The following is a 288358-nucleotide window of genomic DNA, read 5'->3' on the forward strand; positions in this document are numbered from 1 at the left end:
AATTACCAAACCTGGTCGTTCCCATGTTCTGGCTGATCATCTGTCGTGTATCCCACAAACTGCAGACGAGGAGCAGGATGATCCAGACCTCCCTGATGCTTCCCTATTCCTGGTAGAAACTATAACCCCCTGGTATGTAGACATTGCCAATCTGTTGGCAACCCAACAGTACCCTCCTGGCATTTCTAGTTGGGAACGGAAGAAGCTTATGTTGGAATCAGCCCCCTACACCCTGTTAGGTGGCGCACTGTACAAGAAAGACAAAGATAAAGTGCTCAGAAGATGTGTTGTAGGAGATGAGATTGGGATTGTTTTGAAGGCTTGCCATGACGAGCCATGTGGAGGCCACTTTGCAGGAGAAGCCACAGCCAAGAAGGCTCTGCTAGCAGGATACTGGTGGCCTACCATTCATAAGGATGCCTATGATTACTGTAAAAGATGTGATGCTTGTTAGAGAATGGGGAAACCCACGAAAACAGGTGCCATGCCACTGCAACCTATCCTTCCCTTGAAGCCATTCGAGAAGTGGGGCATCGACTTCGTAGGCCCAATCGATCCTCCTACCCGAAGGAAACAGAACATATATATCCTCGTATGTACGGATTATGTCACAAAGTGGTGTGAAGCTAAAGCCCTAAAGCGGGACGATGGTAACAGCGTGGCCCTATTCATGTACCAGAATATCATCACCCGTTTTGGCAGTCCTTTAGAGTTGGTAAGTGACAGAGGTACTCATTTCATTAATAAAGTCATGGAAGAGTTGACAGAGTTGTATAAGATCCGCCATCGCAAGTCCACTCCTTATTACCCCAGAGCCAACGGCCAAGTCGAAGTCACGAATCGCATCCTCTGCTCGATCCTGACAAGAACAATTACCGCACATCGTCGTGATTGGGATGATCGACTTACAGAGGCCCTCTGGGTGTACAGAACCTCTCATAAAGCAGCAACAGGACAGACACCCTTCCAGCTAGTGTATGGTACAGAAGTTGTTTTCCTTGTTGAATCGGAATTGCACTCTTTGAGAGTGGCTATCAAAGAGCGTTTGGGGGACGATGATTCACTGCAACGCCATCTCCTGCACTTGGAATGTTTGGACGAAACTCGTAGGATAGCTCTACAATGCATGGAAGCCACGCAAGCTTGACGCAAGGCTTACCATGATAGCTTCATCAAGCACAAGGAGTTCAAAGAAGGTGATTTGGTCCTAGCCTATGATTCACGATTTGGTAAGTTTCCTGGCAAGCTTCAACAGTGGTGGATGGGCCCATATAAGGTACTTGCTGTCAACCCTAATGGCCCTGTCCAAGTGCAGACCGTTGATGCCTCTGATGATCCCTTCCTGATCAATGGATATCGCCTGAAGAAGTACTTCCCTCCTTGGGGATCTTGACAATCATGGTCACCTGATCCTTTTCCTCGTTAGCGTGGCACTATACTTCTTATGATGCTACTTCTGATAGCCGTTCTTCAGCCATTCCTGATGAAGTGGACACAACCCTTTGTCCCCTCAGCCCCATCTTCCAGCCTTGATCTCTTATCCTCTATTTTCCACTAGCGACAATGGCGAGGTGGGTTCTAACAAGTGGTATTTCTACCATTCCCTTGCTTAATTCGAAGAGCAAAAAAAAAACAAAAAAAGAAGAAAAAATAAACATATCGGTTATGGGAGAAAAGGACTTCGGTCCCTATCATGCCGACCTATTCTTCGAGAAAAGGTGGAAACACCCTCGGGAGTAGGAGAAAGAGAAAAAACAGAAAAGAAAAAAAAAAGGAAAAAAAAACTGTTATGGGAGAAAAGGAAGCAATTCCCTGTCATAGCAGGCCTCGTTCCAAGAAAAGGTGGCACACACCCTTGGGGGAGAAGCTGGCTGTGGAAAAGGTGGCAACACCCAGCAGTTCAGAAAGTGGATTCATCAATTGATATCCCCAGGATCCAATTCCGAAGTTGCCTCCCTTGGTACGCTGTGTCCTGGGTCTTTCTGTAGAGCGTCTAATTGTCCTCTAGCAGACGACATGTCCTATCCAACACAACGTTCGATCTGATGGCTACCTCCCTGGGTACGCCTCTTCAACACCTGACGACGCGATCTTCATCGACAAACAATCGAGTGATGTGAGATTTCATCCTAACCGGATGGGAAAGTGAGTATGGGTTGCCCTCTGTAACTATCAGCAGAGAGTGAGACAGAGGGTGCGGCGAGTGACCAGTCTTTTCCCTTCAAATCAAATGAGAGGTGAGAAGTGTGAATGAAGTGTTGCACCCACGGGATGGGCCTCTCAATGCACAAAGCACGATTTGTTTTTGTGCACTGCACCATAAGGCTCCCTGGCCTTCCTTCTCGCACCGTATGCCGACATGGGGAAGGATGCACAGTTGTACCATCAAATGCGCACAAGGCATACAACCTTTGCACAAGTGACTGTGAGGATTACATCAATGGGTTTCAGGAAACGGCTGCCCTCCTGTATCTTTCAGCAGAGAGTGAGACAGAGGGTGGGCTGGGTGTGACTGGAGTTTCTTCAATCAATTACCGAGAGGTGAGATTGAGGGACATTACGACCCTTGGAGTAAGGTATGTTCCCGTTTCCCTATGCACCCACGGGATGGGTCTCTACCGTCATCACAGGACACGTCACCCTATCTGTACACTGCACTGTAAGGCTCCCTTGCCTTCCTCCTCGCACTTATGCCAGACGGGTTGGACGCACTAATGCACCATCAACTGTGCACCCTGGCATACTCCCTCTGTACCATTCCCTTGTCAATTCCTAAATCGGGTACGAGATATGGGTTTCAATCATTCTTCCTTGAGTGATATTAGTCATGGGGCGAGTGATTGTTCTTTCATTCCATTTGAATGACTATGAGTTGAGTGCAATATCCCTCGCCATCGATAGATTTCCTGCGATTCCTTCAACCAGCTTCCTCCCTGCGTGCTGCTGCGTGGTCCCTGCCACGAAGGATGTGTGCTGTGAAGATGCCTTGGTACCTCCTGCAGCCGACAACGACACAGGACGGGCCATCGACAATCAACCTTGATTCTCAACAATATGGGCCAAGTTTTCTAACCCTACATCTTCTGTTTCTCAGTGACGTTCATGTTTTAAGTGTGGGGACGTTAGCGGATGGTCTGTTGTGTGGTCCTAGGTCCCTGTTGCTCGGTTAACCCTGTCCGTTAAGGTCTTAAGTGTGGGGACGCGTCCCTGCGTGTCTACATTGCATATCCTTTTGCATATGCCTCCACCTGCTAATGCATGTATGCCATGATTTTCTTTTACCTTGATAGGGTCCCTTCCCATCCACCCATCTATTTTCCACCCTCCCTCGGGGCTGTTCCCTTGCAGTTTTCCTTCATTCCCTGATTTTGCGGTCCTGCCATGTGAACGTATCCTATGTTCCCCGCCATCCCCATCCAACCTTATAGCCCTGGTCCTCCCTTTGAACTGACCATTTTTCCTTTTCACCTACCCCTGTTTCGGTGCACGGTTTTCAAGTTATTAATTTTTGAAGCATTTTGTGTAAATTAGCCTGTTTTCCATGTGAATGCACTTTGCTTGCTTCGGAACCGTGATCTGATGTCATAGCCCTAACAATCACTTTCCCCCTGACATTTTTCCTTTTTACTCCATGTCCTTCCGATGCACGGTTTGTCCAATATTAATTTTGTGGTTTTTCAAGACTTTCTCGTGCGTCTTTTTTTACCTTTTTCCATGTGAACCTGCCCTGTTTGCATCGGAATTCCAATTTGATTCGAGAGCCGTGTCCATCGTGCCTTTCCCCACGTTTTTCCTTTTTCCTCCTCCCTCTTTTGACTTCTAGATTATTTATTATTAATTTTTCAATGTGTTTTCGGGTGTATTTTTGGTGTTTTTCGCATGAGAACCCCTCCTACTTCCGCCGGAACTGCATTCTGACGTGACAACCCTGTGCCACCCCTTCATGCGGACATTTTTCCTTTTTACTGCCTGTCCTTCCGGGAAGCGGTTCGTCCAATATTAATTTCCGATCCCATTTTCGGGTCTGTTTTTTGGGTTTTTCCCACGTGAACGCGTCTTATCTCAGTCGGAACTCTATTTTGATGTGATAGGATTGTCAGGCACGTCTTTCTGCACATTTTTCCTTTTTCCTCTCTCTCCCCCTCCCATCTCCTGCTCTCCTCCACCTCCTTCCTCTCCTGCTTCCCCCTCCTCCTTCCCCTCCTTCACCTCCCTCTTCTCCCCTCCTCCACGACGCCTGTACCCCCTTCCTCGTCCACCGCCTCTACCGCCTGCAACCGCCCTGGTGCCGCTGCCTTTGACACCGTCGTGCCCCACTATCGCCGCCGCGTGCCTGAGCCGCCGCCCTGGACGCTTGCGCCCTGCCGCCTTCAACGTCCTCCCCACCGCCCTCCAGTCCCGTAACACCCTGCCGCCTCCTCGTCGTTGTGGCCCCCGCTGGACGTCCTGCAGTGCCTGCCGCCGTGTGCCCTCTGACGATGGCCACCGTAACGCCCTGCCCCACGCCGACGGCCGCTGACACCCGACCTCCTCGCCGTCGCCCTCTGCGCCTTCCTCGCTGACGTGGCGCCTGCGTCCCGCCTCCCACGCCTGTCCGTTGACCTTCGCCACTGCCCGCCACGTGCCACCTACACTCAAACCCCCTACTCCATCTAAACCCCCCTTCCTCCCCACCATTACACACACACTGACCCACCCCTCTGTAAGCCCCCCTTCCCCCCCCATTACCCCACACACACACAAAAACCTAAAGCCCACCTAAGCCCCCTTTCCCCCACACCAAGGCACACACACCCTCAACCCCCACCCCAGCCCCCAGTCACACACAACCCCACCCCAGCCCCCAGTCAAACCCCCCCTTACCCCCATCTCAGCCCCCCTTTCCCCCCTACAACCGAACACACATCCCCCCCATTACACACTTAACCCACCCTCCTTACCCCATCTAAACCCCCCTTTTCCCCCAGCAAACCAACACCACAAACCCCCCCCCCCCCCCCTTCCCACCATTACATATTCCCACCCTACCCCCACCCAAGCACATACCCTCAACCCCTACCCAAGCCCCCAGTCCCACACACGCCCCCCTTTCTCCCACCACAAACACACAAAACCACCCTACCCCCTGTAAGCCCCCTATCCTACCCTGCAGACCCACAGCAAGAACCCCCCTTCTTAACCACTGTTCACCCGCTGAACCGCCGATCTCCACCCAAACCCCTTTTCTCCCTCGAGACGCAGACATACGCACGTGGTTGTTCGTGCGAGTGTGATTGTGCGGGAGATCGTTAGCTGATTGCTGACACGCAACTGCCATGCAGCCTATTTCTGGGTATTTTCCCAGATTTTTAATTCAAAAACCCGCAAACCCTTAAAAAAAAACAAAAAACATTGAAAAAATAAAAAAATCATTAAAAAACACTTAAAATTCACCCAAAAAAAACTTTAAAAAACACATAGAATTTTTTTGAAAAATCCTTAATATTTTTGCAGCAAATTGCCCTATTTTTTCTAACTTGTAAATTTCAAGCAAAAAAAATTCAGACCATTTTTAAATTCACAATTCTTTTAAAATACCCAAACAAATGAAAAAAATTCATTAAAAATGGTAAAAAATTCCAAATTACTTTCCAAAAAATTCCTAAAAATTCTATTCACATTTTTACTTCTTTGTGGACTACTTTCTAAGCTGTAAACATACTTCATGAAACATCTAAATTCATTTTAAAAAAATCCATTTTCATTCAAAACACAACCTGAAAAATATCGAACCAAATCCAGATATTTTTGGATTGAGGAGAGCGCATTCTTTGCATTCACATACACCCACTACCATATATTTTTCCTTTTATTTTTTATTTTTTTCAGCTACCCCATAATTCACGGTTAATTATTAAAATGAACCCTACACACCACCATGGCACGCGTATTCGCGCTAAACATACCCTTTTTTTTAATAAAAATAAACCCGCCGTTCACTTAGCATGTGCTAACTGCGCTAAAGAGGCACTTTAATATTTTTAATTAAAATGAACAAGCCGTCACAAGAGCACGCACTGGCAAAAAAGCGCTCCACATCACTTTAATTTTAATAAATGAACTTGCATTTAGAGACCCAGTCTGGATACCGAAGTCCGGGATTCGGATTAAAGCACCGCTTTACCCTAATAATTGGTAATTAAAATTTTAAAGAAGGAACCGCCGTTTTCTTGATAAGGTTTATCACTTAATAACAATTCTCCCATTTCTTAATAATTTATTAAAATGAACCTTTCATTAAATTAATTCCCCCTCACTGCACTTATTTTCCCTTTTTAATGAACTCGTTTCGTGGGATGGGTATGTGAAGTCTTCGGAGTTGTCTCCATGGTAACACTTGATTATCAAAGTTGTGGTCTTGATATGTGAGGGTTGTTGTGATGTTTTGGCTCAGTTTCTTTGTTACGGTTAAGGGTACGGTGTGTAGTTTTTTTTTCTTTATTGCCTGATACGGGGTTTTGGGTGTTTGCATGATGCATAACATGAAGCTTTCGGTCGCATATGTCTAGAGATCATGTCGAATTTTTTCTAGGCTGTGGTTTGCTTGGGGATAGTTGGTCGAGTCACGTTTCACCGTTTTGGTTGCTATCTTATCCTTGGTTTTTGTCTGTTGCTTTGCAGGCATTCTCCTTGTTTGTCTGTGTTTGTGGTGTGTATGTAACCATCTGAATGGCGCCTTCTCACGCTCCTCTCCCTATCCAGTATGTCCCACTAGTCAGTAGGGATTACTCTTCCCTACTCACTTTTGAGCCTCTCATGAAGGCGGGACTCGCTGCTTTTGTAGCTGCCTCCTTTCCCTTGCTTCCAGAGGATCCATCGATGTGTGATGAGTTTCTGGCCTCCTACAGCAAGAAGTCGGGACTGGTCCATGGCATTTCTATGACTTTGACACCTCGAGGCCTAGGGAAGGCTCTTTCTCTTCCCTCCAAAGGTGAACCCTTTGTTACCACTCGCCAGCTTTTCTCTAACGAAGAGATTCTGAAGCTGTTACAAAAGCAGACAAGGGAAGTTTTGGATGTTAAGAAGGTGATCAACTCTTCAGTAGTTTCCTTTCCATGATCACTGATCCTGTGTGGAAGTTGGTATGTCAATTTCTCCAAGACAGGTTTATGCCTGCAAAAATGCCATCCCATTACTTGTCCAAAGAGCTTTTCACAGCTTCAAGGATGGTGTTAAAAGGAGTAGCTATTGATTGGAGCACTTACCTACTCACTAAGATGGATCAACATTTCGTCAAAGTCACCAGGGGCAATGTTACCAATGTCACCTATGGATCGTACTTATCTGCCTTCTTGACCTACTCAGGTTTACAGAAGAGTGTGCCTCCACCTCCTCCCTCTAATCCAATACCTCCTCCTCCACCTTCAGATGAGTCAGACCCAATTGATATAGAGGATTTGGATTCTCTGCCTCCCCTGGTCATACAACGCAAACGCTTGAAGCGGGTAGCGGATAAAACTCCTTCAGTTCTTCCTTCAGTGCCCATTCTTGCTACCTCTGGCAGTGATCTCCCTGGTTATCTCACATGTAATAACCTGTTCAGAGCACATAGAGACGGTTCATTGGATATATCAGTTCCTTCACTGAACAGTCTAGTCTCGGGAGATGCCATTCCTTTCCTATGTAAAGACATTCAGAGTTCCATTGAACTGTCAGTGACAGCCTGTGTTCAATAGCTGTACGCTTCCTTTTATGAAGAACTGATGCAGTCTAAGGACCAGTTGCATAAGGCAACATCCGAGTTAGCCTCTGCTAAGGATACCCTAGTAGATTTGTTTAAGCAGATGGAGCAACAAACCAAGACAGAACACAGCCCCTACCTATGTCCAGAGCACTAATCAACTGAGGGTGGATCTCTTAGCTTATCTTTCCAAACATAATCCGTTTGATTCTACCTTTTTTGATGCCTATCATAGAAGATCTATCTTGGGACCTTCTGTTTCTACCCTCCTGTATTACCAACAAATGGCTCACCGATATGATATATATCTTTCCCTCTATCAATCCAATTCCACAACTATCTTACCCCTTCTTTTCCAACCTCAATCTTTTCCTCAAATTCCCATCTTTACATACTGTTCTTTTATTGAGGATAGAGTATTTTCCCCTTCTCCACCATGTCCTTCTCCATCCATTCATGTACCTTATACCTTTTCTATTTATCAGTTAACACCCTTCCTAAGTGATTTCCTACAATTTTCAGCCACTCCTTCTTTAAATTATTCTTCCTTTTATGATTTTGCCTACCCCTCTCTTCATCCACTTTTCCTTATTCCACTTCCCTCTCCTAACGCTTCTATATCTCAACCACCTTAGTTGGTTAGTGACTATGATGGGTTTGATTATCAGATTTCCAGAAGAAGGGGATGGAGCTCGAATGATTCCCTTACAAGACCTCATACAAACTGGCCAGTAATTCCAGGAGAATGGACAGCTGCCAGTCAAGCATACCAGAACTATATTCATTTTGCTCAGCAATATTCACAGTCTGCAGATCCTTCAGTGAGTTTGACTGCTCATTTTGCTTGGTATCTGGCGTATATGCATAGGCATTCTCATAATGATTCCAAGCCTATTCCAAAGTTGTGCATGAATGTCAATGTGAGCATTGATTCCCAGCAGCTGGATATATTGTATTTTCATGCCCTTTGTTTGCCTAACAGATACCTTGTCCTCTTGGAAAGGATGTGCTGTCTTTAGTTTTTTCAGAATCCTCCCAAGACATTTGTAGATGAATCCTTGTTTATGGATCGTTTCCGAAATCATCAATCTTTCAAGAGGGATCATCTTCATTGATATCTTTTCCAATGTATGGTGGATGATTTTTAATGAAAATCTCTCTTTTTGGAGGAGTCATTCAGATGGTTGTGTTGTGTGTAGTGTTTGTGTTATGGGTTAATTTATGTAACAAGATTGTGGTGATTGCCTATTGGATTGGCTTTCGTGCGAGCTACATTTTTGAAGAATTGTGGTGTTGGGGTCGTGGTTGGCGAGTTGATGATGATGATGCAGAAGAAGAAGCAAACTCTTATATCCTTTATAAGTTTGTTGTGATTTTCAGTTTGATAAGAAGTGTTAATGTATAAAGGGTTTTCCTTTCATTGTATTTTTATATCAGATACAGGTTATAAGTTGGGGTCATGGTTGGTTGGATTGTTTTTGAAGATGTATTGAAGATCAAAGTTGAGCTTTTACAAGAACTTGTATTCCCTTTTTCTTGGGTCGCGAGGACGCTTCCTTATTAAGTGTGGGGATATGTTGAGTGTTGAAATGACCTGTTTTTTGGCTGATTTTTGTTGTTTTTGAGAGCTGAATGGTTGATTTTATGAAATGATTGATTAGTTTGAAAGTGGTTTGACAGTGTTTTGGATAGGTTGGAATGGTTTTATTAAGCTCATGATGTTTATTAGTAGAGATGTGAGGTTCTGATATGTTCTGTTTGGTTCTGATCGATTTTGTATACCTTCTGTATAGCTTCTGTTTTGTTCTGCTTTCTCTCTGTAAGGAGGGATGGATTGATGATTGATGAAGGTTGAGATCTTGTGAAAGCTTATTGAATAGTTTTTGAGAGTTTGGAATGGTTTGAGTATGAGTTATGAGGTTTTGATGACCTTCTGTAACCTTCTGTAGATCTTCTGTAGAGCTTCTGTCTCTGTACTGTATTTGTACTGTAGCTGTTCTGGTACTCTACTGTGACTGTTCTGTATGCTTCTGTATGTGTTCTGATGGATAAGAGTGTAGCTTGGGAAAGTTTTCTAACCTTGGAAAGAGGTGAATACAAGTGCAAAAGAGCTAAAACAAGTAAAAGAAGTAGCTGCTGAAGACTCAAGTGAAGACTGAAGTGAAGTGACAGTAGTGAGCTATGAAAGGACACTGTAGTGTCTCTGGTGACTTTTCATATCAGACATACCTCTTGGGAGGGGTATCCATGACCTAAAAAGGATTATTGTGAGTGATTTTGAGAGATTGTAGTAAGGAGATGATGTATTATTGATGGAGAGAGAGAGAGAGAGTAAGAGATAGCCAATTCTATCAAAATAGTGTGATTGAGAGAGAAGACTATGAAGACATTGAAGATGAATACTATGTGATGTATTTCCATTCAAAGATGGTGTATTACTTTGCTTTCTTTGTTCTATTGATGGATTTTGTGAAGATATTGAAGAATATGGTTGATTCTATCAAATCCGTGGGAGATCTACATGATGCTGCATGAAGATTTGTTGTGCCTGGTGTTCTTTTCTTCATTGTGATCATATAAAACCTAATAAACAAGCTTGTTGATGTTACAAGATAGATTTTCTTGCAAGAGAATTTCCTTTTTCTTGGTGTTCCTCTTGGGGCTCCTGAGGTCTGGTCCAGTCCGTGGCACTACTATTCTTCTCACACCGAAGAGTCTAGGCAAGGCTCTTGGTCTGCCATATCGTGGGGAGTCTGTCCCTGCTGCCAGACAGTTATTCGCCAATGACGATATTTTGAAGCTATTGCAAAAGCAGACTCAAGATGTTCTTGATTCGAAGAAGGTCATTACCACGTCAGGAGTCGGTGTCTCCATGATTTCCAATCCCCTATGGAAACAACTCTGCCAATTCCTTCAGGACAGGTTCATGCCTGCAAAATTCCCATCTCATTATCTTTCCAAGGAGTTGTTTACAGTTTCACGAATGATTTTGAAAGGCATAACTATTGATTGGAGTACCTACCTCCTCTCCAAGATGGATCACCACTTTATCGGAGCTACTCGAGGAAATGTGACTAATGTTACATTTGGGTCCTTCCTCTATGTCTTCTTGCTACATGTTGCCCTTACAAAGGAAGTTCCTTTACCTCCAATTGATCCTCTAGAAGTTCCTCTTCTGCCTCATAATGAAGATGATGATGTGATAATTGAGGATGATGATTCTCCTCCTCCCCTTGTCATTCAGAGAAAACGCCTCAAGAGGGTGGCTGAGTCAGTGCCTATTCTTCCTCCTCCAGTTCCAACAGTTCCTGCCCAGTCTTGCAGCACCTTGCCTGCATTCCTTCAGACGCCAAATCTTTTCAGAGCCCATAGAGACGGGATGCTAGAACTTATTATTCCTTCTGTTCACCGCCTGGTATAACAGGAGATGCTATTCCGTTCCTCTGCAAGGATATCCAGAGTTCTATTGAACTTTCGATGACTTCTTGTATCCAGCAATTATATTCTTCATTTTATGATGAAGTTCAACAGTCTAAGGAGGAACTAAATAAGACCAATACTGAGTTAGCCTCTGCTCAGGAGAAATTCTCTGACCTTTGTACGCAAATGGAGCAGCAGAGTAAGCTCATGGATACTCAGAAAGCTGAAATCTCTAAGTTGAAAGCTGAGTTGGCAGAAGCTAGGTCTCAAGTGATTGCTGTAACAAAGGAGAGAGATAAGTTACAGAAGGAGAGTCAAGAGATGAAGGAGGTGATAGCTGCCCAAGCAGAGAAGTTTAAATCCACCACAGTTATCTTAGACCAGAGCAATGCTCAAATCCAGTAACTCAAAGATCAGTTGGCTCAGTCTCGGTCTAATACACAGAGTCCTGTGCAACACGTTTCTCTTTTATCCCCTGCAGACTTGGCAGCTCTTCAGAGACAGGCTACATTATGTCTCTTATTTCAGGACAAGGTGGAAAGATTGCAATCTCGCATGGATTTATTATGGTCTTCTTTTGAGCAGTATCAAGAATATGTTCCACCATATCATTCTTTTTTTGTCCATTATCAACAACAGAAGTTAGCCTTCTATACAAAACTTTCCACAATGGATTTACCTATTCCAGAGGATGGATGGAGTGGGGCCTAGTGATCTGATTTGCTGATAGAAGTAGTGAGGATGGTTTTTGAAGACTCTATCACTCCAGATACGATGCTTCTATCCTATATGTATTTGAGGGGTGATTTACTGATTTCAAATGATGAAGATCTGGCTTGGTATGTCGGAGATGCGGTATTGCAAGCTTCTTTGTATGTCCGACATTTGGAGTTGAGGATTGATGAGATGTTCCAGGGATATTCTTCAAAGGTGGTTGAGTGTCCTGAGTTTTCATGGCACACTATGGTTGATGCTGTCATTTTGAATCACCGTCAGGTCAAAGCTTCAGCTCATGCCCAGAACATTAACCAACTGAGGGTGGATCTTTTAGCCTATCTCTCCAACCAACCCCCATTTGATACTTCTTTCTTTTAAGCCTATCATCGTAGATCAGCTTTAGGTCCGTCCTTACCATGCCTAAATCATTATCAACAAATGGCTCAAGCTTATATTTTCCTTTTTCAATCTAACCCAAAGGTCATTTTACCCCTTCTTTTCCAACCTCAAGGATCTCCTCAAATTCCTATATTTACCCATTGTTCTTTTATTGAAGATCAAGTTTTTCTACCTCCTGATCCTTGTCCTTCCCCATCCCCTGACATTCTATCAACTTTTCCTGCTTACTTATCCATCGCTTCATCCTCTTTCATTAGTTCCTCTTTCGTCTCCTAACACTTCTATTCCTAATCCTCCTCAGTTGATTAGTGGGTATCAAGGTTTTGATCAGAAGATTCTTCGAAGAAGAGGCTGGAGTTCAAATGATTCCCTTACTGGACCTCAAATCAATTGGCCATTGATCCCAGGAGAATGAATAAGTGCTAGTCAGGCTTATCAGAATTATCTGCATTTTGCTTAGCAATATTCTCAGTCTCCAGATCCTTTTGTGCGCTTAACTGCTCATTTTACTTGGTACTTGGTGTATATGCATAGGCATTCTCATAATGATTCAAAATCTATTCCAAAGTTGTGCATGAATGTCAATGTAAGCATTGATTCCCAGCAATTGGATGTCTTATACTTTCATGCCCTCTGTTTGCCTAGCAGATACCTCATCTTGTTGGAAAGGATGTGCTACCTTCAATTCTTTCAGAATCCTCCCAAGACATTTGTAGATGAATCCTTGTCCATGGATCGTTTTCGAAATCACCAAGCCTTCAAAAGGGATCATCTTCATTGATACCTTTGTGGATGATTTTTAATGATAAATCTCTCTTTTTGGAGGAGTCATTCAGATGGTTGTGTTGTGTGTAGTGTTTGTGTTGTGGGTTCATTTATGTGATAAGATCGTGGTGGTTGCCTATTCGATTTGCTTTTGTGCGAGCTACATTTTTGGAGAATTGCGGTGATGGTGTTGCTGGTTGGATAGTTGAAGATGCTGATGAAGAAGAAGAAACCTCTTATATCCTTTACAAGTTTATTATCATTTCCAGTTTGATAAGAAGTGTTAATGTATAAAGGGTTTTCCTTTCGTTGTATTCTTTATATCAGATACAGGTTATAAGTTAGGGTCGTGGTTGGATGGACTATTTTTGAATATTTATTGAAGATCAAAGTTGAGCTCTTGAATGAACTTGTATTCTCTTTTTCCTGGGTCGCGAGGACACTTCCTTATTAAGTGTGGGGATATGTTGAGTGTTGAAATGACCTATTTTTTGGCTGATTTTTGTTGTTTTTGAGAGCTGAATGGTTGATTTTATGAGATGATTGATTGGTTTGGAAGTGGTTTGAGAGTGTTTTGGATAGGTTGGAATGGTTTTATTAAGCTCATGATGTTTATTAGTAGAGATGTGAAGTTCTGTTGATGTTCTGATATGTTCTGTTTGGTCCTGATAGCTTTTGTTGAGCTTCTGTTTTGTTCTGTTTTCTCTATGTATGGAAGGATGGAGTATTGATTGATAGGGTTTGAGATTGTTTGAAAGCTTATTGAGTGATTTTTGATGGTTTGGAATGGTTTTGGTATGAGTTATGTGGTTCTGATGCTTTCTGTTGACCTTCTATAACTCTCTGTTGAGCTTCTGTGAGCCTCTGTAGATCTTTTGTATGCTTCTGTATGTGTTATGTTGGATGAGAGTGTAGCTTGGGAAAGTTTTCTAGCCTTGGAAAGAGGTGAATACAAGTGCAAAAGAGGTAAAAGAAGTAGCTATTGAAGACTCAAGTAAAGACGGGAGTGAAGTGATAGTGGTGAGCTATGAAGAGTCACTGTAGTGGCTCTGGTGCCTCTTCATATCAGACATACCTCTTGGGAGGTTCATCCACGACCTAAGAAGGATTATTGAGGGTTATTATGAGAGCATTGTAGTGAGGATATGATGTACTATTGATGGAGAGAGAGAGAGAGTCAGAGATAGTCAAATCTATCAAAGCAATGTAATTGTATATGAGAGATTGAGAGAGAGAACTATGAAGATATTGAAGATGAATACTATCTGATGTATTTCCATTCAAAGATGGTGTATTCCTTTGTGTTCTTTGTTCTATTGATGGATTTTGTGAAGATGTTGGAGAATATGGTTGATTCTATCAAATCTGTGGGAGATATCTACTATGATGCTGCGTGAAGAATTGTTGTTTTCTTTGTTTTGCTTATCAAAAGAATGAAATAAAAGCTTGTTGATGTTACAAGATAGATTTTCTTGCAAGAGAATTCCCTTTTCCTTGGTGTTCCTCTTGGGGCTCCAATCAATGAGTATGCATTGAAGGTAAGGAGCATTGCAGATGCCTTGGCAGCGATTGATGCAATGCTCGATGATGATGATTTGGTGTCATCTACCTTGGGTGGACTTAACAATGAAAAGTTTTGAAAGTCTTTTGTAACTTCCGTATATGTTAGAAAGCCACTTCTAGATTTTGATGAGTTGGTCTCCCTTATGATCATTGAAGAGATCAACATGCAAAGTGAGACATCTGAAAAAAGTGGTGAACAGGTCCAAGATTTCTACTCCAGTTCAGGAAGGGGACGTGGCAGGTTCTCTTCAAGAGGCCGTGGTACAGGATGTGGTAGTGACAACTAGCAAAACAGATTGAATTAGCAATTTGGCAATATGCAGGTTTCAGGAGGTCATGGTAACTTTAAAGGCAGGGGGAGCTTTAGAGGAAGAGGTGGATGGCAGAACAGAGGTTCTAACAACTCTGGTATTGTGTGTCACTACTGTGGAAAAACAGGTCATACTGTAGCCCAATCTTATGCTAAGAAAGATTATATTCGCAGTGGTAAGTTGCAGTAAGGAAACTATGCATCGTCTTCACGACAGAATGAAGACAAAAATGAACGTCTGTTTTCTATGCAGCATATGTTGAATACTGTTACAGGAAAGGGAACACATGATGATGTTTGGTATGTTGATTCAAGTGCATCCAATCATATGACCAGCCATGCAGAATGGTTTGGAGAGATGCAGGATTAACAAAATGCAGGTTATGTGCAGACGGGTGATGATTCATGCCACCTAATTTCACACATTGGAAAAGTTCCCTTGTCCTTGCATGATGGTAAGACAAAGAGTCTTTCAGGTGTATTACATGTGCCATCTATTACAAAGAACTTGGTGTCAGTCGGTCAAATAGTAAAGCAAGGGCTGCAAGTCAGATTTAATGCAAAGGGCTACTTTGTAGAAGACTTCAATGACAAGTGCAGGTTGGTAGCAAAGGGAAGTAAAGTTGGACGTATGTTTACTCTGGATGTTGGAATTCCTACTATGAATGCTGCTATGTATGCTAAAGGAAAAGGTATTGTTGCAGATATTGAAATTTGGCACAAATGCATTGGACATGCAAATGTACAAAGGCTGAAATTAATGCAGTCCAAAGGGTTGGTTACAGGTTTGCCTACATTTAGAGTTGCAGAATTTCATAAGGTATGAGAAGCACGTCAGTTTGGTAAGCAAGCAAAACAACCCTTTTCACATCACAGAGATGTAAGCAGAAATATCCTTGATGTTGTGCATATAGATATTTAGGGGCCTACACAAAATGTATCTCTTGGAGGCAGTTCATACTTTGTCACATTCATTGATGATTATTCTAGAAAGCTGTGGGTATACTTTATGAAGGAAAAGAGTGAAGCTTTTGAGCACTTTAGAACTTTCAAGGCTACAGTTGAAAGAGAAACATGCTTGAAAGTAAAGTGCTTGAGGTCAGATGGAGGGCGAGAGTACCTCTTGAATGAGTTCAGTAATTTTCTGAGGTCTCATGGGATAAAGACACAGTTCACATGCAGGTATACCCCACAGCAAAATGGTGTTGCAGAAAGGAAAAATAGGTATATTGTAGAAGTTGCATGTGCCTTGATGGCTGAAAAGAATATGCCTAAGCATTTTTGGTCTGAGGCTGTTCATACTGCTGTTTATATTATGAACAGAACTCCGACAGCTATAGTTCATGGGATGACTCCTGAAGAATGCTTTATTGGCAAGAAGCCTGATGTATCGCACTTGAAGGCATTTGGCTGTATTGCATACGTTCATGTGCCAGATGAGCTACGGAAGAAGCTTGATCCAAAGGCATAAAAATGTGTCTTTTTTGGATACTCTTTAGAGAGAAAGGGTATCGCTGTTATAACCCTGTCACATGTAAGTTCAGAGTGAACAGGGATATCATCTTTGATGAAATGAGCAGCTGGTATGCATCTAGTGGTGATGCATTGGATGATGATGATGATCATGACACTCATGTACAGGCTGAAAATCAAGAATCACGGACTCTTAGTGGACCAGAGACATCATCTGGTAGTCCTTGGTTTGGGAGACTAAGAAGTACATCTACATCTTCAGGTGCATCTAGTAGCACTACAGGTAAAGACAAAGGAAATAATAAAGTGTCAGATGGCATTGATGCAGTTCTTGATGGAGACTACAGTGGCTCAGAGAGCTTGGATGATGAGCTTGGTATTCCTTCTATCAGGACACTAGGTGTACATAGAGCTCATAGTAATGTAAAGGCTCCATTGAGTGATCCGGTGGTACAAAGATCTAGTAGGGTCAGATATCCTATTAAAAGATTTGGTTTTGAAGGGTATGTAGCTCACCATTATGCTTATATGGTGAAAACTGTCAGATGTGTAATTACTTTGTCAACAACAAAAGGTTGGAGGTTGCAGCAAATGGATGTGAAGAATGCCTTCTTGCATGGTGATTTGCAGGAAGAAGTGTATATGGATCAGCCAGTAGGTTATGAAGATTTAGAGCATCCCACGTATGTGTGCAGGTTGAAGAAGGCTCTCTATGGGCTCAAGCAAGTACCTAGAGCATGGTCTGACAAGATCAGAGAGTATCTTGTCAGTATTGGCTTTTATGTTTCTAATGCTGATCACTCACTTTATGTCAGAAAGGGAGATGTAGGTTTGGTCATCATACTCATCTATGTGGATTACTTGATTATTACAGGTGATAGTGATAGTGGGATTGCTAGAGTCAAGGACTTTTTGAAGAAAAATTTTGAGGTGAGCTAAGGTACTTCCTTGGCATTGAGGTGATCAGATGTGATGATGGTATATGGTTGTCCCAAAGATAGTATGGCTTGGATATGTTGTGCAAGTATGGTATGACAGCATGCAAACCACTTTCAGTCCCATTGGAGCAGAATGTAAAGTTGAGTGTTGATATTGGGGATGAGATAGAAGACCCTACTATGTTCAGGAGGATAGTGGGGAGTTTCATCTGTATGACCATTACAAGGTCAGACGTGAGCTACACTGTTGGTCTTGTGAGTCAGTTTATGCAAGTACCTAGAAAGCCACATTTGGATACAGTCAGACACATACTGAGATATGTGAAGTCCACATTACATTATGGACTTTTCTATGAGGCAGGTACAGATGTACAGGTGTTTGGATACACAGATGCAGATTGGGCTGGTAGTATGTCTGATAGAAGATCTACCAACGGATACATGTTCTCTCTTGGTAGTGCAACAGTTGCTTGGAGCAGCAAAAATCAATCTACATTTGCTTTGTCGAGTATAGAGGCTGAGTATAGAGGTGCTGATGTTGTAGCATGTGAGGTAGTATAGCTACAAAAGTTAATGGATGATTTGGATGTGCACGTGGAAGGTCCAGTTGTCATTTATTGTGACAACATGAGCAGTATACAGTTGGGTAGGAACCCTGTGTTCCATGCCAGGACAAAACATATTGAGGTACACTACCACTTTGTGAGAGAGAAGATACTAGCAGGTGAGATTGACTTGGTGTATGTCAGCACACAGGATCAGATAGCTAACATCTTCACGAAGGCATTGGGTACAAAGAAGCTTCAAAAGTTTTGAAGCTTACTTGGAGTTGCAGAGATGCAATTGAGCTTGAGGGGGAGTGTTGAGATGACAAGATCAACACATGCGGACATTGATGATGGACTGGAGCCCCGAGAGGAACACCAAGGAAAAGGGAATTCTCTTGCAAGAAAATCTATCTTGTAACATCAACAAGCTTGTTTATCATGTTTCATACGATCACAATGAAGAAAAGAACACCAGGCACAACAAATCTTCATGCAGCATCATGTAGATCTCCCACGGTTTTGATAGAATCAACCATATTCTTCAATATCTTCACAAAATCCATCAATAGAACAAAGAAAGCAAAGAAATACACCATCTTTGAATGGAAACACATCACATAGTATTCATCTTCAATGTCTTCATAGTCTTCTCTCTCAATCTCTCATATACAATCACTCTGTTTGAGTAGAATTGGCTATCTCTGACTCTCTCTCTCTCTCTCTCCATCAATAATACATCACATCCTCATTACAATCTCTCAAAATCACTCTCAATAATCCTTCTTAGGTCGTGGATACCCCTCCCAAGAGGTATGTCTGATATGAAGGGTCACCAGAGCCACTACAGTGTCCTTTCATAGCTCACTACTGTCACTTCACTCTAGTCTTCACTTGAGTCTTCAGCAGCTACTTCTTCCACTTCTTTCAGCTCTTTTGCACTTGTATTCACCTCTTTCCAAGGCTAGAAAACTTTCCCAAAGTCACACATACATTCCACAGAACACTTACAGAAGCATACAGAACAGTCTATAGAACAGTACCAGAACAGCTACAGTACAGAACAGAACAGAAGCAGAACAGAAGCAGAAGCTCTACAGAAGACCTACAGAAGGTTACAGAAGGTTATCAAAACCACATAACTCATTCTCAAATCATTCCAAACTCTCACAAACCATTCAATAAACTTTCACAATATCTCAATCTTCATCAATCAATACTCCATCCCTCCCTTTAGAAGACAATCAGAACAAAACAGACCAAAACAGAGCAAAACAGAAGGTATACAGAACCTATCAGAACCTATCAGAACATCACATAACCACCAACAAACATCATGAACTTCCAAAATACAATCATTATCATCCAAAACACTCTCAAACCACTTTCAAATCAATCAATCATCTCATAAAATCAACCATTCAGCTCTCAAAAACAACAAAAATCAGCCAAAAAACAAGTCATTTCAACACTCAACATATCCCCACACTTAATAAGGAAGCGTCCTCGCGACCCAGGAAAAAGGGAATATAAGTGCATTTAAAATCTCAACTTTGATCTTCAATAGCTTTTCACAAAGAATCCATCCACCACAACCCCAACTTATAACCTGTTTCTGATATAAAAATACAAAGAAAGGAAAACCCTTTATACATTAACACCTCTTATCAAACTAAAAATCACAACAAATTTTGTAAAGGATATAAAAGTTTTCTTCGTCTTCATCAGCATCAACTTCAACTCTGCAACCACGACCCTAGCACCACAATTCTCCAAAACGTAGCTCGCACACGAAATCCAATAGGAAACCACCACGTTCGTTTGACATAAATGAATGCACAACACAAACACTAATACACAACACAACCATCTGAATGACTCCTCCAAAAAGAGAGATTTTCATTAAAAAGCATCCACCATACATTGGAAAGGTATCAATGAAGATGATCCGGAATCGATCCATAGATAAGGATTCATCTACAAAGTTTTTGGGAGGATTTTGAAAAAATTGGAGACAGCACATCCTTTCCAACAGGACCAGGTATCTGCTAGGCAAACAGAGGGCATGAAAATACAATATCTCCAGCTGTTGGAAATCAATGCTAACATTGACATTCATGCACAACTTTGGAATAGGCTTGGAATCATTATGAGAGTGCCTATGCATATACGCCAGGTACCAAGCAAAGTGAGCAGTTAATCTCACTGAGGGATCTGCAGACTGTGAATACTGCTGGGCAAAATGAACATAGTTCTGATAAGCTTGACTGGAAGCTGTCCATTCTCCTGGAATTACTGGCCAATTAATCTGCGGTCCTGTAAGGCAATCATCCGAACTCCATCCCCTTCTTCTAGAAATCTGATTATCAAACCCGTCACAGTCACTAACCAATTGAGGTGGTTGAGATATGGAAGTGTTAGGAGAGGGTAATGGAATAAGGAAAAGTGGATGTAGGGAGGGATAGGAAAAATCATAAAAGGAAGAAAAGGTTAAAGAAGGAGTGGCAGAAATTTGTAAGGAATCACTAAGGAACGGTGTTAACTGATAAATAGGAAATGTGGAGGGTACATTAATGGATGGAGAAGGACAGGGTGGAGAAGGGGAAAATACCCTATCCTCAATAAAGGAACAGTAAGTGAAAATGGGAATTTGAGGGAAAGATGAAGGTTGAAAGAGAAGGGGTAAAATAGTTGTGGAATTAGATTGACAAAGGGAAAGATATATAGCATAGCGGTGAGCCAATTGTTGGTAATAGAGGAGGGTAGGAACAGAAGGTCCTAAGAGAGATCGTCTATGATAGGCATCAAAGAAGGTAGCATCAAATGGATTATGCTTTGAAAGATAGGTTAAGAGATCCAACCTCAGTTGATTAGTACTCTGGGCAAAGGTACGAGCTGTGTTTTGTCTTTGATTTAGGACCACCGAATCAATCATGGGATGCCACGAATTATCATGACAATCAGCTACTTTGGAGGAATAACTCTGGAACATGTCAGCTATGCGCAACTCCAAATGATTGACATACAAAACAGCCTGTAAGACCACATCCCCCACATACCATGCCATATCCACCTCATCTGGAATTAACAAATCTCCTCGTAGATACATGTATGACATCAACATGGTGTCTGGCGTGACAGAATCTTCAAAGACCATTCTGACTACCTCTGTTAACAACTCAGCAGACCAAGCCCCACTCTAGCCATCCTCTGGAAAAGGTAAATCCATCGTGGAAAGCTTCATGTAGAAAACCAACTTCTGTAAGTGGTAGTGGATAAAGAAAGAATGGTCTGGTAAAACATATTCCTGAAACTGCTCAAAGGTAGACCATAACAAGTCCATTCTGGATTGCAATCTTTCCACTTTATCTTGGAATAGAGGGCACAAAGTAGCCTGTCTCTGAAGAGCAGCCAAGTCCTGCTGTGAAAGAGAAGGAATCAATGGAACATTAGGGCTTGGAGGAACAGAGCGAGACTTTGCAAGTTGATCTTGCAACTGCTGGATTTGGGAGGCTTGGTTGGCCACTGTGTCATTAGCAGTCTGTAAAGCTGAAAGCTTGTAAATTACCAATTATTAGGTGAAGCGGTGCATTAATTCGATTCCCGGACTTCGATACCCGACTGGGTCTCTAAATGCAAGTTCATTGATTACAAATTAAGGTGATGTGGAGCGCTTTTTTGCCAGCGCGTGCTCATGTGACGGCTGGTTTATTTAAATTAAAATTTAAAAGTGCCTCTGTAGCGCACGTAGCGCGTGCTAAGTGAACGACTGGTTTATTTTATTTAAAAAGTATGTGTGTGTTGAGCGCGAATGCACGTGGAAACTGTGGGTGAATAAAAAAATTCATTTTAACAATTAATTTGTGATTAAGGAGGAAATTAAAATAAATAAATCACATAAAATAAATACCTGGAAGGGGTGTGTATGTAATGCAGAAATGCGCACGGAAAAGTCTCCCAAAAGAAGTGAATCTAGTAAAGGAAAAGTAAAGACCACTGATGAAACAACAACGACAACACCTTAGCAGATGTGTGGATTTGGTTTGTGTTGGTTGTTTATTTTTATTATTTTATTTTATTTTATTTTTTTAGTTGTGATTATTTATAGTTGAATAAATGGAAAATAATCAAGAGAGGTGAGGGGAATTTTTTAGAATTTTTTAGAATTTGTTTAGATTTTTTTACTATTTTTAAATGAATTTTCTACATTTATTGGCAATTTAGGGGTAAAATTAGGAAATATGTAATTTTCAGAAATTTTAGGGTGGGTAATTTCCAGCGGACAAACTCCCAAAAATTGGCAAAAAGCAAAAGGAATTTTTAGAAATTTTTCTGAATTTTTTTAATGGGAAAATTAATTTAGAAATTAATTAAATTATATAAATCATGTTAATCAGATAAATCAGTTAGAAATAAGTCAGTTAAGTCTGGTTAGTGTGGGTAAGTCATGGTAGTCACAGGAAGTCAAGTCAGGTTAGGTTAGTCAGGTTGGATAAGTCAGTTAAGTCTAGTTAGTAGAAACTAACCTAAAGAGGGTTAAGTAACCTAAGATGGGTTAGGGTTAGGGTTAGGGTTAGTGGGATCCTAGTTAGGGTTAGGTTTAGGGTGAGTTAACTAGGTTAGGGTTAGGTTTAGGGTTCCTAGTTAGGGTTAGGGTTAGGTAACTAGGTTAGGGTTAGGGTAGGGTTCCTAGTTAGGGTTAGGTTTAGGTAACTAGGTTAGTTACAACTAACTAGGGTTAGTATTAACCATAGTTAGTTGAGTGCAAACCTGGTTACGTTAGTGGTGGAGGAGGTGGAGGTGGAGGAGGAAGGGGAGGAGGATGGGGAGGAGGAAGAGGGAGGCGGGCAGCGGCACGGCCGAGGAGCGGCAGCGGTAGACGGAGTCGGCGGCGGCAGTCCCAGGCGACTTGGCGGCAGTCCCAGGCGACTTGGCGACAGTCCCAGGCGGCGGCTCTGGACGGCAGTGGTCGTGGCGTCCTTACTGCTACGGACCAAGCGTGGGCGGCTGCGGACGTCGATCGTGGCGGCGCTGGTGGTCGATCGCTGCCGAGGGACTACGTGAAGAAGAGTGAGGAGCGGCTGAATTACGTGGCGCTGCTGGAGGCGACGGTGGAGGGGTTCCGAGAGGCGGCGGCGGCGGAGAAGGTGCGGGGGGAGGTGGAGCGGGAGGGGGTGCGCCAGCAGATCGAGGTGGCGCTGTCGAAGGTGGGGGAAGGCGAGAGAAGGAGGGAATGAAAAGGGAGGAGGAGGTGGGAAGAGAAGGCGGGGGGGAAGGAAAGGCGGGGGAAAGCGGGAGGAGGAAGGAGGAAGGGAGGAGGAAAAAGGTGGAGGGGAGGGAGAAGGCGAGAGGGAGGAGGAGACGATGGAGGGAGAAGAAGGGGAAGGAGGAGTAGGAGGAGGGGAGGAGGAAGAGGGAGGAGAAGGGAAAGGAGGATGGGGAGGGAGAGGAGGGGAGGGACGCAGGGAGAGGGAGACGGTTGGGGGGCGGGGAGAGAGAAAGGGCGGGTAGGGGGGAGATAGGGGAGGGTGGACATGGGGGGAGGATGGGCAGGGACAAGGGGGGTGGGCAGGGTGGTTGGACAGGGGTAGGGGAGGATGGACATGGTCAAGGGGTTGGGGTGGGCAGGGTGGTTGGACAGGGGCCAAGGGGTTGGGTAGGGTCAAGAGGGGGCGTATCCCCGTCCCGCGCACGTGCGCGGGGCGGGGTAAACAAATTTGCCGTGACAGGATTGAAATGGCACCGGGATGACGGGATGGGTTATGCTGACACGACCGGGGCGCGTGGGGATGCGTAAAATCGAAAAAGGGCGCGTTCACGCACAAAACGGGCGCGCGAATACACGTAAAAATAAAGAAAAATTAATAACTCCCAATTCGGACGTCAAAACGAAATAGCGTAAAAACAAAAAGTGGGCAGGACGACAGGGGGAAAACAAGGAAAATACGGGACGGAGGTTCCGGGGGGGGGGGGGGGGGGGAAAGGGTGGTCACGTGCAAAAAACACAAAAAACGAACCAAAAAACGCAATTAAAAATTAATATCGAAAAATCCGTGCAGCGGAATGAGGTGCAGAAAAAAGGAAAACTGTGCAGAAAGATGTGCCCGACAATCCTATCATATCAAAACATAATTCCGACGGAGATAAGATGCGTTCACATGGGAAAAACCCAAAAAACAAACCCGAAAATGGGATCAGAAAGTAATATCGGACGAAGCGTTCACCGGAATGACATGCCGTAAGAAGGAAAAATGTCCGCAGGAAGGAGTGACACAGGGTTATCATGTTAAACCGTAGGTCCGGTGGAAGGAGGAGGGGCTCACATGTGAAAAATTCCAAAAATACTCCCGAAAACACATGTAAAAATTAATAATAAAAAATCCAGAAGTCGAAAGAAGGTGGAGGGAAAAGGAAAAAGGTGGGGGAAGGCACAGAGGACACAGCTGTCGGATTAAATTAGAAGTCCGATGCAAACAGGGCAGGTTCACATGGAAAAATGTCAAAAATACGCATGAAAAAGGCTTAAAAAACCGGAAAATTAATAACGGACAAACCGTGTATCAGAATGATGCGCAGTAAGAAGGAAAAATATTAGGGGAAAAATGGTTGGCAGGGCTAGGATGTCAGATCAGAGTTCCGAAGCAAGAAAAGCGCATTCACATGGAAAACCGGCTAAATTGTGCAAAATGCTTCAAAAATTAATAACGCAAAAACCGTGCACCGGAACAGGGGTAGGTAAAAAGGAAAAATGGCCAGTTCAACGGGAGGAACAGGGCTATAAGGTTGGATTGTGGACTTCGGTGAACGTAGGGTGCATTCACATGGCAGGACCGCAAAATCAGGGAATGAAGGAAAACTGCAAGGGAAGAGCCCCAAGGGTGGGTGGAACATAACCGGGTGGGTGGGAAGGGACCCCAGCAGGGTAAAAGTAAGGCATGGCCTACATGCATGAATAGGGTAAGGCATATGCAAAAGGGTATGCAATGTAGACGCGCAGGGACGCGTCCCCACACTTAAGACCTTAACGGATAGGGTTAACCGAGCAACAGGGACCTAGGACCATGCCACAAACCATCCACTAACTTCCCCACACTTAAAACATGAACATCACTGAGAAACCAAAGTGGGAGGGTTAGAAAAACTTGGCCCGTTTCGTCAAGAATCAAGGTTGAGTGTCGAAGGCACGTCCAGTGTGGTTGTCGGCGCTGGAGGGACCAAGGCATCTTCTCGACACACGTCCATCATGGCAGGGACCACGCGGCAGTACCCAGGGAGGTAGCTGATGGAAGGAATCGCAAGAAATTCATCGATGATGAGAGATACTACATTCAACTCGCAGTCACTCAAATGAAATGAAAGAACAGTCACTCGCCCCATGACTAATATCACTCGAGGAAGAATGATTAAAACCCATATCTCATACCCGGTTGAGGAATCAACAAGGGGAAAATGGTGCAGAAAGAGTATGCCAGGGTGCACAATTGATGGTGCATTAGTGCGTCCAACCCGGCTGGCATAAGTGCAAGAAGGAAGGCAAGGGAGCCTTATGGTGCAGTGTACAGAACAGGGTGATGCGTCTTGTGATGACAGCAAAGACCCATCCCGTGGGTGCATAGGGAAACGGGAATATACCTGACTCCAAGTGTCGTAACGTCCCTCAATCTCACCTCTCGGTATTTGATTGAAGAAACTCTAGTCACACTCAACCCACCCTCTGTCTCACTCTCTGGTGATAGATACACGAGGGCAACCTTACTCACTTCCCCATCCGGTTAGGATGAAAGCTCACATCACTCGATTCTTTGTTGATGAAGATCGTGTCATCAGTTGTTGAAGAGGCGTACCCAGGGAGGTAGCCATCAAATCGAACGTTGTGTTGAATAGGACATGTCATCTGCTAGAGGACTGTTAGACGCTTTGCAGAGAGACCCAGGACACAGCGTACCAAGGGAGGCAGCTTCGGAATTGGATCCTAGGAATATCAATTAATGAATCCACTTTCTGGACTGCTGGGTGTTACCACCTTTTCCCCAACCAGCTTCTCGCCCAAGGGTGTGTGCCACCTTTTCTTGGAACGAGGCCTGCTATGACAGGGAATTGCTTCCTTTTCTCTCATAACAGATTTGTTTGTTTGTTGTGTTTTTTTTCTTCTTCTTCTTTTTTTTGTTTTCCCCTATTCCCGAGGGTGTTTCCACCTTTTCCCGAAGAATAGGTCGGCATGACAGGGACCTAAGTCCTTTTCTCCCATGACCGATATGTTTTTTTTTTCCTTTTTTTTTTTCGAATTGAGCAAGGGAATGGTAGAAAGACCATTTGTCAGAACCAACCTCGCCACTGATGCTGGTGGAAAATAATGGATAAGAGATCAAGGCTGGAAGGGGGGTTTGAGGGGACAGAGGGTTGCGTCCACTTCATCAGGAGTGACTGAAGAACGGCTATCAGAAGTAGCATCATAACAAGTACAATACCGCGCCAACGAGGGAAAGGATCAAGTGTCCGTAATTGTCAAGATCCCCAAGGAGGGAAGTACTTCTTCAGGCGATATCCATTGATCAGAAAGGGATCATCAGAGGCATCAACGGTCTGTACTACTTGGACAGAGCCATTAGGGTTGACTGCAAGTACCTTATAGGGGCCCATCCACCGTTGTTGGAGCTTGCCAGGAAACTTGCCAAATCGTGAATCATAGGCTAGGACCAAATCACCTTCGGTGAACTCCTTGTGCTTGATGAAGCTATCATGGTAAGCCTTACGTCGAGCTTGCGTGGGTTCCATGCACTGGAGAGCCATCCTACGAATTTTGTCCAAACATTCCAAGTGCAGGAGACGGCGTTGTAGTGAATCATCATCCCCCAAACGCTCTTTGATAGCCACTCTCAAAGAGGGTAGTTCCAGTTCAACAGGAAAAACTGCTTCTGTACCATACACCAACTGGAAAGGTGTCTGTCCTGTTGCTGCTTTATGGGAGGTTCTGTACGCCCAGAGGGCCTCTGTAAGTCGATCATCCCAATCACGACGATGTGCGGAAATCGTTCTTGTCAGGATCGAGCAGAGGATGCGATTGGTGACTTCGACTTGGCCGTTGGCTCTGGGGTAATAAGGAGTGGACTTGCGATGGCGGATCTTATACAACTCTGTCAACTCTTCCATGACTTTGTTGAGGAAATGAGTGCCTCTGTCACTTACCAGCTCTAAGGGACTACCAAAACGGGTGATGATATTCTCGTACATGAACAGGGCCACGCTGTTACCATCGTCCCGCTTTAGGGCTTTAGCTTCACACCACTTTGTAACATAATCCGTGCATACGAGGATGTATCGGTTCTGTTTCCTTCTGGTAGGAGGATCGATTGGACCTACGAAGTCAATGCCCCACTTCTCAAACGGCTTCAACGGAAGGATAGGTTGCAGTGGCATGGCACTTGTCTTGGTGGGTTTCCCCATTCTTTGACAAGCATCACATCTTTTACAGTAATCATAGGCATCCTTGTGAATGGTAGGCCACCAATATCCTGCTAGCAGAGCCTTCCTGGCTGTAGCTTCTCCTGCAAAGTGACCTCCACATGGCTCGTCATGGCAAGCCTTCAGAACAATCCCAATCTCTTCTCCTGCAACACATCTTCTGAGCACTTCATCTTTGCCTTTCTTGTACAGTGCACCACCTAGCAGGGTGTATGGGGCTGATTCTAGCATGAGCTTCTTCCTTTCCCGACTAGAAATACCAGGAGGATACTGTTGGGTTGCCAGCAAATTCGCAATGTCTGCATACCAGGGAGTTACAGTTTCTACCAAGAATAGGGAAGCATCAGGGAGGTCTGGATCATCTTGCTCCTCGTCTGCAGTTTGTGGGATACGCGACAGATGATCAGCCAGAACACGGGAACGACCAGGCTTAGTAATCACCTCAAAGTCGAACTCCTGAAATAGAAGGAGCCATCTCATCATTCGTCCTTTCACATCCGCTTTGTTCATCAGGAAGGATAGGGCCTCATGATCCACATAAAATTTAAAGTGGGTAGATAGGAGGTAATGGCGAAACTTCTCTAGGGCAAACACCATTGCCAAGCACTCCAGCTCTGTCACTGTATAGTTCCGTTCCCTATCAGTGACTTTTCGGCTTGCATAATAGATCGGTTGATCCAATTTGGAGGAGCCCTTTTGGCATAGGACTGCGCCTAAGCCTTCAATAGATGCATCAGTGTGTACGTGGAACTCTTTCGTCCAATCAGGAGGTTGCAGAATGGGTGCCTCTATCAGACACTGCTTCAGAGTGTGGAAGGCTTTGTCACATTCTTCCGTCCAAGTAAACTCTGCATCTTTCCTCAGGAGCTTGTGCAAGGAGGTTGCCTTTGTTGCAAAATGGGCTATAAACCTTCTGTAGTAACCCACATGGCCTAGGAATCCCCTCAACTGTTTGAGGTTGGTGGGTGCTGCCAGAGCTGCGATCTTTTCAATCTTTGCAGGGTCTGTTGATATCCCTTGTGTAGAGACAATGTGGCCCAACAGAACTCCAGAAGAGACCCCAAAGATGCATTTGTCGGGGTTGAGGGAAATCCCATACTCCCGGTATCGGTCAAAGCATTATTCCAGGTGTTCCCAGTGTTCACGGATCAAACTATAGACACAGAAGTCATCCAAATATACCTCGATAAAGTCGTGTAGATGATTTTGAAATGCGGCCATCATGACTCGTTGGAAAGTAGCAGGGGCATTGCAAAGCCCAAATGGCATCACTCGGTAAGCGTAGGTCCCCCATTCTGTGGTGAAGGTTGTTTTGGACTGGTCTTCTTCTGCGATTTGGACTTGGTTGTATCCGCTGAATCCATCCAGAAGGGAATAAAGCTCATGTCCTGCCACTGTGTCCAACAGTTGGTCTGTGAAAAGGATAGGAAAGTGATCCTTCTTTGTTTTAGAATTGAGCTTTCGGAAATCCACACATATACGAAGCTTGCCATTCTTCTTGGGTACAACCACGATGGGTGAAACCCATTCACTATTTGCCACTGGATAAATGAACTCGGCTTCTAGAAGCTTCAGCAGCTCCGCTTTCACCAATGTAGAATAATTCGGGTTCATTCGCCTCTGTCGTTGCTGTACTGGCTTGGCATCAGGCTCCAAGTCAATATGATGTTGACATATTGTGGGATCAATCCCCTTTAGGTCTTTGTAGGACCACGCAAACACGTCCAAATTTTCTTTCAACAAGTTGTACAAGGTTGACAACTCCTCTTCTGGAAGGCTGCTACCCACCTTCAAGTGGCGTTCAGTGCCTTCTGCATCCACAAAGGTTAACTTCCGTTCACCTTCTACTTCACGGATGAAGGTCCCACGGACTGCTTCTGGATACAGATCCGACTCCTTTAAGGGAGTGGTATCCTCTTCGGATGTCCCACTAGAACCAATTTCTTCTTTTGGTGGAGACTTAAGTTGCTCCTTAAGATGTTGAAATGGGATTAGAGCCGTTTTGGGTTTGGTTTCAAAATTAATTACCTCTTGGCTTGAAGACTCCTCTTCTGAAGATGACATATCCAGGAACGTCACATAACAGGGACCCTCTGATGCCTGTTGGGTTGGTGGGATTGGTGCTTGTTGGCACGGTGCATCATCATCATCTTTCTTTGGCAAGGATGGGTGAGGATGGCAGGAGCCACTGTTGAAAGACGGCTTGTTCTTCTTAATCCATTTCTTATAAAGATTTTGCATATGAAAAGATCCATTTACCAGACCAAATGGTACCATCACCATTCTGTCCCATAGCATGAGCTCATCGGCTTCTGATGCTTCTGGAACTTCTTCCTCAAATGTATCCTCTTCAGGTGGGATAGATTCTTCTGGCTCACTTTCATCACCTTCTTTGTCCATATCATATTCATCCTCTTCTGTTTCTGTCTCTGTCTCTGCTTCTGCTTCTGCTTCTGTTTCTGCTTCTGCTTCTGTAGGAGCTCTGTAACAGAAGAACAGATTCTCTGTTTCCTCTCCTGTCTCTGTCTCTCTTTCTGTTATGGCCATGTAACAAGGAGAGCAGTACATCCATGCTTCTATCTCACTATCAGAAGTGATTTCAGAAGTCATTCCCGGTTCAGGCAGGAAGTATTCACCCATTGATAATGGCTTTGCATCTTTTGGAAGTCGGCTTACAGTATCCACTGTTAAGGAATGTGCCACTGTTTTCTTGGGAAGGATCTGTTTGACAGCATCTTCGTCTGCTGATGTTCCATCCGTAACCTCATTAAGGGAGTCAGAAGATAATTCCAAGGAGGTGGATCCATGTCCTTTTTGAGAACCATACAGTTTCAGCACTACTTTATTGGGTCCGCTACCCAAGGTCAAAGTTCCTTTGAACCAATCCGTCCTTGCTCGGGCTTCAAAAAGCCATGGTCTGCCCAGTAACAAAGGATAGGATGTACCATAAGAGTTTGGCTTCACCACCAAATAGGTTAGCCAATAATCTTTTCCAGCCACTGTAGTCTTCACATATGGGAGAATGCCCAAAGGCTTGATTCTACTCTGATCCGCCAGTCTGATGAGCCATTGGGTGGGTTGCACACCTTGTAGGCCTAGATCCTTCATTGTCACATCCGTCATAATGTTCACTGATGAACCACCATCAATCAGTGCATTTGCGATGAAGCAGCCTTCTATCCACACACCAGTCTCTGGAGTACCCGGATCTAGAAAGGCGTTAGCCACATCCACTTCTTTTACAGGCTCTAGAGCCTTGTTGGACTTTGTCACTGTTGAGGGAGCAATCCTTAAACCACGTCTTTTTGTCAGTATACTTTTGAATCTTTTCCGGTAACTGGGAGACAACAACAATAATTGTCGGAATGTGAGGTTTGGTCTAAAGGTATCTAGATCTCTAACCAGATTGTATTCCTTAATAGGATCTACTGGCTTCTCTAACTGGTTAGGGAATGGGGCAATACCCATTTTCATTTTCCCTCTTTCTTCCAACAGAGGAATTACAGGAACTTCTTCTGCCACTTGTGGCACTTCCTCCTCTTCTGTATCCTGGACCTCTGGTCCTGTCTCTGTAACTGTCTCTGTAACTCTCTGTGGCACTGTAGTGCTCTGTACGGCACTGTTAGGCTCTGTTCTGTTCTGTTCTTCTGGTGGAAGATTGAACTTCACTGTTCTGGCTGGAGGGTTATTTTCTTTCTGGATAGGTGGTTCCTTCTGCTTTGCACGCGTGATGGCAGCAACTTCCAATTCCACCAAATTGGAGGTAGGCTCTTGGGCCTTGGCTGGACTATCAGTAGCATTGTTTTTCACTGGGGCTGGGCTTGGACAGTCTTTTGCAGTGTGGCCTTCTCCTTTGCATCGACTGCATAAGGGCTTGTAATCCACTGACCTTCGAGGATTTGGACAATTTGGTGAGATGTGTCCCTTTTCTCCGCATCTGTAACACTCCACTTCTGATCTCTGACCACCGCCAGACTGTCTTCCTCTGTAACTTTGAGAAGGAAATCTTCTGGGTCCGAAATTAGGACCAAACTCTCTAGGCTTGGGTCCAATATCTTGTGTTGTCATTTTGGATTCCAGCAAGTTGAATCTTGCGTCTTCTTCCTTCCTTCTCCTATCATGCATCTCCTTCAGAGAGCAAATGTCCTCTGTATGGTTCTTCCACAAACAGTAGGAACAGAAGGCTCCAGGAATGGTTGGTTTTTGTGTACATTCAGTGGCTAAATGGCCTGCTTGATGACACTTACCACACCAAGTATTTGACCGCATCACATCTCTTCCTGCTCCTGCGACGTTGGATATGCTAGCGGTATTCACTTTCAACGTCTGTAGTTGTTCTGTAATCACATCCATCAACTCCTTTTTGATGTTGGCAACTGAGTTGGATAAGTAGTCCTTCAAGCTTTCTCCTCCGTACGTACTGGTAGGAGGGTTTTGAGGAGTCTCTGTAATCACTGCATAAACGGGTTGGGTTGGTACAGAGGGGTCTCTGTTCTGGTTCTGATTTAGAGCTCCTGTTTGAACTGTTGGCTGTTGGCTCCAGTTGGTAGGGTTCCACTGTTGCTGCTGATTTGGCATTGAGGAAATTGGTTGGGACCATTGTTGTTGTGGTTGAACCATCATTTGAGGCATGGATTGTGGCCACTGTGGATTTGGTGCACTGTACTGTGATACCGGGGGCATCTGTTGGTAGGGATAGGGAACAGTCCCTGGAACTGCATTTGGTGGATACATCATTCCTGGCATCAGAGGAGGTAGGAATCCTCTTCCTGTATTCATCGCTAATCGAGCTTCCACTTCATCGTACAGTCTTGCACCTTCTGTTGCAGCTTACAGGGTGGCTGGCCTTTGCAGCTCCACAAACTTACGGACTTCTGGTTGTAATCCTCTGAGAAACACCCCCTTCTGAATGCCATCATCTAGATTATGATTAGTCCATCTCTTCAGGATGGATTCCATTCGTAAGACATAAGCTTCTACTCTTTCTCCAGAGGATTGACTTAGGTTCATAAATTCCTCTCGCATCCGCTCTTCAAAACCTTCACGCCTGAATTTAGTGAGGAAGGCCAACTTCAGGTCGTCCCATGTGCCAAAAGTTCCTGCTGCTTGTCTCTCATACCACTGAAACGCTGCGCCCTTGAAAGTGGCAGGGAATATTGCTAACCAATGCTCAGGGGTTCTGGCATTGTTAGCCACACACGCTACCATAAACTCTGCTACATGAAGATCGGGGTCTTCATTGTACTCTCCCTTAAAAACTGGCAATGGGACTACATTCGCTGGCCTGTCATCAATATTTCCAGGACGGATCTGGCTTGGAAGTGGACCTCCAGCAGGAGGAAGGGCTTGATGTGCCATTGGGACTTCTGTAAAGAGTTCCGCAAGGGCGTCAAAGGCGGCTTCTGCTGCTAGCTCGTTCTCAGCCTTGATTTTTGCTTTCTCTCTTCTCACGTACCTCTGGACTCGTTCTAACGCTTGCCTTTTTATTGTGTCATTCATCAGGGGTGTGGCTCCACTAGGTTATTAGTGCTTCACAGAAGGTTAACAGAAGGCTTTAGTCTCTGGAGGACTCTCTTGCCAACATTTCTTCTACTTCTTTCTTTTCAACATCCCTGAATTCTGCTTTCATGCCACTGCACAGAGGAAGGTATTCGGTTCGGAAGGTGTCAAAATGCATACGTCTGAGCATTGTGGTGGTGCCATCATCATAGTAATGCCAGCTTCTGATGGTTTCAAAAGTGTATGTTGTGAAAAACACTCTGTCTACCAGCTTCCAGTGGGTTGCTAATTGAACAAACAGAAGATTATCAGTACACCAAGCATCCCATGTATCTTGCTGTTGAGCGTCCACGAACAAATTCCAACTTTTTTCCTTCTTGTCTTTGTGAACCTCTACAGACCAAGACTCCTGAAGCTTCTTCACAATCTCCCACTTGATGTTGTCTGGAAACTTTTCAATGAATGCCAAATCTTCCATGGATGGTCATTCTCTCTGTTTCTGCTCTTCAGTTTGTTCCCAAACAGTTTGCCACCAAGATGCAAGTTTCTGCTGCTTCAATAGGAAGAGGAAACTGTCCACCACATAGAGCATGCATCATGATGGTGATGTGTTTCCGCCATTGTGGGATGAACTTCTTGTGGAAAGTGGCTTTGATTATGAGAAATTCCAACTCTTCAGTGGAAGAAGGAACTTTACAAACATCCATTGAATTCTTCTCTTCTTGGCAATGCCATTTCCTTCATTTTCAGCCTCTTCTGGTGCTTGTTGATGGCAAGATTCCCCGGCTGCGCACCAAAAACATGGAGCCCCGAGAGGAAAACCAAGGAAAAGGGAATTCTCTTGCAAGAAAATCTATCTTGTAACATCAACAAGCTTGTTTATCATGTTTCATATGATCACAATGAAGAAAAGAACACCAGGCACAACAAATCTTCATGCAGCATCATGTAGGTCTCCCACGGTTTTGATAGAATCAACCATATTCTTCAATATCTTCACAAAATCCATCAATAGAACAAAGAAAGCAAAGAAATACACCATCTTTGAATGGAAACACATCACATAGTATTCATCTTCAATGTCTTCATAGTCTTCTCTCTCAATCTCTCATATACAATCACTCTGTTTGAGTAGAATTGGCTATCTCTGACTCTCTCTCTCTCTCTCTCCACCAATAATACATCACATCCTCACTACAATCTCTCAAAATCACTCTCAATAATCCTTCTTAGATCGTGGATACCCCTCCCAAGAGGTATGTCTGATATGAAGGGTCACCAGAGCCACTATAGTGTCCTTTCATAGCTCACTACTGTCACTTCACTCTAGTCTTCACTTGAGTCTTCAGCAGCTACTTCTTCCACTTCTTTCAGCTCTTTTGCACTTGTATTCACCTCTTTCCAAGGCTAGAAAACTTTCCCAAAGTCACACATACATTCCACAGAACACTTACAGAAGCATACAGAACAGTCTATAGAACAGTACCAGAACAGCTACAGTACAGAACAGAACAGAAGCAGAACAGAAGCAGAAGCTCTACAGAAGACCTACAGAAGGTTACAGAAGGTTATCAAAACCACATAACTCATTCTCAAATCATTCCAAACTCTCACAAACCATTCAATAAACTTTCACAAGATCTCAATCTTCATCAATCAATACTCCATCCCTCCCTTCAGAAGATAATCAGAACAAAACAGACCAAAACAGAGCAAAATAGAAGGTATATAGAACCTATCAGAACCTATCAGAACATCACAGAACCACCAACAAACATCATGAACTTCCAAAATACAATCATTATCATCCAAAACACTCTCAAACCACTTTCAAATCAATCAATCATCTCATAAAATCAACCATTCAGCTCTCAAAAACAACAAAAATCAGCCAAAAAACAAGTCATTTCAACACTCAACATGGACCGCCTGGTTAGATGGGTCCATACGTCTACACTTAGCACGTCGGTGGTCATTATGACTCTCACATGGCCACGGACTCATTACTTATTATATTCAGGTTGTTACACCTATTTACAGCTGGCATAGTTATAGCACCAGTCGACTAGTGTAGTTGGTTATGCATTGTTTGACTTAGTAGGCCACTCTCCTTTATGTTGTATCTTATCTATACTTTGTATACATTGTAAAGAGTGTGGAAGAAGAATAAGAAACCAGTAAGAAAGCATTTTGGCCTCCATCTCTCTTCTTGTCTCTTGAGTGAGCTTCTCCTTGTGCATTATGTGTGTGTTCGGCGCAACATCTTGAGCAACTCCCCCCCCCCCCCCCCCCCACACGATTCTTGACAAAGTGGTTCTCTTCTTCTTCTTCTTCTTCTTCTTCTTCTTGCTTGCTTGAGCTTGTGCTTGAGAGAGGGAGTGTGAGAGTGTGAGGAAGTGAGTGTGTGAGGGTGAGAGACCGGGGAGGAGAAGCTCTCCATCTTCTCCTCTCTTTTCTCTTCTCTTCTCTTGCTTGCAGCAATGGAGCTTGGAGCGCAGAGCTTGAGGATGGAGCTTTCTTGAAGCTTGCACTTGGATTGTGGAGCTACCGAAGTGCTCGGGAGAGGAGGTGACTCGATGGGGCATAGAGGTAAGCTCACTACACCCGTAGAGATAGAAAGCGTGTCGGCTATGTGAGAGGTAGCCATTAGTGCTCGGCTTGGAATGCTTGAAGCAATAAGTGGTCCGTGGGTCTTGGTGGTTGATCGCCTCAACACACACATTCTCGCACATGAACGGGGGCTTACAATACAGGTACGTATGAACACGATCAAACACACACACGCCCGTGTGAATAGTAGCAATAATGATGAAACCGCCCTTCTGCACATAACAAGGGACTTATAGGGGGTGTTCACATTGGCATAAAACCTGAAATATGAGAAAGGGCGGAGGGGGGCCCATGGTGATGAAACGGGGGTGGATGTGTGTGTGTGGTGGTGTGTGAGGGGGTGGAGGGAGAGGGGTGGGAGTGGGAGTGGGAGTTGGGGGGTAAAAAAGGGGGAGGGAGGTGGACAAGTTTAGGGATGGGGGGTTTAAAGGTGGGGTGGGCAGGGTGGGACAGTGGGCGGATTGGGTTGCATGGGTAGGGTTGTGGGCAGGGTGGGAAAGGAGTAGACAGAGGGCACAAGAGTGGGCGAAGATGCAAAGGAGTAGAGTGGGGGGCAAGAGTGGGTGGGGTGGGGAAGGAGTAGGTGAAGACATGAAAGAGAAGGGCAAGGGGAATGAAGAGTGGGCAGGAGGTAGGAGGAGTGGGTGGGGGTGCAAAGGAGCAAGCGATCGCATGGCGAAGGAGGTGTTCGAGGTGGTAGCTGGGATGGCATGATAGGGCAAAGTGGTCGATAGGGCGGAGCGGCTCGAGGAAGAGGGGGAGGATAGAGAGAAGGAAGGATGCAGAGAGGAGGGTCAAGGAGAGAGAAAGAGGGAAGAGAGAAGAAAATAGGAGAAGGGAGAAAACATAACAAGTGGGGGGTGTTTTTTTATTTTTTAAATAATATTTTTGTTTATTTTGTGTTTTTTAAGTTTTTTTAAATGAAAGTATGCCCCCTGTCTCGCGCATCAATGCAGATGAGGGGTAAAAAAATGTGTTGACAAGAACAGGCAGGAGTAGGGGAGAACTCAAGGCCAGTCAAACGGGACATGAAAAACAAGGGCATTTATGATCCCATCGATGATCCATTGATCAAAAAATGAAATTAAATTGCTAATATATCAATAGTTGGCTTGTCCCATGCATGGCAAAAAGGAGTGTCAATCTCCAAATTTTTGAGTGATCTTCTTCGGGTCGGATTTCCCATGGGATGTTTGGGGAGGGGATAGAATCGATTCGAGCTCCACATGGTCACTATTAAACTATTTGACTTATGAATGTTGGGTTCACGTTTCCTACGAGACCCGCGCGGTTCCGTACGGGAGAGGGGTAATAGCACCGCCCTTGGCACATGTTTCGAGGCAAAAATCAATTGAATATGCAATAGAGAGGGTAAAAAATTAAAAAAATTTGACAAAAAAAGTAATTTGGAGGGATCCGAGCATTAGATGAACACCCTATAAAAAGCAAAACTGGGTAGGGCAACAAGAGAAATGGCACGGACAACACGCCCAGTGTGTTCAACAACAAATAGGGGGTTCACGTTGGAAAAAGATGAAAATCCGATCACTAAAAATCACACAAAAATTAAAATTTCAAAATTCATTAGGCAAAACAAAATGATGAGAGAACAAAAATTGTTCTAATGAGGAGTCAGATATGCCTATCACGTCAAAACATAATTCCGACGAGAATAGAACCCATTCACAAGAAAAGAATAGAAAAATAAAACTAAGAAATGTAATAAAAATATAATAATACAAAATCCAAAAAGTCTAAATGGAATGCAACAAGTTGGATAGGGCTATCTAGTTGAAACATGGTTCCAATGGCAAATGGGGAGGATCGCATGGAAAAAATGAGAAAAACACACCCAAAAATCCGAACGAAAATTAATTCCAAACAATTTTTAAGTCAAAACAAGGATTTGAAAAAATGAAAAATATCCGAGGAATGGTGAATGATAGGTCTATGAGGTCGAAACACGATTTTGATGGAAGAAAGGTGTATTCATATGGAAACACATCCTAATCGCGTAAAATTCTTCAAAAAGTAATAGCTCATGAACCCTTACTCGGAACTGAGGGCCATAAAATAGAAAAGTGGCTTGTTCAAAGGGACAAATAGGACTGATCAAACTACAGTTTTTGTGATTGTAGAATGTGTTTAAATGGAGGATCAACAAAATGATAAAATAATCAAAAGGCAAGAAAAGACCATAGAAACGGGTTAAAATGGAATGGGTGGTTGAGGAAGGTACCTCAACATGGCATAAGGAAAACAAGGTATTATGTGTAAGGATTAATTAACAAGGTGTTCACAAATTTATGCAAACAAGACGCACAAGGACGCATCCCCACACTTGACCATGACCCGTACCCATACATCCACATACTTAAAACATGACATACACATAAATGAACACAAGAGGTAGGGTTAGAAACATTTTGCCCATTTAGTTGGTCGATGTAAATTGTCATCAATACATGAGTGTTGGGAAGTCAAAATTAGCCATAAGAGATACCGAGGCTTGCCTCAGCTTGATTGTATCATAGTAGGGACCATTCAATAGCACCCAGGAAGGTAGTGTTGTTGATGAAGATCTGGTAAGCTATCAATGGAGATGTTTACATCACTTAATCTTGACAATCACTTGTAGGAATGATACATCAGTTGCTCACCCCATAACTCACATCACTCAAGGAGAATGATTGAAACCCATATCTCACACCCGGTTTAGAAATCAACAAGAGGGATGGTTCTGAAGGAGCATGCCTACATGCATAATTGATGGTGTATCAGTGCGTTCCAACCCATCTGGCATAGGTGCAAGAAGGAAGGCTAGGGAGCATTGTAGTGCAGTGCACCAAATAGAGCGATGTGTGTGTAGTAATGGTGGAGGCCCATCCCATGTGTGCATAGGAAAATGAAAATGTACCTGATACCAATTGTCGTAACGTCCCTTAATCGGCACCTCTTAGGTGATGAATAGAAAAATCAGTCATGCTCAGTCCCCCTTTTGTCTCATTCTCTATTGATTTATACATGAGGGCAACCGAGTTCCTCACACACATTGATGTAATACCCATAGCCACTTGTGCAAAGGTTGTATGCCTTGTATGCAATTGATGGTGCACTAGTGCATCCCACCCTATGTTGGCATACGGTGTGAGAAGGAAGTCCAGGGAGCCTTATAGTATAGTGCACAGGATCATATCATGCTTTGTACATTGAGAGGCCCAACCTATACGTACAATGCTCCATTCATACATCTCACCTCTCTATGGTTGGATGTAAAGGGCAAAGCCTAGTCACTCACCCCACCCTCTATCTCACACTCATCTAATAAATACACATGGCAACCCATATTTACATCCCCATCCTATTAGGATGAAAGCTCAGATCACTCAAAGGATTGTTGATGAAGAGAAATTTCATTTGGTTGATGATGTCAACTTGTATCGGTTGATAAAGAGGCTTACTTAGGGAGGTAGCCAACAGCTTGGAACTTTCAATTGTGTAACGTGTCCATTAGTATCATCCAGGACATGTCTTAGCAGTCCATCGGAAAGGATGTCTAGAAAGCTTTGCTCGACACTCCCATGGAATGTTACAAGATTTGCGATCTAGGGCTTTCCGCGTTTGCCACATAGCTGATGTATTCTAGCCGTTCCCACTTAGGATCGACCCGAATTAGGGTTTTTCTGATTGGTCATTTCCTAACAGCAACTGGCGTCGGACCCAAGTGAACTACTTTACGCAGAAACGCCAGGTCCGACGCGGATTCACGCTACACTTGGTTCAAGGAGAATGGAAAACGAGAGGGATGCAAAGCTCAACCTCTCTGCCATAAGGCGTAGTCCCATTCCGTTCCCCTAAAACAACGTAAATCGGGTAAGACATAACTCTAGGTCAATGCTTTCGTTGTTCGTGTCCTTTGACAATCATCCCGCTGTTCTTCGAGATTTGAGAAAAGTTCTCGGCCAACCGAGACCACCCAACTGTAGGACGGACCCTGGCCCATCCTCCGCACTTTCCTCCGTTTGTTTTAGTTATGTAATTATCTAACACATTAATTGGACATGTAACAATCAGCTTCTTTAATTAATCCGTTAAGCACTGGTTCCTTCATGTAATCTTATCATGTGACATAGAAAAACAATATCATGCAAGTTCTTTATTAATATATCATCATATTTATCTTTGAAATACAAGGAGTTCGGCCCGTAGGCTTGTCCATAATCCGCCCGAAGGCTATCCAGCAATCCACAGGGATCACTATTCCAAGTTTTCGCTCATAGACTAGTATGCGAGCCTTGAGATCCAATCCCGAGTCACGTTAGCCTCTTGTGCAGGACCGGAAAGGCGAGGGATTTACGGCCAGATCCCCCCTGGCACCCAAGCGTCCTCCTGCTCCAAGTAGCGCTCAACGGAGAGACCTCTCGCGGCGGGTTCGGTCCACATTCCCAGCGCGGTCAACAACCCCCTTGGTTAGGGTCAGGCAGGCAGTCGGGGGTAACTAAAGCTGCCACTCCCTTCAGGCCTTCAACCTGAAGTATAGATACTTATTTACTTTGTAATTCATTGGTCAAACAAGTCAAACAGTGCTCTAAAATCTCTAGCAAACACAAACATTTCCATTGATCGATTCTTGTTGTTGGCAAACTGCTAAAGAAGGAATCTTTCCTTTTGAATGCATCCATCTCTCGATCCGGGGTGTCTTGCAACTTGGCAAGATCCCTTATATTCTGGGTTAGGGCGTACCCTATTAACCCAACTTGGTCAAACCCTAAAGTTCATTGGATACTTCAGTTTCCGATTTTTAACCTTTCTTACTTAGAAGGATATCAAAGTATACATCCTTTTGCAAGATAACTTGCGTAAGGATCCGCCATCCTCGTTGTGGGATTTTAGCCTTTCTTCTTGTGAATCGATCACAAGACCATATGACTTCGTACTTGCCGCGCAAGTCCTGCATCGTACTATGTGATAATAGAGTTACGAAACAATCCGTTTTCAGTTTCTTTAAGCTGACGTTTGTCAGACCTAGGGTTTCCTAGCTTTATTATTTTCTTTTAAGAAACTCAGGGACAAACCCTAATTTCTTTTACGTTTACAATTTACTGACCCTACAATCAGGGAATGTGGGCAAGTATTTAAGGTATAAACGTTTCTTGGATTTTAATTCATTCCCAATGAATATTTCGCAGCATAGGTATTTCTATTTAATTTGGTTAACTTTTAGAAGGTAATATCGAGATCACCTCTGCACGATTTGTTATCTATGTGTCAATTGATTTTTCAATCCTAAACTTTATTGATTTGAGGTTAGGTAAATTCAATTGATCTTCCTTTTTCCTTGCGAACATAACTCATGCCAAATAAGCAATCTTTCCCTTACTAAGTTATGCAGTTAGCAATGATAACTTCCTAGAGTTTAAGCATCGTAAGAAACCTTTCATGATTTGCACCTTCCATGATGATTCGTTGTAAAAAGAATAGGGGTTAATAGTGCAAGATGCAGTTTTATACCTTCTAGACTTAACCAAAGTATACTACTTTAGTGGGTAAATAATCTTGCTCATAATTTGTTTCAATGCATAATGCTTTTTGAAGGAAAACTATGTTTATACTTTATTTATTTTGCATGTTTAATTAAACTAAATTCCTTCGTCATAAATAACTAGGACAAAATATATCTTATCTCTAACAATTCATCTTGCACGATTGAATTACAACCGATATAAAATTAAGAAGGAAAAACCTAGGTTTGGGGTGAGATATCCACATGGATACCGGGAGATGACCCTCCCACAGCTACTCCTTGGACTTTCTTAGGAGGCATCGCCGTTGTAGTCCTTCGAACGTGGAAGCAGCTTTACACTCTTTTTCAAAATTCCACCGTCGCTCCCTTGCACGTCAATACTCTTCTTCTCTTTTTCGAGTAGGGGAGAAACCAAGTCCAAGGGTATTTTGGAAAGGCAAGGAATCGTTAAGGGATTAACCACGAGGAGGGGGTAATAAGACCTTTAAGGCCTTAATTCATTTGGGAGGGAAAGGCTTACAAGGCCCAAGGAAAAGGCCCTATAGGGTTTTACACACGGGGGGAAAAGTAATAAGCCCAAAGGAAAGGGGCTTAAGGGTTAAATACGGGGGAAGTAAGATTTAAATTACGGGGTTTCAACACCCATGGGATGAGGGCCTTAAAACACGAGGTTGTGTGTGTGTTTCCAGAGGCATATGAAGGGGGCCTTGGGAGATCTTTGGACACGGGAGTGAAAGGTATAGGAAGGGGGATCTTGAAAATATTTTTGGACATGGGGGGAGGGGTGTGTGGACACTGGGTGAAAAGGCCTTAGGGTTTTTTTAAAACCCAGGGGGGGGAACGAAGGGTAACACAAGGGGGTGAAGGGGATGAAAAGGGCTTAGGGGGATTTAAAAACCCAGGGGGAAAAGTGTTAAAAGGGAATACAAAGGGGGTGAAAGGGGGCTTAATTAGCCCCCCCTTAAGAAGCTTCCATTAAGAAGCTTCTATGATTCACATGGCAGGGGGGTTTGACGCCTCGTTGGCGACGACCAGCAGCGCTGCACATCAACAGCTGTAGGCGGCGGCTCCCTCATCGAATTTCCTCCACGGCCTGGCGCAGTCACTCAGACTCACGACCCTCCCTCATGATTACACTCCTCTCACGCGCAGCATTATGGCTAGTTTTTTTTCTTTCCCTTTACTCCCCTCCCACAGGTTCTTTTATACGTGAAGGGAGAGGACCTCCCCGCCCCCACGCGGTCCAAGTGCATGGCCATTCCCTTCCACGAGCTCCAGCAAACCAGCTTATTCATCCCCACCTATTCCCTCTCCTCCAGCACAGATTCGGCTAGATAATTAGATTTTTTTGTCATAAATTAATCCTTATCCTCTTGACCTCCTCCCAAGAGGAGGTTCATACGAGGATATTCGGTTCCTTTGTTTATGCCAATAGGGATTGTACAATCGCACCATCCGTTTATTCAATGCCGGCATTCCCTTGCATGAGTATCATGTAGTTTAGAAATATTTTCAACGGAAATATTACATTCTCTCCCCCTTAGAGGAATCGAGATGACCTCATCTCGAGATAAACCGGGGATATTGATGGTTGAGTTTGTCTAGATCTACCTAGGTGGCATCCTCTTTGGGATAATCTTTCCACTGGACGAGGCATTCTCTCAAGGTTCTGGATCTTAATTGTCTCTCCCTAACATCTAAGATCCTATCAGGCCTTAGTTCAAGGACTCCTTGACTAGGCATTACAATTTGTTGGTCATCAAGTACATGGTTAGGATTAGGTATATATTTTTTCAGTAGGCTGATATGGAATACATTGTGAACCTTTAGGTTCTCAGGAAGTTGCAATTTATAAGCATTGGGTCCTAGGCATTTGAGGATTTTGTATGGTCCACAATACCTTGGACTTAGCTTCTTGCAATCTCCTAAGGATAGAGAACTCTTTTTAGGGCGTACGCGAATGAAGACCATGTCTCCTTCTTCGAAGACTCTTTCTTGACGCTTCAAATCCGCGTATGCCTTCTGTCTATCCTTGGCTGCTTGGATGTCCTGTCTTATTGACTTTATTTGGTCATCCATCTCTTCCAACATCTGCCTTGACGCTTCAACTTAAGGTTGGATCTGAGAAGTTTAGGGGACTTCTGCAATCATGACCATATAATTCTTGAAAAGGGGTCATCTAAATGCTCTGCTGGTAAGAAGCATTGTAGGCAAATTCAACCAAAGGCACGTATTGAATCCACCTCTTCAGCTCTCGACAGCAGTATGCCCTAAGCATATCCTCGATGACTTGATTTACTTGCTCTGTTTGGCCATCCATTTGGGGATGGTAGGCGGTGCTAAAATAGAGTTGAGTCCCAATAGCTTCAAAGATAGCTCTCCAGAAGTGTGATGTGAAGAGAGAATCTCGGTCACTAATGATTCTTCTGGGTAAACCATGTAGCTTGAATATCTCCTTGATAAACAATCTTACAATATCTGAGGCTTTATAGCTTGTCTTTACTGGAATAAGGTGTGCAACCTTAGTAAACATGTCAACCACAACCATGATGGAGTTGTATCCTCCCTGGACTTGGGGTAGGCCTACAACAAAATCCATACTGATGAATTCCCATTTCATTTGGGGAATGTCAAGCGGTTGCAGTTTCCCTGGCATCGTGATATGTTCGGCTTTGATACGTTGGCAAGACAAACACTCAGTGACATATTTGAGAACATCACCTTTGAGCCCCTCCCAATGTAGCTCTTCCTAACTTCTTTAAGAGTCTTAGCATAGCCAGGATGTCCTGCGAAAGGAGAATCATGAGCTTCCCACAATATCTTTTGCTTAAGTGACTGACTTGCTGGTATACACAGCCTTGTTCTATAGTAGACAAGTCCACTATTAATGGAAAATTCCTTATACTTAGCCTGCAACTTTTGATTCTGATCCTTGATAGAGATCTCCCTTAGCATTGTTTGGTAGGCCAAATCATGGCATACTTCCTCTCTAGCTAACTCAAGTATAGGGTTGTTTGGCATTGATACTTTTGTAGCTAGAGATCTAGCTGTTGATGGATTTTGCAAGATTAGGGAATTTAGGAATGCCTTGCGACTAAGTGCATCAGCAACTACATTCTCTTTCCCTGGTCGGTACTTGATTTCAAAGTCATATTCCTCCAACACTTCAATCCACCGACGTTGCCTCATGTTGAGCTCGTTCTGGGTAAAGATCCATTTGAGACTCTTATGGTCGATTACTAGAGTAAACTTGTTACCCAAGAGGTAATGTCTCCAGAGCTTTAGAGCATGGATGATAGCTAGCAATTCCAGATCATGCGTGGCATAATTCCTTTCATGACTCTTCAATTTCCTTGAAGAGTACGCTACTGGATGACCTTCCTGCATAAGTACACACCCCAAGGCAAGAATGCTAGCATCAGTTACTACCTCGAACTCCTTATTGAGGTCTGGAAGTTTTAGAATAGGTGCTGATACCAAACTTTGCTTCAATCTGCCGAAGCTATTCTGTTCGGGAGTTGACCATGTAATGGAAGTTTGCTTCTTCAGTAAGTCCGTCAGAGGTGTTGCAATCAAAGCATAGTTTTTGATGAAGACCCTATACCATCCTGTTAATCCAAAAAGGCTATGTATCTCTTTGACGGATACTGGTGTTGGCCACTCAAGTACATCTCTGACCTTGGCTGGGTCCACTGAGATTCCTTCTGCTGATACTATGAATCCCAGATATTCAATCTGACGCTTGAAGAATGCACACTTCTTCATTTTAGCATATAGCTTGTGTGACCTCATTGTCTCAAGGACAATCCGAAGTTGGGGTTCATGATCTTCCTCTTGTTTAGAATAGACTAAAGTGTCATCGAAGAAGACAAGCACGAAATCATCAAGATATGGCCTAAAGATATCGTGCATTAACCTATTGAAGGTGGTAGGTGCATTCGTAAGCCCGAATGACATAACCAAGAACTCAAAGTGCCCATATCTTGTTTTGAAGGCCATCTTTGGGATATCTTCTTCCTTGATCCTTATCTAATAGTAACCTGATCTGAGATCAATCTTGGAGAAGATCTTCACAACCTGAAGACGATCAAGAAGCTCATCTATTCTAGGAATAGGATACTTGTTCTTGACTGTTGATTGATTCAGCCCTCAGTAATCAATACATAGTCGAAGTGTCCCATCTTTATTTTTCTGGAATAGTACTAGAGCTCCCCACAATGAATTGCTAGGCCGGATGTAGCCGTGATCTAACAATTGCTTGAGTTGTTCCTTCAGCTCAATTGCTTCTGGTATGGACATTCTATAAGGTCTCTTTGCAATTGGCGCTGCTCCAGGTACTAACCTAATCTCATGATCCACTTCTCTTTGAGGCGGAAGTTCAGTCAACTCTTCAGGGAATACGTCCGCGTATTCCTTTAGCAAAGAAGGTCCTTCATGAGACTCTTGCTTTTGATCTAATTTGTTGAGTTTGATCAAGTAAACAGGTAATCCTTTTCTGACTCCTTTTATGATCCGAGGTACTTTGGCCAATTGGATTCTTGGCACTTTTGCCTCACCTTGAGTTGTGACTAATTCCCTTTTAGAGTTTCGAAAGGAAACTTGACCCTTTCCACAGTGAATGTGGGCATCGTTGGGCTTAAGCCAATCCATTCCGAGTAGACACTCATGGATACCTAAATTCATGACTCTGAATTTAACCGAACTCTTCTTTCCTCCCAGAAAGAATTCCACCTTAGCAGTTTGCCTGGTACAAGTAACCTCACGACCATTTGCTAATTCCACAAGTAGGGTAGGTGCTTCTACTGTGGTTATTTTTAATATTTTTGCACATGCTGGTGAGATAAAGGAATGTGTACTGCCACAATCAATCAAGGTCTTGAAACCTTTACCTTGATAGTCCGACGGTGTCTGAATCACCGAGAACTGGCAATTCGGCCCTTTTTTGTGTAAAGCAGCATGGACTATCGCTCTTTCGAACTCCGCTTCCATGGTCGGATCTTCTTCTTCTCCTTCGCACATTTGCCTATTGGCAATGCAGGCGGTTCTTCCTCTTCCTTGGGTAGCGGTTCCTTGACCACGCCCTGTTCCTTGGAAAGGTGCTTGGCGATGTCCTCCACCAAGCTTGGGACATTGCCTCTTAAAGTGACCGGGTTCGTTGCAGTGGAAACAACGGAGGTTTCGGCCATTACTTTGAGTAGGAACAAAGTTGTTGACGTTATTCATCCTTGCTCTCTTTCTCTGTCCCTGATTATAACCTTGAACTCTCTTAATTTGAGGTCTGAATGCTCCTCTGTTCGGGTCATTGTAAGACCAAGCTTTGTTACCCCTTGGTCTAGACTGCACCTCCTGAATTATAGGCGCCGCTCGAATGAGTGCGTCCTGAAGATCTGATGGACACATAGATTCAAGACGGGTATTTACTGGTGGATTTAAACCCGCACAAAATTTGGACACCTGCTGTGTCATGTCCATCTATGGCGCATACTTTAAAAGTGAGACGAATTTAGAGTAGTATGCGTCAAGAGTGAGTCCTAGCTGTTTTAGCTCATAGAACTCGTTCATTTTCTGCGTGCGATATGCAGGTGGTAAGTATCTTCCCTGCACGGCTTTCTTCAGCTTCTCCCAGGTAACGGATCCCTCTACAATCCCTTGATCCCTGCACCATTGCTTCCACCAAAGTCTGGCTTCGTCGGTGAGTTTTAACTTGGCGAGCATAGCCTGATTGGCGGGTATAGTACCGGCTGCTTTGAAGTAATCCTCCATGGATTCAATCTAAATTCCAGCATCAGCTTGGCCGAATCTGCCTCTCCCGTCAAACTCGGGTGGCTTAATCTGCTTAAGAAGGAACTTCTTCTCCTGGATTACAGCGGTACTTGATGTAGGAGGCGAATTAGGAACCTGTACCTAGGGTTGTGCCTGAATAAAGGTTTTCTTAACGTTATTATATGATATTCGGCGTTAGCTTATATTACATCTTTAATTTAGCTATCTTGTAAACAATGTAGCTACTTAACTTTTTATCAACTCTTATGCACAGCCAGACATTGATAAAAAGAAGTCTTTATTTGTATTTATATGGGCATAGCCCTTTCGAATACAACGTTTCATGCGATGATAAGCCAATTGTTACATTTAGTTTGGGGAGAACAACGCTATATTGCATTTATCTACAGGAACTGTGTAATAGTAAGGTTTTGGGTCATGGATCTTCAGGAATCGATAAGTCATTGGAAGTTCAGGACATCCTTTCCGTTGGAATCCATACTTCTCATGGCAGCCCAACACTTTAATCCTGTCGGTGGGGATTACACGGGTTACTTCCTCATATACATATGAGTTCATCTCAACCCTCTGACCTCGAATATGTAAAGTCGAATTTACGTGAGCTTCCACAAAAACGAATAGCTTTACGACTTTCAGGTCTTCCAACCACTTGATCCTCTTTAGGTTGGTCTGTAGATAAGCAAACCGGTGGGCGGCTATATAGTAGATTCTTGAAGCACCCATCCATCTTCATTCCATGTACAAAGGTGATGGATTATAGATCTGCTCCAGGATGTTCATCATCCCAATCCTTTGTCTATAAAGCGGAGAATGTATTGTAGTCATAAACATGACTCGAAATACCAAAAACTTGTTCCACGCTTCGTAATTTTGCAAGACAGCATTGAAGGTAAGGAAATGTTTGGACAGCAACAATTGCTTTACTTCATTTCATTGAGATTTCATAAAAACAATTCCGTTTGTTGGTTGGCTCTGATACCAACTATAACGTGTCCACTAGTATCATCCACGACACATCTTAGCAGTCCATCGGAAAAGATGTCTAGAAAGCTTCGCCCGGCACTCCCATGGAATGTTACGGGATTTGCGATCTAGGGCTTTCCGCGTCTGCCACGTACCAGAAGTATTCTGGCCGTTCCCACTTAGGATCGACCGGAATTAGGGTTTTCTTGATTGGTCATTTCCTAACAGCAACTACCGTCGGATCTGGTGTTTCTGTGTAAAGTAGTTCGCTTGGGTCCAACGCTAGTTGCTGTTAGGAAATGACCAATCAGGAAAACCCTAATTCCGGTCCATCCTAAGTGGGAACGGCCAGAATACTTCTGCTATGTGGCAGACGCGGAAAGCCCTAGATCGCAAATCCCGTAACATTCCATGGGAGTGCCGGGCGAGGCTTTCTAGACATCCTTTCCGATGGACTGCTAAGACGTGTCCTGGATGATACTAGTGGACACGTTACAGTGGTGAAAGGGGGCTTAATTAGCCCCCTCTTAAGAAGCTTCAGTTAAGAAGCTTCTATGCTTCACGTGGCAGGGGGGTTTTGACACCTCATTGGTGATGGCCAGTAGCGCTGCACATCGACGGCTGTAGGCGGCGGCTCCCTCATCGAATTTCCTCCACGGCCTGGCGCAGTCACTCAGACTCATGACCCTCCCTCACGATTACACTCCTCTCATGCGCATCGTTATGGCCAGTTTTTTTTCTTTCCCTTTACTCCCCTCCCACAGGTTCTTTTATAGGTGAAGGGAGGGGACCTCCCCGCCCCCATGCGGCCCAAGTGCATGGCCATTCCCTTCCACGAGCTCCAGCAAACCAGCTTATTCATCCCCGCCTATTCCCTCTCCTCTAGCACAGATTCGGCTAGATAATTAGATTATTTTGTCATAAATTAATCCTTATCCTCTTGACCTCCTCCCAAGAGGAGGTTCATACGAGGATATTCAGTTCCTTTGTTTATGCCAATAGGGATTGTATAATCGCACCGTCCGTTTATTCAATGCCGGCATTTCCTTGCATGAGTATCACACAGTTTAGAAATATTTTCAACGGAAATATTACAAATTGCATGTGAGAGATGTCATCTATTATAGGAGTCAAATCCACTGATGAAGTTGCAAGATACATCGCACTAAGGGAGTGGCTTTAGAACTACATCCTAGAAGGTCAGCTAAAGAATCAATTGATATGTATTGCAGGGTGTCACCACCTTTTCCATAGCTGGCTTCCTATCCAAGGGTATTTGCCACATGTTCTTGGAATGAAACCTATTATGACAAGGAATTGCTTTCTTTTTTCCATAACTTTTTTTTTTCTTTTTTTCCTACTCTCAAGGGTGTTTCTATCTTTTCTCAAAGAATAGATCAGCAGGACAAGGACCAAAGTCCTTTTCTCTTGGAATAATTTTTACTTTCAAGAGGAGAATGGAAGGAATACCATATATCAGAACCATCCATGCTACCTTTGATGGATCAGTAGAAAAAGGGAGCAAAATACGAGTGGGAGGTGGCTGTGAGGAGCTAGAAGAACAAGGCCACCTCATCAGGATAAACAAGAGGACTATCAGGAGCAATAGGCAAAGCCTTACCAATCGACATGCAAGGGTTGAAGGGGCTATCATTAGTGATTGTCAGGATCCCCAAGGAGGGAAATACTTCTTTAGACAATAGCCATTAATTAGAAAAGGATCATTAGAAGAGTCCCACGGCCTATATCTAGAGAGAGCCATTAGGGTTGACAGCAAGTACCTTATAGGAGCCCATCCAATGATGTAGCTTTCCTAGGAACTTGCCAAATCTCGAGTCATAGGCCAAGACTAAGTCACCTTTTGTAAATTTCTTATGCTTGATGAAGTTTTCATGATAAACTTTTCGTCAAGCCTAGGTGGCTTCTATACGCTGCAGGGCCATTTTACAAGTCTCGTCCAAACATTCCAAATGTAGGAGATAACGCTATAGGGACTCATTATTGCAGAGGGATTTAGCCACACGCAGAGAGGATAGCTCTAACTCAACAAGGAAAATGACTTCTATACCATACGCCAATTAGAAAGGGGTCTATCCTATAGTAGCCTTATGGGAGGTTCTACATGCCCAGAGGGCCTTTGTAAGTCAATCATCCCAATCACGGTGAAGTGCAACAATCTTCTTTATCAAGATCAAGCAAAGGATGCAGTTGGTAACTTTGACTTGGCCATTGGCTTTGAGATAGTAGGGTGCAGATTTGCAATGGCAGATCTTGTATAGCTCTATCAATTCTTCCATAATCTTATTGAGGAAGTGAGTACATCTATCACTTACTAGCTCTAAGGGACTACCAAAATGGGTGATGATGTTCTCATACGGAAACAAGGTCATGTTGTTGAAAGGGAGCGATGGATCGAAGGTTGGACTCGAGAGATATGGCAGGAGAGCAAGAGCAAGAAAGGTAGAGACTAGAAATGGAAACTCCAACCGTCACAATGTGTGACCGGGCCTTCCTTTATTCAAATTGTCTAAAAGAATAAAGAATAAAGTGACGCTGACGGGCGCCCGCCACCTGAGTGTGCAATGGCAGTGACTGTCAGTGTAGTAATACACGGGTGGCTAGGCAGAGGTGCCTTTACCCCCAATAACCTCCCACATAAAGGCGAATCTGTCCCAGTGAGAAGTGAAAAGAAAAAGAAAAAAGACAGTACAACATGTACACATGTACAACAGGATGAGGAAAGACGTCATCTCATCCCATGCCCATCAACCTCCTGAGGAAGGCAAAGCGCTCTGTAGAGAGGCTTTTCGTGAGCAGATCTGCAACATTTTGGTTAGTCGAGATCTTGACAAGATCAACAGACTTGTCCTCAACGACCCTACATATGAAGTGATACCTCACCTCAATGTGTTTCATCTTCATATGGAAGACCGGATTCTTGGCTAACTGAATAGTACTCATAGAATCCGAATGCAGTGTAGGGATAGCATCAATACCAAGGTAAAAAACTAAATGACCCAACCAAATGGCCTCCTTGCAAGCCTCAGTGGCTGCAACATACTTGGGCACTATAGTAGAAAGGGCCGTGCATTTTTGCACCCTGGACATCCAAGAAACAACACCTCCAGCATAGGTGAATACATAGCCAGAAGTGGATTTTTTGCTATCTGCATGTCCTGCATAATCAAAGTCAGTGTACCCCACGACTCTTGTATCCTGGCTTCCATAGCATATGCACATATCTCCAGTGCCTTTCAGGTATCTCATGATACCCTTCACGTCATCCCAATGCTTCTTGCCAGGTGTAGCCATATAGCGTGCCACAACACCAACTGCAAAGCCAATATCTGGACGAGTGGCTATCATGGCATACATAAGACTGCTGCCCACTATGGATGCATAGGGAAACTTGGTCATCTCAGCCCTCTGCTCATCTGTCTGCGGGACAATCAACCTGTGATACCTTCACATAAGAAGGCAATGGACATCCAATAGGCTTTACGTCCTACATGCGGAAGCACTCAAGGACTTTATGAATGTACTCCCTCTGTGACAAGTAGAGGAGTCCTTGATGCCTATCGCGTCTAATGCGCATACCAAGTATGTGAGCGGCCTGTCCCAGATCTTTCATCTCAAAGCTCTTCTTGAGCTGAGCCTTAAGAGCATCTAGCTCATCATGACCTTTCTTTGCTATCAGCATATCATCCACATAGAGTACCAAAATCAATAAAGAACCATCATGGGCCTTCTTCGTGTAAAGACACGGATCCATAGCACTCTGGTTGTAGCCCTGTGACTACATAAAGGCATCAAACTTATGATACCACTCCCTAGGTGCCTATTTCAAGCCATAAAAACTTTTCTTCAATTTGCACACAAGGTGCTGCTTGTTGCCAGGTTCTACAAAGCCCTTAGGCTGCTCCATATAAATCTCATCATGCAAGTCTGCATGTAAGAAAGCCGTCTTGACATCCATCTGGTATAAATCCAAGTCAAGCTAAGCAACCAAAGCCAAGACTAAGCACAAGGTGGTCATCTTAACCACAGGAGAAAAGACCTCGTCAAAGTCCACACCATGCTCTTGCTTAAAACCCTTTGCTACCAATCTAGCGTTGTATGCCAACTTGGGGTGTCCAGGGGTACTTTTTAGCTTGTACACCCACTTGCATGGCAAAGCTTCTTGCCCATAGGCAAGAAAACCAAATCCCAAGTGTCATTCTTATGTAGGGAGTCTATCTCAGACTGCATAGCCCTCTCCCAGGAGTGACTGTCACCCCTGCACATAGCCTCATCATAGGTGAAAGGCTATCCTGCATCTGTAACCAAGACATAATGCATCGATGACTAAAATCTATCAGGTGGACATCCGTATCTAGTAGAAAGTCTCACAACAGGCTCTACTGCCTGCCCAGCTGCTTGTCCAACACCCTGACCATGAGCATCTACTGCAGCTATAGGCTGTCGAACTGGCTGTGCAGGAGCTCTCGGCTCCTCCTGAAATATGACCCTGCGGATCTCAACAACTCTCTCAGGCTGCCTATGCATTTTGTCTTCATGGAAGACTACATCATGACTGCGGATGACTTTTCACGCCTGCGGATCCTAGAGATGGTAACCCATCTCTCCTGCATCCCCATAACCAAGGAAAATGCATTTGACACTCTTGGGATCCAGCTTACTTCTCTTGTCCCTGGGCATATGGCAAAATGCCTCACATCCAAAGACACGGAGATGCACATAAGAGGGAGGTTTTCCAGTCCATACCTCCTCTGCAACCTGCAAATCCAAACCACTAGAGGGAGATTTGTTTATGATATGCACAACTGTACTAACTGCCTCAGCCTAAAAGCTCTATGGTAGGCCTGCATGGCTAAGCATACTGTGTACACGCTCTTGGATGATTCTATTCATCCACTCAGCCAAACCTTTCTAGGGGGGAGTGTAGGGGGCGGTCAACTGACGCTTAATACCCCTCTCATCACATAACTGCTCAAAAGCACGTGAGACATACTCACCCCATTATTTGTCCTTAAACATTTTAGCCTATACCCAGATTGGTTCTCAACCAATGCAAGCCATCTCTGAAACACAACAGCCAAGACATTGGATTTCAGCTTAGTGGGATAAGCCCAAACTTTCCATGAAAAATCATCTATGAACGCAACAAAATACTTTGCACCACCCATAGACTGACAAGGCATGGGCCCACAGACATCCAAATGTACCAATGCCAAGGGCTCACTCATGCATGCCCTACCAGACTTCTTATGTGTAGACCTAGTCTGCCAGCCATAAAGACAATGCTCACATGAATCAAAACATACATAATCAAAGGGCGGTAAGTACTGCAAACTAGAAAGCATTTTCATTCTCTTCAAAGACATATGGCCCAAACGGGCATGCCAAAGAGATACATGTGGGATAGAACCCACAAACAAAACATGATCAAGGGAAGAAGCTGATATAATCAAGGGGTAGAGACTACCAACCTTGGCACCTCTCGCAATCACAAGCCTGCCATGAGTGATCTTCCATGCAGAGTCTCCAAAACATACATGATATCCTGCATCATCAAGTTCTCCAGTTGACATGAGACTGCATGTCAAAGCAGGTACATGACGTACATCCTGCATAACAAAACTGCTGTCAGAAGGAAACTGCAACCTAATATCACCAATGCCCACAATATTAAGAGAGTTGTCATCACCCAAGCGCATAGAACTTGAAACAGTACGGTATGAATGAAACCACTCTCGGTAAGATGACACATGAAAGGACGCACCTGAGTCCAAAAGCCAACACTGTGCATACATAGAGTGTATCTCTGTCATCTGCGAAGCAGTAGAAGAAGCTGCTAGGATATAATCATCATCATCAACATTCTCAGGCTGCATAACATTGATCTCTTCAATTTTAACACTAGACTTTGTAGGTATTGTGCTGCGATCAGAAGACTTATCCTGCACTTTTTCTTTCCCCTTATATTTGCGCCTTTCATTGCGCAATTCATGGCATTGTGGCCTAATATGGCCCTTTTTCCCACGATGGTGACAAGTAACATCTGCATTCCTGCCACGGGATTTGCTACGTGACTTCCCACGAGACTTGGACCAAGATTTCTAAGAATCCCGTCCACGGCCACTACCACTGCCATGCTTTCCATAGCCATCATTCCTGCCTCTAACTATCATAGCATGAGACACACGAGAGGCATCCAAATTCTTACCGTTAACCTCTCCCTGCAGAAGAGCACTCTCAACATCAGATAATTTCAAGGTAGTAGTAGAGGCACATAATGCAGTGTGGAATACATCCCATGACTCATTAAGAGTACCAAGCAAGAAAAGAGGAGTGACATTCTCTACAAAAGTGATGTCCTGTGAAGTCAAGTTCTTGAGTATAGCATGAAACTGGCTCAAGTGAGCAGACATAGTCACATTCTCCTTCATGCGCATATCCATAAGCTGCTTTAGCCAATACATCTAACTCGCTGGACTTTTCTTGTCATAGAGATTTTTTATCTTTTCCCACAACTGCCATGCACTCTGTTCTTCCTCAAAGACATTATAGTGAACTTGTTCTGTGAGAGACAATACAATAGTGGACTTGCATAACTCATCAAGCTCAAGCCATTTCTCATCTGGCATAGTTGCAGGCAAATGCCCGCTTAAACTCAAAGGTTTGATTTGTGATTTTTGCACCAACACTTGCCAAATCTAGCTCTTCCAATAAGTGTAATTCATACCATCAAGCTTAGTGATGTTGAAAATAGCATGATCAGTGGACGAACTTGCCATAATGCAGGCTGGAAGACTGTAGATAGTTCAAAACTGCTTGTTGTTTACTGCAGAAAATGACCAAAAAATCACCAAAATCGAGAAAAAATGGCAAAGAAATGTCAAGATTGTGGGAGAGAAGGAAGGAGTCTCACTTGTAGCTTTCTTGCTTGCACAATGGGGGAATACACACAAAGGGTGGAGGCTAAAAACAGTTTTCCTCTTCTTAGTTGTGTAAGCCAAAAGAACTCTCATACAAAGAAATAGAAGAACCCTATATATGGGTCTCAAACCAAACTCAACTAACTAAGGTGGCATACTAACTGAGCCACGAACTAGAGTAGATAAGGATAGCTGTCATCTAGCTATTATTCATGGGCGGTGTACCAACCGCATCTGCAATTGACACGTCGGTGACATAAATGCACAACGGTCACCCTGGCATATCACGAGTGGAGCTCGATATCTCAACACTCCCCCTCAAGCTCAATCCCAATTCCTGCACACCAAGCAGGTCTCTGAACTTGCACAGCTTCTCTGCGCCCAATGCCTTCGTGAATATGTCAGCTACCTGATCCTCTGTGCTGACATAAAATAGATCAATAAGACCTAGTAGAACCCTCTCTCGCACATAGTGATAATGCACCTCAATGTGCTTTGTTCTAGCATGATAGAATGGGTTATTTGCCAAGTGTATACTACTCATGTTGTCACAATAAATGACAACTGGCCCATCTGTAGGCTGATGCATATCATAAAGTAGCTTATGCAACCAAGCTACCTCACGTGCAGCCATTGCTGCGCCCCTGTACTCAGCCTCTGTGCTGGATAAGGCAACTGTAGGCTGTTTCTTGCTGCTCCAAGTGACTGTAGCACTCCCAAAGAAGAACACATATCCACTGGTAGATCATCTATCAGAAATGCTACCAGCCCAATCAGCATCAGTGTATCCATGCAAGTGTATTTGAACCTCAGTCTCATAAAATAGTCCATACTGCAATGTGGACTTCACATACCTGAGTATGCGTCTAGCCGCATCCAAATGCGGTTTCCTTGGAGCCTGCATAAACTGACTTACCAATCCAACAGCATAGCTCAAATCTGGCCTGATAATAGTCATATAAATCAAGCTTCCTACTATGCGTCTATACATAGTAGGGTCTCCAGAAGTTCACCTGCATCTGTGCTCAGCTTCACATTCTGCTCCAAAGGAACTGAAATAGGCTTACAGCCTGTCATCCCATATTTGGACAGCATGTCCAATCCATACTGCCTCTACAAGAGCTGTATCCCATTTGGTGATCTAATCACCTCAATGCCCAAGAAATAACGCAGCTCTCCCAAATCCTTCATCTCAAACTTCTGCTTCAATAGCATTTTCACATGAAGGATATCTTCATCACTATCACCTTTCATAATCAAATCATCAACATAAATGACAAGTAGCATAATACATTTCTCTGTTTTTCTCACATAAAGTGAGAAATCTGCCTTGGAAATCTGAAAGCCAATAGTGACAAGATACTGTCCTATCTTGTCAGACCATGCTCTAGGTGCTTGCTTCAAGCCATACAAGGCTTTCTTCAACCTGCAAACAAACTCAGGACGAACAGCATGCACATAACCTGGTGGCTACTCCATATAGACCTCTTCTTGCAAATCACCATGCAAGAAGGCATTCTTTACATCCATCTGATGTAAAGACCATCCCTTTGATGCAGCCATAGCAATGACTGCTCTTACGGTTGCCATCCTTGCAACCGGACTGAATGTTTCTTCATAGTCAATGCCATATGTTTGTGCATACCCCTGGACTACTAATCTTACCTTGTATCTGTTCACAGAACCATCTGCATTGTGCTTCACCTTATAAACCCACTTACAGCCAATTGCATTCTTACCTTTAGGCAAAGGTACCAATTCCCATGTAGCATTTGCTTCCAAGGCATCCATTTCTTCATCCATGGCTTTCTCCCATTTTTCTTTTCCCATGGCTTGCTCAAAAGAAGTGGGTTCTGGTTCCTGTATCACTTTGACCATATATGCATAGTGAATGGCTGTAAATCCATCATATTTCAGCCTATCCATAGGATACCTAGCTCTCGTAGACCTGCGCAAAATAGGTTCACTCCCAGGTGCTCTCAAAACATCCCTGGTCTTCCTTACTCCAGGTGTAACAATAGAAGGAATACCCAACTCATCATCAATGCTCTGTTCTGAGCCACTGGATTCACCATCCACATAAGAGTGACCTGCATTCACATCAAACATGGGCTGATCAACCTTCTCTTTTCCTTTTCGTGATACATGCATACCACTATCTGCATTGCTTTGAGAAGATTCTCCTGATCTCAATCTACCTATCCATGGCAAAGAATGTGAAACACTGCTAGAGGACGCTCCAGGTCCACTAATATTTTGTGACTGCTGCTGTGAATTCTGTGCAGCATTACCATTTTGTGCATCTACATCATCAATCACATTTATTGGTTTATACCAGCTACTCATCTCATAAAAAACAACATCTCTGCTCACTATAAACTTACGAGTAGAAGGGTTATAGCATATATACCCTTTTTGCTGCAGAGAGTAACCAATAAAGATGCACTTCTCAGCTTTTGGATCCAACTTGGATCTCAACTCATCTGGCACATGTACATAGGCAATGCAACCAAAAATTTTCAAATGAGAAATATTTGGTTTCCTACCAGTATACCTCTCCTGTGGAGTCATCCCATGTATTGCTGCAGTGGGAGTCCTGTTCATTATATAGACTGCTGTAGCAACTGCTTCAGCCCAGTAAAAATCTGGCAAGTCTTTTTCATTGAGCATGGCACGAGATACCTCTCCAATATGCCTGTTTTTCCTTTCTACAATTCCATTTTGTTGTGGGGTATGACTACATGAATATTGCTGCTTTATGCCATGCTCCTGCAAAAACCTTGCAAACTCATTTGAGAGGTACTCTTCCCCTCTATCTGACCTTAGGCATTTTATTTGTAGGCCTGTTTCTTTTTCAACCATAGCTTTAAGAGTTTTGAAATGCCCAAAAACTTCACTTTTCTTTTTCATAAAATACACCCAATCTTTTCTGCTATAGTCATCAATAAAAGTGACAAAATAATGAGAGCCTCCAAGAGATGCAGCTTTAGTAGTCCACACATCAGAGTGGATTAATTCCAATGGCTTCTTACTCTCTTGAACATGTCTAGGAAATGGTTTCCTTGCCTGTTTTCCAAACTGACAAGCTTCACATACCTTACGCATTTCTGCAACCTTGAATTTAGGCAATCCTGCAACAATATTTTGGGCCTGCATTGATTTAAGTCGCTGTACATTAACATGACCAATGCGTTTATGCCAGATATCAATATCTGCAACTACACCGGTCCCATGTGCAAACATTGCTGCACTCAATTCAGACATGTCTGTATCCAATGTAAACATTCTGCCCTTCTTCTTTCCTTTTGCTATCAAGTGACCTTTATTTTTCATATCCTCAACAAAGCATCCATGAGGATTAAATCTGACCTGCAAGCCCTGCTCAACCATTTGACCAACAGAAACCAGATTCTTGGTGATATTCGGGACATGAAATACATCGGACAGGTATTTCTTTTTCCCATCCTGCATACACAAAGGAAATTTTCCAATCTGCACAATAGGATGTGCAGTATCATCACCAGTCTCCACAAATCCTGGTTTTTCCATTTCCCTTGCATCCTCCATCCATTTTGCATGACCTGTCATGTGGTTTGATGCACATGAGTCAACATACCACACATCGTTGCTTTCTTCTGCACTTGTCACAGAATTGTTCATGTGCTGCACCATAAACAAATGCTTATTTCTGTCATCACCCTGTCTACTAGAAGATGCATAATTCCCTTGTTGCAATTTCCCATTCATGATGTCATTCTGCTTTTTATAGCAGCCTTTAGCCATATGACCCATTTTACTACAGTAGTAGCATTTAACATTGTTGTTTGCATTTTGGCCTCTTTGCCATCCACCACGACCTCTTTGGCTCCCCCTGCCTCTAGAGTTACCACGTCCTCCTCCATAGGACTGGTTTTCTTGAGTTTGCTGCATATTCTGATTTTTACCACGGCCTCCAAATCGGCCTCCTCTACCTCTGCCTCTACCTCTTCCAGCATTTGAGTAGAAGACAGTTTCTTTGGAAGTTCCTCCTGAAGAAGATGCACCACCATTTCTCTGCTCCTCAGAAATTAGAAGAGCAATCAACTCCTCAAAATCAGGAAATCTTTCACGAACTGAAATGGATGTCCGAAACTGTGCATAATCCTTTCCTAGACCATTCAAGGTCACAGAAACTAAATCATCATCTTCCACTGGCGACCCAATGGAAGCAAGTGCATCTGCAATCTTCTTCACTTTCATGTGGTAGTCATTGATGCTCATACTTTCTCTTTGCACATTATGCAACTCTTGCTTGAGCTGCATTTTCCTGGCTTGCGTATTTGTGCTATACATTTTTGACAAAATATCCCATGCCTCCTTTGGCGTACTTGCATCCTGAATATGCACAATCATAGAGTCTGAAATACTGATAGACAGCCAATACATAACTTTCCTGGCTCTCTCATGCCATGCTTTAAATGCCTGCATTTGCTGTTGATTGGGAACATCAGGAAGAATTGGTTCTTCTTCATTTCCTGCAACAAATTCCCAATATCCTTTTCCCATAAGGAAATTCGTCATTCTAAACTTCCATGCCTGGAAGTTGTTCTTGTCGAGCTTTTCAGTTACAATCTGTGAAAGAGAATCAGATGCCATTACAGAACATTGCAAAAAATTCTGTCACTGCAAAAACTCAGCTTCACCCTCACAAGGGCAAATCTGCAAAACTGCCGAAAGTGGTATTTGACCACATAGTCACTTCCTAGTGACGATTTTGCATAAACAAGAACCAAGGATGATTCTGAAACTCCCAATGTCTCTGCGCACAAGCATACGATGCAATTTCTACAGTAACTTTTCACCAACCTGTAGAACAGTGGTCGCACAGCATAAAACTGGGCCTTTTCCTGAGTGCGTGCAGAAAACTTTCGCCTCCAAAACAGGCCCCGAAATGGCCTCAAATCAAAAAAACAAGGACGCGAAGGGCCAAAGCCCTCACCCGCAGCATATACTGCCCTCTTGCTTCACCGCGAAGGGCGTCTCAACCTGAGACAATGCACTCTTGCAATTTTTGGCTGTGCTACTTGGCAGAGATCTGCTCCCAAAACAGAAAATGAAAGCAACACTGCTCCTCTTACCAGAACACCGTGAGCTTGGCTTGCTTTCTTGAGCTCCTTACCACGAACAAGGCTCTGATACCATGTCAAGATTGTGGGAGAGAAGGAAGGAGTCTCACTTGTAGCTTTCTTGCTTGCACAATGGGGGAATACACACAAAGGGTGGAGGCTGAAAACGGTTTTCCTCTTCTTAGTTGTGTAAGCCAAAAGAACTCTCATACAAAGAAATAGAAGAACCCTATATATGGGTCTCAAACCAAACTCAACTAACTAAGGTGGCATACTAACTGAGCCACGAACTAGAGTAGATAAGGATAGTTGTCATCTAGCTATTATTCATGGGCGGTGTACCAACTGCATCTGCAAATGACACGTCGGTGACATAAATGCACAACGGTCACCCTGGCATATCACGAGTGGAGCTCGATATCTCAACAAGAAAGTGGAACCAAAGCTACTGCCCACCAGGTATTAGTGAAAATACATCATTTCAGAGTGTTTCAGTATGAAAAATCCATGTCAGTCTATACATATATGCTTGCTGTAATAAATTTCAGTTTTCAGTAAAAGAGAGCTAACAGTGCCAAAATCGGATCCCAAGGCAATCGGATATTTCCAAGACCAAAGCTGTGATTCCACCACAACTGTAAATGCTGGTCCTGGGGCTGAAAAAATGGTGACCAAGCTTCGGAGGGGTCTGGTTAAAGCCAAGGAAGGCCTCAAACAAGCTCCAGCAAGTCTTGTTCAAAGGCAAGTGAGATATGAAGCAAGGGAGCTTCAATGGTGGCTGCCCCAATCTTGTTTACAGCCTGTGAGACCTGATAACTGAAGTAAACCCTGAAGAAAATGATCAAATACCTCTGATGATGTAATGCCCTGAAGGTGCCCAACAATGCCGAGAAGGTGCTCGGGAAGCTACGGAGTGACGGGAGCTCGAAGGAGTCGGATATGGCTGCCGAGAAGGAGACCCAATGTAAGTAGGGAGTCGATGGGATGCTGAGAATGCCATGAACCAAGCTCAAGAGTGGGAAAGCAAAGCTCTGATACTAATTGAAAGGGAGCGACGGATCGAAGGTTGGACTCGAGAGCTATGGCACGAGAGCAAGAGCAAGAAAGGGAGAGACTAGAAATGGGAACTCCAATAATCACAATGTGTGACTAGGCATTCCTTTATTCAAACTATCTAAAAGAATAAAGAATAAAGTGACGGTGATGGGCGCCTGCCACCTGCAGTGTGCAATGGTGGTGACTGCCAGTGTAGTAATACACGGGCAGCTAGGCAGAGGCACCTTTACCCCCAATAGTTGTTGCCATCATCCCACTTCAGAGCTTTGGCTTCATACCACTTCGTCACATACTCAGTACAGACCAAAATTTATCAGTTTTGTATCCTTTTGGTTGGTGGATCTATCGGCCCATGAAGTCAATTTTCCACTTCTCGAATGGCTTTAGAGGAAGGATGGGTTGTTGTAATGTCCCCCCTCGTGCTCCCCCCGTGCCTTCCCCCATGAGAACCCCCTTCAAAAATTTTAACTTTTTTTGAAATTTTTTTACTCTCCCTCTCTCTCCCCCTACCGGGTGTATGGCGGGGAGAGAGAGAGTGTGAGTGAGTAAGAGGTAGAGAAGGGGGGGCATGCAGCCCCCCCAGATGGCGGGTGACACCGTCTCCTCCCCCCCTTACCACCTCCCCCCACCTTAAAAGGCAACCGCTTCCCCCCCCCTCCCCCCCCATCATCCTGGATAGCCCCCCCTTCTTTGACATTGGCAGCAGCTCCCCTCCGTGCCAGGCCGCAGCCCGCACAATCAAACAGGCGCAGCCCCCCTCATTCGGGATCTCAGCCCAACCCCCATCATCATCGTCATGAGAAGAAGAAGAAGAAGAAGAAGAAGAAGAAGAAGAAGAAGAAGAAGAAGAAGGGGAAGAGAGAGAAGGAGAAGAAGAAGGAGAAGAAGAGAGAGAGAATAGGAGAAGAAGAGAAGAAAAGAAGAAGAAGAAGAGGAAGGGAGAGAAAGAATGAGAAGAAGAGGGAGAGAGAGGAGAAAGGAGGAGAAGAAGAGGGAGAGAGAGGAGAAGAAGAAGAAGAAGAGGGAGAGAGAGAAGGAGAAGAAGAAGAAGAAGAAGAAGAGGAAGGGAGAGAAAGAAGAAGAAGAAGAGGGAGAGAGAGGAGGAGAAGGAGAAGAAGAGGAAGGGAGAGAAAGAAAGAGAAGAAGAGGGAGAGAGAAGGAGAAGAAGAAGAAGAAGAAGAAGAAGAAGAAGAAGAAGAAGAAGAAGAAGAGGAAGGGAGAGAAAGAAGGAGAAGAAGAGGGAGAGAGAGGAGAAGAAGAAGAAGAAGTGGGAGAGAGAGAAGAAGAAGAAGAGGGAGAGAGAGAGAAGGAGAAGAAGAGAAGAAGAAGAAGAAGGGAGAGAGAGAGAGAAGGAGAAGAAGAGAAGAAGAAGAAGAAGAAGAAGGAGAGAGAGGGAGAGGGAGAGTGGGAAGGTGGATGAGAGAGAGAGAAGAGAGATAATCATAGGGAGAAAGGTAGAGGAAGAGAAAGAAAGAAAGAAAGTTATATTAACATCTTCTAAAGACCAAAACTAGCCTATGAGACAAACTATGATACAACTGATGAGGTCCAGCTATCCAAAATAAAAGTGCTGAATGAAAAGCTAAAAACTGGAAACTGAAAATACGGTGCTGTGAGTGTGATAAGTGTCGTGTATGTGTATGTGCGTATGTAGCTCTGGTACTCCAGATAATGGCTACAAAAGGGGAACAAATGTCGGCTGTGATAGGGGAACAACTGTCAGCTGTGATAAAGTGGTGCAATGTGTATATGTAACAGATGCAAGGAGATATACTATCCTGGGATGTAGTAGTAGTCGTCGAAGTCGCTAATAGCAGGTGATCCCTCCTGGATGCAGGATGTGGTACATCGGCGGTGGAGAAAGAGCAAACTGGAGATCTGAGATCCAATGTGTCGAGTGTCGTCGGATCTCAGTCTGTTGTCGATGTAGATCAAGAATCCTCCGGATCTCTTGTCGATGTGGCTGTGGGGTCCGAAACCCACGGATCCTCGTGCGGCGTCAGGTACGCTGGTCCTCAGCCTGCTGTAGTGTGAGCCCGGAGGTCTGGCTGGAGGTTGGTACAGTAGCTCTCACTCTGTCTGTCTGAAAGAACTGTGTAATAGTTGTCTGGGTGGGCCCCTCTCTGACTGGGACCCGCTGTGTGCTCTGCTCTCTGATGTGCCATGCCTCTCCTAGAAAACGGCCAAATGATCTCTGATCCATATCAGTCATACATCCCTGAAGTGAGCTACTCAATGTGATCTAGATCTCAACTCTGAGTATGCCGGGCATCTGAGAACAAAATGCTCCTCACTCTCCACCTCTGATCTGCAAAGGGGGCATATCCTCTCCTCCCATGGGATGCCACTGGCTCTACCACTCTCAATCATAAGCTGATGTGATGATACCCTGAGCTGTCCAATAAGAAATCTCAATCGATGTGGCATATAGATCTGCATATATCTCGGAATCTCTATGAATCCTGCTCTTATATGCTCAAGAACTGTGTATAATAATGTGCCATCTTCGATGGCAGTGGCTGTGCAGGGCTAACCCATGTCCTCTGTATATAAATATGCCATATCTCCTGTCTGATGACTCTGTTCCTCTCAGAGAGAGAGAGTGTGTAAGTGGGAGCCTGAGTATCATATAGAAGAGGTGGGAGTCTATCAATATCGAGCCCATGTCTGTCAAACCAAGCTCTAGTCTGTGCATACCATGATGTGGTATCCCCCGCTCGAGCCATCTCCTGAGATGCCATATATGCTCTGTATGCAATGAGATCTCTGTCCATATCCTGAAATCTGTGTAGGAAGCAGACTGTCTGAAATAATGTCTCGACTAGCATGGGCGGTGTGGCAAGCTCTGCTCGCACAATGTCATGTGGGACTGAGGCCTTGCTGCAAATCAATCTAGATATCATGATCACCTGAGGTCTCTCCATCAATGTCCATACATAATCGGCAAGGCCTGGCCCCCATATAGCTGCTCCATACATCAGTGTTGGAGTGACTAGAGTATCAAATAGCCACCCCTTGGTGCGGGGCTCCTGGAAATGTGCCTGATGACACTGTCGCTCCATAAGAGCCAATGCTGAGTATCCTCTAGTGAGGCGGTCACGAGCTGCCTGTGTCATCGAGAAAGTCCCTGAAGCTGCTGTAAAGGTGACTCCCAAATATACATATGATCTAGTGACCTCAATACTCCCTCCTGCTGCCATGAAAATACTCTGTCTGCGTATCTGAGCTGATGTATGGAATATAAGAACCTTAGTTTTACCAAGGTTCACTGTCATGCCTTTCTGTATGCAAAAATCATCCAATGCTAATAAATGCTGCTGTAATCCCTGAGCTGAGTCTGAGACCAACACAATGTCATCTGCATATAGTAAGATATGAACTGTGGCTCCACTGAGATCTATACCTCCACCGGCTCGCTGTTGAATAAACTCTGCTATCTCATCAATGTATAGCCCAAATAGAGTCAGTGAGAGTGGGCATCCTTGTTTCACACCAATGGTGCTCACAAGGGGATCTGATATACCTCCCGGACATCTGACTCTGCGAGTAACCCGCTCATATAGTGCATAAATACCCCACATCATGTCATCATCCACCCCCAGATCAAGTAGGTGTTTGAAAAGCCTCTCTCTCAGAACCATGTCAAAGGCTTTGTGGAAATCCACAAAGCAACAGTACAATCTCTGTTTCTTCACTCATGTTTGGTCGATCAGACAACGGAGAGTGAAGATGTGGTCTATGGTAGAAAATGCCCGTCTGAACCCTGCCTGTCCAGGTGTGCACATGCACTCTCTCTGCCAGCGTGCTGAGCTCCTCCTCCATCACCGTGCCATAAAGTTTGGCCAAAACTGGCCCAATCATGATGGTCCTATATGTGTTAGGATCCATAGGATCCCCTGACTTGTGGATAGGTACAATGGTGTGCTCTGTCCACGAGTCAGGGAACCCCTCAGACAATGCATGGTTGAAGAGGTGAGCAATGAGTGGAGCCAATGTGTCTCTGCCATATATAATATGCTCTGCCTGAAGATCAAACTGGTCTCGAGCGCGGCCATGCTGTAACCGTGAGATAGCATGTTTCACCATACTAGTGGTGAAAAAGGATGAAATACCCGGTCTCGGTGTACATGGTGTGGGTATCAGCGGCTGTGCGGGTACATGATATAAACTCTGTGGGTATCCATGCCATACTGCAGGGTCATATATCGGTGTGGGTGAGCGTGATTCTCTGATCTGCCTCCATGTCTCTACACAATCTCTGCTCATAAGAAGGTGGTATATATCCCAATATCTCTCCTCCTCCCATTCCCGCTTTTTACGACAGGTCAAGCGGTGCATGCGTCTCTACGCCTGTCTGTGTGTGATCTCTCCTCTGGCCTCCAAATCACGTAGCTATCGACGTAGATCTCTGCACTCATCATCATACCACCTATTTTGTGGCATGGTACCGGTCCGAGGGGGTTGCGTGTATGTGTGATGTGGAAAACTGAGTGTAGTAGAATCATGCAGAATGCGTGTGATATCAGTGGTCAGTGTATTAAGGGGTGTGTATGGATCAAGTGACGTGATGTGCTCCTCCAGATGCTGTGAGTAAACATGTGAGAGCTCATGAGTGAAGTGTATGGTAGTATGCATGTGGGGTATGATATCTGTAGGTGGTGACGGTAATGAGGTGAGGAGTGAGAAACTGAGAAAGGTGTGATCAGCACCGAGTGGAAGTCTCCCAAGGCCGAATGACTCGATAGTATGCATCCCATCGATCGGTCCGAGCAGATAATCTACAGTACTCTCGCCCCCCCATGTGGGAAGCATGTAAGACCTCCTGAATATGGCCATCGTGCCATCCCGTTATAAATAACGAGATGATGTCTACTACCAAGCTCAAGTAAATGCCCTCCATACCCTGTGGCGTCTGGCCCAGTATCTGCTGACTCCCTACCGATCCCCAACTCCTCAGGGTCTAATGCTCTCATGATCTCTGGCTGCTCCATATCAAAACTCTCACACTGTCGGCTCTGTGTGCGCCCGTTGAAGTCCCCCATAAGGAAGACCTCACCCAAACTAGAATACAGAATAATGTCCTCTGAGAGCTGTGAATAAGGGGAGGGGGAATCTCTGGCCTGAATATCACCCTGCGTAGTAGCATATCTAGACCCTCGTGGTGAAAAGTAGCATACTGCCATATAGATCCATCTCTCATCTGATATTTACACTCTGATCCATATGTAACTGGCCTCCTCATCTCGTCTCACTAACTGGATATGTCTCTGTATCCCCTGACGGAATAGAACTGCCACCCCTCCTGAGCCCCTAGATGTGCTCTGCCTAGTAGTAGCCCGGTATGCAGATACCCAGTCAAATCCTGTAATGTGTGGAAGCCCTCTCTTTGGGCTCTCATGTGTCTCTGTGAGGCATATAACATCATGGTCGGGTAAAATCTCCTCAAGTCTGTCCGGTCGTGACCATAGGGAGCCGTTGCAGTTCCAAACTGCCACACATATCGGGGTCTCCTGTACAGTCCTCTGCCTCGTCTCATAGGCCATGCCCCCCTATTTGGTGGGGCGTCCATCTATAAAAATCCGGCCATCTCGATAGAAGGCCTTACGGCCTTCTCTACGTGCTTGGAGTATCTGTGGCATGCATGCTCGTTTGTGTGCAATCTGCATCTGAGTCAGGTCCTCATCCATGAAGATGGGAGCCCCAGTCATCCCTCGGAGCGAAATCCACTTCCGGAAGAAAGCGGCTCTGTCCTCCGGTGTGCTCATATGTAATATCAGAGCTCTGACCCTGGTAGTATCTAGTCCTGCATGCCATGCCTGAGTAAAGGGCATGCTCGTGTACCCTAGTCGGGTGCATATCCCGTGTGCATCCTCCTCTGGAGAGGCCCCTTCGGGGAGCCCGATAATACGCACGTTCAATCTACGCTCGTTCCTGAGCCTCTCCTCCTCTAAGGTCTCCTAAACCCAGACTACCTCCTCCTTTTTATTTTCTTCCTGGACCTCCTTCTTAATGTTCTTCTTCACTACCTCAATCCACCCCTCCTTATTCCCTTCTAATTCTTCCTTCATGTTTGCTTTGATTTTTTCCTCCCATCCCTCTCTCGAAGCCTCAACTTCGGTTTTAATGCATACCTGGAGGTCCTCTCGGCATTCCTTCGTGATAGCCTCTCGGAGGTCCGCTTTGAAATCCGCGTCCTCTCTTGCCTCCGATAGATGTGACACTTCCATTTGTAGCTTGTCCAGGTCGGTTTTGAGATCCCTCTTCTCTTCCATGAGTGTCTTCACCATCTCCTCCAGTTGCCGGATCCTCTCATGGAGCCGACGGGTTTCTTGGCTCAAGGCATTATCCGCATCCTTCTTGAAATCTTTCTTCGCCTCCTTGATAGCCTGGCTGATTAGAAGCTCCACGTTATGGAGCTCGAGCGGCATGTCACTTCACGGGGAAAAAGCCCCCTCGATAGACCTGTTGAATGTCAGAGAGACCACCTTCAATGAAGAAAGTTTCCCACTTTTCACCTCCTCCTGAAACTGCACATCCACAAATGCTGTCCCAGCTTGCACATTCCAAGAGCCTTCCTTCTGCAATGCCTCTAAGATTGACAATGTGTAACCCTTTGGAAGAACTCCCAATAGATAAGCAATCAAGAAATGTCCTGCCTCGTGCAGATCTATGCCCGAGGCCAGAGTAAGGGCAAGTAAGATGCCAAGCACTTGAATTTGATTTAGTTGCAATGTTTGCCACATAGCCAAGCCACCCAAGGCTGCAACAATTTGTAGATTCCTTCGAACTTCTCCAAGTGTAGAGTCCACAGGAGACAAAAGACAGTCTGTCTCTATATTATTCAGTCGCAAATCTGCAAGAGAGTATAACCTCTGTGGGACCTGTCTTGCAGAGCCAAAAGCCCTGACGCCATTGCGAGCACCTGTAGAAGTAGAGATGATGGCCAGGGCCTTACTATCGTTCCCAGCCTCGAGTTCCTTGTCCAAACGCCTGAGAATGCTTGCTCTGGTATCCTCTTCTTTTAGCAAACCTAATTGCGGGGCAGAACCAGATTCATTTGAAGTGGAGACGCCTCCCGTCGACGTACTACAGCGTTTCCAGCTGCTGCGCCTGCTTTACTTGCGCCTTCCGCTTCCTTGCCTGCTTTACTTGCGCCTTCCGCTTCCTTGCCTGCACAGAGAGAGAGAGAGAGAGAGAGAGAGAGAGAGAGAGAGAGAGAGAGAGAGAGAGAGAGAGAGAGAGAGAGAGAGAGAGAGAGAGAGAGAGAGAGAAGGAAGACCACTTAGATCATTTAAAGGATCTAGAAGGTATTTGTTAAATTGACATTGCGAAGCCCTAACCCAAGGGGGAGAGCGAACTTTATGGTAGTTGATTTATGCTAAGCATGTTTCTTGGAACTGTTGAAATGGTTTTAACAAAGATTGATCTTGTTAAAGATGGAAAGAGTGATTGCTAGGTAGAGTGGTTACTTGTCGGATTAGGAAAGAATGTTTTCCTAGTTAAAGGATGTTAGGCTGGTTGTTTCAGCTTTATTGTTTCCAAAAGGATACTTAAGGATTGGTTGTGGTTTTGGATGAATATCCAAGTGATTATATTTTCATGGTGGGAACTGTAAGGATAAATTGCCATGGGAACAAAAGGGATGTTTTCCCTAGTAAATGTTATTAGGCTGATTGCTTCAGCTGTGGATGATTTTCTAAAGGGATAATTAAGGAAGGATGGCGCTAGCTACCCCCCGTGAACCGCCAAACCCTAACCAAGGGGGTGATGAATCCGTGTCGAGAATTTGGACTGAACACACCTCGAGAGGTCTCTCCGTGGAAATTACTTGCCATAGGAGGACACTTGGGTGCCAGGGGGCTCTGGCCGTAAATCCCAATGCCTCCGGACCCTACACAAGTGTTCTACGTGATTGGAGATGGAATCTCGAGGCCTTGATACTAGTTACAAGGCAGAATCTTGGTAGGATAAACCTTTGGATTTTTATTTCCAGGATACGGAAGGATTATTTTTGCGGAGGCAAAAAGGGACACTTAATTCTCCTGTATGGGTAGGAGACAAACATTAATTTGAAGATAAGTTAAGAAAGTGTTTGATCTTGTTTTATCTTATCTTAGTGTCTGTGCCTTAAATTACGTAAAGGAACCTGTGATTAATGGGTTAATTAAGGAAGCTCCTTTTATGTGTCAAACATAATGTGGTAGGTAATTAGATAACTAAAACAACCCCCAAGGGAAGCGTGGTGGATGTGACCATCGGGTCCATCCTATGACAGGGTGGTCTCGGTTAGCCAAGAGCTTTCCTCAATGGAATTTATTTGATGCTAACCTTAGGTAGACAAGGACCTTAGAACTTGTAAGTTAAAAACCTGATTCATACCGTTTTTAGGGGACCGGGATGGGACTATGCCCTACGGGCAGAGAGGTCGAGCGATGCATCCCTCTCGTTTCCCATTCTCTTTGAACCAAGTGCGGTATGAGTCTACTTTGGCCCAGTTGTGTCTGCGCAAAGTGGAGCAGTTGTAGACTGACACTAAAAGGTTGTTAGGAAGATCCGACTACAAGGAACCCAGACTTCAATTCGATCCTAGTGGGAATGGTCGGATAAGTTCCGTTGCGAGGCAGACTCGAGAGACCCTAGTTGGCAAACCCTGTGTCATTCCTTGGGAGTGCCGGGTAGCGTCTTCTAGATATATCTCTCGATGGACTACTAAGACGTGTCCCGCAATTTGAGGAGCGAGCACGTTATAGTTGGTATTAGAGCAAAAACGTTAAAGGACTGAGTACTGCATGATTAGAGTTGCCAACAGATGCATGGTGGGTCTTAACCCACAAGTCATAAGTGCCACTAGTGCTTGTCTTCCCCAGTTTCTTCTCGAGATAAGGACATCTCGATTCCTCTAAGGGGGAGAGTATGTAATGTCCCCCCCCCTCGTGCTTCCCCCGTGCCTCCCCCCATCAGACCCCCCTTCAAAATTTTTACATTTTTTTGAAATTTTTTTTTACTCTCCCTGTCTCTCCCCCTACCGCCTGCATGGCAGGGGAGAGAGAGAGAGTGAGTAAGAGGTAGAGAAGGGGGGCATGCAGCCCCCCGAAATGGTGGGTGGTGCTGTCTCCTCCCCTCCTTACCACCTCCCCCACCTTAAAAGGCGGCATGCTTCCCCCCGTCATACTGGATAGCCCCCCTCCTTTGGCGCTAGCTATAGTCCCCCTTTCTGCCAGGCCGCAGCCCCCGATCAAACAAGCACAGCCCCCCTGGTTCGGGATCTCAGTGCAGCCCCCATCATCATCATCATGAGAAGAAGAAGAAGAAGAAGAAGAAGAAGAAGAAGAAGAAGAAGAAGAAGAAGAAGAAGAAGAAGAAGAAGAAGAAGAAGAAGGGGAAGGGGAAGAGAGAGAAGGAGAAGAAGAGAGAGAGAGTAGGAGAAGAAGAGAAGAAAAGAAGAAGAAGAAGAAGAAGAAGAGGAAGGGAGAGAAAGAAGGAGAAAAAGAGGAAGGGAGAGGAGAAAGGAGGAGAAGAAGAGGGAGAGAGAGGAGAAGAAGAGTAAGGGAGAGGAGAAAGGAGGAGAAGAAGAGGGAGAGAGAGAAGAAGAGGAAGGGAGAGAAAGGAGAAGAAGAAGAAGAAGAAGAGGAAGGGAGAGAAAGGAGAAGAAGAAGAAGAAGAAGAGGAAGGGAGAGAAAGAAGGAGAAGAAGAGGGAGAGAGAGGAGAAAGGAGGAGAAGAAGAGGGAGAGAGAGGAGAAGAAGAAGAGGGAGAGAGAGAAGGAGAAGAGAAGAAGAAGAAGAGGGAGAGAGAGAGAAGAAGAAGAAGAAGAAGGGAGAGAGAGAGAAGGAGAAGAAGAGAAGAAGAGAAGAAGAAGAAGAAGAAGAAGAAGAAGAAGGAGAGTGAGGGAGAGGGAGAGTGAGAAGGTGGATGAGAGAGAGAGAAGAGGGATAATTATAGGGAGAAAGGTAGAAGGAGAGAGAGAGAGAGAGAGAGAGAAGGAAGAAGGTTAAATAGAGAGGTGAGATGATAGATAGATTGAGAGGGAGAGAGAGAGAGAGATGTGATTAGTCAAAGGCTCTGCTGCATTTTGGAGAGAGAGAGAGAGAGAGAGAGAGGGAGGTTGAGAAATAGTAGAGCTGAAGAAGAAGAAGATCTTGGCAGATTTCTCCACGATGGCACCAAAGTCAAGTATTGCGACGAGTATCAATCATAAGTGGAGCTAGAGACACGAGAGATGCAAACAGAGAGGCAAGCATCAACTATGCCCCTACTCCTGCAAATCAAGTCCAGGTTCCTCAAATTCTTGTTTTCTCTAGATGTTTATATCATCACACTTAAAATCTGTAGACTTATTAATGTTGTGTATAGCTTGCCATAGGAGTTGAAACAATAGGACAATGTTAGCCTTGATCAAATCAGGATCAAGGGGAAGACCAGTTAGATCATTTAAAGGATCTAGAAGGTATTTGTTAAATTGACCTTGCGAAGCCCTTACCCAAGGGGGGGAGCGAACTTTATGGTAGTTGATTTATGCTAAGCATGTTGCTTGGAACTATTGAAACAGTTTTAATGAAGATTGATCTTGTTAAAGATGGAAAAAGTGATTGCTAGGTAGAGTGGTTACTTGCTGGATTAGGAAAGAAAAAGTGATTGCTAAGCATCCTTTAACTAGGAAAACATTCTTTCCTAATCCAGCAAGTAACCACTCTACCTACCAATCACTCTTTCCAAAATGATGCTTAACAAGATCAATCTTTAGCTTGATTATTTCCGAAATGATACTTAAGGATTGGTTGTGGTTTTGGATGAATATCCAAGTGATTATATTTTCATGGCGGGAACTGTAAGGATAAATTGCCATGGGAACAAAAGGGATGTTTTCCCTATTAAATGTTATTAGGCTGGTTGCTTCAGCTGTGGATGATTTCGTAAAGGGATAATTAAGGAAGGATGGCGCTAGCTACCCCCCGCAAACCGCCAAACCCTAACCAAGGGGGTTATGAATCCGCACCGGGAATGTGGACCGAACCCACCACGAGAGGTCTCTTCGTGGAAATTACTTGGCGTGGGACGATGATTGGGTGCCATGGGGACTCTGACCGTAAATCCCAATGCCTTGATACTACACAAGTGTTCTACGTAACTCAAGATGGATCTCGAGGCCTTGATACTAGTTACAAGGCAGAATCTTGGTAGGATAAACCTTCAGGTTTTTATTTTTGGGATACGGAAGGATTATTCTTGCGGAGGCAGAAAGGGACACTTAATTCTCATGTATGGGCGGGAGACAAACATTAATCTGAAGATAAGTTAAGGAAGTGTTTGATCTTGTTTTATCTTGTCTTAGTGTCTGTGCCCTAAATTACATAAAGGAACCTGTGATTAATGGGTTAATTAAGGAAGCTGCTTTTATGTGTCAAACATAATGTGGTAGGTAATCAGATAACTAAAACAACCCCCGAGGGAAGCATGGTGGATGTGACCGTTGGGTCCATCCTATGGCAAGGTGGTCTCGGTTAGCTGAGAGCTTTCCTCAATGGAATTTATTTGATGCGAATGCTAGATAGACAAGGACCTTAGAACTTGTAAGTTAAAAACCTGATTCATACTATTTTAGGGGACCAGAATGGGACTATGCCCTACGGGAAGAGAGGTTGAGCGATGCATCCCTCTCGTTTCCCATTCCCTTTGAACCAAGTGCGGTATGAGTCTACTTTGGCCCAATTGTGTTTGTGTAAAGTGTAGTAGTCGTAGACCAACACTAGAAGGCTGTTAGGAAGACCCGACTACAAGGAACTCGAACTTCAGGTCGCGATCCTAGTGGAAACGGTCGGATAAGTTTTGTTGCGAGGCAGACTCGAGAGACCCTAGTTGGCAAACCCCGTGTCATTCCTTGGGAGTTCCGGGTGGCGTCTTCTAGATATATCTCTCGATGGACTGCTAAGATGTATCCCGCAATTTGAGGAGCGGGCATGTTATAGTTGTAGTGGCATAGCACTAGTTTTGGTAGGCCTTTCCATCCACTGACAAGCCTCAAAACATTTGCAATAGTCATAGGCATCTTTGTGGAGGGTCAACCACCAGTATTCTACAAGTAAGGCCTTCTTGTCTATCGCTTCTCCACTTCCTTCTTTTCAACATCTTTGAATTCAACTTTCATTCCAATACAAAGGGGAAGATATTCAGTTTTGAAGGTATCAAAACACATTCTTCCAAGGATTGCCATAGTGCCATTGTCTTGATAATACCAATTTCGAAGGGTTCAATAGCATAGGCTATGAAGAAGAACACTCTGTCTATTAGCTTCTAGTGGGTTTCTAATTGGACCAACAGAAGGTTGTAAGTGTACTAAGCATCCCACATATCTTGCTATTGAGAATCCATGAATAGATTCCAACTCTTTTCCTTCTTGTTCTTTGTGAAATTCAATTGACCACGACTCTTGAAGCTTCTTCACAATCTTCCACTTGACGATGTTTAGAAATTCTTCAATGAAGGCCGAATCTCCCATAGATGGTCATTCTCTCTATTTCTACTTCTCTTTTTAGTTTTGTGGGAAACAATTGGCTATTGTGATATAACTTTCTGTAGCTTCAAAGGACAGTGGAGCCATTTTGTGACATAGAGCCCTCATCAAGATAGTGATATGATTCTGCCATTGAGGGATGCACTTCTTGTAGAAAGTGGCTTTGGCAATGAAGATCTCCAATTCTTCAACAGTTGTAGGGATTCGTCAATCTTCCATTGCTTTTCTTCCTCTTCGATAGTGCTACATCTTCCATTTTCAGTCTTTGTTGGTGCTTGTTAATGGCAATTTTCCTCGGCAATGAGCTCCACACTAAAAACATGGAGCCCAAAGAGAGGCACCAAGAAACCAAGGAATCTACTATAAGAAAATCTATCTTGTATCATCAACAAGCATGTATTTCATATTTTAATCAACCACAATAAGAAAAACAACACCAATCTTCTCAAATCTTCATGCAACATCATATAACAATTCTCCAATGGATTTATCACAAAAAAACTTCTACATATTCTTCATCAAAAAACAAAAGAATACAAATGAATGCTCCACTTTGAATGAAAATCATCACATAGTATTCATCTTCAATAGCTTCATAGTCTTGATAATCTCTTGTGATCTGTCACTCAGATATACATTCTTTTGCATGAAAAATTGGTTCTCTCTCTCTCTCTCTCTCTCTCTCTCTCTCTCTCTCTCTCTCTCTCTATCTCACACACACACACCCACACACAAAATAGTACATTGGAATAATTAAGAATAATCATCTATAATCCCTCTTTGGTTGTGGATACCCTCCCAAGAGGTATGTCTGATATGAAGGGTCATCAGAGCCACTACAGTGTCCTTTCATAGCTCAATAGTGTTAATGTCACTTCAGTCTTCACTTGAGTTTTTAGCAACTACTTCTTCCACTTCTTTGAGCTATTTTGAACTTGTATTCATATCTTTATAAGATTAGAAAAATTCCCCAAGATACATATTCATCCCATAGAACACTTACAGAGACATACAGAGAAAAAATAAAAGAGAGACACACGCTCTACAAAAGCTCAACAATAAGCATTCAGCTCAACTAAAACCATTCAAAACCATCAAGAATCATTCAATAATCTTCCAAATTTTTTTTAACTCCATCAATAATCACTCCATCCTCTTATATACAGAAAGAAAATAGAAGCTAAAAGAGAACCAAATCAGAACATATCAGACACTCAACAGAACCTTTCACTGAAACAACGCATCATATCTCCACTAAAAAGCATCACTACCTTCTCAAACCTATTCAGACTTACCTAAAACACTCCCAAATGCTTCCAAAACAATCAATTATCATTCAAATCATAAAAAAAAATCACCCAAAAATCCAACAAAAGATTGCCAAAAATATAGTCATTTCAACCCTCAACACAAATCTACCAACATTGCTAGCTTGAACTAGATTCTAAGTAGTACATATGCAGGTGCCCAATATATTACTTATCTTTTTAGTTGTATTGTTAATGTAATATTGCCTATGGGCAATTTTGGATCATAGCTATACAAAGCTCTAAAGGGGCTTATCTTTATTGATGCACGGACTGTTGTGTGGCATGCATGTAGAATATATGGAAAACATTTATCCCACTCTTCTTGGTTTGGATCTACATACATTGATATCATTCCTTTGATCATTTTATTAACTCTCTTTGTTAACTCATTTGTTTATGGGTGATATGGTGAGGCGTAGATCCTTTGTACTCTCAAAACTTTGCTAATAATTTAATTATTTCTTAAGTAAACTATTTCCCATTATTTGATAGTAATAGTTTAGGGCATGAATGTATAGATATTACTTTCTCCATTAAAAATAATGCTAATTGATCTTCTTTGGATTTTGGAATGGCATTGGTTTCTACCCAATGAGTTGCCCACTCTATGAGAACCACCACATTTTATTACCTCTTTTACTTTTTGGAAATGGTCCCATCATATCCCAAGCTACTAACTGAAATGGCTTGTGTACTTTAATGAATTGAAGATCGGCATCTTTTTTGTGAGTGGGACTTTTTCATTTTTAAAATGGTTGGCAGCATGATTGTAGATATGCTATGATTGTCCTCCTCATATTGGGCAAGAAATATTTTGTTCTTAACATTTATAAGAGTTTACACATATTGAAGCTTCTTAGGTACATAAATTCATGGCTCCTTTACATGTTGCACATAATGTAAGACTTCATTTTGTATGATATACCTTTGTTGATCTTGAAGTACCTTGGGATTATTAAAGTGGTTGATGATTTGAATCACTTTGGGATCTATCATTTGTGCTACTACCACTTGATTTGAAGTTGCTGGAAGGTCTATATGAATGGAAGCCGGAGCAGATAGTTTGTTTTAACACTCTTTTGGTTATAGTTTGTGGAAGCTTTTGTCTCATTTGTTCCCGCCCTTTTGCCCACCCTTTTGGATTAGTTTTGGGGCCATTTTGTTGGATTTACACTATCTCATACTCCTTTCATTTGTAAACATTTGTTGTCATTATGGTAGGCTCATTAGTTGATAGTGATATCTCCAATATTGAAAAGCTTGATGGCAATAACTTCCAATATTGGAAGACACAAATATAAAAAGTCTTGATACAAAAGAGGTAGGTTAAACCATTGAAGTTAGAAGGCATCAAGCCTGAGATTTATGATGTAGAGGATTGGGTAAAACTTGATGAGCTATGCAAATCTACTATCATTCTATCCTTATCAAAGCAAGTGTATTTTAATGTCATTGACACTCAAGCTGGTGCTTATGCATTATAGGAAAATATTTGTGATCTTTATGATAAACAAAGTCATGCATCTCAATTATTTAAGGAGATATGAATTCAAGGGGGACCGTACACAATATAAGCCATAAAATCAAGAAAACAAGGAATAATCCTCTCACACTTCTGATTAGCTTGCCTCTTTAAATAGGCATATGGGTACATCTAATATGTTGTACTTAGTCTAGTTTGACTTGCCAAATTGGATTCTTATCCATCCAACTCATCATCCTTATCCCTCCACACTCTAAAGACTAGATAATATTACATTTTCATACACAAAAGGCACCACTCTTACACCCCCTTGGTGCTTTATTTGGGTACTACAAGGTGTTTAGGTGATTATATGATTGATTTGTTCATTGTTCCCCCCCCCCTCCCCCCTCCCCCCTCCCCCCGGCCCCCAACCCCCACCCCTTCACTAGGTGCATTCTATGGCTACTACTAGTGGGTGATTAGGCTCTTTGACTCTTTGTCTTTGGTCTTTAGTCTTTCAAAAAGGTATCCTTCTATCTTTTTGTCTTGGTTATTTTCTTCTATGAAATTTGTTTGTCTTTTTAACGTCATGCTTCTTCATGGTGTCCAGTCTTCTTACAATGATTGCATTTGGGTACATGCTTCAATCTACATTCAAGAGTGTTGATGTGTCCCCTCCTTCCACAGTGCTAGCATTATTTAGGTTCCCTCTTTGTAAAGAACATGGTGTCTTTGCTTTTGGATACATCAGCCTACTCTCTAAGTTTCTTTTCTTTCAATAGGATTGATGAAATGAAGCCCTTAGGATTAGGTGTCTTATGTGTAAGGATAGAATCCTTTAAGGATGCATACTCTTTAGGTAGACTGATAAGAAGCATTGACATTGCATCCTTTTCATGAAATTTGACTTGGATGCCGTCCAATTGATTAATTACATTGCTTAATTTTGAGACATGCTGGGTAGTGACTCATTGTATTCATGATGAAAGCTATAGAAATCCATCTTTAGATGCATCTCTTGGTGTTTAGCTTCAATACCAAAATTTTTATTAAGACCTTCCCACGCTTCCTTCATTGATGTTCCTTTAATTTTGATGTGATGGATCAAGCCTGGGACAAGATGCAAACCAATTAAGGCAAGTGCTTGTTCATCTTTTTCTACGCATTCTCCAATCACTCCTATTGGTGCATTATTGCATATTACTATCCAATTTTTTAATGCATGAGCTAGAATAACACTTTAGTTGCCTAGGTGTGATAACTTTTTACCACCCTTGAATTTTTCAATGCCATTAAAAATATTGGAGTTTGAGGACATGGTTTTTATGGCAAAGAGGTCTTACTAAGTTTATTGTAATACTTGGCATTGTTGTCTAACTCCAATTTATACGAGATGCTTACATGCAAACAATTCTTTATGATTTTACAAATCTCGGTATGAGTTGTCTTTCAATCAATTACATAGATCAATTTGGCTAGAATTCAAAGTGAATGAGTAGGAAACAGATTGGTTTGAAGAGGCAATGGGAATAGTGGATATGCTAAACTAGTTCAGATAAGAAGGGTGTTGGGACCTAAAATGGGTCCCAACATTCGCTCTAAGGCTCTAGCCAGCAAGCCTTTATGCTCCATGAAAACACCCCACGGCCTCACGGCCATGAGCGTTCTTGGAGGCTATACAGCACTAATAAAACCAAATAAGCTTTTGTATGGCTCATAGTCCAACAAATAACCCTTCCCAAACTCCTTAGAAAGAGTCCCTACACATATTGATGTTATACACCTCGTAAAATAGACACAGGGAGCACCACTTGGCTAATTTCCGCGACCTCACTATGGCTCTCCTACACCTCAAGGATTGGCCCTGAGATGCAACGTTAATACATAAAGCACATATGATACATAGTCCTCTCTTTAATCAATCGTTCTAGGAGATAAAAGATAATCCTCACACTGAACACTCCTGACAAGAAACCAATTGCCAATCCTACGGCTTGGGATACCTCATTCTCAACGTGGGTCGATGAAGACAATTGCCTTGCATCCAAGATGATACCATGTGTCAAATGCAATGCAATTGTGAATGATTCATAGTGCTCGACCATTTTTATTTATTTAAAACCGCATTATGTGTAAAGTGTCCACTTGTCCGCTTGTGGGACACGTCCTAGCAGCCCATCGGGAGGAGGGTCTAGAAGGCTCCACCTGGCACTCGCAAGGAATGACATAGGGTTTGCGATCTAGGTCTTCCCGAGTTTGCCTCGAGCGGAAGTGTCCGGCCATTCCCACTTGGGATCAACCTAAGGTCAGGGTTCCTTTCCTATCAGCAAGGTCTCTAGGAAGAAGCTAGTGTCGAGCTCCAGTTGTACCTCCTTTCGTAGGAACAACAGAGTTGAAGCGGTTTCATGCTGAACTTGGTTCATGGAGAATGGAAAATGAGAGGGATGCAAAGCTCAATCTCTCTGCCATACGGCATAGTCCCATTCCTTTTCCCTAAAACAGAATAAACCGAGAATTCTACATCTACTGACACTAGGTCTTCATTGCCTTATTATCTCATCATTTGAGAAAAGTTCCTAGCCAATCGGGACCACCCTTCCGTAGGACGGACCTAAGTCACGTCCACCACACTTTCCTCAATTTGCTTTAGTTATCTAATTACCTACCACATTATGTTTTGATATGCAAAAGCAGCTTCCTTAATTAATCAAATTAATCATGGGTTCCTTCACGCAACTTAGGCACTGACACGAAAAAAATGTCAAGCAAATTCCTTTTTCTCCAATATCTGCTCTTTATTTATCAAAATCCTGGAGTACATCCAATATCACACCCGAAGGCTATCCCAACAATGTACAGGATTGCTGCTCCAAGTTCTGCCCATTGACTAGTACATGGGCATGGAGATCCCATCTCGAGTCACATCGGCCTCTTGTGTGGGATCCGAAGGCAAGGGATTTATAGCCAGAGCCTCTCCTTGCACCCAAGCGTCCTCCCGCTCCAAGCAGCACCCACGGAGAGACCTCTCGCGGTGGGTTAGGTCCATATACCCGGCGTGGCTAACAACCCCCTTGGATAGGGCCAGGCAGACAATCGGAGGTAACTGTTCATGCCTCTCCCTCCAAGCTTTCAACCTGAAGCATTAAGTGTTTTCCTTGAATTAGTTCCTTAAGCAAAGAGATCAAATAATGTACCTAAGTACAAGCACGAACATTTCAGAGGTCGTTTGTACGACTGACTGCTAAGGTGTGACTCCTTTTTTCCCAGATGCTCCCAGCAATCTGATCTTGGGACTTTTTGCGACTTGGCGAGATCCCAATAATCTCAAACAAGATTACGCAAGCAAATGATCTTGGTAAGTTAACTTAAGTTTTGACTTGCCCTTTTCCCTTGGGATTTACCTTAGGGTATCTTAATCCCTAACTCAATCATTAGCTGGTCAGTCAAGGCAATGGACATGCCTTATTCACAACCCAACCAAGGGTCTTTTAATCTTCTAGTTCCAACCAAGCTCAGTTAACACACTTGGCAACACATGATTCTTCATTTAGACTTTCAAGATGCAGTCTAGATGCATGCGATTCTTCCAATTCTCTTAGTGAGGTTCTATGCAGGATTTCCCAATCAACCTTGTCCATCATGCACATGGTGCATTTAGTATAGTTGTACCTCCTAAATGTCCTTTATCTCTCTTCATTCCTGGCAATGAGTACTTATTTCTAATGCACTGGATCACATGTGTCTTGCGTATTAGAAAGTCTAGGGTTTTTTCCAATGGTGTGTATCTCATGAACAGAAACTAACATTTCATGTGTTTCTTTTAACCATGATTGCGAAATGTGAATTTTAAATGACTATTCATGCACTGAACTGGTTAAAAAGCTATCATTTTATGTGGAGTAAGGCAATAACCTTATCATTTCATGTGTGTAAAAGCTATCATTTCATGCATATAATCTTATGCAAATTCCAAACTATACCGTTTCGCGCATGCAACTTAGTACTTAGAGTAAACAGAAACCTAAGACTCGTTCTTGTTCCATGCACATCACCAACCCTTTCATCTCTTCCATGAGTAATAATACCTAATTAATTTTAAAGCTTAGAACCTTGGCTTGATTCGTGTTTGCTGCATTGGTTGCTCCACTTGCCTCTCCAGTATTACCAGTGGCTTTGGCTCCTATGCCTTCGGCGACTTTCTTCTTAGGAGCCATTTGCCTCGTGGAGATTGGACAATACAGATCTTAACGGTTTTCGGGTCGACAGGTTCAGGTAGGAAAGACCGCTAGATGGGATCCTTCGCCGAGAGGGTGGTTTGAGTGTGGCTCCTTGCAGTTACTCACCAACTCTCACTCCCTCTCCTTCTTTCTCTCTCTCTCTCTCTTCTTCTTCTTTTTCTCCTCTTCTCCTTCTTCTCTTCCTCTCCTCTTCCTCTTCTTCTTCTTTTCTCTTATTCACCTACTCTCTCTCTCTCTCTCTCTCTCCTTCTCTTCTTTTCCTTCTCCCTCTCCCACTTCTTTTCTCCTTCTTCTCCTTCCCTCTCTTTCTCTTCCTCTTCTCTTCTTTTCTCTTTCTACTCTTCTTCTTCTTCTACTTCTCTCCTCTCTCCTTCTACCTCTTCTTCCTCTTCTTCTACCTCTCTCCTTCTCCTTCTTCTTCTCCTCTCCTCTCTTCTACCTCTTTCTTTTTCCTCCTTCTTCTACTTCTCTCTCTCCTTCTCTTCCCTCGTTCCCCTTCTCTCCCTCTTCTTCTCTTCTCTCTCCCACTCCTTCTCCTTCTCTCCCTCTTCTTCCCTTCTCTTTCCCTCTTCTTCCTCCTTCTCTCCCACTCCTTCTTCTTCTCTTCTTCTCCTTCTCTCCCTCTTCTTCTCTCTCCTCACTCCTTTTTCTCTCCTTCTCCTTCTCTCCTTCTTCCTCCTCTTCTCTCTCTCCCTCCTTTCTCTTCTCTCCTTCACAGCGGCATCAGACAACTCACTGACATAGAGCCTCCAAACAACACGATGGAGAAGACCCCTCTCTCCTTCACAAGGGCCCGCGGTGCTGACGGTCAGGGGGGAGGGGGTGGCTACGGTCAAGAGCCCCAGGGGGCACTGTTTGCAACAGGACGAGGGGGTGAAGACTCGAATGGAAGGCCAAGGGGGAGGTGCAACTACCACATGAGGGCCATGTTCTACCTTAATGCATTGACAAGACAAACATTCCGTGACATATTTGAGAACGTCACTCTTGATCCTATCCCAATAATAGCTCTTCATGACTGCATTAAGGGTCTTGGCATAGCCAAGATGTCCTGAGAAAGGGGAGTCATGGGCTTCCCAAAGTATCTTTTGCTTGAGGATATGGCTTGCAGGGATACATAATCTTGTCCTAAAGTAGACAAGTCCGCTATTGACAGAGAATTCTTGATATTTCGTCTTTAGCTTCAGGTCTTGATCCTTGATGGGGATCTCCCTTAGCAATTTTTGATAGAGTGGGTCATGACATGCCTCTTCTTTAGCTAGCTCAAGAATTGGATTGTTTGGCATTGATACCTTTGTGGCTAGAGACCTTGTTGTTGATGGATCTTGCAAAATAAGAGAGTTTAGAAATGCCTTGCGACTAAGTGCATAGGCAACTACATTCTCTTTTCCAGGCCTATATTTGATTTCAAAATCATATTCCTCCAATACTTTGATCCATCGACATTGTCTCATATTGAGCTCATTCTGGGTGAAGTTCCATTTGAGACTCTTGTGGTCCGTCACTAAGGAAAATTTGTTACCTAGCAAGTAATGTCTCCAAAGTTTGAGAGCGTGGATGACAGCCAAGAGCTCCAGATCATGGGTAGCATAATTCCTTTCATGGCTCTTCAATTTCCTTGAAGAATATGCTACGGGATGACCTTCTTGCATAAGCACGCATCTTAAAGCAAGTGCGCTAGCATCAGTTACCACTTCAAACTCCTTACTAAGATTAGGAAGTCTCAGGATGGGTGCTGATATTAAGCTTTGCTTTAGTTTGTCAAAGCTAGTTTGTTCGGCAGGTGACCATACAATTGCTACTTGCTTCTTTAGTAGATCATCCACAGGGGCGCTGCAATCAAAACATAATCTTTGATGAAGATCCTATACCACCCTGTCAATCCAAGAAAGCTACATATTTCTTTGATAGCATTTCGTGTTGGCCATTCCAGAACGTCTCTGTCATTAGCTAGATCTATTGAAATTCCTTCCCTGATACAATGAGTCCCAGATATTCAATCTGTTGCTTGAAAAAGGCACACTTCTTCTTCTTGGCATAAAGCTTATGTGCTCTCATTGTTTCAAGAACAATGCAAAGCTGGGGTTCATGATCTTTTTCCTGTTTAGAGTAGAATAGGATGTCGTCAAAGAAGACGAGTACGAAGTCATCAAGATAGGGGCTAAAGATATCCTGCATCAACCTGTTGAAGGTAGGAGGAGCATTTGTCAGTCTGAATGACATCACTAGGAATTCAAAGTGTCCATACCTTGTGCTGAATGTAGTCTTCGGGATATCTTCTTCCTTGATCCTTATCTGATAATATCCAGACCTGAGATCTATCTTAGAGAATATCATCGCACCTTGAAGACGGTCAAGTAATTCATCTATTCTTGGAATGGGGTATTTATTTTTGATGGTTGATTGATTCAACCCTCTGTAGCCAATGCATAGACGAAGCGTTCCATCTTTCTTTTTTTGGAACAGCACTGGAGCTCCCCATGGCAAACTGCCAGGATGGATGTAGCCTTGGTCTAACAATTCCTTGAGTGTCTCTTTCAGTTCAATAGCTTTCGGGATGGACATCCTATATGGCCTCTTTGCGACTGGTGCAGATCTTGGTGCCAACTTGATTTCGTGGTCGACTTCCCTTTGAGGAGGAAGTTCTGTCAGCTCCTCAGGAAATACGTCTGCGTATTCCTTTAACCATGAAGGTTCTTCCCTAGATTCCTAATTCTGATCTAGCTTATTCAGTTTAATCAGATAGATAGGTAGGCCCTTTCTAACATCTTTTATTATTTGTGTTGCTTTTGCCAGCTGTATTTTTGGCTTACCGGCCTCTCCTTGAGTTGTAACTAGTTCCCCTTCAGAATTTTGAAAGGAGACTTGGCCCTTTCCACAATGGATGTGGGCATCATTGGGTATTAGCCAATCCATTCCAAGTAAACATTCGTGGACACCTAAGTTCATTACCTTGAATCTCACCGAAGTTGGCTTCCCACCCAATAGAAATTTCACCTTAGCTGTTTGCCTAGTACAAGAGACCTCACGACCATTTGCCAATTCCACAAGTAAAGTATGTGTGTCTATTGTGGCTATCCCTAGCCTTTTTGCACAGTCGAAGCGGTTTCATGCTGCATTTGGTTCACGGAGAATGGGAAATGAGAGGGATGTGAAGCTCAACCTCTCTGCCATACGGCATAGTCCCATTCCTTTCCCCTAAAACAGAATAAACTGGGAATTCTGCATCTACTGACACTAGGTCTTCATTGCCTTACTATCTCATCATTTGAGAAAAGTTCCTAGCTAACCGGGACCACCCTTCCATAGGACGGACCTAAGTCACATCCACCGCACTTTCCTCAATTTTCTTTAGTTATCTAATTACGTACCCCATTATGTTTTGATATGCAAAAGGAGCTTCCTTAATTAATCAAATTAATCACGGGTTCCTTCACGCAACTTAGGCACTGACATGAAAACAATGTCAAGCAATTTCCTTTTTCTCCAATATCTGCTCTTTATTTATCAAAATCTTGGAGTACATCCAATATCACACCCGAAGGCTATCCCAGCAATCTTTTCATCTCTTTTTACAATGCAAATGTATTAGAAATGTGTTGAAGAATACACACAAATGGCACACTACAATTGGTTCCTAATTTCCATAAGTATTGAGCTAGGTCACATGCTTCTCAACATTAAATTATTGATCAACATAGTTACCTTTATAGTGCTGGTGCATCACCAATTAATCTTTAGAGAAATAAAGAGAAGAATTTTGCAAAAATTTGTAAAAAAGGATAAGAAGCAATGTTGTATTATTGATTGATTACTTAATTTAGGCCTAATTTTGAACCACTTCCCATAAACTATTTTTACTTTTGCACAAAGTATATATATGTTCTTGACATGGCTATTTCTAATTGCCCAGCATGAAATGTGAGGAACCGAGTTCCCTAGTTGTGTGGCCTAAAATTCCCTACTATGTTGTATGGGAAACATGATTCCATAGTTATATGACCTACAAATCCCTAGTTTAAGATGTGCAAAATAAATTTCCTAATTATATATATGGAGTTCATATATGCATGCCTAGGATTCCCTAACATGGGATGTAGGGAAAGTAATTCCCTAGTTATACATAGGGAATCTATATACACTTACCTAGGAAAAGTTAGAGAATTTCCTACATTCTAAGAGTTTTCATATGTAGGAACTATTCAAAAGCTCCTTGTGAAAGAAAATGGAGCTTCGAAGGACAATGATCCAAAGTTGTGGCGGGAGGAGAAACAACAGTCAATGCTTATTCACAGTTTGCTAATGTTTTTTTGTTAGAAACCTTAGGTTCAATAACCCTACTATGCGAGGGTTTAGGCTTTTAACCTTACTTATCAAGGTCTCTTGTATGCCATGGAGAAACCAATCTATGGAGAGAGGTGATCAATTGCATCCCCCCTTCTTTTTTCCCTCTATCCCCTCCTTAAATTTAAGTTCAATATAGGAAATTAAGAGGGGTCTACCTCTAATGTATACGCTTAAGTGTCCCCTTCCAAAAAACCCCCTTCCTTAAACTCACGGTGATGGCTCCTGGTGAGCTAGTGATGGCTCTAGGGTTTCCTTTACCAACTCTCTCTCTCTCTCTCTACCTCCTCTAGTGCTTCCTAGATGATGACTATTAATACTCCTCCAAAACCTATGGTTGAGGCCTTCGAGATAGGTTTTTTCCCTTTGGATTTAGTAGTGGTCGCTAGGGACTCTCCTCTTGCCACCCTTGGTGCTATGGCTTAGCACCCTTTTATCAAGGCCTGTATCATTTTTCGGACGTAGGCATTTCAGTTCACCTCATTCAGGGCATTGGCTGCAAGGATTTTCAACAAGCAAGGGTACCCTAATTGTACTCATAATAGCATTGTATATTTGGCTTAAAAAGAGTGTATGGATCATCTTAGATTGCAACCAAATGGTGGGATTTGGAATATCTGCTAGGCTGATGTCGTCATTGGTGTAGAATGTCCCTAGCATTCCATACACATCCCTCTTGGGTCTTCTTTTTGTCTTCTCTACTAACCCTAGTTCCTTTTCTACAATTTCTAGACTAAGGGGAACCACCACACTTCTAGAAATCTCACCTTGTGCTTGACAATCACTGTTCCAATGTTCCTTTGGATGTCGAAGGTCCTCAGAAAATCAATGCACTTGCTATGGTCTATGACTTGTCCCACCTTCTCCAAATACTTGGTAAAGCTGCATCGTTCCACCATCTAAACCATTGCCTCTTCAGCTATCACCACTCCTTCAAGATTCTGGATTATGCGATACTCTAATTGCTTGAATGCCTTGATTTCCATGGCTAATCTATATCTTCTATGCTCCTCCTCCAAAAAGGGGAGCATGTTGTCTTTATCTTGTTGTCCTACCATTTGGGTTCCTGTTGCCACACAGCATCCATAATTAGTTCTCTTTAATGGGCATTTCTACAAACTAGAAGATCAGTGTTTGAAAATAACACTCTTATGCAATGAGGAATATAACCCACAAAAACTCACAAGTTAAAATTTTGCATAGAATCAATCCATAACTTCATTCTTTTCTTTAAAATTCAAGTCTAATTTTGAGTTTTCATCCTCCCCCCTGGAAGGATGAAAATCCTTCCTAGGATTTTGGAAATCAAAATTAGCATTTGCCAATTTGGACAACCACAGTCAGGTGTTACCCTCATAGTATCCTTGGGCTCACAACAAGGCCTTCAAGACCCAATGCTACTTAGTCATAAGTGCACTATGGGAGATCCAAATCCACCGTTTATGCCTAAAGCAATAGGTGTGGTAATTACATACATATGGCATTTGACTTTCGTGAAATTGTGGTTTATGCTTGGGAATCCACTTGCGTGTTTGGCTCATGGTTCTTTGATGTGACAGGGTAGGTACTATGGAAGCATGTCAGAACATACCACTCCCCTCCTTAGGGTGGACATTAGGTTTAGCTATCTATAGCACTATATGTTTTGGGATAACTACAGTGTTCTTGCTGAAAGCCATTACAATTCTAACATGCCCGATGGAAAGGTGGATGTGGTGCTAGTCGTATTCTACATTGCAATGAACTTGTTTTTTGAATGCTCGTCCCAGCAGGGTTTTCTTGCCAAAACTTTGCTTGTTTGGTAGCACGTAGAAAGTGAGTGGTGGTAGATTCTTAATCTCGATAGGAACCATTAATTTGTATTTTCCTAATAGTGGGTAGGATTTCCCCCCAAATGGGCTCAACTTTGCATTGGTTGGTTGTAATTGGGGTTGATTCAATGTGGCCCAATGTTCATGTGTTAAGATATTACCATCAACTCCCTCATCAATTAGCACATCAAGGGTGCATGTTATTTGGGAGGTCACGGTGATCCACAAGTAGGCTAGTGCTACTATTTCCTCATATGCATCCTCGAGCTCTATTTGATGGATGCAATTCTTACACTCAATGGAGGGTCCTTATCAGAGGTTCATGAAGTGGGAGTGATGGGGGGTAGTACTTTTTGAAGTGGCTTCTGTTGAAGAAACCTATACCCTATTCCTCTAGGGTTTCTAGTTCCACATTCCCCATTCTACTGAGAGTGTGGACCTTGAAGGGCCCAAATCCCCTAAACTTCATTTTTTGCTTGTGTCCTTTGACAAAGTATAGTAAGACTAAATCTCATTGCCCAAAGTCTCATTGCTTGACATATTTGTCAAACCAACTCTTGTGGTGTGCCTTTTCACAGATTAGAGTGTGTGTTGCAATGAGATAAGCTTCAAATATGCATTCTAGCTCCAATAGACCTTTTGTCCATGCTTTTTTGCCCTCCCCATTGTTCTTGGGCTGCTATTCTTAGCCTGGGAACAAAGAATTCCACTAGCAAAATAGCTTCAGTTCCATAGGTCAGTTAGAAGGGAGTCTAGCCTATGGTTATTTTCTATGCCATTCAGTATGCCCATAAAGCTGCCATAAGTTTTTTGTCCCAATCATTGCGTCACGCAAAAACAGTTTTCATTAGAATACCCACCAAGTTCTTGTTTGTGGATTCGGCTTGACCATTGATCTGTGGATAGTATGGAGAGGAATTTCTATGGATTATTAGGAAGGTCGATAACAAGTGAGCAATTACTTCTTTGATGAAGTGTGTGCCTTGGTCACTAACTAACTCTATGGGGCAGTCAAACCATGAGATTACTTGCTCCCATAGAAACTTGGTTGTGGTTGTGCATCATTTTTGTGAGCTGCCTAAGATTATGCCCACTTGGTGAGATATTCTATGGCAATAATGATGTATTTGGCCTGGGAGTATTGTGCTACAGGAGTGATTGGGCCAATGAAATCAATTTCCCACTTCTCAAATGGTGTAATGTCTCTCTCTCCCCCCCCGTGTGCTCAGCGAGAAGAAGATAAAGGTAGAAAGAAGAGGGAGAGAGGGAAGGAGAGAAGAAGTGAAGGAAGGAGAGGGAGAGAGGAAGAGGGAGAGAGAGAAGGAGAAGAGGGAGAAGAGGAAGAAGAAGAGAAGAAGAAGGAGAGGAAGAGGGAGAAGGAGAAGGAGAAGAAGGAAGAGAAGAGGAAGAGTAGGAGAAGGAAAGAAGAAAAGAAGAAGAAGAGGGAGAGAGAGAGAAGGGAGAAGAAGAAGAAGAAGAAGAGAAGAAGGAGAAGAGGAGGAAAAGAGGTAGAAGAGGAAGAGGAGAGGGAGAGCAGAAGAGAAGGAGAGGGAGAGAGAGAGTAGGAGAAGAGAAAGAGAAGAAGAAGAAGAATAGGAAGAGAGAGAGTTGGAGAAGGAAAGAAGAAAAGAAGAAGAAGGAGAGAGAGAAGAGAAGAGAGAAGAGAGAAGAGAGAAGAGAGAAGAGAGAAGAGAGAAGAGAGAAGAGAGAAGAGAGAAGAAGAGAAGAAGAGAAGGAGAGAGAGAAGGGAGAAGAAGAAGAAGAAGAGAAGAAGGAGAAGAGGAGGAAAATAGGTAGAAGAGAAAGAGGACAGGAAGAGAAGAGGAGAAGGAGAGAGAGAGAGAGTAGGAGAAGAAGAGAAAAGAAGAAGAAGTGGAAGGACAGAAGAGGAGAGAAGGAGAGGAGAGAAGGAGAGGGAGAGAGAGTAGGAGAAGAGGAAGAGAAGAATAAGAAGAATAGGAAGAGAGAGAGTAGGAGAAGGAAATAAGAAAAGAAGAAGAAGAGGGAGAGAGAGAGAAGGAGAAGAGAAGAAGAAGAAGAAGAAGAAGAGAGAGAGAGAGAGAGAGAGGGAGAAAGTTGGAGAGTGAAGATGGCTCGAGGAGCCACACTCAAACCACCCCCTCATCAGCAAAGAATCCCCTTCCCGTGACCTTTCCCTTCCAAACCAGTCATCCTAAAGGCCGCAAAGGCCTCGACTACCCAAACCCCGAGTAGATATGGCTCCCAAGAAGAAAATCGCGGGAAGCGTAGGTGCCAAAGCTACCGTTGGTACCGGTAATGCAGGAGAGGCGAGGGGAGCGGCCAACGTAATAAACGCCCCTACGAACAAGAATCAAACCCAGGTTCTTTAAGCTTATAATTAATTATGTATTATCTCTCATGAAAGAAATGAAAGGGTTAGCTACGTGCATGGAATAAGGGCAAGTCGTAGGACTTTTGTTTTCTCCAAGCGCTAGGTTGCATGCATAGAGTATGGAGTTCGCACAAGTTTATATGCATAAAATGATAGTCTTTACACACATAAAATGATAAGGCTTTCGCATTATTTCACATAAAATAATAGCTTTTAAATCAATTCAGTGCATGAATAGTCACTTAGAATTCATGCTTCGCAATCACGATTAAAAGAAACACATGAAATGTTAGTTTCCGTTTGTAAAATGCATTTGCACCGTCGAAAAGAAACCTAGACTTTCATATACGCAAGTATCATGTGATCCGATGCATTAGGAATAAGTACCATTGCCTATGAATTGTTTTATCAATCATGCTATGGACTATCGCAAGTGGATACGCTCCTAGCTTAATTGAAGCTAGTGACCTAACCCTAAATGGATTGTTGACCCAAGTTATGCTTGGTTGTTTGAAAAGGTTGTAAAACCCTTGAGCAAGTGTTTTGATACTTCCAAGTTAAATTATGGCTGTGCATGCAATGGAATTGTGATGCCTTGAAGCAAGAGGTTGTGAATTCAACTGTTTGTTAATGTGGCTTTGGATGTTAACCCAAATGGGGTGTGATTGATGATTGCATGGCCGGGTCTGAGATGACTAATTGCCATGGAAACAAAAAGGGATGTTTTCCCTAGTAATTGTTTTTAAGCTGGATGCTTCAGCTGTGGTTGATTTCCTGAAGGGATAATTAAGGAAGGATGGCACTAGCTACCCCCTGCAAACCGCCAAACCCTAACCAAGGGGGTTGTGAATCCGCACCAGGAATGTGGACCGAACCTGCTGCGAGAGGTCTCTGTGGAAATTACTTGGCATAGGAGGACGCTTGGGTACCAGTGGGGGCTCTGGCCATAAATCCCAATGCATACGGGCCCTACACATGTGTTCTATGTGACTCGGGATGGGATCTCGAGGCCTTGATACTAGTTATAAGGCGGAAGATAAGTTAAGGAAGTGTTTAATCTTGTTTTATCTTGTCTTCGTGTCTATGATCTAAATTACGTAAAGGAACCTGTGACTAACGGGTTAATTAAGGAAGCTGCTTTTATGTGTCAAACATAATGTGGTAGGTAATTAGATAACTAAAACAACCCCTGAGGGAAGCATGGTGGATGTGACCAATGGGTCTATCCTACAGAAGGGTGGTCTTGGTTAGCCAAGAGCTTTCCTCAAAGGAAATGTTAACGAGAAATGTTAGGAAAAAGTCGATCTATGACCTTAGACAATGTTGGCTAGGACCCGGTCTTCAGGTCGATCCTAGTGGGAATGGACGGATAAGTTACATTGCGAGACAGACTCAAGAGACCCTAGTTGGCAAACCCCGTGTCATTCCTTGGGAGTGCCGGGCAGCGTCTTCTAGACATATCTCTCGATGGGCTTCTAAGACGTGTCCTGCGATTTGAGGAGCGGGTATGTTACAGTTGGTATTAGAGCGAAAACTTCTTAATGATACATGATTGATTAATGTTCAGTTCATAGATAAGTCATCATCACACCTATGATTATCAAATCATCAACATAGATAACCAGCACTACCAAACCTTTGTCTGTCTTTTTTGTAAATAGACTATGATCAGCCCTGCCAATAGTAAATCCCAAAATCTGCAAGCAACTACTAGTCCTTGCATGCCAAGCTTTGGGAGCCTGCTTTAGCCCATACAATGCTTTTTTTAGTTTGCATACATAATGCTGAAAATCAGGTGTACATACCCTTCAGGATGATCCATATAAAAATCCTCTACTAGATCACCATTGAGGAAAGCATTATTCACATCCATCTGCTGTAATTTCCAACCTTGAGCAGTAGCCAATGAGATCATTGTTTGTATGGTTGCCATCTTGGCAACAGAGCTTAATGTTTCCTCATAGTCTAACCCACACTACTGAGCATATCTTTTAGCAACCAACCTGGCTTTGTACCTCTCTACATTGCCATCCAGCTTGCATTTAATCTTGTAGACCCATTTTCAGCCAATGGTCTTCTTTCCTTTTGGAAGTGGCACAAGTTCCCATGTACTATTTTCAGCCAAAGCATCTATCTCCTCATCCATAGTTGTGCACCAATTTTTATCCATCACCGCTTCAGTAAATGTAGTAGGCTCTTTGACCTCTATCACCTTTGTCATATAATCAAAATGCTTTGCAAAGTAACCACTGTAAGTCAGCCTATCCACAGGGTACTTGACTCTCTGCGATCCTCTAAGCTGTGATGCACTACTTGATTCCCCTCTCTCATGAGGCAAAATGTACATGTTCTGCCTAGTACCAGGCGTATACACTATCGGAATACCAAGCTCATTGTCTAGACTATCAGCTGAGTCATAACCTAAAGTCATCCTTCTATGTGTCATCACACCAGATGTATCATCAATGACTTTTTCTTTTGCTTTGCTATCCACCACATCATATCTCCCCCTCACTAAAATAGTGGTGTTAGTGGATGATGAGCCAAAACTCCACAATCTCCCTGTCCATGGAGATACCATCGTACCACTAAAGCTGTCATTGTAGTACTTTGTTGACAATCAACTGTAGATACATGTGTAGAAGCATATCCGATGGTACTATAGCCGGTGATGCATACCAAGAGGCCATCTCATTAAAGATGACATCTATGCTCACTAATGTATCTTGAGTAGAGTGATCATAACATTTGTATGCCTTTTTCTCCTATGAATATCCAATGAAGACATACTTATGTGCTTTTGTATCCAACTTTTTCCTTTTCTCATCAGGTAGTGCACATAAACAAGACATCCAAATACTTTCATGTGATCGATATCAGGCTTGTAGCCATACAGCTTCTCAAATGGTGTCATCTCATGAATACCTGCAGTGGGAGTCCTATTCAAGATATACATGGCTCTCATAATAGCCTTAGCCCAATAGGCATACTCTTCTCATTCATCATTGCATGAGCAGCTTCCATCAATACCCTGTTCTTCCAGTCAGCTACCCCATTCTGCTGTGGAGTGTAGCTGCATGTAAGTTGCCTACGTATGCCATTTTCAGCCAAAAAACTATCAAAATCATTTGACACATACTCCCCACCACTGTCATATCTCAAGAAAGAGATGTAACAATCAAATTCCTTTCAACCCGCTTTTTAAACTGCTGAAAAATAGCAAACACATCATCCTTTGTTTCCAGTATATAAACCCAAGTATAGCAACTGAAGTCATCAATGAATGTCACATAGTACTTGGAGCCTCCCATGGATGCATTATGAGCTGGCCCCCACATATCATAGTGAACTAACTGCAATGGTCGCATACTATTTCTTACATGCCTGACAAATGGCAACCTTGACTATTTACCAAACTAGCAAGCATCGCAGACATGACCAATATCCGTGTAAGCAAACTTGGGTAGACCTGTAACAAGCTTTTTTTTTTGCATCATTTGCAGTCATTGAAGATTAAGATGTCCCACTCTCTTATGCCATATTTCTAAGTCTTTAACTGTGCCAGAGCCATGGGCAAACATTGTTGATTTTAGCTATGGCAAAGTGGCATCAAGAGTAAACATCCTGCCATTCCTATGACGCGAGCAATCAATTTGCAACCATTACCAAACTCCTCAATAAAGCATCCATGCTCATTAAATCGAACCCGCAAATTTTTCTTAGTCATCTGACCCACAGACAATAGATTTTTAGTAATTGATGGGACATTCAAACATCATGTAAGTTCTTCTTCCTGCCATCATGGATTACCAAAGGTACTTTGCCCTTATGCTCTATGCTATGCTACATGTCATCCCCTGCACATACGTAGCCATTCTTCTCAGGCGCCATATATGTAAACTGGTCACCATGAGGTGTCATATGATTCGATGCCCCCGAATCAATGTACCAAATTGCATTCTCATGAGTCAATAAGACTAACTGACCCACTGCAGTCTTTGACTATTTATGACAATTTTTTGCAACAAATTCACTACTAAAACCAGAGTATTTCAGCCCATGAACATCTCAAAACCATCCACAAACATGTGGCATAACCAGTAGGTACATCAATCAACACATAGACCATGTAGGTGCTTTAACTCTGTCTGATGCAACCTTACTATCAACGTACATACATGCGGTCTGAAATTTGTAAATTGTCAGTGACCACCAGCTAATTGAAGGCTAAAATTGAGATGTATACATGTCATTCATGCTCTAGAACTTCATAGACATCTGTTAATACATGTAGCAATCCAAATATGACCATATGGGCACAGATTAGTGCATAACCATCAAGTATAAGTGTTATAAATCTGCTCATTGGTTGCAAATAGCCAAGACACTAACAATCAAGGTGTATTTTGGCTCAAAAATATTCTCAGATCACTTCATGCATTTTCTACCATGTGTAGGGGTTAATACATAACCATACCTGCATCCATAATTTCTGTCTCCAAGAAGTAATATCATATAATGCATTTACTAAATGTAACCTGCCAAGTAGATGTCAAGACACTTGTTTCCAATTTCAACCTTTAGCAATCAATAGCCTCTAATACTCTTCTTAATCCACCAAACATTTAGTAGTCATATGCCAGGTTATACAAAATGACATAGGCCTTCTAATGTCATGAATTGCTTTAGTAAAAACAATGCTTGCTGTCCACAGTAAATGATAGTTTTTAGCTTGTGAAAACTTTCCAAATTTGAGTATTTTAGCAAAAACTTCTAGCTCCCCAAGGCAAAATATCAAATCCATATGTCCTCCTTGCATATATCTATGCTCCAATGATTCCATCTTACATGTCAGAGAGCTTCAGTGTGTCAAACATGACTATGTACATGCTGTCCAATCAATGTACAACAGTTCAAACCTCATTCTAGATCTATAAAACTATTCACATAGCCCAATGATGAGCTCAACATCAAGCATTTAATGATTTTCCTTCAACAACTTCCAAAGTTGTGTGCACAATCAATAGAGCACTCCAATAAGCTCTCAATCTATAGGTAGGACAGGAGGTTGCCTCAGCAGGCATAATCACGTAGTTCAGACCAATAGATTCTTCTTCTTGTTCTTGATGATGATGATGGTCATGAGTAGCACTATATTTCTCAAATAGGCCTTGGAAAGTCCCCCCAACAAGCTTTGATCAACTATTGCATGAATGGAAGCCACACAAGTTTGGTACATACCTTCACAGAAGCTCAATAGCAGCTAGCTCTTTCAAATGACACAAATTATCTCCAAGATCTAGGATTAGCTCAACTATTGCCATGCTCCAAAGAGCCCATCCAAGATGGCTCTGATACCATGTTAAAGAGAGAGAGACAAAGACAGAGACAGAGACAGAGATAGTGTAGAGGGACAGAGAGCTAAGTCATGCTCTCTATCTTCCATTCAATATTCCATTCTACTCTCCAATTACTAAAGAGTAAGTTATACGCTAGGTTTAGCTAACCAAGACTAACTTTGGTTAGGTCACATAGACTAACTTAACTTATTGAATGTCCAACACATGTACAACTCAACATAGCTAAGACTGTCGGTCACACACACGAGCTTGAAGTCTCAACACCTAGTATGGCATGAAGTCTTCTCTAAATAGTTCGTGTTTGCCAAACATTTTAAAAAGATGTGCATCTGGTAGGTCGTTCACTGAGCAGCAGCCTCTCCTATGGGTATGTGGGACATATGATCTATAATGTTACTTTCCCTTGCGTATGACCACAAAGAAGTCAAATTCCAAGATCAAAAGTAACCATCGAGCAATGTGTCCCATTATGCAAGGTTAAATCACAATATAGATCAATGCATGATGGTCCACAAAGAAGGTGAAGGGAGTTGCTAGAAGATAGTGTTTGCCTGAACTTCTTAACGGAAAACACCATGTCTAACCCTTCTCTCTCTATTTTGGAGTAGTTCATTTCTATTTTCGTGAGCTATCTACTAGCAAGACTCACTGGATAGTCTAAGTTATGTTCACCCGGTTGTCACAACACTGCTCCCATGGTAAATTTTGACGCATCAATGTGCATGTGAAACATGATGGACCAATTTGGGACTCTTAAAATATGAGCTAAAGTTAGAGCCTCCTTAAGCCTTTCATAGTTCTATTGACATTCTCGAGTCCACTCAAATGCTATCAATATCTTGTACAAGGGTCTAGCAATCAATGCATAGTTCAATACAAACCATCAATAGTATCCTTTGTGAAACATTGAACTCCCTTAAAATTTGACCGGTGAGAGGAGGAAGATCTACAATCACCTTGACTTTAGAAAAGTTTGTGGTTATCCCATTCCTTGACACAACATGCCCTAAAATGAAATCATGCCTACTAACCCAGAACCGGCACTTCAAGGGGTTCAGTGAGAGTCCATAGTGCTTACATAGTTCAAAGACTATTTGCAACTTTTCCAAGTGCTCATCCCAGTTGGTGTGGATGCATAGATCATTGACAAAGACTTCCAACCATTTCCTAAGCATGTCCTTGAAAATGGCACACATGAGGCATTGAAAAGTAGCACGGACATTTGTTAGTCCAAATGGCATGACTATGTAGGCAAACACCCTCCTCCTCATCAGAGCAGACAAAGACCGGCGGTGGGTTCACATCAACATTTGATTTCTTTATCATTTCCGGTGCCCATTGGGAGATATCCTTTTTCTTTCTCCCACCCTCCCTTCTTTAGTTTGCCACATTGGTACCATGGCATCTCTGCCGACAGATTGTCCTTCTATTGGGTGCTACTGCGGCACAAACGGTCATCCCTTCGAAGATTGCCGACATCGATCTTTGCTCCTCATCCCTCCAGAGTATATGCGTCTTTCACCAGGTACTTCTTGTGCCACCTCTCCTTTCTGAGTCACAGAGATCGTTCTGCATCGGCTATCAGAGTATTATGCTCAAGGCATTAAGCCGCAACCGATGTACACTAAGCCCTTTCGAGCACATGAAGGCTCTAAGACCTTACGAGGCAATAAGCCCTCCTGGAGACGACCCCACTGTGCGGAGGTTTCCCCCATCCACTTTCGAGTACAGTGGCTTCCTCGGCCCACATCTCCACTTTTCACTCTCTTGAGAGCCCGCGACTATTACCCATCCTTGGCTCATCCTGAGTCTCCTTCTTCCCCACCCTCTTTCACTCAAGTTCAAGAGGCCACTTCTGGGTGCTTTCCGGCTTTTTCCAAGCCCCAGATACCTTCTTTGTCATGGCTGGTGGCACTTTCTTCGTCATCAGATGCTTCACAGTCCGTGAGCCATGAGTGGTTGGATTCCCTTTCTCTTTCAAATTGGGATTCAGAGGGGGATTTTTTTACTTAGCCCTCATAAGGGGACTTCTAGTTCTTCTTCGGCTTCAGAGGGGACTCCTACTTCTACTCCTTCCGATTCAAAGAGGAACCCTATGTGCCATGAGGTTCTTCACACACCACTAGATTCCACTCTGGCGGGACCTAGAAGATCTGTCCGATTTGCTTCTCACGCTTCATTTGCATTGCTGTTTACAGCCGATTACATAGCGCATTTTGAGCTGGGTATATGGCAAGAGGCTCTTCAGTACCCTCCATCTACATCATCAATCACATTTACTGGTTTATACCAGCTACTCATCTCATCAAAAACAACATCTTTTCTCATTGTAAACTTACAAGTAGAAGGGTTATAGCATCTATACCCTTTTTGATGCAGAGAGTAACCAATAAAGATGCACTTCTCAGCTTTTGGATCCAACTTGGATCTCAACTCATCTGGCACATGTACATAGGCAATGCAACCAAAAATTTTCAAATGATAAATATCTGGTTTCCTACCAGTATACCTCTCCTCTGGAATCATCCCATGTATTGCTGCAATGGGAGTCCTGTTCATTATATAGACTGCCGTAGCAACTGCTTCAGCCCAGTAAAAATCTGGCAAGTCTTTTTCGTTGAGCATGGCACAAGATACCTTTCCAATATGCCTGTTTTTCCTTTCTGCAATTCCATTTTGTTGTGGGGTATGACTGCATGAATATTGCTGCTTTATGCCATGCTCCTGCAGGAACCTTGCAAACTCATTTGAGGGGTACTCTCCCCCTCCATCTGACCTTAGGCATTTTATTTGCAGGCCTGTTTCTTTTTCAACCATAGCTTTAAGAGTTTTGAAATGCCCAAAAACTTCACTTTTCTTTTTCATAAAATACACCCAAAATTTTCTGCTATAGTCATCAATAAAACTGACAAAATAATGACAGCCTCCAAGAGATGCAGCTTTAGTAGTCCACACATCAGAGTGGATTAATTCCAATGGCTTCTTACTCTCTTGAACATGTCTAGGAAATGGTTTCCTTGCCTATTTTCCAAACTGACAGGCTTCACATACCTTATGCATTTCTGCAACCTTGAATTTTGGCAATCCTGCAACAATATTTTGGGCTTGCATTGATTTAAGTCGCTGTACATTAACATGACCAATGCGTTTATGCCAAATATCAATATCTGCAACTACATTGATCCCATGTGCAAACATTGCTGCACTCAATTCAGGCATGTCTGCATCCAACGTAAACATTCTGCCCTTCTTATTTCCTTTTGCTATCAAGCGACCTTTATTTTTCATATCCTCAACAAAGCATCCATGAGGATTAAATCTGACCTGCAAGCCCTGCTCAACCATTTGACCAACAGAAACCAGATTCTTGGTGATATTCGGGACATGAAATACATCTGACAGGTATTTCTTTTTCCCATCCTGCATAGACAAAGGAATTTTTCCAATCTGCACAATAGGATGTGCAGTATCATCACCAGTCTCCACGAATCCTGGTTTTTCCATTTTCCTTGCATCCTCCATCCATTCTGCATGACCTATCATGTGGTTTGATGCACCTGAGTCAACATACCACACTTCGTTGCTTTCTTCTGCACTTGTCACAGAATTGTTCATGTGTTGCACCATAAACAAATATTCATTTCTGTCATCACCCTGTCTACTAGAAGATGCATAATTTCCTTGTTGTAGTTTTCCATTCATGATGTCATTCTGCTTTTTATAGCAGTCTTTAGCCATATGACCCATTTTACCACAGTAGTAGCATTCAACATTACTGTTTGCATTTTGGCCTCTTTGCCATCCACCACGACCTCTTTGGCTCCCCTTGCCTCTAGAGTTACCACGTCCTCCTCCATAGGACTGGTTTTCTTGAGTTTGCTGCATATTTTGATTTCTACCACGGCCTCCAAATCGGCCTCCTCTACCTCTGCCTCTACCTCTTCCAGCATTTGAGTAGAAAGCAGCTTCTTTTGAAGTTCCTCCTAAAGAAGATGCACCACCATTTCTCTGCTCCTCAGAAATTAGAAGAGCAATCAACTCCTCAAAATCAAGAAATCTTTCACGGACGGAAATGGATGTTTGGAACTGTGCATAATCCTTTCCTAGACCATTCAAGGTCACTGAGACTAAATCATCATCTTCCACTGGCGACCCAATGGAAGCAAGTGCATCTGCAATCTTCTTCACCTTCATGTGGTAGTCATTGATGCTCATACTTTCTATTTGCACATCTCTTGCTTGAGCTGCATTTTCCTGGCTTGCGTATTTGTGCTATACATTTTTGACAAAGTATCCCATGCCTCCTTTGGCGTACTTGCATCCTGAATATGCACAATCATAGAGTCTGAAATACTGATAGACAACCAGTACATAACTTTCCTGGCTCTCTCATGCCATGCTTTAAATGCTTGCATTTGTTGTTGATTGAGAACATCAGGAAGAACTGGTTCTTCTTCATTTCTTGCAACAAATTCCCAATATCCTTTTCCCATAAGGAAATTCGTCATTCTAAACTTCCATGCTTGGAAGTTGTTCTTGTCAAGCTTTTCAGTGACAATCTGTGAAAGAGAATCAGACACCATTACAGAACACTACAAAAAATTCTATCACTGCAAAGAACACAGCTTCAGCCTCACAAGGGCAAATCTGCAAAACTGACGAAAGTGGTATTTGACCACACAGTCACTTCCAAGTGACGATTTTGCATCAACAGGCAACAAGGATGATTCTGTAACTCCCAGTGTCTCTGCGCACAAACATACGATGCAATTTCTACAGTAACTTTTCACCGACCTGTAGAACAGTGGTTGCACAGCATAAAATAGGGTCTTTTCCTGAATGCGTGCAAAAAACTTCCGCCTCCAAAACAGGCCCTGAAATGGCCTCAAATAAAAAAAACAGGGTCGCCAAGGGCTAAAGCCCTTTCCCGCAACATATACTGCCCTCTTGCTTCACCGCGAAGGGTATCTCAACCTGAGACAATGCACTCTTGCAATTTTCGGCTGTGCTACCTGCAGAGATCTGCTCCCAAAATAGAAAATGAAAGCAACACTACTCCTCTTACCAGAACACCGCAAGCTTGGCTTGCTTTCTTGAGCTCCTTACCACGAACAAGGCTCTGATACCATGTCAAGATTGTGGGAGAGAAGGAAGGAGTCTCACTTGTAGCTTTCTTGCTTGCACAATGGGGAAATACACACAAGGGTGGAGGCTGAAAACAGTTTTCCTCTTCTTAGTTGTGTAAGCCAAAAGAACTCTAGTACATAGAAATAGAAGAACCCTATATATGGGTCTCAAACCAAACTCAACTAACTAAGGTGGCATACTAATTGAGCCATGAACTAGAGTAGATAAGGATAGCTGTCATGTAGCTATTATTCATGGGCGGTGTACCAACCGCATCTGCAACTAACAAGTCGGTGACATAAATGCACAACGGTCACCCTGGCATATCACGAGTGGAGCTCGATATCTCAACAGGTTGATGCCTTGCCCTTCCTAGGGGTAGTATCTAACAAAAAGAAAATAAGGATGGTTGAAGAAAAAATAAAAGTGAATGAGAAAAAATAATTTAGTGTCACCTTGTGAGAGTTTGGTAGGTTCTTGGTGGGTACTGAGACTAGTGGACCTGAGGGGTTGATGCCATTTTCTTCTTGGATAACAATATGCTCGGCTCCCTCTTTTTTACACATCCAAGTAGTAAGTGTTGAAGAATAAAGAATGTGAAAAAATGAAAAATATATGACTTCAAATGAGCCAAGCTATAAGAGTCCTCGCCTAGTAGGAGTTCTTGTCCCAGTTGTCCTAGGTTTGATAGGCAGGTTGTCAGGCCACCACTTTGAATGACTTCTTTGATATTTTTTTAGTCGATTTATGTTGGAACAATTGGTTAGCAACTAGCCCTTGATCTCTTTGTTAGATTATTCTTAGCCTATTTCTCGTAGAATTCATACCTTGATTTTTTTAGGGGATAGGGTGAGAGTTGTGTTTTGAGTTATGTTGTCATTCGCGGGTTCAACAGGTTGAGTCACCCTATCCCGTGGTCACCAATGAGAGAAGGATTTTAAGCCAAATCAAGAGCCAAAAGTGTGCCAAAATTCTTTCTTTTGAAGTGGAAATGTAAGCCCACTAGAAGTGGTAGAGGCAAATTTAGTCATTTTAAGCGTCAATGAAAGATGGGTTTCAAAGTCGCATCTAAAGACTCTGAAGACAAACTCCACGGTGGTTCTCAATTTTTATAAATTTTTTAAAGAGGCAATACTTACCATGGCAAAGGCTAAGTAGTGCAGGAGACCTAGACAAGTGAGCCAAAATTTTCAAAACTCAATTTAGAGGCTGAACACGAAAGTTTTGGGTGCTCGAGGGAGAGGTCGAAAGAGAACAAAGTGTGAAAAAGGTTTTGGGGAAGAGGGAAAGGGGTGTGGCCTTTGGAGGCTCCCCTCCCCCAATTTTTCATGACAAGTGGGGCTTTTTCTTTGTGAAAAAAAGAAGGGGAGGGGGGTGCATCACGACAAAGAGAGAGAGGAGAGGGAGAGCTAGCTCTCTAAGCCTCAATGCACCCTATGCAATGGATTTTGCCATGATTCTTCCCTACTTTTCTCACTTTCTATTGCCACATCTGGCTCCAAAAATGGTGGCCCAATCAAAAATTTGCATTTTTAGTATTTCTCTCTGCTCCCTCTTTCTCCTCTTGATAGTGTATGTTGGTTTCCATGGTTGGTCTTTACTGTTGTATGATTAAAAAGTGTAAAATAATGAGTATTTATAATATAAATAATTAAAAATTAAAATATTAAAAATTTAGAAAAATAAATTTCAAATCTAAAAAAGGGAGAAAATAATAGAACATGTACGGATGTATGGTAGGCTATAGGGCATGAGGTTTAGCGGCCTCAGTCTACACCCATTTGCATGTTAAAGTACCCAATTTAAGGGGTCTTTCTATGGGAAAATGTTGTATAATGCAAAGAATGGTCCATATAGTGAATCAATATACAATGATGACTAAATGCCAAGTTTTTTTCCATAGAAAAAAATGAATGATTGTGCATTAAAGTGTACCATTTAGGTCTCATTGAATATCTAAAGGAGCATGGGTTAGCCCAGTTTTGTCTTCTCAACGACACGCTACATTAGGGAAAATCATGGAAAGAATGTCTTTGCACATCACATGGCTGATTTTTAGTTAAGACTATTTGAGCACGCTAGGGCATGGACACAGTACATATGCACGAAGCATCGTATCAAAGAAGAACTCTTAGATGCAAAGCACTCATCCACCAAATTATCGGCCTACATTGAGTGAAATAGGTTTCTTTGCTGTAGGTTAGAGTGACTATTTTTGGGGAAGTTTGTGTGAGGAAATAATAATTCTCCTAGATGGAAAAAATAAAAAGAGAGGATTATTTTTCATTGTTATTTAAGTGTTAAGATGGTGCATCTCGAGGCCAATCCTCCCTGGGGTGTAGGAGAGTCGTAGGGGCTTCAACATTCAGCTATGGTGCCCTCTGTATATGTAAATTGAGGTGAAGAAGTCACCTATGTATGGGAAGCTCCGTGTGCTTAGAGTTGGGATGGGAAAACCATTAGACTACAGTTTGAAACTTATGTCTACAAATGCATTAGTTAGATAAACCATTTCATATCATTCAGATGCTCTTGGCTGCTGCAAGGCCCTAAGGGTTGTTTGGTGTGTGTAGGAGCTAGTCGTGTCTAGTTAGAGCCGATAGAGCTAGTGTCAGTCCCGAAAATTTGGTAAGGTTCACTTTGGTGATAAACCACAATAGATTTGAGTGGATTCTCACTCAAGCTGACCTAAACATGAAGTAGAGAAGAGTGGATAAAAATATTAAAATAGCTTGATTTTGAGATTAAATATCACTTAGTGAAGGATAAGACTATTGTAGATACTTTAAGCCAAAAGGCATTCCTTAATAGTACTATTGAGATTCAAAGCCTTAGAACCATGTCAACACTCCATAACCCTATCCTAGAGCTTGTATGCGCCAAACCATTTCTTAGGATAAGAAATGTTAAATGGTCATGGCCAACGTACTACAAGGCAAAAGTCCTAACAAGGAATGAGTCAAGCTAAAGGACTATCGTGTAACTAACATATGTTTCTAGTACCAGGTTCACTTTTATGCTTGAAGGAAATGAGAAATTAATGTCAAGTTCTTATGGGATGCCCATGATAGTTTTTGTGATGTACACAATGTGCAATAAAATACTTTCACATGTTTTATAACTAAATCTAACCATGTCTTAATAATGAGGATAAAAGTCACTATTAATGAGGTGTTCTATACCAATTTATAAGTGGGAGGTACTTGGAAAGCCCTCCTGAAACAAGTTTATAAAAACTGTCTTTGTAGTATAGAACAACAATAAGGACTAGCTTGATGGATAGTCATATGGGATTATGGTGACACTTAGGACAACCAATTGGGCACCTACACAATGTTATTGCCTAGGTTTCTTAGATGGGTATGTTTTACTAGCCAAAAAGAGATCTATTATAGTATGAATCTTGTAACCCAATGCTTGATAGATCAAAGGATTAATGATGCAGAAAGAATCAAGATGCCTAGAGAACTACAACCCTTGGAGATTCCATGAATGAATGTGAGTTAATAAGCATGGACTTTATAGTTAGATTACTTGTTGCTACTAGTGGATATGATTCCATCATAGTATTTGAATTACATGTTATTGTTGGTGGATATGATTCCATCATGGCAGTGGAAGATAATTCGACCAAGGCCACCAAGGCCATTTACTTGATTCTTGTCAAAACTACTATAAATCATTTGATGTTACTTGATTCTTCATCAAGGAAATATTCAGACTTCATGGAATACCAAGAAATATAGTCAATGATGGAGACTCTAAGTTCACCTCATAGTTTTGGACTTGTTTATCCAAGCCATCTCAGGACTCATTGTGCTTCATAATATCTATCATTCGCAAATTAATGGCCAAAAGAGAGTGAACCAAACCATTGAGGATATCTTAAGATCCTATTATGGTAGGGAACCAAGATGATGGATTGATCATTTCCCTCTTGTAGAATTTGCCTACAATGTTGTTTATCAAAATAGAAAATCAAAATGTTCCCATTTCAAGCCTTATATAGATAAGTACGCTACACATGTTTGAAGTTTTCAAGTCCCATTCTCAAGGTGGAAGCATCTAAATCCATGCTTGAAGAAAGCAACCAATATATTTAATCTATCTAACAACATGACACCAAAACTGTGCAAGATTTAAAAAAATCCTATATATATTGACCTTGGAAGGACTATACAACATTGAAAGAAGGCAACATGGTTTTCCTAAGGGTGAGACCTGAAAAGAGCTCACTATCCTTGGAAAAATACAAGAAGCTTAGTTTGAGGTACTGCAAACCTTATGGGCTAACTAAAGTAATGTGAAAAAAAGCTTACAAACTTAAACTACCACCCACCCCATCTCAAAATCCCCAATGTATTTCATGCAAGCCTACTCAATCCGTAATAGCTAACCCCAAACATGTACTTGATAATGAGAAAATAGTTATACTTTCCCAAGGAATTTTGAAAATGTAACTTGAGAGAATCCTTAAGACAAAGAAAAAGTCTCTATGGAATCGAAAAAAAGAACACCTTGTATAATGGAAGGATTACCTTGAAAACAAGCTCACAAACTTAAACTACCATCCCATCTCAAAATCCACAATGTATTTCATGTAAATCTACTCAATCCTTAATACCAAATCTCAAACATGTACTTGATGAGGATGAACAAATAGTTATACTTGCCCAAGGGATTCTAAAAATCCAATTCCTCTAAGGAGTTAAATCCTAAAAGAGCACCTTGCATAATGGAAGTTCTACCCTGAAGAGGATAACACATGGATCAACAAGGCAACTCTTTTAAAAGAATACCCCTAGTTTCTCTCTAAATGAGGACATCTTGATTTCTGTAATGTCCCCATTACATAGTTCAGAGCAATTTAAAACTATGAGTTTTGAAACAAATTAATTAATGTGCAAAAAATATTGAATAAGTAATTATGTCAATGAAATGTGAATTCTTGACACATTTATACATTTACACATGATTAAATGTGAGTAAAATGACTACAAGTTAACCCATTACATCAAAACATGGAAAAACCCACACATTTTAAATAGGTTGTTTTAAACATTGAAGTATGGAAAAATTAATGGTGTAGATACATTCACCCCAAAAAAAATTCACTCTGCAATTTAAGGCATATTAATCTGACCTTGAGACTGCATTAGGCCTTACCTCTAAGGAAAATCTCTTTTGACACAATAAGGTACTCGGAGAAGGAAAAAGAAATTAGAGTGGTTTTAAAAAATCAAATTTTGCTAATGCAATGAAAGGTTAGTAAAAGTAGGAAGGCTAAAAGAAAGCATGCTTTTTGGGAGAAGGACATGCTCAATAAGGCTAATTTAAAAATAAAGTGTCAAAAAAGAGAGAAATAGAAAAAAGTATGTTGAGCTCTTCTTCACCATGCTTCTATTTAAACCTTTCCTATCGGGGCAAAAAAACCATGATTTCCAATCTTCACATGAGAGAAGTTGAGCCCTTGGAGGTGCTTAATCATTGGAACGTGAGGATTCAAGCCATTCTATCTATTCAAAGCTCCATCAATTGTTTTATTTGCAATCTCCTTTGACATCTCAAGATGTCAAAAATTTGTTTTGATTATATATTGTCTCCTAACTTTTGCCACTTATTCTAGCCCTTCTTCATGTGAACTAAATCTCGAAGGCAATTTAGAGGTTGAAACAACTTTGAATTAACTAAAAGAATTCTAAGTACTATTGTCCCCTACTCTACCCTAAGCAATAATGGAACCAAGTTTTAGAGGCTATTCATGTGTATTCATGAAGTTTATGGCATGAATACTAATCCTTATGGCCCAAAAGAGATGAATCAGAACGCTCATGCTCCCACCATCAATGAACCAATCACTAAAGTTGAGACTCCTCCCAAAGCTAAAGTGCAATCTGAAGAGACTTTGGATCATGCACAACTCAAAGTTATGGTGGTTTCATTGCGTGCCAACCTAATGTTGTGGTGATTAAGCACACTAATGGATAGCTCAATTATAACAATCATGTTTGGATAAGTTATGATTATCAAAACCATTCAAAACATATTTTCAAAAATTTTCACTTTTTCACATTTAACTTTGTACGGATGATCATATGCATAGTTAAGATATCTAAATAAATAAATTTAAAATGGAGGAAAATCATATGTACAACTATTACTTTGGTTTCATAAATTGTATTGGCTATAAACTAATATAAAGAGAACTTATGAAACACTAAAATTTAAATTTAGTCATATTTTATGTTTAATAATGTAACATTGGAATAAGAAGGGTAGTTCTTGTGCATGGCATGCTTCAAAGCATCTAGAAAATTTGTTATTATTATTATGTTTGCTTTTATATTTGAAAAGTAAAAAATTATCTTATTTTATAAAACCATGATTATAACAAATGGATGGAATAATGATTATGATGGTTTAGGCCATTGGGATCCCCACACCAATGTTGTCGAAGGGGTTTTTGTCAAAAGGTCACATCCCCCGGGGATCTGAGATAAAAGGAAGTAGAGGATAGGAGATGGAAGAGAAGAAAAAGAATAAACAAGAGATAAACATGATAAATACAAAGCACAATGAATCAAATCACTATGTATTGATAGAACATGAAATCCCTTGTCTGGCACTACTCAGAAGCAATCTCCAAGCATTAGATCTCCTGGAGCTCCCTCATTGACCAAAAACATACATCAAACAACAGCTTCTTTTCAGCTACTCAGAACCCAAAATATGATGGCTCCATTGGCTTCGAAAGGGGGGTAAAATCCCATGACACCCTTTCTTCTCGCAGTTCAAAGTGTTGTTTTCTGCTTGTCAACTGTGATTGCGACCCGTGCGATTTCGCATATCTTTCCTTTTTCATGAAAAACCAAAATTTCCTGAAAAAGCCACTTACTTTTTGCATGCCACCCTAATCTAGAAGTTTTCCTAGCTTTTTAGGATATTTACAATAAATAATATCCAAAATATCAAAAATAAGATAAAATTGTCCAAAATCTAGTAATTTTGGACCATCCATGCCACGGACACTAGCACTAATGACTTAGATGACATTGACTCTCTAGATCAATAAGAAAGTCGGATGATGATGCACTCTAGAGTTTTTCATAGTGTCTGCATAGTAGTGGCATGAATCTACCCCCTCTGAACCTGCACATCCTCCGGTATGTGTCAAAATCCTAGTTGTCACTAGATTCTAAGTCCTCTTCATCCTCTATAACCATATCCTTTGCTTCTTCATCTTCCACATCTTCTTGGATAGCCCCTGTATCATGGTCTCTATTTTCTTCCAATTCTAGCAACTCATATGCACTAGATTCCCACCTCTTGAATAATTTGATTCTTTTCCCTGCTATCGGAAGTTTTATGGTTGTCCCATCCACCTCATTTTATGCATAAGTAGCATTATCAAATACATGTCTTACCACATAGGGTCTAAACCATCTTTTGGAAACTTTATGCATGGCACTATGCTGGTTTTCTAAACTACTATCATAAACCAATACCCAATCCCCATCTTGTATGGTTATTGGCCTCAATCTATGTCTTTTGTCAAACCATTTCTTGTTTTGTATCCTTGCTGCCCTTAACTTTGCAATTACTGCCTCTATGTCTTTTGACTTTATGGACATATCTTAGCAGCCCATCGGGAAGAGAGTCTAGAAAGCACCGCCCGGCATTCTCAAGGAATGTCACGGGGTTTGCGATCTAGGTCTTCCCGAGTCTGCCATGAAGCAGAAGCATTCCAGCCGTTCCCGCTTAGGACTGACCTGAATCAGGGTTTTCCTAATGGTCAAGTTCCTAGAAGGTAGCTAGCGTCAAGCCCCAGAAGAACTACTTGTGCAGAATCATCAGGGTCGAAGCAGATTTATACTGCACTTGGTTCAAGGAGAATGGAAAACGAGAGGGATGCGAAGCTCGTCCTCTCTGCCCGTAAGGTATAGTCCCATTCCATTCCCCTAAAACAGCACAAATCGGGACTCTAGCTCTAAAGATTCTAGGTCATCGTTTACCTTGCTGTCAATTCCTTTGAGAAAAGTTCTCGGCCAATCGGGACCACCCTTCTATAGGACGGACCCATAATCACATCCACTGCACGTTCCTTGGGTTGCTTTAGTTATCTAATTACCTATCACATTTAGTTTTACAAGCAAAAATAGCTTCCTTAATTAACTAATTAATCCCTAGTTCCTTCACGTAACTTAGGCACTGACATACAAAAACAATGTCAAGCAATTTCCTTTTCAACATTTGATCTTTATTTATCAGTCTTTGGAATACATCATATAATCCGCCCGAAGGCTATTCTAGCAATCCTCAGGGATCGCTATTCCAAGTTCTGCCCGTTGACTAGTATGCGAGCCTCGAGATCCCATATCGAGTCACGTCGGCCTCTTGTGCAGGATCCGAAGGTAAGGAATTTACGGCCAAAGCCCCCACTAGCACCCAGGCTTCCTCCTGCTCCAAGCAGCACCCACGGAGAGACCTCTCGCGATGCATTCGGTCCACGTACCCGGTGCAGCTAACCACCCCCTTGGATAGGGTCACGCAGACAGTCAGAGGTAACTGATGCTGCCTCTCCCTCCAGGCTTTCAACCTGAAGCATTAATTATTTTCCAGCATTAGTTCCTTGAGCAAAGAAGAACAAACAGTGCTCCTAAGTGTACAAACACAAGCATTCCAGTGGTCGTTTATGCGGCCAACTGCTAAGGTGTGAATCCTTTTCTCCGAATACATCCAGCATTCGATCCGAAATCAATCGCAACTTGGCAAGATTTCAAGGGTTTCATAAGCTAAGTTGCTTGTTTACCCTTTTATCCTTGGGCTAGGGTTTATACCTTGTTGACCCAAATTGTCATTACCTTAGGTTTCCTTAGGTTAAGGTCAATAAATCGTGGGCAACCCCGTTGTCCTCACTTGATTGGTCAATTGCCTACTAGGCAATTCATAATTTCCCTAACTTGGAAAATCAGCCCCAAGGAAGGGTGATGTAGCAGGATGACTATTCATCCTCTAGAAAATTAGACTTGTACTTAGAACTTGCCAACCTTGTTCTAAGGAGTGGCAATACTATTTTGTGATTTAGACACAAAGCCATGCGACGTTGCAACTTGTTGCACGAGATAGGTGTCAGCACCTAACTTGTGGGATTATTTCTCCCATCACACAGTATTCCTTGGTCAAGAATACCTTTAGTCAAGATGTAGGGTTTGGGAGTCCTCTTGACCCAATCCAAACCCCTAACTCTACTAGGCCGATAACGCTTTAGCCCTAGGGTTCCTAGTTTCCTTGCATAAGTCAAGCATTTGGTCATTCGATCACTAGGGTGAGAACCCTAGATCATTCTTGCACGGTTGATCTGACAATCCTAACATTTTCAAGAATGTGGGTAGGATCTTTGGGATTAAAAATATTAGGTCGGCAACCCAAGTGCGATACTAGGCAGAATTTTAACGTAACTTAACCCTACCTAGCACTTTGAGGTGATCGTCATAAGCAATCTAATCATACCTTTATGATTCTCATGTAAGCTATGCGAATTACTTAGTTTGATCAACCCACGATTTAAGATGATCTTTCTTTTTAAAGATGCAAATACTTTCTTCTAAATTCGCAAGTACTTTTCCCTAAAAGATGTAAGTAACTGGAAGATAGGTGAGATGCATCATTCCATGCGAGTATGCAACTTCAAACCATAGACCTTTTACTTTTATGCAACTTAGAGATCATTCTTTTCCTTGCCCTATACTATACTGATTGATATTCAGAGCTAACTCATATAAACCCTTCGTTGATGCAACAAAGTCAAGCTTTAATATTTTTTTTAATGAAGATGCATTCAAATTTGATAAAGAACTTCCACGCTTGAGCGAATGCATGAGTTCATCATTGACTTAGTCCTTCCTTTAGCACTTAACCCAACCTAGGATGTAATTATCATCGCATGCGATTTGCAAAGTACATAAATCTTTTCCATGCATTGCAACTATTCGGACATCATTTAATGGGCGTCTATGATTATTTTATACACAAATCACAACTATGCATTATGTGTTATATGCCCTATCCTAGGCGCAATGCAACAAAGATGCCTTTGCACAATTCTGTTTTTTTTCTTATGCATCATGTGTCCAGGATTGCATCTTGACCACGGAAGTGCAAGCAATTGCAAATGCACGACATGCAACTAAATTTTATAATCGGGTGAGCAAATAAATTTCCCAATGTATTTAAACTTGCCTACGAGAATTAAACATGCCTAGTGCATCCTTTTCATGCGGAATTAATTTTAGGAACCTGGGTATTAGGAATTGGGGCATTGTCCACTCGTGTACTCAGGGTGGAAGCTCCCGCGTGTGCTCCTCTCGTCTTTTACTTCGGAGCCATTTGTGCAGTGAATTTCATCGCAGCAACTCCCCCTTGGTTTACTCACATATTTCGAAGTCTCTCAATCCGAGATCTCCTCTTCCGCACAGGACACAGGCCTTGGAGTCACAGTTTTTTAAAAATCGGGGAAGGCATGGGAGAACAAGCCTTATGGAGGCTCTAATGGAAGCTTCCAAAGAAGCTTCCAAGCTTCTGGACAGAGAGATGATGACGTGGAGATGGGGAGATGATTGGGAGGATGACGATGATGCAGAAGAAGAAGAAGATGATGATGGTAATGATGATTAAGATTATGGCAGGGGGCGGCAACAACAACAGCCTGGCGACGTGGCCTGGCGGCAACAGCAGCGCAATGATGGTGGGCAGCACAATAGCACATCACGATGTCCTCCTCTCTCCTCTCACACTTGAGAGGGAGGGGTTCATATAGGTAGAAGGGGGGAGGGATAGCCACACACGTGGCTAGTTGCATGCCTCCTCCCCCCCATGCTCTCCTACTCCACACTCAAGCTCCTCTCACACTCCCTTTCCCCCCGCCATGCAACGGCTGAAGGGGAGGGGAGTTTATCCATTAAAAATTTTGCCAAAAATTTATCCATTATCCCTTTTCCCCTTGGAGGGGTGTTTCCACATGGAAGTACGGGTCTTTAGCCACGGTCCCTTATGCACAACACGGGCTGGAGTTTGATGATGCACGCAGAAGGAGCACTTAGCCCAAGGTTTTTCCATTGCGGGAGATTACTTTGCACTGCTTTTGCATGAGATTTAGGATCTTCAATATTTCATAGCGGAAATATTACATTCTCTCCCCCTTAGAGGAATCGAGATGTCCTCATCTCGAGAAGAACTGGGGGTATTGTTGGTTGAGAGTACTTTCATCCATCCAGGTGGCTTCCTCTTCGGGATAATCTTTCCACTGGAGGAGGTATTCTCTCAAGGTCCTGGATCTCAAATGCCTCTCCCTAACATCTAAGATCTTGTCATGCCGTAGCTCAAGGACTCCTTGGCTAGGCATTACAACTTGTTGATCATCAAGCACATGACTAGGGTTAGGTACATATTTTTTCAATAGACTGATATGGAATACATTATGAACTTTTAGGTTTTTGGGGAGTTGCAATTTGTAAGCATTAGGCCTTAGGCACTTGAGAATCTTGTAGGGCCCACAATACCTTGGACTCAGCTTTTTGCATTCACCCAAGGATAGGGAACTCTTCTTTGGACGTACGCAAATGACGACCATATCACCTTCAACGAAGGATCTGTCTTGCCGTTTCAAGTCCGCGTAAGCCTTCTGTCTATCCTTGGTAGCTTGGATGTCCTGCCTTATTGACTTGATTTAGTCACCCATGTCTTCCAGCATCTACTTTGAAGATTCAACCCTCGAGGTTGGATCCGAAAAGTTTAAAGGACTACGACAATCGTGCCCATACAATGCTTGAAAAGGGATCATCTGTATGCTTTATTGGTAAGAAGCATTGAAGGCAAACTCAACTAGTGGCAAATATTGAATCCACTTTTTGGGTTCGTGACAACAGTGCTCCCTAAGCATATCTTCAATGACTTGGTTGACTCCTTCTGTTTGACCATCAGTTTGGGGATGATAAGCTGTACTGAAACAGAGTTGAGTCCCAATGGCCTCAAAGATAGCCCTTCAGAAGTGTGATGTGAAGAGAGAGTCACGATCACTAATGATTCTTCTAGGTAACCCATGTAGTTTGAATATTTCCTTGATGAATAACCTTGCAATGTATGAGGCTTTATAGTTTGTCTTAACAGGAATAAGATGTACAACCTTGGTGAGCATATCCACCACAACCATAATGGAGTTGTATCCTCCCTGAACTTGGGGTAGGCCAACAACAAAGTCCATGCTAATGAATTCCCATTTCATTTGGGGAATGTCAAGTGGTTGCAATTTCCCTGGCATTTTGACATGTTTGGCCTTAATGCGTTGACAAGATAAACATTCAGTGACATATTTGAGAACGTCACCTTTAAGCGTATCCCAATAATAGCTCTTTCTGACTGCATTAAGGGTCTTGCCATAGCCAGGATGTCCTGAGAAAGGGGAGTCATGGGCTTCCCAAAGTGTCTTCTGCTTGAGTGATTGGCTTGCTGGGATACATAATCTCGTCCTATAGTAGGCAAGTCCACCATTGATAGAGAATTCTTGATACTTTGTTTGTAGCTTCGGGTCTTGATCCTTGATGGGGATCTCCCTTAGCAATTTCTGATAAGTTGGGTCATGGCATGTCTCTTCTTTAGCTAGCTCAAGAATTGGGTTGTTTGGCATGGATACCTTTGTGGATAGAGATCTTGCTATTGATGGATCTTGCAAAATCAGAGAATTCAGAAATGCCTTCCGAGCGACTGAGTGCATCGGCAACTACATTCTCCTTTCCAGGCTGGTATTTGATTTCAAAATGATATTCTTCCAACACTTCAATCCATCAACGTTGCCTCATATTGAGCTCATTCTGGGTGAAAATCCATTTAAGACTTTTGTGGTCCGTCACTAAGGTAAATTTGTTACCCAGCAAGTAGTGTCTCCAAAGTTTGAGAGCATGGATGACAGGCAACAGTTCCAGATCATGGGTAGTAGTTCCTTTCATGGCTCTTGAGTTTCCTTGAAGAGTATGCTACGGGATGGCCTTCATGCATAAGCACACATCCTAAGGCAAGTGCGCTAGCATCAGTTATCACTTCAAACCTCTTACAAAGATAAGGAAGTTTTAGGATGGGTGCTGATACCAAGCTTTGCTTTAGCTTGTCAAAGCTGGACTGTTCAACAGGTGACCATACAATTGATACTTGCTTCTTTAGTAGATCAGTCAGAGGCGCTGCAATCAAAGCATAGTTTTTGATAAAGACCCTGTACCATCCTGTCAATCCGAGAAAACTACGTATTTCTTTGACAGAAGTTGGTGTTGGCCATTCCAAAACGTCTTTGACCTTGGCCCGATCCACTGAAATTCCTTCCGCTGATACAATGAATCCCAGATATTCAATCTGTCGCTTGAAAAATGCACACTTCTTCTTCTTGGCATAAAGCTTGTGTGCTCTCATTGTTTCAAGAACAATGCAAACTGGGGTTCATGATCTTCTTCCTGTTTGGAGTAGACTAAGGTATCGTCAAAGAAGATGAGTACAAAGTCATCAAGATAGGGCCTAAAGATATCCTGCATTAACCTATTGAAGGTAGCATGTGCATTTGTCAACCTGAGTAACATGACCAGGAATTCAAAGTGTCCATACCTTGTGCTAAATGCCGTCTTTGGGATATCTTCTTCCTTGATCCTTATCTAATAATATCCAGGCCTGAGATCTATCTTAGAGAAGATCTTCGCACCTTGAAGACAGTCAAGAAGTTCATTTATTCTTGGAATGGGGTATTTGTTTTTAATGGTTGATTGATTCAACCCTCTGTAGTCAATGCATAGCCGAAGCGTTCCATCTTTCTTCTTATGGAACAGCACTGGAGCTCCCCATAGCAAACTGCTAGGACATATGTAACCTTGGTCTAATAGTTGCTTGAGTTGCTCCTTCAGCTCAATCACTTCTGGTATGGACATCCTATATGGTCTCTTTGCGATTAGTGCAGCTCTTGGCGCTAGCTTGATTTCATGATCGACTTCCCTTTGAGGAGGAAGTTCTGTCAGTTCTTCAGGAAATACGTATGTGTACTCCTTTAACCATGAAGGTTCTTCCCTAGACTCCTGATTCTGATCTAGCTTATTTAGTTTAATCAAATAGACAGGTAGCCCCTTCCTAACTCCTTTCATTATTTGTGTTGCTTTTGTCAGTTGAATTTTTGGCCTCCCAGCCTCTCCTTGAGTTGTGACCAGCTCCCCTTCCAAATTTTGAAAGGAGACTTGGCCCTTTCCACAGTGAATGTGGGCGTCATTGGGTATTAGCCAATCCATTCTGAGCAAACATTCGTGGATACCTAGGTTCATTACCCTGAATCTGACCGAAGTCGACTTTCCACCCAGTAGGAATTTCACCTTAGCATTTTTCCTGGTACAAGTGACCTCGCAACCATTTGCTAATTCCACAAGTAAGGTAGGTGCATCATTTGTGGCTATTCCTAATCTTTTTGCACAGACTTGTGAAATGAAGGAATGAGTACTGCCACAATCAATCAAGGTTTTGAAGCTTTTACCTTGGTAATCCAAAGGGGTTTGAATCACCGAGAATTGGCAATTCGGGCCTTTCTTGTGAAGAGCGGCATGAACCGTTGCCCTGTCAATGTCTGCTTCCAGGGTTGGATCTTCCTCATTATCCAACTCCTTGTTGGCAACATTGGAGGTTCTCCCTCTGGCTCTGACGGTGGCTCCTTGTCCATGAGCGGCTCCTTGGTATGGCCCTTGACATTATTCTCTACTAAGCTTGGGACATTGCCTTTTAAAGTAACCAGGCTCGTTGCAATGGAAGAAACAAAGATTGCGGCCATTACCTTGGGTAGAAACAAGATTGTTGACATTGTTGGCTCTAGCTTTCTTCCTTTGTGCCTGATTTTGGCCCTGCGCTCTCTTAGCCTTAGACCTATACACCCCCTTGTTTTGATCCTTGTAAGACCAAGTCCTGTTATTTCTTGGCTTGGCCTGCACCTCCTGTATTATGGGTGCAGCTCGAATGAGCACGTCTTGAAGGTCTGTTGGGCGCATTGATTCCAGGCGGGTGTTTATGGGTGGGTTTAATCCGGCACAAAACTTTGACACCTATTGTGTCATATCCATTTGTGGCACGTACTTTAAGAGAGAGACAAATTTTGAATAATATGCATCAAGGGATAGACCAAGCTGCTTCAGTTCATAGAAATCGTTCATCTTCTGTGTGCGATAGGCAGGTGGTAGATATCTCCCTCGCACTACTCTTTTAAGCTTCTCCCAAGTAACTGACCCTTCCGAGATCCCTTGGTCTTTGCACCATTGTTTCCACCAAAGTCTTGCTTCACCGGTAAGCTTTAGTTTGGCGAGCATCGCTTGGTTAGCAGGGGTGTAGTACCTACTGCTTTGAAATAATCCTCCATGGATTCAATCTAGATCTCGGCATCAGTTTGGATGGTCCTTCCCTTGCCATCAAATTCTGGTGGCTTGATTTGTTTGAGAAGAAACTTCTTCTCCTGAATTACAGCCGTACTTGGTGTAGGGGTCGGGCTAGGAATCTACACTTGAGGTTATGCCTAGGCATTAAGATTATTTACGTTAATTACTTGCTAAACGATTTTCACATTACATTAATATGCCCAGTTCATCTTTTAGCCAAGTTGCTTAATCACTTAACTCCTTTACCAACACTTACAGCCAAGACAGTCATTGATAAAAAGTATATTTCATTCATGTGGGCATAGCCCTTTTGAGTACAATTATTCTTTTGGGAAGGTAGAACAAGCTGATTGGCACATCAGTTTGGGGAGAATAAGATTGTGTTACATTCAGCTATGGGAACTCAATAATAATATGGATTGGGGTCATGGATTTTTAGGAATCGATAGGTCATAGGAATCTTAGGGTATCCCTTCCTTTGATACCCATTCTTCTCATAACGTCCCAACACCTTGATTCTGTCGGCAGGGATTATTCGAGTCACTTCCTCGTACACATACTTGTTTTGCTTGACCTTTCGACCGCCGACATGTAGGGTTGCATTTGTGTGAGCCTCGCCAAAGATGAACAGCTTCACGATCTTTAAATCCTCCATCCACTTGATTCTCTTCAAGTTGGTCTGAAGGTACGCAAGTCGGTGGCCAGCTATGTAATAAATTCTTGAATCACCCGTCCATCTCCGTTCCGCGTACAGGGGTGAAGGGTTGTAGATGCGGTCTAGGATATTCATCATACCTAGCCTTCATCGATAATCCGAAGCACACATTGCAGTCATAAACATAACCTAGAACACCAAGAATTTGTTCCATGCTTCGTGACTCTGCAGGCCAGCATCGATAAGTAAGGAAATGTTCTTAATAGCAACATTTGCTCTATTTTCCCTCATTAAGTTTCCTTTTAAATATTAAATTCTGTTGGTTGGCTCTGATACCATGGTGCACAGATCGGATACTATATGCTTGGGTAGTGAATGCCGGAAGGTCCCCAAGAACAAAAGAACTCTACTTTTTGCACAAAACTCAAGGTAGAAAGCATGCACGACATGAACAAGAGACCAATTGGGTGCAATCTCCCCCCATGCCTTGTGTGAGCGCTCCACAAAGCATGTATTTTATGTATTAATCATCTTCAAGCTCAAATAATAGCCCAAATTACAAAATAGCACGCTTTTGGCTTTTGAGTTTGCTTTAGCACAAAATAGAAATTAAGCTAATGGGCAGGCGCCCAAAGAGTCAGGCATACCCAATACAATGTCCAAATACAAATATCATAATCATGCGTCCATATGCATACAAAATAATAAATAAATATCCAACGCCTTAATAAATAGGTGCGACAAAATATAGGTGCCATGCCTAAGGTATGCGCCCGTCAAAATATAAGTGATAACTCGAATACACACTATCCTCCAATGCTTTCCTCCGCCACTACTGCTATCTCTACACATCAACTGAAGCATTCACAATCGTTAGTAAAATAATATAATTAAACCGAAAAAAGTGAATACCTAGCAGTCTTCAGCTACATAAATAAATAACTGGTTAGAAATCAATCCTAACCTTAATTTATCACGAGTGCGCACTCTAAACTCATAAACGTTTATTAATTTAATATGTATTTTGCGGAATCACCCGCTATGGAATCACCCATGTATACACTAAATTAATGAAACGCCCGAAAAGGATAGGCGTCCCCATCAACTTCTCGCACAAAGAATCCACTTTGTGTATGAGCCCGGATCAATAAAGTTTACGAAATCCACCGTAAAACCTCATGGAATCCACCGTGGCACGGAATCCACCGTGAAATATGCCTCCTGGCATCATACCAACTGTAACGTGTCCCCCTGTCCACTTGGAGAGGACACGCCTTAGCAGCCCATCGAAAAGAGAGTCTAGAAAGCACCGCCCAGCACTCCCAAGGAATGTCACGGGTTTTGCGATCTAGGTCTTCCCGATTCTGCCACGAAGTGGAAGCATTCTAGTCATTCCCACTTAGGATCGACCTGAATCAGGGTTTTGCTAATGGTCAAGTTCCTAGAAGGTAGCTAGCGTCGAGCCCCAAATGAACTACTTATGCAAAATCATCAGGATCGAAGCAGATTTATACTGCACTTGGTTCAAGGAGAATGGGAAATGAGAGGGATGCGAAGCTCGACCTCTCTGTCCATAAGGCATAGTCCCATTCTGTTCCCCTAAAATAGCACAAATTAGGACTCTAGCTCTAAAGATTCTAGGTTGTTTACCTTGCTGTCAATTCCTTTGAGAAAAGTTCCCGACCAACCGGGACCACCCTTCCGTAGGATGGACCAATGGTCACATCCACCACACTTTCCTCGGGTTGCTTTAGTTATCTAATTACCTACCACATTTAGTTTGACAAGCAAAAATAGCTTTCTTAATTAACCAATTAATCACTGGTTTCTTCACGTAACTTAGGCACTGACATAGAAAAACAATGTCAAGCAAGTTCATTTTCAACATTTGATCTTTATTTATCAGTCTTTGTGTTGAGATGACAAGCTCAACACATGTGGACATTAATGATGGACCGCCTGGTTAGATGGGTCCACACGTCTACACTTAGCACATCGATGGTCATTATGACATTCACATGGCCACTGACTCATTACTTATTATATTCAGGTTGTTACACCTATTTACAGCTAGCATAGTTATAGCGCCAATTGACTAGTGTAGTCGGTTATGCATTGTTTGACTTAGTAGGCCACTTTCCTTTATGTTGTATCTTATCTATACTTTGTGTACATTGTAAAATGCATGGAAGAAAAAGAAGAAACCAGCAAGAAAACGTTTTGGCCTCCATCTCTATTCTTGTCTCTTAAGTGAGCTTCTCCTTGTGCATTTCTGTGTGTGTTCGGCGCAACATCTTGATCAAGTCCCCCCACCACGCGATTCTTGACATGGTATCAGAACCAGGCCACCGAGAGAGGCTGATTTCGAAGGCTGAAGTGAAGGAGAAGAAGCAAGGTTCGAGCAAGCAAGCAACGGGTAAGAAGGTCTCCCATTCTTCCACTCTCTCTCTTGGATAGTGCCTATGGAGGCACTAGAAGCAGGGCAGAGTAAAAATCTCAGATTGTAGTGAGATTTGGTGTACGCAAAGAGCATTGTGTATTCTGCAGATCTATCCTTTAGGGCTTTTCCACTGCTATTTTGGCCATCCGAGGTCATTTCAGGCCCCGTTTTAGACTTGCAAGGTTGCGGACAGCAGTTCGAGATACCCTGCATTTTAGCTGTGTCTGCCGTATACAAGTGCATATGTTACAGATTTTAGATCTATAAGTTCAAAGGTATTTACCAGTGAATAAACACAAGGTTTATCTATAAACTAGTTGTAGATTGCATGTATCGTTGAGCAGACAGTGAAAAAAACTGTCTGGTGTATTGCTATGCACCACAGGTTGAGGGTTGCAGAAGATTTGCTTGCTGTTTGGTATTAGTTTTGTGATAATGGCAGAGAATAGTAGAAACCCCATCATTGAGAAGCTCGACAAGAACAACTACCCTTCATGGAAGTTCCGTGTCACAAACTTCCTTATTGGAAAAGGCCTCTACGAGTTTGTGTCAGGTGAAGAAAAGGAGTCGGAGGTGAGTGATCCTCCAACTGCAGAAGAGACAAAGGCACGGAAGGAATGGAATCCAAAAGAAAAAAAGGTCATGTATTGGCTGTCTGCAGTAATTAACAATAATATGTTGGGACATATTAGAAATGCAGAGAATTCATATGTAGCTTAGACCATACTTGAAAGTATGTTTTCCGTAAATACAAAGGCACAAAAGATTCAACTCAAGCAAGAGTTGAATACATTGAAGAAAGGGAAGATGTCTATCGATGAGTATGCACTAAAGGTAAGAAGCATTGCAGATGCCTTGGCAGCATTGCTCGATGATGATGATTTGGTGTCATCTATCTTGGGTGGACTTAACAATGAAAAGGCTTGGAAGTCTTTTGTAACTTCCATATATGTCAGAAAGCCATTTCCAGATTTCGATGAGTTGGTCTCCCTTATGATCACTGAAGAGATCAATATGCAGAGTGAGACATCTGAAAGAAGTGGTGAACAGGTCTAAGCTTTCTACTCCACTTCAGGAAGGGGACGTGGCAGGTTCTCTTCAAAAGGCTGTGGTACAGGACGTGGTAGTGACAACTAGCAAAACAGATTGAATCAGCAATTTGGCGATATGCAGGTTTCAGGAGGTTGTGGTAGCTTTAGAAGCAAGGGTAGCTTTAGAGGAAGAGGTGGATGGCAGAACAGAGGTTCTAACAACTCTGTTATTATGTGTCACTACTGTGGCAAAATAGGTCATATTGCAGCCCAATGTTATGCTAAGAAAGATGATATTCGCAATGGTAAGTTGCAGCAATGAAACTATGCATTGTCTTCACGATAGAATGAAGACAAAAATGAACGTCTGTTTATTATGCAGCATATGCTGAATGCTGTTACAGGAAAGGGAACACATGATGATGTTTGGTATGTTGATTCAGGTGCATCCAATCATATGATGTTTGGTATGTTGATTCAGGTGCATCCAATCATATGACCAGCCATGCAAAATGGTTTGGAGAGATGCAAGATTTGCAAAATACACATTATGTGCAGGCGGGTGATGATTCATGCCACCCAATTTCATATATTGGAAAAGTTTCCTTATCCTTGCATGATGGTAAGACGAAGAGTCTTTCAGATGTATTACATGTACCATCTATTACAAAGAACTTGGTGTCAGTCGGTCAGATCGTAGAGCAAGGGCTTCAAGTCAAATTTAATGCAAAGGACTGCTTTGTAGAAGACTTCAATGACAAGTGCAGGTTAGTTGCAAAGGGAAGTAGAGTTGGACGTATGTTTACTTTGGATGCTAGAATTCCTACTATGAATGCTGCTATGTATGCTAAAGGAAAAGATGTTGTTGCAGATATTGAAATTTGGCACAAATGCATTGGACATGAAAATGTACAAAGGCTGAAATTAATGCAGTCCAAAGGGTTGTTTATGGGTTTGCCTACATTTAGAGTTGCAGAATTTCATAAGGTATGCGAAGCATGTCAGTTTGGTAAGCAGGCAAGACAACCCTTTTCACATGACAGAGATGTAAGCAGAAATATCCTTGATGTTGTGCATACATACATTTGGGAGCCTACACAAAATGTATCTCTTGGAGGCAATTCATACTTTGTCACATTCATTGATGATTGTTTTAGAAATCTGTGGGTATATTTTATGAAGGAAAAAAGTGAAGCGTTTGAGCACTTTAGAACTTTCAAGGCTGCAGTTGAAAGAGAAACAGGCTTGAAAGTAAAATGCTTGAGGTCAGATGGAGGGGAAGAGTACCTCTCGAATGAGTTCAGTGATTTTCTGAGGTCTCATGGGATAAAGAGACAGTTCACATGCAGGTATACCCCATAGCAAAATGGGGTTGCAAAAAGGAAAAACAAGCATATTGCAGAAGTTGCACGCACCTTGTGGCTGAAAATAATATGCATAAGCATCTTTTGTCTGAGGCTGTTCATGCTGCTGTTTATATTATGAACAGAACTCCCACAGCTGCAATTCATGAGATGACTCCTGAAGAATGCTTTACTAGCAACAAGCCTGATGTATTGCACTTGAAGGTATTTGGCTGTGTTGCATATGTTCATGTGCCAGATGAGCTACAAAAGAAGCTTGATCCAAAGGCAGAAAAATGTGTCTTTATTATTGGATACTCTTTAGAGTAGAAAGGGTATCGCTATTATAACCCTGTCACGTGTAAGTTTAGAGTGAGCAGGGATATCATATTTGATGAAATGAGCAGTTGGTATGCATCTAGTGGTGATGCATTGGATGATGATGATGATCATGACACTCATGTGCAGGCTGAAAAGCAAGAATCACAGACTCTTAGTGGACCAGAGACATCATCTGGTAGTCCTTGGTCTGGGAGACTAAGGAGTAGCTCTACATCTTCAGGTGCATCTAGTAGCACTACAGGTAAAGACAAAGGAAAGAATAAAGTGTTAGATGGCATTGATGCAGTTCTTGATGGAAACTCCAGTGGCTCAGAGAGCTTGGATGATGAGCTTGGCATTCCTTCTGTCAGGACACAAGGTGTACAGAGAGCTCATAGTAATGTAAAGGCACCATTGAGTGATCCGGTGGTATGCAAATCTAGCAGGGTCAGATACCCTGTTAAAAGATTTGGTTTTGAAGGTTATGTAGCTCACCATTATGCTTATATAGTGAGACTAGTTGAGAATGTTGAGCCCACTTGTTTTGAGGATGATGTTGGTCATACTCATTGGGATGCAGCAATGGATGAGGAGATGGCTGCATTAGAGGCCAATGAGACTTGGGTTCTAGTATCATTGCTGAAGGGCAAGAAAGCTATTTGATGTAAGTGGGTTTATAAGATTAAGCACAATGCAGATGGTTCTATTAGTAGGTACAAAGCTAGACTGGTTGCAAAAGGCTATGCCCAGACATATGCATAGATTATGATGAAACCTTCAGTCTAGTTGCTAGGATGGCAACTGTCAGATGTGTGATTGCTTTGGCAGCAGCCAAAGGTTGGAGATTGTAGCAAATGGATGTGAAGAATGCCTTCTTGCATGGTGATTTGTAGGAAGAATTGTATATGGATCAACCAGCAGGTTATGAAGATTTAGAATATCCCACGTATGTGTGCAGGTTGAAGAAGGTGCTCTATGGGCTCAAGCAAGCACCTAGAGCATGGTTTGACAAGATCGGAGAGTATCTTGTCAATATTGGCTTTTATGTTTCTGATGCTGATCACTCACTTTATGTGAGAAAGGGAGATGCAGGTTTGGTCATCATAGTCATTTATGTGGATGACTTGATTATTACAGGTGATAGTGATAGTGGGATTGCTGAAGTCAATGACTTTTTGAAGAAGAAGTTTGAGATGAAGGATTTAGGTGAGCTAAGGTACTTCCTTGGCATTGCGGTAATCAAATGTGATGATGGTATATGGCTGTCCCAAAGACAGTATGGCTTGGATATGTTGTCCAAGTATGGTATAACAGCATGCAAACCACTTTCAGTCCTGTTGGAGCAGAATGTAAAGTTGAGTGCTAATGTTGGGGATGAGATAGAAGGCCCTACTATGTTCAAGAGAATAGTGGGGAGTTTGATCTACATGACCATTACAAGGCCAGACTTGAGCTACGTTGTTGATCTTGTGAGTCAGTTTATGCAAGTACCTAGAAAGCCACATTTGGATGCAGTCAGACGCATATTGAGATATGTGAAGTCCACATTACATTATGGACTTTTCTATGAGGCAAGTACAGATGTACAGGTGTTTGGATACACAGATGCAGATTGGGCTGGTAGTATGTCTGATAAAAGATCTACCAGCAGATACATGTTCTCTCTTGGTAGTGCAACAGCTGCTTGGAGTAGCAAAAAGCAATCTACAGTTGCTTTGTCGAGTACAGAGGCTGAGTATAGAGGTGCTGATGTTGCAGCATGTGAGGTAGTATGGCTACAAAGGTTATTGGCTGATTTAGATGTGCAGGTGGAAGGTCCAGTTGTCATTTATTGTGACAACATGAGCAGTATACAGTTGGCTAGGAACCCTGTGTTCCATGCCAGGACAAAACATATTGAGGTACACTACCACTTTGTGAGAGAGAATGTACTAGCAGGTGAGATTGACTTGGTGTATATCAGCACACAGGATCAAATAGCTGGCATCTTCATGAAGGCATTGGGTATAGAGAAGCTTCAAAAGTTTCGAAGCTTACTTGGAGTTGCAGAGATGCAGTTGAGCTTGAGGGGGAGTGTTGAGATGACAAGCTCAATACATGTGGACATTAATGATGGACCACTTGGTAAGATGGATCCACACATCTACACTTAGCACATCAGTGGTCATTATGACACTCACATGGCCACTGACTCATTACTTATTATATTCAGGTTGTTACACCTATTTACAGCTAGCATAGTTATAGCGCCAATTGACTAGTGTAGTCGGTTATGCATTGTTTGACTTAGTAGGCCACTTTCCTTTATGTTGTATCTTATCTATACTTTGTGTACATTGTAAAATGCATGGAAGAAAAAGAAGAAACCAGCAAGAAAACGTTTTGGCCTCCATCTCTATTCTTGTCTCTTAAGTGAGCTTCTCCTTGTGCATTTCTGTGTGTGTTCGGCGCAACATCTTGATCAAGTCCCCCCACCACGCGATTCTTGACACTTTGGAATACATCATATAATTTGTCCAAAGGCTATTCTTCCCGAAGGCTATTCCAACAATCCTCAGGGATCGCTATTCCAAGTTCTGCCCATTGACTAGTATGCGAGTCTCGAGATCCCATCTCAAGTCACGTCGGCCTCTTGTGCAGGATCCGGAGGTAAGGGATTTATAGCTAGAGCCCCCACTAGCACCACGTGTCCTCCTGCTCCAAGCAGCACCCACGAAGAGACCTCTCGCGACGAGTTCGGTCCACGTACCCGACGTGGCTAACAACCCCCTTAGATAGGGTTAGGCACACAGTCGGAGGTAACTGATGCTGCCTCTCCCTCCAAGCTTTCAACCTAAAGCATTAGTTATTTTCAAGCATTAGTTCCTTGAGCAAAGAAGAACAAACAGTGCTCCTAAGTGTACAAACACAAGCACTCCAATGGTCGTTTATATGGCCAACTGCTAAGGTGTGAATCCTTTTCTCTGAATACATCTAGCATTCGATCTGGGATCAATCGAGACTTGGCAAGATCCCAAGGGTTTCATAAGCTAAGTTGCTTGTTTACCCTTTTATCCTTGGTCTAGGGTTTATACCCTGTTGACCCAAATTGTCATTACCATAGGTTTCCTTATGTTAAGGTCAATAAATCATGGACAACCCCATTGTCCTCACTTGATTGGTCAATTGCTTACTAGGCAATTCATAATTTCCCTAACTTGGCAAATCAACCCCAAGAAAGGGTGATGTAGCAGGATGACTATTCATCCTCTAGAAAATTAGACTTATACTTAGAACTTGCCAACCTTATTCTAAGGAGTGGCAATACTATTTTGTGATTTAGACACAAAGCCATGCGATGTTGCAACTTGTTGCACAAGATAGGTGTCAGCACCTAACTTGTGGGATTATTTCTCCCATCACACAGTATTCCTTGGTCAAGAATACCTTTAGTCAAGATGTAGGGTTTGGGAGTCCTCTTGACCCAATCCAAACCCCTAATTCTACTAGGCCGATAACGCTTTAGCCCTAGGGTTCCTAGTTTCCTTGCAGAAGTCAAGCATTTGGTCATTCGATCACTAGGGTGAGAACCCTAGATCATTCTTGCACGGTTGATCTGACAATCCTAACATTTTCAAGAATGTGGGTAGGATCTTTGGGATTAAAAATATTAGGTCGGCAACCCAAGTGCGATACTAGGCAAAATTTTAATATAACTTAATCCTACCTAATAATTTGAGGTGATCGTCATAAGCAATCTAATCGTACCTTTATGATTATCATGTAAGCTATGCGAATTACTTAGTTTGATCAACCCACAATTTAAGATGATCTTTCCTTTTAAAGATGCAAATACTTTCTTCTAAATTTGCAAGTACTTTCCCCTAAAAGATGTAAGTAACTGGAAGATAGGTGAGATGCATCATTCCATGCGAGTATGCAACTTCAAACCATAGACCTTTTGCTTTTATGCAACTTAGAGATCATTCTTTTCCTTGCCCTATACTATACTGATTGACATTCAGAGCTAACTCGTATAAACCCTTCGTTGATGCAACAAAGTCAAGCTTTAATATTTTTTTAATGAAGATGCATTCAACTTTGATAAAGAACTTCCACGCTTGAGCGAATGCATGAGTCCATCATTGACTTAATCCTTCCTTTAGCACTTAACCCAACCTAGGATGTAATTATCATCGCATGCGATTCACACAGTACATAAATCTTTTCCATGCATTGCAACTATTCGAACATCATTTAATGGGCGTCTACGATTATTTTATACACGAATCACAACTATGCATTATGTGTTATATGCCCTGTCCTATGCGCGATGCAACAAAGATGCCTTTGCACAATTCTGTTTTTTTTCTTATGCATCATGCGTCCAAGATTGCATCTTGACCACGAAAGTGCAAGCAATTGCAAATGCACGACATGCAACTAAATTTTGTAATCGGGTGAGCAAATAAATTTCCCAATGTATTTAAACTTGCCTATGAGAATTAAACATGCCTAGTGCATCCTTTTCATGCGGAATTAATTTTAGGAACCTGGGCATTAGGAATCGGGGCGTTCTCCACTCGCGGGGGTGGAAGCTCCCGCGTGTGCTCCTCTCGTCTTTTACTTCGGAGCCATTTGTGCAGTGAATTTCATCGCAGCAACTCCCCCTTGGTTTACTCACATGTTTCGAAGTCTCTCAATCCGAGATCTCCTCTTCCGCGTAGGACACAAGCCTTAGAGTCACGGTTTTTAAAAAACTGGGGAAGGCATGGGAGAACAAGGCTTATGGAGGCTTTAATAGAAGCTTCCAGGCTTTTGGACAGAGAGATGATGACGTGGAGATAGGAAGATGATTGGGAGGATGATGACGATGCAGAAAAAGATGATGATGATTATGGTAATGATGATGAAGATGATGGCAGGGGGAGGCAGCAATGGCAGCCTAGCGGCATGGCCTGGCGGCAGCAGCAGCGTGATGATGGCGAGTAGCACGACAACATGGCACGATGTCCTCCTCCCTCCTCTCACACTTGAGAGGGAGGGGTTCATATAGGTAGAAGGGGGGAGGGATAGCCACACACGTGGCTAGTTGCATGCCTCCTCCCCCCCCATGCTCTCCTACTCCGCACTCAAGCTCCTCTCACACTCCCTTTCCCCCGCCATGCAACGGCTGAAGGGGAGGGGAGTTTATCCATAAAAAAATTTGCCAAAAATTTATCCATTATCCGTTTTCCCCTTGGAGGGGTGTTCCTGCATGGAACTATGGGTCTTTAGCCACGGTCCCTTATGCACAACGCGGGCCGGAGTTTGATGATGCACGCAGAGGGAGCACTTAGCCCAAGGTTTTTCCATTATTGCGGGAGATTACTTTGCACCCCTTTTGCACGAGATTTAGGATCTTCAATATTTCGTAGCGGAAATATTACAATCTCACAGACGAATACATTTGACATCCTTATACGAAGTGAGCAACATCCTTATACATACCCTACCAATATCTTTCTTTGATCTTTGCAAAAGTACCGCAAACACCTCTATGGCCAACCCATAAGCTTTCATGAAATTCTTGCATAACATTTACTTGTGAAGCTCTATCACCCAAAACTCGCAATGGCATACCCTTTTTCTTTTTAGCATGTTTCCATAAGTATCTATCTTTTAAGAAAAATCCATAGGCTTTCCTCTTGATCTTCTTAAACTTCTCACCTAACCATTTGTCTTTCTTTGTTAATGTACTAAGGTATTGACCGATTCTCAGCCATTCTCCTGCATATTTTTCTTCTAGAAACGCTTCTACACAAGATACAAAACATCTAAAGTGTCTTCTCTTTGCTATCCAAGCTTCTGTATAGTGTTGTAGCAACTCTTGCATTGCTAAATTCACTCTTACAATATCATTTTCAGCTGCAAGAATTTCATCTTCTTCCTCCTTATCCATCATCCCATCTTCATTCTCATAGCGTGCCTAAGATAACACCGGGGTATCTCTTCTTGCAATATGTTGAAATTCAGGGTTCAAAGATTTGATGTATGCAATCCACAAAAGCATAGCAATGTCTAGGGTAGCACAACTAGAAATCATACCCAATATTGGCAAACAGTCAGTCTCAATGACTACACGAGCATCCATAAAATACTACTTTCACATTTAAGGGCAGTCACAATTCTCCATAAATCTATTTTTACCTGTGGATACCTTCTATGTCATTCAGTCAATACTTTAGCACCAAAGCAAATTGCTTATATTTGCCCTTCCTCATCATCTTGCTCAATTTCCCATCCAATCGCGATTGGACTTATATCAACAATAATAATGATAGGCTTTCCATGTGCATAATGAGCATTTCTCAATGTAGGAGCATATTTCAAGAGATGCTTCAATTTCTTCATTACTTTCTAATGTTTCCTTTCCCAATGAAATCTTTGATCGTTCTTTAGGAGTTGATATAGAGCATCAGCTACATGTGCAAAGTGAGGGATCCAAATCAAATAAAACACACATGCTCCCAAGAATCTACACACCTTTGATACATTCGTGCATACATCTTTCATTCTATCAATCCCATCTATTTTTTATGGTGATGGTCTTCGCCCCCATAGGGCCCACACATATGCCCAACAATCAATCCACAATATGGTCTGCAACAAACTGGTTGCACCCATGAGCATCTATATCTTCATTCTTTTCATCCACTGCACATCTTTTGATTAGAATATCATCCAAGAAGGGCATTTTTAATTATGGTATAAAATCCTTGAGTACCCTATCTATAGCATTTGTCATGTGTGCCATTGAGTTTGTTACATACTAGGGAGAGTACACATCCATACTAACACCAAGGGAGCCTTCATGGTTGTGATATCCATGCTTTCAATTGCAAGTTGAAACTGATCATACCCGAGTAAAGATTACCCAAAGAATAGATCCCTCTGCCTGCAAAAGCCTTTGTAAATTCATCAACCACAAAACCTACACCCACATTTATTATGGTCACTTTATTGACCGGTTGTATGTCGTGAATAAATCTCAAAGCCCTATTCTTTTTGGGCACAGTAAACCAAAGATTTGAGTATGGGGCCAAAGAGGGCTCCAAGATCTTCAATGAGAATCTTTTCATTTAGCAAATCCATTAGCTTTGGCAAGTAAGCTTTAGGCACTAGAATAGGCCACAAGTTCCATTGTACATGTGCATAGTAAATATTACCATAGGAGAGACAACATTCGGATCCACACAACCTATTTCTGTTGGCTAAAATGAAATTTTTTTTCCATGCCTAGCCAACATCTGCATAAAACAGTATCTTTGAGCATGCAAAAGAAACCCTTCTGCACCAACTTTCAATTCATGTAATGTGTCAGATGTAAACTGGTGACCTATATCTTTAGGTTTCTGAAATTTCATCCATAGTGTCATTAATATTCATCCCATAAAAGATGCCTAAAACGCCTTCATTTTCAACTAACATCCCCAATGCTCTCAATTCCTTAGTAGCCATTTCATAGATATGCGTTCAACTTTGCAAATAGCTTCCATAGGCTTAAAACAACATGAACCATTTGTTGCAAACTGAGAATATCCAATAGTAAATACGTGCTTCATTTCATCAAGAGGCGAGTACATCTCTTTAAACAACACTACTGTAGCCTCACATTACAGCAGCACTTAATGAAAATCTAGGTCTTTGAATTCCCTTGCATTTGGAGGCAAAGGAGACTCTCAAAGCGTATCCCGATTCCTAGGATGATTAACACAAACAGTAAGAAATTGGACTACTTTCCTCCCATCCTTGCTTCTAACTCTTGCATAAGAAAAACCATCATCAAGGACCTTTGTTTCCATATGCACTCATGTAATATAGGGTTGTCCCAAAATCACTGCATATGAGGAATTATCTTGCACAAAGAAGTATTGCTCTTCTTGTACATCACCAATCATCACCTTTACATTAGGATATGTAGCATAGAGCTCCCCCAAAGAATTATTTATAGCCCTCATACGCCAACTATTAGTGTCCACAGGCCATGCACCATTCTTATACAATCCACACTCAATGACATTAATCTCAGACCCATGATCAAGCAAAGCAACACAAGGAGTTTCACGCTCCCCTATTTTCACTATCGTTTCAGTGGTAGCCCTGGCCCAATGATTTCTTGTGTAATGACTTTGAGGAAAATCCTAGAGTCTCTTCCCCATAATATTGCATCTGCCTTACTCCACCATGCATATTGCTACAAGAAAATGCATTTTCAATCACTTTTTTCTCTTTTCCACATGCTATCCACCCCACCATGCATATTGCTACAAGAAAATGCATTTTCAATCACTTTTTTCTCTTTTCCACATGCTATCCACCACTTATTAGTAGCATCCTGCATAGATAATCAAGTACTTACGTCATGCTCATATTCAACCCAAATACCTAGCAAACCAATTTCCTCTTCAAATTGCAACAATGCACTAGTGGTATCACCAAGAAACTGATGCTTCCTATTAATTATGTCAATGATCTCATCATGAAATTCCCCCTTGGAGATGCCAACTACCTCTCCCAAGGTGAATTCCACCTGATTGTTTAGGATCCATTCTTCAAGAACCTTCTTAAGATCTGTGGTTGTCTCAATGTCAAACTGCAACTTATATCATGGTTGCTTGACCTTCTTTTTGCCCTCTTGTTTGCTATCTTGTTTTTGCTCCTAACTGACCTCTTCCATATAACATGCTCAAGAGGTGGCTGATTTGTAGCTTTAGACTAATCCACACTTCTCCTTGTCACTCTTTTAGATGTTCCTGCATTATCTTCATCTCTCTGTTTTTTCTATTTCACAAGTACATCCGTGTTTTGCACCTTTGCTAAATATGCATACACTAAATATGCATCTACCGGTGATTCCCAACCTATTATGTCACAAATTTCTTGCCTTGCATGAGACATTTCACTATCAGTAACTTTTCTCTTTTCAGCTGCATGCAAAGCATGTGTCCATATTGTAGCCTTTGGAATCTCTTGGCCATGCCTTCTATCCAATTGTAGACCAAAAGTAGAAGCACGTACAACCACATAAGCATTTCGGACAGCCAAGTCTTCCAACAACTTCTACATATCTCCCTTTCTAAAATTCAAAGCAAGAGGATCTCGTATGCCTTTGACCAATTCATCTAATACATCTTCCCTAACAGTGGGAACAATAGTAGGTACAGCCACAGGTTTAGCTACAGAAGTGGGTGGCTTATTGGATACATCAATTGTTTTACCTATAACAGTGGGCAAGCTAGAGACATGCAATCTTTCTCTTCTTCTATGCTTTTTCACCAATGCAGTAATAGCTTCCTTAACATGCCTCCACTCTATTTAAGACCTGTCTCCATAGTCTAACCCTCTAGCAAATCATCAAGCTTCTCTTGAAGCTCATGATCTGTTGCTTGTAGAAACAATTCAATTTTTTGACTTGCAAGAGCTTGTTGTTCTACAAGATCTAACTGCTCAAATCAACTTTCAAATTCTCTTAATAATTCTATAGTCACAAGACCCTTATTGGGTTGTAAAACCCACTCCTGAAAAGTCTTGCGTGTAATCAAATTGGTATCTTCAATCTGAAATTCTTCCCTAAGTGTCTTCTTGAAAGCTACCCACTCAACATCCTACATGTACAATTCAGTAACTCAGGCTTTCAATTCACGTACAGTAATCCGAAAAAAATATTGGCTCCATGCAAGTTGAGCCATCCCAAAGAATTCCATCTTTTGAGCATAGGTATGTACATATGCAAATACATTCCTACCATTGAACAACTTCATCTCACACTCAACTGCTTGCAAAGCATTTATCAAAATAGTTTTGATTGAGCAAAAGCCTGTATCACATGTTGTTGTTGTTGTACTTGCATGAGCATGTTCATATTATGTACTAACTACTGCAAAACATCACTGGATATTGTGCTCAAAAGTTCTCCCATCTTTATTTCCTTCTGACAACCTTTCATGTTAGGTTCACCAATGTCAAAGGGGTTTTTGTCGTAAGGTCATATCCACTAGGAATCAAAGATAAAAGGAAGTAGAGGATAGGAGATGAGAGAGAAGAAAATGAATAGACAAGAGGTAAACACGATAAAGACAAAGCACAATGAATCAAATCACTATGTATTGATAGAACCTGAAATCCCTTGTTTGGCACTACTTAGAAGCAATCTCCAAGCATAAGATCTCCTAGAGCTCCCTCGTAGACCAAAAACATGCATCAAACAATAGCTTCTTCTCAACTGCTCGGAACCCAAATCTGATGGCTCCGAAAGGGAGTAGAACTCCAAGACACCTGTTTAGAAATCTCTCAGATCACTCCTTCTTTTTCTCCCAATTCAGAGTGTTGTTTTTTGCTTGTCAACTGCGATCCCAACCCGCATGATTTCGCCCATCTTTCCTTTTCATGAAAAATTTAAAATTGATTGAAAAAGCCACTTATTTTTTGCATACCACCCTAATCTAGAAGTTTTCCTAGATTTGTAGGATATTTACAATAAATAATATCAAAAATATCAAAAATAGGCTAAAATTGTCCAAAAATCTAGTAGTTTTGGACCATCCATGCCACGAACACTAGCACTAATGACTCAGATGACATTGACTCTCTAGATCAATAAGAAAGTGGGATGATGATGCAATCCAGAGTTTTTCACACTGTGTTTGCGTAGTGGCACGACAACGTGCCTTAATATCTTGCAAGATGTTTAAAATTCCACCTATGGGTCGAGGTTCTATGCTCTTGTAGAAGGTAGGTGTTTTTTGTTTTTGGATCACTAGAGTGCTTGCTAGGGCAAAGGGATGAGTGGTAATTTTCCTTATTTATATGTAGGTTGACTTTGTCAGCTCAGGGAATCTTAGTAGGGCTCTAAGCTAGTAAATTGCTTGTTATTCATAGGAATGTGATCACATATAGACCAACCTTGCAAGGTTGGAAGGTCCCATCTTAGGTGGGATGCTTGTCTTCTCTTGTGGGAGAGATGGATTTTATACTACTTTGAAGAGTGATGATTTTGTATATTATGAATCAATATAAAGTATTGTTTTCCAAATTATTTGTTATATTAGAAAGGTTAATGAATCATGTGTAACAATATAATAAAAGAAAGTTATTTTCATATATCAAATAGTATAGTGGCATGCTTTAATTAATTTGATAACGAAAGAAAACCCCATAGAGGAAATTTAGAGGCCTTGGTCCTAACAATTGATTACCTATGGTTAAAACCCAAAAAGTTGGGTAGCTTTCCTAAATAGAGCTATTAGAATGTGACCCTCCAAATTCGGTAGGATGTTAACCAAGCTTAATACCATTTTAGGGTGTTGGTGTGAGACTACGCCTTATGGATAGAGGGATTGATGTTCTATTTCCCCCGTTTCTCACTCTCATTTAGCCAAGAGCGGTATTATCTCTACTCTCACCTCTAATTGGTTGCAAAGTGGCTTTTCTTAGGTGGGTATTAGATTGCTATTAGGAGTGACCTATCCACTCTTCCCTTGTGAAGTAGAATTGGGATTCCTATATCCAACTAAGTCTAAGGGAAGATTGGGTGGTGATGTGTATTGACTTGAATTCAATTGACTACTAGAGGACTCTTGGTTTCAAGAGGAGGCATCTCACATTGGAGAAGAAGAAGCTTAAGAGGGCACAACTAAAGTATATTAAGAGGTGTTAATAGAGAAGATTTATAAGGCATAATATGCCCTAAAAGTGTATAAATAAATATACAAGGTCAAGAAAATATCATGTCTTAAAGAGGGGAAGAGGTAGCCCATTGGTCCTAAGTGTGTTCACACACATCACTACCGAAATATAGCAAGAGTGGCCAAATGGATTAGGATTGAGAATGGAGCATTGGCTAAGTCCAAACACTTGTGGGATGCCTATATGGCCACCTTATGGAGCTATAATCATTTGATAGGGTCAACTATCTAGGGCCATGAGTCAATAGGCCATGTGGCTTTATGTGGGCTAGTTGAGAATGTGAGACTAGGCTAAGTTAGAGACATCATGGTAGAATCAAGTGCTTGGCCTTAGTGGGTTGATGTCTACATGTGTTGATATGGCTAGCCAAGTGGCCCACTTGAAGGACCAAGTGTACATGAAGGGCATGCCTTAATGGTGGCCAAGAGGAGTAATATGTGGGCCTTTGGTGTAGGCCAAATAAGGCCATCCATTTGTGGGCCATAGACTAGGGTAGGTCTAAGAGGCTCAAGAGGGCCCTTTTTGAGAACTAACCAAGATGGCCACGTGGGGTCTACCAAGAGGGCCCAAGTCACATGGCAAGGAAAGTAAAGATCTATGGCCAAGATGGAAGGATAAGTGCATGGACTGATGAATGAGAGAGTGTTTGAGGGGCTAACTGGACTAGAAGAGGAGTGGACCAAGAAAACTATGGGTGACTAAGGAGCAATATATAGACCAGGTGGTTACATAGGGTGACACTAGGATTGAGTTTGGTGGTGTCAAGGGTAAGTTAACACATATGGGCCGAGGATCATATACCAAAGTTAGGGTCCAATTAAGAGTTGATGAGTACGATGGTCTAAGTGGATGGCTAGTAGGCCAAGTGGATGGGGATCATGGGACAAAAGCATGATGAGGCTAGAAATAATGGTTGAGTGGAAACACATGGGAGCTAAGCACAATAGAATCATAAGGCCTAAGGCCTAGTGCCCCGTCCTATGGCTTAAGTTGTCAAGAATCGCGTGATGGGGGACTTTGCTTGAGTTGTTGCGCCAAACACACACTGTACACACAAGAGGAAGCTCACTCAAAAACACAAGAAGAGTGATGGAGGCCAAAACGTTTTCTTGCCGATTTTCCTTCTTCTTCCACACACTATACAATGTACACAAAGTATAGATAAGATACAACATAAAGGAACGTGGCCTTCTAAATCAAATAATGCATAATCGACTACACTAATCGACTGACACTATATCTTTGCCAGCTATAGGTAGGTGTAACAAACTAAATATAATAAGTGATGAGTCAATGGCCATGTGAGTATCATAATGACCACCAACATGCTAAGTGCGGACTCATCTAGCTAGGCGGTCCATCATCAATGTCCGCACGTGTTGAGCTTGCTATCTCAACACTCCCTCTCAAGCTCAACTCTATCTCTGCAACTCTAAGTAAGCTTTCGAACTTTCAAAGCTTCTCTGCACCCAATGCTTTTGTGAAAATGTCAGCTATCTGATCCTGTATGCTAATATATACCAAGTCAATCTCTCCTGCAAGTACCTTCTCTCTCACAAAGTGGTAGTGTACCTCAATGTGTTTTGTCCTAGCATGGAACACTGGATTCCTAGCTAGCTATATGATGCTCATGTTGTCACAATGAATGACAACTGGACCATCTCCCTGCACATCCAAATCACCTAATAACTTTTGCAGCCATACCACCTTACATGTTGCCATAGCAGCACCTCTATACTCAGCCTCTTTACTTTATAAAGCAACTGTAGGTTGCTTTTTATTGCTCTATGTAACTACTGCACTACCAAGGGAAAACATGAATCCACTTGTAGATCTTCTATCTGACATGCTACCATCCCAATCTGCATCTGTGTATCCAAAGACATATACGTCCTTACCTGCCTCATAAAAAAGTCCATAATCTAAAGTGGACTTCACATACCTCAATATACGTCTAACTGCATCCAAATGAGGCTTTCTAGGCATCTACATAAACTGACTGACAAGGCCAACAGCATAGCTCAAGTCTAGCCTTGTGATAGTCATGTAAATCAAACTCCCTTTGTCTAACAGATGTATTACATGTACCATCAATTACAAAGAATCTAGTGTCTGTTAGCCAAATGGTAGAGTAGGGATTGTAGGTCTGATTCAATGCAAAAGGTTACTTTGTAGAAGACTTTAATGATAAGTGTAGGTTGGTCGCAAAAGGAAGTAGAGTTGGCCGAATGTTCACTTTAGATGCTAGAATTCGTGTAATGGATGCTGCTATGTATGCTAAAGGAAAAGGAGTAGTTACAGATATTAAAATGTGGCATAAATGTATTGGACATGTAAATGTGCAAAGGCTGAAATTAATGCAGTCCAAAGGATTGGTTACAAGGTTGCCTTCTTTTAGAGTTGCAGAATTGCATAAAGTCTATGAAGCATGCCAGTTTGGTAAGCGCACAAGACAACCCTTCTTGCATGATAGAGAAGTGAGTAGAAAAATACTTGATGTAGTGTATATAGATGTTTAGGAGCCTACACAGAATGTATCTCTTGGTGGCAGCAAATACTTTGTCACATTTATTGATGATTCTTCAAGGAAGTTAAGGGTATACTTCGTAAATGAAAAAAGTGATGTGTTTGAGCACTTCAAATCTTTTAAGGCAGCTGTTGAAACAGAAACAGGCTTAAAAGTGAAGTGCTTGAAATCAGATGGAGGGGGAGAGTACCTCTCTAATGAGTTCAGTGGCTTCTTGAGGACTCATGGGATAAAGAGGCAATTTACTTGCAGCTATACCCCATAGCAAAACGGTGTTGCAAAAAGAAAAAACAAGCATATTGCAGAAGTTGCACGGGCATTAATGGCTGAAAAGAATATGCCCAAACATTTTTGGTCTGAGGCTGTCCATACTATTGTTTACATTATGAACAGAACTTCCACAGCTTTGCAGCTCATGGGATGACTCCTGAAGAATGCTTTACTTGCAAGAAGCCCGATGTATCACACTTGAAGGTATTTGGTTGTGTTGCATATGTTCATGTGCCAGATGAGCTACGAAAGAAGCTTGATCCGAAGGCAGAAAAATGTGTTTTTATTGGATACTCTTTAGAGTAGAAAGGGTATCGATGTTATAACCCTGTCACAGGTGAGTTCAGAGTGAGCAGGGATGTTATCTTTGATGAGATGGAAAGTTGGTATACACCTACTGGTGATGTTTTGGATGATGATAATGATCAGGACAGCTATGTGCAGAAAGATAAACAAGAATCACAGAGTCTTAGTGGACCAGAAACATCATCTGGTACTACACTTACAGTGAGCCCTTGGTCTAGGAGACTAAGGAGTAGCTCCACATCTTCAGGTGGATCTATAAGTGTTGCAAGGAAGGACAAACAAAAGAAGAAAGTGCTGGATGGTAATGATGCATCTACTAGTCATTTGGGATTCGATGGAGATTCTAGTGGTTCGGAGAGTTTGGATGATGAGCTTGTCATTCCTTCAGTCAGGATGCCAGGTGTATAGAGAACTCAAAGTAATGTAAAGGCTCCATTGAGTGATCCCATGGTACGCAGATCTAGCAGGGTCAGATACCCTGTTAAAAGATTTGGTTTTGAAGGAGCTCACCATTATGCTTATATGGTGAAACTAGTTGAGGATGTTGAGCCCACTTGTTTTGAGGATGCTGTTGGTCATGCTCATTGGGATGCAACAATGGATGAGGAGATGGCTGCATTAGAAGACTTGGGATTTGGTACCCTTACCTAAGGGTAAGAAAGCTATTTCCTATAAGTGAGTTTACAAAGTCAAGCATAATGCAGATGGTTCAGTCAGCAGCAGGTATAAGACTAGGCTAGTTGCAAAAGGCTATGCTCAAACATATGGCATAGATTATGAAGAGACATTCAGTCCAGTTGCTAGGATGGCAACTGTTAGGTGTGTGATTGCCTTGGCAGCAGCCAAAAGGTTGGAGTTTGCAACAAATGGATGTTAAGAATGCCTTCTTGCATGGTTAATTGCAAGAAGAAGTCTATATGGAGCAGCCAGCAGGTTATGAGGATTTAGAGCATCCCATATATGTGTGGAAGTTAAAGAAGGCGCTCTATGGGCTAAAGCAAGCTCCTAGAGCATGGTCTGACAAGATTGGAGAGTATCTTGTCAATATTGGATTTTGTATTTCTGATGATGATCACTCACTTTATGTGAGAAAGGGAGATGCAGGTTTGGTCATCATAGTCATCTATGTGGATGACTTGATTATTACAGGTGACAGTGACAATGGGATTGCTGAAGTTAAGGACTTCTTGAAGAAGAAGTTTGAGATGAAAGATTTGGGTGAGCTGAGATACTTTCTTGGTATTGAGGTGATCAGATGATGTGATAATGGTATATGGCTATCCCAAAGGCAGTATGGCTTGGATATGTTATCCAAGTATGGTATGACAGCATGTAAGCCTCTTTCAGTACCATTGGAGCAAAGTGTGAAGTTGAGTGCTGATGTTGGGGATGAGATAGAAGACCCTACTATAATTGCTTCTATCTTTTTAGGATCAACTTTAATATCGTCAAATGAAACAATATGTCCTAAGTATTCAATTTGGGTTTGGAAAATTTTACTCTTTTCAGGATTAGCATATAATTGATTCTCTTTCAATAATTTGAAAATCAAAGATAAATGTTCATAATGCTCATTCTTATTCTTATGCATAGTTTCCTTGCTGCAGTTTACCACTGTGAATACCATCCTTCTTAGCATAACAATTGGCTGCAATATGTCCTATTTTGCCACAATAATGCCAAACAATAGCAGAATTTCCAGAGCCTCTGTTCTGCCATCCACCTCTTCCTCTAGAGCTCCCCTTGCCTCTAAAGTTTCCTCTGCCTCCAGAAACCTACATTTCACCAAACTGTTGATTGAACCTGTTTTGCTGGTTATCGCCAGCACGTCCCATACCACGGCTTCTCGAAGAGGATCTACCACGTCCCCTTCCTGAACTCGAGTAAAATTCTTGGACCTATTCACCATTTCTTTCAGACAAATCCACGTCCCCTTCCACACACCATACAATGTAGGCAAAGTATAGATAAGATACAACATAAAGGAAAGTGGCCTTCTAAGTCAAACAGTGCATAACCGACTACACTAATCAACTGGCACTATATATTTGCCAGCTGTAGGTAGGTGTAACAAACTAAATATAATAAGTGATGAGTCAGTGGCCATGTGAGTATCATAATGACCACCAACGTGCTAAGTGTAGACATGCGGACTCATCTAGCCAAGCAGTCCATCATCAATGTCTACACGTGTTGAGCTTGCCATCTCAACATAAGTGGCCAAGAAACCATCAATATTGATGGCTGTAAGGTGGGATGGTGAGTGCGAGGGGCCTGCCAATAGCCCTATTCATGATGAGGTAAATGCTAAATTTGAAGGAAGTGGCTAAAGGGTGATTTCAACCATAAATGAAAACAAAAACCTAGCCTACCCTGAAGAAGAAAGCATGCAAACAATAAGAAGGCTTACAAATATACCTGCTCATTTAAAGTTAAGAGTGAGGTGCTATTGCCAAAGGAGATAGGTACCTCCTTCTCCTTCTTCTCTTTCTCTCCTAACTACTATCGACCCTTGGATCACTTGGTTTTCTCCTCACTTTTTTTCTTCTCTATAACCTTCCAAAGTCTTCTTCTAGTTTCTTCTCCAATGATTCTCTTTGAACTAGGCCTGCTCCTTTAGTGTATTGGCTCCTCTACTTTACACGATGAAAAACTTTCTAAACAGGTGACTCACAAGAAATAAGATTTGCCATTGATACTCATTAAATGAGATTTGAACGATGTTTCTTCTTGCTCAAATGCATTATGCTCTTTCCACCATGATTTTTCGAATCTCTTTCCTCTCGATCTATTAATCTAATGATCTTCAAGCCTTAATCTCCAAATCAAGTCTAATCTAATTCTGTAATCAAGATAACTATATGAACAATGAATTAATGTAGAAATTACATAGCACAATGGACAAAATATAAGCAAAGAGTAGATAACACAGCAAATATGAGAAGAACAAAAACTCTTTAATTTCAAATGAACTGATACAAAGATGGCTCTATCCACCTATGCACTTCTGGTGTGGAGCTTCGATGGTGGCGATCCAAATAGATGATAGGTGAAGGGATTAAGGGTAGCTAGAAGAACTCTGATTGGGTGAGAGATAGATTGTTGATGGCTTTGGAGAGATCTTCCTTTTATAGTATGGGAAGGTAGTCTAGTCAGCCTATCCAACCATATTATGAACCTTCCCTAGTCAGCCAAGGAATATTCCCTTTACCATTGGGCCTCAATGCATTGTGCCTTGAGTTTCTACTAGTATAAGTACTCTATCTAACTGAAAGGTTAGGTCCACAAATGTCACATTTTTGCCATATATTTACAAAGACCTCATTTTCCATACAAGTCAAGACCCACCCAATGTCCATGCTCACATATGGTTTCTCCTCATAGTGGGGGCCCTACAACTTAGAGCACCATGGATCATTGGTGGCACCTTACGAGGGTGGGGCATTGAGTATATATAACAATTAATACCCTCTTCATTCATCCCTCCTAATATTATAGTCTATCATTTCAGACTGTGAGATCCTATTCTATTGCACTAGAAGAGAGAGTGCTTTGTTGATACAATGCTGGCAACAAAACCAACTTTGGTGATCAAATGCATCCATGATCAAATCAAGAAAGAGGGATTTAGTAATCAAATCTATCCATGCTCCTATCATGATCAACTCATGTCACGTCAAATAATGTAACAATGGGCCATTGGACAATGCTCTTCTTCTTTCATGAGCTCTGATCTACCTTAACTTTGCTATCTCGCAGATCTAACTTAATTTTTCTATCTCTCACATAGCTACCTCTAGTATCACTCATGTCAATCATACATTGCTCTCTCAATTCCTAAAATCAAGAATGCAAGATCCATGATGAGTTGAAGTGATCCCATCTTCTTACCTCCCACACATACTTCCACACACACACACACACACACACACTCTCTCTCTCTCTCTCTCTCTCTCTCTCTCTCTCTCTCTCTCTCTCTCTCTCTCTCTCTCTCTCTCTCTCTCTCTCTCTCTCTCTCTCTCTCTCTCTCTCTCTCTCTCTCTCTCTCTCTCTCTCTCTCTCTCTCTCTCTCTCTCTCTCTCTCTCTCTCTCTCTCTCTCTCTCTCTCTCTCTCTAAATAAGCTATTTCATTCACTTTTCAAATTTTATATATAGGGTTGGGTGGGACACCCTACCCTTCTTTTTAGCTTTTTATTGGTCCTCCTTTGCTTTATGCATGTATATTGACTAATTTGAACACCTTCAACTAAAATGAATTGCTTGCAAACTCTTCTCTATTGCGAATAACTAATCTAACCTAAAAAATTGTTATAATTTGCATGGGAGTTAGGTTGTGTGGTAATTGCCTTTCAAAATATAAGTACAACATTATGTCCTTAACAATTCCAAGTGCCAAAAATAAACTTGACTCAAAACATAAAGCTAGTTCAATAATTAAATGCATCCTTGACATGACTTCTAGCACTTGTATCTTTGTCTTTCTTGACTTCTGAAAATCTTGCTTTGTTGGAAAGAGGTTAGCAGTTTGTTTACCTTTTTTAGTTTTAATTATTAGTTCAAGCAACCATATACAAATAGTTCTTTTCATTCCATGTGCATCATATGTAGACATTAGTATAGGTGTTCTTGTGCACAATCAAAATCTTTTTCCTTTTCAAGTAACAAACAATATGGTTTAGGGTGAAAGCATGTATTGGTGGCTTTCTTTTGGTTTTAAAAGGTAGATGGTTTTTTGGATTTAAAAAAGTGGGTAGTTTAGGCTTTTGAAATATTGTGAACAATGGTCCATCAAAATATAAGTTTATTAAAGAAAAGACTTGGATTTGAAATGCTAATGAAAAAATGGACAATATGTTTGATAATAACTCCATGTACCATTTAGATTGCACTATAATAAGTGTAAATATTTTATTATATATATCTCTCTCTACTCTCCATCCTTGAGTCTCTCTTTCTCTTTCTCTTCTCTCCCTCTTGTGTCCTATTTCAGGAACCACGCACACATATTGCCACTAGTTATTCTTTCACAGCCAGAACTCTCTCTCTCTCTCTCTCTCTCTCTGTCTCTCTCTCTCTCTCTCTCTCTCTCTCTCTCTCTCTCTCTCTCTCTCTCTCTCTCTCTCTCTCTCTCTCTCTCTCTCTCTCTCTCTCTCTCTCTCTCTCTCTCTCTCTCTCTCTCTCTCTCTCTCTCTCTCTCTCTCTCTCTCGTAGCAACCGACACTTATCACACTCACAGCACCGTATTTTCAGTTTCTAGTTTTTAGCTTTTCATTCAGCACTTTTATTTTGGATAGCTGGACCTCATCAATTGTATCACAGTTTGTCTCATAGGCCAGTTTTGGTCTTTAGAAGACGTTAATATAACTCTCTCTCTCTCTCTCTCTCTCTCTCTCTCTCTCTCTCTCTCTCTCTCTCTCTCTCTCTCTCTCTCTCTCTCTCTCTCTCTCTCTCTCTCTCTCTCTCTCTCTCTCTCTCTCTCTCTCTCTCTCTCTCTCTCTCTCTCTCTCTCTCTCTCTCTCTCTCTCTCTCTCTCTCTCTCTCTCTCTCTCTCTCGTAGCAACCCATTTTTGAAGCAAGTGGTCGTCTCTCTTACTTTGTTTCTCGAATGTTTTGTCCCTATTTGTGCATAGCATGTAGTCATTATATGTGTGACCACATATAGGTTTGAAAATTTTCATCATGTTGATAGTATCAACTATATACATGCCTATAAGAATCATCATCTAGGTTATGAAAGGGTTGATTCACTTTTTACTAGTGCTATAACAATAAGAAATGGAGTTAAACCACTTGAAAAGTGGTACATAACTCTTATTATAAAGTGGTACTCCTCTAGTTTAAAGTGTTCCAACACCACTTTCTAGTGATAGAATGCCACTTTTTTAGTGATACATCAATAAGAAGTGGAGATAAACAACTTGAAAATGGTATGCAATTGGTGTTGTTCTAAAATAAATTGGTGCTCCACTTAGTTTAAGTGATCCAATACCACTTTTTAGGGGCATAATTCTACTTTTTTGGGTGATACACTAATAAAGAGTGGAGTGAAACCATTGGAAAGTGGTACAAAATCACATCCATACTATAATAAAGTAGTGCTTCTTTACTTTAAATTCAAAACACAACATTCTAGTGGTGTAATATCACTTTGGAGTGGTGCTACACCAATTGAAAGCTTTATAATTGTGCTCCACCACTTAAAAGGATTAGAGAATCATTTTAAACTTGTGTACAGCCATTATTACAATGTGATGACTTCAAAGTTCATTAAAGTGCATCACCAATTAAGACATGGTGCTCCACCACTTCAAATTTGTTTCTCCACCACTTTGCATTTAGTGGTTATTCACCACTAGAGCACCATTTGAGTGTTGCACATACCTTAAAAATGAAATTTTCACATTTTTGTAAGCTTTTTAATTTATTATACCCCAATATTTACTTACTTGATTTTAAACACATTTTTTGTAGTGAGGTGAGAAGCACCACAAGTAGTGTTACCAATTTAAACCAGATTTTATTTTACGAAGAAAGACTTTGAATTGAAATATGTGTTGACCCAAGTTTCCAAAATCCTTTGCCATGATGATTTTGTGGACTGAGAATGAATGATAGTATGGCTATATAGACAGTATCATGATGAGAAAACTTACTTGAAGGTAATAAGACTAGAATTATTTGAGGAGTACATCCTTTTATACCATAAGATATATAAAGAAGCACCTCTAAAGTGTGAGATGAGCCTTCAATTTGCACCACGGATTCACATGTCAAAATTGCATATGGATAGATGATAGCCTTTCTCTTGTGGCATGGGCAGTTTTTCCAGAGAACATAGTCAGGATGATACAATAGTAGAACAACCTAGATAGAAAATAGGAAAAGTAGAGGTTGACGAATGGCCAATTTAGAAAATTTCATGGAGACCCTTTTCTAAAATTCATATCTTTACAACAATGCATTTGAGTCTCCACTTTCTTGGGAATCATCACCAATAAGCACTTAACTATCATCTCTATGAGCTTGACATTGGGACCATTGGACATGCTCTTATTATTTCAAGAGGCTCAATGTACATGAACCCCATGACTAGCTCTCACCTTGTCTACTGACATGGATAGATCCATACGAGATGGTGAATGCACTTACCTATAGTTACCTCCTTCTTTGTAGTCCACATATTGGCTTGCTTCATTCCCAATCCAAACATATGATCCTCTTCCTTCGATCTCACTTTCTTATCACTATTGCGATGGGGAGGAAATTCCTACAATGAGCTCAAGGAGACAAAGAGACGAATATGGTTTCTTGTTTCATTTACTTCACCCTATTGCAATCTCAACTCACATGCTCTTGCTCACAAAGCCACTCACTATGACATGATGGAGAGGAAATGCTTGCAATGAGCTCAAGGAGATAAAGAGAAGAATATAGTTTCCCATTTCATGTCCTTCACCCTATTGCAATCTCAACTCATGCGCTCTTGCTCACAAAGCCACTCATAGTGACATGATGGAGAAGAGGAGATAGCATGCAAAGAGGTTTACACTCCATGTCCCTCTCTCTCTCTCTTATAAGCTCTCAACTCACTCTCCTTCACTCGCACTCTCTAGGCAACATATTGCAAGAAATCAAGAAAGTAAATCTTTCACACACATGAATAGCCTTTTCCGTTTGATCTCATCCTTTTTGTAATTGTAGGTTGCTTCTTACTACAAGTAACTGCAACACTCCCAAGCAAAAATAGGAAGCCACTAGTAGACCTTTTATCTGATATGCTATGAGCCTAGTCTATATTTGTATACCCAACTACTTGTACATCCTTACCATAAAAAATAAATAATGCAAAGTGGACTTTACATTATCTAAATATATGGTTGATTGCATCCAAACGAGACTTTTTAGGTTATTGCATAAATTGACTCACAAGACCAACAACATAACTCAAGTCTAACCTTACAATAGTTAGTAGGTAAATCAAACTCTCAACTATCCACCCAAATCTAATAGGTTCTTCTATCTCACCTTCGATATCAATACTCAACTTTAGCTTTAGATTCTACACTAATGGCAGTGATATAGGCTTAAAACTATCATACTATGCTTGGATAATATATCCAAGCCATAATGTCCTATTATGAAAACCAATGCCATCAACACACCTCATCACCTCAATGCCAAAAAAGCAGTGTAGCTCACCCAAGTCATTTATCTCAAGTTTCAACTTCAAAATAACCTTGACAATAGAAATCCCACTCTCACTAGCACTTGTAATAATCAAATCATCCACATAGATGAGTATGATGACCAAACCTATAGTATTATCCCTCACATAGTTTGAGCGATTTGTTATCTAAAGCATAAAAACCAATGTTGATAAGATAGTTCCCGATCTTGTCTATGCTTTTTTTAGCCCATATAGTGACTTCTTTAGCCTGCACACATGTGTGATATGCTCCATATCCTCATAACCTATTGATTGCTCTACGTTCATCATTTCTTGCAAGTCACATGCAAGAAGGCATTCTTACATAACCTCTTGGTTGTTCCATGTACACCTCTTCTTTCAAGTCACCATGCAAGAAGGCATACTTTACATACATTTTATGTAAAGTCCAAGCTTTGGTTACAATCAAAGCAATCACATCAAACATTTACCATTTTAGCAATTAGGATGAATGTCTCCTTATAATCAATGCCATATGTTTGAGTGTAGCCTTTAGCAATTGTCTCCTACAACATATGTATGTGAGAGTTTTATTCAACAAAAAGCAACATGCTAGTAAGAGATTAAAGCTTATACATAGTGATGCTTGTAGTCCTTTAAGGATACCTTTGATTAGTGGTAGCTAGTTTGTAACTTCATTGTTGATAAACATGGTAGATTTAAATTGCTTTAATCTCAAAATCTAAAGCTTTTAAAAAAGCATTTATACTTTTAAAGAAGGCTTTATCTATAAATGAGAATGCAATAGGTTATACTCTTGGTACATTACATGGATGGGTTCATGATAGGTTTTGGATGTGCATAAGAAGCTGAATTGTCTCTTGGCATCTATACAACACTATGATTATGTACTGTTAGAGGCTATTTCAATTCACTTATTACTCACTCGTTAGGATTATGGAAAATAATTATTGAATTTTCATTTTTCTTGTAGAATCCCCTCAATGTGATGAGGATTACATATGTATATGGTTTTTCTTTATGACTTGGAGGTTGTTTGTATTGTTGCTTGATAAGTTGACTTTGCACAAATTTGTAAATTCATAGCTGATAGCCCACAAATTGCTAAAATTTAAGATATGGAATCAAGTAGCTAGAAGGTTTTTGTCTCTCCATTGTCCTCTGTTTCACATGACTTAACATTATATGTTTCATAGCCCCTAGTTTTTGTTATCAAGGGACATAAATTAAAGGTATACAAATGAATGAAGACCTTTTATGGTCTTATACATGCATCTTAAGCATGCTGTGAAAAGATAAGCACATACTTTTAGGCTTATGGTTTCAAATCTCAATCTTAAAAGTTCATTTTTACTCAACTTTTAAATTAGACATTGGGTTGGTACACCATGCTTGAGCATTCATTTTTCAAAAGGATGGCATTATTCTACAATAAATGGAGTATATTCTACTTGCTTAAAAGGTTTGGTCTTGATGCTTGTAAGATAATGACTACTCTTATAGAATTTCATTGACATCCTAGTCTTCAAGACCTCGGTGATCTTGCCGATGTATCCTTATATTAATAACTTATTGGGAATCTTCAACCAAACATCACTTGGCAATGGCAATGGCAAGTGAAATTGATGATTTTTACTTATATTATACAATTTATTGTATTGTTTTATAACAATTTACATTTTTTTACTTCAATATATCTAAATATTTCTAAGGTACATTATCCTTGTGCTTGTATGCTACTAGTTTCTATCTTTAAACCAATTTTTCATTTTATTGGAGCTAATTACAATATATCTAAATATTTCTAAGGTACGCTATCCTTGTGCTTGTATACTACTAGTTTCTATCTTTAAATCAATATATCTAAATATTTCTAAGGTACATTATCATTGTGCTTGTATGCTACTAGTTTCTATCTTTAAACCAATTTTTCATTTTATTGGAGCTACTTACAATATATCTAAATATTTCTAAGGTACGTTATCCTTGTGCTTGTATACTACTAGTTTATATCTTTAAACCAATATATCTAAATATTTCTAAGGTACATTATCATTGTGCTTGTATGCTACTAGTTTCTATATTTAAACCAATTTTTCATTTTATTGGAGTTAGTTACAACTGGTGCATAACAACTCATTTATGTCCCTAAACCATTATTATTTTTTTACACCACTCTTTCTATCTCTTAACCATTCTTTCATTTTATTAGAGCCACATACAACACAAAGGTAGTTGCCCCCCAATATCATTGGTGTGCTACCACTAACAAGAGATGCATGTGACTAGTTGCATGTGATAATTTGCCACTAATAAGATATGCATGACTAGTTAGAAGTGATGACCTACTACTAATGAGAGATGCATGACTAGTTACAAGTGATGCTTTACCAATTGCAAGCACTAAACTACCAATATTTGTTTTGTACTTCACTTATAATCACTTACAAGTGCTTCACTATGCAGTGTAGTATCGCTTGCAAGCTATGCACTTCTCATTGCAAAAGATGAGCTATACAATGCAAGTGGTCACTACCACTTACACATGGTGCATTATCACTTGTAAGTTGTTCCACTCTATGAGGTGAAATTGGAATGCTATCACCTTAAAAGTGGGGCACTACCATTCATAAGTGGTATGTCATTCCATAAAAGTGGTCTACTACCACTTAAAGGTACTGTATAAAACTTCCAAGTGGTCCACTATCACTTAATAAAGGTCCAACCCCATTACTAAGCAGTATGCCACTTGTAATTATTTCCTTGGAGAGGTTCCTTACCACTTACAACTACTCGCTTAAAATTTACAAGTGATGTCCACCACTTGAAAGTGATCCCCTATCACTTGCAAATGGTCCCCTACCACTTACAAGTGGTATGCTATCACTTCCAAGTGTTGCTATAGAACTTATAACTAGAGTACTACCACTTTTAGGCGGTGAGCTACCATTCCCCAATGGTATGCTTCACCTTAATAGCAGTGCCCTACCACATAAAAGTGGCGCATACCACTTCCACGTGGTTTGCTACCACTTAGAAAAGGTCCACCGTCACTTTTGAGTGCTCTACCACTTAAAAAATCTATGTACCCACCATGCAAGTGTCTTTACCACTTACACACAGTGCACTACCATTTGAAAGTGGTCACCTACCACTCAGAACAATTAGAGCCCCACCACTAGCATGCACCACCTTCCTAAGTGGTTTCTCTTCTTCCAAGTGGTTCTCTGCTACTTTAGAGTGGTCCAAGAGGTCTACTGTCATTGTCAAAAGGCTTTTCACCACTAACTAATAGTAAGCCACTTGTAAATATTTGTTGGCTAAACTCAAATGGTTGTAGATCACCTATTTCTCCCATCACTTGTTTGTGGAGGTAGTTGGATAATGCATCTTGTTTTTCCCACCACTTGTTTATGGAGATGGTAAATATTTGTTGACTAAAATGGAATCATTGCAAGTCACATGTTTATCCCACCACTTGTTTGTGGAGGTGATTGGATGAGACAAGGGTGCCCTTGAGGGTGTCCCCCAACAGAAAGGATATTTGTAGTAAAGTTTTGGCTAAATGTTCATATCTAGAACATGGAGTTCACTTTCTAATACACCATTGTCCATTGGTACTACAACCTAGTTTGGGTGTTTTGCACCACTTGCTAGTTATGCTACAGTGCTAACAAGTTTTGAAACATTTACTATACTAGTCTCCAACAATTCCAAATGTAAATTTTCCTTTATTGTATCTCTATTGTTGAAACAATGATGCTGGTAAATAGTGAAAGTGGTGGGATGAAGCTTTGATATGAGCACAACGCAACATGCCAAGCTTGTGGGAATCTAGGAAAGAAATGTACATACAACTAAACATCACTTTTAGCAATGGCAAGTGAAATGATAGTGTGTTACATACATTTGACGATTCAACACATTGACCTATAACTTACAATGTTGTTCAGTAATAATATTTCTAAATATTTTCAAAGTAATTTATGTTTGCTCTTATGGGCCACTCTATTTTGTTGGGGTAAAAGGCCTCTGGGCATGCCCCTGTACACTATAACCATCCATTCTTTATTCATATATAATATGATAGTGCAATAAGGATGTCAGTTCAGTTGGACAACACCTACATTGTGTGTTCTCTTCTCTTCCGCATCTTCCTCTTCTCCTTCTCCACTGCCATTGCATCCCCTTCAATTGGTATCAGAGCATTGAATCAAAGCTTAATCGTGAAGCTTGGCCCGCGGCATTACTTCAGCCCGGATTGAGGACCTAGAGCTTGGAGCTTCAATGCCAGCCATGGCTTCTTCCCCCCGAGGTAAAATTTCATATCTCGCCTCTCCCCGGCCCTCATAGGCTCTTTGCAGGTGTTCACTGGCTTCATTGGGCACCTTATATACTCCCATTTTCCCCCTTAACCTCAGCATAACCAGCATGCCCCACAGTAGTAGCTCACTTTTTTTGCGCCTGTTTCAAAATCTGGCTCAAAAATCCCATTTTTTCTCATATCTCGGGCATCCGAAACCCAATTTAGACAAGGTAAGAGTCTAACTTGGGGTTTTGGCATGCTCTGGATGCAATGGTGATGTCAAATCTGCCAAATTCTGACCACAGAATTTTTTGTAATAGATTTGATTTGATTTACAATAAGAAAATGTCATACTCTTAGCTTATGTGATGCTCCCGAGGCTTGGTATTTGATGCCCAAATGCTTTGGGGATGTTTGCCCAATGTTTTGAGATGCTTTGGGACTTGGTTTGATCTTCCATAGCTCGATTTATGTAGGGACTTACTGTTGTACATTGTTTAGGCAGCAAGGTTTTATCAGGGATAACTTATGCATAATGCTCTTTGTTGACATTCGGGTGCCCTGTTGGATGTATTGATGCTTGGTCATCACGGTTTATGCCCGGATATGCTATTTGAGAGCTATTGATCCTTGATTTGGATGCAAGCACTTTGTTGTTAGTTGGGATTTATGCTACCTTGGTTGACAGGTTATTTTACCTCCAGTTTAGTTATGCCTATGGTCTACAGGTGCTCCCGACTACTCGGGATGATATGCTGATGTATTTGGATGATGCCACTTTGATGTTTATGCTCTCGGATGCTTCTTGAGCAAAGAGTAGAGCTCAATTCTTGGCTCACTATCATCTTCTTTGCAGTTGGCATTTCACTTGACAAGGTTTATGCCCCGTGCTACCCATTATGGAACTAATGTCTAATATGGATGCTTTAGGGTTTGGCTGCAGTATGGCAGATGTTTGGGCTTGAATCGACTTGCATTTGAGAATTTTGTGGAGTAGTTTGCATTTGGTTGGCTTATCACTTACGCAGCTTGGATGCTATTTGGCCCTTAATGCCCCAATTATGGATCTTGGATTTACTTGGATGCAGATACATGTTTTGAGCAATGGTTGCTCCATTGTCTTGGCAATTGGTTATTGAGATTTCATTGCTCATTGATGCTTGGTTCTTTGGGGGTTACTCCTTGATCACTAGACTTCTTAATAGTGCTTGGGTTTAGCAGTTATGGCTTTGTTGCTTCTATGTTGTCTAGCTTCTATGCTAGTTGGATTGCTTTTGCCCATACAAGTCAAATAGTAGTTGCTCTTGATGCTTATCCAGCTATGCACTTTGTCTACTGTCATGTACTTTACAAAGCCACTTATTTGGATGTTGTTATACAAATACTTGGGCTTCTCCTAGAGCTTGACCATTGCAGGATCTTATGCCACTTACTGGTCTTGCAGTGACTTGGATGCTACTATGTGGTCTAATGTACTGCAGAGTCATGGTTGCCATTATGTTTATGGGTTGATTTCATGGCTGAATACCATATGCTCTTATGACAGATGTCTTATGCTTTACCGTAGTGTGGTTGGTTATGTCATGCAGCAGTTGTGTATGACTCTTCTTCATGTGGGAGCTTTTGCATCCTTGGTTGATGCCTTTATGTCCTCCCGTTTATTGAGGTTTCATGAGCCTTTGCAGCATGCTTCTACCACTGATGTACTTGCAGATGATTGTCTTTATAAGCAATTTCCCTCCATTGGGATAGCCCTCAACTGCTTGAGCTCCATGGATCCTATGGATAGCCCTATTCATGATGACTTGGATTCCTTGTCGTCTTCTACAGGTCTTTCTACTTTAGATGTTGTTTGCTTCCATTGTGGAAAGGTTGGGCATGCTCAAAGAAAATTCTTTAGATGGATTAGAGAGCAGCATAGACAAAGACGGACTCGACATGAGCAAAGAGTCAGAGATACAGCAGATGCAGCAGGTGTTATCACTCTTACTAGTGGTGAGGTACATGCAGTTACCCATGATGATGCAGTTGAGCATGTACTCTTGTCATCTTGTTTCCCTATAGCTTACTTGCTCAGTGATCAGGCCTATGCATTTGATTGGCTTTTGGACTCTATGGCATCTTGTCATGTTACCCCTCATAGAGCATGGTTCTCTTCTTACAGAGAGGTTGACGAATGTATTGATTTGGACCTTGAGCAATCTTATGCTATTGTTGGTACAGGGGATATATATCTAGCTTTACCTAATGTGACTTCTCTTATACTCGAGGATGTTTTACATGTTCCCATGCTACTCAGTAAGGGCTTGATTTCTATCAGTCAGTTGCATAATGCAAGATATATTATTTCTCTTCAGGAGTTCACACCTCTTGGTAGGAGTGTATTTTCTTCTAGTTTTGTTGGTTTTTATGCAGATAGCTCAATCCCTTATCAGAAGATTTTTGATATGTCAAAGATTGCTAGGTAGTACATGCGTAAAAGGAGAAAGGTATTCAAAGAGACATGCATTTTTTAGGATGATGAGGATATACGTGGCTTGTTTGATGTTTTGTCTTGTGCAAATATAGTTGTAGAACTTGAGACCATGTTGAAAACTAGTGGCTTTGGCTTGTGGTTCTAGTAATGTCTTAGTGCATTTTTTGGAGATGTACTGTGAGATTGTTACATTTATGTAGGTAGAGGCTGAGATAGCTCAGCCAAATGAGTATTGGACTATTGATGTTCAATTCACAAAGTTGTGTAGGATGCCATAGGATGTGATAGTAGGAGAATAGATAGAGACCTGGGTGCTCACTGAGTACAAGACTGTGGACAAGAAAGTTAAACCAATTGGCAGGTCTGCTACCCTTAGATAGTGAGCACCAGATAAGGAGGGTTGTAGGGCATCAAAGTTTGTGGGATCCTAGATAGATTGGTCACAAGTTCTTAGCAGATACTTTAGCAGAGTTGAAAATTGGAAATGATGAGTTTTTGCTTCATGTAGAGAAGAAGTGCTTTATGGATAATATGTTGGAAAAGCATGGTAGGGGATTTGTTTTTTTTGCCTAAGGAGATTGGGTATGTTGATCTAGAGATAGTAGCTCCGATGGTTATCTTTACTGTTCCCCATAATCCCTAGATTCTTCAGCCCATTCTAGTGTCAAAGGCACACCTACCAAAGTTGACAGAGTTGTTGAATGAGAAGATTTGGATGGGCATTCTTGAGCCATCTTTAGCACCCTATTTGAATCGATGGTTTACTGTTTCTAAAAAGAATAGTACTTTGAGATTCATATAGGATTTGCAACCCATTAAGAGAGTGATGATCAGAAATGTTGGTGCAGGTCTAGCTGAGGATGACTTTGTAGAGGCTTTTGCTGGACGAGCTATTTATTCTCTTAGAGATTTGTATTTTGGATGTAATTAGTTTCATCTTGCTTTGGAGAGCAAGGATTTGACCACTATGAAGATGCCATTGGGCCTTGTTTGGATGTCCACCCTATCATAGGGAGCCATAAATTCAGTGTCTCATATGACGAATGCCATGAATAGGGTCTTGAGTGACTTCATTCCATAGATGAATATGCCAATTTTGGATTATGTGTCTATTTAAGGCTATGTAGAGGAGGAAAAATATGAGTCTTTGGATGCTACTGGTTGGAGACGCTTTGTTCTTGATCATATTTTAGATTGTGACAATATTTTGACTAGATTGGGGGAGGTAAATTTGATCTTATTAGGTGAAAAGTCTATTTTTTGGCATCAAGGAGTGCTTATAGTTGGAACATATGTGGTTATTCTGGCAGGAAGCCATGTCCAGCTAAGGTGGATTCCATAAAGAAGATTGCAGAGTTTTGTACATCAGTTTCTCAGGTGAGGATGTTTGTTGGTGCATGTGTGTTTTATATGATATGGATTCGGCATTTTGCTCATGTTGCAAATGTTTGTATCAATTGCTTTGTAAGGGGAAATTTTTCTTTTGGACGAAAGTCATGCTAGAGCTATGAGAAGTTCAAACAATTATTGCATCTTGCTCCGACCCTTAAGAAGGCGGATTATACTTGTGGGAGACCTATTGTGGTCATAATTGACACTAGCCCTACTGGGATAGGATGGGCTATTGGTCAGGATGATGAGGAAGGACATTGGTATGCAATTCACTTTGGAGAAAAGGTCTTGAATGAAAGGCGGTGATAGGTATCCACAAAACAAGTGTGAGTTTTGTGATATTGTGACTACAATCAAATGTGACAAGGAGTATTTTATTGGTGCTTTAGCAATTTTGTGGAGACTAATTTCTTTCCTCTTTTAGGGATGATTGCTAGTTTTTCTACTCCCGATATAGCAATTCTTCATTGGATTGCCTGCATCAAGTCACCAAATCTAGAAATTAAGCATATTGTAGGAATGGAGAATCCACTAGCTAACATGCTTTCAAGAGCTATGTTTGATGATGAGGAATCACTTCTTATGGAAGATGAAGAGGGTGAAAATTCAGCCATGATTGATCACTTGTACCATGTATCTTCTTTTGAGGCTCTTTTAGAAGAGTTGTATTAAGGTGAGTGGTTGTAGATTGGATGGTATTTGATACTCACTAAATGGGCTAACTAATAAGATATAGAGTATAGAAAGATCAGCCATAAAGCCTAGGAAGCATCCTAAGAAAATAAGTGGAATTCCTTTGTGTGTAATTTGTGACAAAGCTATGTAGTTGTAGGTTATGCATGAGTTTCATAAAAGTGCATGGGCTAGTCATAGAGGAGTATGGGCTACTTATGGGAAGATTAAATAGCACTATTAGTGGAAAGGGATGTATATGGATGTATTGCACTTTGTGGAGACATGCTGTCAGTTGTACTCTTCAGTGTAGCTTAGGGATGAATTGCATTCGACATATCCACTTTTTATGCATTATAAGTGGGTCATTGATTTGATTACTATGCCAATGCGACTTTGGAAAATGAGATATATTGTGCTTGCAAGGGAAGATCTTAAAAACATCAGGTTGAGGGAAGAGTACTAAGAACAAAGACTACTAGTGTCATATGTAAGTTTTTGATTGAGGACATCTTTTGTAGATATGGATGTGTGGGTAAGATCAATGTTGATCATGGTGAGTTGGATGTAGATGAGGCTAGAGATTTCTTCTCTAGACATAGCATTAAATTGGCTTTGACTTTTGCATATAACCTGAAAGGAAATGGAAGGAGCAAAAGAGGTCATCCACCTATAGTGACGGATTTAGCCAAAGCATATGGCAAAAGGATTGGGGATTGGTCGATGATGTTACCCTATGATGTTTGGGTAGACCATACTACTAATAGTGTTACCACATGGTATGTTCCTTCGAAGTTGATGTATGGACAAAAGCTGAGTTATGGTGATAGAGGTTTGCACACTTACTTGGAGTGTTTTACCTTGGCAAGAGGAAATGTCTAGAGAGGAGCTCTTAGCTCTTCACATTTGAAGATTAAAAAATGTATAGAGAGGAGCTCTTAGCTCTTTGCATTCGAAGATCAAAAATTGTATAGAGTGCAATTCAAAAGCTTAAAGAAGCTTGGTTATGGGATAAGGAGAGGTTTGATAGCAAGCATAGACTATGACCTAAAGCAGTTGAAGAGGGAGATTGGGTATTAATGTATGATAGCACCTTAGACAACCAACATAGCATTGTTCACAAGATGGTGAGAATATGGTTTGGACCTTACGTGGTGAAGCATGCATAGGACAATGCTACTTATGAGCTGACTAAGCTTGATGCAATAGTCTTGAAGACACCTATTGTAGGTAAGTGGATTAAAATTTTCAAGAGAAGAGATGAGGTTGAATAAGTAGTGGAAAATTTAGTTGAGGATGAGGATGAGCCTATAGCTCAACAGTTAGGCAAAGAATTAGTGGATGATATTGTGGAAGATGATGTTATTTTGGGTGTTGAGGTTGATGAGCTTGTCTTGTTTGTAGAGCTCAGAGGAGAAGAGGATGAGGAGATGTGGCACATCCAAAGGATGTGTAGATTCAGAGGGGGTGGATGTCATGCTGTTGTTAGTCCACTCTCTATGAAACGTCTTTACTTGCCTTTGAGCCAAAGGAAGGAACCAAATAAATTTTAGGGTAGTTGCTTAGGGAAATAAAGCCTTGAATGTAGAGGCCATGCATAGAAAGGGAATGTCCATCTAGGCCAAGTGTGTATGCTTATGCTTGAAGCATACATTCTACCATGAGCACGAGGTTGGTGGTGGTTTGTGCACTTCAATGAAAAAAATATCTTGGAGTGGAGGCACTCTTATGTGCTTAAAGTAATATGCAAAGTATCCGACGATTTAGCTATAATTAAGAGCTTTATTCTTAAGTTACTCCCTAAAAATAACTTTCACTTGAGAGCACCTTATAACCGAGAGCCTTTTTGGGAACGATGACAACAAGGTAAAAAAAAGCATTGGGAGGAGGACATCATCATTGAATTAAGGGTCATCTTCTTCATGATTAGCACTGATGTATTATTCTTCAATTATTGCTATGGAAGAAGCCATGATGGCTTTGCGAGCAACGAGGAGATGATGTAGAAGAGTCACTTTTTCCTTGCACCATGGATATAACCAGAGTGAGGAGCATCATAGTGAGAAAAGTCATGGGACGAATTAGAGATCATGAGGAGGAGAGATACTGACCGAGGAGGAAGCCATTGTGGAAGAATATATCATTCAAGCAAAGTGTCAATGGACAAAGGCTGATAATGCTGAATAACCATGCTAGAGTGCTTCTATGTTAGCATGCTTTGTGCAAGTTGATTGTCTCAGAGACCAAAAGAAGCACATAAGGAGGAGGTATCAACTAGCCTCGCCATAGCTAAAGGTTCATCCAATGCTATAATTGGTGTTGATATTGAACCCGTAGCATGCTACAGACACAACTAATGTGAGCAGTGGTTCATTGACAATGAAGGTGATTACATTTGGTGTGACCAACATCAGGAAATATTATAGCAATCATAGGTTGGACATGGGCAGAGAAGCCAAGCATTAGTTTTGAACAAGAAGGAGTCACAATCAATTTCCCATACAACTTGCTCTCAAAGTCAAGCTTGATCACAATAGTCGACATCATAATCTTTGGCTACAACCATTTGCTTTGTGCGTACTTGGATTAGCCAAATCATATGGTTTATAAGGTCCTTTAAACCTTCTCTCTACTCCTTTCCCATGATTAAGCCCAATACTCAAGCCATTGTATTTCTTAAAGGCTCAATTCATGTGCTTCTTTAATAAGCATAACTCCTTCTTTATGTATGCAACTTCTCCTTTGATAGACAACTTGCAAGTTTTATGTAGCACTGAGTGATATTGAACTACCTGTACGAGATGGGACACCACTTATGAATGATAGTATCCCACTTTTAAGGTGTAGCATTTTAGTTTCAAGTTGTAGAGGAGACAACTTACAAGTAAGTGATAGCCACTTATAGGATACGACACAACTTTTCAATGGGAAGTGCATAGCTTGTAAGTAGCAACATACTATAACAAAGTGCTTTGTAAGTGATTATACATAAGGTATAAAACTCATTATTGGTACTTGTATATGGTAGAGTATCACTTGTAACTAGTTGTAGACCTCTTATTAGTGGCAGCGTAGTAATGTTAGTGGTGGAAATCACTTATGAGTTGTAGCATAACTGCTTGTACTTAGCTCCAATAAAACAAAAAACACTTTGAAGGCAGAAAATAGTACTGTATAAAATAAAGTACTGGTTTAGAGACAAAAAATGAAGGGGATGCAATAGTAGTGGAGAAGGAGAAGAGGAAGATGCGGGAGAGAAGAGCATAAACAATGTAGGTGTTGTCCAACTGAACAGACAGCCTTATTGCACTATCATATTATATATAAATAAAGAATGGGCGGTCTAGTGTACACGAGTAGACCCAGAGGCCACAATGGCAGTGGAGAAGGAGAAGAGGAAGATGCGTGAGAGAAGAGCACACACAATGTAGGTGCTGCCCAACTGAATTGACAGCCTTATTGCACTATCATATTATATATGAATAAAGAATGGGCGGTCACGCGGGCAGGCCCAGAGGCCTTTTACCCTAACAACCTCCCACTAAAAGGCCAATGTGGCTGGGGAGTGAAAACAAAGAAAAGAAAAAAAGACAAGGTAAGGAATCATGACAACTCATCCAACACCCAATCGGAAAGCGAGCTGTGCAAGAAGTATCGGGAACCTCAGCAGAAGAAGAGTCAAGCATCCTCAAGTCCATGACATCTAGTAGATAAGCGATCCCGAAGCTCCATACAATGGAGCAATCCAAGAATGCTTCTCATGAAGCAAGCACAACTCATCAGTGCACGGCTGTAAAGCATCAGAGTCACGCATGGCATCACCATAGCACATACAAGACAACGGAGAGCAGTCAAACTCTCCAAAGTCAATAATTGAAAGAGAGCCAACATCTCGGACACTCGTCCAACGAGGTTTCAAGACTAAGTGTGGCCTCAATGAAGCAGAAGACTGACATATGGCTCGCTGTCCAACTTGCAAAACTACAAGAAAACGGCTCTCATGAGCCTGCAAGGGGTCTAGCAAACTGACCATCAAACATCCTAACCCTGACTACTATGCATAGCTATGTCATCTGGGCCAATAAGTGCCTCATTTTTAGCATAAACAACTTGTTGTAATGGCACTATAGCTGCTATAAAATCAGCCATAAGCGTACTGAACGCTCATTAAGAGGCCTGAGAGGTGTCTGCGTGTCATAGAAGATAGCATGACGGCTGCATATGACCTATGGGGCATCCAAATCCCATAATCTGTAGGCCTTAAAGTCACCATCTCCATAACCAAGGAGGATACATCTACGTGACATAGGCTCATGTGGCATACGTACAGATGTTTGGCAGCCAAACATCCTCAAGTAATCATAGGAGGGATACATGCCACTCCATGCCTCATGGGGTGTAATACCATTGAAGGTCAAGCATGACGTCCTATTCACCAAATAGACTGCCATCATAAAGGCCTTAGCCCAAAAGCCATAAGACAACCCAGCTGTGGTAAGCATAGAAGCAACCTTTGCTTGTAAGATCAGACACATGCCATGAACAATCCCATAATACCGTGGGCACAAGAAATCAATGCCATACTATTGACAAGATGTCCAAAAGCTGGGAGAGAGAGCATGACTCTCATAATCCATCTGCAAGTACCTAGGCCTGCTACCAGCAGAATCCATAAACCTATCAAGCATAACTGTGGCATCCTCAATGTGCACCAAGGGAAAAGCCCAAACACGGTGGGTAGTATGATCAACAAAGGTCACAAAGTACGACGCTCCACCAAGTGACTGGGAAGGCATATGTCCATATATTGCACAATGGACAAGATCTAGAGGAGCATGCCTCGTACAATTGCCATAAGACAAGGGGGCTCTCCAAGGACCAAGAGTACAATCAGGGCAAGCATGAAGATCTGTAAGTGACATAGGAGGCCACAATGAGTCTAAACAAGACAAGATCTCCATCTCTTTCTGGTGCATATGGCCTAGGCGATAATTCCATAACAATGCATGCGGTATCCGGATAACTGCAACTATAGAATCTCCCACATGAGAGACATGCACTGGGTAATGAGAACCAAATCTAGAACCTCTAGCCAAAACCAAGCAACCACGACATATCTTCCATGACATCCAACAAAAGTATCTCTTCTGCCCTGCAGAAGTAACTGGTCCAAATCACATGGCACCACAAATTCAATCCTTTATCTAGAATAGGGTCTCCCAACATGCCCAGACGTTGGGGGCCACGGAGGTCTTCAAATCCATTCTAGACCTAGCAAGGGGTGTCCAGAGCTCCACCTGACCCACAAGCTGTCTAGGAGCGAATGTAATATTTCCAAGCAATAAAAGTTAGTTGGTTAGTTCAAAAGTTAGTTAGTCAATTAATAAGGTAGTAAGGTTACTAACTAAAGTGAAAAAATTAACTAACATCAATAACTAACTAACATTAAAAATAAATAAATAAATAAAATCGAGAGTCATAACTCGATATTTATTATGAATTAACAAGGACTGTAGCCACCCTTCATGGAAGTTATAACGTGAACAAGAGAGATGAGCTATATTAATCACTAATGTTAATGTGCATAGTAAGGATGGTCTAAGAATATTAGACTTTTGGACAAGACTAGAATATTTTAGATATTATTATTTATTTATTTTTTTAAGAGAGATATCTAGATTTCTAGAATTGGATGTCATTTAAAAGAAAAGACAAGTGATGTTTTAGTTAGTTTGAAGATTTTCTAAAAATAAAAATAAAGAAAAGTGACTGGCAAAATCGCGCATGCCGCGATCGCAGTCTACAGGCAATAGACAGTACTTTGAACAAAGAAAAGAAGGAGTGAACTAAGAGCTTTCTAAGCAAGTGTCTTGGAGGTTTTACCCCCCTTTCGGAGCCAATGGAACCATTAGATTTATGATCTGAGCATCAGATCACTGATCTTTCCAAGATCCCCCTCCACAAAGAGCTCCTCTTCTCAGCCACAACCCTTCTTCTCCAATTCACTATAAATAAGAGGCATGGGGGGCACTTAGGGAGACGTAAGGAGACCCGGAGAGGCTACGAGAGAGAGGTAGAGAAAGAGAGGAAGAAGGATACTCCTTCAAGAGGTTGCGAGAGAAGCTATGAAGAGAGAGAGAGAGAGAGAGAGAGAGAGAGAGAGAGAGAGAGAGAGAGAGAGAGAGAGAGGAAGAGAGTTAGCTCAAATCCCTTGTCTCGATCTTTAACTAAGCCATATTCTCTTACACTCTCTCATCTCAAATCTATTCCACCTTCCCTATCTCTTGAACCATTCATGGACAATGGCTCCAAAGCAACGAAGTGAAAAGCCCATGGGGGCCAACACAACCGATCAAGCAACGAGTATTGCCAATAATACGGGAGTGCCCGAGGTTGTGGGAGTTGCCACTACCAACTGAACATCAGGTGTGGCTAATGCGAGTGCAAGTAAAGACGAAGTTCCTAATGTCGTCATGCTGCCAAACCAGGCTATTCATTACTAGATTATTATTTTGCTATATAAGATAATTACATAAGATATTAGCTTCCATATTCTTCACTTCACAAATTGATAACTCATCTAGAAAACATATTAGTATAAGCATAAACAATTAATTACTATGATTTGTAGCTAGATTAATTGAGATTCTAAGTCATAGAATCAAGTTAGAATTAATTGCCACAGGTTATTGTACATATGTCTTTATGTGCATTCGATATAGTTATGGTCAAATGCGACAAGGTTAAGAATTGACTAGAGACGATTATAGAAACTGATTGTCTATTTAAGAGTCCTATAGGTCATCTCGTTGAGTTATTGACACAATGTATTTCTTTAAGGAATTTTTCTTATGTTGGATAAGTGAACCCAAATGGGAAATTCATGCCTTGCTTAACATGTTATAAGAGATGTACTCAACACTTCTTTATGGGGAGGAGAATCCTCATTAGAATGTAAGGTTACTTAGGATAAGGTCTACCTTGGCTATGTGAAGCTGTGAATTACATATTGGGATGATTATCATTGTATCATTTGATATATATTTAAAAGAATTGTTTGTGTTTGCTAGAATCTAGATCTTTGATTAAAATTATTGTCAAACAGAATAAAAGAAAGGATCGCGCTAGGCTACCCCCAAGCTAGCGGCAAGACCCTACTCCAAGGGGGTCATGATTATCGCTACGAGAGGCTTGGACCGGCTCCGTAGGTGAAAGGTCTGTCAGTAGAGATAGTCTCGAACAGTAGGAATTGTAGGTGTCGGAGGGGGCTCTGGCTATAAATAATGCATTGTTCCAAGTATCTGACAAGCCCTTTCGTGACCCAAGATGGGATCCTGGAACCCTAAATACTAGTTATGAGGGTGGAATCTTGGTGGACAGAACATCCTTATGGAATTTTGTGTATCTTCTGCTAGGACGAAAAGATGGAAATTGTAATAAGCTTCCAATATAATAAAGAAGTTTACTTTACTGTTCGAATTGTATGTGTATTGGTGAGATAAATTATGTGAAGAAACCAGTGACTTAATGGACTAATTAATGAAGTTGTTTGTATATGTTCCAATAAATGTGTTGTAGGTAATTAAAAAACTAAAGATGACCCATCATCAGAGGAAAGCGGGTGGGCGTAACCCCCAACGGGTCTATCCAATGGTAGGGTGGTCCCAGTTAGCTGGGAGCTTTTCTAAATTAGCAATAGAAATAGAAGGACGACTAGTCGTTAGGTAGAACCGACTTGCATTGTTTTAGGGTCTTGGTTAGCTAGGAGCTTTTCTAAATCAGCAATAGAAATAAGAAGATGGTAAATTGACCAACTAGTTGTTAGGTAGAACCGACTTGCATTGTTTTAGGGGGCCGGAATGGAATTTTGCCTTATGGAGAGGAGGGTTGACGTACCGCACTCCCCTCCATCTCCCATTCTCTTTGAACCAAGTGCAATGGCAAGTCCGCTTCAGATCGAGTAATCCTCTAAAAGTCGGACTCAAAATTACTGATGCTAGCTGGCTGCTAGGAGACCCATCCGATTTTAGGAATCCAAAACTTCAAGTCGATCCTAGTGGGTTCGGCCGGAACTCTACCGTTGCGAAGTAGACTCAGTAGGGCCTAAGTGACAAACCCCGTGATGTTCCAAGGGAGCACCGAGCAGCATCATTTTTGTTAACCCCAAGTCGAGATGGCGAAAAATGATAAAAAATGAAGGAAAAAGCGAAAAAAGCATGGAAGAATAGCAAAGACACACAGGCGACCTCTAGAAGCTAAGCCGAGACCAAAGGCGCAATTTTAAATGAAAGGCGCCTCAAAAAACTTGGAAAACTCTTGTAAAAGAGTGCCAGGCTCCCTCCTGTGCCAATTGTAAAATATTAGATGGGCATAGGCTAGAGGCATAAGGTTAGAAGAGGGAAATGGAAAAAAGACCTTGCCACAATGGCCGGTCATGTAAAAAAGGGGATGGGTGCCCATGGGATTTTAGGGTTTGTATATAAAGTTCAAAAAGTGAATGGAAGATCATTCTTTGGTGTATGGCTAACAAGAGCTCTCTTCTTCTTCTCTTCTTCTCTTCTTCTTGCTTATGTGTGCTCTTGAGAGAGGGAGTGTGAGAGTGTGAGGGAGTGAGTGTGTGGGAGTGAGGGATCAAGAGGGTGAAGCTCTTCACCATCTCCTCTTCTCTTCTTCTCTTCTCTTCTCTTCTCTTCTCTTCTCTTTTCTCGCGCGCGCGGCTATGGAGGATGGAGCTTGGAGATGGAGGAGGCTTGAGGATGCTTGAGCTAGCATCAAGAATCGTGGAGCTACCAAGGTGTGCGATGGAGGAGGCTACTTACATCGGCATCACGGTAAGCTCACTACACACATAGGATCGACGGCACGTCAGCTAGGTGAGAGATAGCCATTAGAGCTCGCTTGAAACGCTTGAAGCAATAAGCGGTCCATGGGACTTGGCGGTTGAGCGTGAGCTCCCACTACATTTTGGTTCCGTTGCTGGGACCAACGAATTCAATCTTGAGCACTTGCACGCCTCATATCGAGCATCGAAGTAGGGGATTCATCCCCGAAACGGAGCTTGAGATAGGTAGGAAGTTGGGTGTTTTTGATCTTCAAAACAAGTAAGTATTTTGGGATATTTTGGTTGTTTGATGAGTGGAAAACATGGAGAATCTATTTCAGTTTTTTGCCTTCGATTGTTGTTGCATTTAGCGTAGGTTAGAATTAGGAAATCGAACCGGAGAAGGGTAGGGTTTACTGTTTCAAAATAGGGCAAAACAAGGCAAAAATCGTGCAAAAATTGGCAAAATGCTCGCTAATGATGTAATAAGATTGGCAAGTGAGTGATTGGGGGCATCAACACCACACTTGGGGAGGGGTATAAGAGCCAGGAGGCCAAGAGAGAGCTCATTTGTGCCATTTCAGTGAGAGAGAGAGAGAGAGAGATAGAGAGCTCCAGCCCGCATTGATTCGATCACATTACCGACACACTTACCAGCCCGTTCAGATATATGAATCTCTCCCTCTACTCCCCTAGATAGGATCTAGAAGTGCATGGCCATGGTGCTTGCCTACATCTAGTGAATCAATCAAATTTGTGTTCGCGTTGTTTACGTGCGCCGCACTCGGCCCGTCGGAGTGGCCTTTTCTAGGCCAAGTCCCAAAATCGGCCCTCGGCCCCTGTCACTCGGCCCACTCAGCCCAAACCCTAGTCGGCCCTCAAACCGGGCCCTCAGACCGTCCGAATCAAAACCATCCGAGTCAAACTTTCGGCCATGTGGCACATTCAGCCTCGGCCTGTCCTAACGACCCTCCGAGTCTCAAATTCGGCCCTCGGCCACCTTCCACATTCAGCCCTCGGCCCAAGTGCCATTGGGCCCGTCCGAATCAAAACCGTCCGAGTCTAACCCTGAAATTCGGCCCTCGGCCCTATGCCTCGGCACGTTCGAGTGACCTACTCAGACCTTGCAATTCAGACGAGTTGGTCCGAGTGTAACTTTTTATCAAATTTTTCAGAAATTTGACCTGACCCAGCAAATACGCAGCAGCACAAACTGTTGAAACCCTTCGGGCGCTCAGAACTTGATTCTGGCACATGTAATAGGAAAAATCGTAGTGCACAGTCGCTTAGCAGCTAGAAGTGGGCAGTTGCAAGACCCAAGACTTAAACGCGAACCGCTGAGCTGTAAAACCTGATTGACCGAAAACGAACAAGGCGACATACCAGAAAACCCTAAACCTTGACAAAACGGCCAGAAAATTGATCTACAAGCCTATCAAGCCCGAAACAAGTGAGAGTGCATAAGACGCTGAGGAATTGCTTGCTGCACTCACATTGAATTTTCGCACTTGAAGAATGCTTAAGAAAGCTGAAAGCTTGATTGAACACAAGTGCACGAGAAACGACACACGCACTGAATGATCATAAATTGAGGTTGGTATTCAATAACTAAAGGAACTCACTCAGATAAACCACTCAAGGAACCCACCAATAGGAGAGGACCCAAGACATAGACAAACCATCAAAGCGCAGATTAGGACCAAGCAAGGAGCGCCAATGACGTGGATTTAACAAGTCTACTGAACCTGATTGACAACTTGGTAGAGCAAGACAACTCGACAATGGCAGAGGAAAGCTCAGACTGCTGGTCTAATGAGGAACTCGATTTGAACGTCTTCCCAGATGCTATTCAGCAGCTGGTAAGCAGTTACAATGCACACACCTGATATGAGCACTGTGGTAGGGCAGCAGACGCTATCATCGTAGATCTAGAAGATGAGAGAAAGCTAGCCCGCAAAGCATTGCAAGGCATAGCTGAATACAATAGGGATCAGCAGGCTAGAAGCCAAAGGCAAAGTACGGAGTTGTGCGAGGTGCAGCGAGTGTTGAACTTAGTAGGTAGGAACAGAATAGATCACAAGAGAGCCGTAGAGGGGGACTTGACGTTGAGCGAGCTTCTCATGAAGCGACTGCTAGATAACACGGCTGCAGAACAAAGTGTCACGGCACTAGTGACATCGCTGCTCATAGGACTAGGAGCGAACCAAGGCTCAAAGAGCCAGTCCAAAATACCGATCATTCCCAAGCAACTCGACAAGTACCAACCCCATGACGACCCTACAGCTTTGTTGAGCAGTTTGAACAAGTCTGCAAAGCCAATGGCCTCAACGACCTAACTCAACGCTCGCAAGCGTTCAGGCTTTGCCTAGGCGGCAAGGGTAGAACGTGGTATACGAGCCTAGATGCTGTAGAGCGAGCCAACTTCAATGGCCTCAAGGATCTCTTTACCAAGAGATTCATCGAGCCTGGATACTCTGATAACCTACTAGTACGCTTGATGAATGTCAAGCAGAAAGAGAAGGAGGACATCCACGACTACATAACCCATGTGAGGAGTCTCTTCAAGAGAATCCCCCTGGGCGAGCGACCGACTAAAAGAGCAGTTTCAACTGTATTCATCAGTGGAATTCGAGACGAGGAGTTATATAAGGCCTTGGCAGGCAATTCAAGCTTGCAGCGAGATGCGGTAGCTAGAGTGTTTGAGGAAGCCATCAGAGTCAATGATCAGTTGAAAGAGTGGAGCTCCAGGAGCTCGAACGCAGAGGAGACCAACTCGCGAGGTTCAAAGAGAGCGTCAGCCTAGTGAGGGATCAATCCCATCATCCCAAGATAAGGGAAAGGCCACCGAGACAGACCAAGGCTTGGCTGATGTCAAGATGGAATTAGCCAAGTTGTAAGACATGTTGAGATGACCAATGCGCCCGCACATCCAATGCGTGTACTGTGGCAAAAACCACTTGCCAGCTGTCAAGACCCTAGGTCAAGACCTTGTGCTAACTGCGATAGGTTTGGCCATGACATCGCACATTGTAGATTACCAAGAAGACTTCTGTACTCGCAACCCTACGGCCAACCTTACTGAGTGAACACGCCGCAGCCATTCTTTGGAAGGGGAGCCCCATTGGCCCTTCCAGCGCCTAACGATATGAAGCCAACTGTTCCTAGGATGGAAATAAATCCTACGGGCATCCCTAGATCACCTAGTCCTTACGTGACCCATCCACCGAGTGATGCTCCAGTCCACTATGTGGAAGAGCCAAGTGAGGAAGAAGCTTACATATACCCTTACATCTTGCATGACGACGAGGGCAATGCTGTCCTCATGGACTATCGACCCGTGCCAGTGATGGCATTAGGAAGTGGACGAGGTAGAGGCCTAGGAGGGCACATGCAGGATCCAGTCATCTGTTGGGCTTGTGGTCACCCCGATCATGTCTCATCACACTGCCCTGAAAGAGAGCAGCAAAACAAAGACAAGGCTGACCAAAGGTGCACAGAGTGTGGAATCACCCATCTCTTCGTAGACTGCCCAAAGCGAAAGCCATCTTCTAGCTCAGCCAACGTACCATCTGTCCCATTGGGGATGTTCGGTGTCGAGAATCTCGATGGGGAGGCCACACCTATCCCATTGCAGGTCGTGACCCGAGCCTAAAAGAAGCAAGCCGGCATCTCTTTGTCGAGACCTAGCAATCTTGACGCAACCTCGATAGGGAAGAAAAGCCGCAAGCAGAAAAAGAAGAGATCGAAAGCTAAAGTCGCACTAAAAATCGAGAGTGCTACGACTCTGCCTGCTAGAAAGAAGGTTTCAGAAGCAGAGGCAGAGACTCCAGCCCCTAAGACCGCCGAAAAGGGAAGCGCTAAGGTAGGGGGAATACCTGCATCCGAAGCGATAGTTAGAGGCCATAGAAAAGGTGAAGGAATGGGTGAAGGAGTCTCAAGAGCATCTCAAGGACGTTGAGCCCATTATGGAGGATGAGATCGATGATCTCTCCAGTGTAAGCACGCCAATATCACCGCCTCAACCTAAGTTGGTAGAAGCAACCGCACCACAAGCAGTGCCACTGAGACCAAGCCTTGAGGCTACAGAGCCACAGATCAGTCACGGCCATTGGCCAGGACAATCCAGGTTAAGGGAGATACGAGTATTCAACAATCTTCTGACCACACTAGTGACTACCCCTATAACACTTAGGCTGGGAGATCTGCTTAGGCAGCATCCTACCCTATGGCAAGATCTTAAGCAATGGGTTGAAGGGTCACGAGAGCTCAAGACCATGACACAGAAACGCAAATACTGAGTTTGACGCTGCACTCTGTGCCTAAATCCTTGCACGTCAATGCCTTCTGGGAAGGTTCTGAGATACACGCAGTCTTACTGGTCCTAGCCCTAGGCGACACAACAAGAAAGGGAATCGTAGACACGAGAGCTGGGGTTAGTGTGCTTAGCCATGTAGTGCTTCAGACTTGGGGAAACCCACCTGTCAAAACTGCTAGGTTTAATGTCACACTAGCGAATGGTATGAGAGTAAAGCCATTCGGGGTACTTAAGAACTGGCTAGTGAAGATTGCAGGCGTCCAGTTCTCTATTGACTTTATAATCATGAAGGGAGTGGACTATGATATCCTATTAGGCCGACCCTAGATGCGCAACACTAGAGTCATCAAAGATTGGGGTAACGGCTTGATCTTCCTTGACAACAGAACGGATGCCGTAAGGATAGATATGGATACTTGGAAGACCTCACCAGTCAACGTAGATGCCATCTCTGATATGCTCAAGGGTAACACTCAGGTCAAGGAGTCCTATGGGCCCTTGACCATGTATATCCCATGCCCAGAGGATGAGCGGGATTGGATGCACGTTCTTGCTACAATCGACCTGCCATTCTTAGACCATGAGGCATATGAGCAAACCATGAAAACAATCGGCAAGCCTAGCAACACACTCTCCGTACCAGTCTGCATGATGGCAAGAACCCTTTGGGGAAAGCCTAAGCCTGTCAACTTCCAAGTCCCAACTAACAAAAGGGAACTCCAGGAGATGCTGGAATACTTGACAGACAAGCTAGCTGGCAATTCAGCTGCAAACTTCAAACCACTACATGATCTCTTAGGCGAATCCAAGTGGCAATGGACCAGAGTGCATGACTTAAACCTCATGTATAACTGGGCCCTACTCCCTGACCAATGACAAGAGGTGTACCAAGCCCTAGGAGATGACGAGTAGTCTGATGAAGGGGATTCCAATGACGAATACGAAGACTGCCAATTCTTCAGTGATGGAACTGAGGGTGAAGTAGATACCGTAGAATATGACACTGAAGGACAAGAAATCGAGCAAATACGAGTAGACTCCAAGCCGCAGAAAAGAAATATATTTAGGATAGAGCGAGGGGTCATGCGCAGGGAATGTGACCACTCCTGATTGGAACACATAGGAGCAATAGACCTTGAACAAGCAGGCTTAGCCCAGCCAGGGACGACACTAGTCCTTAGGACAGAATCACCATTTGAACTGCGTCCACCAGGGCAGACTGCCTCTTCTAGCGAGGACGGGGAGTTTGACTCTGAGTCAGAGGTTAGTTCAGACAGTGATCCAGAAATCCCTAGGCTGCCCATGACTAGACGCACGAAGGGGGACCTACCCGTCCACCTGAGGTGCAGATAGTTAAGGCAGGAACAGGTAAAACAACCCGGGGATACGCGAACGGAAGAACAGTGAAAACTGCAGGACCTCCCTAAGCGCTTCACAAAATTCAAAAAAGGGGATAGGGTAGTAGTTTTGTTAGGTAACAAACATTAGTCTTGTCGCTCTCTTGTGAGAGTACAGAGACGTATTCGCCTGGTCCTTGGAAGAGCTTAAGGGGGTAGATCCGACTGTCGTGACTCACAACATACCCATGACGCCAGACGCAACGCCAGTCAAGCAGCGACCGTACCCTATGAATCCAAAACACGCTCATGCTGTCAAAGAGGAAATTAACAAGCTAATGAGAATGGGACTCATTTACAAAATTGAGCACACAGATTGGGTATCACCCATAGTCATCATGATGAAAAAGAATGGAAAAATCTGAGTGTGTGTCAATTATAAGAAGGTGAACGCTGCCACGAAGAGGGATAACTATCCATTGCCGTACATAGAGCACATGCTTGAGAGGGTGGCAGGTAAGAAAGCCTATAGTTTTCTGGACGGCTTCTCAAGGTACAACCAGATACAAGTGCATCCTGTGGATACCGCCTTCGCCACTGAGTGGGGCGTCTTTGCTTACATAGTCATGCCCTTCAGGTTGACTAACGCCCCTGCCACTTTCCAACGCCTCATGTGCACCATCTTTAAGGGCATGCTTCGTAAGGAGTTAGAAATCTTTGTCGACGACCTGTGTGTCCATTCGACCTGGGTCGAACACTTGGACAAACTCCGCGCAATCTTTGAACAGTGTCGCTTATATCGTCTCTCCTTGAACCCCTTAAAGTGCCAATTTTGGGTAAAGCACAGATTCATCTTAGGGCACGTAGTGTTGAAGAACGGCATTGCCACTAACTTCTCGAAAGTCAGGGTTATTTTTGACCTTCCACCCCCAATTAATTACAAGGGAGTTCAATGCTTCTTAGGCCATACGGGGTACTATCAGCGGTTTGTACTGAACTATGCGTTGATCGCCAGACCATTGTACAAGCTGTTGATCATCTTTGAGTGGACCGAGGCATGCCAACGAGCGTACGAAGAGTTGAAAAAGGCTCTGACCATGGCACCAATTCTACGATCCCCAGATTGGAACATTACCTTCCACGTGCACGTCGATGCTTCTAAGTTTGTCGTGGGGGCAGTGTTGTGCCAACCTGGTGAGCACAACTTAGATTATCAAGTGGGCTTTGCTAGCAGACAACTCATTGAGACGAAAATGAACTACTCGACAACAGAAAGAGAGGGATTAGCCATGGTGTTTGCCATGAAGAAATTCTGGCATTATCTATTGACCACACCCTTCATCTTTTTCATGGACCATCAAGCCCTGCTCTATCTAGTAAACAAACCTTGTGCTAAGGACTCATAGCTCGATGGCTCCTTCTACTCTTGGAATTCGATTTCTCCATGGTTGTGTGGAAAGGAAAACAGCACTACATGGCTGACCATATGTCACGCATTCCCACGGGGGAAGTCGCTGGACAAGGCATCGTTGATGAGTTACACAACGCCAATCTATTCCACCTGTCCAGTGATGAGAGAGATTTATTTAAGGCTGATCTAACGCCATATTGGGTGGATGACATAGTCCAAGTGCTTGAGCACGGACTACCTGAGCAACCAATAGAAAAAGCTCGACTTAGGCACTTAATCCTTAAGGTCCAGCCCTATCAGTTGATTGCAGGCCAACTCTATAGGCTGGGGCAAGACGGATCTAAGTTGCCAACATCAAAAAGGAGTTGATGGATGTGATTACAGAGCAGCTACAGACGCTGAAAGTGAATACCGATAGCATATCCAACATTGCAGGAGCAGGAAGAGATGTGATGCGGTCAAATACTTGGTGTGGTAAGTGTCATCAAGCAGGCCATTTAGCCACTGAATGTACATGAAAACCAACCATTCCTGGAGCCTTCTGTTCCTACTGTTTGCGAAAGAACCATACAGAGGGCATTTGCTCTCTAAAGGAGATGCATGATAGGAGAAGGAAGGAAGAAGACGCAAGATTCAACTTGCTAGAATCCAAAATGACAACACAGGATATTGGACCCAAGCCTAAAGAGTTTGGTCCTAATTTCGGACCCAGAAGATTTCCATCCCAAAGTTACAGAGGAAGACAGTCTGGCGGTGGTGGTCAGAGATCAGAAGTGGAGTGTTACAGACGCGGAGAAAAGGGACACATCTCACCAAATTGTCCAAATCCCAGAAGGTCAGTGGATTACAAGCCCTTATGCAGTCGATGCAAAGGAGAAGGCCACACTACAAAAGATTGTCCAAGCCCAGCCCTATTGAAAAACAGTGCTACTGATAGTCCGGCCAAGGCCCAAGAGCCTACCTCCAATTTAGTGGAATTGGAAGTTGCTGCCATCACACGTGCAAAGAAGAAGGAACCACCTATCCAGAAAGAAAATAATCCTCCTACCAGAACAGTGAAGTTCAATCTTCCACCAGAAGAACAGAACAGAACAGAGCCTGACAGTGCCGTACAGAGCACTACAGTGCCACAAAGAGTTACAGAGACAGTTCCAGAGACAGGACCAGAGGTCCAGGAGATAGAAGAGGAGGAAGTGCCACAAGTGGCAGAAGAAGTTCCCATGATTCCTCTATTGGAAGAAACAAGGAAAATGAAAATGGGTGTTGCCCCATTCCCTAACCAGTTAGAGAAGCCAGTGGATCCTATTAAGAAATACGATCTGGTCAGAGATCTAGATACCTTTAAACCAAATCTCACATTTCGACAATTATTGGTGTTGTCTCCCAGTTGCCGAAAAAGGTTCAAAAGTATATTGACAAGAAGACGTGGCTTAAGGATTGCTCCCTCAACAGCAACAAAGTCCAATAAAGCTCCAAAGCCTATCAAAGAAGTGGATGTAGCTAACACCTTCCTAGATCCGGGTACCCCAGAGACTGGCGTGTGGATAGAAGGCTGCTTCATTGCAAATACACTGATTGATGGAGGTTCATCAGTGAACATTATGATGGATGTGACAATGAAGGATCTAGGCCTACAAGGTGTGCAACCCACCCAATGGCTCATTCAGACTGGCGGATCAGAGCAGAATCAAGCCTTTGGGCATTCTCCCATATGTGAAGACTACAGTGGCTGGGAAAGATTATTGGCTAACCTATCTGGTGGTGAAGCCAAACTCTTATGGTACATCCTACCCTCTGTTACTGGGTAGACCATGGCTTTTTGAAGCCCGAGCAAGGACGGATTGGTTCAAAGGAACCTTGACCTTGGGTAGAGGACCCAATAAAGTGGTGCTGAAGCTATATGGTTCTCAAAAAGGACATGGATCCACCTCCTTGGAATTATCTTCTGACTCCCCTAATGAGGCTACAGATGGAACATCAGCAGATGAAGATGCTGTCAAACAGATCCTTCCCAAGAAAACAGTGGCACGTTCCTTAACAGTGGATACTGTAAGCCAACTTCCAAACGATGCAAAGCCATTGTCAATGGGAGAATACTTCCTGCCTGAACCAGGGCCGATTTTCAAAATCACTTTTGACAGTGAGATAGAAGCATGGATGTACTGCTCTCCCTGTTACATGGCCATAGCAGAGCCAGAGACAGAGGCAGAAAATGAAATAGAGAACCTATTCTTCTCCTACAGAGCTCCTACAAAGACAGAAGCAAAAGCAGAGACAGAAGCAGAAGCAGAAGCAGAGACAGAGACAGAAGAGGATGAATATGATATGGACGAAGAAGGTTATGAAAGTGAGCCAGAAGAATCTATCCCACCTATAGAGGATACATTTGAAGAAGAAGTTCCAGAAGCATCAGAAGTAGACGAGCTCATGCTATGGGACAGAATGGCAATGGTACCATTTGGTCTGGTAAATGGATCTTCTCATATGCAAAATCTTTATACGAAATGTATTAAGAAGAATAAGCCATTTTTCAGCAGTGGCTTATGCTGTCCTAACCCATCTTTGCCAAGAAAAGATGATGATGATGCACCTGCCAACAAGCACCAGTCCCACAAACCCAACAGGAATTAGAGGATCCTTGTTATGTGACGTTCCTGGACGCGTCATCAAAAGATGAGTCTTCAAGCCAAGAGGTAATTACTTTTGAAACCAAACCCGAAACGGCCCTAATCCCATTTCAACATCTCAAGGAGCACCCTAAGTCTCCACCAAAAGAAGAAGTTGGGTCTAGTGGGACATCAGAAGAGGACATCACTCCCTTGAAGGAGTCGGATCTGTATCCAGAAGCAGTCTGTGGGACCTTCATCCGTGAAGTAGAAGGTGAAAGGCAGTTAACTTTTGTGGATGCAGATGGCACTGAACGCCACTTGAAGGTGGGTAGCAGCCTACCAGAAGAGGAGTTGTCAACTTTGTACAACTTGTTGAAAGAAAATTTGGACGTGTTTGCATGGTCCTACAAAGACCTAAAGGGGATTGATCCCACAATATGTCAGCATCATATTGACTTGGAGCCTGATGCCAAGCCAGTACGGCAACGACAGAGGCGAATGAACCCGAATTATTCCACATTGGTAAAAGCAGAGCTGCTGAAGCTTCTAGAAGCCGAGTTCATCTATCCAGTGGCAAATAGTGAATGGGTTTCACCCATCGTGGTGGTACCCAAGAAGAATGGCAAACTGTGAATTTGTGTGGATTTCTGCAAGTTGAATTCTAAGACGAAGAAGGATCACTTTCCTATCCCTTTCATAGACCAACTGTTGGACACAGTGGGCAGGACATGAGCTTTATTCCCTTCTTGATGGGTTCAGGGGATACAACCAAGTGCAGATAGCAGGACCAATCCAAAACAACCTTCACCACAGAATGGGGGACCTATGCTTATCGAGTGATGCCGTTTGGGCTCTACAATGCCCCTGCTACTTTCCAGCGAGTCATGATGGCCGCATTCCAAAATCATTTGCACGACTTTATTGAGGTATATTTGGATGACTTCTGTATCTGTAGTTTGATCCGTGAACACTGGGGACATTTGGAATAATGCTTTGACCGATGCCGGGAATATGGGATTTCCCTCGACCCCGACAAATACATCTTTGGGGTCTCTTCTGGAGTTCTGTTGGGCCACATTGTCTCTGCACAAGGGATATCAACAGACCCTGCAAAGATCGAAAAGATCGCAGCTCTGACAGCACCCACCAACCTCAAACAGTTGAGGGGATTCCTAGGCCATGTGGGTTACTACAGAAGGTTCATAGCCCATTTTGCAACAAAGGCAACCTCCTTGCACAAACTTCTGAGGAAAGATGCAGAGTTTACTTGGACGGAAGAATGTGACAAATCCTTCCACAGTCTGAAGCAGTGTCTGATTGAGGCACCCATTCTGCAACCTTCTGATTGGATGAAAGAGTTCCATGTACACATGGATGCATCCATTGAAGGCTTAGGCGCAGTTCTCTGCCAAAAGGGTTCCTCGAAGCTAGATCAACCGATCTATTATCCAAGCCGAAAAGTCACTGATAGGGAACGGAACTACACAGTGACAGAGCTGGAGGGCTACAAAAGCCAACCCCTATGGAGGAGGCGAGTATGCGACATCAGTATGCTCGCCTGGATGGTGTTTTGTAACATCCTGCCATTCGAGCGGAACAACCCCACCTACATGGCATACCCTCGAAGGGTAGGGATGGATTTTGATGCCACCCTCCACGGGCAGTACGACTTCCCTATTATTTATAACTCTAATGTAGTATCCTTCGAGCATGCCCTTCTCTTTACCTTTGAAAGCCTAGATGATTCTATGACACGCTTTCTTGCGGATTTCTCCTCATGCCCTGACCCCACCTTTGTAACAACCTATAATTATCTTAGGTTACTTAAGCTACTCCTTAAGCAGGACTCGACTCCACAAGAGCACGGCCTACCTCCCCTCTTCTTTGACCCTAACGCTATTGACAACTGTGCCATGGCTCGTCTTATGATGAGGGCTAGTCTCCTCCCCTCTTTTTGCCTAGCCCTCCTAGAAGATATGAATGACAGCCAATTCACTAGGTGTAATCACCCTTTCCTCTCCACCACTTCTCTTCATGTCCGCATGAATCTGAAAGATTACATGCAAAGTCGCTAGTTTTTGAGCAAATCCATCCGCCCCCTTTCCCTCCTCATTCAGATGAAGACAATTAGGCCTGGCTGTCATTCCACAATTGTTTTTTTTTTTTAAAAGAATAACATGAAAGGAAAGGCACACAAGCACTCACTTATAGAAGCACTTAAACACCACATAGAGCACTATCACTGCACCTAGGGGTTCTCAAGTTAGGTGTGCCTGGTGGCTTCGGTCGGCCGGCTCCACTCCTAACCCCCTAGCCCTTTTTGCTTCCCCACTTCATGCTTAGGGCACATCAAGGGCAGGACATACCTAGGGAGCTAACACTCACCTATGGTTAGACCTGTCACCCTAAGCCACTTGCACCGCACCTCCCTTAACACAAATGGGGTCCTCAAGTGTGGGACATCACCCAGGCTTGCATGCGGTTAGACCCACCTTCCCATTCCACTAGCACGAGCACACTGCACTACAAACAGTAAGGTAGACACTCCCCTTAGGAAGAGCACCGCACCTTCTCCTTTCAGGCATCACACAAGCGACAAACCACCAACTTCGAAAGCCCCGTCAACCACTCGCTATCCATCCGACTTTCCTGACAACCATCAGCTTCCACACGCACCTAATCTCCATGTGGCCCTTCCCTTTACACCATCATTGCCCAAGTGCCTACCACCCTACAACAACACAGAAGTGCCATGGGACTGGCACCCGTCTTGGAGGGGGGTAATGTTAACCCCAAGTCGAGATGACGAAAAATGGCGAAAAATGAAGGAAAAAGCGGAAAAAGCATGGAAGAAGAGCAAAGACACGCAGGCGACCTCTAGAAGCTAAGCTGAGACCAAAGGAGCAATTTTAAATGAAATGCGCCTCAAAAAACTTGGAAAACTCTTGTAAAAGAATGCCAGGCTCCCTCCTGTGCCAATTGTAAAATATTAGATGGGCATAGGCTAGAGGCATAAGGCTAGAAGAGGGAAATGGAAAAAATACCTTGCCACAATGGCCGGCCATGTAAAAAAGGGGATGGGTGCCCATGGGATTTTAGGGTTTGTATATAAAGTTCAAAAAGTGAATGGAAGATCATTCTTTGGTGTGTGGCTAACAAGAGCTCTCTTCTTCTCTTCTTCTTGCTTATGTGTGCTCTTAAGAGAGGGAGTGTGAGAGTGTGAGGGAGTGAGTGTGTGGGAGTGAGGGATCAAGAGGGTGAAGCTCTTCACCATCTCCTCTTCTCTTCTTCTCTTCTCTTTTCTCGCGCGTGCAGCTATGGAGGATGGAGCTTGGAGATGGAGGAGGCTTGAGGATGCTTGAGCTAGCATCAAGAATCGTGGAGCTACCGAGGTGTGCGAAGGAGGAGGCTACTCACATCAGCATCAAGGTAAGCTCACTACACACGTAGGATCGACGGCGTGTCGGCTAGGTGAGAGTAGCCATTAGAGCTCGCTTGAAACGCCTGAAGCAATAAGCGGTCCGTGGGTCTTGGTGGTTGAGCGTGAGCTCCCACTACAATTTTTGAAAAACCTACTGATGGACTACTAAAAGGTGTGCCGTGGATTGAGATTAGCGGACACCTCACATCGAAAAATCATTCCCATGGTTGGCCTTTTCACCACTTGACCTTCGGTCCATGAATCGAGCAATGTCCTCTCGATTAATTCGTGGTGCGATCATGGAGGTGATCCACCCGTGCAATATATCCTTCCTTAATTAAATCCTTTAGGAATCTAGCACAACAAGGCATTCAACCCTAATATCATTTTCTAGGAAAACATTCATTTATCTCCATGGAAACTTGTCATCACAGATCCTTGCCATGCATTTACCATAAATCACAAGCACTTGGAACAATCATCCAAACAACAACTAACAACTAGTTGAATGTAAAAGCATTTAGGATGTTTTTCGATTAACCAACAAAAAAACCAATTGTATTCTTGCCAAACAATGCAAGAATAGTCACGATAATATTTCCATCGCATATCTACTCTTCCCCTTGGGATCAAATAGCTATTCTATGTAAAATTTACTCAACTCTTGTATGCACAATTTTTAATGTCATGATTATGCCATCCATAACTCCTAACCAATTCTTCCTTGTAATTTCTCTATCAACAAGTAAGCCATATGCAACTAGGTGCAATTAATTTTCCTTAATACATGCACTTTGCAAGCTCGATCTTTTGAATATGTGAGATAAAATTTATCCCTTCCGATAACCTATACTCATGCATCATAGTATGGCGCCTAACATATCTCATAAGAGAATCAATACAAGCATCTATCAATTTGGAAATACATTACTTACGACCGGAATTGCAATTGGATTGACAGCGATGTCTTTGCCTGAAGCTTTGTTTGCTGGTTGTGGGATTGCCATATGCACATGACATTCTTCACTTGGGGGCCATCGTCCACAAGTAGACTCAAGAGATTAAGAAGACGGAACAGATTCGAGATAGGAGAGTGTAAGAGAATACGGTTAAGTCGAGGATCAAGATAGAGGGAATTGTGCAGACTTTTGGGGTAACTTCTCTCTCTCTCTCTCTCTCTCTCTCTCTCTCTCTCTCTCTCTCTCTCTCTCTCTCTCTCTCTCTCTCTCTCTCTCTCTCTCTCTCAAGCTCTCTTTCACAATCTTTTGGAAGGGTATCTTCTCTCTGTCTCTCTCTCGCAGCCTCTCGGGGTCTCTTTATGCCCTTGTGCCTCCCCATGCCTCATATTTATAGTGAATTAGAGAAGAGGGCTTGTGGCTGAGAAGTGGAGCTCTTTGTGGAGGGGGATCTTGGAAAGATATGTGATCTACTGCTCAGATCATAAATCTGATGGTTCCATTAGCTCCAAAAGGGGGGCAAAACTCCAAGACACTTGATTAGAAAGCTCTTAGTTGACTCCTTCTTTTTTTCTCTGTTCGAAGTGTTGTTTTCTGTCTGTAGACTGCGATCGCGGCGCGCGCGATTTTGCTAGTCAATTTTCTTTATTTTTCTTTTTATAAAATCTCCAAAACTAACTAAAACATCACTTGTCTTTTCTTTTAAATGACATCCAGATTCAAAAATCTCCATATCTTTTTAGGATAATATCTAAAATATCTAAAATATACTAGTTTTGCCCAAAATCTAATATTTTTGGACCATCCAAACTATACACATTAATACTAGTGATTAATATAGCTCATAAGTCTCGTTCACATTGTAACTTACGTGAAGGGTGGCTACGGTCCTTGTTAATCCGAGAAAAATATCGAATTTACGACTCTCGATTTTTTTCACATATTTTTAATTAAATAAAAATTATTAGTTATTAACGTTAGTTAGTTTTTACCTTAGTTAGTCTCTAGTTAGTAACCTTACTAACTTATTAATTGACTAACTAACCTTCGAACTAACCAACCAACTTTTAATTGTGTGGAAATATTACATCCATTTTTTAACAAAGCTAATCTAATAATCTAAGTACGTGTATTAAGGAGAACCCTTTCAGTGCATGGAGGGAGATTATACCTGATTTTGTGTTATGGAATCTCCTAGATGTTATAACATTTGAGATACACGCTCAACCTTCTTATATACTTAAAAGATATATGGTGAATATTATACTGGCGCAGAGAGAGAATAGATAAGAGAAAAGAAAGATGTAGAGACAAAGAGAGAGAGATAGAGAGATTGACAACACACTATGGATTGGAAGATGGGCCAATCCCCCCTTGTGGAGTTATATTATTGATAAGGAGCAAGCTCCTCCATTACAGATAAACCAGTTCTTATCTTGTAGATCTTGGGAACAAGATCACGGTTCCTTGCATGGTATACAACTGGCTAACACTTGCACAACTTGGAAGTTGGGACCTGTTGATCCTTCTTGAGTCTCTCCTACACAATATGTGTAGGGATCTCCTCTTGGAGCTTGATTTCAGTAGAGCTTCCATAGCACTTGCACCTTCTCTCCTACTCTTGCATGCGTGCAAAATGATGCTTCCTTCACCCCCTCCACACCCAAGGAGATTCTCCCTTTTATAGGCTCCAAGAGCTTCTCTTCTTAGAGAGAGACTTGAATGCCAATATTGGAAAGGTTGATCTTCATGCAACATGTGGCTATTCTAGGACCTACCCTGCAGCACCAATTATGAAATATCTCACTGTGTGTTGCTCGAATCGAAAAACATCCAACAAAAAAGTTATAGATCTCACCCTTTCTAATAACCATTGCCATGGGCCGATTTTTAGAAATTGGCTTTCTATCGTGAGATATTTTAAAAATGGATTCACCATGTCTATTTTAAGAAAAGAAACTTTTTAAACTCTATTCTTAACTTATGGTCCATGCAATCACCTTGAGCCATAGATAAGGAGCATTTATTAGATTTCCTTAGGCCTCAACCTTAACAGTGACTTCTACACAAAAGCTTGTGTCATCTTAGACCTTAGAAACAGAAAATCTCTTCTCTCCTCACTTCTAGAGGATTACGTCTCTCGTCTTTCTTAGTGAGAGAATTACCTCTCTCGTTAATTCATTAAGAGAGAAAAGACCTTAAACCTTGACTTGTAAGGGAGAGGATGACCCCAAATTCATGCAATGCTCATTACACACAAGTAAACATTCCCAAGGTCCCCATATGCACACATAAATACATACACACAATGCAAATGCACTTCCTCTTCTTAGAGCTCAATCCATCTTCATTTATGTGTAACTCCTTGGTTCTTGCGTACACTCTTACACTTGGCAGACACTTCCTTCCCCCTTCATAACTTGTACTGCATTTACCAAATATCCCCATCACAATGCTCTGATCACCCCATTAAGTGATTACCCCATTAAGTGATGCACTAGGAATACTGGTCACTAAATGGTCTCATGGCCATGCTAGATCATCATCAACACTTAAAGAAAAGAAAGTCATTAATTTATTGACATAAATTTACTAAATAGAGAATGCATAATAAGCAATCAATTTAGTGACATCCCTCTCGCTTCTAAACAGTTGACCTCAATTGTAGAGGGGATACATAATCCTTAAGAATATCTGGAAAGTCTTGTAGATATATCTCAGTCATAAACTAAGCGTCCAACGAGGGATAATTCTTAAACTTAACTAGATACTTCCATAATACCTTAGTTGACCTTAGAGTATTGTCCTGATGGTGTAAAATTCTTTCAGGCACAAGGAACTCTTCTGTTTCTTCTATGTCATATAAATCTTTCTTCATTGGTTCCATTAGAGAACCTCTTTCAAGCATAAGGAACTCTTATGTTTCTTCTATGTCATGTAAATCTTCCTTGATTGGTTCCATTGGAGGTTCTCCAATATAGCGATGTAGCAAACTTATATGGAAAGCATTATGAATTTTCCAATGACTTGGTAGATCAAAAACAAAAAGTCACATCATTTATCTTATATGTGATCTTGAAAGGGCCATAATAGCGATTAGAAAGCTTAAGCACTTTACCCTTTTGACCTTTCTGCTTCTTCAAGCAAGCCTTCTCAAACTTAAGAAGAACATACTCTCCCAACTTGAGATCTAACTTATGACAATGCTTATCAGCTTCGCATTTATGGTTCTCTTGTGTCCTTTGCATAGTAGCTTTTACTTGAGTGAAAGCTGTATCAATGTCTCTAACAAACTCATATGTTGCAAAGATCTTATCCTTCGTAAGAATAATAGGCATTAAATGAGGCTTACCATAGATGATCTCAAAGGGTGCCTTACCAGTACTAGACTGCACCATGTTACTGTATGCAAACTCTACTAAAGGCAAATACTTTTTCCATTCTCTTTTATTATTAGAGACATCGAATTTCAAAAGGTCCAAAATAGTAGAATTAGCACTTTAACTTTACCCATCCGTTTGAGGATGATAAGAGGATGAAAACTTTAACCGAGTTCCGAAGTTCTCAAAGAGAGCTTGCCAAAAGAGGCTGGTCATGCGGGGATCTCGATTACTTATAATGGACTTAGGCATACCATGATGCTTGAAAATATGAGTAATGAATAGCTTAGCCATATGATCGGCTTTGATTGTCTTTTGCATAGGTATAAAGTGTGCTTGCTTATTGAATCTATCATTAATAGTCCAGATTGCATCCTTGCGTGCTTATGTGCAAGGAAGCTCCATGATAAATTCCATTGCTATACTTTTCCAAGGCTCATTGAGAATAGGTAATGGCTTTAGTAGACCAAGTGAGTTATGCTTGTCATACTTTACTTTTTGGCATGGTTTGCACTCGTAGACATATGTTTCAATGTCAACTCTAAGAGTGGGCCAAAAGAAATATCTTTCCAATGCTTGACCCCTATGTCCAACATATGGAGATGCATGTGCTTCCTCCATTATCTTGTGTTGCAATGGTAATGCTACACAAATTGCTTGATGATGATACAAATAACCATCTCGAATCTAGTAAGGTGTAATCGACTTAAGCTAACTTAAGTTGATCCCGTATGGTTGAGAAGTCGGAATCAGTTACATACATTTTGGGTGAATCCATGAACTCGTTATGGTAAACAGTTGTAATTGCATTCACTCAAGGTCTCTGTGATAGAGCATCTACTACCACATTCTTAGTTCCAGATGTGTGAAGGATTTGAAAGTGAAACATAGATAAGAAATTTGCCCAACGCATATGTTTCTCTGAGAGCTTCTTCTGAGTGAGGAAGTATCTTAGACTATGTTGATCTATTTTAAAAATAAAATCTACACCAAGTAAATAGTGTTTCCATACTTGAAGAGAATGTACCACCACCAGAAGCTCTTTCTCATATATTGGAGCATGTAGCTCATGATCCTTGAGGCATCGGCTCTCAAATGCTACTCCATGATGCTCTTAATCAAGCACAGCTCCAATGCAATTCCTAGAAGCATTGTAATGAACTTCAAAATGTTTTTTGAAGATCCGGACCTATGAGGAACTAGTTCTTGAGTCACAAGAAACGTAATTCTTTCAAAGGCTTGTAGTTGCCTTGATCCCCAGCAAAAAGACATTCACTTCTTAGTAAGGTCATGTAGAGGAGATGCAACATACCGAAAACCTCGTATGAACCTCCTGTAGTATGAACATTGGCCCAATAAACTTCTAACTTCATGTACAGAAGTAGGTGTAGGCCATTCAACAATGGCTCAAATCTTCTCAGGATCCATTCTCACCATATTGTGAGAAATAATATGGCCCACGTAATGAATTTTCGAAAGGAAATTTTCACTCTTCTTGGCATTGACTTGTAGTCTATGCTTGTGAAGCTCTTGAAAAACAATAGATAGATGTTTTCTATGCTCTTCTTCAAACTGTGAAAATATTAGAATGTCATCAAAGAAAACACCTATGAAATTTGAGTGAGGTGTGAAAATTCTCTCCATCATTCGATTGAATGTGGCGTGTGCATTAATCAAACCAAATGGCATGACTAAGAACTCGTATAGTCTAAACATTGTACGAAAAGCTATCTTATGAACATCTTTAGGTGTTATATGTATCTGGTGATAGCTGCTTTTGAGATCAATGTGACTAAAGATACTAGCCCCTTCCAACTTATCCAAGATATCATGTATCCTTGGGATAGGAAAACAGTTCTTAATTGTGATCTTGTTCAAAGATCTGTAGTGTATGCACATACAGAAATAATCGTCTTTCTTTTGAGCAAGTAAGACTGGAGAGTAGTATGGAGAAGAGCTAGGTTGAACTAACCCTTTTTCCAACAATTCATTTAATTGTTTTAGGATCTCCTCGCTGACTTGCACTTACTCAGTAAGGAAGTTGGTTAGGTGGTGAACTCCCTGGGATAAGTTCAATTGTGTGATCTTCTGGGTGCTTAGGAGGTAACTCTCCTCGGAGTGTTCACCAAAAAAATCTTCATATTCTTTAAGAAAATCATGTCTAGCTTGATCAATTAAAGAGAGGGGTTCTTTTAAAGCTGAGACTTAGAAGCATTAGTTGGTATTGTGTGTTCATTTGAGGCATTAAGTGCCCTTCAATCATTAGCTTATTTTGACTCTCTCACTAAAATCATGTACGCAGAAATAGATTTCAAATTTCTTTAGAAATGCTAACATGACTAACCATTGGCACACAGGCCAATCTCCAGTATTAGCAATGCATACTATGTTCTGACCCTTGGATTGAAATGCAAGGGTCTTCTTAACAAAATCGGGAAGACATCTAATCTCGTAATGCCAAGGCATACCTAAGATAAGATCATGGTTACCAATAGGTGCAAGTAGAAAATATTATTGGTCGTGGTAATCCCCAACTCTAAGATTCCTCCAATTGGTGTTCCCAATCGATCTAATGGAATTTGTAGCCTTTCAACAGTATATGCTGACACAAAATTATCTGTGGACCCTAGATCAAAGAGTACCAAAACTCATTGATTGTTGAGTGTCCCCCAATCCTTTAAGAGTTGTCTCTTCTTCTCATTTGAATGAGTGTTAGCTTGCACATCCCAAATAGAATTTTAGGATGGCGGAGAAGGATCCTTAATCACATTTGCTTCCTTCCTTTTGTGAGTACAACCAAGCTTCATATGCCCTAACTCACCACAAAGAAAGCACCTTTCTTCCTCTTTGTACTTTTGTATCTCAGGGGGTGAGAGATACTTGCACTTCTTCTTATTACCCTCTCACTTTGAATATTGGTCATGGGTAGAGGTGTTAGAAATCAAGCTCCCCATATTTCCCCATCCTTCTTTATGTCGTGTGAGACAGACCGACTCCAGCTAGATACAGTTGTTCATGTGTATGTCATTGAATAAGTTGATGTAGGGTTAATCTAACCTTAGTCGAGTATTGGTCAATTAGACCTAGAGTAACACTTACTCTTACTTTGTGTTTTATTAGACAAAGTGTGGAATAATGAAGAAGAAAGAACATGAGCCTGAAGGCTCTTGAGTCTACTCCACTCTTTGTCTGTCTCTCCCTCTCTTCAAATATGGTATCAGAGCTCAGTCTAGTGGACTCTCAGGAGTAGGAGGAACTAAAGAAGACCTACAAAAGTTGAAGACTCATTTTTGTCAAAGGTCAAGCAGGCTGCCATTGTTTTCTTGAAGGTATGCATTGTAAGTTTGTGGTCTTCATTGGATGAAATGCTTGCAATGGCTTGTTGGGGAGACTTGTAAGACTTCATTGAGCACATTAGAGTGCATGGTCATCATCATTACCCTCATCATGTGCTACTGGAAACAAGATTACAGACTTGCATGACTACACCTAATGCAAGCTGAAGCTCCATTGCCCACAAATCAACACATTGGTTGCATTTTAAGTGATAGAATACTTGGTTATGCCCTTGGGGAGGTGCTCAAAGGTTGTAAGAAGCAAATGCATTGATGGGAGCTCATGTGTGAGTTGTAACAGTGATATACAGATCTGGAAAACAGTGAAGACCTGTTGTTAACAGTGACAGGACAGCATATACTTAACCTTGGTTGATGCATTGAAGTCATATGACATGTACTTTGGCCATCACTGAAGCATAGGCATTTGCTTGAAAGACATATGTACTTGCTCCTCTTCATTGGAGCTGCAATTTTTTATCAAAGTACTCAGATCTGAGAGCTTGTGACACGCTGAAAACTATCATGAATCTATAAGAAGCAAGTACTTAATGGTCCTAGAATATTAGATGACTTTGGTTAGTACTATGTACTGGATGACTTGGCATATAGCTTGTAGATGTCTTGTGGATCAAGAAGGGAGTTGAATGAAAAAGTTTGAAGCTGGAAATTAGTGCAGTCATATTGTATTGGCTGGTTATAGATAGTTCATGTTTCTATGCCATTGGTCATTGAACACAGGATGACTATGACTACCCTAATGCTCATGTACAAGGTGAATGTATGACATGATTTGAGGATGTTTTGGAGCTGGAAAGACATGGTTTCATTGAATATTTGTTGACTACAATCTGTGAACAAGATATTTGACACTTGTACTTGCTGGTTATGCATTGATTTGTGCATGTATGCTTATGTTTGGACTGCTACATGTATTAGCAGATGTTTATGAAGGTTTGGGACATGTATGACATGTATAGGACTCAGTTTTGGTACTAAATAAGTTGTTGTTCCACTGACATTCTACAGTTTACAGACTGTATGTATGCATTTTGATAGTAAGGTTGCAGAAGATAAAGTTGAAGCAACTACATTGCGTATGCATTGACCATTGTACCTACAAGAGGGACTACCTATTTGTGGATGTTTTTGAGCTGTCATTGGACTGAAATACACTTGTTTTATAGTGAACTTGTTGCAAAAAAATTGTCATAAACAGTTGAGGGCTACATTTGGTCAATCACACTTGTTGGCTTGCAGGAAGTTAGGCATTTTATAGAAAAAGTCTATTGCAACATGGCAAATCCGCAGGGCAATGACAACATTACACACATTGTCTGTGAGAACTTGGATAATAAGAATTTTTCCTTGTGTAAGTTCCGTATGAAGAATATCTTGGTTGGAAAAGGATATTGGGACCTATGCACAGGTGATGAAGCTGAACATGAAGTGCCTAAGAGGAACCCAACCAATGATCAGAAAAGAGCTTATAAGCTATGGGTTGAGAGAGCATGCAAGGTGTGATGCTATCGCAATATAGATCACTAGATGTGAGTCCTCGAAGGATGCATGGGACATACTCATGAAGAACTATGGATATGTAACACATGCAAGGAAGATTCAGTTGAAACAGCAGTTCAACAACATGTCTAGGAATGGTAGAAGCATCTAGGTTTATACGACAAAGGTTAAGACCATAGTAGACCAGCTTGCCACCATTGGATCAAAGGTTTCTGAAGATGATTTGATTACTGTCACACTAAATGGACTTGGCAAAGAATACAAAGCTTTCGATACATCTATTTCTGTTAGAGTTGAACCCCGTGATTGGGATGAGCTAGTTGCTTTGCTATTGCATGAGGAGGTAAAGCTTGGATTGAATATAGGTTCTAGTGCGTCTCAGGGTAGAGATACTTTTTGTACTCTAGCCAACGTGGCAAAGGTGGCAAAGGCCGTGGTCCGTTTTGAGGTCGTGGTGACACTCGAAACACCTATGGACAACAGTAGTAGCAAGGTAATTGGCATGGCACAAATACACTAGGCCAGCATGGATCTAGCAGCTTTAGAGGCAAGGGGAGATCACCTCGTGGTAGAGGTGGTGGATCTGGTTCATGCTAGTCAAATGATCATTCAAACAGAGATAAGGACTGTCATTACAAGAAGCAGGGAGATATGAAGGCAAAGGGCAAACAGCATGGGCACTATGCATCTTCTAGCAATGCTCATGATGAGCAGGTTGATAGATTGTTTGCCATGCAGCATGTGTCCAAAAATGCATCTAGGCATAACAAAGATTATAGATGGTACATTGACTTTGGGGCTTCAAATCATATGATACCCCATGGAGAGTGGTTTGATGAGATGGTTGCAGATTCACATGGTTATGTGTGTACTAGGGATGACACCCAGCTTGACATTCAGCACACAAGAATTGTTCCATTGATGATGCTTGATGGCAAGAAAAAGAGCCTGCATGATGTATTGCATATACCTTCAATAACCAAGTATCTTTTGTCTATGTGGGGACAGATGGTAGAACAAAACTTGCAGGTGAGATTCAATAAAGATGGATGCTTTATTGAATAATATGGTAATGGTCGCAAATTAATTGCCAAAGGCACAAGGGATGCCAGGATGTTTACATTGGACACATCCATTCCAGAATTCAAGGCAGCCATGTTTGCACATGATGAGAGTGCTATTCGGGATGTAGAGATTTGGCACAAAAGGATTGGCCATGTCAATGTACAAAAGCTGAAATCTATGCATTAGAAGGAAGTAGTACTTGGATTACCTAAATTCAAGTATAATGACTTTGGTCATGTATGTCCTACATGTCAATTTGGAAAGCATGCAAGATTTTCCTTCATGAAGCATGTAAAGAATAGGTCGAGACCCTTGCAGTTAGTGCACTCTGATGTTTGGGGTCCATCACATAATGCTTTGTTTGGAGGAGCCCGTTATTATGAATCTTTCATTGATGATTTCAGCAAGGTACACTTGTCTATATATATTGAAGCATAAAGATGAAGTATTTGATGCATTCAAGGATTTCAAAAAGCATGCTGAAAATGAGTTGGGCTACTATATCTCTTGTCTAAGATCAGATGGAGGTGGTGAATATGTCTCTAAGGAGTTTGACAAGTATCTTACTAAGTATCGGATAAGAAGGCAGCTCACTTGCAGCTATACATCGCAGCAAAACGATGTTGCAAAGAGGAAAAATAGGGTACTGATGGAGTCAGCTAGAGCTATGTTGAATGAAAAATATATGCCTAATGCTTACTGGGCTGAAGTAGTGATGATTGTTGTCTATGTGTTGAATCGAACCCCTACAGTAGGGATTCATGAGGTTACACCTTATGAGAGGTTATATGGTCACAGAACTGACATTAGGCACTTAAAAGTTTTTGGATGCATTGCATACGTGCATATACCAAATGAAAAGAGAAAGAAATTGGATCCTAAAGTAGTAAAGAGCATATTTTTGGGTTATGCACAGGAAAGAAAAGCCTATAAATGCTATGTGATGTCTATGCATGAGACGTTGATAAGTAGGGATGTTGTCTTTGACAAGTTAGCTTCTTGGTATGGGAATCCAGTCGATGTGTCTACTTATGGATCAGCCAGCATGGGTAATGCTGAAAATACCTCTATAATTAGTACATCTATGAGTGGTCAGACAAGTGATGTATCATCAACAATGAGTCCTTGGTCTGGAAAATTGCAGAATTTCACTCCTATGTCCATTGACATAGATATGTTAGTGAGGGGGAAAGTGGATAAGGGAAAAGAAAAAGTGTTTGAGGATGTAACAAGACCACTTACTGTAGGTTATGAGTCATCCAACATTGATAGCTTGGACAATGAGTTGGGGATTCCGTTTGTTATGATACCAGGCACTAGGCAAAATCGGTATGTACCACCTCATGAGAGGTAGGCTGCTCAGAGTGAGCCACAGTTGAGGAGATCTGAGAGGATCAAAAGGCCAATTAATAGGTACACACTGGATATTCAGCCTGTCATTATGCTTATATGACAAAAGTGACAGGTTTTAAAGAACCAACCAAGTTTGATGAGGCAGTTGCAGATGAGAACTGCCATGTTGCCATGGATAAGAAGTATTCGGCTTTGGTTGAAAATGGAATATAATATTTAGTGCAGTTGCCTGATGGCAAAGTCCCCATTGGCTGCAAATGGGTGTACAAGGTTAAGTGCAAATCAGATGGGTCATTGGAATGCTACAAGCCCAGGCTAGTTGCAAAAGGGTATACGCAGTAGTATGGTCTTGACTATGAGGAGAGTCTCAACCCTGTGGCTAAAATGTCTACTATCAGAATTGTCATTGCATTGGCAGTTGGAAATTATGGCAGATGGATGTAAAAATTGCCTTTCTGAATGGTGAGTTGTAGGAAGAGATCTACATGGAGCAACCTGAAGGCTATGTGCATTCAAAATTTCCAACACATGTATGCATGCTAGAAAAGGCATTATATGGGCTGAAATAGGCACCCAGAGCATGGAATGCTCAAATTAGCGGTTATTTACAGTAGCATGGGTTTAAATTGGGTGATATTGATCACAGTTTGTTTGTGAAAAAGACAAATCATGGCTATGTATTTCTGGTTGTCTATGTTGATGATCTTGCCATCACTGGAGATGATGAGAGTGGGATTGCTGACATTAAATCATGTTTGTAGCCTAAATTTAAAGTCAAAGGTCTTGGTGAGCTGAAATATTTTCTAGGCATTGAGGTAGTGTCTATGTCTCAAGGCATACGGTTGCTACAGAAGCAGTATGCTCATGACATGTTACAAAAGTATGATATGTCTGAATGCAAGGCTATGGATACACCCTTAGAGCAAAATGTCAAGCTGCAAATTAATATTGGGACAGAGATTGAGAATGTAACCATGTATAGGCAGATGGTAGACATCTTGATCTACTTGGCCATTACTCATCCTGATTTGAGCTATGCTCTAGGGCTGATTAGTTAGTTCATGCAGAAGGCTCGCGAACCACATTTGGATGCAGTCAGGAGAATCATGAGATATGTAAAGGCTATGACAAATTATGGGATGTTTTATGCATATGGGAAACCCCTTGACTTGACAGGGTTTAACTGACGGCTAACTGGGCTAGTTGTGCTTATGACAGGAGGTCAACCATCGGCTATGCATTTGGATTGGGCAACAGCATAATCAGTTGGTAGAGTAGGAAACAGCTTATAGAACAGAAGCTGAGTACCGTGATGCAACCTTAGTGGCCTGTGAAGCTATTTGGCTACAAAAGTTACTGAATGACTTGGGAATCCACTTGGACAGCAAAGTGAAGCTACATTGTGATAATTTGAGTAGTGTTATGCTTGCAAAAAATCCTATCTATCAAGCAAAATCGAAACACATTGAAGTTCATTACGATCAGAGAAATGGTATTATCAGAGTAGATTGACTTGATGCATGTGATGATTGAATACCAGGTAGCATATATCTTTACCAAATCACTTGGTAGAGATAAGTTCATCTATTTTAGGCAGCCACTTGGAGTATTGCAGATGGTTTGAGCTTGAGGGGCAGTGTTAGAAATCAAGCTCCCCATATTTCCCCATCCTTCTTTTTGTCATTTAGATAGACCGACTCCAGCTAGATACAGTTGTTCATGTGTGTGTCATTGAATAAGTCGGTGTAGGGTTAATCTAACCTTAGTTGGTGGGTATTGGTCACTTAGACCTAGAGTAACCCTTACTCTTACTTTGTGTTTTTTAGACAAAGTGTGGAATAATGAAGAGGAAAGAACATGAGCATGAAGGCTCTTGAGTCTACTCCACTCTCTGTCTGTCTCTCCCTCTCTTCAAATAAGAGGTAGGTCTTCTTCTATTAATCGTGTCTCTTGGTTGATCATAGAGCTGCTCTTTTCTAGCTCTATAAGAACTCATCTCCAACTTTTGAGATGAACCAGGTGTATGCAAACTTTCAGCTATGATGGCAGACTCCATCATGCAAGATAAGGTTTCATGTGGATACACCTTCATGGTTCTGTGTAAATGAGGGAGTAGGCCAGCTTCAAACTTCCTTTTCTTCTCTTCATCGCTGATCTCCATGAAAGGACTAACCTTGAGAAGAGTACACCATAACTTGTCCACATAAGTAGCAACCTTCTCATGCTCTTTTTAGCCTAGCCAATCCCACTTCTTCTTGACATCATTCTCAAAATCAGGAGGCAAGAACTGAGTATAAAACTTCTTGAACTTTTTCCAAGTCGTAGCTTTCCTTCCCTTCAAAATGAGAGTCAACCACCAATTGCTAGTGGTGCCTTTCAAGTGCATGCCTACATGCCTGAGCTTGGACTTTTTTGAGAAATTACCATACTTTAGGTCCTTATCCCCAGACTTGAAAGTCTTAGTCTTCTTAAGCTTGCTTCTCTTTTGGTCCCTCTTTGTCTATTTGTGAATTGCATGAGATATAGAACCAAGAGAGTAGGAACTAGAAGATGATGAGGAGGAGGAGAAACTTAAGTAATCAAGGGAGTAGCTGTTTGCTGAGGGAGATGACTTCCTCCTTATCCGCCTCACTCGAGGTGAGGTCTTTTTACTTTTCTTGACCTGAAAGTCCTTCTTCCTTCTAGGAAGCTTCTCAGCAATTGGATTGTCCTTCACCATTGATTCGTGCAATGGTGTTTTCTCCTGTATCACCATCTTTTGGAGGATTCAGTCCTTCATAAGTAGCCTCTTCCCTTGCCCTTAAGTTATCAATCAATTGACGTACTTTGGGAATCTCCAATAAGCTACGATACACTGTCAATTGAGCCTATAATTGCTCACTTGTAGGCACTTCATCAATTGCCATCTTTACCTTCTTCTTGTAAGGATCACCTTTACTTTGAGAAAAGCAAAGAGGCCTGCTCTGATACCACTGTTATAAGATTTGAGATACACGCTCGACCTTCTTATATACTTAAAATATATATGGTAAACATTATGCTAGCGCAAAGAGAGAACAGATGAGAGAAAATAAATATGTAGAGAGAAAGACAGAGAGATCGACAACACACTAGGGATTGGAAGATGGGCAAGTCCCCCCCCCCTTGTGGAGTTATGTTTGAAAGGTGAGAAGGATCAAAGCTTGCTTGGAAGTGAGCTATGGCGGAGAGCAAGAGCAAGAAGAGAGAAAGACACAAATGGGAACTCCAACAGTCACAATGTGTAACCGGGCCTTCCTTTATTCAAATTGTCACTAAAAGAATAAAGAATAAAGTGACGATGATGAGCGTCCACCACCTACAGTGTGCAATGGCGGGTACTGTCAGTGCAGTAATACACGGGCGACTAGGCAGAGGCACCTTTACCCACAATAACCTCCCACTTAAAGGTGAATCTACCCCAGTGAGGAGTGAAAAGAAAAAGAAAAGACAATACAATGTACACATGTACAACAGGATGAGGAAAAACGTCATCTCATCCAACGCCCATCAATCTCCTAAGGAAGGCAAAGCGCTCAGTAGTGAGGCTTTTGTTGAGCAGATCTGCAGGATTTTAGTCAATGGAAATCTTGACAAGGTCAACAGACTTGTCCTCCATGACCCCACGTATGAAGTGATACCTCACCTCAATGTATTTCACCTTCGCATGGAAGACCGGATTCTTGGCTAGCTAAATAGCTCTCATAGAATCCGAATGCAAAGTAGGTATAGTATCAATCCCAAGGTCATGAACCAAACGGCCTAACCATATGGCCTCCTTGCAAGCCTCAGTGGCCGCAACATACTCGGCCTCAGTGTGGCAGAGAGAGTCATACACTTCTGAACCCTGACATCCAAGAAACAATGCCCCCAGCAAAGGCAAAGACATGGCTGGAAATGGACTTCCTACTATCTGTATGAACTGCATAATCGGAGTCTGTGTAGCCCCCAACTCCTGTATCCTGGCTGCCATAACAAATACACATATCTGTTGTGCTCTTCAAGTATCTCATGATACCATTTACGACATCCCAATGCTTCTTACCAGGTGTAGCCATATAGCGCGCCACAACACCAACTGCAAAGGCAATATCTAGATGAGTGGCTATCATGTCATACATCAAACTACCCACGGTTGATGCATAAGGGATCTTGACCATCTCGGCCCTCTGCTCATCAGTCTACGAACAATCGGCCTATGAAACTTTCACATAAGAAGGTAATGGACAGCCAATAGGCTTTACGTCCTGCATGTAGAAATGCTCAAGGACTTTATGAGTGTACTCCCTTTGTGAGAGGTAGAGTAGTCCCTGATGCCTGTCGCACTTAATGCGCATACCAAGAATGTGAGAGGCATGTCCCAAATCCTTCATCTCAAAGCTCTTCTTCAGCTGAGATTTAAGAGCATTCAGCTCATCATGAGCTTTCCCTACTATCAGCATATCATCCACATAAAGTACCAAAATAAGCAATGAGTTATCATGGACTTTCTTCATGTAAAGACACAAATCCATAGCACTTCTGCTATAGCCTTGTGACTGCATAAAGGCATCAAACTTATGATACCACTCCCTAGGTCCCTACTTCAAGTCATAAAGACTTTTCTTCAACTTGCACACTAGGTGCTCCCTACCAGGTTCTGCAAAGCCCTTAGGCTGCTCCATGTATATCTCATCATGCAAATCCCCATGCAAGAATGTAGTCTTGACATCCATCTGGTACAAGTCCAAGTCAAGCTATGCGACTAAGGCCAAAACCAAACATACGATGGTCATCTTGACCACAGGAGAAAAGACATCATAAAGTCAACTCCATGCTCCTGTTTAAAACCCTTAGCAACAAGTCTTGCCTTATAAGCCGGCTTGGGGTTTCTAGGGGTACTTTTCAGCTTGTACACCCATTTTCATGATAAAGCCTTCTTGCCCTAAGGCAATGCAACCAAATCCCAAGTCATATTCTTGTGCAGGGAGTCTATCTCAGACTGCATAGCCCTCTCCCAGGAGTGATTGTCACCCCTACGTATAGCCTCATCATAGGTGAGTGGCTCCCTTGCATCTGTAACCAAGACATAATGCATCGAGGGCTCAAATCTATCAAGTGGACATCTATCTCTAGGCTCTAGGGTTGGTCCAACATCCTGGCCATGTGTACCAACTGTTGTTGCAAGCTGTCCAACTGGCTGTGCAAGAGCACATGGCTCCTCCTGGAATATAACCCTGCATATCTCTACCACCTTCTCAGGTTGCCTATGCATCTTGTCTTCATGGAAGACTACATCATGGCTGCGGATGGCTTTCCCCGCTTGTGGATCCTAGAGGTGGTAACCCATCTTGCCTGAATCCCCATAGCCAAGGAAAAATGCATTTGATACTCTTAGGATCCAATGTAGTACGCTTGTCTTTGGGCACATATGGCAAAATGCCTCACATCCAAAGACACATATATGCGCATAAGATGGAGGTTTCCCAGTTTATACCTCCTCTGCAACCTGGAAATCCAAACCACTAGAATGTGATCTATTTATGATATGCACATCTGACCTGACTACCTCAGCCCAAAATCTCTATGATAAGCCTGCATGGCTAATCATACTGTGTACACACTCCTGGATGGTTCTATTCATTCGCTCAGCCAAACCATTCTGGGGTGGGGTATAAGGGGTAGTTGATTGGATGCTTAATACCCCTCTCGTCACATAGTTACTCAAAATCACGTGACACATATTCTCCCCCCTTGCTAGTCCTAAGGCATTTCAACCTATGCCCAGTTTGGTTTTCAACAAATGTAAGCCATCTTTGAAATACAGCTAAGGTATCGGACTTCAGCTTAATGGGGTAAGCCCAGAATTTATGCAAAAATTTGTCAATGAATATCACAAAATACTTTGCACCACCCATAGACTGACAAGGCATGGACCCACAAACATCCGGATGTACCAATGACAGGGGCTCACTCATGTGTATCCTACCAAACTTCTTATGTGTATTCCTAATCTGTCTGCCATAAAGATAATGCTCACATGAATCAAAACATGCATAGTCAAGGGGCAATAAGTACTGTAAACCAGAAATTATTTTCATTCCCTTCAAGGACATATGGCCCAAATGGGCATGCCAAAGAGATACATGTGGGATGGAACCCACTAACAAAACATGGTCAACAAAGGACACATCAACTATAAGAGGATAGAGGCTGCGAGCCTTGGCACCTCTAGCAAACACAAGTCTACCACGAGTGATCTTCCAGGCAGAATCCCCAAATGAAACATGAAACCTAGCATCATCAAGCTACCCTGCAAACATAAGACTGTGTGTAAGTGCAGGTATATAACGTACATCCTGTAACAAAAAAGTACTACCAATAGAGAACTGCAATTCTACATCCCCAATGCCAACAATAGCAATTGACCTGTCATCACCCAAGCGAACTAAACCAGAGACAATGCGGTAGGAGTGGAACCACTCAGGGCATGGTGTAACATGAAATGAAGCACCAAAATCCAAAAGCCAGCACCGCGCATACATAGAGTGAACATCGGTCAATGATGTAGCATCACAAGAACTAGCTGCAAGTATGTATTCCTCATCAGAGTCATCAGTCTGCATGACATTTATCTCCTCAATTTTCACATTATATTTCATAGGCATAATGTTGAGATCAAAGGACTTTTCATGTACTTATCTTTCCCCTTCTCATTGCGCTTCTCATTGCGGAACTCATGACATTATGGACATATATGACCCTTTTTGCTGCAATGATGACATGTCACAATAACATTTCTCCCACGAGACTTGCTGCGCAACTTACCACGCGACTTAGACCTAGACTTCTGTGAGTCTCTACCATGGCCATTCCCATGGTCATTCTTGTCATTACCATCTCTACCTCTAATAGTCAAAGCATGCGACACATGAGAGGCATCCAAGTTCTTATGGTTGATCTCTTCCTGCAAAAGAGCACTCTCTACATCAGGCAAGTTCAAAATAGTAGCAAGAGCACATAAAGCAGTGCGGAATACATCCCATGACTCACTTAGAGTCCCAAGCAAAAACAATGGAGTAACCTCATCATTAAAGTTAATAACCTGCGAAGTCAAGTTCTTGAGAATAGCATGGAACTGGCTCAAATGAGCAGACATTGTCATATTCTCCTTCATGTGCAGGTCCATAAGCTGCTTCAGCCAATACATCTGACTTGATGGACTTTTCTTGTCATAGAGGTTCTTAATTTTATCTCAAAGCTACCAAGCACTCTATGCTTCCTCAACCACATTGTAATGCACCTGTTCAGTGAGAGACAAGATGAGGGTGGACTTGCATAACTCATCAAGCTCATCCCATTCGTCATCAGTCATAGTTCTAGGCTACCCGTCATGCATCCTTAGTGGCTTTATCTACGTTTTCTTCACCAATACCTGCCAAACTAGGCTCTTTCTATAGGCATAATTTGTACCATCAAGCTTAGTGATGTTGAAGATAGCATTGTCAGTGGAAGAAGAACCCATAATGTAGTCCAAAATAGTGCAGACAATTCAAAATTTCTTGTTGTTTTCTGTTGTAAACAACCAAAAATACCACCAAAACCAAGGCAAAATAACCACGAACTGATAGCTAATGATGATGTCCACCAAGTGCCATCAAAAGTACATAAAATCAAGATGATTCAGCATGAAATTCCACATCAGTCCATACATAACTGCTTGCTGTAATAAATTATAGCCATGTACAATGAGAGCAAACTATAGGCAAAATCAATGCACCAAGTCAACCAACGACTGTCAAAGCATAACCAGCATCAAACGGGCATAAAGCAGCATATGACAATCATACGAACATCAAGCAAACACCCAAGCATGTCAAATGAATCCGTCAGTAAGTCGGCACACCCCCTATGTAATAGGACAAAGTGTACACAACACTGGTAATACCTAACACAAAGAGGTGTATGCTCATGGAGTGCGAAGCCCAAATCAACCCAAGTACATGTATACGAACCATGGCATATCAACCATGCAAGATCCAAGTGAAGAAGATCCTAGTCTCAGAAGACTCAAAGCTCAATAGCATAAACCACATGCTCAATGTCTATCAAACATCCAACGATTCTCCCACTAGCACAAAAGCCATATGGATCAAGCCAAGAAGCTCAAGAAGGGCATATGAGAGCATCAGTGATGACAAAAGATCCAAGACCAGACATCATGAGCATATAGGCGTTGTAGCCTCCAATTAGAGCATCCATAGACATCAACTGTATCCCAAATACAACTCTCGCAAGCCAAGAAATATCTCAAGTAAGTTCCCGAAAGCTAGATGCAAGCCAAGACAATGCAAGCCAAGCATGTAACACTATATTAGGAAATTTGGGAATTCTCGTATAGTTTGGGAAATTCCAATATAGTTAATATTTACCCATGTGATAAAATATTGTCTTCTTACTTGAAAATCAAGTCTACCCTAATTACTATATAGGTTATCTTTCCAAGTCACACTTTGAAGCATGGATTAAGATTTAGTCACATGGTCAATCTTTACCCCTTATTTGAGAGTGGAACTTGGGAGATTCCCAATTTCTCTAATATGGTGTTATGTAGTAGTGGCATAGGCCAAGCGTATCAAGACCGGTCAGACATAGGTAACATACACGGCATATGTACATCCAAGACAAAGTATCAAATGCATTCCAAAGCCAAGCACAAGCTCAAATGAAGATCTAGAATCAAAGATAAGCTCGATGTTGTACCCCGAAGGTCAATGCTTCATTGCATATCCCAAAGACATAGCCCGAAACCAATAAGCATAACCAAACTGGAGGTAAAATAACCTGTCAACCAAGGTAGCATAAATCCCAACCAACAACGAAGTGTCCGTGTCCAAATCAAGGCTTAATAGCTCTCAAATCGCATATCCAAGCATAAACCATAATGACTAAGTATCAATACATCCAATAGGACACCCGAATGTCAATAAAGAGCATTATGCATAAGGTATCCCTGATAAAACCTTGCTGCCCAAACAATGTATAGCAGTAAATCCCTGCATAAATTGAGCTATGGAAGCTCAAACCAAGTCCCAAAGCATCTCAAAACATTGGGCAAACATCCCCAAAGTATATGGGCATCAAATACAAAGCCTCGGGAGCATCACATAAGCTAAGAGAATGGCATTTTCTTGTTGTAAATCAACTCAAATCTATTGCAAAAAATTTTGTGATTAGAATTTGGCAGATCTAATATTTCCATCACATTCAGATAATGCCAAAACCCCAAGTTAGACACTTAACTTGCCTAAATCGGGTTCTGGATGCCTGAGATATGAGAAAAAATGGGATTTTTTAGCCAGATTTTGAAATAGACGCAAAAAAAACGTGAGCTGATTGTGGGGCCTACTGGTAATGCTCAGGATTTGGGGAAAATGGGGGCATACAAGGTGCCCAATGAAGCCAAGGAACACGTGCAAAGAGCCTATGAGGGCCGAAGAGAGGCAGGAGATGAAATCTTACCTCGGGGGGAAGAAGCCATGGCTGGCATTGAAGCTCCAAGCTCTAGGTCTTCAATCCGGGCTGAAGTAATGCTAGGCCAAGCTCCATGATCAAGCTTTAATCCAAAGCTCTAATACCAGTTGAAAGGTGAGAAGGATCAAAGCTTGCTTAGAAGTGAGCTATGGCGGAGAGCAAGAGCAAGAAGAGAGAGAGACACAAATGGGAACTCTGACACTCACAATGTGTGACCGAGCCTTCCTTTATTCAAAATATCACTAAAAGAATAAAGAATAAAGTGACAATGACGAGCGCCCGCCACCTATAGTGTGCAATGGCGGGTACTGTCAGTGTAGTAATACACAGGCGGCTAGGCAGAGGAGCCTTTACCCCCAACACTATTATTGATAAGGAGCAAGCTCCTTCGTTTTACAGATAAACAGGTTCTTAACTTGTAGATCTTGGAAACAAGATCACGGTTTCTTGCACTGTATACAACCAGCTAACACTTGCACAACTTGGAAGTTGGCACCTTTTTATCTTTCTTGAGTCTCTCCTACACAATATCTGTAGGGATCTCCCCTTGGAGCTTGATTTCAACTAAGCTTCCACAGCACTTGTACCTTCTCTCCTAATCTTGCATGCGTGCGAGTGATGCTTCCTTCACCCCCTCCACACCCAAGGAGAGCCTCCTTTTTATAGGCTTTAAGAGCTTCTCTTCTTGGAGAATGAATTGAGTGCCAAGATTGGAAAGGTTGATCTTCATGCAAAATGTGGATGCTCTAGGACCTACTCTACAACACCAATTTTGAAATATCTCTCTGTCTGTTGCTTGGATGGAAAAACGTCCAACACAAAAGTTGTAGATCTCGTCGATTCTGATAACATTCATGAGTCAATTTTAGAGATTGGCTTTCTATCGCAAGATATTTTAAAAATGGATTCACCATGTCTATTTTAAGAAAAGCAGTTTTTTAAACTCTATTCTTAACTTATGGTCCATGCAACCACCTTGATCCATAGATAAGGAGAGTTTATTAGATTGCCTTGAGCCTCAACCTTAATATTGACTTCTACACAAAAGCTTGTGTCATCTTAGACCTTAGAAATAGAAAATCACTTCTCTCCTCACTTCCAAAGGATCATGTCTCTCGTCCTTCTTAGTGAGAGAATTACCTCTCTCGTTAATTCATTAAGAGAGAAAAGACCTTAAACCTTCACTTGTAAGGGAGAGGATGACCCCAAATGAATGCAATGCTCATTACACACAAGTAAACATTCCCAGGCATCCCCAAATGCACACATAAATACATATACACAATGCGAATGCACTTCCTATTCTTAGAACTCAATCAATCTTCATTTATGTGTACACTCTTACACTTGGCAGACACTTCCTTCCCCCTTCATAACTTGTACCGCATGTACCACCGGATATCCCCATCACAATGCTCTGATCACCCCAATTAACTGATGCACTAGGAATACTGGTCTCTAAATGGTCTCATGGCCATGCTAGATCATCATCAACACTTAAAGAAAAGTGAGCCATTAATTTATTGTCATAAATTTACTAAATAGAGAATGCATAATAAGCAATCAATTTAGTGACATCCCTCTGGCTTCTAAACAGTTGACCTCAACTGTAGAGGGGATACATAGTCCTTAAGAAAATCTGGAAAGTCTTGTAGTTCTCTCTCACAGTCATAAACTGAGCGTCCAATAGGGGATAATTCTTAAACTTAACCAAATACTTTCGTAATACCTTAGCTGACCTTAGAGTGATGTCCTGATGGTGTAAAATTCTTTCAAGCACAAGGAACTCTTCTATTTCTTCTATGTCATATAAATCTTCCTTGATTGGTTCCATTGGAGGTTCTCCAATATAGGGATGTAGCAAACTTATATGGAAAGAACTATGAATGTTCCAATGACTTGGTAGATCCAAACAAAAAGTTACATCGTTTATCTTATCTATGATCTTGAAAGGGCCTCAATAGCGATTAGAAAGCTTAACCACTTTACCCTTTTGACATTTCTGCTTCTTCAAGCGAGCCTTCTCAAACTTAAGAAGAACATACTCTCCAACCTTGAGATCTACCTTACGACGATGCTTATCAACTTTGCATTTATGCTTCTCTTGTGTTCTTTGGATTGCAGATTTTACTTGAGTGAAAGTTGTATCAATGTCTCTAACAAACTCATCTGGTGCAAAGATCTTATCCTTCTTAAGAAGAATGGGTGGTAAATGAGGCTTACCATAGATGATCTCAAAGGGTGCCTGACCAGTACTAGATTGCACTGTGTTATTGTATGCAAACTCTACTAAAGGAAAATACTTTTCCCATTCTCTTTGATAATCGGAGACATGGGATTTCAAAGGGTCCAGAACAATAGAATTAGCACTTTCACTCTACCCATCTGTTTGAGGATGATAAGAGGATGAAAACTTTAACCGAGTCTCGAAGTTCTCAAAGAGAGCTTGCCAAAAGAGGCTAGTCATGCAAGGATCTCGATTACTTATAATGGACTTACACATACCATGATGTTTGAAAATATAAGTAATGAATAGCTTAGCCATATGATCAGCTTTGATTGTCTCTCGCATAGGTATAAAGTGTGCTTGCTTTACTGAATCTATCATTGATATTCTAGATTGCATCGTTACCTGCTTGTGTACGAGAAAGCTTCATGATAAAGTCCATGGCTATACTTTCCTAAGGCTCATTGGGAATAGGTAATGGCTTCAGTAGACCAGGTGGTTAATGCCTATCATACTTTACTTTTTGGCATATCTTGCACTCACGGACATATCTTTCAATGCCAGCTCTAAGAGTGGGCCAAAAGAAATATCTTTCCAATGCTTGAGTAGTGGATAGAATACCCCTATGTCTAGCATATGGAGATGCATCTGCTTCATCCATTACCTTGTGTTGCAATGGTAATGCTACACAAATTGCTTGATGATGATACAAATAATCATCTCGAATTGAGTAAGGTGTAATCGAAAACTAATCCCATATGGTTGAGAAGTCGGAATCAGTTGCATGCATTTTGCGTAAATCAATGAACTCATTATGGTAAACAGTTGTGATTGCATTCACTCGAGGTTGTCGTGATAGAGCATATGCTACCACATTATTAGTTCTAGATGTTTGAAGGATTTGAAAGTGAAATATAGATAAGAAATTTGCTCGATGCATTTGTTTCTCTAAGAGCTTCTTTTGAGTGAGAAAGTATCTTAGACTTTGTTGATCTGTTTTAATAACAAAATCTGCACCAAGTAAATAGTGTTTTCATCCTTAAGAGCATGTACCACCATCATAGGCTCTTTCTTATATATTGGAGTATGTAGCTCATGATCCTTGAGGCTGACTCTCAAATAATACTACATGATGCTCTTAGTTAAGCACAACTCCAATGTAATCCCCAGAAGCATCGCAATGAACTTCAAAATGTTTTTGAATATCTGAAACTATGAGAACTAGTTCTCGAGTCACAAGAAACTTAATTCTTTCAAAGGCTTGTAGTTGCCTTCATCCCCAGCAAAAAGACATTCGCTTCTTAGTAAGGTCACGTAGAGGAGATGCAACATACGCAAAACCTCGTATGAACCTCCTGCAGTATGAACATAAACCCAAGAAACTTCTAACTTCATGTACAGAAGTAGGTGTAGGCCATTCAACAATGGCTGGAATCTTCTCAGGATTCATTCTCACCAAATTGTGAGAAACAATATGGCCCATGTAATGAATTTTTGAAAGGAAAAATTCACTTTCTTAGCATCGACCTGTAGTCTATGCTTGCGAAGCTCTTGAAAAACAATAGATAGATGTTTTCTATGCTCTTCTTTTCAAACCGTGAAAATATTAGAATGTCATCGAAGAAGACACCTATGAGTAGTGTGGGTGCTAGTGGGTTGCTGGCCCCGAGGATGGGTGGGTTGTGACGAGTTATGACCCTCCTCCTTGGCCTTGGTGGTGGGTTTCTCTACCGGTGGCTTTGTGGACTTGGAAAGGGTTACACCGCCCTTGTTGAAGGCTATAACTATGTGGATGTTACCCATGACGAGGTGGATGCACTATGACTCGTAGTCAACATTGCAACGAGCTTGCTTCTTGAAATTTTGTCCCAATAGCGATTCTGTGCATACATTCTTAGTGTTTGCGAAACACAAAGAAAATTATTGGCATGCTTTCAAACTTGATAGAAACTGCAACCTTGCACTTTCCTAGAAGTTTGTAGGGTTGGCCTCCATAAGGGGTGAGACTAGCATTAGTGGGCTGCAACTACGGTTTGCCAATTTGGGTCCAATGGTCATGAGTCAAGGTATTAAAATTAGCTCCTTCATTGATCAATGTGTTGATGGTTCATGTGTGTTTGGCAATGACCGTCATGCGTAGGTAAGTTGGTGGTACTGCTTCCTCATCCTCATTGACCATCTCAGTGATAGTGTCTACTCATACATTGACAGGTAGCATTGGCATTGGATGCTCATTCAATGGGTGCGTGGGGGAAAAGTACTTCTTTATGTGACTGCCATTGAAGAAGCCTATGCCCTCGCCCTCTAGGGTTTCAAGTTCTACATTGCCAGTCTGGCTAATGGTTCAAACCTTGAAAGGTCCTAGCCCCCGAAATTTTAGTTTTTGCTTATGTCCTTTGACTGAGTACATCAGTATTAAGTCACCCTATTCGAAGTTGCGCTGCTTGACATGCTTGTCAAACTAGCTTTTGCATCTTGCCTTCTCGCATATGAGCGCATGGGTGGCTAGAAGTTGAGTTTCCATTAAGCATTCGAGTTCAATCAAGCATTCTGTCCATGCCCCCTTCCCATCCTATCTTTCTTGAAGGGCGATTCTGAGGCTTGGTACGAAGGATTGCCTTTGTACCATATGTCAATCTAAAGGGGGTTTGTTCTAATGCTGTCTTATAAGCCGTGGGGTAGGCCCACAAGGCCGCCATCAATTTATTATCCCAATCACTGCGTGACGCAGAGACGACCTTGGCCAGGATGTTTACTAGGATTTTATTTGTTGATTCAGCTTGACTGTTTTCCTATGGGTAATATGGTGAAGATTTTTGATGGATGATTAGGAAGGAGGACAGGAGGTGAGCTATCACTTCGTTGATGAAGTGGGTGCCTTGGTCGCTAACTAGTTCGATGGGGCAGCCGAATCGTGAGATCACCTGCTCCTATAGGAACTTAGCGGTGGTCCAAGCATCATTCTTTCTTGTAGCTCACACTTCTGCACATTTGGTTAGATAGTCGGTGGCCATAATGATGTATTTAGCCTATGAATATTGTGCCATCGGACTAATGGGGCCAATGAATTCAATCCCCCATTTCTCAAAAGGTTTTTGTGTGATAATTGGGGTTAGCTCCATGCGACCCTTACAGATAGGTACTTTAGTTCGTTGGCACTCATCACAATGCTTCATGAATCATGTCACATCTCGAAAGAGGTTAGACCACCACAACTGGGATTGCAACACTTTGCGAGCTGTTGTGTCTTCTTTGAAATTTCCTCTTACAGCTCCACCATGTGCTTCTGTCAGTACATCATGCATCTCATGCTCACACACTCATCTGCACAATACCTGTCTTATCCCAGCCTGTAAAGTTGGCCAGTTATCAACTGATAGGGTTGGATTTTCAGGATAAGCCACCTAAGTTGGTGGGCCTTTTCTATCGGTCATTCCAATAGTCCGTGTTCAAGAACTTAAACTATGTCATCTACCCAATAACGTGTCATGTCAGCTCTAAAAAAATCTCTTTCACTGGACAAGCAGAATAGATTCACGTCTGGTAGTTTGTCCACAATGCCTTGTCCAGCCAGTTCTCTCGTGGGGATGCGAGATAGATGGTCAGCCATGTAATGCTGTTCTTACGCACCGTCACAGAGAAATAAAACTCAAAGAGTAGAAGAATCCATCTAGCAATGCATCCTGTAGTGCATGGTTTATTCTCGGGGGGTTCACTATATATATATCCCCTATATAACGTGCATTCATGGCATATTTATAAATATCCTAATCTGTGAACTTTTCTTGAATAAAACACAACCCTTTTCTATTCAATCTGTAAGTAACCCCTTTATATGACACCCTTCTATGTGTAAAAAATTTATATAACTCGTGTTTTAAGAACCCCTTATTTTGAACTCACGTTATATATACATATGTTCATGAGTGACCCCCCCCCCCCCCCCGAGGGTTTATTAACCAGATACATCAAGGCTTGATGGTTGACAAAGAAAGTAAAAGGTATGGCCAAAAGATAGTGCTGAAATTTCTTTACAGCAAACACCATGGTCAAGCCCTCTCTCTCCGTTGTCAAGTAATTCATTTCAGTCTCAGTGAGTTGTTTGCTAGCAAAGCTCACTGGATAATTGAGATTGTGCTCACGAGGTTGGCACAACACGGCTCCCATGGCAAATTTCGAAGCATCGATGTGCACATGGAATGTGAGCATCCAATCTGGGGCTCATAGTATCGGAGCGGTGATTAAAGCCTTTTTTAGTTTTTCATATGCGTGTTGACATTTTGCAGTCCATTTGAATACAATCAATAGCTTGTATAGAGACTTAGCAATCAATGCACAGTTTAATACAAATCGTCGATAGTACCCGGTATGTCCTAAGAAGCACTGAACACCCTTGTAATTGTTGGGGGTGGAAGATTGACAATGACCTTGGTTTTTGAGAAATTTGTGGCAATGCCATTCTTTGACGCCACGTGTCTTAGGATACATCCATGCTTCACCCAGAACTGGCATTTCAATGGGTTCAATGAGAGGAAGTATAGCCGACATCATTCAAAGACCGCTCGGAGTCTAACACCTGAACATACAAGTCGTCCACAAAGATTTCTAACTCCTTCCTCAACATGTATTTGAATATTGTACACATCAATCGTTGGATGGTGGCTGGCACGTTAGTCAATAGAAAAGGCATGACTATGTAGGGAAAGACTCCCCATTCAGTGGTGAATGCAGTCTTATGCCTATTGTTAGGATGCACTTGCACTTGATTGTACTCGGAGAACCCATCCAAAAAATTGTAGGCCTTCTTGCTAACTACTCTCTCAAGCATGCGCTTTGTGTACGGTAGTGGGTAACTATCTCTCTTTGTTGCTATGTTTACCTTTGTGTAATTGACACACACTCTAATCTTTCCATTCTTCTTTAGTACAACGACTATGGGGGAAACCAATCCATGTGTTCAATTTCATAGAGGAATCCTACTCTCATTAGCTTGTCGATGTCTTTCTTGACAGCATGGGCGTGCTTTGGATTCATGGGATATGGTCACTGCTTGTTGACTGGTGTTGCATTAGGTGTCATGGGTATGTTATGAGTCACCACAGTAGGGTCCATCCCTTTAAGTTCTTCTAGGGACCAAGTAAACATGTCTATATACTCTCGCAAGAGAGTAATGAGACTTGCCTCATCATGCTTAGTCAAGACAGGTTGTGGGATTTTTTGCTCCCTGTCTAAATTGACCTCCTCGACCTTGGCGGGTCCCTTGATTGGTTTGCTTGCTTGCCCTACCATTTGGCTCCAAGCAAGATCACCACACTATCTCCCTTTTTGAACTTTGTGAATCGTTTCGGTAGGTCTTGTGGTTTTCGTTTTTTGTTTGTCCGCATTTCTTTGCTCAGTGCATGTCATTCCTCCTTTAACCGTTAGCGTGGTAGGTGGATGGGTAGGCCCCCCTTAGTGCATCTAGTCTTGGGAGGCCGAGCTATTTCTGGGTCACTATCTGAGCTGACTTTTGATTCGAAATCGAACTCTTTGTCTTTGCTAGAAGAGGGCTCTCCCCTGGCGGTCATAACTTAGAAGGTGAGTTTGTTCGCAGCAGTGGTGCATCATGTGGCGGAGCTAGATCTGCCTGCTTGTAGTTAATTGCACCTGTGTACTCCAACCAAGTTCGATCACAACCCTTGTATCTAACTCATATCTCTTCTCTAAATGCACTCTGCTTGCGTGGTTTGGGGTCTACTTGTATTTGTTCAATGAAATGCCCCCCAGTGTCGTACTTTAGGATATCGAGTTCCTTTTCACTCTTGTCACTGAAGGAACAGTAGTCCTCGTATTTGTCATTTGAATTGTCTTTGTCCGATTGCTCCTGGCCTTGAGAATTTCCTTCTTGCTGGTTGAGAAGTAATGCCCCATTGTACTTCAAGTTCAAATCGTGCACCTTGGACCATCGCCATTCAAGATCATCCAAGAGATCTTGGAGTGGCTTAAGGTTCGTCAATGGATTGCCAATCAACTTATTGGTTAAGTATCCTAGGATCTCCTGGAGCTTGCATCTATTACTTGGGATTCGGAATGCATCTTGAGTGGGTCTTCCACATAGACTCCTGGTCATCATGCAAATTGGCATTGAAGGTGTGTCCTTGAACCTATCAGTTGCCTTGACGGTTTGTTCGTACTCCTCAGTATCTCAGAATGGTAGGTCGATGGTAACAAGAACGTGCATCAAGTCTTGCTCATCCTTAGGGCACGGGATATACTTGGTAAGAGCTCCATAGGATGCCCTAGTTTGTGTCCATCTCCCTTCAGCATGGTGGAGATGGCGTCTAGGTTGACTGGCATAGTCTTCCAAGTGTCCATCTCTACTCTCACAGCTTCTGTTCGATTGCCTAAGAAGATAAGATCATTACCCCAATCTTCTATGACTCTCGCATTGCACATCTAGGGTTGGCCTAGCAGGATGTCATAGTCTACTTTCTTCATGACTATGAAATCTACAGAGAACTAAATCCTTGGGATCTTCATTGGCCAGTTTTTCAACACTCCAAACGACTTCAGTTTGCTAGTGTGACGTTAAATCTAGCAGTATCGACTGGTGGGTTGCCCCAAGTTTGGAGTACTGCATGACTTAGCACATTCACTCTTGCCCCTGTGTCCAAGATTCCCTTCTTGGTGACATCCCCTAGTGCTAAGACTAGTAGGATTGCATGCATTTCCGTGCCTTCCCAAAAGGCGTTAACATGTAGAGATTTGGGCATGGAATGTAGCGTCAGACTTGGTATTTGAGTTTCTGCATCATGCTTAGGTAAATCTATGGCAATTGACTCATTTGGTACTTTGACCCACTGTTTAAGCTCCTGCCATAGCGTTGGGTGTTGCTTAAGCAGGTCACCCAAGCTTAGAGTTACAAGGGTGGTCACCACTTTATTGAGGAGGTTGCTAGTCGCTTGCCTCTCTCCTAATTCCACTGTTCTTGGCCAATGGCCTTGACTGACTTGGTGGCTTGAAGCATTTAGACTTTGTTTGGGTGGTCCAGCTTGTAGTGCCATCACCTCCCTTGATCTTGGTCCTGGGGGAGAGATTGAAGTGCTTATGCTTGAGAGATCATTGATCTCATCCTCTAGTATAAGTTCAATGTCCTTTAGGTGTTCTTGGGTCTCCTTCACCCACTCCTTCACCTTCTTGATGGCTGTGAGTTGGCACTTTGGGTTGGGATACTCCCCAACCTTAGCACTTCCCTTTCCAGATGTTTGAGGCGTTGCGTATTTTCTTTTGTGTCAATGGCATTCCCTCCAACCGGCAGACTCATGGCACTTTCTATTTTGAGGATTTGGTATCTTCTTCCTTCTTCTCCAAATCTTTTTTCCAATTGATGTTGCATCAAGGTTGCTAGGCCCTAGCAATGATATGTGAGCTTGCTTCATTTGTGTACGGGTCATGACGTGCAACGAGACATGTATGGCCTCTCGGTCGAGTGTCTTAGCATTGAACAACCCCAATGGAATTGATGACTCATTTTCTAAACTAGAGGATGGTCTTTGCCTAGGGCAATCGACAAAGATATGAGTGATTCCACACTTAGCGCATCTTAGGTTAGTCTTATCTTTGTTTGCCTGCTCTCTCTTGGGGCAGCGTGAAGAAATATGTCCTGGGTGACCGCAAGTCCAACACATGATTGGTTCTTGCGCTTGCCCTTCTAGGTCCCTGCCTCTCCCTCATCCCAATGCCATCACTAGTATTGGTCTATAATCCATGAGGTTAGCATTGCCTTCCTCATCGTATGACACATATGGGCTTACATATGGCTCATTATTGCTTGGCTCGTCCACATAGTGGACTAGAGTATCACTCGGTGGATGGATCACATAGGGTCCAGGTGGTCTAGGGTTACTCGTAGGATTTATTTCCATCCTAGGGATGGTTGGTTTAGCATCATTCAGTGCTAGAAGAGCCAATGGGGCTCCCCTTCCAAAGAAGTTCGGTGGCCTGTTCGAAAGGTGGAGTTGACTGTAAGGTTGCACGTACGGGAGCCTCCGAGGTAATCGATAATGCATGGTGTCATGGCCAACCAAGCCTACCACAATTAGCACAAGGTCATGACCTAGGGTCTTGACACTTAGCTTGCAAGTGGTTTTCGCCACAGTGCACACATTGGACATGTGGGCGCATTGGCCATCTCATCATCTCCTGTAGTTTGGCTATATCCATCCTAATCTCAGGTAGCTCTTGTCTCGACTCAGTGCCCTTCCCTTTGTCCTGAGTGTTTGAGTCTGCTCTCTCACTCGGTCCCAAGGCTCTTTCGGAGCTCGTGGCAGTGGACTCTTCTTGATTTGAGCCTTTGGAGCTTCTTTCCTTGAGCTAGTCATCCACTCTAATAGCTTTTTCAAAGACCCTTGTCAGTGCGTCTTGTTGTAAGCTTGAGTTGCCGGCCAAGGCTTTGTAGAGCTCCTCGCTTTGTATTCTACTGACGAATACAATGGATACCACCCTTTCGGTTGGTCTCTCACCCATGGGGATTCTCTTGAAGAGGCTCCTCACGTGGGTCACATAATCTTGAATATCCTCTTTCTCTTTCTACTTGATGTTCATAAGTCGCACGAGCAGGTTATCGGAGTATCCAAGTTCAAAATATCTCTTAATGAAGATATTTTTCAAGCCATTGAAATCGGTACTCTCTGCAGCGTCTAGACTCTGTTAACAAACACGGATCTAGAGCTAGTTAGCTATGGTGGATGCAAATCAAACACACGATACATTATCAGAATAAGGAATTGTAACTCAAGTGAATTAGGTTCCAAGATAGATTAGCTTGGACTCATAAACACAATCTTGAGTGACTCAAACTGAAAGTACAATTACATTGAAATGAGTGTCAAGTACATGCTTGCTTTTTGGATAGTACCATTGTACCTCACTGTGCATATGGGATTTTGGACATCTCTTCTTAGAGCTTCTAGAGCATATATCTTTGTCATATCTCTCATACAAAGCCACTTATGGGCAAGCCTCTTTTGGGCACACATTCAGCCTCTATGGGCATACAACATTTGCTATTCTCAACACCCCCCTCAAATGATGAGTCTCTACCCTTGCTGGCTTTTGCCCCCCCTACATGTAGACATGGACCAGGAGACTAGCTCTTTGGCAGCCTAGTCAAGTTAAGGCTTGAAACTTTACATTCTTGGTAAGGGTTTTAAATCCACTCTGGAAAACAGATCCACTCAGGGAATTCGAGATCCTTTATGGGAATTTTCTACAAAAACATTTTGTTGGTTTGCAACAGTGGAGTATTTTATCTTCTTCATTTCCTTCATGCTTCTTTGGCATTCTTTGATCTTCTTCTTGGTCTTTTGCTCCAATGTTTGAGCTTCTACATTTTGGTCTTCATGGTGCTCTTTATCCCTTTTACAAGTGATATTTGTGATCACAATTATTGAAATGTCACACAACAATGCTAGTGTCAAAAGACACTTGATAGAGTAGAGTGAAGGAGATTGGAAGCATACAGGTTTTCTAAAAACTAAGATCAATGTGAATGGCTTGAGAAGGCTGGTTTGAGAGAGAGGGGTCAAGTGTGAAAAAGGTTTTTACTGGAGGAGGCTTTTAACCTTAATGCTTAAGGTTTAAGGAAAGACAGGGATAACGTGTTGCTGGTCGCTTTTCATCCTCCCCTTCCGCGCTCATAGCTGGAGTGGCAGGGGTGCTCTCAAGGGCCATGGTAGCCATCGGCTCCCCTCTACAAATGAAGGGTTTTGCTTTCCCCTCTCATGCCTTCACTCAAGGAGCTGGATTTTGCTACTTCTCCCTCGCTTCTTGTGCCTTGCAGCCTTCGCCTCGGCGGAAGCCGGGACCTTTCACATTCGTAACTTGAAGTGCCCCTCCGCTTCTGCTCCTTCCTGTTGCACTCGCAGCTAATGCACAGCACATGGCCGTCTTCTTCCATCTGCACTTTTATGATCTCCTTTTTCTTCAGCCCTGGGAGATGTGGGCCTCGCACATCTTCACACTCGCTGTTGTTGGAGACGTCCTACTTCTTGTCGCAGCAAAGCAGACTGCTGGTCCAGTTTGGAGGCCTGCTAAAGTCAACACGGGCTCATCCTGTGACCAACTCCATAAGGAGCACCCCATAGTTGTAGACATCACTCTTCTCTGTCAACATTCTGGTGAGAGCATATTTTGGAGCAACATACCCAAATGTCCCCATGACTTGTGTTGTCACATGGCTGTTTCCAGGCCCTAACAATTTAGCAAGTCCAAAATCAGAGACCTTTGGATTCCATTGGCTATCTATCAGGATGTTGCTTGACTTCACATCACAATGGACTACTTTAGTCTCCAACCCTTCATGCAGATAAGCCAGTCCCTTTGCAGTACTGAGAATCATTTGCATTCTAATATCCCAACTCAATGGTGGATGTTCCCCCAGCTGTCCATGGAGCCACTGCTCCAAATTCCCATTGTCAATGTACTCATAAACAAGCATCCTTTGTGAGCCTTCCATACCGTATCCAATCAACCATATAAGATTCTTGTGCCTGACACGTCCTATTGCCTCCACCTCTATTATTTAGAAGATTTTTCACAGCTATGTGAGTATCATTAGGTAGCTGACCATAGCACACAATCCCGAATCTACCCCAGTGCAGAAATCAGTCGCAGCCTCTATCATGCAGCTGAGAGCTTGCAAGGAAGAAGAAAACACACCACTAGCTACCTAGCTCAGCCATGGCTCTGATACCATGTTAACAAACACAGATCTAGAGCTAGTTAGCTATGGTGGATGCAAATCAAACACACGATACATTATCAGAATAAGGAATTGTAACTCAAGTGAATTAGGTTCCAAGATAGATTAGCTTGGACTCATAAACACAATCTTGAGTGACTCAAACTGAAAGTACCATTACATTGAAATGAGTGTCAAGTACATGCTTTTATAGCTTTTTGGATAGTACCATTGTACCTCACTGTGCATATGGGATTTTTGACATCTCTTCTTAGAGCTTCTAGAGCATACATCTTTGTCATATCTCTCATACAAAGCCACTTATGGGCAAGCCTCTTTTGGGCACACATTCAGCCTCTATGGGCATACATCATTTGCTATTCTCAACACACTTGTGTACCAAGTTTGACCCTTGTTACCTAAGCACAGTCCAAAGGCTTGGGAGCATTGAGTAGGATTAGTGAGGCCGTTGGCCTCGCAGACCTACTCTAATTGTTCCACGAAGCTATATGGGTCATTGATAGCTTTGTATTTGTCCAGTTGTTTTGCTACCACAAGGATTTTCGATTGGCTCTTAGAGCCTTGGTTGACTCCTAACCCTGTCAGTAGAGATGTTGCCAATGCTGCAATGCTTCATTCTGTGGCCGTGTTATCTAGTAGCTGCTTTGTCTCAGGAACTCACTTGGTGTGAGATCTTCTTTTAGCACTCTCTCGCTCTCTATCCGATTCTTGCCTGCTAGGGCTAGCACTCTCTGGATCTCTCACATTTCTAAACTCTAGCATAAGTTCTTAGTTTGCTGGTCCTAGTTGTACACGGCTAGGCCTTGAAGAGGCCTACGGGCCAGCTTCCTCTCCTCCTCTAGGTCTGCTATGATGTCCTCTACTGATCTACGCGGTGTTCTAGCCGGGTTTGAGCATCGTATTGGTTCATTATCTATTGCATGACCTCAGGAAAGTCTCCTAAGTTAAGCTCCTCGTCGCTTCTATGGCCTAAGCTGCCTCCTTCCATGTCTAGGACCTCTTGTTCTACCAAGTTGTTAATCAAGTTGATAAGACCGGGTAGATCCACTTCCACGATATTGCTTGCCCTTATTGAGTTCGGATTTTAGGCTATGTCCTTCGCTTGGTCCTACTCCTTGGGGACTCGATCTCCCTTCTATGTCCTTGGGTCTTCTCTTATTGGTGGGTTCCTTCGAGTGTTTAAGTCTGGGCATGTTCCTTATTACTTACAACAAATACTCAATTTACCCTTACTTTGTGTGTGTGTGCGTGTGTGTGCTCTTTTCTGTGCACTGTGCAAAATCAAGATTTTAGCTTTTCTCCATCATGCTTTGTGGACTGGAATTCAGAGTGAGTGAGAAGACAAGTGCCTAAATGACTCTATCGCTCTTGTTGTGGGTTTATCCTGATAGGCTTGTATGCCCGATTTTTGGCCATCCCCACTGTTTGTAGGGTTCATTGCTAGTCTCCCTGCCCAGTCATGGCTCGATAGTGCTCTTAGACTCCACTCTATGCTGCTATCAGGCAGAATCGCTAGATGGTCGGCTAGTGTTGCCTCTATGCTCAAGTCTCGCTGATCCCCTTGTTCATTGTGCTAGAAGGGCTTCTCTAGTGTCTGTATGGTCTTCACAAGTTAGGAAATCTAATGCCTAGGTGGTCTGGTCCAATGTTCAAAAATTCTAAAAAATCAGACTCAGCCCAACAGGTCCGAATTGCAGGGGCCGAATGTCCAATTTGGCTCGTCTAAATGGCTGAGCTCCGAATGAGAAAGGGCAGAATGCAATTGGTATGAGTGTTGAATTCAAATAGTCCGAGTGTGGTTGCTCGAGGGCCGAATCAGGTGGGCTGAGGGCCGAGTGGCCAAACGGTAGTGGGCCGAATCCACTGGTCCGAGGGCTTAGTGGATAGGGCCGAGGGCCAAATTTTCAAGCATCTGAGTAAGGTTGGCCGAATGTCAACTTGTTTGAGTGGGGTCATGCTGAGTCATTAGGGTTGAGGACCGAATATCAAGTTGGTTCGAATGGTCGATTCAGACGAGCCGAACGGTGAGCATCTGAATGGTAGGGGCCGAATGGCCGAATACGAGAGGGCTGAGGGCCGATTTTGGGACTCGGCCCAAACTTGCTATCACTCATATGGACCGAATGCGATGTGTTTTTGCTAAGCTGACACAAAATTTGCCGCACTGAGCGATCAAAGCCTTCGCATTACTCGAGCACCTCCAGATCCTAACTACACATGCAAGAGAAGGAGTGGGAATACCTGTAGTGGGCAATGAACTCGTCGAGGATGAGATTGAAGCAAGTCCATGCAATGAAGCTCTCTCTTTCTCTCTCTCAAGTGACCACGGATTCAAATGAGCTCTGCCCTTGGTCTCCTGGCTATTAAACCCCTTTTTGGCTAAGTTCTTGCCACTCTTGCCTCCTCGCTTGTCTATCTCAACCCCCCTTGAGCTCTCATTCCTCCCATTTTTCATAGATTTGTGCCCTATTTGACCTCTTTTACAGCAACAAACCCTACACTTTTCCAATCAATTTTCTAGCCTTAACCTACTCTAAATGCAACAGGAATCGAAAGCAAGGTACTTAACTAATTTCTACTACTAAACTAACCATCAAAGATAAAAAATACTTACTTGTAGCACAGATTAAAGACTCAAAACCCTCCTATCTACCTCAAGCTCTAGTTTGGGGATGAAACCCTTACTTCGATGCTCGATTTGAAGCACGCAAGTGCTCAAGCTTGAATCCCTTGGTCTCGGCAAAACAGAACCAAAATGTAGAGGCAAGTACAAGCTCAACCGCCAAGACCCACATACCGCTTATTGTTCAATTGTTTCAAGCGAGCACTAATGGCTACCTTTCACATAGTTGACGCACTATCCCTCTCTACGAGTGTAGTGAGCTTACCTTGATGCCCGATTGAGTTGCTTCCTCTCTCAAGCACTCCGATAGCTCCACGATTTGTGATGCGAGCTCAAGCATCCTCAAGCCTCTTCCTCCAAGCTCCATCCTCCATAGCCATGTGTGAGACAAGAGAAGAGAAGAAGAAGAGTGGAGAAGGTGGAGAGCTTCACCTCCAAGATCCCTCTCTCACAAGCTTACTCCCTCACTCCCTCACACTCCCTCCCTCAAGCACTCACAAGCAAGCAAGAGAAGAGACGGAGAGAAGAAGAAGATTTCATTTTGCCACATATCCCAGAATGAGCTTTCATTCACTTTTTGAACTTTATATACAAAGCCCTAAATCCCTTTTGGGCGGTCATCCCCATTTTACATGGCGGTCATAGCCTAGGTCCTTTTTTCCATTGTCCTCCTATCTTCCTAGCTTCCTTCTTACCGCCCATCTACATTTACAATTTGCATAGGTCAGAGCCCGGTGCTCTTTAAAATAAATCATGATGCGCTTTGCACTCTTTTACAGAAGTATTGACTTGCACTTTTTCTTGAGTGCCTCTCCTCAATTTAGGACTTTTTAACACTTCTTGTGATTCCTAATTTTTCTTGGCGTGCCTTTGTTCTCCATTCCCCTTTTGCCTTGGCTTTGTCTTCTACCTTAGATTTTTTGGGTTTTCCACCTTGTTTGTTTGAGGGTTAACAGTTAGGCTCAATGCAGTCTACAACTCTGTTCCAGACTAGGAAAGGGGTGTCTAGAGATCCATTGACCCCAAGCGACCTAGAAGTGAGACACAACTTTTCATGGTTGGCCTTTTCACCACTCGACCTTTGACCCGTGAATCGAGCACAGTGCCCTCTTGGGGTAATTTGTGGTGCGATCTTGGAGATGATCCACTCGTGCAAAATATCCTTTCTTAATTAATCCATTCAAGAATCAAGCACGATCAAGGCAATCAAGCTAATATCATTTCCCAAGGGGACATTTCTTTATTTCCCATGGCAATTTGTCATTACTGACCCCTACCATGCATTTACCATCAAACACAAGCACATGGAATAATCATCCAGATCACATTCCAACAATTAGTTTAATGCAAAAAAGCATTCAAGATGATGTTAGATCAATCAACAAAACGGTGATATCTTTTTCCAACATTGTAGGAATAATCATGATATTCTCACCATCACATATGTGCTCTCCCCCTTGGGATCAAATAGCGATTTTATGTAAAATTTACCTAAGACTCTTTCTTCGGCTAAGTCATATGTTGGGGTTTCAAACAGTGAACATGACGTAAGTTTTATGATTCACTTTCATTGATCGATAACCCAACCTTTTTCCCAAAAAGTACAAAAGCATCGGTCTTTCCTTCGACTTAGGGTTTCCCAATCCCTAGAGTTCTTGCCTTTGAGGCATGGAGATGTTGCTTGCATCTAGCCCAATTCCTGAATAGGATTGACAAACATAGTCGCTATCGAAAGGATCTCAAGGTTTTATAGTTTTAATCCTAATGATTGTATTTGGATACAAGGGTTTGTGAGAACCTCAATGCCTCACATGAGTAAATCTACAATCAGTCATCTATGGATATGAAAAGAATTTCCTAAAATCCCCTACGAGTTCATTAACTCTTGAAAAATAATTAGGTTACTTGTTAAAAAGAACTCATGTGCATGCCAAGCGACATACCCTATGTCTCAATGAATAGCGGAGATGGCAATTAATACCTAGATATTCGGATATGAATTATCCATACCCGACGTTGTATTCGTATTCACTGAAATGCCCTAGCTGGTGGCTCCATTGTCGTGAAAGGTGAGAAGGATCGAAGCTTGCACGCGAGCTATGGCGGGAGAGCAAGAGCAAGAAAGAGAGAGACAAGAAATGGGAACTCCAACAGTCACAATGTGTGACCGGGCCTTCCTTTATTCAAACTGTCACTAAAAGAATAAAGAATAAAGTGACGTGACGGGCGCCCGCCACCTGCAGTGTGCAGTAGCGGGTACTGTCAGTCTAGTAATACACGGAGCGGCACGGCGAAGGCGCCTTTACCCCCAACAACCTCCCACTTAAAGGCGAATCTGCCCTAGTGAGAGAGAAAAGAAAAAGAAAAGACAGTACAAATGTACATAGGTGAGGAAAGGTGACATCTCATCCAACGCCCATCAACCTCCTGAGGAAGGCAAAGCGCTCAGTAGTGAGGCTCTTCGTAAGCAAATCTGCAGGATTCTCGTCAGTGGAGATCTTGACAAGGTCAACAGACCTGTCCTCCACGACACCACGTATGAAGTGATACCTCACCTCAATGTGTTTCGTCTTCGCATGGAAGACCGGATTCTTAGCCAACTGAATGGCACTCATAGAATCCGAATGCAGTGTAGGTGTAGCATCAATCCCAAGGTCAGCAACTAGACGGCCTAACCATATGGCCTCCTTGCAAGCCTCAGTGGCTGCAACATACTCGGCCTCAGTGGTAGACAAAGCCGTACACTTCTGAACCCTGGACATCCAAGAGATAGCCCCTCCAGCATAGGTGAATACATAGCCAGAAGTGGACTTCCTACTATCTGCATGTCCTGCATAATCGGAGTCAGTGTACCCCACGACCCCTGTATCCTAGCTGCCATAGCAAATACACATATCTGTTGTGCCCTTCAGGTACCTCATGATACCCTTCATGGCATCCCAATGTCTGCTGCCAGGTGTAGCCATATAGCGTGCCACAACACCAACTGCATGTGCAATATCTGGACGAGTGGCTATCATGGCATACATCAAACTGCCCACGGCTGATGCATAAGGGATCTTGGCCATCTCGGCCCTCTGCTCATCTGTCTGCGGACAATCGGCCTGTGATACCTTCACATAAGAAGGTAATGGACAGCCAATAGGCTTTACGTCCTGCATGCGGAAGCGCTCAAGGACTTTATGAATGTACTCCCGCTGTGAGAGATACAAAAGTCCCTGATGCCTATCGCGCTTAATGCGCATCCCAAGTATATGTGAGGCCTGTCCCAAATCCTTCATCTCAAAGCTCTTCTTTAGCTGAGATTTAAGAGCATCTAGCTCATCATGAGCTTTCCCTCCTATCAGCATATCATCAACATAGAGTACCAAGATAAGCAAACTGCCATCACGGGCTTTCTTCGTGTAAAGACACGGATCCATAGCACTCCTGCTGTAGCCCTGTGACTGCATAAAGGCATCAAACTTATGATACCATTCCCTAGGTGCCTGCTTCAAGCCATACAAGCTCTTCTTCAACTTGCACACTAGGTGCTCCCTACCAGGTTCTGCAAAGCCCTTAGGCTGATCCATATAGATCTCATCATGCAAGTCCCCATGTAGAAAAGCCGTCTTGACATCCATCTGATATAGATCTAAGTCAAGCTGTGCAACCAAAGCCAAGACTAAGCGCAGGGTGGTCATCTTAACCACAGGAGAGAAGACCTCATCAAAGTCCACACCATGTTCCTGCTTAAAACCCTTTGCTACCAATCTAGCCTTGTATGCCGGCTTGGAGTGTCCAGGGGTACTTTTCAGCTTGTACACCCACTTGCATGGCAAAGCCTTCTTGCCCTTAGGCAAGGCAACCAAATCCCAAGTCTCATTCTTATGCAGGGAGTCTATCTCAGACTGCATAGCCCTCTCCCAGGAGTGACTGTCACCCCTGCGCATAGCCTCATCATAAGTGAAAGGCTCTCCTGCATCTGTAACCAAAACATAATGCATAGAGGGCTAAAATCTGTCAGGTGGACGTCTATCTCTAGCAGACCGTCTCACCGCAGGCTCTGCTGCCTGTCTAACTACCTGTCCAACATCCTGGCCCTGTGGAGGAACTGCTGCAGGCTGTACTACTGGCTGTGCTGGAGCTTTAGGCTCCTCCTGAAAGATCACTCTGCCGATCTCAACCACCTTCTCAGGCTGCCTGTGCATCTTGTCTTCATGGAAGACGACATCATGGCTGCGTACTATTTTCCGCGCCTGCGGATCCCATAGGCGATAGCCCATCTCTCCTGACTCACCATAGCCAAGGAATATGCATTTAATGCTCTTTGGATCCAATTTACTCCTCTTGTCCTTGGGCACATGGCAGAATGCCTCACATCCAAAGACACGGAGATGCGCATAAGAGGGTGGCTTACCAGCCCAAACTTCCTCTACAACCTGGAAATCCAATCCACTGGAAGGCGATCGGTTTATGACATGCACTGGCGTAATAACTGCCTCAGCCCAAAGACTCGAGGGTAGGCCTGCATGGCTAAGCATAGAGCGCACACGCTCCTGAATAGTCCTGTTCATGCGCTCAGCCAAACCATTCTGGGGTGGGGTGTAAGGGGCGATCAACTGACGCTTAATACCCCTGTCATCACAAAACTGCTCAAAAGCATGCGAGACATATTCTCCCCCATTATCTGTCCTAAGGCATTTCAGCCTATACCCAGTCTGGTTCTCAACAAGAGCAAGCCATCTCTGAAAAACTGCCAAGACATCGGACTTCTGCTTTATGGGATAAGCCCACACTTTCCTAGAAAAATCATCAATGAAGGTAACGAAGTACTTCGCGCCACCCATAGACATGCAAGGCATAGGCCCACAAACATCGGAATGCACCAATGCCAAGGGCTCACTCATGCGTGGCCTACCCGATTTCTTATGCGTAGACCTATTCTGCTTACCATAAAGACAATGATCACACGAGTCAAAACATGCATAATCCAAAGGCGGAAGATACTGCAAACCAGATAACATTTTCATTCCTTTCAAAGACATATGCCCCAAACGGGCATGCCAAAGTGATACATGTGGGATAGAGCCCACTGCCAAAACATGGTCTACAGAAGACCCAGATACAACAAGAGGATAGAGGCTGCCAGCCTTGGCACCTCTAGCAAGCACAAGTCTACCTTTGGTAATCTTCCAGGCAGAATCCCCAAAACAGACATGAAACCCTGCATCATCCAACTGTCCTGCAGACATACGACTGTGCGTAAGCGTAGGTACATGACATACATCCCTAAGCAAAAATGAACTGCCATTGAAAAACTGCAACTGAATATCACCCATACCCACAATGTCAAGAGACCTGTCGTCTCCAAGTCTGACTGAACCAGATATAGTGCGGTAAGAGTGGAACCACTCACGGTAAGGCGTCACATGGAAGGATGCTCTTGAATCCAATAACCAGCACTGTGCATACATACTAGGTGTCTCAATCAAGTGTGAAGCATCAGAAGAACTAGCTGCAAGTATAAACTCATCACCACCATCGGACTCTTCAGTCTGCGTGACATTAATTTCCTCAATCTTGACGTTGGACTTCGCAGGTACTATGCTGCGATCAGAGGACTTCTCCTGCACTTTATCTTTCCCCTTATCCTTGCGCTTCTCATTGCGCAACTCATGACACTGTGGTCTAATATGGCCCTTTTTCCCACAATGATGACAAGTGACATTTGCATTGCGTCCACGCGACTTACTACGCGACTTGCCACCACGAGATTTAGACCGACCCTTCTGCGAGTCACGGCCTCGGCCATTACCACGATCATACCTGTCATTCCTGCCTCTAACTGTCAAAGCATGACTACCACGAGAGGCATCCAAGTTTTTGCGATTCACCTCTTCCTGAAGAAGAGCACTCTCAACATCTGCCAATTTTAGAGTAGCACTAGAGGCACAAAGAGCAGTGCGGAATACATCCCATGACTCATTCAGAGTTCCAAGCAAGAAAAGAGGAGTTACTTCCTCTCCAAAGGTGATATCCTGCGAAGTCAGGTTCTTCAGTATAGCATGGAACTGGCTCAAGTGAGCAGACATAGTCGCATTATCCTTCATGCGCAGATCCATAAGCTGCTTCAACCAGTACATCTGACTCGCCGGACTTTTCTTATCATAAAGATTCTTGATCTTATTCCATAGATCCCATGCACTCTGTGCTTCCTCAAATACATTATAATGTACCTGTTCAGTGAGACACAATACAATCGTGGACTTGCATAGCTCATCAAGTTCAAGCCAGTCGTCAATGTCCATAGTTTCAGGCTGCTCCCCACTCAACCGAAGTGGCTTAATCTGAGATTTCTGCACCAAAACCTGCCATATTTGACTCTTCCAGTAAGAGTAGTTGGTACCATCCAACTTTGTAATGTTAAAGATGGCACTATCATACGAAGATGACGCCATTATGCAGGCTGGAAATGCCCAAACAGTCCAAAACTGCTTGCTGTTTTACTGCAGAAACTGCCCAAAAATGACCAAAACGGGGTCCAAAGGGTGAGCAAAGTGTGCCAAAAGTTGCTGCCCACTTAGTACTAGGTGCGGTACACCAAATCAGGATATTTCAGCATGAAAAGTACACCTCAGTCCACCAATAACTGCTTGCTGTAATAAATTGCAGGTATGCAGTCTAGAGAGCAAACTGTCCCAAAATAGGATCCAATGTCAAGCAAACAATGCTAGGTCCAAAGCCGGCATGAAACGGACATAAGCAAGGCCAATGACAGTGAAAAGAGCATGAGCTCAACACCAAGCATGTCAAAATAACATCTGCCAGTGAAAGGCACACCCCCAGACACTCTAGGCAAAGTGTTCCTGTAACTGCCAAAACCTGACACAAATAGGTATCTGCTCAAAGAGAAAGATCCAAATATGAGACTCAGCTCATAAGCATCCTGTGAACCAAGAGTACATCAATGCATATCCATAAAGATCGGAGTATGATCCCAAAGTCTCAATGTGTATGTAGCTGCTCAAGACATAAACTGCTCCAAATACATGTAAGTGCTCCAATAGCATGCAACTGTCAAAGGTCAAGAAAGCATGTAAAATGCTCCCACTGGCACAAAAGGCGTACAAAGCGAGCTCAGAAGCTCAAACAACCCAAGAGAAAGCACCAGTGATAAGTGACCCTGTCAATGCATCAAGCGCATCCGAGAGAGCATGACATACATGAAGCACCGGCCGTATTAACCATGAAGCAATACATAAGCCCAAATAAGCTCTCGGTCAACTCAATGAAATCCAAATAGCAACCAAGATCAGTGATCAAGTAAGCCGGGAATGCTCAAATACATCCAAATCCAAGCTCCAAATGTCGGTATGGCATACACGAACCAAATAGCATATGTCACGAACCAAAGCATGTAATGCAAAAGCCTAACTGTCAAGCAGAGACATGAGGCATAGGCGGTCCACGAGCATGCCGAGTCGGTCCAAATGCCAGTGAAGACGGAGCTAATGCGAAGCTCAAAAGCATCCCATAATCTCATACATATGCTCCAAGTCGTCCCCAAATGTCAGAGATATCATGCCAAAGCTCAAAGCATACATCCGGTATCGGTAGGTAAGTGCCAAAGCATGTAAAGTACCTTCAGCCCACTGTTATTCCAGCATGTATTTACTGTTCTAAACAGTAGATTTCAGCCCCAAATTCAAGCCAAAATCATGGTCAAACCAAATGCATACATCCCCAATACATCCGGGTAGGAAGTAGACCGCATACGGGCATCAAACAAGGTAACCGGAGTAGAGTATAAGCATTAAATGCCAATGCCAAGTGTGGCTGCCCTATTTCCAGCACTGTATAACAGTAAATAACAGTCCCAAATCAGCCAATATTTCAAGCCAAAATCATGGCATAATCATGTGCATACATTCCCAAGGCACTAGGCATCATGTAGACCGCATACGGGCATCAAATAGCACAACCGGAATGGAGTATAAGCAACAAATGCTAATGCCAATGGTGCTGCCCTGTTTTCAGCCTGTTATGACAGTTTATGACAGTCCCAAATCTGAAGAAATCAACCCCAAAAGATCAAGACCAATACCCAAAGCTTGAATGACATCAAACATGAAGTCTATAGCCCTCTTGATCAAGGTAGAGAGCAAGAAGCAATGGCCAAGTGTGGAGCTGAAGTAGATGAGTGCTCACAGCCTGGAAAAAATGATGCAATCTGCCCTGTTGGTGCTGAACTTGCTGTTGCTCCACATGGGCTGAAAAGGGGGTAATGGGGGGCTCAATGATGGCCCAAGGTAGGCACATACCAAGCCATGAAGGCCCAATGCAAAGGGGAGGGAAGATATGAGCTATGGAGCTCAAGAAGAGTGGCTGCCCTTTGTTCCTGCCCTGTTTCAATCTAAGAATACACTCAAATGCCTGCAAATGCTGAAGCAATACCTCAAGGGCAAGGCCCTGATGAAGCTCAAGAAGGCCAGGATGGAGCTCGGGAAGCCGGGGAGAGTCGGGAGCTCAAGAGGTCGGCTATGGCTGCCGGGATGGAGACCCAATGCGTGAAGCGAGTCGATGCGAAGGTCGGGAAGCACCGAGTCGAGCTCGAGCAAGAGAATGCCAAGCTCTGATACCAGTTGAAAGGTGAGAAGGATCGAAGCTTGCACGCGAGCTATGGCGGGAGAGCAAGAGCAAGAAAGAGAGAGACAAGAAATGGGAACTCCAACAGTCACAATGTGTGACCGGGCCTTCCTTTATTCAAACTGTCACTAAAAGAATAAAGAATAAAGTGACGTGACGGGCGCCCGCCACCTGCAGTGTGCAGTGGCGGGTACTGTCAGTGTAGTAATACACGGAGCGGCACGGCGGAGGCGCCTTTACCCCCAACATGTCGGATGTGGGATTACCATTGACACGAGTCTTTCTCCGTTTGGGGGCCATACTTTCAGCTTATGAATCTCTCTGTCTCCCTCCTCCTCCTCCTCTTCTTCTTCTTCTCCTCTTCTTCTCCCCTCTTTCTCTCCCTCTTCTTCTTCTTCTTCTTCTTCTTCTTCTTCTCTCTCTCTCTCTCTCTCTCCCCCTCTTCTTGTTCTTCTCCTCCTCCTCTTCTTCTCCCCTCTCTCTCTCCCCCTCTTCTTTTTCTTCTCCTCCTCTTCTTCTCCTCTCTCTCGCTCTCTTCCTCCTCCTCCTCCTCCTCCTCTTCTTCTTCTTCTTCTTCTTCTTCTTCTTCTTCTTCTTCTTCTTCTTCTTCTTCTTCTTCTTCTTCTTCTTCTTCTTCTTCTTCTTCTTCTTCTTCTTCTTCTTCTTCTTCTTCTTCTTCTTCTTCTTCTTCTTCTTCTTCTTCTTCTTCTCCTTCTTCTCCTTCTTCTCCTTCTTCTCCTTCCTCTCCTTCCTCTCCTTCTTCTTCTTCTTCTTCTTCTTCTTCTTCTTCTTCTCTCTCTCTCACCCTATCACCCTCTCTCACTGCAGCAGCAGGTCACGGCCGTCAAGGCTTCCTATCCCCTTCTGTGATAGGGGGAGTGAGGTGGCACACATGTGCCCCTCACCCCATCGAATCTGTTGACTTCCTCTCCACTCATCAACATCGTGATCGTCGGCCACTCCTTCTCCCTTGACACTGTCATCATCTTCCTCTTCTTTCCCCATCATCACCTCCTTCCTCCTCGTACTTGTCACCACCCCTCCTTCCCCTCGCTGTCATCTTCTCTCCTCACACCACGCCCACTTCTTCCTCCTCACCACCTATTAGAGAAGGAAAGAGGGGGGAGATTAATAAAAAAAACTAATTTTATTTAAAATAGGGGGGTTCTATGCTGCGACGGAACATTATAGTTTGAGAGAGAAAACATCTCGAGAATTTTTTCCTATAGTCCACATAATTTCATAAGAGCTTTGCTAAGATGTAACATCTATATAGTCTAGCCTTACAAAGGCGATGGGGTTTTTTATCATTGGCCCAAGTGAGCCCTGTGTAGGGGGAGGCATCTACTAGGGCATAGCAACCTTTCAACTTGGTCCAAGCCTTGAGTTCTTGACCTCCCACAACTACTCCTCTTCCCTCATAGTAATCATCACTGAGAGACTCCACCATGTTGAAGTTACCTGTAATATGATCAGATACTTCATTATTTTGATAGATTCTCATATTCTAGGGTGTGACTCAGCTACAAGCATACATTTGCATTTGGAGCTACTAATCATATTGTGGACCCCGATTACTGCTCCTCCACTACCACTTTCATGATTGGTATATGCCCAACTATAGTCCTTGGAGATGGATTGGAGAATTTTCCTAAGGGGATCTCCCTATTTTTTAACTTCTTGTAAGTAGAGAAAGTCAAGGGATAATGCTTCATGCTTCAATCAATGCCTTATTACTAAAGCATAGAGGGGGTCAGTTAGACCTCTTGAGTTGTACGAGAAAACTTTTAGGGATTTAAACATAATTTCTTGTTGAGTTTAGATATGTTTCCCTTACCTCTGGAGCCCTTACCTATACTAACTAGGTTGGCTTGCCCCATATCTACCTTGGAGAGTCTTCTTTTATTAACCCCATTGATAGTACTGGGTGATGGAGGCATACTTGTTGGTTGCCCAATGTTCTCTACACCTTTCAACGTTTCTTTGGCCTTTGGAAGGGATTGCTATTTGGCCTAAGATTTGTCCATGGCATCTGAGATATTAGACTCCCCTTCAAAAGGTTTGTTGAGATCGTATTTGTTGACCTCTTTTTCAAAGCACTCTTCATCCATGTAGACGTCTTCAAAAATTATGTGCCATTGACAAATTCCTCTTTCTCCATCTCTTCTGAATTGCTATAAAAGGTGGGGGGACTTGTCTTCTATTTTAAGATTGGTTAGAGTGTCTTCGATTTTGATTACCAGGGCTACACAACTATTTGTAACAGTCTTAATCTTGGAGGCACCTTGCTTTTTGTTGAATGTGCCTTTTCCTCCTGTGTTGTTCCTTTTTTTGCTTGGACTTTCTTGAAGCCTTGATCATCCATTGGCTACAATCTAGGGGGGATTTGCTTTTGGGTTCTTGTTTTTCATTTGGTGTCCCCCACTTAGGGCAATCTTGGATGAAATGGCTCTACCTAAGACATTTGAAACACACATTAGGAAGATTTATGTAGAATACATGCTAATTGAGTAGGATATGGCTCTAGTGTTCTTGATAGCAATTCTTTCCTTCAATGTTCAATTGATATTGAGCTCTACAAGGAGCTGAGGATGCCATCATGTCTGTTTGTGGATGCTGTCCGAGGACTTTACCTAGGAAGAAGGTAATGAAATCTAAATAGTGATAGTATGGGCTAGGGAGGTTTGGGAACTCCACCTAGACAGGATCTTGGTTGATTTGGGGCCATGAGAGTAGAAGTCAAGGGTCCATTTGAAGAGCCTCTCAACAGTGAATTTCTCAACATTCACTGGCCATAGGAGAGAGTATTGATAGCTTTTTCAAAAAGAAAGACGAAGTAGTTGTTGGGGAGGTACCTAACTATTATATGAACCCTGATTCTTAAAGGATTCCAACTTCCAATTGTCTCTAATCCATGCTCTAAGAACGCTTGTGGGGGGGTGGAACCCTTGACACAGAAATCATTACCTTCTTGTTTCATCTTGATCATAAATCGTTTCTAGGTGTGGAGGTATTTTTCTAAATTCTCCTTCAAACCTCAAAGTGGCGGTATTGGGAGTTCTTCAAGAAGGGCTTCATTGATCTTTGTGTGCTTTGCATCATGTTTAGCCTATTGCATCGCTTTCCTGCACCGCATTTGAAGGACTTACAACCCATTCTACTCCTATCCAAGGGAAGTTGAATCTTAGAATTGGGGATTATCGTGACCAAGAATCTTTTCTACTTGCACCCATTGGTAACTGTGATGTTATCCTAGGTATGCCTTGACATTACAAGATTAGACCTCTTCTCGATTTTGTTAAGAAAGCCCTTGCATTTCAATTCAAGGGTCAAAACATAGTATGCATTGTTGATGCTAGAGATTGGCTTGTGTGCCAATGGTTAGTCAAGTTATCATTTCTAAAGAAATGAAGAAAGCTATTTCTACGTACATGATTTTTGTGAGAGAGTCAAAAGAAGCTAATGATTCAATAGCACTTGATGCCTCTAATGAACACACAATACCAACTAATGCTTCTAAGTCTTAGACTTTAAAAGAATCCCTCTCTTTAATTGATCAAGCTAGACATGATTTTGTTAAACAATATGAAGATTTTTTTAGTGATTCACTCCTAGGAGAGTTGCCTTTACTAAGGGCCCAGAAGATCACACAATTGATCTTATCCCAGGGAGTTCACCACCTAACCAACCGCCTTACCAAGTAAGTGCAAGTCAGCAAGAGGAGATTCTAAAACAAGTAAACGAACTATTGGAAAAAGGGTTAGTTCAACCTAGCTCTTCTCCATACTGCTCTCCAATCTTACTTGTTCCAAAGAAAGATGGTTCTTTTCGTATGTGCATAGACTACAAATCTTTGAATAAGATCACAATCAAGAATCATTTTCATGTCCCAAGGATAGATGATATCTTGGATAAGTTGCAAGGGGCTAGTATCTTTAGTCACATTGATCTCAAGAGCGGCTATCACCATATAGTACCTGAGGATGTTCATAAGATAGATTTTCGTACAACATTTGGACTATATGAGTTTCAGTCATGCCATTTGGTTTAACTAATGCAGCCACCACAGTCAATCAATTGATGGTGTTGAATGTTGAAATGACTAGATTTTTTGGTTGATTTTTGTTGTTTTTGAGGCCTGAATGGTTGATTTTTGATGGAGTTTTGGAGCCCCAAAAGGAACACCAAGGAAAAGGGAATTCTCTTGCAAGAAAATCTATCTTATAACATCAACAAGCTTGTTTATTAGGTTTCATATGATCACAATGAAGAAAAGAACACCAGGCACAACAAATCTTCATGCAGCATCATGTAGATCTCCCACAGATTTGATAAAATCAACCATATTCTTCAATATCTTCATAAAATCCATCAATATAACAAAGAAAGAAAAGGAATAAACCATCTTTGAATGAAAATACATCACATAGTATTCATCTTCAATATCTTCATAGTCTTCTCTGTCATTCTCTTACATACAATCACTCTGTTTTAGTAGATTTGGCTATCTCTGACTCTCTCTCTCTCTCTCCATCAATAATACATCATATCCTCACTACAATCTCTCATAATCACTCACAATAATCCTTCTTAGGTCGTGGATACCCCTCCCAAGAGGTATGTCTGATATGAAGAGTCACCAGAGCCACTACAGTGTCCTTTCATAGCTCACTACTGTCACTTCACTTCAGTCTTCACTTGAGTCTTTAGCAGCTGCTTCTTTTACTTGTTTTAGCTCTTTTGCACTTGTATTCACCTCTTTCCAAGGCTAGAAAACTTTCCCAAGCTACACATACATCCATCAGAACACATACAGAAGCATACAGAACAATCACAGTACAGTACCAGAACAGCTACAGTACAGTTACAGTACAGAGACAGAAGCTCTACAAAAGATCTACAGAAGGTTATAGAAGGTCATCAAAACCTCATAACTCATACTCAAACCATTCCAAACTCTCAAAAACTATTCAATAAGCTTTCACAAGATCTCAACCTTTATCAATCATCAATCCATCCCTCCTTACAGAGAGAAAACAGAACAAAACAGAAGCTATATAGAAGGTATACATAACCAATCAGAACCTATCAGAACATATCAGAACCTCATATCTCCACTGAAAACCATCATGAACTTCCAAAACATAATCAATATCATCCAAAACATTCTCAAAACACTTCCAAACCAATCAATCATCTCATAAAATCAACCATTCAGCTCTCAAAAACAACAAAAATCAGCCAAAAAACAGGTCATTTCAACACTCAACATATCCCCACACTTAATAAGGAAGCGTCCTCGCGACCCAGGAAAAAGGGAATACAAGTTTATTCAAAAGCTCAACTTTGATCTTCAATACATCTTCAAAAACAATCCATCCAACCACGACCCCAACTTATCACATGTATTTGATATAAAAATACAACGAAAGGAAAACCCTTTATACATTAACACTTCTTATCAAACTAAAAATCACAACAAACTTATAAAGGATATAAGAGTTTGCTTCTTCTTTTGCATCGTTATCGTCAACTCGCCAACCACGACCCCAACACCACAATTCTTCAAAAATGTAGCTCGTACGAAAGCCAATCCAATAGGCAATCACCACGATCTTGTTACATAAATTAACCCACAACACAAACACTACACACAACACAAGCATCTGAATGACTCCTCCAAAAAAGAGAGATTTTCATTAAAAATCATCCACCATATATTGGAAAAGGTATCAATGAAGATGATCCCTCTTGAAAGATTGGTGATTTCGGAAACGATCCATAGACAAAGATTCATCTACAAATGTCTTGGGAGGATTCTGAAAAAACTGAAGGCAGCACATCCTTTCCAATAGGACAAGGTATCTGCTAAGCAAACAAAGGGCATGAAAATACAATATATCCAGCTGCTGGGAATCAATGCTCACATTGACATTCATGCACAACTTTGGAATAGGCTTTGAATCATTATGAGAATGCCTATGCCTATACGCCAGATACCAAGCAAAATGAGCAGTTAATCTCACTGAAGGATCTGCAGACTGTGAATACTGCTGGGCAAAATGAATATAGTTCTGGTATGCTTGACTGGCAGCTATCCATTCTCCTGGAATTACTGGCCAGTTTATCTGAGGTCCTATAAGGGAATCATTCGAGCTCCATCCCCTTCTTCTGGAAATTTGACGATCAAACCCGTCATAGTCACTAACCAACTGAGGTGGTTGAGATATAGAAGTGGCAGGAGATGGAAGTGGAATAAGGAAAAGTGGATGAAGAGAGGGGTAAGCAAAATCATAAAAGGAAGAATAATTTAAAGAAGGAATGGCTGAAAATTGTAGGGAATCACTTAGGAAGGGTGTTAACTGATAAATAGGAAAGATAGAAGGTACATGAATGGATGGAGAAGGACATAGTGGAGAAGGGGAAAATACTCTATCCTCAATAAAAGAACAATATGTAAAGATGGGAATTTGAGGAAAAGATTGAGGTTGGAAAAGAAGGGGTAAGATGGTTGTGGAATTGGTTTGACAGAGGGAAAGATATATATCATAACGGTGAGCCATTTGTTGGTAATACAGTAGGATAGGAACAGAAGGTCCTAAGGTAGATCTTCTATGATAGGCATCAAAAAAGGTAGAATCAAACGGATTATGTTTTGAAAGATAAGCTAAGAGATCCACCCTCAATTGGTTAGTACTTTGGACATAGGTAGGGGCTGTGTTCTGTCTTTGATTCAGGACCACAGAATCAATCATGGTATGCCAGGAATTATCAGGGCAAGTAGCCACTTTGGAGGAGTAACTCTAGAACATGTCATCTATTTGCAACTCCAAATGGTTGACATACAAAACAGCTTGTAAAACCACGTCTCCCACATACCAAGCCATATCCACTTCATCTGGAATCAACAAGTCTCCTCGTAGATACATATATGATATCAACATGGTATCTGTTGTGACAGAATCTTCAAACACCATCCTTACCACCTCTGTCAGCAACTCAGGAGACCAAGCCCCACTCCATCCATCCTCTGGAAGAGGTAAATCCATCGTGGAAAGCTTCATGTAGAATGCCAACTTTTGTAATTGGTAGTGGACAAAGAAAGAATGGTCCGGTGGAAGATATTCCTGAAACTGCTCAAATGTAGACCATAACAGATCCATTCTGGATTGTAATCCTTCCACTTTATCTTGGAAGAGAGGACACAAGGAAGCCTGTCTCTAAAGAGCTGCCAAGTCCTGCTGTGAGCGAGAAGGGATCAAGGGAACATGAGGGCTTGGAGAAACAGACCGTGACTTTGCCAGTTGATCTTGCAACTGCTTGATTTGGGAAGCTTGTGATTCCACTGTGTCATTAGCAGTCTGTAAGGCTGAAAGTTTGACATCTAAAAGAGTTTGGAACTCTTGCGCTTCTTTGGACATCCTCTCCTTCTCCGCTGAAATTCTAGTAACCTCTAATTGAGCCTCTATTAACTGAATCTTCAAAGAAGATATCTCATCTCTTTGGGTTGCAACCAGTTGGGTTTGTTGCTCCATCTGCTTAAACAAATCTGCTAGGGTTTTCTTAGCAGAGGCTAACTCGGATGTTACCTTATGCAACTGGTCCTTAGACTGCATCAGTTTTTCATAAAAGGAAGCGTACAGCTGTTGAACACAAGTTGTCACTGACAATTCAATGGAACTCTGAATGTCTTTACAGAGGAAAGTAATGGCATCTCCCGAGACTAGACTGTTCAGTGAGGGGACTGATATATCCAATGAACCTTCTCGATGTGCTCTGAACAAGTTATTACATGTGAGATACCCAGGGAGATCACTGCCAGAGATAGCAGGAATGGGCATTGAAGGAAGAACTAAAGGAGCTTTATCCGCTACCCGCTTCAAGCATTTGCGCTGTATGACCAGGGGAGGTGGAGAATCCAAATCCTCTATATCAATTGGTTCTGACTCATCTGAAGGTGGAGGAGGAGGAACTAGATCAGATGGAGGAGGTGGAGGCACACTCTTCTGTAAACCTGAATAGGTCAAGAAGGTAGACAAGTACGATCCATAGGTGACATTGGTAACATTGCCCCTGGTGACTTTGACGAAATGTTGATCCATCTTAGTGAGTAGGTAAGTGCTCCAATCAATAACTACTCCTTTTAACACTATCCTTGAAGCTGTGAAAAGCTCTTTGGACAAGTAATGGGATGGCGTTTTTGCAGGCATAAACCTGTCTTGGAGAAACTGACAGACCAACTTCCACACAGGATCAGTGATCATGGAAAAGGAAACTCCTGAAGAGTTGATCACCTTCTTAACATCCAGAACTTCCCTTGTCTGCTTTTGTAACAACTTCAGAATCTCTTCGTTAGAGAAAAGCTGGCGAGTGGTAACAAAGGTTCACCTTTGGAAGGAAGAGACAGAGCCTTCCCTAGGCCTCGAGGTGTCAAAGTCATAGAAATGCCCTGGACCAGTCCCGACTTCTTGCTGTAGGAGGCCAGAAACTCATCACACATCGATGGATCCTCTGGAAGCAAGGGAAAGGAGGCAGCCACAAAAGGTGTGAGTCCCGCCTTCGTGAGAGGCTCAAAAGTGAGTAGGGAAGAGTAATCCCTACTGACCAGTGGGACATACTGGATAGGGAGAGGAGTGTGAGAAGGCGCCATTCAGATGGTTACACACACACCACAAACACAGACAAACAAGGAGAATGCCTGCAAAGCAACAGACAAAAACCAAGGATAAGATAGCAACCAAAATGGTGAAACGTGACTCGACCAACTATCCCCAAGCAAACCACAGCCTAGAAAAAATTTGACATGACCTCTAGACATATGCGACCGAAAGCTTCATGCTATGCAACATACAAACACCCAAAATCCCGTATCAGGCAATAAAGAAAAAACTACACACCGTACCCTTAACCGTAACAAAGAAACGGAATCAAAACATCACAACAACCCTCACACATCAAGACCACAACTTTTGATAAACAGGTGTTTGACCATGGAGAGAACTCTGAAGACTTCGCATACCCATCCCACGAAACGAGTTCATTAAAAAGGGGAATTAAGTGCAGTGAGGGGGAATTAATTTAATGAAAGGTTCATTTTAATAAATTATTAAGAAATGGGTGAATTTTTATTAAGTGATAAACCTTATCAAGAAAACGGCGGTTCCTTCTTAAAATTTTAATTACCAATTATTAGGTTAAAGCGGTACTTTAATTCGAATCCCGGACTTCGATACCCAGGCTGGGTCTCTAAATGCAAGTTCATTTATTAAAAATTAAGGTGATGTGGAGCGCTTTTTTGCCAGCGCGTGCTCTTATGACGGCTGGTTCATTTTAATTAAAAATATTAAAGTGCCTCTTTAGCGCACTTAGCGTGTGCTAAGTGAACGGCGGGTTTATTTTTATTTAAAAAAAGGGTGTGTTTAGCGCGAATGCACGTGCCATGGTGGTGTTTAAGATTCATTTTTAATAATTGATTGTGAAGTTTTGGGGTAGCGGGAAAAAAAAATAAGAATATAAAAGGGAAAATACCTGGTAGTGGGTGTATGTGAATGTAAAGAATGCGCTCTCCTCAATCCAAAAATATCTGGATTTGGTTCGATATTTTTCAGGTTGTGTTTTGAATGAAAAATGATTTTTTTTAATGAATTTAGGTGTTTCATGAAGTATTTTTACAGCTTAGAAAATAGTCCACAAAGAAGTAAAAATGTGAATAGAATTTTTAGGAATTTTTTGGAAAGTAATTTGGAAATTTTTACCATTTTTAATGATTTTTTTCATTTGTTTGGGTATTTTAAAAGAATTGTGAATTTGAAAATGGTCTGAATTTTTTTGCTTGAAATTTACAGGTTAAAAAAAATAGGGCAATTTGCTGCAGAAATAGTGGGAATTTTTCTAGATTTTTTTTTTAAAAAATTAAGTATTTTTTAATGATTTTTTTTTTAATTTTTCAATATTTTTTGTTTTTTTAAAGGGTTTGCGGGTTTTTGAATTAAAAATCTGGGAAAATACCCAAAAATAAGCTGCGTGGCAGCTACGTGTCAGCAACCAGCTAACAATCTCCTGCACACGATCCCACACAATCACAATCGCACGAACACAACCACGCTGGCGTGGGTCAAGGGGTGGAGAATAGTCGTGGCGGGTTCAGCGTGGGACTACTGGTTATCGGCGGATGAAAGGGGGGCGTAAAGGGGTTTTTTGCAGGTGACAGGGGGCTTACGTGGGAGTTTTATTGCGGTTCTGCGGGTGTGGGGGGAGAACAGGGGCTTAGAGGGGGCAGGGGCGTATGAGGGGGGTGGGTGGATTATCTGCAGGGGAATAGGGTTTATGGAGGGGGTTGGGTAGGTTAGGGTGTGTGCCTGTGGGGGGAGGGGGTTTAGTGTGTTTGGGCCTTGGGGGGGGAAGGGGGGCTTAGATGGGGGGGGGGGGGGGGGGGGGGGGCGGGGGGGGGGGATTGTGTGTTGGGGTTGGGGTTAGGTGGGTTTAGATTTGTGGAGGGGGACAAGGGCTTGCAGAGGGGTGGGTTCAGTGTGTGTGTAATGGTGGGGGGGGAAGGGGGGCTTACAGAGGGGTGGGTCAGTGTGTGTGTAATGGTGGGGGGGAAGGGGAGTTTAGATGGAGTAGGCGGTTTGAGTGCAGGTGGCACGTGGTGGGCAGTGGCGAAGGTCAACGGACAGGCGTGGGAGGCGAGACGCAGGCGCCACGTCAGTGAGGAAGGTGCAGAGGGCGACAACGAGGAGGTCGAGCGTCAGCGGCCGTCGGCGCGGGACAGGCCGTACGCCGGCCGTCATCAGAGGGCACACGGCTGCAGGCGCTGTAGGACGTCCAGCGGGGGGCCACAACGGCGAGGAGGCGGCAGGGCGTTACGGGACTGGAGGGCGGCGAGGAGGACGTCGAAGGCGGCAGGGCGCAGGCGTCCAGGGCGGCGGCTCAAGCGCACGGCGGCGACAGCGGGGCGCGACAATGTCAAAGGCAGTGGCACCAGGGCGGCTACAGGCGGCAGAGGTGGCGGATGAGGAAGGGGGTACAGACGTCGTGGAGGAGGGGAGAAGAGGGAGGTGAAGGAGGGGAAGGAGAAGGAGGGGGAAGCAGGAGAGGAAGGAGGTGGAGGAGAGCAAGAGATGGAGGGAGGGGAGGAGAAGAGTAGCAGGCAGGGTGGGAGAATAGGGAGGGAGGAGAAGAGTAGGGGAAGAAGAAGAGATGGAGGGGAGGAAGAAGAAAATGGAGGGGAGGAAGACGCAGGGAAGGAGGAGGGAATGGAGGAGGAGGGGAGGGAGGGAACACGCAGAGGGAGAGGGATGAGAGAGACGGTTGGGGGGGGAAAGGGGTCGGGGTAGGGGGGGGATAGGGAAGGGTGTGGGGATGGGCAGGGGCCCAAGGGGGGTGTCCAAAGGGGTGGGGTGCCCGGGGGAAGGGTAGGGGTAGGGGTCATGGGGTGGGGTGGGCATAGGGGAAGGGTGTGGGGATGGGCAGGGGCCCATGGGGGGTGCCCGAAGGGGTGGGGTGCCCGGGGGAAGGGATGGGGAATGGGCAGGGGCCCAAGGGGGGTGGGGGGTGTCCAAGGGAAAGGGTAGGGGTAGGGGTCATGGGGTGGGTAGGGGCCCAAAGGGGGAAAATGGGCGGGGGGCCCATGAGAGAAAGGCGTATCCCCGTCCCGCGCCCGTGCGCGGGGCGGGGTAAAAAAATTTACCGTGACGGGATTGGAAGAGCGCCCGGATGATGGTACGGGTCACGCGGACGCAACCGGGGCGCGTGGAGATGCGTAAAATTGAAAACGGGCGCGTTCACGCGCGGGAAGAGTCGCGTGAAAACACGAAAAAATAAAGAAAAATTAATATCTCCCAATCTGGATGTCAAAACAAAATGTTGTAAAAACAAAAAGTGGACAGCACGACAGGGGAAAGACATGGAAAATGTGCAACGGGGGGTCGGGGGAAAGACAGGGCGTTCACGTGCAAAAAACGTAAAAAACGGATCAAAAAACGCAATTAAAAATTAATATCGGAAGATCCGTGCATCAGAACGAGGGGGAGGAAAAAGAAAAAATGTGCAAAAAGACGTGCCCAACAATCCTGTCGCATCAAAACAGAGTTCCGACTGAGATAAGACGTGTTCACGTGGGAAAAACCCAAAAAAAAGACCCAAAAATGGGATCGGAAATTAATATTGGACGAACCGCTTGCCGGAAGGATAGGAAGTAAAAAGGAAAAATGTCCGCAGGAAGGGGTGGCACAGGGTTGTCACATCAGAACGTAGTTCCGGCGGAAGTAGGAGGGGTTCTCATGCCAAAAACACCAAAAATACACCCGAAAACACATTGAAAAATTAATAATAAATAATCCAGAAGCCGAAAGAGGGAGGAGGAAAAAGGAAAAAGGTGGGGGAAGGCACGATGGACAGGGCTGTCAAATCAAATTGGAATTCCGATGCAAACAGGGCAGGTTCACATGGAAAAATGTAAAAAAGACGCACGAGAAAGTCTTGAAAAACCACAAAATTAATATTGGACAAACTGTGCGTCGGAAAGACACGGAGTAAAAAGGAAAAATGTCAGGGGGAAAGTGGTTGTCAGGGCTATGTCGTCAGATCACAGTTCCGAAGCAAACAAAGTGCATTCACATGGAAAACTGGCTAATTTGCGCAAAATGCTTCAAAAATTAATAACTCGAAAACCATGTATTGGAATAGGGGTAGGTAAAAAGGAAAAATGGTCAGTGCACAGGGAGGGACAGGGCTATAAGGTTGGATGTGGATTATGGGGAACGTAGGATGCGTTCACATGGCATGATCGCAAAATCAGGGAATAAAGAAAAACTGCAAGGGAACAGTCCCAAGGGTGGGTGGAACATAGACGGATGGGTTGGAAGGGACCCCATCAAGGTAAAAGCAAGGCATGGCATAGATGCATTAGCAGGTTGAGGCATATGCAAAGGGGTATGCAATATATATGCACAGGGACGCGTCCCCACACTTAAGACCTTAACGGATAGGGTTAATCGAGCAACAGGGACCTAGGACCACTCAACAGACCAACCGCTAACGTCCCCACACTTAAAACATGAACGCACTGAGAAACAGAAGGTGTAGGGTTAGAAAACTTGGCCCACGTTGTTGAGAATAAAGGTTGATTGTCAATGGCACTTTCACTGTCGTTGTCGGCAGGAGGTACCAAGGCATCTTCACAGCACACGTCCTTCGTGGCAGGGACCACGCGACAGCACCCAGGGAGGTAGCTGGTTGAAGGAATCATAGGAAATTTGTCGATGATGAGGGATATTGCACTCAACTCACAGTCACTCAAATGGAATGAAAGAGTTGTCACTCAACCCATGACTAATATCACTTGAGGAAGAATGATTGAGACCCATATCTCATATCCGGTTGAGAAACCGACAGGCGAATGGTACAGAGGGAGTATGCCAGGGTGCACAGTTGATGGTGCATTAGTGCGTCCAACCCACCTGGCATAGGTGCAAGGAGGAAGGCAAGGGAGCCTTACAGTGCAGTGTACAGAACAGGGTGACGTGCCCTGTGATGACGGTAGAGACCCATCCCATGGGTGCATAGGGAAACGGGAACATACATGACTCCAAGTGTCGTAACGTCCCTCAATCTCACCTCTCGGTAATTGATTGAAGAAACTCCAGTCATACTCAGCCCACCCTCTGTCTCACGCTCTGTTCTGATAGATACAGGAGGGCAGCCCTTTCCTGAAACCCATTGATGTAATCCTCATGATCACGTATGCAAAGGTTGTATTCCTTGTGCGCATTTGATGGTGCAACTGTGCATCCCGCCCTGTGCCGGCATATGGTGCGAGAAGGAAGGCCAGGGAGCCTTATAGTGCAATGCACAGAAACAAATCGTGCTTTGTGCATTGAGAGGCCCATCCCGTGCGTGCAACACTTCATTCACACTGCTCACCTCTCATTTGATTTGAAGGGAAAAGACTGGTCACCTGCCCCACCCTCTGTCTCACGCTCTTTTGATAGTTACAGAGGGCAAGCATACTCACTTCCCCATCCGGTTAGGATGAAAGCTCACATCACTCAAGGGATTGTCGATGAAGATCGCGTCGTCAGTTGTTGAAGAGGCATACCCAGGGAGGTAGCCATCAAATCGAACGTTGTGTTAGATAGGACATGTCATCTGCGAGAGGACTGTCAAACACTCTACAGAGAGATCCAAGACACAGTGTACCAAGAGAGGCAACTTCGGAACTGGATCTTGGGGATATCCAACTGATGAATCCACTTTCTGGACTGCTGGGTGTTGCCACCTTTTCCACAGCCAGCTTCCCGCCCAAGGGTGTTAAACACCTTTTCTTGGAGTGAGGCCTGCTATGACAGGGAATTTCTTCCTTTTCTCCCATAACAGATTTTTTTCTTGTTTTTTTTTTCTTTCTCTTTTTTCTCCTACTCCCGAGGGTGTTTCCATCTTTTCTGGAAGATTAGGTCGGCATGACAGGGAACTAAGTCCTTTTCTCCCATGACCGGTATGTATATTTTTTTTCCTTTTTTTTTCCTTTGAATGAAGCAAGGGAATGGTGGAAATACCACTTATCAAAACCCACCTCGCCATTGCCGCTGGTAGAAAATAGAGAATAAGATATCAAGGCTGGAAGATGGGGTTGAGGGGATAGAGGGTTGCGTCCACCTCATCAGAAGTGGCTGAAGAACGGCTATCAGAAGTAGCATCATAAGAAGTACAGTGCCACGCCAATGAGGGAAAGGATCAGGTGACCATGATTGTCAAGATCCCCAAGGAGGGAAGTACTTCTTCAGGCGATATCCATTGATCAGGAAGGGATCATCAAAGGCATCAATGGTCTGCACTTGGACAGAGCCATTAGGGTTGACACCAAGTAGCTTATATGGGCCCATCCACTGCTGTTGAAGCTTGCCAGGAAACTTGCCAAATCGTGAATCATAGGCTAGGACCAAATCACCTTCTTTGAACTCCTTGTGCTTAATGAAGCTGTCATGGTAAGCCTTGCGTCGAGCTTGCGTGGCTTCCATGCACTGTAGAACCATCCTGCGAGTTTCATCCAAACATTCCGGGTGCAGGAGACGGCGTGGCAGTGAATCATCGTCCCCCAAACGCTCTTGGATAGCCACTCTCAAAGAGGGTAATTCCAGTTCAACAGGGAAAACAGCTTCTATACCATACACCAGCTGGAAGGGTGTCTATCCTGTTGCTGCTTTATGGGAGGTTCTGTACGTCCAAAGGGCCTCTGTAAGTCGATCATCCCAATCACGACGATGTGCGGCAATTGTTCTTGTTAGAATCGAGCAGAGGATGCGATTTGTGACTTCGACTTGGCCGTTGGCTCTGGGATAGTAAGGAGTGGACTTGCGATGGCGGATCTTATACAACTCTGTCAACTCTTCCATGACTTTATTAATGAAATGAGTGCCTCTGTCACTTACCAACTCTAAAGGACTGCCAAAACGGGTGATGATATTCTCATACATGAACAGGGCCACGCTATTACCATCGTCCCACTTTAGGGCTTTAGCTTCACACCACTTTGTGACATAATCCATACATACGAGGATGTATCTGTTCTATTTCCTTCGGGTAGGAGGATCGATTGGGCCTACGAAGTCGATGCCCCACTTCTCGAACGGCTTCAAGGGAAGGATAGGTTGCAGTGGCATGGCACTTGTTTTCGTGGGTTTCCCCATTCTCTGACAAGCATCACATCTTTTACAGTAATCATAGGCATCCTTATGAATGGTAGGCCACCAATATCCTGCTAGTAGAGCCTTCCTGGCTGTGGCTTCTCCTGCAAAGTGGCCTCCACATGGCTCGTCATGGCAATCCTTCAGAACAATCCCAATCTCATCTCCTGCAACACATCTTCTAAGCACTTCATCTTTGCCTTTCTTGTACAGTGCGCCGCCTAACAGGGTGTAGGGGGCTGATTCCAACATAAGCTTTTTCCGTTCCCGACTAGAAATGCCATGAGGGTACTGTTGGGTTGCCAGCAGATTGGCAATGTCTGCATACCAGGGGGTTATAGTTTCTACCAGGAATAGGGAGGTATCAGGGAGGTCTGGATCATCCTGCTCCTCGTCTGCAGTTTGTGGGATATGCGACAGATGATCAGCCAGAACATGGGAACGACCACGTTTGGTAATTACCTCAAAGTCGAACTCCTGAAATAGAAGGAGCCATCTCATCATTCGCCCTTTCACATCCGCTTTGTTCATCAGGAAGGACAGGGCCTCGTGATCCACATAAAATTTAAAGTGAGTAGATAGCAGATAGTGGCGGAACTTCTCTAGGGCAAACACCATTGCCAAGCACTCCAGCTCTGTCACTGTATAGTTCCGTTCCCTATCAGTGACTTTTTGGCTTGCGTAATAGATGGGCTGATCTAATTTCGAGGAGCCCTTCTGGCAGAGAACTGCGCCTAAGCCTTCAATAGATGCATCAGTGTGTACATGAAACTCCTTCGTCCAATCAGGAGGTTGCAGAATGGGTGCCTCAATCAGACATTGCTTCAGAGTATTGAAGGCTGTGTCACATTCTTCCGTCCAAACAAACTCTGCATCTTTCCTCAGAAGCTTGTGTAAAGAGGTTGCCTTTGTTGCAAAATGTGCTATGAACCTTCTGTAGTAACCCACATGGCCTAGGAATCCCCTCAATTGTTTGAGGTTGGTGGGTGCTGTCAGAGCTGCGATCTTTTCGATCTTTGCAGGGTCTATTGATATCCCTTGTGCAGAGACAATGTGGCCCAACAGAACTCCAGAAGAGACCCCAAAGATGCATTTGTCGGGGTTGAGGGAAATCCCATACTCTCGGCATCTGTCAAAACATTGCTCTAGGTGTCCCCAGTGCTCACGGATCAAACTATAGACACAGAAGTCATCCAAATATACCTCAATAAAGTCGTGCAGATGATTTTGGAATGCGGCCATCATGACTCGCTGGAAAGTAGCAGGGGCATTGCAGAGCCCAAATGGCATCACTCGGTAAGCATAGGTCCCCCATTCCGTGGTGAAGGTTGTTTTGGATTGGTCTTCTTCTGCGATCTGCACTTGGTTGTATCCACTGAATCCATCCAGAGGGGAATAAAGCTCATGTCCTGCCATTGTGTCCAACAGTTGGTCTGTGAAAGAAATCGGAAAGTGATCCTTCTTTGTCTTGGAATTCAACCTGCGGAAATCCACATATATACGAAGCTTTCCATTCTTCTTGGGTACAACCATGATGGGTGAAACCCATTTACTATTTGCCACTCGATAGATGAACTCGGCTTCCAGAAGCTTCAGCAGCTCTGCTTTCACCAATGTGGAATAATTCGAGTTCATTCACCTCTGTTGTTGCCGTACTGGCTTGGCATCAGGCTCCAAATCAATATGATGCTGACATATTGTGGGATCAATCCCCTTTAGGTCTTTGTAGGACCAAGCAAACACGTCCAAATTCTCTTTCAACAAGTTGTATAAGGTTGACAACTCCTCTTCTGGGAGGCTACTACCCACCTTCAAGTGGCGTTCAGTGCCATCTGCATCCACAAAGGTTAACTGCCTTTCACCTTCTACTTCACGGATGAAGGTCCCACGGACTGCTTCTAGATACAGATCCGACTCTTTCAAGGGAGTGGTGTCCTCTTCTGATGTTCCACTAGAACCAACTTCTTCTTTTGGTGGAGACTTAGGTTGCTCCTTGAGATGTTGAAATGGGATTAGAGCCGTTTCGAGTTTGGTTTCAAGATTAGTTACCTCTTGGCTTGAAGACTCCTCTTTTGATGACACGTCTTGGAATGTCACATAACAGGGACCCTCTGATGCCTGGTGGGTTTGTAGGACTGGTGCTTGTTGGCACGGTGCATCATCATCATCTTTCTTTGGCAAGGATGGGTGAGGGCGGCAAGAGCCACTGCTGAAAGACAGCTTGTTCTTCTTAACCCATTTCTTATAAAGATTTTGCATATGGGAAGATCCATTTACCAGACCAAATGGTATTATCGCCATTCTATCCCACAGCATGAGCTTGTTTGCTTTTGATGCTTCTGGAACTTCTTCTTCATATATAACCTCTTTAGGTGGGATAGAGTCTTCTGTCTCGCTTTCATAACCTTCTTCTTCCATATCATCTCCATCCTCTTCTGTCTTTGTCTCTGTCTCTGTCTCTGTTTCTGTAGGAGCTCTGTAAAAGAAGAATAGGTTCTCTGTTTCATCTTTTGCCTCTGTCTTTGGCTCTGCTATGGCCATGTAACAGGGAGAGCAATACATCCATGCTTCTATCTCACTGTCAAAAGTGATTTCGGAAATCATTCCTGGTTCAGGCAGGAAGTATTCACCCATTGATAATGGCTTTGCATCTTTTGGGAGTTGGCTTACAGTATCCACTGTTAAGGAACGTGCCACTGTTTTCTTGGGAAGGATCTATTTGACAGCATCTTCGTCTGCTGATGTGCCATCTGTAGCCTCATTAGGGGAGTCAGAAGATAACTCCAAGGAGGTGGATCCATGTCCTTTTTGAGAACCATATAGCTTCAGCACTACTTTATTGGGTCCTCTACCCAGGGTCAAGGTTCCTTTGAACCAATCCGTCCTTGCTCTGGCTTAAAAAGCCATGGTCTGCCCAGTAACAGAGGGTAGGATGCACCATAAGAGTTTGGCTTCACCACCAGATAGGTTAGCCAATAATCTTTTCCAGCCACTGTAGTCTTCACATATGGGAGAATGCCCAAAGGCTTGATTTTGCTCTGATCCGCCAGTCTAATGAGCCATTGGGTTGGTTGCACCCCTTGTAGGCCTAGATCCTTCATTGTCACATCCGTCATAATGTTCACTGATGAACCTCCATCAATCAGTGCATTTGCAATAAAGCAACCTTCTATCCACACACCAATCTTTGGGGTACCCGGATCTAGGAAGGCGTTAGCCACATCCACTTCTTTTACAGGCTCTGGAGCTTTGTTGGGCTTTATTGCTGTTGAGGGAGCAATCCTTAATCCACGTCTTCTTGTCAGTATACTTTTGAACCTTTTTCAGCAACTGGGAGACAACACCAATAATTGTCGGAATGTGAGGTTTGGTTTAAAGGTATCTAGATCTCTGACCAGATTGTATTCCTTAATAGGATCCACTGGCTTCTCTAACCGATTAGGAAATGGGGCAACACCCATTTTCATTTTCCTTGTTTCTTCCAACAGGGGCATCATGGGAACTTCTTCTGCCACTTGTGGCACTTCCTCCTCTTCTATCTCCTGGACCTCTAGTTCTGTCTCTGGAACTGTCTCTGTGACTCTCTGTGGCACTGTAGTGCTCTATACGGCACTGTCAGGCTCTGTTCTGTTCTGTTCTTCTGGTGGAAGATTGAACTTCACTGTTCTGGCAGGAGGATTATTTTCTTTCTGGATAGGTGGTTCCTTCTTCTTTGCACGCGTGATGGCAGCAACTTCCAATTCCACTAAATTGGAGGTAGGCTCTTGGGCCTTGGCCAGACTATCAATAGCACTGTTTTTCACTGGGGCTGGGCTTGGACAGTCTTTTGCAGTGTGGCCTTCTCCTTTGCATCGACTACATAAGGGCTTATAATCCACTGACCTTCTGGGATTTGGAAAATTTGGTGAAATGTGTCCCTTTTCTCTGCATCTGTAACACTCCACTTCTGATCTCTGACCACCGCCAGACTGTCTTCCTCTGTAACTTTGGGAGGGAAACCTTCTGGGTCTGAAATTAGGACCAAACTCTCTAGGCTTGGATCCAATATCCTATGTTGTCATTTTGGATTCCAGCAAGTTCAAATCAGTACCTAAACAGGGAGTGCCACCTAGGAATAGAAACCCACGGCCTCACAAAGCTCATCATCTGCACCCAAAACCTAGGAAGCTAAGGTTTTGCCATAAACGTCGACGCACGATCAAGACACAATGGGTTCCCAAGACCTTATTACAAGCACAAGACTACTATGCGAGTAACACCTGGATTTGGCTACTTAAAGGTAAAACAACCAAAGACCCTACTTGGATGCCACCCTCAAACTTGACCACACGAAACATCATGCCAAAGACACTCACAACACATGAGAATCAAGTTGCTAAGTCCGTAGAATCTCCAAAGTCTAGCTCAATAGGACTTGAACCAATATATCGCCCAAAATCTCAACCCGCTACTAGCAAAATGCCTAGCTCTAGCGCTAATGATACCTCTCACATCTCGAAGGCATCTAATGGCACAACAACCGCAACTCCCACTAAACCCATCAAATGTGAGGCCAAGATCCAACCTAAACAACAACCCAAATTGCGACTATTGGCTCTGCTGAACTCTCTAGTCATGCTAAGCCTCAGTCCCCCACTAGCCTTTGACCGTCTTATGAGCAACAATCGATCTTAACCTTGGCCGCGGACTTAGTTGAAAATACGGGGGACGACTTGGTTGCTTGCCTCCGATGCTTGGACGCTACTTTCATGACCTTGGCTAAAAGCAACGAACAACTAGACTTAGGCCTCTTGGATGAACCTATAGCAACAGAAGTATGAACACTCCCTTAACACAATTTTGGTGAATGTGGGAAACTTTCAAAGTCCCATTTTTTATTATTTCGAACTTTGGGACTCAAAAAAATATACCTTCAAGTCACCCAAAGCTACCATCTAATACAAAATTGGAAACCTTATGAAAAATGGAATCTATTGAACTATTGAACACCAAATTCAGAGCCATGATGTGAGAGTTATAGCAAAGAGAAAGTTTTGACCGTGAGTCCTAAAATTGTGGAAATTTCCCAAATTCACTAATGGCATGTTCCTTGCTCTTGGGAAGAGTTAGAATTTGTATTCATCAAGGCTTCTGAAGCAACTCAAGAAATTAATTGCAACTGAGATATCCCACGAACAATTCATCAAGCAACGTCTCATTACGTCATATAACAAGACTACAACCTTGGCCACAAATCAAGAAATTGTGACGTTGGAACAACTTATCGACCATAACTCCTCCTTCTTACGGAAATGGTACACTCTACGATTGCAATGGGAGCAAGTGGGATACCAAATAATGACGAATGCTAAACAGCAACGTGCAATCAAGGCATCTGAATATGACCCCAACTTATGTCGCTCCAACTTCCTATAGGGTGTTGTCTTCTATTCATAACTGACCCCTAGAATAGCACATTGAGGGACATCCATTTTTAGATCGCATCATCATAGAGGAGGAGCTGCATGTCGCTAGTCAAATGGACTTTAGTGACTTCTTGCTTGATGTTCTCACTTATATTATGCACGCAGGCATCTGCCCTTTCGACATGGATAGTTATATTAACCTCGGGTATAATCCGAATTTCTATGTCGGGCTCATGCAAAGGTAAAGCACTCACATTGTGTGTTGAACGGCCCTCGTCCTCTACCCTTTAATCCTAGGAAGGATTCTTCTCAATTCAAAGAGGGGGAAGGCATGGTAAAACAAACCAAAATACATAAGAAGAACCATAAAGGAAAATAACACATGCAGGACATGAGGAACCTCAATGGTAGGATGAAGTAACTTGTGACTTAGGAATTGACAATAAAACTTGAAAGCAATGGACTTAACTATTGAAGGAAAAAATTCTAATCATGTACTAAAAATAGGTTTATCTGCCAAGCATGAAGTCTTGTCTTTTGGTAAAGCTAAATGGAAAAGCACTAATATCAAACCATGGCTTATGACAGAAGTTGAAGATGTCACAACAAGACTGATCCCATCGCCTACCTTTCACGTAAGAGAAAAGAATAAAGTATGACCTATCCCTTGAAAATCGGGCATACAACTAGCTCAAGTTTAGAAGGATCCACAATATCAAAGGAGTGGTGACCAATGAAGAAGCTATCAGGAGGATTGAGGATCATTGCAACCTCACCATGTATATCGAAAAGTCCAGACAAACCACACTACGTGTATGGAATTCTTGAGGATGTATGACCTTGAAAAGGAGAGTGGGGCAGTGTCCTTGTTGAGCACGGAAGAAACTAAGCAGGTGTAGGTCTCACTCAGCAAGACCTTAGTGGAAAAGGCACTTGGATTGGAACTAAAGGTGGAGAAGAGGCACAAAAGAGACGTCAATGCCATGCTGGGGATAAAGAAGGAAAGTGTCTTAACAAATGATGGCATAAGCATCCAGGACATCCCCAATGTGGAGACTAGACTACAAGCAAAGGTGATCCACACCCTCTTCTCTAGCCTAGGGTACAATTCTCTCATGCATAGAATCAGTGTCCCCGTGCTAGAGAATGTGGTGGCTCATTCGTTACATGAAGTGGATTGGAACGGCTATGTTAGGAAAACCATAGATCAATCAGCCAAGACGCTTGACCTCGGAAGTAGAGTAGTGGGTGTAGAATCCCCAACATCAAAGGGAACTGACAGGAAGAAGCCCTTGGCCAAGGCCACATTCATAGGATATGGAGGAGTCTTGACTACCCTTATTAAGAGGCTATAAAAGACGCACAAGAGGGAGAAGAGGAATCAGATGAAATGCATGAGAACTCACCTCCTCATCACGAGAAAGAACCATCAAGTGAGAGGATGATTAGTGAAGAAGAGGGAGAGCAAGAAGCTCAATCTAGCAAACGGAAGGCGAAGACGCCTAAAAAGAAGGCAACAAAGAAGAAGCAGGAGGAAGAGATAAAGAAAAAAGAAGAAGCGAACCTACTTAAAGCCAAGGCTGAGTCAAAAAGAGCTACAAAACAAGAAGAGGAGTTGAGAAGGAAAGAAGAGGAGGACCTGGCACAAGCTATACACATGTCCATTGAATAGCAGTGCAGGCAAGAGGAACTAGCAGCAATGAGCCTGCCTAGGCAGGACAGGCCGGGAACCAATGCCCAAGCAGTATAAGACTTGCCTCCACCCATCCCTAAAGGAAAGGGCAAAGCCACACTCTACTCAACCTCGCCTACCCTCTTTCCCACTACCCCAACCATTACAACAACGCCATGCACCCCACCCATAGTGGACGTTAGCAACCTCATGACATGGGTGCAGTTCTTAGTCAATATGCAATACCCCGATGCCCACCTCCAGGGAGGGAACCCCAACCACAGGAGTCAAAAGATTGGCTGCTACAGACGTTGAATCCCAAAAGAGACCCAAGCGACCAAAGGTAGATGCTATCACCACGGAGCTGCAAGCCACAGACCGGGACGAGCATGTCAGGGAGCTCTACACTCAGTTGGAAAGGGAAAGGGAGGAGAAGAGAGCAGTAGTGACGATGTTGGAAATGGAAAGGGAAATGCCAAATGTCTCCCAGCTAGAAAAGACTCGCCAAGTGGCCTTGCAACACAAAGAAATCCATGCACTGAAAGCAGAGCTAAGGGCCAAGGAAGATGACAAAGAGCAATGGCGCAAAAGACTGGAGAAGGAGAACCAAGAGTTGGTCGCAATGCAAAGGGAATACAAGCTCCTGGTTCTACAACAAACGAAGCTTGAAGCATGGGTGAGAAAACTTCAAGAGGGCATGAAAGAGCTCATCGCACTGGAAGCAAACAGAGCACAAGAGCAAGAAGAATGGAAAAAAGAGAGAGAAGAAACAGAACGCGGAACGCAACGACAAAGGGATGAATGAGCAACACTAGAGGATCAAAAGATCGGGTGCCTAACAAAAGAAAAAGAAGACATTGTACAAAAATGGAAAAGGCAAGATTCGTTCATAGTGGTGATGTCACAGAGGCAAAGCAAGGGTCTAGAAGTAATGAGAAATAAGGCAAGGGAATGGAAAGCCAAGAGTGAGAAGCAAGTAAAGGATTTAGTGAGCCACTTGGCCCTTGCAGAGAGAGGCCGAATATTAGCAGAAGGCAGGGCATGCGCCGCTCAAGCTAGCCTCAAAATCCAACAACGTGCCTTCCTCAGCACAATCTTAGATGTCACACTCTCTGAGGAGGAGGAGGTAGTTGATGTGCTTAAAAGGAAACTAGAAATAGCTCGGAAGGCTATAAAAAAAGGGATGTGCTCCCAGGTCCAAGATACAAGTCTCAACCCAATCAGTCAAGATCAGCAAGAGAAATAGTTAAGAGCAAGCATGACACCAGAGGAGATGGACGCCCTGAAACTTCAAGAACGACAACCCCAGGAGGCAATGGTAGGTTCAAGCCGCAACAAGATGAGGAGTGGATCCCGCCACCCCCCTCACCACAACCAGAGGCCCCTCAAGAACAAGATGCCACAGCAGAAAGGAAGGCGAAAGCAAAAAAGAAGAGGTCCATAATGTTAGATCAAGCATGCAAAAGAGCTCAAGCACAACCACTTGCAGTTCAGCACCCAGCCATCCCACTAGAAAGGGATTGCTTACCCATGAACTGGAATATAGAGCTGTCAATATGGGAGCAGTGGGAAAATTGTTGCCAACCCTTCGACTTCACCTTTTGATATCCAACAGGTTTGAGCAAAGTACTATCCATCGAAGCAATAACAGAGGTAATCACCTTGGGAAAAAGGCTTGGTGAAAGATGGCTTGCTGAAAGAGAGAAAAATCCAATAGCTTGGGGGACAGAGTCCCTAGATTACTAGAACAACAAGGTTGAGGAGGTACCCCACATGATGAAAGGCCACAAATCCTAATCTAAGTGGAGGACAAGAGTCTAGAAGGCAATGTGGATGCATGGATGTCGTTTTGTGGCTCTGTGCCCTTTGAACTGAACAATCTGACCTATCTACCATATCCCCGAAGGGTGGGAGTAGATTTTGACCCAAACATCCATGGCCGATATGACTTCCCGAGGATTTAAATGTCAACACCACAAAACAAGAGGAGGGGCTCGCCTTCTCAGAACAAGATCTATGGGACTCCATGGCCCATTTCCTAATGGAATTCTCCTCTTGCCCAGACCCCACCTTTGTAACAACATGTAACTATATTAGATTACTTAGGACTCTCCTCAAGCAACCCCCGCCACTGGTGGCAGAGTTCCATCTTCCGCCGCTCTTTTTTGGCATTAATGCAATAATAGATGGGTGTGCCATGGCTCGACTAATGTTGCGCGCTACTTTACTCCCATCCTTTTGCATGGCCCTTCTTGAGGACGTGAACGACAGTCAATTTACCAAATGTAGCCATCCATTCTTGTCCATCACACCTCTCCATGTTAGAATAGGCCAAAAAAGGTATATGCTAAGCATGCACTTCCTTAACAAATCATTAAAGTCCCCCAATATCCCTACCCCATGTCCATGAATCCAGAAAATGAATCTATCATCTTGTATTACTTCTCCAAATTCAAGAAACTATTTATTCAAATAAAAAAAATGCAAGCTACACATCAATCATCGTCACTGCGTTCCTAACCCCGATCGGCCCCGGTTGGCCGACTCCGTTCCTAACCCCCTAGCCTCATTTTGATCCCACACTTCCTGCTTAGGGCACATCAAGGGCAGGACACACCTAGGGAGGTAACACTCTCTTGTGGTTAGACCTGTCACTCTAAGCTCCATTCCACTACCATGCGCACAATGCACCACACGCCAATCGCACACACCCACACGTAATGCACCTTTCTTTTGTGTCCAGGTACAACCGAAGGCCCCACCACCAGCTTCAGCGACCCCATCATCCATGCAATGTACTCCCCATCTTATGAAACATCCTACCATGTCGGCCCAACAAACCCAGGGGCGGATGCCCCAATCCTAATCGAAAAAGTGAATGACGAAGCTCATTTCAAACAGTGCATAAGAAGATCATCGCAGAAGGCCAGGTGACGAATCCACCTAACACAATATTCAATCTCAACGACAGCTCCGCCCATCAGCCTCTATCCACACCAGGAATCATATCCAACTCAAGGGCCTTCAAGTTCCATAAATCCCTCCAACATACCTCCCAACATGGCTTGTGCACAAACTCAAAAAGCCACTTGGCTACTCCAGCAGTAGAGTCTGACTCCCCGCCCAACAAGTGCCATGGGACAGGCACTCAATTAGGAGGGGGGTAATGTTAACCTTAAAACGAACAAGGTGGAAAATCCAGAAAATCTAAAGAAAAAGACAAAGCCAATGCAAAAGCAGAATGGAGAACGAAGGCACGCCAAGAAAAATCAAAAATCACAAGTGTGAAAAAGTCCTAAATCAAGGAGAGGCGCTCAAGAAAAAATGCAAGTCAATACTTTTGTAAAAGAGTGCAAAGCGCATCATGATTTATTTTAAAGAGCATCGGGCTCTCTGTCCAAATTGTAAATGTAGATGGGCGGTAAGAAGGAAGCTAGAAAGATATGAGGACAATGGAAAAAAGGACCTAGACTACCGGCCATGTAAAAAGGGGATGACCGTCCAAAAGGGATTTAGGGCTTTGTATATAAAGTTCAAAAAGTGAATGAGAGCTCATTCTGGGGTATGTGGCAAAGTGGACTCTTCTTCGTCTCTCTGTCTCTTCTCTTCCTTACTTGTGAGTGCTTGAGGGAGGGAGTGTGAGGGAGTGAGGGAGTAAACTTGTGAGAGTGAGGGATCTTGGAGATGAAGCTCTCCACCTTCTCCTCTCTTCTCTTCTCTTGTGTCACCCATGGCTATGGAGGATGAAGCTTGGAGGAAGAGGCTTGAGGATGCTTGAGCTCGCATCACAAATCGTGGAGCTATCAGAGTGCTTGAGAGAGGAAGTAACTCAATCGGGCAATCAAGATAAGCTCACTACACTCATAGAGAGGGATAGCGTATCGGCTATGTGAGAGGTAGCCATTAGTGCTCGGTTGAAATGCTTGAACAATAAGCGGTCCGTGGGTCCTGGTGGTTGAGCTTGTGCTTGCCACTACACCAACATCTAGGGCGTTAAAAGATCCTATTCTAGATAATGGATGGAAATTATGGTGCCATGTGATTTGGACCAGGTACTTCTGTTGGACATAAAGGTTACATAATTTCTTTTGTATGGGTAGGAGACAAATATTAACTGGAAAATAAGTTAAGGAACTTGTTTGTCAAAAGGACTGCTTGCACTATTTCTGTGTTTGTGCTATAAGTTAGGTGAACGAACCCTATTCCCTAAAAGGCTTAATTAATGAAGCTAATTTTGAATGTCACACGTAAATGTGATAGGACCTAATTACATAACTAAAGGACACCCATTGAGGGAAGCGGGTGGGCGGAACCTCGATGGGTCCATCCTATGACAGGGTGGTCCCAGAGAACTGGCAGGCTTCTCACAAGGTTTTACCATCATTCAATCCTTAAGTACTAATAGGTTAGAACTCAATTCATGCCATTTTAGGGGACTGAAATGGGACTATGCCCTACAGGTAGAGAGGTTGAGTGGTGCATCCCTCTCGTCTCCCATTCACTTTGAACCAAGTCCAGCATGGGTCTGCTTCAGATTGGGTATCTCTATGTAAAGTAGGATATCTAGAATCCAATGCTAGAATATTGTCAGGAGACCTTGACCCAAGGAGCCCAGATTTTAGGTTGATCCTAGTGAGTTCGCGGCCGTGAACGTTCCATTGCGAGGCGGACTCGGGAAACCCTAGGCGACAAACCCCGAGACATTCCATGGGAGTGTCGGGTGGCGTCGCTTAAACTCGCTTGTCTCTCGATGGACCGCTAAAAGTGTACCTAGAGCCGATAGGCAGGCACATTACACAAACCATAAACCTATTCTTACCACATTAAGCTAGTCCCAAAACCCTAAGGTAAGAGCCAGTTATATTCATGTTGCTCCATCCCTCTTTGAATTCCAATACATCTAGAAGTCTAGAACCACCATATGAAATCAACATTTCCCCACTTTAGTAGCCCAACTTGGACTAGAGCCATTACAAACTCCCAATAATTCTTGAGAAAAGCCAAGAAAATCCTTACATCTACAAGGCAAAAGAGAAGGGCCCAAACCTACAAAGACAATAGCTAGTTGCATGATAGGATTGACTTAAGGAAACTCATCTCCATGAAAACCTCCTTACCACAAAGGCGGCTCTAGGGAGGAACTAATTGAGGCCAAGAGCCTCCAGAGATTCTTCAAAGATTTGGAGTCTAACAAAGCAAATAGACCAAGAAAAGAAAACTTCAAGATGCTCAAATAAAAACAAAGCAAAGAACATATCCCCCTCTTGAAGAGAGAAGACACAATCAGAGGAATAGAATTGGCAATGGTCCTTGCACATTTCTTCAACATCTTTAGTGTGCTTTAGGGTTTAGGGTTTACGATTTAACTAATTGAGGCCAAGAGCCTCCAAAGATCCTGCAAAGATTTGTGGTCTAACAAAGCAAATTGACCAACAAAAGAAAACTTCACGACGCCAAACCAAAAACAAAGCAAATAACGTATCCCCTTCTTGAGGAGAGAGGACAAGACACCAATCACAAGAATAGAACCTAGCAATAGTCCATACACAATTCTTTAACATCTTTAGTGTGGTTAACCCACCTACTCCCAGTCAAATAGAAGCCATGGCTAAGGTTTTAAGACACAAAAAGAAGGTAATACCAACTGAAATAATTGCACTCCTAGACTTTGTCATTTTGGATTTCGAACTAGATGATACCATCAAGTCACTGGCCAAGGGAAAATCAATTGGCCTAGAAGGGCTACCTAATGAAAATTTTCAAACATTTGACATACGCATGTCCCCTACTAGAGGTTTGGAAGGAGGTAGTTCGATTTGGGGCCCTCCCATCCTTCATCAACAAAGGTGTTGTCAAACTTATTCATAAGAAGAAGGAGATAGAAATTCTAGGCAATTGGAGACCAATTACTTGCCTTAGCATAGCCTACAAAATTTTTGCCAAAGATTTAGCCCAAAGGATCTCAACCCACTCAGACAAATGGATCATGAAGGGGGCAAAATGATTTATAAAAGGTAGGTATATGTTGGATGCTACTATCAACTTATGGGAAGGACTTGACTATGCTCAATAGAATAACTAGGATTATGTATTTATGAAGATAGACTTTGACAAAGCTTATGATAGGTTGGAGTGAGATTTTATTCTCCAATCCCTCCTAGACATGGGACTAGGTGGAAGATTTATCCCATTTATATTTGTTATCTTTGGAAACACTACAACAAAAATAGTTGTTAATGGCAACCTCATCGCCCCTTTCCCTCTTAGAATATCCATTAAACAATGTTGCTCTCTTGCTCTTCTTCTTTTTGCTATTGTAGCTAATGGCTAGGGTGGTTGATAAAGGCGCAATATTAGAAAGGGGATATTAAAGGGATTTGTTTACTAGGGGGAGCCAAAGACATAATCCTAAACCTATTTGGGGATGGCACGAACTCTACCTTAAACAATGGCCCTTTGTCTATTTCCTCCTTCTAGGCCTGCTTAGAGATGTTATGTCTAGTCTCTAACTCCAAAATAGACCACTCTAAAATTGAGATCAAAACCCCCCTTTAGGATCCCCCCCTTTGGCTACTAGAGGCTAGGTGTGCAACCCCATCAAGCAAGGGGCTATTTTTTGGCTCTTAGGGACCCTCATGGATTTTGGGGTCACCATAAAGCAAAGATGGAAGTGGGTGATGGATAGATTTCAAAACAAGATTAACAAGTGGAACAATCTCAATATCCAAGAATAGTCATTCTCAACCACATCATCCTCTCATCTTATCTATAGTTCCCTGCCTGCTAGGATAGCCTCCAAAATCCAACCTCTCACAACTAGAGGCCCTCTGTAGGAACTACCTCTGGGAAGGAGAATCCTCCAAGTTCAAAACCTTTGAGGTAGCTTGGGAAACTTATACCATACCCAAGAAGTTAAGAGGTCTTGGAATTCTAGACATACACTCTCTATGTAAGAAAGCAATCAACCATGGAATGAAATCTAACTGAAATTGAAAATTAACTAAGCTACAACAAAGAATTAACAAATCTATTGCACCAAGACATCCTCATCATGTATTAATGGTTGGGAATTCAAGAATACATGACGGCCATGGCTGAGTGCTTCAAAGGCTAAGAAGAAGCTAACTCCAAGAAAATGGTAAAGCCAAGATTATTGAATGATCAAAAGATGTCTTGCCTTTGGCCTCTAGTCCCTTTTTATTCTAACCCTCTTCCAAACTTAAGGGCTGTTCACACATGTACACATTGGCTAGGGCTAAATTTACAAAGGCTGGAATTAATCCAAGGTGCAAATATTAATGTTGTATTTTCCCTTCATGACAAACCATCCCGTCCTGAAGATGGTTTTGTCCTCAAAACCAAGAAGTAATGGACTAAATCCAAGTCAAGGATGATAGTAATCATGCCCATTCATCTTCCAAATGATAAGAAAGCACTGTCCATGAAAAGAAGACCTTTTTGCATGCCAAACTGTGAGAAAACTGGCTGCTGTCCAAACAGGGCTGATTCACTAAAACTGCCATAACTTTTGATATAGTGGTCCAAATGAGGCGTATGAGGTGTAGAAACGAAGTATACACTCCCAAGCATCAACCCATATCATCAGAATCAAATTTTGATGAAGTCAGGACAGTTTTATTGTCTGCAGAAATTTTATACAGCAAGCTGTCTCTGCACAGTCACTGCATACTGCATCATATATCATCCTGTAATAACCAAGGAAAGTTACTGACATAAGTGATGGTTGCCAAGAAGACTCTTCAATGGGCAAATTCTTTCACTTAATGAGATACTCAATGAGAGTACGATTTCTGAGAACTTTCTCTCTCTTTCCAATAATGCTTTCAAGTTCATATATGATCAGTCCTGCCTCATCCAATGGTGGTAACTCTTCCAATACTTGTACATCGGGCCCAACATACTTCTTCAGCTGTGAAATATGGAATACATCATGTATTCTAGTGGAAGATGGTAGCTGAAGTTTATAAGCAAGCTCTCCAATTTTGTCCAAAATCAAATATGGCCCATAAAACCTATGAGCAAGCTTGTTGTTCCCACCCTTTAATGAAGCATAATGCGTCTTGGGCACTTTGAGAAATACCCAATCTCCAACCTTAAAGTCTAAATGTCTTCTTTTCTCATTTGCATAGACCTTCATTACCTCTTGTGCTTTACTTATGCTGTCCTTGCATTGCCTCATGAGCAACTCCATTCTTTCCAACTCTTCCTTTGCTTGTGGGTTGATGTCTTCATGGAATAAAACTGATGGAAGTTGGACTTTATACCCATAAAGAGCTTCAAATGGAGACATCCCAATGCTCATGTGATGCGTGTTATTATAGCAAAATTCAGCAAGGTGGATCCAACGATCCCATGAAGCTTGTGTGTCAGGACAATAATGCCTAAGGTACACTTCCACCCAATGATTGACTCTCTCCGTTTGCCCATCAGTCTGAGGGTGATAGGCCGTGCTAGGAGTGAGGAAAGTACCCATAGAGGAGAATAGACTTTTCCAGAAGTTGCCCATAAACTTCGAATCACGGTCTGATACTATTCTCATAGGCATACCATGTAGTTTGAACACACCTTCCATAAATTGCTCGGCGACTTGCCTTGCTGAATATTGGACTTTAGTTGGGATAAAGTGAGCTGATTCGGTCAATCTATCAACTACCACATAGATACTGTTCCATCCATGACTGGTAGTAGGCAAGCCCGTTATGAAATCCATGGAAATATCTGTCCATTTGCCCGTAGGTATGGGTAAAGGCTGAAGTAAGCCGGCTGGTAATAGAGTGGAATCCTTATTTTGCTGACACTCCAAGCACTGAGATACATACTCTTTAACATCTTTCCATAGACCTTTCCAATAGAAGCTTGATGAACTCTATCAAACGTCTTGAAAAGGCCCAAGTGACCAGCCATTGGCGATGAATGCATCTCTTGAAGCACTTCAGCTTGAATTTACTGCTGGGAATCAAGTACACTTTACCCTTAAACCATAAGAGGCCATTATGCACTTTAAAATTAGGAAATTCAGCATCACACCCTTGCTGTAATTTCTGTAAAATATGGGCAGCATGCTCATCAAGCACATATTCCTCTTGAATGTCTTCAATCCAATCCTTATAGATGGTAGACACAGTAGATAAACTGCATGCCCACATTCTTGATAACGCATCAGCCACCACATTATCCTTGCCAGCCATGTATGATATTTCAAAATCATATGATTGCAAAGTGGCCAACCATCTCTTTTGCTTGGGAGAAAGATTGGGCTGCGAGAGAAAATATCTCAAGACCCTATGATCGCTTTTGACTTTGAAGTGTGTCCCATAGAGGTAGTGGTGCCATTTCTTGATTGCATGTAAAATAGCAAGCATCTCTGCTCATAAACATGCATCTCTCTCTCTTTGTCATCAAATTTTCTGCTCTCAAATGCAATGACACCATGCTCCTGTACCAAAACTGCTCCCAAACCTCTACCACTGGCATCTGCATAAATGGTAAAAGTCTTGGAGAAGTCAGGGCAAACTAGTATGGGTGCTGAAACAAGCAATTGCTTCAGCTCATTAAAGCTCTTGTCAGCGATCTCATCCCAAAAGAATGCCTCTTTTTTCAGCCGATCGGTAAGAGGAGCTGCAACATGAGCATAGTTCTTCATAAACCGTCGGTAAAAGGATGACAAACCAAGGAAACCTCTTAATGAAGTGGCATTGGTTGGTGTAGGCCATTCTTTGACGCACTGAACCTTCTTAGGATCCACTTTGATTCCATCTTCTCCCACTATATGACCCAAGTACTCAACTTCCTTTGTCATAAAAGAGCATTTAGTGGCCTTGGCAAACAGTTTGTGTATCCTCAATATGTCAAAGACCTCTTTTACATGTTGCAAATGGTCTTCTTTATTCTTGCTGTAGATCAAAATGTCATCAAAGAATACTAAAACTGTTTTAAAGAGCAATGGCTGAAGTATCTTATTCATGAGAGACTGGAATGTGGCTGGAGCATTTGATAACCCAAAAGGCATAACCATAAACTGATAAAGACCCCTCTCCGTCCTGAAGGCTGTTTTGAATTCATCCCCTTCCTTCATGCGTATTTGATGATATCCCGATCTCAAGTCAATTTTGGAGAACACCTTGGCATCCTTCAATTCATCTAAGAGATCATCTATTCTAGGTATTGGATACCTATTCTTGATAGTAACCTTGTTGAGATCGCGGTAATCAATGCACATTCGAAAGGAGCCATCTTTCTTCTTCACAAGAAGGACTGGAGAAGCAAAAGGTGATTGGCTTGCCTTAATGAGACCCATTTCCAAAAGCTCTTTGACTTGGCGTTCTACCTCTTCTCTTTCCACTTTGGAGAGGCGATATGGTGGTTTGTTGATGGGCTTTGTATTGGGCAGCAAGTCAATGGGATGATCCACTTCTCTTTTGGGAGGAAGAGAGGTAGGTGGCTGAAAAATGTCATCATATTCTTTCAGCAATTTACAAAGACATGGGTCCATGTTGTTGGTAGGAGAAGAGGGCTGATCCTCTTCAATCTTGGAAAGAAGAATGGTGAACATACATGCCTTTGCATTTATCTCTTTCTTAACCTTCTTGGGGCTGATCATCTCCATACTTTTCTTTTCAACTCCATGTAGTGTTACTTGTTGTCCACACCATTTAAACTCCATTTCCATGTTGTTGAGATCCATGGTAAATCAGCCCAAAGATTTCAGCCAGTTGCAGCCAAGTATTATATCAATGGGACCCATTTCTAATGCAATTAGGCTCACCGATGTAGTGCACAATGGGGAAAGGGTGATAGGTACATTTGGACAGCATTGATTGCTCTTCTCAAAATTTCCATTTGCCACTTGGATTTTGAGTGATGTAGGCATTTCATGCGTATTCAATTTCAGCCCATTGAGTGACTTAGCATTAATGAAGCTATGTGTACTTCCCGTATCTATGAGTATATGAGCGGTCCTTCCCTTGATTTGACCTTTAAGGCATAGGGTATTATCCCCTCTTGAACCACTCCATGCATCACTTGATATGGCACATAGCGATGGATGTAAATTAGTCCATGAATCATCCAAATAATGACCACCCGGGTCGAAAGGAAACCCATCCATCGGATCATAGAACTCATCATGGACATTCTCTTCATTTTCATGCGCCTCTTCTTGAGTTGTTGTGGCATCAAGCTGAGCCAAGCTTCTTTCAATAGATTCAACATCGGAATCATCCTCGATGATCATGCTAATCTTCATATTTTTGGCCTTGCATTTGGTCTTATGATCAGGTGACCATTTCTCTCCACATTTGTAGCATAGTCCTTTAGCATACATATCTTTGAGCTTGTCATTTGATACATGTTTGCCTTGAGTTGGGGCTGAAGTTTTGGCACTTATATCAGTTCTCTTTCCATCAAATCTATTTTCAGCATTAGGTCTGAAATTACTGCTTTGTCTTGACCCAAAAACAGTAGGAAAAGTGGGTATCTTGCTGTAGGTATTGCTGAAAGTATTTGATGGCTTTCCAATATGCTGAAAATCAGTTTTAGCATGCCCATAATGGCTTGATGTCCTTGGGAACTGCGTAGGCTGAAAAGAATGCCCTGTTTTTGGCTGAAAACCCTTGTATTTCTGCCCATAACGTTCAGCCAATTGAATGGCAGCTTGTAGGGATGTAGGATTCATGGCTCCAACTTCGAAAGAAAGAATAGGTTCCAAACCAAATATGTATTTATTCAACTTGGCACTATCGAAGACCCCATGAACATACATCGAGAGGTTCAAAAACTGATTTGAGTACTCTCTAACCGAGAGACCACGTTGCTCAAGTGCATGCCACTTTTTCTCTAACCGCTCTTTTTCAATAGGGGAAACAAAGACTTCAATCATAGCATTTTTCAATGCATCCCAAGACAAGAAGTCATGTCCCATCCTCGCCATATATCTCCACCAAGTGTGAGCATAGCCTTCTAGACGAAGGGCTGCAAATTTTACTTTGGCATTCTCGGGCCTTGGGTAAAGGGAAAAATACATCTCTAACTTGTCAAACCACTCCTCCAACTCCGTGGGTGAAGGGTTCTCTCCCTTGAAGTTTGAGATAATTATTTTCTCCTTGTACTCTCTCTCGTATTGAGGAGGTTGTCCATTATGGTGCTGCTGCCCACTATGGTGTTGTGGCCCAAAAGAATTGCCAAAAGGTCCTTGCCTAGGATATTCATTATTTCCATGCCATTGTGCATAAGGAGTTTGCTGTCCATAATGCATACCATGACTTTGTGGCTGGAAACAATGTCCTTGAGGCTGAAAGTATGTGTTGCTCACATTGGGAGGTTGTCCATGCATAGGTGAGTTGAAAGGTGGTTGCTGCCCATTATTTTGCTGATTCCAACCATGATTTAACATGGGACTTGGCCTATTGGGCTGCACTTGAGTAGAGAAATGATGTTGTGGCTGTCCAAAAGCATTTGGGGCTGAATTCACATGTCCATGTGGCTGCCCATAAGAGTTTGGGGCTGAATTAACATGCCCTTGCTCATAGCCACCAACATTTGCTTGAGGGTAAAATTGCTTGTAGAAAGAGTTGCACCCATGGATGTCTTCATCATGCTTTGAGTTTGTTTGCACTCTCTCTTGAAGATCCTGCCCATGTGGCTGAAAGTGACCCTGGCTGAAGTGAAGTGAACCCTTTGTCAATAATTTGGAGAATGCATTGCAGTCATAAACATGACTCGGAACACTAAGAACCTGTTCCATGCTTCATAATTCTGCAAGACATCATTGAAAGTAAGGAAATGTTTGAAACAGTAACATTTGCTTTACTTCAGCTTACACTGTTTGCAAATCTAGGCACAAAGATTGATTTTTCATCTGCATTTCATCCAGAAACAAATGGACAAACAGAAGCCACAAATAGCACTATTTTAGATCTTTTACGTGCATACACTATCTCTAAACCTCAGACATGGGATACTCATTTACATTTATTACAATTTGCATATAACAATACACTGCACACATCTACAAAGAAAGCACCTTTTGAAGTTATTTATGGATATAGATTATCTACACCTGTTGCCTCTTTGTCTAATAGAATACAAAGTGCCGATGATATTGCTGTTATGCATAACACTATTTTTGATGAGGTCAAGGATATGATTGCTAAAGCCCAACAATCATATACCAAACAAGCCAACAAGAAAAGACAAGCCATGAATTTCAAAGTTGATGATTATGTTTGGCTTAGAATAGAAAAGCGTAGACTGCAAAGTGTAGATAGACATCCAGTTGTCAAATTAGCCCCTAGATTCTACGGACCATTTAGAATCATTCATAAAATTAATGACAATGCATTCAAGTTAGAATTGCCATCTCATTGGAAAATTCATAATACCTTTCATATTAGTTTATTGAGACCATTTAGAGGACAATTACCTATCCACCCTGTCTATGAAAACCCACCTTTATTAGAAGAAGAGACTGAAATCCTTGAACCAGAAGCCATTATAGACACTGATTACATGACCACTAGAACTGGCCGAAGGTACTCTAGATATCTCGTGAAATTTAAGAATCATCCTGTAGAAGAAGCACAATGGATGCACGCTAGAGACCTAAATGCTTTCCTCACTCTGTTAGCTCCACATTGAGCTAATAGCAATTGAGGTCAATTGCTATCCCACCCCGGGGGTATGATGCCAGGAGGCATATTCCACGGTGGATTCCGTGAGGTTTTACGGTGGATTCCGTAAACTTAGATGACCGGGGCTCATACACAAAGAGGATTCTTTGTGCGAGAAGTTGATGGGGACGCCTGTCCTTTTCGGGCGTTTCATTAATTTAGTGTGTACATGGGTGATTCCATAGCGGGTGATTCCGCAAAATGCATATTAAATTAATAAACGTTTATGAGTTTAGAGTGCGCACTCGTAATAAATTAAGGTTAGGATTTATTTCTAACCAGTTGATTTATTTATGTAGCTGAAGACTGCTAGGTATTCACTTTTGTCGGTTTAATTGTGTTATTTTACTAACGATTGTGAATGCTTCAGTTGATGTGTAGAGATAGCAGCAGTGGCGGAGGAAAGCATTGGAGTCTAGCGGGTTTTCGACCTTTCGATTATATTTTGATAGGCACCACGCCTATATTTTGATTATGTCTATAGAGACATCGACTATTTATTATTATTTTGTATGCGCTTATGCGCCTGGATATGTTATTTTTATTTGGACATTGAGATTGGGCGTGCCAGACTCTTTGGGCACCGTCCATTAGCTTTATTTTCCTATTTTTGGTAGAAAGCAAACTCAAAAGCTAAAAGCTTGTCATATTTTTGTAATTGGGCTATTTTTGAGCAAAAAGATTGGAAATATATATTAAATACATGCTTTGTGAAGCGCTCACACAAGGCATGGGGGAGATTCAACCCAATTTGTCTCTTGTCTCATGTCGTGCTTGTTTTTACATTGGTTTTTTGTGCTAAAAAGTAGAGTGCTTTGTTCTTGGGGACCTTTGGGAATTCACTATGTGAGCTACCTGCGTCCGATCTGCGCACCAAGAACACTATGAAGTGGTTTTATGAAGTTGTATTTCATCTTCACCCATATCAATTCAACTAGAAAGAGATCCTATTGGGGGAAACCAACATGATACCCTCAATAGTCTGGACTTGTGAAAGAGGGGTTGTCCTTTGGAACCTCTGGTTACTAAGGAATGTAGCTATGTTTAGGGGCAAATTTAAATGTAACCAGGTCAATCTAACTTTTGATTTTTTATTGCAGGTACTTTGCCATGCTAGATTGATCATTGGGATAGAAGCCAAAATGGAGATCACATGCTCATTAGTAAAGCTCAACAAGGATTAGAGAGAAGCCATACTCCACCGAAAAGTTTGTGAGATGGGCATGGTTTTTTCACAAACAAAAAACATTGTTTTGGATTGCCTCCTAATACAATTGTTCGTGAGTTAGGAAGTTGGCTAGAAGAAAGAAAAAGAAAGGAAAAAAAGAAGTGCTAATGGAAATCAAGAAAATGGTTGCCCACCATGAAAGGCATCTACAACTCGAATGACATGAAACCTACTAGTCCATTGTTTTCTAGGCACATGAATCACTCTCTGCTAACCAAATTTGATTAAATCCATAGATACCCCCCTAGGCTCCAATATATGATGTAATAAATAACAAGGGTGCACTATCGGCACACAAGAGCATTGCCCTTTAGGTTTGTTTTTTGCTAGTGCCTTACAATGTTAAAAATAAAAATTGTATATAGAATAATATTTTGTTTAAGATCAATGACTGCTAACATCCACATAACATTCTCTTCAAGAAGAAACAATAGAAATAACATCATTTGTTTCTTTCAAGGAAATGTACTTTCAATACTCTAAAAGGATTTACAAGTGTTGCCTACCCTTCAACATAGATGAGATTCTCTATATGCTTGAAACCTAAAGCACAAGTGTGTGATGAGAGTATAAGAATATAAAGCTTGTTAGTAAGCCAATATTCACAATGAATCATTCATAAATTTCATAAAAACCAAATATATCAGATAACTCTTGAAGCAAGCTAGATCACATGTCAAATAAATACTAGGAGCCTCATGACAAAGATTCTAAACATGTTGATTGATCTACAATCACACAAGAATCTCAATTTGCCACATTAGAATAATGCTACTTAATTTGCGACAAAACTAGATGAATGTGAGAGAGATAGAGAGCCTTGAGCTTCCAATTTCCATTTCCATCTTTTCTGAAAGATAGTTTAGAATTTTTACAACAAATAATAGTACATGAAAAAAGTTGTATTCTTAGATAGCATTTAATGTTATTCTGATCCAAAGCACTTTAATGTCACATTCTTAAGCTTCAACAAACATTTTCCCTGACCCTTCAAAAAGTTCAAAGTAAAGGTGATGTTGGCCAATATCTTTGCACAAAAAAAGAACGAGTAATGGGCAGATCCCAAGCGCTACAATGTGTAGACAAAGTTATTCCAATTAGTTTCAAATTGTTTTTGTCAAATGGTAGAGAGGTCCTCGTTTTTAAATTTTACAGCTACAAGCATACATTAGAAAAATATTTTTCTCCCCAATAGTTGTACATTAAAAGAATACTTTTCTTGGGAGAAAACACTATAGTATTTTGAAAGAGAGCAAGAGAGGAGGAAGATCACAACAAATTTTACTGAACCATTAGGCTTTAAAACTTCATATATAGGCTTGCTAACCTAATTCAATTGCTAGAGGGATTTATAAATAAAACATACGATGAGCTACAAGATCATTGGTATCCTCTCTTCTAACCAATAGTTTGGATCATTCACATGTTTAGGCAAGAAATCTTCCAAATTCCAAGCACTAGACTTCACCCCATATTTTTTTTAAAAACATTGAAATAAATATAATGTATCATACCAAGGCAATGGTTTACATCATAGGCTACAACTATGAATGGTCCATCCTTGTCCTTGATAATTGTTGGCTCTTCAATTAAATCAATTTTGCACAAAAGCCAATTTTAGCAACATGATAGGAAGGAGTAAAGAGTTAGGATAAAACTTCTCTCTCTCTCTCTCTCTCTCTCTCTCTCTCTCTCTCTCTCTCTCTCTCTCTCTCTCTCTCTCTCTCTCTCTCTCCAATCAGACCTCTTACGAGCGTACCAAGCAAAACATCAAAGCAAGGGAGAAAATGGCAAACTTGCTTATTACAGTATGCATATCTATCCTTCATGTTGGGAATCCTACATTCAGGTAGAGGCACACGAGCAGCCATACATAGCCAATCTGCTCTCAGTGGTATTTAGACAAAGTATTGCATGACTTCAAACTCGATCACACACTTTATTGATCGAGACAAGTGCATGGAGTGGACAGGAAAGAGAGACGAGGTTATGCAAGCTGTGTGGACTATAGAGTGTAGAATCAGAGGAGCACATGATTATGACATGCCCAACATATGCACACATACGGATTGACTTTGATATCCCTTTACAGGGGCCACTTCACCAGTTTCTGACCACTACTCCTATATCGAAGTTAGGGGCTCTCATCACCCACATGTTACTCTTTCAGGAGAACCACACTGCATAGATCGTTCTTTCACCGTAGCTACCCTTTCCTACCATGAGGGAGGAGAATCATTGTATATGTGGAAAGGTCCCATAGGTCATAATTTGGCCTTCCGTGAACGATAATAAACTACTCTACTCTACTCTACTCTACTCTCTCTCTCTCTCTCTCTCTCTCTCTCTCTCTCTCTCTCTCTCTCTCTCTCTCTCTCTCTACACACACACACACACACACACACACACACACACACACACACACACACACACACACACACACACACACACACATCCTATTCAAACACTAAACTACCTCAAAAATAAGAAAAATGGCATAATCCAATACACTTTAGTGATAGAAAGCCTTTCACTTTTAAGATTTCTTCCAATATATTAAAATGCTAGATCATATCAAATGCTTGAAGTTTAACGAGTACAAAAATCTAGAGTCATGAGTTATAGGAGCCCTTGAACTGCTCTACAGGATGTTGAAAGGTTGTCTTACTTTTCTGATGAGCTTGGCCCTCACTTCTTTCCAAAACCAACAATTGTTATGACACGTAGCTAGTTGCACAAAATCCTCTTATATGCATAGCCCTCACACCTTTTATTCTTCTCCTATTTTGCAACTTTTGGGGTTCCCCCAAGCTTCCTAGCTCTAGGAAGAGAGCATCTTGATGGCCACCTCTTGGTTGAAAAAGGATGCATCACTAAGGGACAATAGGTCATACGTTCAAGTGAAGGGTCTAAAGTCTGATTGAAAAGAGAAACTCTCATGTCACTTGTCACCTGTCCTAATAGATCACACTTAGGTGCTCGTCTGTGCACACGCACAACAATTTAGATAAAACAATTTAAAAACCATTTTGCCACTTATAAGAATTTAATTATTGCCTGATTGAGAGGACTTGAGATCATGGAAGAGTTCTACAAAAGGGTATTATGTTGAGTTTGACAACCACCCTGTCTAATGTATGATCGACATCTCCAGTGAAGGAAGATGGTGGCAATCATAATAGTAGCCATGGCGAGAACACCTATGATACTCAATTGGCCCATACATGCAATAATATCTTCTTTTGGCTCACATCCCCTTGGCTCATCCTACTTCTTGCTTTTTGTTCACATCCTTCTCTAAGAGGTAGATTACCTCCTCTTGAAGCTTGTCCTCAGGGAACTTGATGATGCTAAAAGTTGCATAGTAGAGCTATATGCAAGAAAAAGAGTGAGATAAGGAAATTTAAGAATCAAGCATGCCAAAAAGCAAGTCAATATTCATTAAATCAAAGCAAGAGAGAGGTGAACTTAACTAGATAGTTTCCAAAAGTTCAAAAGTGATTTAGTTAACTCAAGTTAAGTATGGGTTTTTTTTTTTGCATTGTTAGACACTACCTTGCCATTGCACCATTGTATAAGCATATACCCTAAAGGGCAATGCTAACTAGAAGCCATGTTGGCAGTCCCACTTGCAAGGACTTGCTATCTCACTTATGGGCAATGTCCCTTTTGTGATGCAATTACCTTTTCTCTTTAATCTATACTACTTTATTATTTTGACTACAGGTTTAGGATGCAATAAAGTGCCAAAGAGCCAAACTTGGAAAGGCTCTTGAACCTGAAAAAGGTTTGATGGAAATTTGAATTTTCCAATCATCAACAATTATTGTTTAGGTAATGGGGTACATCATCTCTCTCTCTCTCTCTCTCTCTCTCTCTCTCGCTCGTGCAATGAATCGAGGGAGCACAAGTCACACATAGCAAAGGCAGCAGGAGTAGAGGTAGCAAGAGAGGTCGCACGAATCGAGTAGAGGTTACACCAATCTAGCAAAGGCAACACATGAGTCTTTCTCTCTCTCCCCTCCGGTTCATTTCATTAGTGTAGTTGGCTCTCTCTCTCTCTCTCTCTCTCTCTCTCTCTCTCTCTCTCTCTCTCTCTATGCCACATGCTTGTTGCGTGGCGTGCTCCTGCCATGCTTACCACCGCTAGTAGTTAGAGGAGGAAGGGAGGGGCGTTATCTCGTGCCATTGCCACATGCTCGTATCGGTCCGCAGCTTGCGGTTGCATGGAGAGAGAGAGAGAGAGAGAGAGAGAGAGAGAGAGGAGATGAGATGAGATGCGCCTACCCACTTGCCCGCCACCACACCTCCCTCCACAGTCACCAGCTCTAGGCGTGCCGCCACCAGTGCCATGTGCTCGTGTGGTGTGCCCTTGCCACATGCTTGCTGCTAGCAATTAGGGGAAGGAAGGGAGGGGAGGGGCGTTAGCCTGTGCCACCACCCAGGGTGTTAGCCTCCTACACCATTGCCTTATGCTCGCATCGATTTGCAACCTGCAATGGTGTGGAGAGAGAGTGCCCACTCGCTTATATGGAGAGAGACGCAAGGTGAGACACACCCGCCCACCACCGCCCCTCCCTCCACAGTTGCCTGCTCTAGGCGTGCTACCACCAACACCAATCTCACCGCCACCAGTGCTTCCCTGTCTAGCTACAACTCAATGGGCGGCCTCCTCCACAGCATGAGAGAGAGAGAGAGAGAGAGAGAGAGAGAGAGAGAGAGAGAGGGTGAGAAGTTAGTGAGAGAGAGAGAGAGAATGGGGGTGAGAGAGAGGTTAGTTAGAGAGAGAGAGAGGGTGAGAATGTTTTGGTGGAGAGGGAGAGAGAAAAGAGAGAGATAGAGGTTAGTTTGAGAGACACAAGGGGGGGTCAAAGGTTAGTTTGAGAGAGAGGGGAAGAGAGGGAGGGAGAGAGGTGGTGAGAGGATATTTTGGTGGAGAGAAGCGTGATGAGAGGTGAGTGAGGTTAATTAGAGAGAGAGGGGTAGGTTCGTTAGTATTGGTAGTAGGTTAGTTATTAGTTTTATTGGTTTCATTTATTTTGGTTAGTTATGAGAGAGAGAGAGAGAGAGAGAGAGAGAGAGAGAGAGAGAAATGGTAGGTTAGTTGATTTATTAGTTAGGTAGGTGTGAAAAATAGAGGTTTGGTGAGAGAGTAATGATTTTTAGTTTAGTTGGTTTAAGTTTTAGCTTACTTTAGTTATTAATTTATTTGTTATTTATTAGTTTATATATTAATATTTTGTTTATTAATTTATCTATTTTTATTTATTGCTTGGTCAATAGTTTATTGTTTGTTATCAATTTATTAATTTTAGTAAATTTGTTAATCATTTATTAGTTTATATGTGTAAGTTAATATTAGTATGTTCATGCTATTAGTAAGTTTATGTATGTATGTTTGAGAGAGAGAGAGGTTTTCTTTTTTAGTTTACTTGGTGCAGTCTAATTAATTATGTCATTCTTTGTTGGTATTTTAGTTCCATGTTTGTCAGCAAACGAGTTTTGTTTGCAAGGGTTGGTCTTTCAAGTAGTTTTTGACGACTATTGTCCAGGTTGGTAATCTCTCTCTCTCTCTCTCTCTCTCTCTCTCTCTCTCTCTCTCTCTCTCTCCTAGCATGGGTCGTAATTTTGTTTTATTGTATTTATTGGTTTATTTGTTGTTAGTTTTGTTGTATAAGAGAGAGAGAGAGAGAGAGAGAGAGAGAGAGAGTGTGTGTGTGTGTGTGTGTGTGTGTGTGTGCGTGCATGCGTGCGTGTGTGTTGTGTATTTGTTAGTGTTATTAGTTAGAGAGAAAGTGAAAGAGGTTTGTTTATTTGATCTATTATTAGTCTATGCATTTATTATTATTATTGATAAGATTATTGGAGAGAGAAAAATATATATTTGTTAATATATTAGTTTGGATAAGTTTTATTAGTGTTATTAGTTAGAGAGAAAGAGAGAGAGATCTGTTTATTTAGTTGATTATTAGTAGAATCTCTCTCCCCCTAATTCTTTCTCTCTCTCTCTCCCCTTTCTTCTTCTTTCTCACTCTCTTTCTTCTTCTTTTTCTTCTCTAATATTTTTCATTCTCTTCTCACCTCTCTCTCGCTCTCTTTGTTCTCCTCCTCCTCCTCCTACTCCTCCTCCTCCTCCTCCTCCTCCTCCTCCTCCTCTCCTCTTCCTCTCCTCTCCTCTCCTCTCTCTCTCTCTCTCTCTCTCTTCCCTTCTTCTATATGAAAGGTGAGAAGGATCGAAGCTTGCACGCGAGCTATGGCGGGAGAGCAAGAGCAAGAAAGAGAGAGACAAGAAACGGGAACTCCAACAGTCACAATGTGTGACCGGGCCTTCCTTTATTCAAACTGTCACTAAAAGAATAAAGAAGAAAGTGACGTGACGGGCGTCCGCCACCTGCAGTGTGCAATGGCAGGTACTGTCAGTGTAGTAATACACGGGGCGGCACGGCGGAGGCGCCTTTACCCCCAACAACCTCCCACTTAAAGGCGAATCTACCCTAGTGAGAGAGAAAAGAAAAAAGAAAAGACAGTACAAATGTACATAGGTACAAGGGATGAGGAAAGGCGACATCTCATCCAACGCCCATCAACCCCCTGAGGAAGGCAAAGCGCTCAGTAGTGAGGCTCTTCGTGAGCAGATCTGCAGGATTCTCGTTAGTGGAGATCTTGACAAGGTCAACAGACTTGTCCTCCACGACACCACGTATGAAGTGATACCTCACCTCAATGTGTTTCGTCTTCGCATGGAAGACCGGATTCTTAGCCAATTGAATGGCACTCATAGAATCCGAATGCAGTGTAGGTGTAGCATCAATCCCAAGGTCAGCAACTAGACGGCCTAAACTGGACGAGTGGCTATCATGGTATACATCAAACTGCCCATGGCTGAAGCATAAGGGATCTTGGCCATCTCGGCCCTCTGCTCATCTGTCTGCGGACAATCGGCCTGTGATACCTTCACATAAGAAGGTAATGGATAGCCAATAGGCTTTACGTTCTGCATGCGGAAGCACTCAAGGACTTTATGAATGTACTCCCGCTGTGAGAGATACAAAAGCCCCTGATGCCTATCGCGCTTAATGCGCATCCCAAGTATATGTGAGGCCTGTCCCAAATCCTTCATCTCAAAGCTCTTCTTCAGCTGAGATTTAAGAGCATCTAGCTCATCATGAGCTTTCCCTGCTATCAGCATATCATCAACATAGAGTACCAAGATAAGCAAACTGCCATCACGGGCTTTCTTCGTGTTAAGACACGGATCCATAGCACTCCTACTATAGCCCTGTGACTGCATAAAGGCATCAAACTTATGATACCATTCCCTAGGTGCCTGCTTCAAGCCATACAAGCTCTTCTTCAACTTGCACACTAGGTGCTCCCTACCAGGTTCTGCAAAGCCCTTAGGCTGATCCATATAGATCTCATCATGCAAGTCCCCATGTAGAAAAGCCATCTTGACATCCATCTGATATAGATCTAAGTCAAGCTGTGCAACCAAAGCCAAGACTAAGCGCAGGGTGGTCATCTTAACCACAGGAGAGAAGACTGATCAAAGTCCACACCATGTTCCTGCTTAAAACCCTTTGCTACCAATCTAGCCTTGTATGCCGGCTTGGGGTGTCCAGGGGTACTTTTCAGCTTGTACACCCACTTGCATGGCAAAGCCTTCTTACCCTTAGGCAAGGCAACCAAATCCCAAGTCTCATTCTTATGCAGGGAGTCTATCTCAGACTGCATAGCCCTCTCCCAGGAGTGACTGTCACCCCTGCGCATAGCCTCATTATAAGTGAAAGGCTCTCCTGCATTTGTAACCAAAACATAATGCATAGAGGGCTGAAATCTGTCAGATGGACGTCTGTCTCTAGCAGACCGTCTCACCGCAGGCTCTGCTGCCTGTCTAACTGCCTGTCCAACACCCTGGCCCTGTGGAGGAACTGCTGCAGGCTGTACTACTGGCTGTGCTGGAGCTCTAGGCTCCTCCTGAAAGATCACTCTGCGGATCTCAACCACCTTCTTAGGCTGCCTGTGCATCTTGTCTTCATGAAAGACGACATCATGGCTGCGTACTATTTTCCGCGCCTGTGGATCCCATAGGCGATAGCCCATCTCTCCTGACTCACCATAGCCAAGGAATATGCATTTAATGCTCTTTGGATCCAATTTACTCCTCTTGTCCTTGGCACATGGCAGAATGCCTCACATCCAAAGACACGGCCCGCATAAGAGGGTGGCTTACCAGCCCAAACTTCCTCTGCAACCTGGAAATCCAATCCACTGGAAGGCGATCGGTTTATGACATGCACTGCCGTACTAACTGCTCAGTCCAAAAACTCTGGCAGTAGGCCTGCATGGCTAAGCATAGAGCGCACACGCTCCTGAATAGTCCTGTTCATGCGCTCAGCCAAACCATTCTGGGGTGGGGTGTAAGGGGCGGTCAACTGACGCTTAATACCCCTATCATCACAAAACTCCTCAAAAGCATGCGAGACATATTCTCCCCCATTATCTGTCCTAAGGCATTTCAGCCTATACCCAGTCTGGTTCTCAACAAGAGCAAGCCATCTCTGAAAAACTGCCAATACATCGGACTTCTGCTTTATGGGATAAGCCCACACTTTCCTAGAAAAATCATAAATGAAGGTAACGAAGTACTTCGCGCCACCCATAGACATGCAAGGCATAGGCCCACAAACATCGGAATGCACCAATGCTAAGGGCTCACTCATGCGTGGCCTACCCGATTTCTTATGCCTGACCTATTCTGCTTACCATAAAGACAATGATCACACGAGTCAAAACGTGCATAGTCCAAAGACGGAAGATACTGCAAACCAGATAACATTTTCATTCCTTTCAAAGACATATGCCCCAAACAGGCATGCCAAAGTGATACATGTGGGATAGAGCCCACTGCCAAAACATGGTCTACAGAAGACCCAGATACAACAAGAGGATAGAGGCTGCCAGCCTTGGCACCTCTAGCAAGCACAAGTCTACCTTTGGTAATCTTCCAGGCAGAATCCCCAAAACAGACATGAAACCCTGCATCATCCAACTGTCCTGCAGACATACGACTGTGCGTAAGCGTAGGTACATGACATACATCCCTAAGCAAAAATGAACTGCCATTGAAAAACTGCAACTGAATATCACCCATACCCACAATGTCAAGAGACCTGTCGTCTCCAAGTCTGACTGAACCAGATATAGTGCGGTAAGAGTGGAACCACTCACGGTAAGGCGTCACATGGAAGGATGCTCTTGAATCCAATAACCAGCACTGTGCATACATACTAGATGTCTCAGTCAAGTGTGAAGCATCAGAACAACTAGCTGCAAGTATAAACTCATCACCACCATCGGACTCCTCAGTCTGCGTGATATTAATTTCCTCAATCTTGACGCTGGACTTCGCAGGTACTATGCTGCGATCAGAGGACTTCTCCTGCACTTTATCTTTCTCCTTATCCTTGCGCTTCTCATTGCGCAACTCATGACACTGTAGTCTAATATGGCCCTTTTTCCCACAATGATGACAAGTGACATTTGCATTGCGCCCACGCGACTTGCCACGAGATTTAGACCGACCCTTCTACGAGTCACGACCTCGGCCATTACCACAGTCATACCTGTCATTCCTGCCTCTAACTGTCAAAGCATGACTACCACGAGAGGCATTCAAGTTTTTGCGATTCACCTCTTCCTGAATAAGAGCACTCTCAACATCTGCCAATTTTAGAGTAGCACTAGAGGCACAAAGAGCAGTACAGAAAACATCCCATGACTCATTCAGAGTCCCAAGCAAGAAAAGAGGAGTTACTTTCTCTCCAAAGGTGATATCCTGCGAAGTCAGGTTCTTCAGTATAGCATGGAACTGGCTCAAGTGAGCAGACATAGTCGCATTATCCTTCATGCGCAGATCCATAAGCTGCTTCAACCAGTACATCTGACTTGCCGGACTTTTCTTATCATAAAGATTCTTGATCTTATTCCATAGATCCCATGCACTCTGTGCTTCCTCAAATACATTATAATGTACCTGTTCAGTGAGAGACAATACAATCGTGGACTTGCATAGCTCATCAAGTTCAAGCCAGTCGTCATTGTCCATAGTTTCAGGCTGCTCCCCACTCAACTGAAGTGGCTTAATCTGAGATTTCTGCACCAAGACCTGCCAAATTTGACTCTTCCAGTAAGAGTAGTTGGTACCATCCAACTTTGTAATGTTAAAGATGGCACTATCATGCGAAGATGACGCCATTATGCAGGCTAGAAATGCCCAAACAGTCCAAAACTGCTTAAAACAGGTAGAAACTGCCCAAAAATGACCAAAACGGGGTCCAAAGGGCGAGCAAAGTGTGCCAAAAGTTGCTGCCCACTTAGTACTAGGTGCGGTACACCAAATCAGGATATTTCAGCATGAAAAGTACACCTCAGTCCACCAATAACTGCTTGCTGTAATAAATTGTAGGTATGCAGTCTAGAGAGCAAACTGTCCCAAAATAGGATCCAATGTCAAGCACACAATGCTAGGTCCAAAGCCGGCATGAAATGGACATAAGCAAGGCCAATGACAGTGAAAAGAACATGAGTTCAACACCGAAGCATGTCAAAATAACATCTGCCAGTGAAAGGCACACCCCCAGACACTCTAGGCAAAGTGTTCCTGTAACTGTCAAAACCTGACACAAATAGGTGTCTTCTCAAAGAGAAAGATCCAAATATGAGACTCAGCTCATAAGCATCCTGTGAACCAAGAGTACATCAATACATATCCATAAAGATCGGAGTATGATCCCAAAGTCTCAATGCGTATATAGCTGCTCAAGACATAAACTGCTCCAAATACATGTAAGTGCTCCAATAGCATGCAACTGTCAAAGGTCAAGCAAGCATGTAAAATGCTCTCACTGGCACAAAAGGCGTACAAAGCGAGCTCAGAAGCTCAAACAACCCAAGAGAAAGCACCAGTGATAAGTGACCCCGTCAATGCATCAAACGCATCCAAGAGAGCATGACATACATGAAGCACCGGCCGTATTAACCATGAAGCAATACATAAGCCCAAATAAGCTCTCGTTCAACTCAATGACATCCAAATAGCAACCAAGATCAGTGATCAAGTAAGCCGGGAATGCTCAAATACATCCAAATCCAAGCTCCAAATGTCGGTATGGCATACACAAACCAAATAGCATATGTCACGAACCAAAGCATGTAATACAAAAGCCTAATTGTCAAGCAGAGACATGAGGCATAGGCGGTCCACGAGCATGCCAAGTCGGTCCAAATGCCAGTGAAGACGGAGCTAATGCGAAGCTCAAAAGCATCCCATAATCTCATACATATGCTCCAAGTCGTCCCCAAATGTCAGAGACATCATGCCAAAGCTCAAAGCATACATCCGGTATCGGTAGGTAAGTGCCAAAGCATGTAAAGTACCTTCAGCCCACTGTTATTCCAGCATGTATTTACTGTTCTAAACAGTAGATTTCAGCCCCGAATTCAAGCCAAAATCATGGTCAAACCAAATGCATACATCCCCAATACATCCGTGTAGGAAGTAGACCACATACGGGCATCAAATAGCTCCAATGGAATGAGTCATAAGCAACAAATGTCAGTGTCAGGGGTGCTGCCTTGTTTCCAGCACTGTTATGCAGTAAATGACAGTTTCAAAACTGAGAATGATCAGCTCCCAACCTCAATGTCAAGCCAAAGCATCAAAATGACATCCAAAAATGGCTCAAATGCCCTCCAAATAGGCCAATGATGAGTGCTCCATGAGCAACAAAGCATTCAGCTGTAAAACGTGGAGGTTAAAGTCTGAAAATGGGCGCCATATTCAGCGTGTTGAGGCCTGGAGTGCTACTGCCAATCACGTGGCTGAATGTTGAGTGTGGGGGGGCTCAATGATAGCCCAAGGTAGGCACATACCAAGCCATGAAGGCCCAATGCAAAGGGGAGGGAAGATATGAGCTATGGAGCTCAAGAAGAGTGGCTGCCCTTTGTTCCTGCCCTGTTTCAAACTGAGAATACACTCAAATGCCTGCAAATGCTGAAGCAATACCTCAAGGGCAAGGCCCTGATGAAGCTCAAGAAGGCCGGGATGGAGCTCGGGAAGCCGGGGAGAGTCGGAAGCTTGAGAGGTCGGCTATGGCTGCCGGGATGGAGACCCAATGCATGAAGCAAGTCGATGCGAAGGTCGGGAAGCACCGAGTCGAGCTCGAGCAAGAGAATGCCAAGCTCTGATACCAGTTGAAAGGTGAGAAGGATCGAAGCTTGCACGCGAGCTATGGCGGGAGAGCAAGAGCAAGAAAGAGAGAGACAAGAAATGGGAACTCCAACAGTCACAATGTGTGACCGGGCCTTCCTTTATTCAAACTGTCACTAAAAAAATAAAGAATAAAGTGACGTGACGGGCGCTCGCCACCTGCAGTGTGCAGTGGCGGGTACTGTCAGTGTAGTAATACACGGGGCAGCACGACGGAGGCACCTTTACCCCCAACACTATATCTCTTTTTCTTTCACTCACTTAGAGCTCTTCTCACCTCTCTCTCTCTCTCTCGTGATTTTCTCCCTCTTCTCTCTCTTTTCTTTCCTCTCAATTCTCTCCCTCTCTCTCGCTCACTCTCTCTCCCCCCTTCTCTCTTTCACACACACACTCTCTTCTTCTTCTCTCTCTCTCTCTAAATTTTTTCACTCTCTTCTCAACTCTCTCTTCTTACATCTCTCTCACTCTCTTTCTTCCCCCTCTCTCTCTCTCTCTTCTCACCTCTCTCTTCTTTTTTATTTCTTATTCTTCTTCCTCTCACTCTCTCTTTTCCCCTCTCTCATTCTCTCATCCTTCTTCTTCTTCTTCTTCTTCTTCTTCTCTCTCTCTCTCTCTCTCTCTCTCTCTCTCTCTCTCTCATTTTTCTCACCTCTCCCTCTCACGATTCCTTCCTCTTTCTTTCTGTCTGTCTATCTTTCTCTCTCTTCTCACCTCTAGCTCTCTTCTTCTTCTTCTCTCTCTCTTACTCTTACTCTTACTTTCTTCTTCTTTCTCTTCTATACTCTCTCTCTCTCTCTCTCTCTCTCTTTTTCACTCTTCTCACCTCTCCCTCTCTTAATTCTCTCTTCCAGACACACACACTCACACATTCTCTCTCTCTCTCTCTCTCTCTCTCTCTCTCTCTCTCTCTCTCTTTTTCACTCTTCTCACCTCTCCCTCTCTTAATTCTCTCTTCCACACTCACACACTCACACATTCTCTCTCTCTCTCTCTCTCTCTCTCTCTCTCTCTCTCTCTCTCTCTCTCCCCCTCATGATTTTTGACGCCCTGAGGAAGATGGTTTGGAGATTCTCTTTAAAAATCACTTGAAAATCGACGCCCTTAAGACTTTAAAACTTTGTTGAAATTAGATTTAATGCATTAGAAGAATAATCCAATGTCATTTAGGAGTTTTTACTATTTTAAAATTTTGAGAATAGTTTGTATATCCCTAAAGGTTAATGCATGGATTTTGTATAGTATGGAGGCTTCTATAGCAAAGAGAAATGTGTCCATAGAGAATGTTGTATAGTATAGTTCTAAGTGCAAATGAATATACACAAAATGAAAGAGGTCACAAGGAAAAAGGCAGTTTGTCATGCACTCAAGCATATTGGAGGGTATGATAGTTCTCTTGGTTTCTTAAGAATCATTCATCGCTTGGATGGGATTGAAAAGCAAGTGAAGACACTGTTTTGGCATCAAAAAGCTTCGATTACTCTTAATGAGAATATTGGAGACCATTTATAGAGGACTGAGAGAATATTGGCAGAGAAATATGAAGGGAACCTTGTTGATGGAGTAACGATACATGGCGAGTTAGAAGAAATCAGAGGTTATTTAGGGACATATATATGCATATCCATAAATATTGGTGGCCATGTGCTGGTTATATAGATGATCAAGAAGAGAAGCTGAAATATCTTATTAACAGTGTGTGTTGTATAGAAGATGGAGCGTGTGAGTTAATTGCTCACAAGAATGAGAGCTTAGTTGCACCAAAGAACATTGTTGATGATGTGTAACTTACCACTTTGAAAGTTTATATATATAGTGCAACTTGCACCGGGGAACATTGTCCTTAATGTGCAACTTGCTTCTTTAAAAGTTTATCATAATAGATTTTTGGCAATGTTACCCCAAGTGAATTGTTACTTAGGTTCATTCTCGAATCCATAGTTTGGTTAACATATGTAGTCTCTACAAGACTTCTTAAATGAGTTGTTTGATGAAAAACTCCATTTTGAAATACATTGTCTATCTCTTGCAAATTATAAAACTATTTTGAAACCATTTAAATAGTCCCTTTTTCCCTTTGTCTCTCTCTCTCTCTCTATTGCTATTGTTGTGACCTAGCCTCGAAGTTCTTTCATGCACTGATGCTAAATTTTAGAACATTTTTCTTATTGTGTGAAAACTCGCACATTGAATATTGTGTTATTCATTTTAACTTAGGAACCCACACAATAGCATTATAGTTGAATTTGTTATTGAAAAGTCGTATTCTTAAACTCTACTACTACATTCTTGAATAATGTATTGTTGTGTCACTCAGGCTCATTTCTTTTGCAAGGATCATAAAATGTTGCAAAGAAAAAAGAGTCTCTTGATTGCTATTGTTGTGACCTATCCTCAAAGTTCTTTCATGTATTGCTATCAAGTTTTAGTGCATCTTTCTTATTGAAAATTGTCACATTAGATACTTAGTTGTTCATTTTAACTAAGAAACCTATGCAATAGCATTGGAGTTGAATTTGTTATTGAAAAGTCACATTCTTAAACTCTACCATTGCATTCTCAAATAATGTATTATTGTATCGCTCATGCTCATTTCTTTTACAAGGATCATAACATGTTGCAAAGGGAAAAGAGTTTAAATACAAGTCTATGGGTATTCTAGAAGTAGGTAGTGATACACTCATGGGTTTTTAACATTCCCACTTTGAAGCTCATAACAATAAAGAGTTTCACAAAGTCAATCATGATGGATATAACTTGACTAAAGTGCTTTTATAACTTAGATTATATACATAGAATGGTTAATGCTTAAAGGTATTGAGACACAAAAACAACTTAATAACATGTTTTGTTGCTGTAATCCAATAAGACAAACAATGAATGTTGCAAGGTCTTTGCAAGTTGCCTCATGATAAGAAGGACGCTTACAAGAGTTGTTGAGCATTTGCATGAATCTAATGTCAATAGTCTTTATTAAAGTTGCACATTGTGGATTCGGAATGAAATAGTCTTTGTCGGTTGTTACATGCACTTATATTGTATTTTATTCAAATGCAAGTGCTGAAAAGAGAGGTAAGACTATCACATCCCCTATGCCATTACCAATAAACATTGTGGGATTAGCCCTTGCTTCACCTTTGCATATTTTGCTTAAGGATGAAGACTTTGATAATGATTCCTCTAACAAGAGGAAGCTCTATTTTTGTTAGATTCCTTGGAGACATTGTCTTTTTTTTTGTTAGGATCATGCCATTTTTGTAACACTTGAAAACAATTATTGAGCATGTGTAGACAAAAAGTAGGATGTCTTAAACTTGGCCTTCATGGTTTGCTAATGGAAAGCAGGATATCTTATACATTCCCTTCATGGCATGAATACTAGAAAGAGGCCAAAGATATTGGTGTCGGGTTCTACTTATCCTGTGAATGTCTTGCTTGGAGATAAAAATGACTCCTCAAAAAAGGAGACAGCTTCATGCTAGTGACTAGGTCTCTTAGAGAAAGTCTTTTTGTAATCGTGCGAAGCAAGGATGCGTTTTCTTATAATCGTGTGTAGACAAAAGTTTACAAGTTTGGTGCATAAAAGAGATTGTTTGTATGTCTAGCACTTTGTATTACGGATTTTATAAATTACTTTTAGTTTAGGGTTTAATGTATGTGAGAGAGAGAGAGAGAGAGAGAGAGAGAGAGAGAGAGAGAGAGAGAGAGAGAGAGAGAGAGTTGTTTCTGTATATTACACAAAGCAAGCATATGTTTTCTTACAATTGTGTACATATGAGATTGTATGCGTATATGTGGTATTCTTTATTACAAATTTTATAAGTATTATAATGAGAGAGAGAAAGGCACAAGAAGCTAAGAGAAAATAAAATAGAACAAAAAGATAAAGATAAAGAGAATTGGTGGGAGGAGAGAGAGAGAGAGGAATCCAATTAGAAACAGAGGCAAAAGAGGAAAGAGAATAAGAAGAAATCGATTATTGAGTGAAGTTAACGGGTAGCTTATGTGAAACTCCCACAAAATAATTTGTTGTTCTTTGCATATGCAAATCACTAGTATAGCTTACATGCACTTACTTAAAAAAAGAAAAAAGAAAACTAGGTCTTTTCGAAAGAGCGGGACCAAAGATAACAATGTGTAAAGTCACAACAAAGATAACCGGAAAAATTGAAAATAACCGTAACAGTGAAGAGACACTGATGTACGTGGTAATGTCACTCCCATGCAAGAACGTGCCATGTTTTCTTTCATTCTTCAATTCTCAGTTCTACCCAGGAAGCACACAAGCCATAGGTATGTTTTTCCAGAACGGCTTCTCGGAGGCACGATGGGGCCTGGAGCCTCTGTGTAGTGCGGGGCAGCAGACGAGGTGGAGCAAATGCAGGCTCGCGGGGACCTCCTCCTGTGGCATTTGCAATACATTGTATCGTTGCGCCGTTGACCTTATCGTTGAAGAGAACTCGATTAGCTGCCGCCATCGCTGTGGCGTGGCACAGCCCCAGGGTTTGTACAGAGGGGGGAGGGGAGCCTGTGCCGGCCCTGAGCTGATCTGACTACATCGTGAATCGAGGGATTCTCTGGAGTTTGATGCATAACCCGACGCAGGGCGTCAAGCTATGTAGCAGATCTTATTCGTTAACCATGGGCCAGGCTACCGCAGGGCAACACAGTACCAGGGACAGGAAGTCCTTCCATTATCCTTCGGATGATTGCTGGAAAGACAGAAGCCCTCGTACAGCGTCAAGGGACCTGGCATTTGCAGGAGAAGATGATCACCCCCTCGAGCGGGAAGTGTCTCAGAATCTTGTGGAGATGATGCCTCTTGTCCAGCCACTCACTGTCAGTCGCAAGCCCCCATTGGCATCTGTTTTGCACTGAAGTACATATTCTAGAGAGTCGTCTTTCAACATGGTTTCGCTCGTGATTGTTTGTTTCTTCCTTCTTGTTCCCAGGACCAGCAACATAACAGAACGTTTTCACGACATGCTTCATTTTTCTATAGTTCTATCCCTGCACGGGAAACACGTCCACTAAAAAAGGTCAGTACTCCTACGGTTCTCTCACCTGAGGGCAGGGTATGGGAACGTCAAATCTTTGCTACATCCAAATTTTGACTTCACATGAAATATTTTTAATTGTAAATGATGGATCCTCCTTCCTATCCTGTATAGGCATGCCAAATGGTTGTGATACTTGAGACAGAGATGCTTACTGATGCACAGAAGCATCTCTTCTAGTTGAATTGCCATGTTGCCAGCTTGAATGAAGTCTTTATGGTAGTGATTTAGGTCTTCACCAATGGAACTAGCTTTGCTTGCAGTGGAGACAAAGGTATTTAGTGATGCACAAAAGCAGCAGTTCTAGCTGAATTGCCTTGTTGCCAGCTAAATTGAAAACTTTATGGTATCCACCATTGGAACTAGCTTGTTTGTGCTTGGATGGTATTTTGCTGCAGAAAAAAAGAAGCTCAATCAGTAACAAAGAAGTCTTTGTATCTTGTGAATATATAGAAAGCTTTCAATGTCCAACTGTATTGACTATATTGCCTTCATCCTTGCTTTCACAGAGTGCCATCACTAGCTGATATTTGAGTTTGCCGTGTTCTCTCATTTTTGGAGGTGTGTGATCTTATAGACATTGTGTTATCCAATTGCAAATTTCTCGTAGGTAGCTAGCTACATTATTACAGATGCAACAATGGCAGATTATTGGAGCTGATAGGCCAGTGAACGAAAACTGAGCCAATTGAAGTCAACTTCTAAGAAATCTAAATATCAACCACTTTTAAACTTCTTGTTGTTTGTTCATGCCAGTGAATGTGAAAATGCAGTAGAAAACAGATGCCAGAAACAGGAGGACTATCATACAACGCAATGCTGAAGACTTGGGTTTGGACATTGGCAGATACTGAAATTCCATGAGGGATTGGTTAGGAACCAATGCAGCAAACAGGAACTTCTTACAAAGGGGTGAAACTGAGGTGACTTATGAAATACTGAGTAAACACAAGGACAATCGCTCCCCCAAGCATATGCTCATACAACATCTCTTCACCTGGATGGACTTTGGATTATCTATCTATAGACTAGTATGATTTCGGCAATGGGCTTGTCACACCATGACATGTAGTCTTTGTAGCATGGCTTGAAAGTTGAGTGAAGAGAGCTTGGGAGCTTGAGGTAGAGAGAATGTGTGACTTTTGAGAGCTTGAAGACTCATTAGTATATGGAATATTAAATAATATGTGAGAGAGAGAACTTCCAAGCAGTGACAAGGTGAAAAAGTTACATCAAACATAATACAATTCATTACTTGTGAAGGTTTAGGAAACAGAGCGGTCCTCTCAAGAAGCTTAAGATTGCAATGACAAAACACTGAACACTTCAATTGGGTTGTTGTATGTTTGTTTCTCTTCTTGGTGTGGAAGAGAATCCATATGCTCTAGTTTCTCTTGATAGGCCTTGAATTACAATCTTGTGAGAGGACATGAATGACAATACAGTCCTATTCAAATTTAAAAGATCGAGGTAGGGTAATAGGCAAGTCGCAAAATTAACATTTAAGTAGACAATAGATTATAGAACCTAGGTTGCATAATGCATTAGATTATTAAAACATAAAAGTAATAACTTATACCAAAGTAGGAGCACGATGTTAGAGGATTTTTTGTCTATATTATGAAAGTATCTGACAAGTTGCATATTAAAATTTTCCATGGTTTACATGTGGAATAGTAAAAGGCAAGATTTGCTAGTTATTTTCTCACTGCAATTGCTTGCCAATGCATGAAAAAACATGTGTGAGTATGCCAAGATTGAGATTAGGTGGAATGTTCGAGTTGAGTCACATAAGTCGAGAAGGGAAAGTTTGTGTGTATATAGCCTAAGTTAATGATGCAAGTGACTTATTTTAAGGCTTCTCCATTGAGATAGCAAGGTCAACATGTGCGGACATTGATGATGGATTGCATGGCTAGATGGGTCCGCACATCTACACTTAGCATGTCAGTGGTCATTATGATCCTTACATAGCCACTGAATTATCATTTATTATATTTAGTTTATTGCACCTACTTACAGCTGGTATAGTTATAGTGCTAGTCGATTAATATAGTTAGTTATGCACTATTTGACTTAGTAGACCACTTTCCTTTATGTTGTGTCTTATCTATACTTTATGTATATTGTATTATGTGTGGAAGAAGAAGAAAAAACCAACAAGAGAACGTTTTGGCCTCCATCTCTCTTCTTGCGTTCTTGAGCGAGCTTTCTCTTGTGTGTATAATGTGTGTTTGGCGTAGTAGCTTAAGGAAGTCCCCTTCACTATGTGATTCTTAACATGGTATTAGAGTAGTGCCATTGAGAGAGGCTCGTTTTTAAGGTTGAAGTGAAGGAGAAGAAGCAAAGATTTAAGTAAGTAAGCAATAAGTAAGAAGCTTTCCCATTCTTTCACTCTTTTTCTTGGATAGTACCTATGGAGGCACTAGAAGCAGGGCAGAGTGAAATTCTCAGATTGCTGTGAGATTTGTATGCGAGCAGAGCACTATATATTCTGCAGATAAGCTCTTTTGGGCTTGCTGTAGGTTTTTTGGCTATCCGAGGCAATTTCAGGTCCTATTTTAGACACATAAGGTTGTAGATAACAGTTTCAAGGTATATTGTAATTTCAGTTGTGTTAGTTGAAAGTGGGTATATAAGTCAGATTTTAAATCTATACTTTTTGAGATGTTTGCCAAGAAGTAATGATAAGTTTTATCTACAAATAAGTTGTAGATTACATGTACTATTGGAGAGCAGTCACTTAGTGAAAAAGTCTACCCGGTGTATTATTGTGTACTTATTGGGAAATGTTGTAGAAGACTTGCTTGCTGTTTTGTATCATTTTAATGATAATGACAGAGAATAGTGAAAATCCCATCATTGAGAAGCTGGACAAGAATAACTACCCATTGGAAAGAATGGAATGCAAATGATAAAAATGTGATGTATTGGCTATTTGCAGTCATTGATAATATGATATTGGGGTATATCAGGAATGCAGAAACTTCACATGTAGCTTGGATAAATTTTAAGAACATATTTTCAGTAAATACAAAGGCACGGAAGATTCAACTTAAGTAAGAGTTGAATACTTTGAAAAAATAGAAAATGTTCATCAATGAGTATGTTTTGAAGGCGAGGAGTATTGCAAATGCTTTGGTAGTGATTGATGTAATATTTAATGATGATGATTTGGTTTCATCTACTTTGGGTGGTCTTAATAATGAAAAGTCTTAAAAATCATTTGTCGCTTCTGTATATGTACAGAATGCATTTTTAGATTTTGATGAGTTAATCTCTCTCATGATTATTAAAGAGATCAACATGCAGAGTGACTCATTTGAAAGAAATGATGAATAGGTCCAAGCTTTTTACTCAAGTTCAAGAAGGAAACGTGGTAGATCCTCTTTAAGAGGCCGTGGTATGGGATGTGTTGGTGATAGCCAGCAATATAGGTTAAATCAATAATTTAGTGAAATGTAGGTTTGGGAAGGCCGTGGAAACTTTAGAGACAAGGGGAGCTCTAGAGGAAAAAGTGGATGGTAGAACAGAGGTTTTGAAAATTCGGCTATTGTTTGCCATTATTATGGCAAAATAGGTTGTATTGCAACCCATTGTTATGCTAAGGAGGATGATATCCATAGTGGTAAATTGTAGTAAGGAAACTATGCATCGTCTTTACGATAGAATGAAGACAAAAATGAGCGTTTGTTTATTATGCAACATATGATGAATGTAGTTATAGAAAATGAGACACATAATGATGTATGATATATTAATCTAGGTGCATCTAATCATAAGACCAGTCATGTTGAATGGTTTGGAGAGATGAAGGATGTACAACATCTAGGTTATGTGCAAATGGGTGATGATTCATACCATCGAATTTTACACATTAGAAACGTTTTCTTGTCCTTGCATAATGGCCAGACAAAGAGTTTGTTAGATGTATTACATGTGCTATCAATCACAAAGAATTTAGTGTCTATTGACCAAATGATAGAGCAAGGGTTATAGGTTAGATTTAATGCAAAATGTTGTTTTGTAGAAGACTTTAATGATAAGTGCATGTTGGTTGCAAAAGAAAGTAGAGTTGGCCATATGTTTACTTTAGATGCAGTAATTCTTGCTATGAATGTTGCTATGTATGCTAAAGGAAAAGAAGCGATCGTAGACATTGAAATATGGCATAAACATATTGGATATGCAAATGTGCAAAGGCTGAAATTAATGGAGTTCAAAGAATTAGTTACAGGGTTGCCTGCTTTTAGAGTTACAGAATTTTATAGAGTATGTGAAGCATGTTAGTTTGGTAAGTAGATAAGACAACCTTTTTCGCATGACAGAGATGTTAGCATAAATATACTTGATGTTGTGCATACAGATGTTTGGGGGCCTACATAGAATGTATCTCTTGGTGGCAGCAAATACGTCACGTTTATTGATGATTGTTCAAGGAAGCTGTGGGAGTGTATTTCATGAAAGAAAAGAGTGATGTATTTGAGCACTTCAAAACTTTCAAGGCTGTTGTTGAAACGAAAACATGTTTGAAAGTTAGGTGCTTGAGATTAGATGGATGGGGAGAGTACCTATCTCTAATGAGTTTAGTATCTTCTTGAGGTCTTATGGAATAAAGAGACAATTTACTTGCAGGTATATCTCATAGCAAAATGGGGTTGTAGAAAGAAAAAATAGGCATATTGCAGAAGTTGCACGGGCATTGATGACTGAATAAAATATGCCAAAATATTTTTGGTTTAAAGTTGTTTATACTATTGTCTATATTATGAACAGAATTCCCATAGTTGCAGTTCATGAGATAACTCTTGAAGAATGCTTTATAGGCAAGAAGCTTGATGTGTTAGATGAGGTGCGAAAGAAGCTTTATTCAAAGGTTAAAAAATGTATTTTTATTGAATACTCTTTAGAGCAAAAATGATATCGTTGTTATAATCCTGTCACAAGTGAGTTCAGAGTGAACAAGGATGTTATTTTTGACGAGATGAACAGTTGGTATGCATCTAGTGGTGATGCATTGGATGATGACGATGATCGTGTTAGTTACGTGCAGAAAGAAAAGCAACAATCACAGAGCTAGTGGACTAGAAACATCATCTGCTACTATATCTACTGTTAGCCCCTGGTTTGGGAGACTAAGGAGTAGCCGCATATCTTCAAATGGATCGGCAAGCATTGCAGTTACAGACAAAGAGAAGAAGAAAGTGTCACATGGTAATGATGCATCTTCTAATCATTTAGCATTTGATGGAGATTCTAGTAGTTTAGAGAGTTTGGATAATGAGCTTGGTATTCCTTTAATCAAGACACCAGGTACTAGGTATACAGAGAGTATATGGTAATGTAAAGGCTCCACTGAGTGATCTAATGATATGCAAGTCTAGCAAGGTCAAATACCTTGTTAAAAGATTTGGATTTGAAGGCTATACAACTCACCATTTTGCTTATATGGTAAAGGTAGTTAAGGATGTTGAGCTCAGTTGATGGCTACATTAGAAGCCAATAAGACTTGGGATTTGGTACCCTTGCCTAAGGGCAAGAAAGCTATTGTTTGTATGTGGGTCTACAAAATCAAGCATAATACAGATGGTTCGGTTAGCACGTATAAGGCTAGGCTAGTTGCAAAAGGATATACTTAAACACATGGCATAGATTATGAAGAGATATTTAGCCCAATTGCTAGGAATGACAATTGTTAGATATGTGATTGCTTTGGTAGCAGCCAAAGGTTGGAATTTGTAGCAAATGGATGTCAAGAATGCATTCTTGCGTGGTGAATTGCAAGAAGAGGTATGTATATGGAGCAGCTAGCAGGTTGTGAGGATTTAGAGCATTTCACATATGTGTACATGCTAAAGAAAGCGCTCTATGGGTTGAAGCAAGCACCTAGAGTATGGTCTGACAAGATCGGAGAGTATCTCATCAACATTGGCTTTTACGTTTCTAATGCTAATCACTCACTTTATGTGAGAAAGAGAGATGCTGGCTTGGCCATCATAGTCATCTATGTGGATGACTTGATTATTATAGGTGACAGTGATAGTGGGATTATTGAAGTTGACTTTTTGAAGAAGAAGTTTGAGATTAAGGATTTGGATGAGTTGAGATACTTTCTTGGTATCGAGATAATCAAATGTGATGATGGTATTTGGGTGAGAAGTGTTAGAGTGCAGCAATGCGGAAGCGTAGGACCAAGACTGAGAGAGAGTGAACACAAAGAGGAGAGAGGAGAGTGAAATGTAGAAAATATGCAATGCAGTATGCCGTATAGGAGTGCAGAAAAATATACACGGGTGTAGAGAAAATATTTGTGTATATCCTCCTCTACGATGTCACCCCACGTCCACACCTCGAGGACAGCAAAGCTTGATCACAATCTGATATCTACGAACTACAGAGAGTACTTGTGAATGACTGAGAGTGTGCCACAAATTGACTATAAATAGCCAATGAAAAAATAGTGCCCAGCACCAAGTCGGCTGTAGTAAATGCAGCCGACTGCATAAAATAATGCTGAAAAGCTGTCTGACTGATCAATCTGTTTCCACGTGGCATCTGCAGCAGCTGACGTGGCTCCTACTCGACTGACGTGGCACCTGCTCTGCTGACGTGGCACTCTGGCCGTACTATTCTGCACACTGCTGTCTAGGAAATGACTCTCTAACACCCCCTCTCAGATCCTGGACATGTCAAACTGAGGGATTTGGCATGTCTCCGAAGAAGAGCCTGGGGAAGCGCCTTTGTGAACAAATCTACAAGATTATCCTCCGTCTTATAGTACTCTACATCAATGGTCCCATCCAGAAGCTTCTCCCGAATGAAGTGATACTGGATCTCAATGTGCTTCGTTCAGGCATGGAATATAGGATTCTGTACCAAGGCAGTACAACTCTCATTGTCACACTGCAGAAGAGTAGGACGAGTCTGGGGGAAGCCAAGCTTCTTCAACAAGCTCCGAAGCCCACAACCTTGCGTGTGGTGGAAGACGGGGCCCGATACTCAGCCTCAGTAGAAGAAAGGGCTACTGTGGGCTGCTTCTTGCTACTCCAAGAGATAACACTTGTACCCTAGGTAAACAGTAGCCTGTAGTAGACCTGCGGTGGTCCACATCGCCAGCCCAATCCGAGTCGCTCCAACCTGTAAGAACAAGATCTGAAGCATTTGTACTGACGGGATACAAAAGCCCTAAGTTAGAGGTCCCCCTTAAATACCGAAAAATCCTTAGGGCAGCCTGCCAATGCCCCTGTTTGGGTTCACTCATGAACCCTACCAAAAGACCCACATCAAAACAAAGATCAACACGAGTGTTGAGTAGCCAAATCAAGGATCCAATCAATTGACAGTAGCGGGAAGCATTCGTCAAGGGAGAATCTGAGTGTGAAGTGGCCTTCCAGTTCGAATTCATAGGACTTAGGAGTAGAAATGGTCCGACAAGTCTCCATCTCAAAAGTCACCAAGAGCTCTTGAATGTATCTCTGCCGAGAGATGAAAATTCCCCTTTGAGATTGATAAATCTCGTGATCCAAGAAGAAATGAAGAAGCCCCAAATCCGTCATCTCGAATGTCTGATGTAAAGCTGTCTTGGTCTCTTGGACCTTTTGTGCATGATCCTCTGTCAGAATCAAATCATCAATATACTACATTGCAGATTTTTTGCGTTTCACTATCTCCTTCTCTCTCTCTCTCTCTCTCTCTCTCTCTCTTTTCTCTCTGTGTTCACTCTCTCAATCTTGGTCCTATGCTTCTTGCATCGCTGCACTCTTTGGAAGTGTGCATATAAAGCTGTGGATTGGCCTTGGAGCGCTAATATCCCAACATTGATTGAAGAAACGAGTTAATTTTCTTGTTCCATGCACGCAGAGCTTGCTTGAGGCCATACAAGGCCTTCTTCAACCTGTAAACTTTCCCATTCGAGGATCCAAAGCCAGGAGGCTGCTCTACATAGATCTCCTCCTGCAAGTCACAATTGAGAAAGGCCGACTTTACATCTAGCTAATAGACAGGCCATCTCCTATGGCCAACAAAGGCAAGAATAGCTTGAATAGTCACCATACAAGCAGTGGAGGCAAAAGTATCATGGAAGTCAATGGCTAGGCGTGATCAAAACCTTTAGCAACAAGGCGAGCCTTGTGCTTGTCCAAAGAACCATCGCTAAGATACTTGGTCTTGAAGACCCACTTGACACCAATCACCTTCTTGTGAGAGGGACGAGCCACAAGGTACCAAGTGCCATTTCTCAATAGCCCCTAACTCGGCTTCCATAGCCTTTCACCAATGGTTAGTACAAAGCGTCCTTCACTGAAGTGGGCTCTCGACATCTTGCATAACACGAGTCATTAAAGAGCAAACAAGCTTCGTAGAATGTGCCTGATTCCTCCGTGACCTCCGCGGTTCATCCTGTGGTTTCCACTCCTTAGGGACCCCCTCGATCCCTGAATCTCGGAGTGTGTCACGGGCCCAACGAGGAGGAGGTCGGACCTCTCCTTGTTGCTCCTTGTCTGCTGAAGGCTCGGGTACATCCACCGGCGGAAGCTCCACTGGGGTGACCGGTGGAAGGGAAGACTTTGAATCAAAAGAAGAATCGCCATCAAAAGGCTTTGGCTCTAAAGAAATTGTCTTGGGAGCTCAACTCTCCCCCGGATCTCCAAGGATGGGGTGCTCCTCACCCCTCTCTGTGGCCGGAACTTCCATGAACTACACATCTCAGCTCATGTAGACATCCCGCTTGACGGGATCAAATAGACAATAACCTTGGGATTGGGAGTTGTAGCCAATAAAAAATTGTCTTCAGGAAGTCGCCTCAAACTTGTCACGTTGCGTCTTCGGAATGTGCACATAGGCGTCACACCCAAAGATCCTGAAATAAGAGACATCAAGCTTAGTCCCAAAGTAAGCCTCAAAAGGTGTCATCCTGTCAACGGCCAAAGTGGGAGATCAATTGAGGATGTGAATTGCGGTAGCCATTGCCTCGGCCCATAGAAACTGAGGTGTCTGTCGGTGCTCCATGGTGTGCATCATCTCGATCACACTTTGGTTCTTTTGCTCCAAAATGTCATTCTCTTGAGGAGTGTTGGTGTTAGCAAACTCTTGGTGAATGCCCCTACACAAAAACGAGCAAACTCATTAGACACAAATTCACCACCCTTGTCTGAGCGCAAGGTCTTTAGTTGCCGGCCAGATCGGTTCTCCTCAAAGAGAAGCCAATCCTTGAAGTGGGAGACAGCCTCCGACTTCAATGTCAAGAAATAGACCCATGTCATCCTGTTGTAGTCATCTACGATCAACATGAAGTACAAGCTCCCCTTCAAGGACTTGGTCCTCATTAGGCCATAACGATTCGTAGATACAAGCTCCATAGGTGAAGTAGACCGCCTCGAAGCTTTGTTGGGAATCGCATCCCGATGCAGTTTCCCACGAATGCAGGAGACACATGACTGATGGCTCACCACTATGTTTAGCAAACCTCGGACAAACGATCCTTGCGACGCCTTCCCAAGGTACTCATAGTTCAGGTGGCCAAACCGAGCATGCCATAGCTCGGACTGTGTTTGAGAAGTAAGAAGAAGAGAGATAAGAGCTGTAGAAGACTTCAATTTGTAGATGCCATTCTCCTCATACCCTGTAGAGAGAACCTTTCTCGATTCACGATCAAGGACTCGAACAACATCACTGTCAAACTCCACCAAGAGACTAAGAGAACAAATCTTATGGACCGAAAGCAAATGATACCCCAAGCCTAGTACATGCAACACCTTGGAAGTGTGGGTACCACCACGTCCATCTGGAATCTGTTGCATCTCACCTCGCGTAGCAATAGACATAGAAGAGCTGTCTCCAATGAGAATTCGCCCACGTGAAGGTTGCAAATGGGCAACACCAATGGGAGAAGGAGTCATATGCTGTGAGGCACCACTGTCCATGATCCACTCTCGAGCCTGGGGAGCTGTCATCGTAGCATCAAAAGGCTTTGGTGTAAAGTCCTCAATGACTTCTAAGTGTAGAAAAGCAGCTGATGAGGGTGCAACCACCGCTCTAGAATCCTTTGTGTCCTTCTTCTTGGTGTCCTTTTTGTCTTTGTCGGGGCAATCCTTCTTCCAATGACTGGTCTTACAACAAATATGGCAAGTCGATTTCTTCTCCTTGTCCTTCTTGGATTTGTTGTCCTCCTTCTTCTTCTTTTGGTCCTTCCCCTTCTTTTGAGAGGCTTGACCAACCAAAGCCTTTGATTTGGAAGCATTCTGTCCCTTCAACTGTTCCTCTTAGTCCAAGACCATAGGAACCAACTCTTCCCACCGAAGAGTCGACTCCTGCCTTGATGCAATAAGAGCGGAATAAAAGGTACCAAATCGTGGCGGTAACTGGGATAACAAAGTGATCGCCATGTCTTCGGAGGAAATAGGCTTCCCCGCATTTTGAACCTGCATCTGAAGTTGCCGAAGCTTGTTGATGTGTTCCTGAAGCGAAGAAGACTTATTCATGCACAAGGTCCGCATCTGCACCTCCAAAGAAACCCTCGTCATCAGGGTCATCCGGTTATACATCTGGTCGAGCTCCAGCCATATCTCTCGAGCTACCGTCAAGTGCTCGATGTGAGCTATCACGGCTGTAGTGAAAGACAAAAAGAAAAGAACGAATCTTGGCATTCAGTTTGTCCCAATGAGATTGGGCCTTGGTCAACTCTCACATCATCACCCGCCAGATGCGGTAATTGCCACCATCAAGCTTCTGATCTGATGGAAGAGCTGGTAGGAGAGGCACCTTCCTGTCTATGATCTCCTGGAACTCCAAATTAGTCTTTGTAGACATGTTCACTTGCAATGCCTGCACAAATGCAAAATCAGCCCCCTCTGACTGTGTTAAGCCTGCTAGGGCTCTTTCCTCCACTTCCCAAACCTTCTTCAGCCGCCGGAGGCGATGAAAAGGTAAAATCTGTAGTGAAAGGCCTAAAACACAGCTTTCCTTCCCTCCGAACAGCAATGACTTGCAGAAAATTCACTAGTTGGACTTCTTTCCTGCACGTCTACACTTGCTTCAGCCTTGTTCCGATGCGCAACCCTCCCGCTCGCCCTCGAATGCTGAAAACGCAGCCTTGTGTCGCGCTGAAATATCCTCTTCAGGTAGGTTCTTCAATTAGTTAGTCCGATTTCACCGCTCTGATACCATGTCAGAGTAGTAAGCCACTTTCCTTTATGTTGTATCTTATCTATACTTTGTGTAGATTGCATTGTGTGTGGAAGAAGAAGAAGAAACTAGCAAGAGAACATTATGGCCTCTATCTCTCTTCTTGTATTCTTGAGTGAGCTTTCTTTTGTGTGTATGTTGTGTGTTTGGCATAGCAGCTCAAGCAATTCTCCCCCACTATGCAACTCTTGACATTCTCATGCCAAAACTTTAGGGAGGGGAATGTGAGGCTGGAAAAAGAGAAAAAAGTGGAGAAAAGAAAATAATGGCAGCAACAAGAAAAAATGTAACTAAGTTTTGGAGCTCTTGGAGAGGCATCCATAGCTTATGATAATGCTGAAACAAGAAAGAAACTCAATGGGAGTGGACCCAATGACATCTTGGGAGTTGCTTTATGCTTAGAAGTTGGATTTTGGATAGTGTATGCTACTGTAATAATAGTAACCAGTAGGGTATCTGCTGTTGTAAAGCATTCACAAGGTGATTCTAAGTCTTCCAGGGCATCTCCTTCATGCATATGATGCTCTACTGCTATTAGATCATTATTAGAATAAGATTCCATGGTTTTATGAAGGATTGGAGGAGCAAAGGCATGCATTTTCACTGCTGTAATAAGAGTAACCTGTTAACAGGGTATCTACTGTGACAAAGGCTTCTCAAGGTGTTACAAGGCCTTTAGAGGCATCTCCTTCATGCCTTTGGTGCTTTGGAGATGATGTAATGCTGTTAGGATAAGAGTATATGGTTTTATGAAGATTTGGGATAGCACAAGGATTCTTTTTCTTTGCTGTAATAAAACTGTCATTATAGGGCTGAAGCACTAATTCAGTCCCTATACAAGGTTTTAGCAGAATCTAATGTATATTGAAGCTTGACAGTATGCCTGATTGATAAGGCTGTCATGTATGGCATTGTTTGACAGTTTATGGATAGTTTTGGAGCCAAAATCATTTGAGTAAATGCAGGGCTATGTCACTGAACAGGATGCTCTTTGAGTCAAAGTCTCAAAGCTTGGGTTATGTGCTTGTACTTGAGTGCATGCAGTGATTGTAGCTGACAAACTCTGTCATACAAAGATTGAATCAAAGGATATTTTGAGGGTTCCTATCTTGATGTTCTGTGTTTCAACTTGATTCTATTCCTCTTTTTTCTTATTCTTTCTGATCTTAAATCTCTGTACCATTCTCCTCGTAACCCCCAGATTAAGGCCTTTGATAGTATATGCTCTAACATTGGTAAAATCAAGATGAAGGCCATCAGAAGGTTGCAAGATGGAAGACAATGCAAATAATACTCTCAGTTCACGATTCAGAGAGTTTGTGCAGACTTATGGCATGCATAAGAGGGCAAAGGAAACTATTAAGGCTTTGCAGAGTGTGGTTGCAGAAATTTGATGGCAAAAATGTTTTGCAGTGCTTGAAGGTTTATGTGGAGAAATTGGAATGGGCAAATGTAGCTATAGACGAGATACAACAATATTTTTATAAGGTTATGGCTCTTGAAATTCGTACACGGATAAATGCAATTCATGCGAGACATGGACATTCTTGGGCTGCTTTTAAATGAGCCTTAAAGAACAAATATTTCATTGAGGATATAGACAAGGTTACAAAGATGACTTTTTTGGAATGGGTTGCAAAGCTTGCAAAGGGGCATATTGCTTCTGAGTTATTGAGGGAGTTTGAAAAGTGTTATGATTAGTTGGATATTGTTGAGTACTTATCTTTAGGAACAGAAAAGATTATCTTATTCTTGCGGGCAATCAGCCCACCATTGCAAGGTGAGTTAGAAAAGCTTTTGGAAGATGATACTGTAGTGCAGGGACTGAAAACTAATTGGGCTGATGTACAAGCCACAGTGACAAAGTTTGTCAATAGGGAGAAAAGAAAAGAATTGCTAATTACACCCGGTATTGTTGCTAGTCCTTGGCAGATTGAGCCTGTTATCAGGGCTGATCGTGTTGCTAAGATACAGCTTGTTTTGAGGCAGCCGTTGGCTGTGCCTTCTGTTGCTTCATCTAGAGATGATAAAGGAATTGAAAGTTGGTGGAGAGACATTTCTCTTGCTTGTTGAAAGGAAATGTTTCATGCAGATGTTGGCTAAACATGGGAAAGCGTTTTCATTTTAGCTGACTAAAATAGATTGTGTGGACTCGAATATTGCGTCTCCAATGGTGATTTTCACAGTGCCACATGTGCCGTGGAATTTGAGGCCCATTGTGGTACGTAGAGCTTATTTGTCTAAGTTGATGAAACTCTTGAATAAGAAGATACGCATGAAGATATTGGAATCATCTTTGGCTCCATATTCTAATTGCTAGTTTATTGTATCCAAGAAAAATGGAGCATCGAGGTTCATTCAAGATATGCATGTTGAGAAGCCACTTCTTTAGTTTACACACTTCATTTAGGGTTTCACTCATGCATGTTGAGAAGCCACTTCTTTAGTTTACACACTTCATTTAGGGTTTCACTCTATTAGCCCCAAAAAAGGACTAGTATTCACATTCTGCTCACTTTTTCA

General features: G+C 42.5%; 3 protein-coding genes across 4 annotated transcripts in view; 1 reads left to right on the top strand and 2 right to left on the bottom strand.

The window, feature by feature from the left end:
• Positions 1-67225: 67225 nt before the first annotated feature.
• LOC148026313 (uncharacterized) lies at positions 67226-207372 on the bottom strand. The gene is made up of 2 exons (XM_087690668.1): positions 207300-207372; positions 67226-67821 (listed from the first exon to the last, which is right to left on the bottom strand). Exons 1-2 carry the CDS (start codon positions 207370-207372, stop codon positions 67226-67228), a joined length of 669 nt encoding a protein of 222 aa, XP_087546794.1.
• A 376-nt stretch (positions 207373-207748) lies between these two features.
• On the bottom strand, positions 207749-208156 carry LOC148026314 (putative serine/threonine-protein kinase At1g01540). Its single transcript, XM_087690669.1, has one exon. It carries the CDS (start codon positions 208154-208156, stop codon positions 207749-207751), a length of 408 nt encoding a protein of 135 aa, XP_087546795.1.
• Positions 208157-273836: 65680 nt separating this feature from the next.
• Positions 273837-288358, top strand: part of LOC148026315 (uncharacterized) — a 68227-nt gene continuing 53705 nt past the window's right edge. Inside the window, exons 1-2 of one of the 2 annotated variants that reach the window (XM_087690428.1) lie at positions 273837-274436; positions 274550-274636. In XM_087690428.1, coding sequence (XP_087546554.1) covers positions 274185-274436; positions 274550-274636 — 339 coding nt within the window. In that variant the 5' untranslated portion in view covers positions 273837-274184. The remainder of the gene's footprint in view (positions 274437-274549; positions 274637-288358) is intronic. The other variant, XM_087690427.1, reaches the window with a different exon arrangement.

Source organism: Lygodium microphyllum, chromosome 13 (assembly GCF_053477565.2).
Source record: "Lygodium microphyllum isolate KBCC chromosome 13, Lygodium_microphyllum_v1.1.10, whole genome shotgun sequence".
NCBI classification, from domain to species: Eukaryota; Viridiplantae; Streptophyta; class Polypodiopsida; order Schizaeales; family Lygodiaceae; genus Lygodium; species Lygodium microphyllum.

Coding starts and splice junctions, on each gene's coding strand:
- LOC148026313 (XM_087690668.1), bottom strand. CDS start 207,372: ATGGCCCTTGAGAGCACCCCTGCCACTCCAGCTATGAGCGCGGAAGGG. Junction 67,822..207,299: donor TGAAAAGCGACCAGCAACAC/GTTATCCCTGTC, acceptor CCCCGCAATTAG/GTTTGCTAAAAGAAGAGGAT.
- LOC148026314 (XM_087690669.1), bottom strand. CDS start 208,156: ATGGAAGGCTCACAAAGGATGCTTGTTTATGAGTACATTGACAATGGG.